Raw genomic sequence first — 213748 nt, forward strand, 5'->3', positions numbered from 1 at the left:
GTAGGGCTCTAGCGGCCCCGTGTGGTCCCGGCCTCCTGGCCCTGTGCCAGCCTGTTGAGGCATGGGGACTGGGTGCTGAGATCCTGTGTCCCAGGGTTCACTTGTTTCTTTTTTTCTCTTTTTTTTTTTTAGATGTTATTTATTTATTTGACAGAGATCACAAGTAGGCAGAGAGGCAGGCAGAGAGAGGAAGGAAGCAGGCTCCCTGCTGAGCAGAGAGCCCGATGTGGACCCCGGGATCATGACCCGAGCTGAAAGCAGAGGCCTTAACCCCCCCAACAGCCACCCAGGCACCCCAGTTCGCTCGTTTCTTAATTGAGAGTCACTGGAATTATGTAAAGTGTGGCCCTGGGGGCAGCGTGTGGTACGACAAAGTAGAACTCCAAGTTGCCTTTTGGTGGAGAAAGAAAGAAAGAAAGAAAGACGTGTGACAGGATCCGCGCAAGTTCGTTCCTGTGATGGCGGCTTAACACCTGGACCTAAAACTGCAGCAGCAGCGGCTGGGGGGCAGCTGTGGCTGCGGGGGCGCGGGTGGGGGGCAGGTGTGGTTGCGGGGTCGTGGCTGGGGGCCTGGCCCCAGCCCGCACTCCAGTGCCCACGGCGGGCGCTGACGCTCAGTTTGTGGAGCCGCGTTCCCGGAGGACCGCGTAGTGGGGAAGGTTGCTCTGGGGGCGCTGGGGGGGGAGGCGGAGGCAGGGCCCCCGCAGTGGCGAGGTTACTCCGTGTTGTCAGGGAGCCGGGGCCAGGCCGCAGACACCAGTGCAGGGCAGAGTCCCGGTCCGCCCCCCCCCAACTCCCAGCCTGGATGCCCCCACCCACCCCACCCCACCCCGCCCCGTCAGAGTCGGCTTCGCCTCCATGGGTTTGCGTCGCGATGTTCCTTCTGTTCAAGTCCGAGGTTCCTTGCTCATCGTTCACCTTTCACACCTGACGCCCCTTCCCCGTTCAGTTGCGAGCCCCAGCCCCGGCCGCACCAGCCCCGGCCAGCTCCTCTCGGGACCCTGATGGTGCCACTGGTGCCGCGGCCTTACTTGGTGTCGAACTGCACTCAGTCCTGTTCCTCGGACTGGATCTTTGCACATTCTCTTCCCCTTTCCTGCCTTACCCGGGGAAGCCTCTGTGAACCCCCAAGTCTCGGTTCAGCCCCTACGTTCCCGCCGCTGAGGCCTCACGGCGCAGACTGCTGAATCAGCCTCTTGCCTGCCTCTGGCCCAAGGTTTCCCAGGCCAGCGTGTGGCACATGTTGATCGACTGACTGATGGACCGTTGGGGTCTGCTCCAAGGTCAGGGCCAAGTGTTCTTGCTGGCTCTGGGGGAACATGAGCAGCAAAGGAAGGCACGGCCTGGGGTCCCTTTTCACTCTGGACCTGAGAAAAACTGAGGCAAAGCAGAACACGGGGCCAGAAACAGGACCGCAAAGAAGCCACTTGTCACTGGGGTTGTAGCAGAAAATCAAGGTTTCGAGAGGTTTCACGTATTCGGGGAGAACACAGGCATGCCGGGTCTTCCGGTTCCTGACCGCAGAGCGGGGTCTCTGCCGCTCTCACCGGGACCGGGAGTCCCTCCTCTGCGGTAGTCATGGTTGCCCCAACTCTCTGCACTGGCAGACTTCCCTGCATCTCAGAGCAGCTTCCCTTTTCAGCCCCCTGGACCCTGCTGGTCTGTGTGGTTTCTGCAGGTGTCTTGATGGCCTTCCTGCCACTGAGCCTTGATTTCTGGAACCTTGAATCTGGGTGAGACGAGTGCCAGAGTTTTGGTTTTTCCATTCTAGACCAGGAACCATACAAATAGGCCTGTTTCCTGATGTCCGCGTTGTGTGGGCTGGACCTTCTGTTTGGATTCTGTTTTGAATTCCTGGTGTTGGTCCCTGCTCAGGCCTGGGGCTTGCGCACTGGTGTAGACTGCATTCCTGCTCACGCGTCATTACGGTCAGGAAGGTTTGTGAGGAGGCACTTGGCCCTCATCCTGCCCCCATGCTCAGCTCCTGGGTCTTCAAAGCAGGTGTTCTTAGACCATGTTACTCTTGGTCACAAAGCCAGAAGTAATTGCGTGTATTTTAGTGACCAGGAGAAGAGCAGAGGAAGAATCATTAGGAATGTCACTGAGAAGTGGCAGAAGGTCGGTGGCAGGTTCTTGCCTGAATTCTGTGACAGAGACCAGCAGAGCCGGGACGTGGGCCGCACGCAGCCTCAGCACTGCACTGAGTGTGCGTGCGTGCGCCCGTGTCTGAAGGCCCGTGTGTGCAGTCCTTGCACGTGTGCGTGTATGTGTGAATGCCTGTTCACAAGCCATTAGGCTGGGAGGGTTTTCCCCCCAGTGTTTGAGAGACACTATGCATGAGCAGGGGGGAGCCGCAGCAGAGGGAGAGGGAGAAGCAGACCCCCTGCTGAGCAGAGAGCCCGACATGGGACTCAATCCCAGAACCATGAGATCATGACCTGAGCTGAAGGCAGACACTTAACCAACTGAGGCACCCAGGCGTCCCAGGCTGTGAGATCTTAAGGCACAACATTCATAACAGGGCTATCTGGCCATTGCCATTGCCATTTGTCTTGTGGTTTTGGCTCCATTTTAAGAAGTCTCAGAGGGGCGCCTGGATGGCTCAGTGGGTTAAGCCGCTGCCTTCGGCTCAGGTCATGATCTCGGGGTCCTGGGATCGAGTCCCGCATCGGGCTCTCTGCTCAGCGGGGAACCTGGTTCCCTTCCTTCCTCTCTGCCTACTTGTGATCTCTCTCTGTCAAATAAATAAATAACATCTTTAAAAAGAAAAAAAAAAAGTCTCAGAGCCATCAAGGTTAGGGAGGAGGCAGGATTTGAAGACCAGGTCCTCTATTGTTAAAAAGCTGTACTTTTTTTGGGTTGAAACACACTGGAGGGTTCTAACCCTTTTCTGTAATGAAATAATGTTGAAAATGTTCTGATGCATGGCAGTATCTAGAGACTCCTCCCACTCCCCAGGCTCTGTGGTAACAAGTTGGGTTTGGAGTCTGTCCTGATCCTGGGTCACAACACTGCTCCTCTTACAGGGTCTTTGTGCATTTGTGACAAATGGAGGCCATGAGGGTGTCAGAATTGAAAGAGAGCTTGGGGGAGAGATTTTGCTGCTCCTCGGCATAGAGACTGCCTACAACAGGGAGAAACAAACTGCAGGGAAAGGGGAGAATCTGATTTCCAGAGCCACTGCATGGTTAGATTCAGACGTCCAGTTTTCAGCAAAAAGCCACAAGGCACACAGAAACAGGAAAGTGTGGCCCGTTGACGAGAAAAGAAAAACCGTCCCTGAAAAGACCAGAAAACAGATGTACTAGACAGACTGGAAAGTGACTACCTTGCCTCTCAGCTAACAGAAGGTGTGGAGAAAGTCGACAAAACCATGCACAAAAGGAACATCCTCTGAGAGAAAGCAAAAAGAAGCTGAAGAAATGAAATCATGAGAGGAATTCAGAGGCAGGTTTTAAGCACAGGAAGGAAACAGTGGATTGTAATATAACACAAAGGAATTTGAGGTAGAGGAACAGAAAGAAAAAAAATTAAAAGTAAGTGGGACCAAAGGGACTGTGGGATTCCACCAAGCAGACCAATCTGCATTATGGGGCACGCCGGAAGGAGGAGAGAGGTGGAGCGGGTGTTTGAAGAAATGGCTGAGAGTTTCGCCAGTTTGAGGAAACATCCAGGAAGCTCAATGAACTCCAAGTTAAGATGAACTCAGACCCTCAGTAAGAAACACAAAAGCCAAACGCACAGAAACTTGAAGCAGCAAGAGAAGCAAGTCAGTACATACAGGGGGTCACAAGTAAGGTTAACAGATCTCCATCTGAAACTGGAGCTCGGGAAGCAGCGGGCTGGTGCATGCAAGTGCGGAAAGAAAAACAGCCAACCGAGAGTTCTGTACTCAGCAAAACGTCCTTCACAGTGAGGCAGAAGTTCTGACGCTGGTCAGCAAATAAAAGCTGAGGAGTGCTTCTGCCGCTAGTCCTGCCTTCCCGGAGTGTGTGAGGGGCTCCTGGGGTTGGGGGTGGGGCAGCAGACAGTGACCGCAAGCCGCATCGGGGAGAAAGATCTCTGTAAAGACAAGTGCACAGCCAGTCATGAAATGTGGCATTGTAACAACCGTTGGTAGCTCCACACTTTGCTTCCTACGGGATGTGAGAGACTAGTGCATTTAACAGAATTGTTCATTTCTGTGTTGTGACATCAGCAACGGAAAGGGCTGTAAAGGAGCAGAGTTTTGAGTGTCACTGAGATTAAGCTGGTGTAAATTCAGATTAGAGTGTGTCAGTTTCAGGAGGTTAAATATAAACCCCACGTTAACCACAAAGAATATAGCTACGGAATATACACAAAAGGAAATGGGAAGGGAATTTAAATGTTGCAGTACCAAAATAAATAAACAAAAGACAGTAATTCAAGAAATGAGTGACAAAGCAGTAAGGCACATAACAAATAGCAAAATAACAGAAGTCCTTCCTTATCTGTAATTGCCTTAAATATAAAAGGATTAAGCTCCCCAACGAAAAGACAGAGATTGGCAGAATGGGTAAAAAACCATCGTCCAACTACATGCTGTCTTCAAGAGACTCTAGATCCAAAGACGTAGATTGAAAATTGAGAGGATATAAAAATGTATTCCATGCAAATAATCATTGCTAGCAGGAGTGGCTACACTAATACCAGACAAAATTGAGTTTAAATTTTAAAAAATTCCAAGAGATAAGGGAGGGCACTGTCTGTTAACAAAAATTTCCGTAAAACAAGATCCATAATAACATTTACATGCCCAATGACAGGCCATTGAAATATATGAAGCACAATTTGACACAACTGAAGGGAGAAATAGTTTTAAAATAATATGTTGAGACTTTAATATCCTTCTTGTCGTAATGGATACAAAACCCAGACAGAAGTCGGAAAATAGAGGACTTAACAGAATAAGCTAACCCTGACATCAGGACACCACCCAGCAAGAGCACACACACTGCTCCCAGAGGCACATGGGACATTTTCCAGGCTAGATCATAGGTTAGGCCACACATTAAGTCTCCGTGAGTTTAAAAACAGCTGTTCTACAATTTTCTATGACACAATGGTATGAAGTTGGAATCAGTAACAAAATTCACAAATATGTGGAAATTAAATCAACACATTCTTGAATAACCAATAGATCAAAGAAGAAATCACAAGATTAAAATATACTTAGAGATGAATGAAAATGAAAACAACCTGTCAAAACTTACGGAATGCAGCAAAAGCAGTGCTGAAGGGACATTTATAGTTACGGATGCTTACATTAAAAATGCCAAGATCTCAAATCAACAGCCCAGCTTTACAGTTTAAGGAAATACAGAAAAATTAACCCTAACCCCAAACTAGCAGAAGTAGGGAAATAAAGATTAGAGCTATGACAAGTGAAGTCATGAACAGGAAATCAGTAGGGAATATCAGTAAACTAAATGTTCGTTCTTCAAAATGATCAAAACTGGCAAAATTTAAGACGAAGAACAAAAGATTGAAATTACTAAAATCAGAAAAGAAAATGGAGAAATGATCAATTCTGCAGAAATAAAAAGGATTATGAGTGCTATGAACAGTCATAAACCAGCAAATTGGATAAGTTATGGCAAATTCCTAGGACAAAACCTGCCAAGCCTAAGTCACAAAAATAAAAAATCTGAACAGACCTAAAACTAGTAAGATTAAGTCAGTAACCATAACCAAAAATCTCTACAGAGAAAAGTCCCTGGACCTGATGGGTTCACTGGTGAATTCTAAACATTTAAGGAAACTGATACCAGTCTTTCAAACTTCAAAAAAGAAAAATGGAAGAGGTAACACTTCCCAGTTCACACTGGGAGGTCATCATTACCCTCTTAAAGCCAGACAAAGACACTACGTGGGATGAAGACTACAGACCAATATCCCTTATGATCACTGATTGATCAGAAACTTTCAATAGAATATTAGCAAGCATTGTAGCATATTAAAACAATTATAGGGGCACCTGGGTGGCTCAGTTGGTTAATCCGCTGCCTTCAGCTCAGGTCATGATCCCAGGGTCCTGGGATCGAGCCCCGCGTCGGGCTCTCTGCTCAGCGGGGAGCCTGCTTCTCCCCTTCTCTCTCTCTGTTTGCCTCTCTGCCTACTTGTGATCTCTGTCTGTCAAATAAACAAAATCTTAAAACAAACAAACAAACAATTATACACCATGACCAAGAGGCATTTTTTCCTGGAATGCAAGGATGAGTCAACACACGAAAATTGATAAATGTGATATACCCCATCAAACAAAATGGGAAAAACACAATCGTCTTGATGCAGAAAAAGCATTTGACAAAATTCAACATTTCATGCAAAAAAAAGAAATACATGCAACAAAATAGGAATAGAAGGAAACTACTTAACAAAAGCCATATGTGAAAAGAAAACAGCAAACAATGGTGAAAAAAGCTTTTCCTGGAAGATCAGGAACAAGCCAAGGTTGCCTGTTTTTACCACTTCTGTTCAACATAGTGTGGGAAGGTCTAGCCAGGACAATTAAACAGGAAAAGGACATAAAAGGCCTTCAAATTGGAAATGAAGAAGTAAAATTCTATCTGTTTGCTGATAATCTGGTCTTAAATGTAGAAAATCATAAAGACCTCACAAAAAGCTGTTAGATCTGATTAACAAATTCTGAAAAGTAGCAGGATTCAGTCAACACAAAATCAGTTGCATTTCTGTATACAGTGAATGATCTGAAAAGGACGTTATAACAATAACTGATTTACAGTAGCATTAAAAAGAATAAGATACTTAGGAATTAATTTAACCAAGGAGGTGAAGATTTGTACAATAAAAACTACAAAACACTACTCAAAGAAATTAAAACAGGGGCACCTGGGTGGCCCAGTGGGTTAAAGCCTCTGCCTTCGGCTCAGGTCGTGATCCCAGAGTCCTGGGATCGAGCCCCGCGTCAGGCTCTCTGCTCAGCAGGGAGCCTGCTTCCCCCTCTCTCTCTGTGCCTGCCTCTCTGCCTACTTGTGATCTCTCTCTCTCTGTCAAATAAATAAATAAAATCTTAAAAAAAGAGAAATTAAAACATAAATAAATGGAAACACATCCTATGCTCATGGATGGGAAGACAATATTGTTAAAATGTCAGTTATTACCCAAAGGGATGTACAGATTCAGTCCAATCCCTATCAAAATTCCAGTGATGTTTTTTGCAGAAATAGGAAAGCCCTTCCTAAAACTCCTATGGAATCTCAAGGGACCTTGAATAGCCAAAGCAGTCTTGAAAAAGAAACATTGGGGGATTCACACTTCTCAATTTCAAACTTAGCAGAAAACTACAGTAATCAGACACCGTGGCTCTGGCCTAAAAGCAGACTGACCGACTGACGGAATGAAATCAGGAGCCAGAAATAAACCCTTGCATGTGTGCTCACATGAGTGTAGACAGGAGCGCCACGATCGTGCAGCAGGGAAGGGATCTTGTCAAGAAGTGGTTCTGGGGAAATGGCACATCCACGGGCAAAAGAGTGAAATCGGACCCTTCCCTCACACCATGTACAAAATGAAACTGAAAATGGGTCAAAGCCGTAGAAATAAGCTTCGCCATGTAAAGTTCTTAGAAGAAAATACAGGACAAAAGATTTAGGACTTTAGATCTGGCAATGATTTCTCAGATACGACACAAAAGGCACAGGCAACAAAAGAAAAAGACAAGGTTCATGAAAAGTGTTAAATGTCACACAGATACACTAGCCATACAGTAAAGAAGCTGCCCACAGAATGGGCAAAACTATTCACAGATCATATATCTGATAACTAATCGATACTGAAAATATACAAAGAATGCCTACAAGTCAGCAGCAACGACGAATGAACACTTCAATAAAAAAACAGGCATAAGACTTGAATAGACATCTCCGCAAAGCTGCTAGGGCCAACAGCCACACGAAAAGGTGCTTACATCACTCGTCATCGGGGGATGCAGGTCGAAGCCACAGTGAGGTGCCAACTCATACCCACCAGGGGCCGCTATTTAGAAACAGCAGAGGGGGCTTGCCTGGCGACTCTTGATCTCGGGGTCGGGAGTTTGAGCCCCACATCGGGGGAAGACACACACAATATGAAACTTGTATGTGGAAAAAGTGATGTGAGGTCATTGGGAACCATATTCTCTGCTAAATATTCGTGACAAAATATAGTTATTTAAAAATTTTGAAAAACTAAAAAAAAAAAATCCAAGTATTGGCAAGAATATGGTCACGTTAAGTGAAATAAGCCGGTCACAATAACACAAATCCCGTAGGGTTGCACTGACGTGAGGTCCTTCGAGGAGCCGGCGTCAGAGAGCGCATGGGCCGTGCCAGGAGCCGGGGAGTGGGGTGCAGCGAGGGCTCGGTGGGCAGGGATGGCCAGTTTTGCGAGATGGGAGGAATTCCGGGGACGATGATGCGGACGGCCGCACAGCGGGGTGTGTGGGTACTGCTGAACTGGATGCTGGAATGGTTAGGGCGGTGAGGTTTCTGTTTCGTGGATTTTACCACAATAAAAATGCTGCGGAGAAAGAAACGGAAAAAGTGTACAAGTAGCTCTCATACGGGGATTAAAGGAGGACGACATTTCATCTTATTTACGCGAAAGCACTTTGGGAAAACCTACACAGGTCTGCAGTCTGTTTTCTGGACTCCTTGGGGTCTGAGGCCGCACGCCGTATCAGGACCCTGAGTACTTACGCAGTTGAGCACTTACATGTGTACACTAAGTAGCTCAACTAGAGGCAGACCTCCGGGGAAGGAAGGTCATAACCAGACTAGCTGACATTTACTACTGACTGCGGCGTGACCGTGCAGGTGGCGCTTCCCGTGGACGACCGTGTGTGTGCCCCACAGCCGCCGAGATGCAGAGGACGCTGCTGAGCTTCCGAGCTCTTGGCCGCTGGCGGGTCTGGGCTTGTCTGCCAGTTGGTAGCTGCACGTTCGCGATGCGTTCCTTGGGGCTGAAGCATTCCAGTGAGTGCTCCCTTGCTAACCACAATCCAGTTGGGGCAGCACGTGTCCCTCCTCAGAGCCAAGGCGTCGAGGCAGCTCTGTCCTTGCCAGGGTCCAGAAACGGGCACTTGGCCAGTGAGAAGTGAGTGTGCGAGGGGAGAAGGCCCCCCTTCCTGCCTCTGGACACTGTGGCTTGGAGACAAGCCTGGCAGATGGGAGGCAGTGTGGGAAACTGCCTAGACGGGTGCGAACCAAGAGTGAATTCCCTTCACTCTCCTGTTGGGCGAGATGCGGCAAGACAAGAATCTTAACTTCACTTAATCCTGGTAAGGATCTGGCCGAAAGTATCCCGACAGTCACCGAGAATTCCCCGACTGGAACGCAGCTGGGGCGGCTGGCCCACTGTTAGCCCCTAATAATAGCCCAAGGGTAACGCGTCCAGACAACCCGCCTGTCACCTGGGAAAGCAGAGACTGGAGCAATGTGTGCGGTGCCCGAGGGACAGTCACAGCACCTGCTAACGTCCCCGGGCGCCTGTGGCATTACTCGAAGCCCTTCTGCTCCCTTACTTGGCACTGGGGGCAGGTGCCATTATCAGACTTGCTGTGTCACAGGATGCCGAGGCAGGATCGGCCGGCAGTCCTCACTTCTGCTGCACCCCGACTTGTGGGCCCAGGAGCCCCTCACGAGGAGAAGCTGTGGCTCATACACCACCTCGTACAGCCGGCTGCTGGCCAGCCCCGCTGCCGTGGGGAAGGGGCTCCCAGCAAGGGGAGGGGCCGGGAGGCAGCAGGAACTGGGGAACCTCTCATCCAGTGTGCCTGTGGCCACCGATGAGCTAGCTACTTTCTAGCAATTTTCTCGTTACCAAAAGAGGTGGTTGTCTTGTGTTTTCTCCAGGAGCTTTCCAGTACCTGCTGGACCGTGGGTCTGCAGTAAGGGGACAATACACTGGAGAAATTTCGGGAAGAGACAAAGGGGATGGGCAGAGGATGTGGGAACATAGATGGTGTCCTGGCCAGCCAGCCCCAGGCCACCCCGGCCATGCTGGGCCGCAGGCTCGCAAGATCAGTCGTCCTCTACCAAACGGGGAAACAGATGCTCCCAGACAGGTGAAGCCACCACCCCGGGGGGAGCTAGCTGTGGGCACTCGACAGCAGGCGCCCGCTGCCACCAAAAGGCAAGGCCTGGGCTCATTTCAGAGAAGACCGTTCCCAGGGAGGCCCCGTCCCAAGGGAGTCCACACCTGGGGCTTTTCTGGGCTCCCTGGGTGCCTCACTTCCATGTGACGCAGGAGAAGTTTGGGAAGCACTGATCTAGGGAAACCCTCAAACCAGCCTTGCGCGCAGGTTAATGAGCTCATTCTCTACACTCTCACTTCTTCCAAGTACCTGTCAGCGTGAGGCCGGGCGCTCCGTGCCCTGGCTTTGCTCGGGGCACCCTGGTTATGTCTTCCATCTCTCACCCGTCCCTGGGGGTGCAGGTCGGGTTCTCCAGCTTCAGCCCTGGGTCCTGGGGGCTTGTGAAGCCGAGTGGGGCGGCCCCGGCCCTGCTCCCTTGGCAGGTGCAGAACGGTCACCAGTGTTTCTGTCGTGCTCCGGGTGCTGCAGGTGCCGCTGGCTCCCTGAGGTGGAGGAGGGGAGCTTCGTCAGCCCCTGGACGCCCCATGAGGGAAGCGACAGCCCGCAGGGTGATCATCCCCTGCATGGAGCCCCCCAGGGCGCTCTGTGAAGACACAGGTCCTGGCCCCTCCCACTCCAACGGTGTCTTCAGGGCAGGGTCCCGTGGAGAGTCCCTGCTCCCAGGGTGGGGGCTGCTTTGGACAAGTGTCTCCCTGTCCCCTCGGTACAGAGTCGCTGGCTGACGCTCTCAAAGAGACGGAAGTCTAGTTTTCTAGCCCACTGTGTTTCCAGGAAGGAAAGCCCAGGCGTTAATGGCCCTTCATAAAGCCGTCAGCGTCCTTGAGAAGGAGAGGGCACGGGTGTATTTCCAGGGATGAATAAGGGCACCTACCTCGGACAGGGGGAGGGGAAGACACAGAGGAAGAGGGCCCGAGGCCCACACGATCCAGATGAGGGAGCAGAGGCCTCCCGGGCTCGGCTGGAAGCACGAGGGAGCACAGCTGCCCGCCCCACGGCCCTGGCCCGAAACCGGCCGAGGGGTCTTCAGCTCCTGGACTCCCAGGGAGGCTGCTCTTTGACAGTGACCAAGGTCAGGACTTCTCAGCAGAACCTGAAGGCCTGAAAGCATGGGCTGTGTTTCTGCCCCAAGCACACATTGTGCTTCATTAAAAAAAAAAAAAAAAAAAAAAGACCCGGGGCGCCTGGTGGCTCCGTGGGTTAAAGCCTCTGCCTTCGGTCAGGTCATGGTCTCAGGGTCTTGGGATCAAGTCTCGCATCGGGCTCTCTGCTCCGCGGGGAGCCTGCTTCCTCCTCTCTCTCTGCCTGCCTCTGCCTACTTGTGATCTCCGTCTGTCAAATAAATAAATAAAATCTTTAAAAAAGAATGACCCAAAAGGTCCATTCCAGACATAAAGATAAAAAGAAAAAATCTCCCTGGTTCCCATAAGATGACAGCCACATGGCCCTGCAGGTACTCGAAACGTAAACTAAGTCCCTGACTTTCGGGAATGATGATTTGGAGCTCTGTGTGAACAACCCGTACAACCCTGCGCCGGAAAGACCTTCCGCCAGCACTCTCCTGTCTGCGGCCGTTGTGTCTTCCTGGCAGCCATCCTCCTTGGGCTCAAAACTTTTGTTTCTCTAAAATTTTAAAAAAGTTTGTCCATTTGCATCCACAAAGTCCTTTGCCCCTGTTCACAGCCTGTTAAAGTGGCACCCACCCTCTGAGCCCACAGGGCCACGGCTCCGGGTGGGCTCTGGATGGTGTAAGTCAGTTTCTCAGCTGGGGTCCTAGGGGCCTCCCCGTTCAGCTGAACCTCCCGACTCAAGCTGCAACCAAAAGAAGCCCCGCTCCTCCTCCCAAGGCCTTTCTCTGGAAGGGGTTTACTGCTAATTATTAGGGGAAAACAAGGGATAACTACTTCCAAGTGCAAGGAATGAATGAAAACCACAAAATCCGGAGGGTCTCCTAATCTGGTTCCGTTTCCATTTCCTGGCCCATGTGTGAGAGAACCCGTCCCTCTCCGCTTTCACGTTTACTGTGGGTGGGCTCACCCGCTTCCTGTCCCGTCTGCAGCAGCCTAAAGGGAAGGGTGCGGGACCCTTCCAGGGCCCCACATCCAGGCCGTGGACACGCCCCTGGCTTCGGGAGAAACTCCCGAGGGGTGCTGCCTCGCCCGGCTTCCTCCCAGAGCCAAGATCCGGGCCGCTCCGGCGCCACCCACGTGCTCCGCTGGATCCCGGGACTGACCATTTCAGCGGGCTCGGGAGTCAAGCCCGCTCGACCGGGGGCACGATGGATGGTCTGGATTTAGGATCTCCAGGTCAGAGAAGCGCGCCCTGGCTTGCGCGGGGGCTCGTCCCCGCGTCCTGGTGCCCCCGGCCCTGCACGGGCCTGCGGGAATCCAGGCGGAGAACCGAGCTGTGGGCTTCGCCCCTGCGGGCCCCAGTCCGCACCCCGCTGCCGACGTTTCCGAAAGGAGGGAAGCGACCTGCCAACTTGCTTTCTCGGAAGCGAGACGTTCGCGTTCTGCGTCAGCCTCGCGCCTTCTGCCTCACCGACGTGTAGTGCCCGGAGCCGGGCCGCCCGCGCGGGGGGCTGCAACCCGCGGCCGGGACATCCGGACGCAGAACCCCTCCGGCTGCCCTCCCGGTCCTGGGCCCTGCGAAGACTCACTCCCGACCCGGGGCGCCCCGACTGGAGTCCGCGCGCGCTGGGGGCGGGGGCAGGTGCGGGCCGCAGCCGCCGCTGCAGGGAAACCGCCCGAGCTTGGGGTGGGCGCTGCGGCGGGGTCGCGGCGGCCTGAGCGCTTCCCGCCCGCGGCGGAGCAGGTGCGGCTGTGCGGTTCCAGCCGCGGCTGCGAAGTCGCAAAGTGACCCCGGCCCTGGGCGCGGGGGAAGGTGGAAGGCGCAGGGCCGCGGCGGCTCCGCGGAGGCGGACCGGGCGGGGAAGGGCCTGGGTGTGGGTGCGCCGCGAGGCTGGGGCTCCGGGGCGGGGTCCTCGAGGGCGGCCGGAGGGGCGGGGCCCGCGGGGCCGCAGGTGTGCGCGTGCAGCGGGCGGGGCCGCAGGTGTGCGCGTGCAGCGGGCGGGGCCGCAGGTGTGCGCGTGCAGCGGGCGGGGCCGCAGGTGTGCGCGTGCAGCGGGCGGGGCCGCAGGTGTGCGCGTGCAGCGGGCTGGGCAGGGCGTGCCGGGAGCCCCGGGGCTGGGGCGCCGAGCGAGCTCTTTCTTCCCTGGCTACTGCTGCCCCGGACTCCCGCCTCAACTGTGCTGGGCAGCGCTGGCCTGGAGTTGTCCCCGCGGCACTAGTGAGAGATGCAGGTTTGCAAGGGAAGGGAGGTCGCTAAGCCCTGAGCCTGCTCAGATCACAGGTGCGTCCGGTCCCCTGGCGGCGGCCCTGGACCCCCAGCGCGCGTCCACACTGAGCCCTCAGGGGCGGGGCGTAAAGGGGAAAAGCGAGCTGCCGGTGGGTGGGAGGCGTCTCTTGGCTCAGGTCACCGCTGTGCATGGGTGGCTGATCTCTGTTAGCATCTGGGGGTCTTGCCCTGGCCCACAAGGTGGGGTCCAGCTCATGGATCCGGGCTCCGTCATTCTGCAGAGGGACCTGTATCTGTCCGGCTGGGTTTAACCTTCCAGCTCCCCACCTGGTGTCTGAACTTCTGGTGAGGACTGCCGGGGAAGGAACTGAGTTAAACTCAGGTTTTTTTCATCTTGTTGCATCTGCTCCCCCCATCTCCCTCCCCTCACCCTCTGCTGGAGATTGAAATACACCTGAAGAGTCGCAGCTGGGAACTTCACATTGAGATAGAAACTTCCAGAAAACATCATCTAAATTATATAGAAAATATATTTATTTATTTATTTGACAGACAGAGATCACAAGTAGGCCGAGAGGCAGGCAGAGAGTGGGGGAAGCAGGCTCCTGGCTGAGCAGAGAACCTGATGTGGGGCTCGATCCCAGGACCCTGGGATCATGACCTGAACCGAAGGCAGAGGCTTAACCCACTGAGCCACCAGGTGCCCTTAAAAAGTGTTTTTTTTTTTTTTAAGATTTTATTTATTTATTTGACAGCTAGAGGGAGAGAGATCACAAGTAGGCAGAGAGGCAGGCAGAGAGAGAGAGAGAGGGAAGCAGGCTCGCTGCTGAGCAGAGAGCCCGATGCGGGACTCGATCCCAGGACCCGGAGATCATGACCTGAGCCGAAGGCAGTGGCTTAACCCACTGAGCCACCCAGGTGCCCAAAAAGTGTTTTTGATAGAAAGTGTCTTCATCTTTCCCATAGCGTTTACCCCAAACCACACAGCCTTTTTAACACCTAAAATACAGCAGGACTAAACCGGATGTCTATTAGGAACTTTCCGCTTACGCCGGTAACACCGGGGTATTTGTGCGGCAGCTCGTCCTGCTTCTGCTCTTTCTGGAATGTGCTTGGCTGGCCCTGCCGCCACCTCCCTGCCCCCGAGTCTCTGGCTGTGTGTCGGGCCGTCCACAGGCGAAAACTGCTGTCGGTCTGAGAGGGTGGGCACAGACCTCCTCACTGCTCCCCAAACGGCCGGTGTCCAGAGGCTTGACTGTGGGTTGTTGCAGGTTTCCAAGGACTTCAGGAGCCCTTAGACGTGGCCTAACAGGGAGGGGAGAAGTGACCCCACAGTCCGAGTTGCTGCTTCTCTCTCAGCTGAGTGCTCAGGGTTTAGGAGCGGCGTCCCTCAGCCCACGGCAGGGCGTTGCTCATGTACGTCCGACAGACGGCAGGTGGTCTGCTCGGGGGGTCCCTGTGGAGGTGGGCAGGGAAGGTGGTCAGCTTGAGATGTGTCTTGTTTTAAGATTTTATGTATTTATTTGACAGAGAACAGGAGAGCACAAGCAGTGGGGGAGGCAGAGGGAGGAGCAAACCCCCGGCTGAGCCGGGAGCCTCAGGCGAGGGACTCAGTCCCAGGACCCTGGGGTCATGATCTGAGCTGAAGGCAAACGCCTAACCTATTACGCCACCCAGGCGCCCCTAGATGAGTTTATTTCACAGTAAATAATTCGCCTTTATTTGTATTTTTGCTGTGCTACTTGGTGTTGGACTGTCGCGTTCAGGGTGAGCGGACCCAGTCTGTGTCTGACTTTGGGTGTGTGGGCAGAAGTGCGTGCCTCGGTGAGCCCGTGTTCTCTTAGACGGTGGCGGCCTGGCGTTTCCTTCGGCTACTTTGTCTTCAGAAGTGGGAACGCCAGCAAGGGGAGTAAGTGGTACCACTAATACAAGAAAGCCTTTTCGGATGATACCATCATTACAGCTTTTACTAAAGTTTTAGCTGATGGTTGAAAAAGGCTTCCCTAGTGCTCCAGGAGGACCTTTCCCCAGGGTACGAATGGGGAGCCCGACATTGGCATGTCCCGTTATCCCCCAGTTCCTCCCTGGAATAAGTGACAGCCCCATTCTTGCAGCGAATAGCATTATTCTTAATAGTGTTTATTTGTTTCAGGGAGAGCCTGCGAGGGAGAGCAGCGGAGGGAGCAGAGGGAGAGAATCCCAAGTGGACTCCACGCTGCGCACAGGGCCCAGGGTGGGCTCCATCTCATGACCCTGAGATCATGACCTGAGCTGAAACCAAGAGTCAGACGCTTAACTGACAGAGCCCCCCAGACGCCCCAAGAGCAGCTTACTTTATGTGAGCCTGTGAGGCTGGGCCAGCACCCTGATCTCAGGCCCTCGTGCCTGCTTCAGGGATGTTTTAAGGGGATTCCTGCCCGAGATGGTGTTTCTGTCTGTGTGGTTGCTGGAAGCTGGAGGGACACAGGCGTCCTATAGGGCTCAGCGGCATTTTCCTGGCCTCCTAATGGGATTCTCGGCTCCTCAATGTAAAGGTGACCCACCGTCCCTTACCTGGAGCCCACCACCCAGACGTGTTTTAGATTTAGAATGTTCTGGGCTGTAAAAAAGTGTTGTGCAGGACACTTGGGGGCTCTGTCAGTGAAGCCTCTGCCTTCAGCTCAGGTCATGATCCCAGAGTCCTGGGATCGAGCCCCACATCGGGCTCCTTGCTCAGCGGGAAGCCTGCTTCCCCCTCTGCCTGCTGCTCCCCCTGCTCGCGGTCCCTCTCCCTCTTGGGTGAATAAATACGATCTTTAAAAATGACGTCCTGCCCATCCCATTGCCACTGATGTGTACCCGCTACCAGGTCTGCAGCACAGGGTTTGTACTGGGCGTGTCTCACTCTCAGTTAAGAACTTTGGGCTTCCCCTGCTGTTTGCAGTTTGGGATTGTGGATGAGGGACCCCGAGGGCAGGAATGCGTTCCCTCAAATAGATGGAAACCGGCCTTCGTTTCCGGTTTCCAGGTTTGCTCTAGACAAGTCTCCCACATGCAAGCCTAACCCACATCGCTGTTTCTGATTCTTTTTTTTTTTTTTTAAAGATTTTATTTATTTGACAGAGAGAGATCACAAGCAGGCAGAGAGGCAGGCAGAGAGAGAGGGAAGCAGGCTCCCGCTGAGCAGAGAGCAGGACCCTGGGATCATGACCTGAGCCGAAGGCAGCGGCTCGACCCACTGAGCCACCCAGGCGCCCCACTGTTTCTGATTCTTTACAAAGACCACGGATGCCCGCTGTCTTCCAGAATGTCTCCATCAGGGTCTCCGCATTCAGTTTCGTGTCTGTCTTCCGGCTCCTTCGTACTGGCGAGCCGTGGAACCTCTTCTTCCAGGCCCGCGCCTGCTGCCCACGCTTCCTGAGCACCCTCTGGACCGTGCTCCCCTGGGCGATTCCTGCGCAGGGCCCCGGGGTTCTGGCGAGTCAGTACCCACTGAGCTGCTGGTCTGTGGTTCCTGTCACCCGCTAGAGAAAAGGGAAGCAGCCCTCTCTTTTCAGCGTGCCCATAAGCATGCCGTTGGCATCAAGTCCTTGAACGGGCTGCTCTCCTGACAGACACGAGGTAAGCCGGCTGGGGGTCCTGTAGGAGCGAGCCGGGGCCCGCAGGTCCACATCGTTGGCAGCACCCTGACGCGGACGGGAAGAAGCCGGCCGCTCTCTGCGTGGAGCCGCTGTGCAGGGCCTGTTCCCGTTCTTCCTTCCTGCCGCCACGTAGCACGAGGGCAGGTGTGGTTTGGGTGGTGCGGACCGTTGCACCTGACCTGGCCCCCGGGGCGGGCGGGGACAAGTGAGAGGAGACAGCACCAAGTGTAGGAAACTCAGTCCTTGTTTTTTTTTTTAGTTTGGGAAAATTGTGGTGGTGGTGGTATGTTTTGCTTTGTGTGTTTCGAAGGGATGAGGGATAGCAGTTGCGTTCCTTGTCTTAGAGGCAGCCAGGACTCATCAGCTGTTCACCTGGCAACATTGTAACACGTAGGGTCCCAGCCCCCAGGCACCAAGGTAGGTGTGTCAGATAAACGGGAACAAGGGTGCACCCGGGCTCCCCCCCTACGCCCTCCCACCCGGCAGCTCTCCCTATCCTCGGGAGCCTGGTCCCCCCCAGCAGACAGGGCACCAGCTCCGCTGGGGGCCACCGCTGCTTTGGGAAGGTCGTTAAGATTTCTGAGCCCTGGTACTCATGACACGGTTCCCGAGTTAAATGAAGACGCGGGAAGCAACACAGTCGTCAGCTTGAACGATTTCTCCCCAGAGCATCCCTCTCAAAACTGCCCAGGATTTCCCGCTGGGCCTGGGTAACGCTGTCGAATCACCACCCTTCTGAGAACCTTCTTTCCTCATCCCGTCTCTCTACCCTAGCAAAGCCTGTCCGACTGGGGGTCTTGAGTGAAGCCCTCAGGCCCTCTCGAGAGGGGCCGCACTCCTGCCACGTCAGAGCCAGCCCCCAGGGCTTGGGACACACCTCAGGTCCGCAGGTCTGCGCTTCGGCCTCAAGAGCCCATAGTCCCCTGTCCTGCTCCTTCAGGGCCCTTTCCAGCTACGGAAGGTTTGTGGGGACGCTCTGGAGTCCATTTTCCTCAGCTTCCCTGAGATCAGCTTTTCTGTTCAAGAGCCCTAGCTTCTGCGCACCCTGAGATTTCTGCGGTCCCTTCCAGGCTAGAGCTCAGGGCTCGCCGTGGCAGGCGGAGGTAGCACCAGGCCAGACAAGCCTAGCAGGACGCACTCCCTGAAATGTCTTCTTTCCTACCCAGCATCTGGGGATGTTAACTCCTGGGAGGAACTGGCCTTTCCCTTCCCTCAAACTGCTGAAGTACGTCCAGCTCATGGCCTGGACGCCTTCCCCACAGAGAGGGGCACCCCCTGTCCCCAAGGCCATGTCTAGAGCCCCCCATCTGGGACGTGCTGGAGGCTCTGGGTAGGTTCTGACAAAAGGAAGGCCTTTGCAGAACACTCTGAAGGACAGCATGGTGTCCACGCACATTTTTCTCTCGAACAATCTATCTGACCGGAAGATGGGGAGGGCCCACGGGTGCAGGCGTGGGCCCAGCAGAACGGTCTGAGGTGGTTCCAGGAACCCAGGGGAGAGTGGGGGAGTGTGGGCTGGCACACCGTTTCCTCCACTCACAGCTCTTCTGACGACAGACGTCCGCGGTTTTCTCCCACCAGCCAGTGGGGCAACTCTCTGACCCATCTGGGAGTCCTTGACTTCCGATACGACGTTGACAGCCAGAATCAGTGCCCTCGCACAGACTGACCCTCAGTCACACCTGGGGGGTCCTGGCTTGTCTCCGCTGCGGTGACCGACCAGCTGTGACTCGGGGCTCCCACGACCCGCTTCTGGGGTCCCACCCTTCGCTAGGGCTGCTCTGCACATACTTACCTTTACTGGCTTATTTCGTGATAAAGACCGTGACAGACAGATGAACAGCCAGACGGAGAGCCGCCTGGGGTCCCACTCAGGGGAGCTGCTGCCCCCGTGGAGTTGGAGTGGGCCGCCCTGCCGGGTGTGGGAGCGCCCCAGGCCCAGCCTGCATCTCCGTCTCCGGGCCCCTCCCCTCCCTGGAGGACGGGGCTGGGGCTCCAGACTTCTGCTCTGTGAGGCTCCGGGCTGGAGGCATGCGGGGTCCGGAGTGTAAAGGAGGAGGAAAGGGATTGTTGGGATTTGGGGGAGAGCTGAGCTCCTTCTCCTGACGGGGGTGGAAGCAGGAGGCCTCACCCCAGGGTTCCCAACCTCGGCCTCGGCCCATTCCGGGTGGAGCTGCAGAGGTCCAGCCTCTCGCGAGTGCCTTGGGAGCCCGCACCTGCGCCTCCAAAAATACCCATAACCCCCCAGCTTCGGGGGTCCTGGACCTGGAGCTCCAGGGCCAGAGGCAGGGGGCGAAGCCGGGTGGGTCCTGACGAGGTTGCGGGAGTGTAGGGGCGGGAGGGAGCGGGGTCTCAGAGGAAATCATCGTCCAGAGGCTGTTTGCCTGCGTCTGGCCAGCCTTCCCCGTGGCCACTCAGCTCCCGGAACACCAAGTGGGGTTTTCCTCCCCTCTGTGCTGCGGACGCGGGTGTCTGTTGGGGGGCGGGGAGCAGTTCCGAGGAGCAGTCGTGGTCCGGGAAGGCAGCTGGCAGGTGTGCACGGATGCCTGTCCCGGTGGGGCTGCAGCGCGGGGCTCCCCGTGGGAAGGCCCCCTCGCCCCCAGACTCGCTCTCGCCCTGGTGGTGAGCTCCGGTCCCAACTCCGACCGAGGCCGCTCCCACCCCGCTGGTGCCCGCAGGTGCCTGCAGGTGCCTCAAGCGGCTTGCCTGGGACCACCTGCCCTGGGGGCAGAGCGGAGCCGTTCGCACCCCCGGGCGCTGTGCGGGGAGGAGAGCAGGACGGCGGGGAGGCCCAGCCGCTGGGTCCAGGGTCGTGCTGTGCGCGCAGCGGGGCTGCCCCAGGTCACAGCGGTGTTGGGGTGTCCCGGGCAGAGGGGGTCGCGACCACAAAGGCCCGGAGGTGGGATCGCGGCGGAGCCCTGGCTGGTGGAGAAGGCAGAGGTGAGGGCGGTGGTTCCGTGGGCGATGCGCCTGCTCCGAGGGGAGAAGGTCCCACCCGGGCGGGAGCGTGGCCGGTGCGCAGGTGGTGAGAGGTGGGATTCTGGGTGTCATGGCAGGTGGAGCTGGTGGGACCCCCCTCCCCTGACAGAGCACAGCGGGGTGCGAGGGGGCACCGGGAGGGCGGAGGGCCCAGGCTGTGAAAGGATTCACCTGCTGCGCTGTCTGAGCCGCTGCGGGATGGGGATGCAGTGATCCCCACCCCACCTGCAGGTGCTGGGGCCACCGGCGGTGACCAACTGGCCACTGAGCAGCACGGCGCAACGGGGAACTCCGACCGGGGTTACAGTGGTGGGGAGTCCTCTCCTGGGTCCGGAGTCCTCGCCGGGGGATTCGGACCCAGGGCGGGTTTGTGGCACGGTTGAGGGAGTGATATTTTATATTTGGCCTTTACCCAGGATGATGCTTCTAGTAAGTGATGTTTTTAAAATGATCTAAATCTATAGAAAGTTACTGTGGAGTGGACAACCCTGGAGGGGGTGACCCAGAGGACAGAGGGCACTGACCTGGGGTCCCCGAGGCGTCTGTGCTGCTGGAGAGCCGTGGGCCGGGCTGGCAGAGTGCCTGAACTTCCCAGGAGTGCGGACTGGCCGGCTCCCGAGGCTTCGTCCTTACTCATGGCAGCCCTGCCTGTGTTTTCTTTGTGCGTGTGTGCGTGTGTGTGTGCGCGCGTGAGTGTGGTGTGAGGGATCCAGAGGCAGGGACTCTCAAGCAGACTCCACACCCCATGGGGAGCTCAGTCTCCCAACCCTGAGATCTGACCTGAGTTGAGGTTAAGGGTGGGATCCTTAATGGACTGAGCCCCAGGTGCCCCGTGGCTGTGTTTTCAGAGGACTCTGTGATTGACTCATGCGTTACCCTAGCCCATCGGCCCCGTCCTACCTGGGTCCCATCACAGTTCACTGTGGTACCTGACGATCACATGCGACCATCGTTTTTAAGATTTTATTTATTTATTTGACAGAGACAGTGAGAGAGGGGACATAAGCAGGGGACAGGGACAGGGAGAAGCAGGCTCCCCACTGAGATGCAGCAGCTGGATCCCAGGACCCTGGGATCGTGACCTGAGCCAGCCAGTGCTCCTTCTCTTGTTTCTCTATGTCTTGCATGATGACTGTCCACTGCTTTGGAAACTGGAAAACATGCGGGCACCCCCCTGCGGGGCTGGACAGGAAGGACCGGCCACGAGACGAGCGTGTGTTCCTGCCCCAGCAACGGTCCAGGGGTCAGTCATGACACTGCTGAGGTCGGCTGCACACGGGGCCACGGGAGCGTGGGAGGGGGTCGGCCCAGCCCCGAGTGCTGAGCCCTGCAGTCTGCGCAGAACAGGGACCGTGGGGGAGGCCATCTGGTGGGGGGAAGGACGGCTGTGGCGCTCTGTACTCCGCCCACGCCCTCTGGCAGAGCTGGCAGGTGCTCGAGGGGAAGGGCAGCCAGGGCCGGACTGGAGGAGTGGGGACCACGAGGGGCACCCGGGGACCTGCAGCCGGAGGCAGGACCCGTTGAGTCAGGCAGCCCCTCTCTGGCCGGTGGTGCCTGCAGGCCTGCTAACATATGGAAACCTGTTTGGTTTTTGCTCAAGCCGAAGTTCAAAGTCAACATTTTAAAGACCGATTTTTTTTTTATATAATCCCCTTATGATGGGAGATGATAGTTTCTTTTTCTTCCCTGTTATTATTTATTTGAAATTTCTTTTGCCACTGTATGTCCTGGGACCTGGGAATGAGAAACCTGGATTTCCTGTAGTGGAAACACGTGGCCTGTACGCTTCCTGCTGCTGCCTGAGTTAGATCTGCGGGCCTCTGGGGTGGGGGCGGTCAGCTCCTCCTACTGACCGGAGACAGCTCCCAGCCTGTCGGTCTGCGAGTGTGGGGTGGTGGCGGGAAGGTGGAAGGGGAGGGCTCAGACAAGCGCACAGCCAGAGCTGTTTCCCTTGGAGACAAGAGGGTCTGGAGGCAGATTCCGGAAGCCCTGAGGGGGCTGTTTCTGGCGGATGACATTGTAAGTGGGGTGGGGAAGAGGAGGGTCCTGTTCTGCGTCGGGCTCAGAAAGTGTCTGAATTTTTCATTCAGGTGTTTTTTTAAATCTTTTTTTTTTTTTTAAGATTTTATTTATTTACTTGACAGACAGAGATCAGAAGTAGGCAGAGAGGCAGGCAGAGAAAGAGGAACGGAAGCAGGCTCCCTGCCAAGCAGAAAGCCCGATGCGGGGCTCGATCCCAGGACCCTGGGATCATGACCTGAGCCGAAGGCAGAGGCTTTAACCCACTGAGCCACTGTTTTCTTCACGTGAAAGAGTTCCATTTGAGGGATGAAAAGCTGATGGGACATTTGTGGTTTTAAATTAAATACGAATTCCTTTAACTGAAACCGAATATTTAAAACGTTTTCCTCCTATCAAAACATTCAAAAAGACCCACCCTGTTACCCCTTCACACAATCATCAAGGACACGACCGTCCCCGCCTTAGTGTGGCTGCGGGACGCTGAAATCAGGAGTCCATGTTTGACTCTCTGTAGTCACGGTGGAAACCACGGGTGTCGGTTCTCCTCTGCACCGGCCTGACCTTTCCCCCAGTTCCAAAGTGGTCACTGTCTTCGCGGGCCGGCTTTCTGCCTCCCTGTGTCCTTGTCCGTGTCAGAGGTTTGCTGGAGCCTGTGGGGTGGCCCTACCCTTGGACCTGCCCATGCTGGCTGGGATGAGCCCCCTAGGCAGGTCCGGGTGATGCTTGCTTAAGACAGGTAGCCCAAGAGCCTCTCGAGTGCTGGTGGTGGGCCTGGTCTAACTAGTAAATGCTTCAGGAGATGACATAGTTAAAGAAAAGGAAATGGAATGATTTTTCTCCCGTTGGATGGGGAAAAATGCAAATGTGTGCAAATCAGAGACAAATATCCTATGATTTCATTCCTGTGGAATGTAAGAATCAAAACAGAGGATCACAGTGGAAGGGAAGGAGAAATAAAATCATACGGAATCAGAGAGGAGACAAACGGTAAGAGACTCTCAACTCTAGGGAACAAACTGAGGGTTGCTGGGGGGGGGGATGGGGCGATGGGCACAGGGAGCGCAGGTGATGTAGCAAGCACTGGGCGTCAGACACGTCGGACGAATCCCCGAACTCTGCCTCCGAAACTAGGAATGCACAGAGTGGCAATTAACTGATTTTAAATCTATTACAATAAACTAAAATTAATTAAATTAACTGAATTAAAGTCAACTAAAATGTGTGGAAGCACCTTTGCTGGGGATGTGTCCTCCCACCCGGAGTAGGTGCCGGGGAGCAGGTGGGCGTCCTTGCCAGTGTCTGCTGGGGTCCCAGAGACTGTCTCCGTGACCCCCACCTGGCACCTGGGCATCTTCCCTGAAGAGGCTCAGGTCCTGATCTCGGAGTCAAGCCCCATGTCGGGCTCCACGCGGGGTGTGTTGTCTGCTTGGGACTCTCTCTCCCCTTTCCTCTGCCCCCAGCTTGCACAGTCTCTTTCTCTAAACAAAATAATAATAAAAAACAAAGAGTCAAATCTGAAACTCGTATTAGAACTAATACCGGGCAGGGCTGAATTCTGTGGGCCTCATAGGACTTGCTTGTGTCCTGCGGGCGGACGGAGCCAGGGCAGAAAGCTCCCAGAAGAGCCTTTTCTTCAACCAGAGATACTGTGCTCTCGGGTTGTGACGAATGTCGATGGAGTGGAGTCTGCGGGCAGGGAGGCCCCGCGCGAAGGCATTGCTGGGGCCTCTGGGTCGGGGCGGGGTCCCGGCTGCCCCTCCCCTGTGTCTTTCTACAGTGGAGGAAGAGCCAGTGGCCGAGTCCGCCAGGACTCAAGGGACAGGTGGAACGGGTGGTCGTCACCGGCTCCTCGTGCCGCGAGGGTCCCCCATCAGCAGTCTGTTCCGCGTGAGGAAAACGTAACGAGACCCTGTCGGAGCTCTTGCTGGGGTGCAGTTCAGTAAATAAAGGACAACGGGTCGTTTCATAAAAATAGCTGGGAATCGCGGCTGGAGGGGTGATGGGTTCCGCGTGTCTCCGAAGGTGTGTGTGATCAGAAGCGCTTCTGCTTCTTGTGGTTTTCCGATGCGAAGTGAGCAAAATGCTGCTGTGTAAACGAGCAGATGAAGTTTTAAAAAATTGTCAGGAGCATCAGGAATACGGGGCCTGTTGGGTTAGCCGAGTAAGCATTTTCCCTACTCTTGGGCTCAGAGAAAAACTGTCAGAACCTCAAAAGCAATTTCGTGTTTTGAAATTAGGCTTTCCGCGCTGAGCGCGCCCGCCCTGTGCGCAGTCAGGGGTCGGCCGCGAGGCCGCGGACCCCGCTGCTGTGTCTGTGGCTCAGGATGCCTCTGGGGTCCGGGAGCGTCGTGTGTGGAAGCGTTTCCTAGCACAGGCGCGGGACGCTCTCCTCCGGCCACCGGGGACCCAGCCCGCTATCGGGGACCGTGACTTGAAGCGCTTCCGCAGGGTAGCTCTGAAGACGGTAGAATTTCAGCAGACTAGAGCTTTGTCTTGCGATACTGTGAGCGCCCCAACTCCTAAATTTGTTTTTTAATTTTTTAAAGATTTTAATTTGTTTTTGAGGGAGAGCGTGCCAGTGGGGGAGCGGCAGGAGGAGAGGCTCTCCTGCAGAGGCCGCGCTGAGCCTGGAGCCCGGCGTGGGGCTCGATGTCACGACCCCGAGATCACGGCCTGAGTGGAAACCGAGAGCCAGAGGCTGAGCCGACCGAGCCTCCCGAGTCTCCCAGGCGCCCCGAGGTCTTCAGTCTAAATGGAGAAGCCAGAAGTCTGGCCTGAAACCTGTGGAAATAGACCGCACGTGCCCCTGAGGGTCGGGGGTCTGATGTCCGGCGTCGGGGCGCGGGCCAGAGGCCGGTAGAGACGGACGGTTGTGCTCCGCACTCTCAGAGGCCGCGGTCTGCCTGGACGCGTTCTCCTCTCGGCGCTGCCCGTGATCCGCCGCTGCAGCCCCGGCGCGTCGTCCGCCCCGCCTCTGCCCAGCTCGCAGCCTCCCGTCCGTGGTCTGCCCCCGGGACGGGCTGGACGCGAGAAGGGAGCTGCTGGGATTCTCCCGGCGCCGGAGGGGCCGTCTGCAGGCGCGCTTGGGGGCAGGCCGTGTTCTTTGTTCTCAGGGTTCCCGGAGCCGGGGAGCTGCTTGGAACGTTCTGCGAGGAGAATTATGGGAGGGTTCAGTTTTGGGATTTCTGAGTGAAAATGTGTTCATTAAAGTCAGCAGCCAGGGGTGACACGGGTATGATTGGCAATTCCGTGTCTGACTGCTGGGGGAGGGCGTCCCAGACCCGCCGTGTCCGCAGGGACGTCGCCGTGCTCGTCTTCCCACCGTGCAGTCAGCGTGACTGTCACGCCGGCTTGTCCCCTCAGTCCCGGCCACGCCCGTGGTCACATGGGCTCCACGCGTGGGGAAGGCGTTGACCGCCCTCCCCCTGGGACCGGACGTGGCCTCTGCGGCTCCGTACGAGCTGCTGACCACGTCCTTGCTCCGCCAGGTCGGCGGCGTGGGCTCAGCCCTGCACCCCTCGTGATCGTGGGACCCGGGGCCAGTCTCCCAGAGGAGAGCTTTGTGAGAGGGACGTCTGTGAGAATTATTCCTTGGCTGAATCAGTCATGTTTGGGCACGTATCATTTTATTGTTCATTGTCTGAAAAGATAAAACGCATGTCTTTCCCGCATTGTACATAGGCTCCGCGTCCCGCGTGGGGCTTGAACTGACAACCTGAGATCATGTTCGACTGAGCCAGCCGGGCACCCCAAAATGCACGTCTTTGACACAAACCATTACTTTTGAGACGTTCTGATCTACATTTGGAATAGGTCTCTTAGAAAACACTGGAATATTTGGCTTTTCCTAGATTTTCAGCAATTTATCTTGATGTCCCAGATCTTCTCTTGTTCGTGAGCTGAGGTTTTCCTGACGCAGTGGCCTCTCTTGGAATTGCAGGTGGCACGGAATGCATTTTTCCCCTTATTTCCGGTTAATAGACATCGAGGAGGGAAGGCTTTCAGAGACGCACTTTTGGCCGCAGTGAAGTCTAAGCCATGGGGGGCACCCCCACCCCGGTCTACATCCGGTCTCCCTGGCCCGGTGAAACCTTAGAGCAAGGCCTGCAGCAGAGTCCCCCTAGCAGGGAAATGAGGTTTGCGACTGCAGAGGCAACCCAAGAGGTGGAGGTGGGACCCCTTGGGTTATGGCCGAGGAGTTTCCCACAGGACATGTGCTGCTCCTCATGCCCCAAAGAATAAGGGAGGTCCTCCTCCCCACGCCACCACCACGCCCGAGTCGATGTCGTCAGAGGACGCAGAGTATGTCGGGTAAACGTACAAGGGTTCTCGTTGGCACGGAGGCCGCAGCGCTCGTCCCTGGCTGAGCCCTGCGCATGTCCGGTCCATCCTGGGCCGCACGGACGGTGATAGGAAGGCCTGGCTTCTGCGCGTGCCCTTGGACACAGGACACTTCTGTGTGGCAGGTGCCTCCAGGAGACTCCGCCTCATCCCCACTCCCGGCTTGCAGGGCAGGGTTGAGAGGGCGGGACAAATAAACGGTGTGGGTGTCCTGTGCCCCAAGTGTGACGAGGCGGGACCGTCCAACCAGAGGAAACGTCCCTCCGACCCTGCCCCACGTCCCGTGTCATCTCGCTCCATCGTCGTGGAGCTGCTCTGCGTCTGCTGAGTGGACAGAGCCGATGTGCAGGGCCAGACCAGCTCTCCCGACGGCACCGGGCAAGGCTCCCACATCACTGATGTCGTCGCTCTACACGCAGGTCCTGTTCACTCGTGGTAGGGAGGAAGCAAGCCCCCGTCTTTTCTGTAGTGCATGATTTTGGTCCGGCACCGTCTGTCCGTCCAGCAGCCTCATCGGATGACCTCAGACAGGACCGGCGGCTCCTCACCCTGTCAGCTCCTCTCAGCCGTGCCCTCGAGGGACGGCCTGCTCCTTCCCCACGTGAGCGGCCCGTGGGTCTGCACCCGTATTCCCAAGTGACCCCGAATCGGGCTACAGACCCTTACAAGGGGTGCACAGTGTCTGTTCATACTGGTTATTTTTGAGCACTAGCCGTGCACCAGGACAAGGCCGGAGTAGATTCTCACTTCTAATTTTGTAATTAGATAAAGGACAGTGAAGCCCAAAGAGAAGACCAGGATAAAATCACGGAAATCAAAAGGAGATGAACCGACTTCTACATAAAATTATATTGCATTGAGGGGCACCTGGGTGGCTCTGTCGTTTAAGCCCTCGACTCTTGATTTCGGCTCGGGTCCTGAGTTCGGGGTCATGAGATCGAGCCCCACGTTGGGCTCCACACTTCCACGGAGTCTCCTTGTCCCGTTCTCTCTGCTCCTCCCCGTGCTCACGCTGTCTACATAAATAAATAATAAATGCATAGTGCAGACGAGCTTGTGTGTGAAGTACACAATGTGGGGAAGTTGTTTTCATCTTAAAGGCAAGGTTTTAAGCTTGGTGCCTGTTTGAAGTACGGTGAGCATTCCGCTTTTGTAGGAAAAGGAGTAAAATTGATTAAAACATGGCAATTACAATAAAGGACAAATAAAATAAAGGACAAAGAAGGGCCAAATCAATGAGGTATTGTAGAGTTTTCTATACAAACTATGACTAATTTCCTGGGTTCCTGAAGTTCCTTGTCCTCTACGTCTCGTGTGTGCGCTGCAGGACGGAGGTGAGTGTGGACGCCGCTGGGATAGTGTCGTGTGGAAAGCACACAGTCAGCTGAGGTTCAGAGCCCGAGTTCTCAAAGTGAACCTCTCCTATATTTAATTTTAAAATGAAATCATAAACTTTTCTCCCTAAATAATTCAGAAGTCAGTTTTCTTGTTTTTGTTTAAAAACACACTCAAAGTGTGTCGTACGTAAATGGACAGGAATCACCCCCGTTTCAGCTGCTTGGGGCCAGCGTTTGATAGAGGGAACGGAAAGGGGAGAGGAAGGCAGAGCAGGGAGGTGGGGTGCGGGAAGCGGAAAGTTCTTGAAATCCCAGTGGCTGATGTAGGAAGACTGCATCATGATGCAAAACTGCGTACGGCAGGAAGGAAGAGAGCAACGGGTTTGGCGAGAAAGTCCCGATGTCATTCGGTGGTGGCTGTGAACTTGTACAAAACCCAGGAAATGAGGCGCTGTTAGACACGGAGGAAGAAGAGCATGATAAACCGAGACCAAGAGTGTTTGACGTGAGCCTGTGGGCACTGGGGCGTCGGGTGGCTGCTCCTTCAGCACCCGTGTGCGTGGTCCGTCCGGAGTCCTGGCTGCTCTCTGCACGCCGGGCTCTGTTCGGGTGCCGGGGGCCAGCGAGGAAGGGCGATTCTTGGGGAAAAGTGGGAAGACCGTGAGCGTGGCGGCTGAGGGCCTGTCTGTGCGGGCTGCTGCGGATGTGGACCTCCTACCGTCGGGTCGGGGTGCACTCTCCCCATCTGTAAAATCAGATGAGAACATCTCTGAGCTTGAATTTTGAGAATTAAATGTTAATTCCTTCTACTTTCTCTACACTATATGACAAATGTGTTTGTTTTTTATTTTGGGAATCAGGCATATATTGAGTGTAAGATTTGTAAGAAGATTTTCTGTATTTATTAGAGAGAGAGAAAGCATGAGCAGGGCTGGAGGGTTGGACAGAGGAAGGAGCTGGTGCCCGCTGAGCAGGGAGCCCGATGCGGGGCTTGAACCCAGGACCCCGGGATCATGACCTGAGCCGAAGGTCATTTTACCAGTGGAGCCATCCAGACAACCCAAGTATAAACCAATTTTTATTTTTTATTTAAATTCAACTAATTAACATATAGTGTATTACTAGTTTCAGAGGTAGATGAGTCACTACACCTCCCAGGGCTCGCTACGTCGTGTGCCCCCCGTAATGCCCGTCACCCCATCCCCCCTCCAGTCCCTTCAGTGTGTTTCCTGTAACTGAGAGTCTCTGAACCAGTTTTCAAACGATGACTTTCTTCTCCTGGAAACATTTGTAACCCTCTTCTAAGAAAACCTTACGAAGACCACTAGGAGGCCAGCCATCCCAGCTGTTGTGCTATTTTTCTGTTAAGGCAAGTGAATCTAGTCCACAGCGCTCAGGAGACTGAACTCTGGAAAGCCGACGCAGAAGGGAAGCACTGGAAGAAAGACTAGAAACGTTGGAGAAAACGAGATGAAAGCTGGGCAAGGCCCTGTGCTTCCGTGAGCCCAGCTTGCCCTGCGGCTGGACGTCGGCTGCTGTCTTCTCTCCCGCCAAAGGGGAGGGCATCATTTCGGAGATGGAGGAGGAGACGGAGACACCTGATTCTCGCAGTGCTCGGCTCCCACCACTCTAAAGCAGCTGAATGAGGGAGTCGTACCCGCTGCTCCTCGGGAGACGGTGTCAGGTTCCCGCACGCCGCTGGCCCCCCGTGTTCGGCACGCGGTCCGCGCGAGACTCCGTCTCATGGTGTCTTGTTCAGAGACACCCGGAGTAGTACGTGCCGTCCGTTCGTCCGCATGGGACTCGCAGCCAGCAGGGCTCCAACCTCCCGTTGGACCAAGAAGGCAGAGCCCGCCTGCTCCGCCTGTGGGGCCGGTGGGCACCGAGGAGCGAGACCCTGTGAGCCAAGGGGTGAAGCTGGCAGGCTTGAGGGCTAACCCTCTTGGGTGCACACGGGATGCTGCTCTCCGAGCTGCCGCTTCCTGAGCATTCCGTGCCTCACTGCTAAAAGGCTTCTGTGGACGGCGGCAGGTTTCGGCTTCCTGTTCGTACCCACGGAGGTCAGGCTGTGAGGAGCAGGAGGGACAGCGCTCTTCTCGAGCTCTGCCGCTGCTCCAAACCTGAACCAGCACTGCGCTTGGTAAGAATGTTACAGCCGGGCGCCTGGGTGGCTCAGTGGGTGAAGCCTCTGCCTTCGGCTCAGGTCATGATCTCAGGGTGCTGGGATCGAGCCCCACATCGGGCTCTCTGCTCCGCAGGGAGCCTGCTTCCCTCTCTCTGCCTGCCTCTCTGCCTACTTGTGATCTCTGTCAAATAAACAATAAAATCTTTTTTTAAAAAAAGAATGTTACAGTGTGTGCTCCGGCTCAGCTTTGCCGTTACTGTGAGGCAGGAGCCGACCACCTGCTTCACGACCCTGAGCTACCAACGCCCCCCCTGGTGCTTAGCCACTCTCCCCGCCACTGTCACTGCTGCTGCTGAAAACAGTGGACAACTTTGGAAACTCTCTGCTCCCTCTTTTCTCTGAATGGCTCTGTAATTCCTTTTAAAAGGAAGCATAATTTCCCCCCTTTTCTAATTTGTCTACTATCTCACTTCCTAAAAGGGTCAGACCTTTATTCTGGCTTTTGAAATCAAACAAAGCAAATCAAATAACACTTCAACTGACAACATTAAGAAGGTGTGTTTTCTCTGAGTTTCTGAGAGAAACTCTTTACACACCTCTAAGAGAGGCCCCATGGGGACCCCCCTCAAGGGTGAGGGAACTTCAGGCTTGTCTCAGATGATTGTCTGGTATGGTGCAGACAGAGTAAGGAGGACATAAATAAGGAGAACGACCTAGAAAGGAGAGTTCAGATCAAGAGGCTCAGAGTAATAGAAGCAGGGAATGGCTGAAAGGGAACCCAAGCTGGACAGACAGAGCCTTGCAAGTGCTAAGGGGTGAGGGGCTGTACAGGCCAGGCAGGGATTTCCTGTGCACGGAGACCAAAGGACACCAAGCTGATGACACCTTCATAAGCTGTTCTAATTTATAGTCAAAAGCTAGTGGACTGGACCCCAAGCTGCTTCTGTTCGACCCAAATCTTATCTTTCAAGTTGTTGAAGAACAACACAAGTTGACACCACAGCCTCTCCAGGCGTTTTACCAAAAGTTAGGATATTGACTGGGGAAGTGTGGAGCCCTAAGAATTGGAGTGGGGATCTTTGAGAGGATTCTGATGAACATGAGAGTCCTAACTTCCAATTCCACTGCACCTCTCTCTCTTTTAGAATCCAGTGCTCGTTCCCCACCTGAAGTCAGCCTCCGTTGCTGAAGGCTTTGCAATGTTCTAGTGGAGGCAGTTAGCTTGCAAGAAAATGCTGTTCACAGCTCACCCCACCACCTTCTGCTGCCTCCAGACCCCTTCCCCGCACACCATGGGAGATGAGGACAAAATTTAAACTGGGTAAAGAGGCATAGATGAAGATTTCCTTCTGTAGTTATCAGAAGAATCTTGGATTAAACATTTGGAAGTGATTTTATTGACATTATACAAGAAGGAGTAGAGTATTGGCTTGAGCTGAATTTACTGATACAGATGTACTTAGCAAGTATTTGGGATTCATTGTTAGCATGAGCAGCTGATTGTGACTCGTAGAGTTTGCTTTGTTGGTTGACTGATAGCTGGAGTGGTTGGTGTCCACGTTAAATGAATCTGAGATCCATAACTTCCTTGATTTAATGTAAAGGAAGGAATCTCTAGGCGTAAGAAGTTAGAAATGATGGAATAGGTTTATGATAATAACGGAATGGAGTGATACCCCTCATGCATTTTCTCACTTCATTCTGCTAAGAGGGCACTGAGACATTCTTTTTACCAAAGTAGGGAGAAATATATTAATGAAAGGAACACTAGTCTCCTCGAAGAACTCATATAAGCCATTTTCTACTTGGTAGTGGAATGCTGCTGGGAATGTCCAATTTGGTGCCTCTCTTGCCCAACCTGACTGTGGTTCTGAGGTGGGCATCCCTGATCCAGCGTTCCAGAGTCAAGCCTAGTTAGTGCTTTGTCCTCGGGTGCCAGAAATCCTGGAGAAGATGCTCATTTTGGGTATAACCAAAAAAGGTGGTAAGGCTTTTCTGCACACATATAAAGGAGAAAAATTAAGGTTTTCTTGAGATGTAGGTGAACTAAAAAATCTAGAGAATTGACACATGGTGATAGCATGTGTATGTGTGTTCCTGTGTGTGGTCACAGATAAGCAGCATGCCTCCTCCCATCTTTGCACATGCTAAGCCTTTACCTAGAAGGCTTTTACCCTCCTGTTTTGGTAGTGGTGGTCTAAACCTTCATTTATTTTCTAGATTCAAGTCAGACCTCGTAGTTTCCAGGAAGTTTTCCCACACCTCCCTTCTCCCAGAAGATACAGTATAAACGGTTATCAGCATATTATCATTATGTGTTGTCAACATGGATTCTCTTGACTGTCCTTCCCAGTGACTTCCTTCTCAAAGACAAGGGCTACTGGTGTTCAGTAATTGTGTTCTGGATGCTTAACAAGATATAACAAACTCTCAATTACAAAAAGGTGAATATTTCAGCAAATGGTGGATTTTTTTTTTGTTTTACTCTTTTGGTAAAAGATTCAGATGTGAAGTATCTGAAATATATTTCACAGTTTATTGGAAACTAATAAACAGGGATGACTGCAAAGGTGATAAAAAGAGAAAAAGGAATACCAGAGCTTCTATTTTGTTCCATTTTAAATCTTCTAATATGCTTTCCTCCTGTGACCTACTTTCTAGTAATGTAGACTAAATAAATATAGTCATATCAAAATCAACATTTGCTCTTGTGGAGAACATTTATGAGCAATGGGAAAGTATATCACATTGAGCTTCTTCAATATGCTGGTATCAGTAGAGACAGTGGACTTGTCAAAGACTGACTTTTCCCATCCCAGATGTGAGAAGTATACCTCTCCCCCTGGAAAGTTGGCAGCTGGAAAAAAGAAGTGTAATTTTAGTTCAAATGTAATTTTCTACTTAACAATCATTCTATATGGGTTTCATGCACATCAAGAAACTGTAGACCCAAGGAAATGCTTGTTTGTGCTTAACAACCTACTGAATGCCGAGTCTTCAAAGCAATTGGAAGTATTAGAAATAAGGACTGCACATGGCTCCAAAGACACACATAAGTAATTCTGTTTTTTTTTTCTTACCAATAGCCAACTGATCAAAAGAGCAAACATTCATTGTTGATTGAAAATTTAATGATGCACATACACTTCAGAATGTGTATTCTGCTGTTGGTGAGTGGAGTGTTCTCTGTACCCATTCTTCAATTAATTTTTAAATGCTGTTCAAATTCTGTTTCCTTGTTGGTCTTTTGTCTAGATGTTCTATTATTGCAGTGGAATATTAAAGTCTTTAACTGTTAGTGTAGAGTTATTTTCCCTCTGATTCTATCAATGTTTATGTATGTTTTTGGCTCCCTCTATTTAGTGCATATGTGTTTATAACTATTATATCTTCTTGATGAATTGACCCTTTTATCAATATGTAATGCCATTTTTTCTTTCTTGTAACAATTTTCTTAAGGATTTTATTTATTTGTCAGAGAGAGAGAGAGAGAGCATGAGTGTGCAAGCAGGGGGAGCAGCAGGCAGAGGGAGAAGCAGGTTCCCCATTGAGCAAGGAGTCTGACACAGGACTCCATCCCAGGACCCCAGGACCATGAGCTGAACCAAAGTCAGATGCTTAGTCAACTGAGCCACCCAGGTGCCCCTGTTTTTTGTGTTTTTAAAAATTCAATACTGCCCCCTTTTATATTTGATTGATTTTTATTTCACCTACTCTTCTGTAATTTTTTGGTTATTTTTTTAGTGAAATGGGGATTAGAGTTAAATCCTAAATTTATACGACTCTAGATTGAATAGAAATAAACTTAGTTTCAATGGTGTACACCAACTCTGCTCCTGTCAAGCATCATTTCACCCTTTATGCTATTTTTGGCACTAATTACATCTTTATATGTTGTGTATCCATTAACATAGATATATAATTATTGCTTTATGCTTGTGGGTTCTAAATCATATAGGAAACAAAAAGAGGCATTATAACCCAACAGTACAGTTGTATTAGCTTTTATATTTATATGTATGTTTACCAGAGATCTTTCTTTCTTTTCTTTTTTTTTTTTTAAAGATTTTATTTATTTATTTGGCAGAGAGGCAGGCAGAGAGAGAGGAAGGGAAGCAGCCTCCCCACCAAGCAGAGAGCCCGATGTGGGGCTTGATCCCAGTACCCTGGGATCATGATCTGAGCCGAAGGCAGAGGCTTTAACCCACTGAGCCACCCAGGCACGCCCCAGATCTTTATTTCTTTGAATGGATTTGTGTTACCATCCTAGGTTCCTTTTGTTTCACCCTGAATTCCTTGTAGCATTCCCTTGTAGGACAGGTCTACAACTAATGAATTCACTTAGCTTTTGTTTATTTGGGAATGTCTTAATTTCTCTTTCATTCTTGAAGGATAAGTTTGCTGGATATAAAGTTCTTAGTTGACATTATTTAAATACGTTATCCTACTGCCTTGGGGCTTCCATGGTGTCTGATGAGAAATTGGGTGTTAGTCTTAATGAAGACCACTTTTATGTTGTGGTTTGTTTCTCTCATGCTGCTTTCAAGATTCTCTCTGTCTTTTAATAGTTTATAACATGTTCCATTGTATGTTTTTTAGTTTATACTGGAGTTCTTGAACTTCTTGGATGTATAGATTCATGTATTTCATCACATCTGGGAAGTTTTGGGCCATTATTTCTTCAAATATTTTCTGCTCCTTATCTCTTTCTGCTCTTTGGGATGCCCATAATTTGTATATTAGTACAGCTGATAATGTCTTATAAGTTTGTTAGACTGTGTTCATTTTTCTTCATTCTTTTTTTCTCTCTGTTCCTCTGACTGGGTCATTTCAATTGCCCTGTAGTCAAGTATGCTGATCCTTTCAGATGGATCTGAACCAATCTGCTGCTGGACTTTGCTAGTGAATTTTTAAAATTCGAGCTACTATATTTTCAGATCCAGAATTTCTATTTGGTTCCCTTTATACTTTCTATCCCTTTATTGATATTCCCTACTGTTCATGCATCATCTCCTGATTGCCCTCAGTTCCTTGTTCATGGTTTCCTTAAGCTCCCTGAGCCCATTTAAGACAATTAAAGTCTATGTATAGTAAATCTAGTGCCTTGGTTTCCTCAGGGATGTTTACTGTCAATTTATTCTTTTTTTCCTCTCTGAATGTATTATATATTCTTGTTTCTTTGTACGCTTTGTCAATTTCCATCAAAAACTGGTACTGGAGGGGCGCCTGGGTGGCTCAGTGGATTAAGCCGTTGCCTTCGGCTCAGGTCATGATCTCAGGGTCCTGAGATCGAGCCCTGCGTCGGGCTCTCTGCTCCGCAAGGAGCCTGCTTCCTCCTCTCTCTCTGCCTGCCTCTTTGCCTACTTTTGATCTCTCTCTGTCAAATAAGCAAATAAAATCTTTAAAAAAAACTGGTACTGGACATTTAGAATATTACTATGGGCTATTATTATTATTATTGCAATGAAAAATAACAAGCATTGGCCAGGATATGAATAAATCAGAACTTTCATATATTGCTGTAAATCAGTGCGGCTGCTATGGAAAATAGTTTGGGGGTTCCTCAAGAAGGGAAACACATGGGGCACCTGGGTGGCTTAGTGGGTTGAGCCTCTGCCTTCAGCTCAGGTCATGATCTCAGGGTCCTGGGATTGAGCCCAGCATTGGGCTCTCTGCTCAGCAGGGGGCCTGCTTCTCCCTTTCTCTCTGCCTACTCGTGATCTCTCTCCCTGTCAAATTAATAAATACAATCTTTAAAAAAAAGAGAGAGAGAGAGACACCTGAGTGGCTCAGTGGGTTCAGCCACTGCCTTTGGCTCAGGTCATGATCCTAGGCTCCTGGGATCGAGTCCCGCATCGGGCTCCTTGCTCAGTAGGGAGTCTGCTTCTTTCTCTGCCTCTGCCTGCCACTCTGCCTGCTTGTGCATGCTGTCTCTCTCTGACAAATAAATAAATAAAATCTTAAAAAAAATTTAAAAAAGGGAAACACATAATTATCATATGATTCAGCAGTTTTCGTCCTACACACATCTCCAAACAATATGAAAACCTATATCCTCATAGAAACGTGTACATGAATGTTTAAAACAGCATTTTCTGTAATAGCCAAAACATGGAAACAGCTCAGATGTTCATCAATGGATGTTTAAAATGTGGTGTAGTGCTCATTTCTACAGCACATGTACTGAAATTGGAATGATACAGAGATTAGCATGGCCCCTTAGTAAGGATGACATGCAAATTCGTGAAGCATTTCATATTTAAAAACTAAATAAAAAATAAAAATATGTCTTTTTAAAAATTTTTTTAAAGATGTTATTTATTTGTTTGACAGACAGAGATCACAAATAGGCAGAGAGGCAGGCGGGGAGAGAGGAGGAAGCAGGCTCCCTGATGAGCAGAGAGCCCGATGCGGGGCTTGATCCCAGAACCCTGAGATCATGACCCCAAAAATGTGTCTTATATATACAATGGAATATTATTTAGCAATTAAAAGGAATGAATTATGATAGATGTAATTTGGATGAACCTCAAAAACATTATGCTAAGTGTAAGTAGCCAGATACAAAAAAACACATACTGTATGATTCCTTTTATATGAACTGTCCAGAATAGGCAAATCCATAGAAAGAAAGATTAGTGGTCAGGGCTTAGGGGAGTGTGAATTAGGAGTGATTCTTTAATGGCTACAGGATGTTCTCCTGGGGTGATGAAAATGACTGGAAATGAGAGAAGTGATGGAACGTGATGGAACGTACCACTAGACTTTATACTTTAAAATGATTAACTGTATGTTATGGGAGTTTCGCATAATATTAAAAATTCTCAATAGGGGACCTGGGTGGCTCAGTGGGTTAAAACCTCTGCCTTCGGCTCAGGTCATGATCTCAGGGTCCTGGGATTGAGCCCCACATCAGGCTCTCTGCTCAGCGGGGAGCCTGCTTCCCCCCTCTCTGCCTGCCTCTCTGCCTAGTTGTGATCTCTCTCTCTCTCAAATAAATAAAATCTTAAAAAAAAAAAAAGACTGAGCTTTGCATGACCTCAAGGCATGGTGTTCCTTGTCTTATGTACTGTCATTCTAGCGAGTTCCTTGAAGCTCTGCCCGTCACTGTATCACCCAGGATGATGTATCTGTTAAGTCAGGCCATATCTGTCAAAGTCATCGTTTTCATATGAGTGAAGCTGGGCTTTCCCATGTTAAGATAATATCTATAAAACTCAGCGTTTTCTCTTTCTCTTTTTTTTTAAGGTTATAATCAATAATGAGACTTCAGACCAAATGGCAAATTATAATAGTTGAAAATATTCAAGGCCACACACTTGTCAGTTTTACCGTTTTTTGTTTGTTTTTACTGACAAAGTCTTTTTTACTGACAAAAACTTTGTTTTGCAGCCGAGTCCTCTTCGACTGTGGGAAATGCACTGGCATTAGTACCGTCTAAGTCTGCAGGTCCATCACTTTGAGAAGCGGTTCTCCCTGGGTTCTGTGGTCATGGCAGGTGTGCCAAGCCTTCGGCTGCTCCCTCTCTAGGGTGCGGAGTTGGCCCATGGCAGTCACAGGTCCCCAGCGGTTACTGCCCAGCGCAGGTCCACGGCAGAAGAGGCACAGTGCTGCCGGGCTCCTGCGTGCTAGTGAGCTGGAACCGCCTTAGAGGGCAGGAGATACAACCCCTTATCTCAGACAAGCAGATCTCCAGCGATCAGACCGCCTTATCACTTGGCTCTTTTTGTCTTGGAGACTTCCCTGGGTTGGAGTGACAGGCCTCAAGGAGAAGAGTGACGAGCTAATACCTGCGTCTCCCTCGCTCGCCCTCGCTCGCCCTCGCTCGCCCTCCGCTACCCGAGCCCAGAGTCGGGGAGAGCAAAGATCAGGAGTGAGATGGTGGTGGTGGTGGTGTGGGAAGGAGCCCGTGGACGTGAGGGCCTTTGAGAGAGGAAGGGGTGGCCATGTGCTCCAACATCTTTGTTTGCTTCACATTATTCCATATCTCCTAGCACGTGCTGCTGAGATCCTCTGTGCTTCTGACAAATTGCTTATTTTGTCCTTTTAACAGTGGCTGTAGGGCACCTGGGTGGTTCAGTTGGCTTAGCATCTGCCTTTGGCTCAGGTCATGATCCCAGGGTCCTAGAATCGAGTCCCACATCGGCTCCTTGCTCAGTGGGGAGCCTGCTTCTGCCCTCTACCTCTGCCCCCCCTCCTGCTCATGCTCTCTCTCTCTCTCAAATAAATAAATAAATAAATAAAACCTTTAACAACAACATCAACAGAAGCAACGGCTGTAGATCCTGACTGAGAGACCAATGATGCTGGCCGGAGCACATTGGCAATAGGACTTGGTCCGTGACTACAGCTGCCCCATTTTCCACCCCTGCTTCTGGCTCAGAGAAAGCCAGATTTCCTCCCCAAGCCCATGACATTGGATGCCCCACTTCCAGAAGCCACTTACAGCATCCCCAGGTCCATAGCCTCCATCAGGACATACCTGAGTCTCTGATAAACCAAGTGATGGTGGTTGACCCCTTGGCCATAGCAAGCTTTGAATAAATAACCTCTGCATGTTCCCATTCACCTGATCTCCATTTGCTTCCACAGTTACGCAGGATCTGCCAGGGTCCAGTCTGCCCTGACTGTCACTGCAGTCCCCACCTCTGACCAGGTGTAGCCCCCACAGAGGCCCCTGTGGTAAGCTGGCAGAGGGTCTGAACTCTGCAATCTTTGACTGGCATTTCTAAGCTAGTCTCATGTTTCTTCCCAGATCTTGTTATTTGTTCCTATTTGTGTGGCATCCTTGGTGGGATCAGACGATTCTTTTCCTTCCCTTTTGTTGTCTTTGCATTCTTCTTTTTTATTTTTCAAAGAGCTTATTTTTTTTTAACTACGCTCTACACCCAAAGTAGGGCTCGAACTCACAACCCAGAGATCAAGAGTTGGGTGCTCAACTATTTGAGCCAGCCATGTGCCCCTGCATTCTGGCTTTGTGTTGTGCTGTCTAAAAGAGTTTTGGTCATAATGATAAGAATTGCAGAGTGGAACTCCAGGATAGGCCCATGAGCCTGTGGTTTGAGCCAGCCTCGCTGACCACACTGGTCTGTAGTTCCCATGGACTGGTGTCTTCTTGGATAGACTGCTGTGGGTCACCAGTGAAACCAAATGAGGTTGTCCTTCTGCCAACCTTGTGTCCTGAGAGCCTGGCTTTGATTCAGAGAGCGTTTTCTCTGGTTTTCTACCTGCCAGGTCAACTGTTAGGTTGGGGGCTGAGACTCAAGGTGCACGACCATCACATCACATACCTTCCAGCCTTCACAGCTCTCAGGTGCTGAGTCTAGAGCCTCTCCTCCAGGACAACTCCTACTTCTTATAGGTACTCTTGTTTATAACCTGAACACTTATGCCTGTCTTTCTCAATGACGTAACCTCACCAAGGCTGATTTGGGGCAGCCTGAGGAACATACGGCTTGAAAAAATATTGTGCATTTGAGAAGTATTTAGAAAATCAAAGAAGTAAGGTTCCTTAGGCCCAAGTGGGCGGCCTTGCTTGATTAGTATGCAGCGCCCTCCGAATTGTATCTTGAATAGAAAATGATTTCACTAGAAGATTGTCTAACCAAGGCTAATGACCAACTTGACACACTCTAGCAACGCCCAGCTAATTTATCACCCTGGGGTGCCTCCCAAGCCCAGGTCCCCCTTGTCCCTGGTTGCTCTCCATTTGCATCTCCATTGACCCTGCCCTCTTCTTCCATCATCCAGATCCCCTACGCTTTCCAAAAAAATCCTCTTACAACCCCAAATTACCAGTTGCCTCTAGAGATTTTTCCTTCCATAAGCCAGATATGTAGGCAACTGTGGAGTTAATCCTTGGACCTAAGACAAGTTAAAAACTATAATTAAGGATTTCTCTGAACCCAGTTAAGACCAGCAAATATTCATAGCATTTAGAATTCTTTTTGATCCGTATGACCCAGGGTCATCTGACCTATATCAATAGAATTTCATATTCTAAACCTTAGATGGCAAAAGCCAATGGGACTGACCTGGAAAGGGACCTACAGGATCCCCCTTTACATGATAAACCAGTCCAAAGATAGTCAGAAAAGTAGGTTGACATCTCCTAAAAGTCATACTTGAAACATTTCCTGTAAAAATTGATTGGACCATAAATGCACACTATAGGGACTATTCCTTGAAACCCAGACAACTCCTGTCTTCAACACCAAGCTGCGTCTGCCTTCTCCATGATATCTGATGCAAACCCTGAGAAGGATTTTGATGCTGTACCTGACAAGTATGAAGATCCCATGGACACGGACATAGGAAAAATAATTGGACCAGAAACTATTAAAGTTCAACTAGCTCCCACCTCCACTAGAACCATTATCGGAATTTCCCTCATATTCCTTGAAGCCAGAAGCTAAGGAAATATCCTGCCTCTTGCTGAAGGCCTCTCATCCATGGGCTTCTGGTGCCAAACACTTCCCGAGTATACTCCTGCTCTTTCAGTAAAGGAACAAAATGGGTGAGGATATCAACATGCTCGAGGCTTTTGGGCATCAATAAAGTTGTCATTTCTCCTTCCCACCAACCCAAATACCATCCTGTTGCCAGTTCCTCCTGAAGCCACTTGTTCAATGTGGTGGGTCTTTGCCTTTCCAGTGTGCCCCTTGATGAAGACATGCAGTGCCTTTCACTTTTACCTGGGGAGCACAACAGCACCCCTGAACGGTTATGCCTCGGGGCTCATTGACCTTCCTCCTATTGCGCTCAGGTCCTTAATCAAGACTGAAAGGATCTAAGTCACTCTCCTGAGTCAGTGCTGACACTCTATGTAGACGATCATCTACATTTGCTCAGAGAACAAAGCCCATGAAACGGCCTCCATTCTCCTCTGCTCCTTCTCCCAAAGGCCCTGGGAGAAAAGGGACATAAAGTTTCAAAAGGTAAACTAAAATTCGGAAAAACAGAGTCCATTATTTAGAGCATGACCTGTCTCAGGAGGGAACAGACACTCTTCTGATAGACCGAAGACTAGCCAATCTTGACGCAGGCCTCTCACGAAGTGACATTTGGGAGGGTTTCCAGGTGTAACTGGATATGACAGACAGTGGGGGCCATTTTTATCTGATATTGTGACACCTCCTTTATGAATTGACTACGTTCTCAGGGAGGGACTGAGAGACCTTTTCTTCTAGAGCTTAAAAATGATCAGGTGTTCCGGAACCTGAGGAAGGTTCTTCACCAGCCTCGTTCCCTGGCATCGCTGACTATGAAATTCCCCACCGTCTCTCTGTGGAAGAGCAACCCAGACAAGCCACTGGCATTTCAACTCAATTCCAGCAAAGCCTGTCACTTACTATGGCCTTGGGTGGAAGCCCTCCACTCGGTGAGGTCATCAGCTTGCTCTAATGGTTTCTGGTCCACTGCCTGCTTCTGAAAATAAGCTGCTTCTAGGGAATCTGTGAAGTTCAAGGTCCCTTACTGAAAGAGTCTTCCAGCTGGGTGGAATTCTGGATTGCTTCTTCAGCTGTGAATCATGAATCAAGCTGTGAAATCTGACTCTCTTGAGTTTTACTGCTGGATGTGCTGTTAGTGACCGATGGTGAGGGTGCCCCTGTGGAGTTCGGGAACAGTTTTCTCAGATGTGTTTTCCCATGGACAGAACCTCTGGGTTCAGGGTCACGAAGACGCTGTTGAGAAGGATTTGGTGGGAAGGCATCCTTCACCTGCCGGTGACAGAAGCGCCAGTACGTGGGACCCTTGCACTCTTGTCCCATGCGTGTGTGGAGCAGGGCAGGACTTGGTGTGAGAGGCGAAGACCCTGACTGTGTGGGCTTTCCCTGTTGCCAGGTCATAGGGTGACAGATACGTCCTTGAGGGACTAACCCGTGTGGCTGTAAGGACCAGTGGGATACTTTCGGCCAAAGGCACTCAGGGCTTCAAAAATTTTGCTCGTTTTAATTTAAGGATGCCTTTGACTCTTTCAGCCTTTCCAGAATACTGCGGATGGCAGAGACCATATAGTTTTTGAGTAAATAATATCTCTTTACAGAGTTCTTTCATGATGGTTCCTATAGTGTGTGCCTTGATCACTTGATATAAAAGTTGGGATGTCCCTGGTTGGAAACAAAATCAAAGTTTTTAGCCACTGTAAAGGGCTACAACTTCTCGGCAAGGAAATAGTTCCACCCATCCTGCAAATATGCATATAGTAACTAAACATATTCGGATCCCATAGAGAGTGGAAGCCAGAAAAAACCCATTGGAGATATTGCAAAGGCCCTTGAGGCTTTGGTTCCAGGTGATATCCAATGTGATGATTAATTTTATGTCTGAGGATTATGGGGTATGCAGACCAAGCATGATTTCTGTGTGTGTCTGTGAGTGCACTCCAGATAAGATTAGCTTCTGAATTGGTGTGCTCTGTAAAGCAGAATGCCCTCCCCAGGATGGGTGAGCGTCATCCAGGCGCTGAGGGTCTGAGTAGAACAAAAGGAAGAGAAGATTAGCTCCTTTTCCTTCCCGCCTGCCTGTGTGAGCTGGACACAGTCTTCTCCGGCCTTAGACCAGGACTCCCACCGACAGAGTGTGGATTGGCTTTGCGCCGCTGGCTTTCCGGGTCTTCAGCTCACTCAACAGACTGTGGGACTTCTCAGCTTCCTTAATGGTGAGAATCAGTTAGTTTCTCTTCATAAATTATCCTAGCCTGTGACTTTGCCCATGTCCCTCTCGCCCAGATAAAGAATCATTTAAACTCTGTTGATCAAATTCCAGCTAATTCTAAATTTTAATTCAGTAGCCTTCATAGAGCAATGGGCAAAACACCTGCCACCTGAAAGAGAACAACGAGATCCAAGTGCACAACCCCCCACGTCACAGGCAAGCCCTCTGTCCCTGGATCTCCATGTGCCCTGGCTGGACACTACTTTTTGGGGGGTGTCCAGGACAGTTGGTGTTGCTTTCCTCAGACTGATAACTCATTCACTTTAGGAAAAGTACTCTGGGGCTTGTCTGTGCACAGAGGCCCTAATTTTAGAGACCACCAAGCTAGAAACCCCAACTCAGACATGAGCTCCAAAATGAGGCTTTATCCAAATGAGGCACTTCATCGAGCGCCGTGATTATTATTCAGGCACTTTTCCTGGATGGCTTTCTGATTCGCCGTGATGCCGACAACCAGAGCGGTCTTCCTGAAGGCGGAGCTCTACAAATAGAAGGAGGGCTACCGTTTCCCCTAGAGGAGCTCCGACCACCGCTGTCCTGAAGGGCCGCAGACTGGCATTGGTGGTGACGGGAGTGGGGCTTGCTCTCGCGTCCTGGCCGGCTGGTCAGGGCAGTGTCTGTGCGCTGCGGATCCTCCTGGCTCTACCGGCGTCACTGAAGCGTGTGAAGCAGAACAGGCTGCCACCTGTCATAAGGAAAAGCCATTTGTCTCTTCAGCGTTAATCCTCATGGCCTATGGGATTTTTTTCTCTTGTCTGGCTTGGGCACATGGGGTTCCTAGCTCCAAAGCACCCTACAAGACTGTGAATTGGGGGTGCCTGGGGGCTCAGTCAGTTAAGTGTCTGACTCTTGATTTCAGCTCATGTCATGATCTTGGGGTCATGGGATTGAGCCCCATGTCCGGCTCATGTTGGGTGTGGAGACTACTTGAGATTCTCTCTGTCCCTCTCCTTCTGTCTCTTAAGAAAAAAAGGCAAAAAAGGCAATGAATTGTTCTTGTCTTTGTCATGGTGGTCATGATACTGATCTGTCGCACCCTGTCTGGTCTTGAACGATTCTGGGCAGCTGCTCTCTCAGGTCAGACGGTTGCCGTGATGACACGGCGACAGAGAGAGCACGTCTCATGATATGACTGGCTGTGGAGGTTCTGAGACAGTCCCCAAGCTGTGAAGGTCCCCAGCCTCCCATGAACTGGTCAGCCTCTCACAGGTGTCAGAAAGACCCAGAGGGCAGGGGAACTGGGAGACTGAACATACAAATGGACACTTACAATCGTCTCTGCAGCCATCGGCCCAGAAGGAGCGGGACCTGGCCAATGGCTGCCAGCGTCCCCTGTTTTCTCCCCTTCCAAATTAGGGCCACCGGGGAAAGTACACTCCCCACACCTGTAGGCCCCCGGACACAAGTTGTCACAGCTCTGCTTAGCCACTTCCAGCTTCCCTGTGCCAACAGCCTCCAACCCGAGCGTCCGTTCCCGCCCACTACTGAGTTTCTATCAGACGCAAGCGATGGTGGGGGGCTCGCTGGTTAGCGGAGGATCTGGGTAAATGGCAGCTCTGCATTCTCACTTGGGAGGCCTGCATTTACGTCACATGGCAAACTGGATTTATGTAGATTATGAGAGCATGTGCGACAAACGGGTGCTAAAACCTGAAGCTGGAGTGACCTCCCAAAACACGCATGTTTAGATCACCCCCTTGCTTTAAAACCTTCCATGGCTCCCCACTGCCCTTGGCATAGATCTGCTCTTTGTAACTGGACATAATATACCCCTGATTCGTTTTCCAGCCTTCTCTCTCTGGCGTTGGTAACCAAATGGACCCTTTTTTAATTTTTTGGAACATGTCTTGCTCTCTTTTCTTTTTGGGCTTTGGGACAGGCCATTTCTTCTACCTGGAATAATCTGTTTCTCTCTTCACCTGATTGCATCTTCAGTATAGACATGACTTCCCCTCCAGCTCCTCCCAACGCCTGCCTGGGCAAGTTGCTCCTCGTGTTGTTACCAGACCACACCACCGTCCCACCGGTCATTACCCCATTGATTACTTGGTTATGTTTTCCAGACCACACCGGTCGTGACTCTGTCAACCCTCCCTGTAGGGTTACAATAGTTCATGTAGATAATTTATATTAACATATCTGAAAATTTTCTTTGGAAGCCATGATTTCTAGAAATAATTACGATGGGACGACTTTCCATTGGCATGGGGTCTCATGCTTTACCTGTTGCACAATGATACCGACATCGGCCTTTCAGGAAGATGGCAAGGAGGAATCCCTGCCCCTTCCAAAGCCAGAGCCAAAGCAAAGGAGCTTTGAAGTCCCAAAACTCGCTGCTGAAAGGCGTCCACAGTCACACACAGAAAAGATCTGCGCGTTCCCTGCACTCCCACCACCCAAGATGCAGCACCTCTGAAGGCGGCCCAGGGGTCCTCAAAAGAGCCCGCGTGAGAACCAAGCTGGACCACGACGCCACACTGAGTCAGCCGTGAAGAAAATCGGAGACCGCAACACCCTGGTGTTCACTGCGGATGTCAAGGCCAGCAAGCCCCCCATCAGACAGGCTGTGAGGAAGCTCTGTGACACTGAGTGGCCAAGGTCAGCACCCCGTCAGGGCTGATGGAGAGCAGAAGGCAGATTCCCCTGGCTCCTGACTATGAAGCTTTGCATATTGCCAACAAAATTGGGATCATCCAAACTGAGTCCATCCAGCTAAATCTAACCCTAAATCCTGATTTTTCACCCCAGAAAACCCCACCAACACCAACCATGTAATTTATAAGTTTATCCTATTGTTATATTGTCATAATAAACCTGGGAAGGTGGGTGTCTGCAAAGTGATTTGTATTTTAACTTCATTATTGTGTTAAAATATAGAATCACAGGGTAGAAGTGACTCCAAGAAGCAACCTTCATCCCGTGCCTTTTCTGTACTAGCAACTTTGTGTTCAGTTCTTTGCTCTCCTCCTCCGTGTTTGTAGCTTAATTATCGTCTACATTATGGTGACTTTAAATTCGTATTTCTCCCCCAGGCTTTCAGATCCAGACACCTCGAGGTCTTCACAGCCATCCTCAACGTGGTCAAGACCAAATCTGGGATCCCTCATTTTCTTTCCTGTTTCCACGGTCTGTTTCCCTCTCTTTGGAGGTTTTGGGTTAGAACATATGTACTTACTTACTTATTTGAGCACAGCTGGCACACAGTTTAGTTTCAGGTGTGCGGCAATGATGGACCGTCGCTCCAGTGGGCTGTGCTCGCTGCAGGAAGAGCTACTATCTGTCACCCTGCTGCACTATGACACACTGACCATAACCTTTTCTTCCTGTGGTTTCTTCATTCCGTAATGGAAACCCTGTGTCTCCACTCCCCTTCACCCATTCGCTCATCTCCTCCCTCCCTCTGGCAACCGTCGGTTTGTTCTCCATATTTATGGACGTGTTCATTTGTTTTGCTTTTTAGATCCAGGTGTAAGCGAAACCATATGCTATTTGTGTTTCTCTGCCTGACTCATCTCCCCGAGCAGACCCTCTAGGTCCATCCTGCTGCAGACGGCACTATCTCATTCCTTCTGATGCTGACACTACCGTGTGGCGAGTCTACACGTGTTCTCTGTCCGTTCATCAGTGGTGGGCTCGTGGGCTGCTTCCAGATCTTGGCTATTGCAGATAGCGCTGCTGTAAACATAGGGGTGCATAAATCTTTTCAAGCTCATGTTTTTGTTTTCTTCGGGTGAACACCCAGCAGCAGAATTACTGGGTCACGTGGTATTTCTAATTTGTGTACTTGAGGACCCTCCACGCTGTTCTCCGCAGGGGCTGCCCCAGTCTGCATTCCTGCCAGCAGCGCACGGGGTTCCCTTTCCACATGTCTTCCCCAATACTGGTTGTTTCCTGTCTTTTTGATTCCAGCCATTCAACAGGTGTGAGGGGATATCTCACTGTGGTTTTGATAGCATTTCCCCGATTATTCGTGAAGTCGAACATCTTTTCACGTGTCTGTTGGCCATTGCAATGTCTTCTTGGGAGAAACGTCTGGTCAGGTCAGGCTGGTTGGTGTTAAGTTATTCAGTGCTGTCCTCCCTGACTCACAGCAGGGTCCAACTATCACCACGTCTTCCTCACTTCGCCCCTAACTGTCTCTCCCGGCTGCTTCTCCTGCTTCTCTTTGTCTTCCCAGCTCCTCCCCTGATCTCAGCTCTTCCGCCGGGGCCCGTCCAACAAGTTCCGGGCTCTTGTTCCCACATCTTCCCTCCCCCCATCTCCAGTCTTTCCTCCCCACCGTAGCCACCTGTACTCTTCAGACACAAATCTAATTCTATCAACCCACCCGTGAAAACGCTTAATGAGCTTCTCCAAGGTCTTAGGACCAGTGGCTTCATGATCTGGTCCCTCACCTACTCTCGTAGTGTTTCTCTTCCCATGCTCTGCACTTCTGGTTTCTCTCGTCAGCATGCCTAGGGCATGCTCTCTCCAGGCACAGGGCCTTTGCAGGGGCTGTTCCTGCTGCTGGAGTTGCCTCCGCTCACCGTGTCTCGCTGCCTTGATCCAGTAGTATTTTCTTGTCCTTCTGACCTCAGGTTGTTGCTCCCGCAAGGCCGCTACTCTAGGTCGGGTTTCTGCATTGCAGATTTGTGGAGAGCTTACCTGCTGCAGGAGTGTTTGCCTCTGCTGATTTTATCTTATTTTTTAAAAGATTTTATTTACTTATTTGACAGAGAGAGAGAGACAGCGAGAGAGACAACACAAGCAGGGGGCGTGGGAGAGGGAGAAGCAGGATTCCCGCTGAGCAGGGAGCCCGATGCAGGGCTCTGTCTCAGGACCCTGGGATCCTGACCTGAGCCGAAGGCAGAGGCTTAACCCACGGAGCCCCGCAGGCGCCTCTCCCTCAGTTTCTAATTCCAGTCTCACTCTGTAGCTATTTCACTAGTGATGGTCTCCTCCACGGGATTCCAAGCTTTGGTTTTCTGCTCATCACTGTCTCCTTGGCACCCAGCAGACACACAAAAAGTATATATAGAACATAGGCAAGAAAGGCATGATTAGATTGTTGTAAGTTGTTCACAAAGAGTAACTTTCCCTCTTTTCTGTGGACATTCCAGTGGTTTTGGATGATGCAGCGATATATTTCATCGTAGACGAGCTTGTCTACAGTGTGTGTCGATCAGCCAGCGCTGCCCATGTGGCTGCACACTGCGCGGACTCCACGTGGGGACAGGCCGCCGCGGGAGCGGGTGCGGCTGAGATCAAGCCCACTGTCTTCACCCGGGGTCTGTGTCTCAGAGAAAGGATTCTTCCCCTCCTCTCTTTACATACAAAGCCACTTTATAATGGCACTTCTGTCCCCAGGTTAGGGCCTTCTGGGCAGGACAAGACCAAGGGCGTCCCTGCTTCTAAACGTGCACGAGGGCAGCACAGGCTCCGGGGCTAGTCCCCGATTTTCCTTCTTCTGTGCTTACCCCGATGGCTCTCGTCACGCTGCGCAATTACATCACAAGCGCTGATTCGGATTACGAGATGAGGGGGTAGGAAGGACTCAGCACAGCATTTTCACTTTTGAAGAACCAAAATCAAAGCATCTGTCCTTGTGGGGACAGCAAGTGGGCGGAGCAAACGCGTGTGCTGGGACATGAGTTGGCCACGTCTCCGCCGGCACTTTCCCGACTCCTGGGACATGATCTCGACCAGTCCCACTGGGCCCGTTGCTCATTCCTGCTGTGGTAGGGAGGGACAGTCCTCTCAACCTCAAAGCTGTGGACGGTAGTTTGAAACATCATTCATTATATACCCATGCCGAGGTATAGGGATGCAGTGGACGGACGTCGGCAATTTTTTTTGAATGTATATATAAGAAAACAGAGGATGGGTCAAGAGGTGCGTAGTAAAGCAAGGAGAGCAAAATGTTAACGACAAGATCTTGGTGATGGTGCTCACTGTATAATTATTTCAACTTTCAATATGTTCGAATCTTTAATAATAAGCTGGGAGAAAACTTTTATTCAACATTTATTAAAGTTGTCTTGTATTTATTAAAATATTTCCTTATGTTATTTCTTCAAGTAACCTAGGCATCAGGAGTACGACGGCGAAGAAGACACGGCTGGCAGAGTACTTCCTGAGAGACAAACACGTTAGCAGATGGTGATGGGACAACCCAGTGAGCACAGTGACAGACACACAGAATGTTCTGGAACACCAAGGAGAAGTGCCTGCCACATTTTCTGATGTGTCTGTGTGGAGTGGTGGTGGTCAGGGAGATCTTCCTGGAAGAGAGGGCAGCAGAACTCAGCTTCGGATGGCCGTGGAATGAAAATTGGTTCGGGTGTTGGGGAGGGCAGGCACTCCATGGACACTGTGGTATTTTTGATGGCAGGAGATGGGCTGGGACCGGTCAAGCTTGGAGAGCTTGTGTGCCATGCTGACCACTGGGCTTGATCCTGGAGGATGCAGAATGGCTGAAGATAGGAAGGGGAATGGTGGGGCTCTGTTTGTCTTGGCTACGTCTCGGGACGGCTGCCTAGAGCATGCACCTGAGGAGCCAAAGCTGGCGATAAGGTGGGTGCTCGTGTTGGTGTTCGTCAGGGGGTGACCTGAATTCCGAGGTGCTGGGGAGACAACAGATTTGAGGAACATTTAGGATGTAAAATTGGAAAACTGGAGATGGGAAAATGAAGGACAGTTAAGCCCACCGCTTACTGTAATTACAAAGACGGTTGATGGGCTGTTGGGAACATTTTACATCTGAGGTGCCCGTGGGAAACCCAGGCGGGGCTGCCCCACTGGCAGCCAGAAGAGTAAATTGAGGCTTGCAAGAGAGGAACACACACGGATTTGGAAGTGAAATAATGAAGTTTGAATTTACAGCTGATATTAAGAAGGGAGAGTATGCAGAGTAATACAATGAGAGGGATGGGATTTCTAGTACCTAGCACAGGGCCTGGCACACAGGATGTGGGGGAGGAATATGTGTTGAAAAAGGAATGAAAGTGGGCGTCATCCTGGAGACCCACAGTCCAGGATGGGCTGAGGGAGAGAAGCTGGTGAAGATGTAAGGCACAGTCAGAGCTTGGAGATGAAAGGGCACGTCTGGGAGTGGTCAGGGAGAGAAGGGCTTCCAGAAAGGGAGAGGGATTGCAGATGAAGGGTGAGGACTCCCCTCTGTTCTTGGGTCTAACAGTTATGAGGTCGCTGGTGACCCAGGAGTTTCTACAGAGTGGTGAGGGCTGGGGTGGAGAGCCTGAGGCTGTCCAGTCGAGGAAGTCCAAGCAACTGTGGAGAAATGTGACCAAATGCTCTCCTTAGAGCACCTGGATCTGGATCAAGAGGCCCTTGAAGGCTTTAACTCTACTTTTAAGCACACCCGTGATTTCAAGGAAGACATATAGGGATATTGTACCCATTTGGCTCTGTGATTCATGATCACCTTGAATCATAATGCATGACTAGAACGATCAAACTCTCCTTCAATTAGACTTGTGTTCCTCCAGGGAAAGAGCACACTGTGGCGGTGTAGTATCCGTCCAGAACTTAACACGTTTTTACACTCATTCCGCTCGTCCGCGCCTGCTGTGTTGGGTCACTGGGCCGCACTGAGGAGAAGGTCCCAGTAGAGAGGGACAGGCTGCCATTGTGGGAGCGGATGACTGCACATGAGGGGCTGGGCAAGAGGAGCAGGTCCAGGGGAGGACGGACTGGGGGGACACGGGCAGACGCGCCCCCTCAACCGGCTCCAAGGTCAGCGCGGCTGCTGCGGAAGCAGGTGTGCCTGGCGCGCTGCAAGGCCGGAAGCCCGAGTGGAAGGTCCTGGTGCTCCGGGAGGAGGAGGCTCCGCTGCTGAGATGAGCCGAGGCGGGCAGGCCTTGCCGGAGCCGGTCCACGCGGAGGGCAGGGTCTGGAGGGTCACAGGGAGCAGAGGGGGAGGAGGGGCTGCAGGCCTGCCCTCGTCTCCGTGCGCCCCGCGGGGAGGGCCCAGGCCAGGTCGAAGCGCCCCGTCCACGTGCGCCCCCGTCCACGTGCGCCCCCGTCCACGTGCGCCCCCGTCCACGTGCGCCGTCGCGGGAAGTGGGTGCTCGTGCGCTCCACCCGCTCTGCGCGCCGGGGCCCCGCGGGCCGGTGGCGCTTTTGCCGACGCGCGGTTCCCCTCTTCCCCGCAGCGGACAGAAGCGCCCACGGGAAACCAGGCTTCGCAGGAGAGTGGGGCAGCGTTCTCAGGACAGGGCTGGGAGGTCAGGAGCCCCCATCCAGGCTGTCCCCAAGAGGTGTCAATTTCAAGGGCGCACTTGTCCGACCTCCAGGAGCCCAAGTTGTGTTCTCCAATGGCAGCGCGGGGTTCTCCTCGCAGCTAGCTTCCTATTGGCTCTGAGATGTGGGCGGGGCCACCCTTTCCTGCCACGGCCACTAGCTCCACCCCCATGCCATGCAAATGAAGTCAAAGCTCTGGTGAGCCCACGTGATTGGTCACGTGGTGAACGACACCCTTGCCCCGCCCCTTCCCATGACGTCACCACCTACTCAAACTCTCTCGAGAGTTTGCAGGGATGCAAGGGAGAGGCTGGCAGCCCGGCCCACTGTGGCAGGAGGGGGTTAGGGGCGGGGTCTACAACAGGGGACCCCCCAGTCCCACTCCAGAGCCTCCAGTCCAGCTTCAGACAGGGGCCCCAAGGGTCCTGTGGGGCAGTGCCCGTGGGGGGGCCCCATGCACCCTCTCCCCCCATTGGCTGGCTGTACTGGCATGCAAATGAGGGCGCGCGTCACTTCCGGACGCAAATCGAGCGCCATTTTCTCTTTCTGGCCGAGCTGGGAGGAGGGGACGGGGTCGCGCGGGGGTGGGCGCGCGCCGAGGCGGGGGTCCCGCCGAGCGGGGCGGAGGCGGGCGCAGGCGCGGGGCCCCGGCGGGCCGCAGCGCCGCGGCGAGAGGCGGCGGGGGACGCGGCGGCGGCGCTCCGAGCGCCCAGCGGTAGGTACGACCCCGGCCCAGTTCCCCGGCGACGCCCCCGGCCCTGCCCGGCCCAGGCCCGCGGAGTCCGGACGGCGGCCCCGCCCCGCCCCGCCCACAGCCCGCGGCCGCCTCACGAAGCCCGCGACGCTCTCCCGGCGCGGGGTTGGCGGCCCGGCTGGCGCCCGTCACCGTCCGCGTCACGTGGGCGTCGGGGGTGGTCGCCGGGGCGGGGGTCGGGGGGTGGGCCGCGCGGAGAGGGGCGGCGGGGCGCGGGGCGGGCGGTGGCCAGGGCGGCCCCCGGGCGCGTCTCCCCGCCGCCGGGCCCCCGGAGCCTGGGCGGGGAGCAGCCGGGAGTGGCCGCCGAGGTCCGCGGTCCGCGGGCGCGGGGCTGCGGTGGGGCTCGGGCCGGGGCAGGGCGGCGCGCGGGCCGGGGGGTGCGCAAGGCCGACGCCGGCTAACTTGTCGCCGGGCGCCGCCGGCCGCCCCTGACGCGGCTGTTGGCGGCGCCTCCGCTCGCGGTTGTTTCTGGACCGTCCGCGGCGGGAGCTGCGGGTCGGCGGGGCGCGCCCCCCGCGCGGTCGTCTGAGGGCTTTCTCGGGGCGCGAGCGGCGCGCTGTCACCGGGCACGGGGGCACGGGGGGCGGCGGCGGGGCTGCAGGCGGCGGGGCTGAGCCTCGGGGCCCGCCGCGCGTCCGGCTGTGGAAGTGCCGGTGGTCCCGGGTCGGAGGTCGGGGATGCGCGCGTCCCCGCCCGGAGCGGCCCTGCGGACCGACGCGGGTCGTTGGGTTGCGGCCGGCGGTCTTCCCGCGCGCAGAAGGGGACGCGGTGCCGCCCCGGGGGCCGGACGGGACTCGGGTGGGGGCCGGACGGGACCCCGGGCACCTGCCGGGCTGTGTGACCCAGAGCCGCGTCGGGTCAGCGGTTGGCCGGCTCCCGGCGGCGAAGGCGGACTTGGGGCAGGGACTGCGTGAGATCCCGGGGCGCCTTGTTCCCAGGTTTGCGGCGCGCGTCTGTGCGGGCGGCCCCTCCGCGCTGCCTGTCACGCGTGTCCGCGCCGCTGCCGCACGCGACAGGCCTGAGGCCCGTGGCGTGGTGAAGGTCCGGGACGCGCGTCGACGCCTCGAGCGCGGGGTGTTCTCCGGCCGCTGAACTCCAGGCCGGTTTCCCGAGGTCGGAGTCGGAGCGCTCTGCGGGCACCGCCGGGCGCGCGCTCAGCCCCCGCAGGCACCCGCGGCCGGGACTGTGACCTGCCAGAGGGTGCGCGGGCCGCCCCAGACCCTTTCCTGCTGAGCGCGACGCGGCGTTGGCGCGCCTGAGCCCGTGTGGCGCCTTCCATGTCGCGGGAGCCCGGAGCTGTGCGGGGTCGCGTTTCCAGAACGGAGCGTCCGTGCAGGGCACGATCCCGTGGGCGTCGTCCTCGCGCGTGGGAGCGGCGTTTTCGGAGGGTCCGCGTGGGCCGGGCGCGGGGCAGTGGACCGTGAACCGAGGCTGGTAGACGAGGGCGGCCGCGTCCGTCTGCTGGGTCCGAGCGCCGGAGGCTCAGCTGCACCGGCGAGTGGGGGCCGCAGCAGCAGTAGCGAGGAGGTGCGCGTGCTCGCGCCTGAAGCAAGAAGTGCCCATTCTCCGGATTCGGGGAAGACGACTGACCTTTCCTTGGCCCTGTCCCAAGCCTTGAACAAGTAACTGCGGGCCTTTACCACTTGCCCCGTCCCGGACGGCTCCCGTCAGTGTCCTCCTGAGAGCCGGCCAGCCTGCATCAGCCCCCGGAGCCCGCTGCCTTGCAGGTGCTGCAGTCCCCGCATGCCCGGCCGCTCAGGTCGCGGTCCCGAGCTTGCGCCCCCCACCGCCCTTGTACTCTGCAAGCACGGGTGCAGCCCCCTGTTGCGGAGGCAGGAGGGGGGTGGTCGTGCGTGACCTTGGACAGTTCTGTGCAGCCGCCCGCCCTGGGGAAAGAAGAACCCAGGGGCAGAGAGGGCCACGGGACTGAAGGAGGAGACGAAAGCGAGTCTGATGAGAGTATCCATAGAGCATCGCTCAGTAGTTTATCGAGGTTTTCTCTGGCCCGAGAAGCCGGTGTGAGCTTGAAAGTGACCTTGTGTGTAGTTTCTAGGAACACCCTCATGAGGTTCTTGACAGCTCCCCTGTTAGGTGAGGCTTTGGGGCTTGAATTCGTGACCCTGTGTCAAGACCTGAGCTGAGATGAAGAGTCAGAGGCCCAACCGACTGAGCCACCCAGGCCCCCTCGGTGGGGCTTTTTAAGGCTAGAACCCAATTCGGTGCGTTTCATTTCTAGTAATTTTATTAATTTTCTACTTTATTTCCTAGGAGTTAATATTCTTCAGTTATAACATACTGAATGATCCTTCAGTCTCTCCTTCTGCTGAACCCAAGACCTACTTTTGACCTAGATAATGAGATTTGGAACTCATTCCAAATGAGCTGCTCAGAAATTTTGTGTTTCCTTTGTACCCACTGGGAATTCCTCTCTCTTACCTGTTAACCCTTCCTCCCCCCAATCCCACCCATTTGATTCCAGTATACCTTTTTGGTTTCACTTAGTTTTGGCCAAATATAGTGAGACTTTTCCTTTACCTCAGTAATTTTTTGATGCTGATCTGTTTGCCTAGACTGTTTCAGGCTCCAACTCTAATGGTCCCATAGCCTTTTTGAACCTTTTAGCACTTTTTAAAAAAATATTTATTTGATAGAGACAGACACAGCGAGAGAGGGAACACAAGCAGGGGGAGCGGGAGAGGGAGAAGCAGGCTTCCCGCAGAGCAGAGAGCGTGATATGGGGCTCGATCCCAGGACCCTGGGATCATGACCTGAGCTGAAGGCAGACGCTTAATGACTGAGCCACCCAGGTGCCCCATCACTTTCTGTATGTCTTATGATCCCTACCCTGTTTTATTTTATCTCTTTTGTTCCCTTGTTGTGAACACTTGCTGTGTATTACACTCTGTGATAGGTCCCAGACGTGCAAAGACAACATGATTCCTACCCTAAAAGGGTTAAGTCTAATAGGAGAAGTAGATGCATAAACAGATCATTGGAACACGGTGCCATGCAAGAAGCTTGAAGTGGGAGGGGCACCAGGTATATGCTGGGGGAGGAGGGGTCACAGGATGGCTGCAGGCATGGAATTACTGACTCATAGATGTTGTCATTTAGAATCTGGGGAGATAGGGCTAAATTGCCCTCTACGCATGTCGAAATTAAAGATTTTCTACTTAGTTTCACTGCCAGTGATGATCAATCTTTAAAAGTTATCATTCTGATAATAGAAGATTGGCATTCGTTATTTTAACCTGGTGTTCTTAATCTGACTTGCCTGTTCTGTAGCTTTGGAGCTTACACGTTAAAAAACTTTGGAATAGTTGCAGATTCATAGAAATTGCCAGTGTAATGGGAAGAACTTTCCCCCGAGACTTCTGAAAGTAACTTGCCAAACAAGATGCCACATTACCCCAGATACTGTTTCCAACGATAAGAGTGTTTCACCCACATATCCAGAATGCAGTTATCAGAATCAGGAAATCAATATGTTATTATCGTCGAATCCTCAGGTCCCACTGAAGTTTTGCTAGTGCTCCAATAACACTTCTGGTGAAAGAGCGAACTTAAAATTTCACCCGGTATTTGTTTTCGTGCCTTCCAGTGGGAAATAGTTCCTTAGTTTTCCTTCCGTGATCTTTTTTAAAAGTGTGTAATTCAGGTGGAGCTGTGTAGCCATCACCACAGTCTAATGATAGAACATTTCTGGCACACTCCAAAAAACCTGTTTCCACCCCCAGCCAACTGCTAACCTCGCTTCTGTGTCTGTGGAGTTGTCTCTCCTGCGCAGCTCACATACGTGCAGTCAGAGAGCGTGGGAGCTTCTGCGTCTGGTTTCTTTCGCAGAGCATGATGTTTATGAGGTTCATTCGTGTTGTGGCGTGCATCACTACCTCGTTTTTAATGCCAAGTAGCATTCGTTTGTATGGGTATACCATGTTTGTTTATCCATTTACCGTTAGAAGGACATTTGCATTGTTTCCATGTTTTGGCTGTTATGACTAGTGCTACCTTGTATGGTCTGGACCCTCAAATATTATAGGCTAGTTATTTTGTAGAGTGTCTGTTAATTTGGGCTTAGAAGTCTACTAGACTTCTGTGAATTACTTTTTCCTTCGATTATTTATTTATTTATTTATTTAGAGGGTGGGTGGGGAGGGAGAGGGAGAGGGAAAGAGAATCTGAAGCAGACTTGGTGCCCAGGGTGGAGCATGACACTAGGCTCGATCTCAAGACCTTGAGATCATAACTGGAGCCCAGATCATGAGTTGGGTGCTTAACTGACTGAGCCACCCAGGCTCCCCTTTCCTTTGGTTATAATTAAGTAATTTGGGGGGAGGTGCTTGGAAATCACGTACATATTCTGTTCTTCGTCAGATTTTCAGGGTATTTAATTGTGTATGTCAGCATGGACTTAAGTTTATATTCTGCTGCGTTATATTTTAGTTACTGTTGATGTATACCAAATCACCCCAGAACTTCATAGACTAAAACACTGGATTAGAACTCAGTAATTCTTTGAATCTGGAGTTCAGACCAGAGCAAGGGAGATGGCTTGTTTCTGTTCCTCATCTGGGAAGAGTCAAAGGCTGGGGTGACTTGACAACCAGGGGTCTGGAAGGACCTTCGCTCTCATGTCTGGTGGTTGATGTTGGAACATCTTCATGTGCTCTTTTCATGTGGGCTAGTTGAACTTCCTTATGACATGGTGTCTGGATTCTAAGAATGTTGGTCCCCAGAGAGCAGGCAGAAGCAAGTAGCATTTTTATGCTGTAGTCTTGGAAGTCCAATGGTATTATTTCTGTCATACTTTATTGGTTGAGGTAGCCACAGAGTTCTGCCCAGGTTCAAGGGATGGGGCATAAATGCCTGACTTTGGGGGAGGACTGTCAAGATCATATAGAATATTTATTAGATGAAAAAGGTTTATTTATTTAATAGAGTATATGTGGAGGGGAGGGAGAGAGAATGTTAAGGAGACTCCATGCCCAGTGCTGCACTGACATGGGGCTTGATCTCACGACCCTGTGATCATGACTGAGCCACCCAGGTACCCCAAGATCATACTATAAAAGAGCATGTGGGACGGGAGGTACTGTGGCATCGTGTTTGGAAAATTCAGTGCCACAGGTTGTAATCTGTTACTATCATTTATTTGATGCCCGAATTGTCCCAGTTTGGGTTGCGGGAATTTGCTTAAGTTGGTTTCTTATGAGTCCTTTTGACACGACTCACCATTCTTTGAACCACTCTTTCTTATTTTCTGGTACAGGACAATGTCGTCTGGTCTTGCCTTTCCCATGCTCCAGCCCTAGAATCAGCCATTTTTGTAAGGAGCCCTGGTTCTTTTTAATGGAAGGTGACTTAAAAAGTGAGATTTGGGGGTGCCTGGGTGGTGCAGTTAGTTAGGCATCCAGCTCTTGGTTTCGGCTCAGGTCGTGATCTCAGTGTCATGAGATTGAGCCCTGTGTTAGGCTCGGCACCCAGTGCAGAGGCTGCTTGAGACTCTCCCTTTGTCCCTCCTCCCAGCCCACTTGCTCTCATTCTGTCTCTCAAATAAATACGTAAATAAAAAAAAGAAAGAAAAGAAAGAAAGATGTGGGCCTCAGGAGTGCTCCCTGCTGCTGGGTTGTGTAAGTGCTTCCGACTCTCAGTGAACAAAGCTACGGAATATACACACGCACATTTGCAACTGTGTTTTTTATATATGTGTGTATTAAAAACAGTGAGGTCACACCTGTACCTCCCGTTCTGGTCAAGTACCACAGGGTTTAGTTTAATTTTATGCCGCCTTAGATATTTTAAAAACAGCTTTTTGGAGATGTAATTTACATACCATACAATTCACCTATTTAAAGTATATAGTTCACTGGTGTTTAGTATATTCACAGAGTTGTGCAAACATCACCACAGTTGACTTTTAGAACATTGTGATTGTTTCCAAAAGAAAACCTGTTCCCTTAGCCATCCCCTCCATGCCTCCACAGCCCTGGGCAACTAGTATTCTACTTTCTGTCTTTGTAAATTTGTCTGTTCTGGACAGTTTTTGTGAGTGGAGTCCACGATGTGTGGTCCTGCATGTCTGGCTCCTTCGACCTAGCGTAGTGCCCCTCTGGGGTAGCCCACATCATAGCACCTGTCAGTCACTTCCTTTACTTCCTTTACGGCCAAACGTTGGTTGTATGGACATGCCCAGTTCACTTATCCGTTCATCAGTTGATGGACATGGGGCTTGTTTCTACTTTCTGGCTTTTGTGGGTAATGCTGCTGTGAACACTGTGAACAAGTTTTTGTTTGGGTGCATCTTTTTAATTTCTCTTGGGTGAAATTGATGATTCATGTGGTACCTGTATGTTTCATCTTTTGAGGAATTGCCAGACTTTTTTCCAAAGTGACTGCACCATTGTACATTATTACCACAATGTATGAGAGATCCAGTCGCTCCACATCCTTTCTGACACTTGTGTTTTTTCTTTCTTTCTTTTTTTTTTTTGTTTAAATTATGTTCATCTTAGTAAGCATAAAGTTGCATATTTCATTGTGGTTTTGTTTCATTTCCCCACAGCTAATGTTGCCTGGCGTCTAATTAGGGGCTTAATGGCCATTTGAATATCATCTTTGGAGAAATTCAGATCTTTTCTCTGTTTTTTTCTCTTCTTTTTTTAAAAAAAGATGTATTATTTTTTAGAATGAGCTTGAGCAGGAGGGGCAGAGGAAGAGGGAGAGAGACTCTCATGCAGACTCTGCCCAGAGTGCAGAGCCCAGCCTGATGTGTGGCTAGATCCCATGACCCTGAGATCACGACCTGAGCTGATACCACGAGTTGGGCAGCTAACAGGCTGTGTACCCAGGCACCTCTCTTTTGCCCATTTTTAAGTTGGGTTATTTGTCTTTTAATTATTAAGTTACAAGAGTTCTTTTCTTTATATATTCTGGATATTAATTCCTTATTAAAAATGCGATTTGCACATGTTTTCTCCCATTTTGTGGATTCTCTTTTTGCTTTTTTGATGATTTCCTTTGAAGCATAAAAGTATTTTATTGGAGGTGCCTGGGTGGCTCAGTTGGTTAAGCATCTGCCTTCAACTCAGGTCACGATCCCGGGGTCCTGGGATTGAGCCCCGCATCTGGCTCCTGCTTCTCCCTCTCCTGCTGCTGCTCCCCCTGCTTGTGTGTGCGTGATTGCTCTCTCTGCATTCTCTCCTCAAATAAATAAAAATATTAAGAAGTTTTATTTTGATGAACTCCAGTTCTCTTTTTCTTTAGTTGTTAGTGATTTTTGGTGTCATATCTAAGGGTCCATTGCCAAATCCAAGGTCATGAAGATTTATGTCTGTTTCCTTTTAAGAGATTAAAAGTTTAAGCTCTTACGTAGAGAGGTGTATGATCCATTTTGAGTTGTTTTTTGTGTCTAACTTCATTCTTTGGCATGTTGATATATAGTTGTCCTAGCATAATTTGTTGGAAATTACTCTGTTCTCTCTCTCTCTCTCTGTCTTTTTTAAAGATTTATTTATTTGAGGGCGAGTGGGAGGTGGGGAGGGGCAGAGGGAGAGGGAGAGAGAGTCTCAAGCAGACCCCGTGTGGAGTGTGATGGACTTGATCTCATGGCCCCAAGATCATGACCTGAGCTGGAACGAAGTCAGACGCCCAACTGACTGTGCCACCTAGGCACCCTGAAAATTACTCTGTTCTTAGTGTGTTACCTGCTCAGCTAAATATTTGATGTCTCAGTGTAGGTACTCAATTTTTTTTTCTTTTCTCTTTTTTTTCAGGAAAAAATTCAAAAATGTTTCAGATTCCTGTGGAAAATCTTGACAACATCAGGAAGGTACGAAAAAAGGTGAAAGGCATTCTTGTGGATATTGGGCTTGACAGCTGCAAGGAGTTGCTGAAGGTAAGAATACATGTGTGAGAGGGAGAGAAGACAGTGGCCCTGGCGATGCGGGATTGGCTTTATGGCGGTGAGATCTGAACTGGGAGTGTTCCTCAAGGTGGAAATTGCTAGTATTTCAAATGACTGCATGAGAGCAAAATTAGTTCTTATTTATGTCTTTCTGACTTAAAGTGAGCTATTTTAAGCTGTTCAGATTTTTAAAGTTATTTTTACATGGTTCTTTTTATAGTTCATAGTTATCAAATATATTTGTTTTTGATCTTCAAAGGGAATGTGTTGAATTATTTGTTTTTTTGGCAAAAGAAGACCCTGACGTGACCTCCTGGATTGTTGGGAGTAGTCACCCAGCGGGGTGCACATGTGGTGTGACGTGTGGACTTAAGGTGTGCAGTTTCAACACAGGTTTACAAGTGACGCTCACACTCACATACTCTCATAATTTTTTCCCTTCTTGTGACTTGAGAATGGATGGCTGGCATCTATAGTAAAGAGACAGAAATTGTTAAGTAAGGCTTGGTGTGCATTTTTAAAGCCATTGGTGATTCTGTACATGTTTAGGACCATGTCTACTTTGAATGTTTTTAGACTTGTGAACAATTCAGTTCATAGTATTGGCCTGGGAAGGGTTCAGTTTCTTAATTTTCAAATATCAGACTTTCATCCAGATTGATTTTATTTATAAAAAGGTGGTCTAATACTGAACGACTAGTAATTACCACGGTCCTCATTAATGGCCAGGATTGATTTTTGCGCTCAAGTAGACAAGTACCCATTTCTGGCTGCGGGACCCTAGGTAATTCTCTGTTCAGACACTGCCGCCTCGGAGACCTCTTCCTTCTGAAATGCTGCCTTCTCTGTGCTCTGTTGTCTTAACTACTCTGTTTTGCTTCAAGGCTCTCATAGTACCTGACGTTATTTATTTTCTGTCTCCAAACCGCCTCCCACCCAATGTAAGAAGACAAGGGCCTCTTTGTTTTGTTAATCCACTGTATTACCTATGATCAGAGCTGTGGTCTGGCACAGAGATATGTAATATATATATATATATATATGTATATCAATATTTTAATATTTGTATTAAGTATAGATATGCATTGTTAACAGATAAGTTTTGAATGAATGAACAAAAGTAGAAACCCAAGCAGAGCAATACTTTTCATAACAGACTATTACTGAAAGTCCTTTGCAAATAGAAGGGTGGGGGAGTCCAGAGTGGAAGCTCTTAGAAGGCTCCTGCTCAGGAACAGTCTTGAAGCAAAGAGCCGCAGAGTTCTTTGCATCTCTGTTCAGAAGTCATAGTTGATGCATGAGAATGAAAGCAAGGTAGTTATTTGGAGATAAGATTGGGCAGGTGGGTATAGACACAGTCCATTAGTAATAGCTCTTGGAAAGTTCCTGGGCCCAGTTCTGACACGACATGAGGTGTTCTGGTTTACCATGTGTGGGAGTTCTCCAGAGTGGGGAATAGAATTCTTATGGAGCTTTCCTTACATAGTCAAGGTTGATTAAGTCATTCGCTGATCCAGCCTGCAGCCCCCCTCACCTCCCTGGGAGTTGGGGTAGGCCGGAAGGTTCCAGCCCTCTCATCACGATGGGTCCTCCTGGGAACCCGTCACGCTCTTGGGTGGGATCTGCAAGTCCCCTTCATGAATAACAAGACCTCCACTGCGCCGTTAGGGTTTTGAAGCATTTTCAGAAACTGAATGAAGACCAGGTTTATCTGAGAAATACATATTTGGTCATCTGAATCACCTTACAAATAAATCATTTCTTACAACTTTCTTATAAATCATTTTCTTACAGTAAGTACATGTATTTAAGTAGTATTTGTAGAGAATATATATAAATAAGCTAAGAACCCAAGTGTATGTATATAGATACAGGGTATTTCAAGTGATAATTTATGGGAACCCCCTACAGTGATGCCTGGCGTGTGGTAGATGCTCCAAAAATGACCCCTGAAGGTGTAGTGCTGCCCTTCAGTAGACAGATGGAGAATGTTCATGGGTCATGGGGGGGGGGGGGGCGGCGGGGTATAAAGAGATGCCTTTTATCTTAATCTTGGCTTTTAGCTAATTATGTGCTCTTGGACAAATCAGTTAATCTTTATGCCTGTGTTCTTATTGCAGTGAAGGAATATAGAGAATTAGGGTACTAGGATCCTCTCCCCTGTTAGAGAGGTGACAGTTTTTAGCAGGAGCTGAGAGACAGACTTAATAATTGTGAGAAATGGGGAAAGATCACTTCTAGCTGGGGAAGCTAGAGTAGGCTTTTTTTTTTTTTTAAAGGTTTTTAAAAAAAATTTATACATTTGAGAGAGATACAGAGATAGAGCTCAAGCAGGGGGAGAGGCAGAGGGACACGGAGAAGCAGACTCCCCTCTGAGCAGGGGACCCCCCTCCCGCTGCAGTGGGATTGAGACAACACCGGGCTCAATCTCAGGACCTAGAGATCATGACCTGGGCTGAAGGCAGACGCCCAACCATCAGAGCCACCCAGGCACCCCTAAAGTAGCCTTTATGGAGGTGAGATTTGAACCGTGTTTTGTTTGTTTTTAAAGAATGGGTAGGTTTACCCAGTAGAAAGAATTAGAAAGGGTATTCCAGGAACATGAAATTTAAAACCACAACCCAGTTGGTTAACCCTTATCAAACCAGGCTGAGTGATTTCAGGAACACATTACGTTTAACAAGATTAACCAGTCATTCTTATTTTATTCTGTTTGCTGTAACATTTTCTCTCGTGTGTGTGTGTGTGAGTGTGTGTGATACTTCAAGTGTGTGTTTTTGGAGAGTAAGGGTGGTCTCTTACGTTACCACAGGATGGCTGTCCGCTGAAGTGAGCTGGTATTTTTATCCTGTCTGACCATTGATGGCTGTCCTCTCGGTCTGGGAGGGACCCACTCTAGGGTCAGGCATGGCCTTCAGGCGTCATCTCTCTCTCTCTCATCTCCTTGGAGGCGAATTGACTTTTTAAATGGAATTCTGTTCCAAAATTCGTTTTGTTTTAGTCTTAGATAAAATATGAGTAATAACTAAAAGTTTTCATCCTGGTACCCTTCATTTTTGACATTGTATAGAGCAATATTCCTCACTAAGTTCCGCTTCCTTAGTCAGCCTGAGACTGTGTCTATTCATCTGAGTTTGTTCAAGATTTATTTACTTTGACTGTGTTGACACAGATACGTACACACTTCTTAATGGAAAATTGAGAGACTTGAATGGTTTACAACTATTAACTTATCTAACTATTGGGTTAAATGTTACTGATTCTTTTGGGGGAAAAGTCTTGTTTTTTTAAATCTGTAGTTCTCTATTTTATAAAATTGTTTAAAATTCAAGCAATGGTGAAATTCAGTTTAGAAAAATCAGAAAATACATGCAGAAACATAGATACAAGAAGACTCATTGGTAAGCCGTTACCCAAAATACCATTGTTAACATTGTTGTATGTCTTTCTAGATTTTTTTAAGTGGGAGATTAAACTGAGATACTCTACTAGCTTTGTTTTGTCTTTTCACTGAATCTCTATTAAGAAATCTTTCCCATGTCAGATGCATTTATTCTTAATTCCCTGTAGTACTTAGAATTTCTTGGTTTGAAGCAACAGAAACCGACAGTAGACCAACTTAAGCAGAGGGAATTTACTGGAAACCCGAGGCCTCCAGAGTCTTCCCTGGAGACTGAAGGAGCCGAGGGAACGTCTGTCCGTGGTCCTTTCCACTTCCTTACCAGCGTGTCAAATTTCAGTGAGGTGTCACTCTGCCTTCTCCAATTTCCAAAGTGTCCGGGACTCTACTTGTCCCCTGAGTTGAGACCTCAAATTTTAGGCTGTCGAGTTCTTGTTGAAAGCCTGTCTGAGAAAAAATTGAACTTTTGGAAAGACTGACTCTTCCAAGAACCTTATCTTCTTTTCTAAAAGTAGATGTAAACCCTGCTTACTCACTAGAGTCTCTTGTTTTTTTGAAAGCTAGCATTTGATCAGTTAAAGTAGGGGCTGGCTGTGTAATTTGTACGGCACTGTGCACAGTGAAGATGTGGACCTGGGCTGGCCCACAGGCCTGTTGTCCCATCCCAACCCACAGCATGTGGGGACTCCCAAGGGACAGCACCTCTGTGCTGGGTGCTCGTGGTACCTGGATCTGGGCAGGGTTCAGGGTCCCCACCTTGACCTCTTCTCTGCCTCAGTCTGCTAGGCTTCCAGTGGAGGTGGTGACGGAATGTGACAGCTTGGTTACTGCAGCAAGTGGTGCAGGGGAGAGGGAGTGGTTTCAGGATGAGGGCGGAGAGAGAGAGGTGGGGTGAATGGGAGATGGAGAGCCAGGGCAGAATCTTTCCCAGGAACACTGGAGGTAGGACCATGTGTGAGCTGAAGCTCCAGGCTCCTGACCTGTGGCCCACTGTCCTATCAGACTACTTTTATAAAATACAAATTCAAACTTAAAATTATTAACAATTTCAATATGGTGAAACAGAGCGTTAAACCCCAGCACTGGCCTTCCTGAGCACAGGGCTCTATGTGGCTTCACTAGTCCGGTGTCCCTGGAGAAGCCCTCACTGGTATTTTCTAAGACCTTAGGCTGTTTTGTTTTGTTTTAAGATTTTATTTATTTGAGAGGGTGTGTGCGGATGTGCGTGCGAAGGGGACAGAGCTGCTTTGAGAGAGGGGGCCAGTGAGCGGGAGAGGGGCAGAGCGAGAGGGATAAGCGGACTCCCCAAACCCACACCCCAGGCATCATGAGCTGAGCCAGAGGCAGCCAAAGGCAGATGCTGAGCCAGCCAGGCGCCCCCAGATTTTTAAAAATATTTAATAATTTAGTTCATTTAACCTCATATATTAAAAATATTTCAGTAGGGAGTTCAATATAAAGTAATGAAATATTTTGCCCTCTTTTTTCTCTTAAATGTTCCAAGCATATTGAAAGATATTTTTTATTATGATAAAATATATATAATAAAGAATTTGTCATTTTTCCCATTCGCAAGTACACAGTTCGTTAGCATTAATAATCTTCATGCTGTTTTGCAACTGTCTGCTCTATTTACAGTTGACCCTGAATATCATGGTGGGTTGGGGCATGACCCCCCTTCCTTTGCACAGTCAAATCTGGGTATAACTTTTGACTCCCCTCACACTTACCTACTAATAGTCCACTGTTGTGCAGAACCCTACTGACAGCATCAGTAGTCGGCGAATGTGTATGTGTTACGTACTGTGTGCTTAAAGTAAAGTAAGCTAGAGAAAAGAAAATGTTAAGAAATCATAAGAGAAAAAGACAATCATAAGAGAAAATGCATTTATAGTAATTTTTTTTGAGAAAAAAATCTGTGTTTAAGTGGACCTGTGCAGTTCAGACTGTGTTGTTTAAGGGTCCACTGTGTTTCCAACATTTCATCACCTCTAAGCATGAGACAGTAACTCTCTATCCTCTCTACCCCAGCCCTTGGTAACCTGTAATCTACCCTAGCTCCATGGACTTGCCGACTGTAGATGTTTCACGTAAGTGGAATTTTTTTGTGTCTGGCGTATTTCACATATTTTTCTTTTTTTTCCAATTGCAAACATTAAACAGTTTTTTTTTAAAAGATTTTATTTATTTATTTGATAGAGAGTGACAGAGACACAGTAAGAGGGAACACAAGCAGGGGGTTGGGAGAGGGAGAAGGAGAAGCAGGCTTCCCGCCGAGCAGGGAGTCCGATACGGGGCTCGATCCCAGGAGCCCGGGATCCTGACCTGAGCCAAAGGCAGACGCTTAATGACTGAGCCACCCAGGCGCGTACTTTATTTTCTTAAAGACAGTTATCACTTTTTAAGATCAGTAGTGCACTGCGCCGTGGGTAGGGGATGCCTATACAGATGAAGACGGGGGAAGCCAATTAGACTCTTCGCAGCAGAACTATCCCAAGTTCCCAGAAGAATCCCAAGTTCCAGGTGTGTAAGTGTGATTAAGAGGAGGTAGACTTGAGTTTCCTGCCCGAAACTCACCACAGAAGAGCCCTGTTGATCTGGGAAGGTCCTCTAAGCTGGCTTTCATTCCGCTGTATATTGAAGTCTATATTAAATCTCACTGAGAGGGAGAGAAGAAAACCTAACCTTACCCCCAGTTTTCTGCTGTTGAGTGCCAGCTCTCATCAGTTCACTCTTCTTTATGTGACTTCAGAGTTCCTCTTTCTCCATTGGTAGCTGCTTTTTTCCCCGGTTCTTGCAACTGCTGCAACAGGCTTGGTTTCTTTTCCTGAAGAAATGCCCACATTGCTGATGCCACGGCCACTTACAGGCAGTGGAGGAATGTGCCACTGCTGTGTCTGCTGTGGAAGACCGTGCTCTCCCTGCTACCTCAGGAGGTCCTTGCGCCAGGTTCCCTCGCATCTGCGATGACGTCTTGATGGGCTTCAGTGGCTCTGAATTGTCTGTTGCTTTAACTCAGTCTTTCCTGCTTTTAACTATGAATATACCACGGTTCTTCTCTTCTTTTGAAGTCTTCAGTCTCAAATCCAATTTGGTGACCTCATTTGTACTTTGAATAACAAGGCCAAGAAGAGTCATTGGCTTTGGTGAAAAACCAGCAACATTTTTCCTAACTTCCTTAAATTCTTCTAACTTGGATTGGTAGGTTAGCCTGTGTAAGGAGCCTCGTCAAGATCGTAGACGAGGTGAACGAAATGATCTGCGTGGTTACCAGTAAATTTCTTCCAGGCCCTCCCAAACCCTCGTCCCAACAGTCCCGCCAAGCCTTTTGCATTTGATGCGGTTGCTTCCGGAGTCTCAGAGTCGTGGTCACCAGGTTTGTCCGTCATTGTCCCATGAAACCAGGAATATTGTAAAAGTTGAAGAGAAAGTTCTTGTAGCCTCCGTTTAGCATGCCCAGCAAATCTGACTTTCTTATTTTTTAAATCTTCATTACCACTGAAGTAGTCAAATAAGGTATCGCCAGAACCTAAAATCAGTCTATAGTGAGGGCTGCGTCTAGCATCTTCCTGCAGGTCGGTCGTGCCTTCTGTGTCGGCTTGTTTGCGGGGGACGACGCCAGTCCGCAGTGCAGGAATTCCAGAGTTTTCCTTGTGAAGCCTGGCAGTAACTTCCGTACCTTCCTCCTCTCTGTTCATCACCGCAGTGCCGGCGGCCTCAGGCACGTCCCTCCTGTGAGCGGGGCTAGCAGTGGTCTCAGAGCCCACTCTGGGGGCTTACTCTGTCTCCGCCTGAGGCTCCTCCTCCCCAAGGGTCTCTGACGGCTGGTTCTGTCGGACTCTCTGCGGCTGCGACCTGGGACCGCTGCTCCTCTGTAGGAGAACCACTGGGAAAGGTGGCCTGTTCCAGGGGACCGGCGTCCCTGCCTCCGGGGACAGAGTCGCTGACCACGCAGCAGCCCTAAGCTTTGGGGTCGCTGCCGCGCCCTTCCGGGGGAGCCACTTGACTTTTTAAAAATGATTTATTTATTTATTTATTTGACAGAACAGACAGATCACAAGTAGGCAGAGAGGCTGGCAGAGAGAGAGGAGGAAGCAGGCTCCGCGCTGAGCAGAGAGCCCGATGTGGGGCTCGATCTCAGGACCCTGAGATCATGACCCGAGCGGGAGGCAGAGGCTTAACCCACTGAGCCACCCAGGCGCCCCGGATGAAAGACATTTATATGCTGTGTAATGCACTTTTCTCCAAATGATGATTTTTGATGTGTGTGTCCTCCAGTAATACAAGTCTCCCATAGAGTTACAGGACAGTTCTTAGGCACCTGGGTGGCTCATTGGGTTGAGCATCTGCCTTTGTCTTGGGTCGTGATCCCAGAGTCCTGGGATCGAGCCCCACATTGGGCTCCCTGCTCAGCGGGGAGTCTGCTTCTCGTTCTCCTTTCTGCTTGTTCTCAAGCTTGTTCTGCTTGCTCTCTATCAAGTAAATAAATAAAATCTTAGAAAAGAAAAGATACAGGACCGTTCCATTGCTTTGAAAAGTTTACCTCAAGCCCTGCTTTGTCGGTCCTTGTCCCCACGCCACTGGCTACCACTGTTCTGAAATTTTGTACTAAAAATTAGATTTGCCTGTTTTGGAGTTTTACGTAAATGGAATTATATGTGCTCCTGTGGAAGATTATTCTCGGTGGTTGTTGTGTTCTGTTACATGGAGGATTAGTTTATTGGTCCTTTCTCTGATGCTGGACACCTTGGCTGTTCCAAGGTTTTGGTTATTATGAATAAGATTCTCCTTATAAAAGTATTTTTGTGAACATCTGTTTAGTTTTCTAGGAAATGGCTGATGTAGGATTCTGCACTCCTGTCAGTATTGTGTAAGGGTTTCAGTTGTGCCCTTACATTTGTGGAATTGGTTTTCTTTTCTTTTTTTTTTTTTTTAAATTTTATTTATTTATTTGACAGACAGAGATCACAGGTAGGCAGAGAGGCAGGCAGAGAGAGAGGGGGAAGCAGGCCCCCCGCCAAGCAGGGAGCCCGATGCGGGGCTAGATCCCAGGACCCCGAGATCATGACCCGAGCTGAAGGCAGAGACTCAACCTGCTGAGCCACCCAGGTGCCCCGAAATTGGTTTTCTAAAAAATTTTGAAATAACGGGGTGCCTGGGTGGCTTGGTTAAGCATCTGCCTTTGGCTTAGGTCATGTTCTCAGGGTCCTAGGATCGAGCCCCGCATTGGGCTCTCTGCTCAGCGGGAAACCTGCTTCTCCCCTCTCTCTGCCTGCCTCTCTGCCTACTTGTGATCTCTCTCTGTCAAATAAATAAATAGAATCTTAAAAAAATTTTTTTTGAAAACTGTATTACAGTAGCAGAATGTTCATTATGTTACCATACAATGTGATTGCCAGCTATGTGTTCTCTGCAGATGGCTTTTTCAGATTGAGCAAGTCCCTGATTCCTACCTTGCTGAGAGCAAAAATGATGAGTAGGTGTTGGATTTTGTTAAAGTGATTTTTCTGTATTAGGATAATTGTCTTTTTTAAGTCTAATACAGTGAACAACGTGGTTTGATTTTCTTTTTTAAAAAATAAACTCTTAAACCAGTCTGTATCTTTGGGAGAAATGCTACTTGGTTCTTTTTATATGTTGGATTGATTTGTAAAATTTCCGGTAGGGATCTTTGCATCTATATTCTTGAGTGATGTAGTCTGAAGTTTTAATTTTTTGTAATATCTTTGTCTAGGTTTGGTGTCAGGGTAATTCTGGCCTCATGGAATGGGGAGTTGTTTCTTCCTCTTTATTTTATGGAAGTTTGTAAATTGATAATGTTTTTTTTTTTTTTTAAAGATTTTATTTATTTATTTGACAGAATATAAGCAAGTGGAGCAGCAGGCAGAGGGAGAAGCAGGCTCCCTGCTGAGCAGGGACCCTGATGTGTGGGGCTCCATCCCAGGACCCAGGGATCATGACCTGAGCCGAAGGCAGCCGCTTAAACGGCTGCACCACCCAGGCGCCCCGATAATGTTTCTTGTTTGCTTTGTGGGAAGGTTTTGTTTTTGTCTCTTAGTTTTATGTTTTATATACGTAGAGAGCATGAGCAAGGCTGGGGCAGGGGGTAGGGGAGGGGCAGAGAGTGAGAGAGCGAGTGAATCTCAAGCAGATTCCCCGCTGAGCATGGAGTCCCATGCGGGGGCTCGATTTCAGGACCCTGAGATCATGACCTGAGCGGAAATAGAGAGTCAGACACCCAGGTGTCTTACTTTGTGGCAAGATTTTAAGAATGAATTCAGTTTCTTGACTAGATATCGGCTATCATGTTACCTAATTTTTTGGGGGCTTTGGTAGTTTGTCTTTTGAGGAATTTAATCATTTCAACTTAAGTTGTAGTATTTACTGGCATAAAGTTCATGTTATTTCCTTTTCTGTAGGAGCTATAGTGATCTTGTTTTTTAGGTCTTCGTTTTCTCAGTACTTAATGCTATGGATTTCCCTTACGCTTTGCTTTAGAAGTGTCCCACAAATCTTATTTCCTGTGTTACCACTTTCATTCAGTTTTGGAAAACTGTCTGATTTCACTCCTGATTTCTTCTTTGATCCAGGGATTAGAAGTACGTTGTTTCATTTCTAGGATTTGGGAATTTTCTAGATAGCTTTCGTTACAGATTTCTGTTTAATTTTGCTTTAGTTAGAGGCCGTATTTAGTCCTTGTAAATTTATTGAGACTTATTCTATGGCTCTGCGTAAGCTCTGTCTTCGTGAACATTTCCTGTGGATTTGCTCTTAATGGGTGGAGAGTCTGTCAGGGTTGGGTCAGGTTGGTTGGTTGTGTTTGGTCCTTTCTGTCCTTCCTGATTTTTGTGCACGTGGTCTACCACTCATTGAGAGAGGGTGTGTTGACGTCTCCAACTATAAATTTAAATTTGACCATTTCTCTTTTCAGTTCAGTTTTTGCCTCATGTACTTTCTCTTTTCTAATGTGCATACATGTTTGTTCTGCTAATGAATTGACACTGTTACCATTAGGAAGTGAATTTCTGTCCATGTTAATATTCTTTTTTTACCCCTGAAATCTACTTTGTGTGGTGGTAATGTAATTCCTCCAGCTTTTCTTTTGATCAGTGAGAGCATGGCACACCTCGGTTTTTTACCGTTCAGCTGTCTGTGTCTTTATGTTTAAAGTGAGAGTTTTGTAGGCAGCATGTAATTGGACGTTGTTTTTGTTTGTCCGGTCTGCTAGCCTGTGCCTCTTCATTTGAATATTTAGACCAGGGGTAGGCAGACTATGGTTGTGGGCCAAACCTGGCTTGCTATCTATTTTGTAAATAAACTTTCTTGGACTGTAGCCATGCTTGTTAGTGTTTATGGCTGCTTTTATGTATGCCGGTGGCCTTGAGTTGTGTGAGAGCCTGACCGGCTGGCAAAGCCCTAAATATTTCTTTTCTGGCCTTTACTTTAGGAGTTTCCAGCCCCTGTTACTTAATAGTAATTAATGGTTATTGATATGGTTGGGTTTAAATCTCCCATCTTGCTGTTTGTTTTTACTTGTCTTTTCTGTTTTTCTTTTTTATTCTTTCTCTACTTAAAAACTAAAAATTTTGAATATTTTTTATGATTCCATTTTAGCCCCATTTTTGGCTTATTAGCTATCTGCTTTTGTTTACCTTTCTAATAGGCTGCTTCACATGTAAGACCTGACAAGGGGCTCCTGGCTGGCTCAGTTGGTGGAGCGTGCGACTCTTGGTCTTGGGGTGATGAGTTTGGGCCTAATGCGGGGTGTAGAGATTACTTAAAAATACATAAAAATTAAAAAAGAAAACAAAACCTTACAATACTAGGCTTTTGTTTCCCATTCCAGCCTTTGTGTTATTGTTACCATGCATTTTATTCCTATAGAATACATTATTTGCAAAATAAATCCTTATAATTGTACTTTTCTCTGGTTCTGAATTGGTAAGCAGTGTATTAGCATAGGTATATTTGAAGGCAATTGTATTATTATCAGGCTTAACTAATTCCTTTTTATATTATAAATCTTTAAACAGCAATATAAACTGTGAAAGTTAGAAAATACAGGTAGTCATTTCTTTAGAAAATAAAATTTAAAAAGCCACGTTCCTGCCATTCAGAGATTACTGCTGTTAACATCTTGTTGTTCAGCAGCTTCTCGCGCGCGCGCGCGTGTGTGTGCGTGTGTGTGTGTGTGTGTGTGTGTGTGTGTGTGTGGTCTCCACAGTGAGCTCATGTTGATCACGCTTTTTTACTACCTTTTCAGTTACTTTCATCTTTCTCTGCCCATTAAATGTTCGTCCTTCTCATCTAACACCCAGTCCGTCTTCATATCTCCGGTTTCCTCCAGGTGTCTTACACTTGGTTTGTCTGACCCAGGTTCAGTGTCAACCCCGCTGCATCTGGCCGTTGGGTTCTCAGTGTCCACCGTCCCCCACCCCTTCTCACTCCCTTCCTGTTGCGTTAGCCACACCCTTGTCCACGCGGTCCTCCGCAGGGTTGACTCCAGGTGTCCTCGGTCAGGCACACATTGGGAGCATGCGCTTTATACTCTCCTGGCAAATCTTCCCATGCGCTCACCACTGACAGAAGACGGTGTGCGCTCATGCAGCTTTGCTCTCTCACAAATTATTGTTGGGAGGGGCACCTGGGGGGCTCAGTCCTTAAGGATCTACCTTTGGCTCAAGTCAAGATCCTGGGGTCCTGGGTTCAAGCCCTGCCTCGGGCTCCCTGCCCACTGGGGAGCCTGCTTCCCCCTCTCCCACTCCCCCTGCTTGTGTTCCCGCTCTTGCCGTGTCTCTCTGTCAAATAAAATCTTTAAAAAAACATAATAAATGGCGCCTGGGTGGCTCAGTGGGTTAAGCCGCTGCCTTCGGCTCAGGTCATGATCTCGGGGTCCTGGGATCAAGTCCCACATGGGGCTCTCTGCTCAGCAGGGAGCCTGCTTCCCTCTCTCTCTCTCTCTGCCTGCCTCTCTGTCTACTTGTGATCTGTCTCTGTCAAATAAATGTTTAAAAAAATAGTAATAAAAATTATAGGTGGGAAATCTTGTCTATTTTTTATAAAACTATAATATTTAACTATAATTTAAAATTTTGATTTTTAATTGGATTGTTTCAGCCTTTTCCTCCTTTTTCTTGCTTTATGGGTGCTCTGCCACAGTCTGCTTCTGGGCTGTGTTCTCATTTCAGTTTCTCGTGCAGATTTCATAGGTGCTCAATGGTCCCTTCAGGTTACTAAATGTTACCTTCTGAAATTGCTTAATGATCTCTCTTTTTCTCCGTTTTTAAAAAGGACCTTAAAGGCTTTGATCCAGGAGAGAAGTACTTTTTTAACACATCATGGGGAGATATTTCTCTTTGGGAACCTTCTGGAAAGAAAGTGGTACGTATTTTTGTATTTAATTTTTATATTTCCTCCGCAGTTGGGGTACGAGTCCCTTCGGCTCTGAAGAGCATCACATCATACTGGATCACCGATGAGTCGGGGAGGCTGTGATGTAAACAGGGAAGGAGAAGAAAAAGTTAAATGTTTTATAGTATATAAAGTTGTTACGTTGAGAGTTTTCTGTGTATAAAGTTAATAATGTAATGTGATAAATAGTAGTGAAACTACTATTTGTCCTTGATCATAAGCTGCCACTCATGTAAGAAGGGCCTTGGATTCACAACTGTTCAGCGTGAAAGGGTTTGCCGTGTCATTATGTGTGTTGCAGGTTCATCCTGGTTTCAGAAAACTCATTAAAGATAGGGATCTCTGGTGGGGCGCCTGGGGGCTCAGCCAGTTAAGCATCTATCTTCAGCTCAGGTCATGATCTATGGGTCCTGGGATGGAGCCCTGCATCAGGCTCCCTGCCCAGCGGGGAGTCTGCGTCTCCCTCTGCCCCTCCCCCTGCTCGTGTGCACATGTGCTTGCTCACTCGCTCGCTCTCTCCCTTTCAAATAAAATCTTAAAAAAAAAATGGATCTTCGAGATGAGGAACACAATTTACAATAATTTGAGACTTCAAACCTGAGCAGATTAAAGCTAAATTCTCCTTATTAAAGTGTTTTTCTTCTGGAAACCCTTTCCTACCACCCAGTCGTCCATAACATAAGCACCTTCAGTCTCAAGGTCAGCATGTCCCAGATTTGACAAAACCGTCCCAGTCTCCACCGCGCCGCCACTCTCCCCTCTCCCCTCCATTCCTTCAAGCCGTGTTGGCCTTGGAACTTTCCGCTTTAAAAAAATTTTTCCTATTACTAGTCAGTCATTTTTCTGTCACAGTTTTCTTTAAAAACACTTAAAAGAAAAAATTTTATTTATTTAACAGAGAGAGCGAGAGAGGGAACGTAAGCAGGGGAGGGGCAGAGGGAGAAGCAGGCTCTTTGCTGAGCAGACAGGCGGACGCGGGGCTCCATCCCAGGACCCTGAGATCATGACCTGAGCCGAAGGCAGACACTTAACCAACTGAACCACCCAGACACCCCTTTAACATTTCTCTCACCGGCCGTCCTCCTGAGTCCCACTTTTCTGCCTCTGTGTCGTGTCCCACCTGTTGGTCTCCTGTGCTCCTGGCCCCAGCGCTCCCCTCTCTTCTGTCAGACACCAGATGTCTTTGATTTGGTTGTTCTCCTGCTTGACTCAGCACGTGGCTGCACGTGGCTGCTCAGTTACGCCTTGCTTTGAAGTCCTTGACTTCTTGAATCTTTTATGTCTCACTGATTTTTCTCTTCGGAATTGTCAGAAGATCCTATAAAGTAAATGCAGTATAATATATGATTATAAGCTTTTCACCAAGAAACACCTTTTGAGTACCTGCTATGGAGTAGGTGAAGCTTTCTGAGTGCCTGATGCAGACGGGTACGGGTCAGGTAGTTCGCTTACGGAGGTGGTTTTTGCTGGGGTGAAGAGGGCATAGGCATGAAGTGTTAGATAACTGTTTGAGATGGTGGAGATCGGATTTGCTGAAAGGGTGCTGTCTTCAGGAGAACCACTGCTGCCTGCTGCCCGCTGTGGCGGAGCCTGTGCCTCACTTCCTCTCTGCTCCGGGATCGCCGAGGCGTGCCCTCAGGCTGCTGCGCGGCGGCTGCTGCGGCGAGGTCCTCACGGGCTCCAAGAACAGACATTTTTAGAAGTTCGGGTTCTGGGGCCAGAGACCTGCTGAGGGTCTCCTCGGTTGTGGAACTCTGTTAGTGTGGGACCTGAGGAAGCAGCCGGACAGATTGGCGGGGGCTGGCGCTGTGTCCGGGGCAGGATTCCTGGCAGCACCCGGTCCTCCTCGCCCTGCTGGTCCACCGCTGGCCGTGCTCGTCGCGCTTCCTCTGTTGCCAGCATCGCCCCGCTCCTGAGTGATCGCGCTCCCCGAGCGTTCCCCGCGCACTTCTAGGGGAATACAGGCTTTCGGTTCTCGTCGGTGAGTGCCTGCGCTTGAACGTGCTGGAAGGCCTGTGGTAAATAAGTACACATTTATCTTCGTAACAAGCTGCCAGCTGTTTTCCAGAGCGGCTTTATCGTTTTTGCTTTTCCCCCAGTGATGAGGGAGGCCGGTTACTCCGCCTCCAGGGCCCGGCTGGACTTGGCTCTGCTGGGTTGTGGTGCTTACAGGTTCACCCGCTTAGTTTCCATTTTAGTAGGTGTGTAGGGCCCCTTCTCTGGTGTCAGCTTCCCTGGTGACTAAGGATGTTGAGCATCTTTTCCTGTTTACTTGCCCTCTAGAGGCCCTCTTGGGTAGAGTTTCAGATCGTTTGCGCACTTGCTAACAGTTGGGTTATTTTTTCGTGTTGAGACTTGAACGTGCCTACGTGTATTCTGGATACGAGTCCTGTATTAGGTGTGACGTTTGCAAATACTGTCTCCTAGCTGGTGGCTTGTCTGTTTATTTTTTAAACAGTGTCTTTCACAGAGTAGAAGCTTGCTTTCTTAGATGAGGCCCAGTTTATCGATTTTCTTCTTGTGTAGATCATGTTTATGTTTTCATATTTGAAACCTCTTTCCCTAACCCAAAGATCTGTTCAATGTTAACAGTAACATACACCTGTTAGTAATTTCTCTTGGCTCTTTCATTGAGTGTAATTTTCATTGACTGGTTTTTTACTGTAGTAGTTCATTCAGTGTAAAACACACCATTTAGAAGAATGTGTCACGGGGGCCTGGCTGGCCGGGTCGGTGGGGCCTGCCGCTCTTCATTCTGGTTGTAAATTTGAGCCTCACGTTCGGTGGTGAGACAACTTAAATAATAAATAATCCTTAAAAATGCGTAATTCAAGTATGGTTGACATACGGTGTTGTATTAGTTTCAGGTGTGAATCACAACTGTGATTCAGTAACTTTCATTTCTCAGTGCTCTCCATGGTAAGTGTGAGCACCGACTGTTACCATACATTACTACAGAACTATTGACCATGTTCTGAAACACCATTTTCTAACGAACTTCTAATAAGGCTAAAGCGATACTTCATTTAAGCTGTGTTACTCTGGTAACACTGAAGTATTAGTTGTAAGGTGTATTCAGATTTCTGAGATAGTAAAATATGGGAAAAATATGGAAAAAAAGGTCTTTTAGAAACAGTGAAAGATGGGTTATTGGTTTTTTTTTCTAGTTTGTGGTCTAGCATCAGCCATTACCGTCGGTTTATTCTAGACCCTATCAGAAATGCTGGAATGAAACGGTAATTCCATGTTGTTTGAACACGTTCGGGTGATTTCTTGACTTGTGGCCAGAGGGAAACCTGCATGAATAGGGAAGAGAGTGACAGAAACCGCCGAGTTCCATGTGGCGGGGACTTGAAGCACAGGCTTAGGAAGGAGGGGAGAGCCGCTGTGGTAGCAAGAAGCAGTGTTGCAGGAGGTCTTTCCCACCACCGATGGCAGGACCGTAAGTGAAGCGTTTCGTGGGCCCAGGTCTTCCCTTTCTGTTCCATGAAGCCAGAGCCAGGCATTCTGTGGTTCACCAGCTCTAGGGTCTGGAGACTCGAGACTAAAGACTTTGTGACTCTCAAACCTTCACAAACCTGCAAATGTTTAGCTGTTTAACATCCCATTTCTTAGCTGGCCAGCTCTTGTATGGACGTGTGTCCTCATACCCCAAGCTTGTGGAATTCCCCGGTTGCCCTAGAGAGGACTTCGGCATTGTTGGTCTGTGTTCTGGCCTGGAACTCCCTCGGGACTGTCGTGGTGCCTTAGGTACAGCCCTGTTCCCTTCCCATTCGTCACGTGGTTTACTGGACACCTGCACGTGGTTGGCTCTTACCTTCTCTGGGAATGAGGGACGTGAAGGTAAGGACAGCTTAACCGTTGGCATGTTAGGTTGTTTGCAGATGAATTCTAAAGGTTTTAGAGTTCGGAGTGAAAACAACACTGGAACCAGGGGAAGTGGGATGAGAAGGGGAGGAATGAACTTTCTCTCCCAGAGAACTGAGTGAATTTCTTGTACTGGGATGATGAGACTGTGGCTCAGGAGATGGCGTGGAAGGGGTCCGGAGCCAGGCCCGGGGGGCCGGGTCCTGTGTGTACGGTCGGCAGCCGGGAATAGCTGGTGCGTTTTTAGATGCTCGAGAAGAAAGAAGTGAATAGTTTTGTGATGTGAAAACTCCATGAAATTGGAATTTGTGTCTGTGGTTTTATTGGCACAGAGACACGCTCCTAGATTGGCATGTCATCTGTGGGAGTTTTGGGGTCATGATGGCAACACCAAGGAGTTAGCGTAGAGGCAGTGTTTTCTCTGGTCCTGAAGAAAGAGCCCTGGTTTCACAAAAGCACTCTTCCCGGAGGGTGGTCGCGTCGCGTTACCCAGCACAGTCAGTGAAGAAGAACCCTAGGCTTCGACCTCTGGAGGGTGTAGGATCTGACTTTTTTATTGACGTCTGCTTGACTGTCTTTTGTTTTAACAGAGATACCGCACGAAGCCGTACTGCTGCAGCCTCTGTAAATACTCCACGAAAGTGCTTGCCTCGTTCAAGACTCATTTGCATCGGTGCCACGAGGACGACATCGACCAGGAGCTGGTGATCCCCTGCCCGAACTGCGTCTTCTCGTCTCAACCCAAAACCGTGGGACGGCACTTCAGAATGTTCCATGCCCCTGTTCGGAAAGTCCAGAACTACACAGTGAATATTTTAGGGGAAACGAAGTCTTCGAGGAGTGATGTGATAAGTTTTACATGTTTGAAATGTAACTTTTCGAACACCTTGTACTACAGCATGAAGAAGCACGTGCTGGTCGCTCACTTCCACTACTTAATTAGCTCCTACTTCGGCCTGCGGCCTGAGGAAATGGGCGAGCAGCCGAAAGCTGAGGATAGTCTTTCTGCCGAGAAGATGCCCCCGTCGGACAAGTATTACTGTAAAAAATGCAGCGCCAAGGCCAGCAGCCAGGACGCTTTAATGTATCATATCTTGACGTCGGACACGCACAGGGATTTGGAGAATAAGCTTCGATCCGTGATTTCCGAACATATTAAGAAGCCTGGACTTTTGAAGCAAATGCACATCGCTCCAAAACCAGTGGCCCCTTTGGCTGTGCCGCCAAACAGCAGTGCTCCGGGCCTCGCGGCCACATCCCCCTGTTTCCGTCTCACCTTGCCTCAGAGCAGCCAGAGCCAGACCGTGGTCCAGCCCGTGCAGGGCCCGGTCCCGCCAGTGACGGTGGCCGCGGGCACTTCTGCGAGCCTCGCCCATTCTCCGCCCGCCGTGGCTCAGTCCCACGTGACTCTGGTCTCCAGTCCTCTGCCTCCCTCCGCCCCGCAGCCCGTCTTTCTTTCTCGTGGAGTCCCGCTTACGCGGTCAGCAAACCCCCCTGTCTTGCCCTTGAGTCAGCCGGTAGGACCTGTAAATAAGCCTGTTGGAACCGGCGTCCTCCCCATAAACCAGACCGTCCGCCCTGGGGCCTTACCCCTTAGCCAGCCTATTGGGCCTGGAGTTCTTTCCGTCAACAGGCCTGCCGGGCCTGGCGTCCTTCCTGTCAATCCGTCTGTCACCCCCGGGGTTCTTCAGGCTGTGTCACCTGGCGTGATTTCCGTGAGCCGGACGGTCCCATCGGGGGTCCTTCCTGCAGGCCAGATGACCCCTGCTGGAGTGATCCCTTCGGGACAGACGGCCACTTCTGGGGTTCTTCCTGCTGGCCAGGTGGTCCAGTCAGGGGTTCTCCCCATTGGCCAGACGGCCCCCTCGGGGGTTCTCCCCACGGGGCTGACAGTCCCCTCACGGGTTCTCCCTCCTGGCCAGACGGTCCCGCTGAGGGTGCTGCCTGCAGGCCAGGTGGTCCCACCGGGGCTCCTTTCTCCGAACCAGACAGTCTCGTCAGCTGTTCTGCCTGTGAGCCCGGGCGTCAGTTCCGGGGTTCTTCAGCTCAGTCAGCCGGTCGTGTCGGGTGTGCTCCCTGTGGGCCCGCCGGTGCGACCTGGGGTCCTGCAGCTAAACCAGTCTGTGAGTACCAGCATTCTGCCTGCGAATCAGCCACTGAGGCCGGGCGCCTCTCAGAACACCACGCTCCTCACGTCGGGCTCAATTCTCAGACAGCTTATTCCTACAGGGAAACAGGTGAATGGGATTCCCACGTACACGCTCGCTCCCGTGTCTGTCACTTTGCCGGTGCCTCCGGGAGGTGTGGCCACTGTCCCCCCGCCCCAGGTGCCCATCCAGCTTCTGCAGTCGGGCACGGCGGCCCAGATGGCCAGCTCCATGGCCAGCATGCCGTCTCCTCCGGTGGTGGTCAACGCCACCCAGAATATGTTCGTTCAGGCCTCTCCGGCGGCGGCAGAAGCGAACCAGGCACTCAAACAGGCGAAGCAGTGGAAAACCTGTCCGGTTTGCAATGAGCTCTTCCCTTCCAACGTCTACCAGGTTCACATGCAGGTGGCTCACAAGCACATCGAGTCCAAGGCTGCCGAGAAACTGGAGCCCGAAAAACTGGCCGCGTGTGCCCCATTTTTAAAGTGGATGAGAGAGAAGACAGTCCGGTGTCTCTCTTGTAAGTGCTTGGTGTCCGAGGAAGAGCTCATCCATCACTTGCTAATGCACGGCCTGGGCTGCTTATTCTGTCCGTGCACTTTCCATGACATCAAAGGCCTTTCCGAACACAGTCGGACTGTGCACCGAGGGAAGCAGCAGCTACCTGTGGATTATAGTAACAAGGGTTTCCAGTTGGATCTCGACGCTAACGGCAACCTGACCTTCCCCCATCTTGACTTCATTTCCATATTGCCAAAGGAAGAGCTTGGGGAGCGGGAAGTCTACTTGGCTGTGCTGGCTGGGATACACTCCAAGTCCCTCGTGCCCGTGTACATAAAAGTGAGGCCCCAGATGGAGGCCGCCTCCGGGAGCCCCGGCAAACAAGCACTGACTTGTCCCTTTTGCTTTGGCACCTTGGTGACGACTGAGGCATATGAGTTGCACTTGAAGGAGAGGCACCACATCACACCGACAGTCCACACCATCCTGAAATCTCCAGCGTTCAAGTGCATCCACTGCTGCGGGGTCTACACCGGCAACATGACCCTGGCCGCCATCGCCATCCACCTGCTGCGCTGCCGGAGCGCCCCAAAGGACAGCAGCTCGGACCTGCGGGTCCAGCCCAGCTTCATCGAGAACAGCGAAGTGCTCTTGGTCAACGGCGAGGTGGTCCAGGACTCCAGCTTCTCCGTGAAGAGAAAGCTGCCCGACGGCCACTCCGGGGCAGAAGACCAGAGGGAGGCGGAGGAGCGACCTCTCGTCATCAGCAGCGACGCGGCCCCGGCTCCCGAGAAGGTGGCGAGTGTGGTGCCTTTGAAGAGACAGAGGAGTGAGGGGAGGACAGAGGGGCCGCTCGCTAGTGAAGATGCGCTTCAGATTTTAGCTTTAAACCCGAAGAAGTACGAGGACCGTTCATATGAAGAAAAAAAGCAGTTTCTTAGAGACTATTTCCACAAGAGACCATATCCTAGTAAAAAGGAAATCGAACTTCTTTCTTCACTCTTGTGGGTGTGGAAAATCGATGTGGCTTCATTTTTTGGAAAAAGAAGATATATTTGCATGAAAGCAATAAAAAATCACAAGCCTTCTGTACTTTTAGGCTTTGATATGTCTGAACTTAAAAATGTTAAACACAGGTTGAACTTTGAGTGTGAGCCACAAAACCTGTAAAAAAACAAATTAGGCAATCTAAAGTACTAGATAATAGTGGTTTTTCTCAGTTGAGATTTAAAACATTATTTTCTTCACTGTATGTCAAACGAATCAACTTCAGTGGTCCTTATGCTGCTCTGCAGATTATTTCAGGTGCTCAGAAGACGTCTACGTAAGAGAAGCCAGTAGTTCTTTCAGATGTATTGTTTCCTGCGGTTTGATTTTGTAACAAGTATTTTCAGTTCTTCCCCGTCATGTAAATTAAATCCTTGGATCTTTCATGCACGTCTTGTTTCCCGGTAGTGTCAGTACGGTAGGATGAAAGCGGAAATCTGTGTCTGTGTCTTCGTTGAAGGAACTTGAGTAACTGTGTTGAGCTCCCTCAGTGAGCTTCACGCGTGGCGGCCAGTGGTGAGCGTCCGTGCTGAGAAGCGAGTTCACACCCGCTGATGCGTATGGTTCCCTGCGGACGCACTCACTTACACTGGTTGCTTCTTCGCAAGGTACTAGCTTCCTAGGTGATGATTTTGATTTACGTTTCTTCAGGGTTGTCCTAGCAGCTGTTGTTTTGTAATGAATCCTAGAAAACCAAATGTTTTTCTTTGTTAAGATTGTGCCGAATCTGAAACCCGCTATTTAGCTCATAAGAGTAATTTTACAAATAAAGCAATTTGGTGGGTGCAGAAATGCTTTTTGGTGTAGACTTCTCCCCCTTTTTATACGGTGGTAAGTCATTTTTCCATTCAAAAGTAAGACAATAAATTTTTAGTGCCTTTAGCATAAAAGCTGAACACACACACAAACTCCTCCTAACCGGAAAGTTGATAAAACCAGTGAAGGGAAGGACCGTGTTACTCAGGAATCAAATTTTTACCCCTGAGTGTGGTTACTAACTGAGATGTAGACGCAGGTTTTCAGGGGACAGAGCGAAATGAGCAGAGGGAGAGCTGTCTCCGTGTTGGTGTATTAAATCTCGGAACCGTCGCCTAGAGGTAAACACGTTTGTTCTGGAGAAATGGGCCTTCCTGTAGCCCAGTGGTCTGGCTTGATGGGATGTGGCATCGTTAAGGATCTCCACGGTGTTGCTGTCCTTTGTGCAGTTAAACCTCTGGGGTTTTTCCTTCCCCCCACACAGAATAACTCAGAGCACCAGAACCAGCAGTTGAGACCAGCCAGTTTAGACCTTAAGTCCTATTGCTGGTCACACCCGGCAGAGGCACCCCTCCAGCACACTCAGAGGGTGTGACAGTCTCTGGGAAATAAGGTGATGTTACCATATGGATTTTAAAACATAGAATACTTGCATGTAATTGCTATAATATGCATTTTTGAGGCAGTTGTGAAACTGGTCTGTGATTGTTGGTGTGCTCTGTCGTAAATCCAAAAAGAGCTTGTTGAAGTTTATTTTTTTTTAACCTATTGTTTCAGAGTGTCTATTTTGAATTAAAATTTGTTATACCACTGCAAACAGAACCGTTTAATTCTTTGAACAGGTACGTGACTGTGACTCAAGAGTAATCTGAATGTGGAAATAGACACCACATTTATTTGCTAAAAACATTGTCACTGTGAAAGCATAACCCAGAAGGGCCAGTGAGTCACCTCTGTCCCCACAAGAGACGTGGCTAGAGATTCTTGATGCTTCTGTAATGTTGGCCTCCAGCGGTCGAGGCGGGTGTTGGGTGGCCACGAGCTTGCCTGTGTCGGGGCTGCGCCGGGTATTGTCCGTGTGCTGGGTGTCGTGCAGTCGCTTCGCTGGTTGACGCTCCTTTGATCGGTCCCCCCGCCCCCCCATCAGCCTGCCGCCTCCACCAGGGACTCTGCCTCCTGGTCAGACCCCCTCGGGGGGCCCGTCGGTCGGTTTCCCGTAATCGCAGAATGGCAGCTTCTCACACAGCTGAGGGATCTGGACCCAACGTCTTGGGTCTCAGCCTTACCTGAAGGCTCACGAATGTTCTGGTCCAAAAGCTGCAGGTTGATGGCCTGCGAAGGGCAGAGGCATGGGCTGGAACGGAGCGGGACGCTGGAGGAGGCCCAGAGCACTGCGGCTCGGCAGCCCAGGGCGCAGAAGGCAGGGCGATGGCCACAGGGTTGTGGGGAGGGGCTGCCTTTAGCTGCTTCTGTGACACCGGCCCCAGGGCGCACCTCTGAGGGCAGGCAGCACCGTGCTGGGAGCACGCAGGGCTGGACCCGACATCCTGGGCAGGCAGAAGCCCAGGGCCGCGCCCAGGGCCGGTGCTGGCTGCTGTCCCCGCATGGTGCTGTCGCAGAGGATGAGCTGGCCCGTAGCATGGACGCCGGCTCTCCCTTCGCCTCCGTCACGGAGACCGAGCAGAGATGAGCCGTGAAGAAGCCAGTCTGGTCCCGGAAAGCCAGTGGGGAGCCAGAAGACGTTGTCCACACGCCACCAGATAACCCCGGAAACAGAGACCCTGCATAGCTGCTGTATGGCCACACTGGACTCGCAGTTCTGGGCAGCGATGGTTTTCCAGAGCTCTTCTAGAACGTTCCACATCAGGAACATGCTGGCCTCATTGGTGTTGGGTGCGTCACCCTTTCCTCAAATTCAGGTTACTTCAGTCTCCTTGCAGAAGTCCACGTGGCTCTTGTTCTTTATGAAGTTCTGGGGTGCGGCTTCTGGAGATGCTGGGCCGCAGCGGGTCCTTCGCCTCGTCTTCCCCTCGTCTTCGCCTCGTCTTCGCCTCGTCTTGCTCGCAGAGGCAGCAGCCCAGGCGAGGCCCTGGCAGGTGAGCGCTCGATCGGCCGCAGCGAACTCCCGGGCGCATGCGGCCGCAGGACACCACCACCCGCTCTACGCCCTCCCCCAACAGCCCCTTTGGCCTGGCGACTGCTGCGGGGTCTGGGTTTCTTAATCGCCCACTAACCAAAGCGACACAGAACTCTAAGGAAGAGAGGAGAAATGAGGCCTCAAACTCCTACCTGGTTTTTATTCTAGTTTTTAAGCTACGTTTCTAGACATCTGTCAGCTGTTGCTGTCACTAGGAAATGGGCTGAGCACTTGAAGAATAGCACCAACGAGAGCGCCACTGTGCTGGGCTCTGCTGGAGGACACTCTGCACCCTAACGGCTGGTCCTCACGGCACCCCTGCATCTTCCACGGGGACGGGTGCGTATGGGGGCCACGCGGAGGGAGGGAGCCAGGAAGGTGGAAGGGCCGCCGCCGTGCTGGGAGGGGACACTTGGCTCTTGCTTCGTCTGCATCTCACAGCCGAGAAATGGGGTCGGGGGAGGGACCAGCTGGCCCAGTTCGCTCTGGACTTCCCGTCCCGGCAAGCTTGGACAAGCTGGTCCCCTCCCTGAAGGCCGGCTTACTCCCCGGGGTGACTCGTCCCTAACGACAGTGCCACGTGGCCTCACACTCTGCCTCCTCTCTCCAGACGCAGGCCTGACTCTTCGTGTACCGAGATCTAGAGGGCATCCTGGTAAAGTAGAAAGACCTTAGGAAACTGACCAACATCAGACTAAAAACATGTTGTGTGTCCACCGTACTGTCATACTGAGAGCAAACACGACACCAGTCATTCGTTCACTCAGATGATCTACGGTGCTAAGTAGTAGCTCAGGGGAGCTTTTCACAGCCTTTAAAGAAGGCGTTCCCCTGACTGCTCTTTGTCCCACTCAAAATCGTGAGCTTTATGTTTATTTTTAAATAAAAATACACGGAGTCCTCTTCAGGAGGGAAGTTTGTCCAAGAAAAATTTAAAATTTTATTAAAATTTAAATTATAAACCAAACTTCAGCAAGCATATAAGCATATTTACTACAAATTAAGATTGTGTGGTCTTCCGTTCAAATACAAATTCAGAATCCGTTGTCATGAATGAATATGTCTTTTCAGAAACTGGTTGTTTACAGCTTACAATCCATGATCTGGGAAGTTTGATACAATGTTAAATAATTTACCGTTTACCTACAAGTAAGCTGGAGAAAATTGAATGGCTAATAGCAATGAATAGTAAGGTTTTAATGGCTCAGTTTTTCTTAAGACAACTTTTCCGTATAGGTTTGTAGTTCTATCTCAAAAGAGAATATTGTTAGTTGAGCTATAAAATCCAGAAAAAAGTTTGCCAGTTTACAGAAGTCTGATTTTGCTTCCCCAACCTCCTTCAAAGCAGCTTTCAAAAATGGAGATTGAAGACATGGAATCTCCTACACGGTCTGTGAAATAGCGGCTCAGAGAAAAGCTTCGGAAAACAAGCAGGAACGCCCACGCTCCCAGCACCCACACACGTGCGTTAGTGTGATCCCCCACACGGTGTCCGTGGACGCGGGAGAGAGCTTCCAAGCAGATTTGGTTTAGGGTCTTCTTGCTATGAGCAAAGTGTCTTCGGTCCTAAAAAGGGCAGGAGACACCTACAGTTGGCTGTTTGTGGAAGAGGACTTCTGAAAATGGGATATTCAGAAGAGAGCATTTGAAGGGAATTACGCACTTTGGAGGGAAGCTAATTTCTGGTTACTTTTGAAAACTGACTTTGGGGCGCCTGGGGGGCTCAGTGGGTTGGGTGCCTGCCTTCGGCTCAGGTCACGATCCCAGGGTTTGGGGATCCAGCGCCGGTCGGACTCCCTCTGCTCCTGCTTCCCGCACACACTGCACACGCTCTCTCAAATAAGACACTCTGTCTCGGATTTACAGGTGCTTCCAGATGGCTGAGTGGAGTGAAGATGTTGTGTCAAGGTAGCTGATGCAGCGGGAGCCTGCTGATGGGTGCGGGAGTCTCGGCCCTACAGGAGGAGCCCCTGGTCAGTCCCAGCCTGGGACAGGCCACCCCACTCTGGTCACACGACACAACGTTGCACCCACCACAAAGGTCTTTCAGCGACACTCAGTTCCAAGGTGCTCTTGTAGTGACTTAGAAAACTGAGAACGTTGGGTGCCTGGGTGCCTCCGTTGGTGAAGCGTCTGCCTTCAGCTCAGGTCATGGTCTCAGGGTCCAGAGATCGAGCCCCACATCGGGCTTTCTGCTTGGCGGGGAGCCTGCTTCTCCCTCTGCCACTCCCCCTGCTTGTGTTCTCACCCTCACTCTCTCTGTCAAATAAATAGACCAAATCTTAAAGAAAATGAAGAACCTCATATGAACTGATGTTGCTCCTACAGCGGCTCGAGGGTTCCGTCTCCGGGCTCAGTCCATTTCACTGTGGACTTCATTTTTATTTGCATGTGATGGTCGTGGCCGTTTCATCCCGGAAGGTTCTGACTCAGAGGTAGCAGGAAGCAGGAGTCACACGCCGGCACGCGCTCCCGCCGTCTCCTAGCCTCGTCCCACTGTTCTGGTGTCTGCATACAGTCTGCGCCGACTGATCTGATGCCTAGAGATAAAGTCGGAGATACTAAGAATAGATTTAGTGTTACCGAAATGTTAAATGAGTCAATTCAATATTTTAAAAACTCAAATGAAAAACTTGGTTAATTCAGTGTGAGACCTATTTGGTAATAAAAGTTTAATGATCTTGGGACATTACCATGTGTCTAAGTTCCAATCTGTTTGATTCCACTTAGAAAGAAATCCTTAAATGTACATTTAGAACTGGATCAAAATACTTACCATAATGTCTGAGGGACTTCGTATAATTTAAACAATATCCCCTAATTTCTCCATATTTAAGAAGTTCTGAAAATGAACTTTTTAACCATCTTGTATGTGAGAACGGATGCCAAGTTCTTGTCCCGTACATTGGATTTTCCATTTACAATATGGCAAGGGATGGGACAGTGATTCCTTCTGTGTTTCACAAGAAATGGGCTCAGTACGATCGTAGTTATTTTCCGTGCACTAGGAACAGAAAATCGGTCTTTGTCACCTCCTAAACAGTTCATTAGCAAGCTGCTTGCTTGCAGCGACCTGCGTAAGCAGGAATTAGTCTGTGACTTGCTTTCCCACAGGACTGCCAGGGGCCGCACACAAAGTCTAGACACGGGGCCCCTGGGGGCGCTCAGTCAGTTGTGCGTCCAGCTCCGGATTTCAGCTCAGATCAGGGTCTGGGCGGTGGGGTGGGGCCCGCGTCTGGCTCTGCACTCTATGCCGTCTGCTTGCGATGCCCCTCCCCCTGCTTGTGTGTACTCTCTCCCTCAAATAAAGTCTTAAAAGAATTATATATTATATACAAAATATAATAGACTAGACAGGCAGATACAAAGAATTGGGAACATGGCATATTCTCCATAACCATGTTTGTGGGTTTGTTTTTTTAAAAACAGGCTCCATGCCCAACGTGGAGCTTAAACTCAGGATGCCAAGGTCAAGAGTCACATGCTCTCCCCTCAAGCCAGCCAGGCGGCCCCGTAACAGTCGTCTTGTTCTCTAACATCGAGTCTGCCTCAGTCCAGGTTATCGGGTTGCGTTGCATGACTCAAACTACTTGATTAGCATAAAAGTCTTAGGAAAATCATAAAAATCAAGGAGATTTCTCTCCTTGCTCCTCTCTGCACCCCCTCACTGACCAGGTCCGTTTGCCTGTGATGGTGACAGTGTGCAGGAAGAGGGGCAGACGGTTGGTTTTCCTCCTTCAAGATTTAGTATTTAGGGGGGCCCCGGGCAGCTCAGGTGACGAAGTGTTGGACTCTTGGTTTCGGATAGGTCACCAGCTCAGGGTGGTGAGATCAAGCCCAGAGCCGGGCTCTGCGCTCAGCTCTGTGTCTGTCCCTCTCCCTCTGCTGCTGCTCCACCTTTGCGCTCGGCTGTGAGAGAACGAGAGAAGAGAAAGTCTTCTAAAAAATAAATAAATTTTAGTATGCATTTAAAAAGTTAAGCTGTTACCCTTAATTTGATAATGTTCCATTCCTCCAGTGGTGGTTTCTCATCAAAACTCTGGGCGTCCTCTGAGATCATCAGCAACATTACAGTGTTTTATAAATATTTCACTGTAGGCGTAACATCGCATCTCTTTCTTCCTAAAGCAAATGTGCACCAAATTTCCCTGGGTCTACCCTGTATACACGTGTCTGCCTCTCAAGGCTTATGTGGACTTAGATGACATGTCTGGGAGGAGAAAGATGCTAAGAAAGAAGCAAAGGGCGGCCTGAGGCCCAGTAAGGCAAGATGAAGGGCTTTGGCTGCTGAACACTCCTCGTGGGTTTCCCACGGGCTCTTTCGGAACATGGGGCGCCCCGCTTCTCCGTTGTCCGCTTCATTCCCGTGGGTCAGGGGAAGGTACGCTTCCAGTTACAAGACCGGCTGCCGCTGCAACGCCGGGATCGGAAAGAACGGGGCCAGAATAAGTCACTCTGACTAGTACGTTTGGCTGAACGCGGTCTTCATTACTGCATGACGTGGGCTTCTAAAGTACGCGAGAATCAGTCATTAATGCTGGACCGAAAGCTTATAGTGACTCAACCCATCCACTTGGAGGATCCTAGAGATTTGAATTCTAACACGTGGTTTCTGGCCAGGTGCTGGTAGCCTGAGATGGGAAGAAAGTAGATTTTTCCTCACCTTGCAAATTCAGTTGGGATGTGGATATGGAGGCAGCTTGCATTCCATACAGCTTGGGATTCAAATTCACGACCACGTCTTAGTGTTTAAACCGCAGCAGCGCTGGAGACGGGACCGCGGCCGCGTCTGCCGAGCCACACACGGGTCGCCTCTGTCCAGAAGAGCTTCAAGACTAACGTCTAAAGCTTTGGTCAGTAATAAACAATACTTCGGGGTTCACTGAAGTGGTGCGATTAGCTTGTGAACAGAATTGTGGAAAAGCTTGTAATGACTAGAGAGAAGAGCGTCGGTGACTAGCTTGATAATTCGAATAGCAAAACTGGGAACACGGAACGCTTATGTCTTTACGTTGACAGAAGTTGCTTAACCGAGTGACCACAGGTTGGCCTTGGTTGGCTTCTTGTCCCTCCATTACTGCCATGGTGCGACCTGGGGGGACGGGGGAGCACGGGCTGGGGTGCTCTCCATCACGTGCTCATCTTTTTAAGTTTATTCATTATTTATTTGACAGAGATCACAGGTAGGCAGGGAGGCAGACACAGAGGGAGGAGGAAGCAGGCTCCCCCCCAGCAGAGAGCCTGACTGGGGGCTCGACCCCAGGACCCCAGGACCCGGGACCACGACCAGAGCTGAAGGCAGAGGCTTTACCCCACTGAGCCACCCAGGCGCCCCATCACGTGTCCATTTTAGAGCGTATCACGAGCCTCTCTGTGCTCCGTGGCCTGCCGTGCTGCGTGCGGGCGGCCTGGACCAGGGCCCCGTGCGGGTGTGGACGGGCACAGCCTCCCCAGTGTCTCCCGCGGCCGCCTCCGGAGCGCCGGCATCATAGCCTGAGCTGGGCCCCGGCGACCGGGCGGCGGGGGGACGCCCACCCCGGGGACCGCGTGGACCGGGAGCAGGACCGTCCCTGGAGTCGGCGTCCGGGTGCGGCCGGTGCGGTCCGTGCGCCCCGCACCCGCGGTCCGAGCCAGCGGGGCCTTTGTTCGCACAAACGAGCGACGGGCGCGGGGCTCCGTGGCTTTGCTGCGGGACCCGGAGGGCCGGGCTGTCGCCGGCAGAGGCCGGTCACCCTGCGGGCGGGTCCCGCTCCCTCGCCCAGGCTGCGGGTGAGCGCGGGGCCGCCTCCGGGCCCTGAAACGAGGGAGCTGCCCTCCAGCCGCCGGCGCCCCGGGCCTGGACGACGGCCTCAGCGAGCAGGACCGCGGCGGCGCCGGGAGCGGACCCCGACCCGGGTCGGGCCTGCGGCTTCACACCGCGGCGGCCGGGGGAGGACGGGGTCCCCGTGCGCCCGCGGCCCGGCAGAGCACGAGGCGCTCGGGGTCCGGAAGCCGCGCACCCCCGGCTGTTGGCCTGCGGTCCGGCCCCACGTCCACCCGCGTCTGCGCTGCGCGCGGTCCGGCCCGCCGTGTCGGACGACGCGCATCTCCGCGGGGCACCGAGCCCCAGGGCGCCTCCGTCCCGCGACCCTGCGGTGCTGCGGGGCGGGTGACGCGGGGCCGGTCCCGTCCGCGCGGCTCCCCTGGGGCCCGAATCCGCGTCCAGGTCCCTGCGCCGCCCCAGCCCCTCGCCGACGCGCTCCGGGCCGCGCTCGGGTCAGCGAAGGCCCAGCCTGGCACGTGTGGGGACAGCGGTGCGGCGGGGGCAGCCGTCCGGGACCCTCGGGCCTCGAGCGCAGACCCACCGACGCCCCGCGGATGCACGGGGTCGGGTCGGGTCGGGTCGGGGTCGCAGGGCCGCGGGGAAACTGATCTCCAGTTTCCGTTGAAACTCCGGCGTCCGCGTACTTTGAGCACAATTCGCGGCGCGTCACCGCCCCACGACCCCTGGGCTCGCCACAAGCGCCTCCGGGCGGCCCGACGCCCACCCGCTCTGCAGCCCTCGGTGCGGGTCTGTCCCAGGAGTCGTTCGGGGTCTGCCTGGCCTCCGCAGCTGCCGCGGGTGCGTCTGTTCGTCTCAGTCTCCACCGAGTGAAGCCGCGGCTCGTCCTCTGACCCGGTCGTGGAGCAGAACACCCTCGAGCTCCGGCCGCGTCGCTGCGGGCTGCGCCGTCCTCGGCTGTGGGGGCCCCGCACCTTCTCTGCGGTGCATCAGCCGCGCACACCCGGGCTCTCGGTCGGGCTCTTACGGACGCGGCCGCCGTAAGCATTGGGTGCAGGTGCCCTTCAAATCCGCACTTCCGTGCCCTCCGGGTAAGTACCCAGGAGTGCAACTGCGGGGGCGAGGGTGGCTCTAGCTTCGTGAGGACCCTCCACGCTGTTCTCCACGGTGGCCGCACCAGCTCGCATTCCCACCACCAGGGTAAGATTCCCACCACCAGCACCTGTGGTTTCTGGTGTTGTTAATTGTAGCGATTCCCACCACCAGCACCTGTCGTTTCTGGTGTTGTTAATTGTAGCGATTCCCACCACCAGCACCTGTGGTTTCTGGTGTTGTTAATTGTAGCGATTCCCACCACCAGCACCTGTCGTTTCTGGTGTTGTTAATTGTAGCCAGCCTGACAGGTGTGAGGAGGTCTCATTGTGGTTTTGATTTGATTTCCCTAATGATGACTGGCATTTAACATCTTTCATGGTCCCTTGGCCCTCTATATGTCTCTTTTGGGAAAATGTCTACTCATCTTTTCTGCCCTTTGTTGTTGTTGTTTTAACAGGGTTATTTGTTTTTTGGGTGTTGAGTTTGATAAATTCTTTATAGATTTTGGATACTAACCCTTTATCAGATACGTCATTTGCAAATAACTTCTCCCACCGGATAGGCTGCCTTTTAGTTGTGCTGATGGTTTCTTTTGCTGTGCAGAAGCTTTTGATCTTGATGAAATCCTAAGTTTATTTTTGGTTTTGTTTCCCTTGCCTTGGGAGACGTGTCTAGTAAGAAGCTGCTGCGGCCAATATCAAGGAGGCTGTTGCCTGTGTTCTCCTCGAGGATTCTGATGGATTTCTGTCTCACATTTAGGTCTTCCGTCCATTTTGATTTTATTTCTGTGTGTGGTGTAAGAAAGCAGTCCAGCTTCATTCTTCTGTCCAGTCGCTGGACATTCTTATGTCGCTGTCCAGTTTTCCCAACGCCACTTGTTGGAGAGATGGTCTGTTTTCCATTGGACATTCTTTCCTGCTTTGTTGAAGATTAGTTGGTCATATATTTGTGGGTCCATTTCTGGGTTTTGTACTCTGTTCCACGGATCTATGTGTCTGTTTTTGTGCCAGTACCATGCTGTCTTGGTCATCACAGCTTTGTAATAGAGCTTGAAGTCCAGAATTGTGAGGCCTCCAGCTTTGCTTTTCTTTTTCAGAATTGCGTTGGCAATTCAGGGTCTTTTCTGGTTCCGCACAAATTTTAGGATTGCTTGTTGTAGCTCTGTGAAAAGTGCTGGTGGTCCTTAGACAAGGATTGCATTGAACGTGTAGGTTGCTCTGAGCAGCATAGACATTTTAGCAATATTTGCTCTTCTCATCCATGAGCATGGAATGCTTTTCCATTTCTTTGTGTCCTCTTCAATTTCTTCCGTAAGAGTTTTATAGTTTTCAGAGCACAGGTAAACTTCTTTGGTTAGGCTTATTCCTAGGTATCTTATTGTTTTTGGTGAAATTGCAAATGGGATCAATTCCTTGGTTTCCCTTTCTGCTTTTCTGCTGCTTCATTATTGGTGGATAGAAATGCACCATATCTCTGCACATTGATTTTATATCCTGCAACTTTGTTGAATTCATGCTTTAGTTCTAGTGATTTTTTTTTGTGGAGTCTTTCAGGTTTTCTACAGAGTATCGTGTCATTTGCAAATAGTGTAAGTTTGACTTCTTCCTTGCTGAATTGGATGCCTTGTATTTCTTTTTGTTGTCTGATTTCTGAGGCTACGACTTCTAGTACTATGTTGAACAATAGTGGTGAGAGTGAACATCCCTGTCTTGTTCCTGACTGTAGAGGAAAAGCTCTTAGTTTTTTCCCCAATGATGATAATATTAGCTGTGGGTCCTTCACATATGGCCTTTATGATGTTGAGGTATGTTCTCTCTATCCCTACTTTCTTGAGGGTGTTTATCATGATGGATGCTTTACTTTGTCAAATGCTTTTCCTTCATCTCTTCAAAGGGTCATATGCTTCCTTTCTTTTATCCGTGTGGTGTACCATGTTCATTGATGTGCGAATATTGAAACTCCCTTGCAGCCCAGGCATAGATCCCACTTGAAGGGGGATGACTCAGTGCACAGCTGGATTTAGTTCATTAGTACGTGGCTGAGAATTTTTGCATCCGTGTTCAACAGGGATGTTGGCTGATAGTTCTCTTTCTTAGTGGGATCTTTGGTTTTGGAGTCAAGGTAATGTTGGCCTTGTAGAATGAATTTGGAAGTTCTTACACTTCTATTTTTTTTTTTTTTTGAATACTTTGAGAAGAGTAGGTGTTAATTTTTCTTTAAATGTCAGACAGAATTTCCCTGGGAATACAGCTGGCCCTGTTGTTTTGTTTGTTGTGAGAGTTTTGATTTAACTTCTTTGCTGCCTTTCAGTCCATTTATGCTTTCCATTTCTTCCTGTTTCAAATTGGGTAGTTTATAGATTTCTAAGAATTTATCCATTTCTTCCAGACTAACCACTGTGCTGACATGTAATTTTTCATAATATTCCCTTATAATTCTTTGTATTTCTGTGGTGTTTGTTGTGATCTCTCCTCTTTAACTCATGATTTCATCTATTTGAGTCCTTTCCCTTTCTTTTTGATAATTCTGGTTAGGGGTTTTTGAATTTTATTATTTCTTTGAAAGAATCATCTCTTAGTTTTGTTAATCAGTTCTGGGGTTTTTTGTTTATTCTATATCATTTATTTCTGCTCTAATCTTTATTATTTCTCCTTTTCTACTGGCTTTAGGCTTTATTTGCTATTCTTTTTCTAACTCCTTTAGGTGTAAATTTAGATTGTGTGTTTGAGACTTTTCTTACTTCTTGAGGTAGGTCTGTATTGCTGTTACTCCTCCTTATGACTGCTTTTATGCATCTGAAAGGTTTGGGACCAATGTGTTTTCATTTTCATTTGTTTCCATATATTTTTAAAATTTCTTCTTTAATTTCCTGGTTGACCCATTCATTCTTTAGTAGGATGTTCTTTAATCCACGTATTTGTGGTTTTTCCAAATTCTTTCTTCTAGTTGACCTCAAATTTCACAGTGTGTGATCTAAAAATATGCAAGGTATGATCTCAATGTATTTATACTTACTGAGGCTTGATTTGTGAACTAATATGTGATCTATTCTGGAGAATGTTCCATGTGCACTTGAAAAGGATGATTATTCTGCTGCTTTAGGATGGAATGTTGTTAATATATTTGTTAAGTCAATCTGGTCCAGTATGTCATTCAAAATCATTGTTGATTTTTCTGCTTAGATGATCTGTCCATTGCTGTATATGGGGTGTTAAAGTCCCCTACTATTTTTGTATTATTATCAATGAGATTATTTGTTTTTTAAAAAATATTTTATTTATTTTAGTGAGAGAGACAGAAAGAGAGAGAGAGAGAGAGAGAGAATGAGCAAGCGGGGAGAGGGGCAAGCAGACTTCATGCAGAGTGTAGAGCCTGATGTGGGGCTCGATCCCATGACCCTGAGATCATAACCTGAGCCAAAACCAAGAGTCAGACCCTTAACTGACTGAGCCAGCTAGGCGCTCTTTATGTTTATTATTAATTGATTTATATATATGCCCCCATGTTGGGGGCATACATATTTACAATGTTACATCTTCTTGTCTGGTAGACCCCTTAATTATGATATAATGCCCTTCTTCATCTTGTGTTACAGACTTTGTTTTAAAACGCAGTTTGTTTGAGATAGCATTGCTACTCCAACTTTCTTTTGATGTTTGTTACTATGATAGATGGCTCTCTATCCCTTCACTTTCATTTTTTTTTATTTTTATTTTTAAGGATTTTATTTGACACAGAGAGAGAGCACAAGCAGGGCGAGCAGCAGAAAGAGGGAGAGGGAGAAGCAGACTCCCCACTGAGCAGGGAGCATGGCACAGGGCTTGACCTGTGCATCATGATTCAAGCTGAAGGCAGATACTTAACTGAGCCACCCAAGCACTCCCATCCCTTCACTTTTAATCTGCAGGTGTCTTTAGGTCTAAAATGAGTTTCTTGTAGGCTATATATAGATGGATCTTATTTTTTTTTTCTATCCATTCTGACACACTAGGCTTTTGATTGGAACATTTAGTCCATTTACATTCAGAGTGATTATTGATAGATACAAATTTAGTGCCATTTTATGTCTTGTTTTGCCATTGTTTCTGGAGATTTTCTCTTTTTTCTAGTCTTTGTTGCTTTTGGTGTCTCCCTTCCACTTAAAGAGTCCCTTTTAACATTTCTTGCAGGGCTGGCTTAGTGGTCACAAACTCCTTTAGTTTTTGTTTGTCCAGGAAACTCTTTATCTCCCCTTCTCTTCTGAATCACAGCCTTGCTGGATAAAGTATTCTTGGCTGCATATTGAATATCATGCCACTTGCTTCCAGTCTGCCCAGTTTCTATGGAAAACTGCCACTAACCTTTTTTGTCTTCCTAAGTTAAGAACTTCTTTTGTCTTGCTGCTCTTAGGATTTTTTCTTTATATTTTGTAAATTTAACTATGTTATGTATTGGTGTTGGCCTGCTTTTGCTGATTTTGAGTGGGGATGTCTGTGCCTCTTGGAGTTGGATGTCTGTTTCCTTCCCTTAGGGAAGTTTTCAGCTATTATTTCCTCAAACAAACTTTCTGCCCTCTTTTCCCTCTCTTCTTCTTGTGGACTCCTATGATATAAACGCTGAGTTCCCTAAGTCTGCCCTTGTGGTCCAATACTTTTCTTTACCTCTTCTTTTCAGCAATATTATTTTCCATAATTTTGTCTTCTGTATCACTTATTCATTCCTCTGTCCTTCCATTCTCATGGTCATTACGTCCAGTCATTTTTCATCTCAGTTATAGCATTTTTAAAATTTCAGCCTGACTAGTTTTTCGGTCTTTTATCTTTGCAGTAAGGGACCCCCTGGTGTCTTCTATGCTTACTCAAGCAGAGCCAGTATCCTTATGATTATTGTTTTAAATTCTGGATCAGGCATTTTACTTATATCTGTTTTGATAGAATCCTCACTGTGACCTTTTCTTGTTCTTTCTTTTGGGATGAATTCCTCCATCTTGGCACTTTGTCTAGGTCTCTGCCTTCTTCTCTATGTTAGGAAAGCCTGTTATGTTTCCTGCTCCTGAGAGTAATGGCTCTATAAAAAGAGGTCATATACTATTCAGGGCCTGGTGCCTCAGGAAGTGTCCCTGATATATGTTGTGTGCACTCTGCTGCTATGTTTTGGCTTCTCTTCCCCTCCGGTCAGTCTTCTGCAGTTTCTCTTTGTCTCCAGTGGGGAATTTTTAGACCTTGGGCAGCATGTGGTGAGTTCTAACTAGGTGTGCTCTGGTCTGCTTGTTACAAGAGACATGATGCTATTTCCACTAGAGCTGAAGCTTTGCAGAACTGTATGATCAGCAGACATGGTGTGTGGGGTGAGGGGTGGTGGTGGTGGTTGTGCTGGTCTTCTGAGGGAGGGGCCCACTACTCTGGTTCTCAGGCACACTTGCTCAGAAAAGCAACACCAGCAGAGCACAGGGGCGTGGGGCTTGGTGTAGGTGCTTTAGGCATCCACCTTTGTGCTGTGCTACCTACTGAAGTTAGCTTATGTTGGGGGGTAGGGGAAAGAAATGGTGCCAGCCTCCTCCCTCCTCCTAGAGAGGGGAGATCATGCCTGCCACTGTCCAGGAATCCCTCTCAGAAGAGCGAACAATCTCCCCTCGTGTGTCCCAATATCTCTCAGATCCCTGCCTACACCTTATCTGTGTCTGGGCTGTCTGACCACTGGGCAGTCCAGTACACATGTGTTCTATCTCAGGCCAGTCGGTTGAATTTTAAAACTCCAGACTTTAGGGAAATGGCATGCTGGAGATCCACACTGGTCCTCTGCGGGAGGGTCTTGCTGTGCTGGGACTGATGCAGCGTTGTCCCAGAAGGGCAACTGCAGCAAAGCATAGGGGCATGGGTTTTGGAGTAAAGTATAGCAAAGAGCCAGTTTCCAGGTTAGCTGCCTTCAGTAGTAGGTGTCTGCACCTATGCTGAGGGTTGGGGAGGATAATGGGTCTTTTGTCCCCAGAGAGGCAATCCCACCTCTCCTGATGCATTCCAGGAAGGGAAACCATCTCTGTCCCAGTGTATCCCAGGGTTCTTCAGATGGTGCCATATGCCCTGGGCTGTGTGTCCTTCTCCGCAGGAGCACTGCAGTTCTCAGGGCTCCACATCAGCCATTCCTGCAGACCTCTAAAACTCCAGTCTTTGAGCCCCACTGGCTGTAAAAACTCATAAAAATCAGCTCTTCTCATTTTCCCATCAATGGCTTTAAGAAATTGTGTTCCTTGTGTGATCCCCTCTGTAATCCTCCCTCCAAGCTCTCTTTCTCTCTCTCTCTCCCTCCTGCACTCTCCTCCTGTCCCCTCCCCAGTCTCTCAATGGCCAGTGCTCCCTCCCATCCACAGCACCCATGATCCTTTCCTCCCCCAAATCACATTTCCACAACTACCTTCCGTGATGTGACCTCTTCTCTCCCTCTAGCTGCACAGCTTGTTGTGTCAGTCCTCAGATTGATTTCTCGGATATTCAGAATGATTTGATATTTATCTAGCTGTGTTTGGGGAAGAGGCAAGCCTAGGGTCCTTACTAATATGCCGTCTTAGTTCCTCCATCCTCCTCATTTTATTATTGTGGTAGAATACATATAAAATCTACTGTCTTGGGGCATCTGGGTGGCTTAGTGGGTTGAGCCTCTGCCTTCAGCTCGAGTCATGATCCCAGGGTCCTGGGATCGAGTCCCCCATCGGGCTCTCTGCTCAGTGGGGAGCCTGCTTCCCTGCCCCTCTCTCTGCCTGCCTCTCTGCCTACTTGTGATCTCTCTGTGTCAAATAAATAAATAAAGTCTTCTTAAAAAAATCTACCATCTTAACTATTTTAAAATGTATAGTTCAGTGATATTAAATACATTCACACTGTTAAGCAGCTGTCCCCATCTATCTCCAGAAATTTTTTATTTTCCCAAACTGAGACTCTGTCCTCATCAAACACCGATGCCCCATTCCCCTCCCACAGCCCCCAGCAGTCACCGTCTACCGTCTCTATGATCATGATTCTCTAAGAACCTCAATAAGTGGAATTGTACAGGATTTGCTCGTGACTGGCTTGTTTCATTTACGTTTTGTCCTCCGGCTCATCCATGTTGTAGCAGGTGTCAGGATTTCCTTTCCAAGGCTGAAGAATATTCTGTTGTGTGTGTTACTGTATTTGTTTATCTATTCGTCCACTGTTGGAAATTTAGGCTACTTCCGTGAAGTAGCTACTGTGAATTGTGCTGCCACAAACACGGGTATATAAAGTGAACTAATTTGCTTTTAATTAACACTGGATGTCAGAGGTCTCAATCTGGCTCAACCATGAAGTAAAAATATCATCAGTGAATGAATCGGTACAGCCCCGGCCACCCCTTGCTGGTGAGACTAGGAGTGATATTCTTCTTGTATCTTTTCATGTTTTATGAACTTTCTGAAATTAATGTGCATTTACCTTGTTTTCTAAAAATATTGGTGGCCGTCTGACACCGTCGCCTGTTGAAAAAAGTGATTGAGTCCGGTCGTAAGTCCAGTCCTATGTACGTAACGATCACACATGTCAAACCATTGTTCGTGGAGTGTCGTCGTTGAAGTAAGGTGCTGCTCGATGATGCAGTAGCTTTAAAGCTTGAATTTCAAGAATCAAAGAAATCAGGTCATCTGGTTGGTTGCCGATAACCCCAACAGTAAAATTCAAGTATACACAATCCAGTGTTTCCATTGCCTTTGGAACTTGAGTTTAAGGAACTAATGAAAAGAGGTATGACATAGGATCAAGGCCTTCCACCTGCCAGCCTCATGCAAATGTTCTTGAAACTCTCTCCCTCACTGCTTACATTCACCAAACGGAAAAGGCTGCAGTGTAGACCCCCCCACCCCCCGCCAACCATCACACACAGTAACTCGAGGTCAGGGAGGTGGAGACACCCCATGACCTGCCCCCGTCCCCACTGGCTCCCAGCTGGAGATGAGACTGGGACCGGGGAGGGGCCAGAAGAGAGCATTTGTTTCTGTCTAGACACATGTTTAATAATTGTTGAGGAAAAGCCACGCAGCACCACAACTAGCAACTCTGAATGAGGCTGTCTGCTGGCTGCCGTCCATCCCGCCATATGGGCTTGTGAGCCACAATCTCTCCTGCCTCTCTGCTGAAATGTTGCCACTGTCCCCGATGTATTCCCCATCCATATCCATTCGGTCCTATTATGCATGTCCCTGTCAGCTGCTGGGGACAAAACATGAATGAAATGGGGCTTGCTCCCTCCTAGAGCTCTTGACCCTGAGCCATAATGCTGTGCTCTGTCTCTACTGCAGGAGTGAGAAGGGAGAAGACTGAAATGGGAATGGGAGACAAGGCTTCACAGAGGAGGAGAGGACAACAGAGAGGTAAGGAGTGCTCTGCCTCCGGTGAGGGGCAATGTGCAATGGCTTTGGGGAAGGGCTGTGTGGAAGGCTCACTGGGGAGCTCAGTGGCACAGAAGTTGACCTCAGGATGTGGGATTAGAGTCTGACAAATTGAGGGATTTTTGCTGTGATTTGGTAAGTAAATACATTTGATAATAGCAATATGCATGTACCTAGAACTGCAAACAGCCTTCCTGTTCTCCTTTCCTTCCCTCACAGTCCTAAGCTGTGGCAGAACTCAGCCATGGGTAGGGGAAGCAGGGGCTGCAGCTCCTCGAGCAGGGCAAGAGAGGAGTCCATGTTGAGGGGCAGGCAGGATCTGAGAATCGTCATTGCTGGTGCAGGTGGGGTGAGAAGGGGTCTACATGTGGGAAAACCTGAACTGGGTGAGCGGGCACGGAGGGGCAAATCAGCAGAGTGGCCATGTGGCAGAATGGGGTGGTGGTGGCCTGAGGTGGGCTGTTGAACCTGGAGTCACCTGCGTGCGGAGGGGCCCTGGGAGCTCCCTTCGCTGTGCGCGTACATGTACACAGTCTGTCGTTGCACACACGTGCATGTAACCCCCAGTTCTGTCCCTGGGAGGCCTCAGAGCAATGGCCCCCATAGCAGTAAGCACACCTAAGGCCCAGATCCTGGCTTCTAAGCACCATTCTCCAGAGAAGGAGTCAGAATTCCTTGAAAAAAGAAAAAAGGCTGATTTCAGGTCTGAGGCAGGAAAAGTATAAGATAAACATGAAACACCTAATTAAACCAGAAAGCAAGAATGTGCTTCAAGAATAATGCAGAAATGTAAAACAGATACACAAGCTTGAAGAGAATCCCAATAGCCAAATCTGGAACATTCTGACATCAGAATAATGACAACAAAGGGTTATAATTCATTGAATAAAATAGGAGTCCATACTGATATAAACAAATTCCCTGAAAATTTGATGAAGAATGAAGTATTTTCATAGTCTCAAAAATACAAAATACTCAGCTCCTTAAAAAATACTCAACAAAGAAGGAAAGAAACATTTCCCAGTGGGGAAGCCTGGAGGATACCAGTGTGGTGAAGTGGCCGGAGGGAGTGGACGTCATCTGTGACGGCACAAATAGAAGTGGGTGCCGACTGTTAGGATGTTTGAAGAGCACAGCATTGCTTCTGCGGTTACTCCTGCCGAGGAGTAACCCAAAACTAGTTACCCAAAACTAGCTGTGAGGTTTTCTCCAACAAAACCAAATTACAAAGTAACTGACCTGTTGCCTTCAGAAGTGTCAAGGACATGAATGTCAAGGAAGACTGCGGCACTGTTCCACGGTGAGGAAAAGTAAAGACAACTAATTGCTGGGAGTGGTTCTCAACAGGTGTTTTTATTGTAAAGGACTTTATCAGGGCAACTAGCAAAGCAGGAGTGGGGTCAAGGGTTACATGATAATGTATCAACTTCCAGATTTTTTTTTTGTTGTTGTTCTCATAGGAGATTTTGTTAATTAGTGGGAAAAAAAAATCCAGGGAGCCAGGATTCTCATTATCTATCTATCTATCTATCATCTATTTTTTTAAAAGATTATTTATTTACTTATTTGGCAGAAAGAACGTACAAGCAGGGGGAGCAGCAGGCAGAGGGAGAGGGAGAAGCAGGCTCCCTGTTGAGCAGAGAGCTTGATGTGGGGCTCGATCCCAGACCCTGGCGTCATGACCTGAGTTGAAGGCAGACGCCTCACCAACTGAGCCACCCAGGTGTCCCACTATTTATTTTTTTAAACTGAGGGCATAATGGACATACAACAGGAATTTCAGGTGCCCAACATAATGATTTAATATTTGTATATATTGTGAAATGATCACCACAATAAATCTAGTTGACATCTGTCACCATACATAGTCACAACTTTTTCTTCTTGTGATGAGAACTTTTTTATGATCTACACTTAGCAACTTTAACATATGCAGTAAGGTATTATTGACTATAGTCACTATGCTGTACACTACATCACAATGACAGTTATAACTGGGATTATTTTATCATTATAAATTATAATTATGTTATACTGGAACTTTGTACCTTTTCTCCCCCTTTACTCATTTCCCCCCTGGCAGCCACCAGTCTGTTCTCTGTATCGATGAGCTTGGTTTTGTTTTTGTTTTTAATTCCACATGTAAGTGAAGTCATGCAGTATTTGTATTTCCACGTCTGACTTTTTTAACGCTCACAAGATCCATCCGTGTTGTTGCGAACGGCTGAATAATATTCCATTGTGTGTGTATCACATATTTTTTCTTTTTCCATATTCTCTCTCTCCCTTTACTTTAACTCTAGTAGAGTTAACGTACAGTGGTACTCAGGTGTCAACCTAGAGATCCAACAATTTCGTGTGTCACTCAATGCTCCTTGTAATAAACGTACTCTTCATCCCTTCACCCATGCCCCACCCATCTCTCCTCTGGTGACCATCAGTTTGTTCTCTATCCTAAAGAATCTGTTTTTTGGTTTCTTTTTTTCTTTGTTTTGTTTCTTAAATTCCACATATGAGTGAAATCATATGGTGTTTGTCTTCCTCTGGCTATTTCACCTAGCAGTATACTCTCTAGGCTCATCCGTGTTGTTGCAAATGGCAAGATTTCATTCTTTTTTTATTGTTGACTAATATTCTGTTGTGTATATAGAGCACCTTTCTTCATTCACCTATCAGTGGACACTTGGGCTGCTTCCATAATTTGGCTATCGTAAAGAATGCTGCAATAAACATATGGGTGCACATATCTTTTCTAATTTCATATTCTTGGGTAAATAGCCAGTAGTGAAATTACTGGAGTGTATGGTGATTCTATTTTTTAATATTTTGAGGAACCTCCATACTGTTTTCCACAGTGGCTATTACCAGTTTGCATTCCCACCAACAGTGCATGAGGGTTCCCTTTTTTCCACATACTCACCATGATGTTTCTTTTGTTTTTTTATTTTAGCCATTCTGCCAGATATGGGGTGATATCTCATTGTGGTTTTGACCTGCATTTCCCTGATGATGAGTGATGTTGAGCTTCTTTTCATGTGTTTCTTGGCCATCTGTTTGTCTTCTTTGGAAAATGTCTGCTCATGTCTTCTTATTTTTAAGTTGCATTATTTGTTTACTGTGTATTGAGTTGTACCAGTTCTTTATAAATTTTGGATACTAACCCTTTCTTAATTATGTCATTTTCAAGTATCTTCTCTTATTCAGTAGGTTGTCTTTTAGTTTTGTTGGTTGTTTCCTTTGCTGTGCAGAAGCTTTTTATTTCTGTGTAGTCCCAAAAGTTTATTTATTCTTGATTTTATTTCCCTTGCCTTCGGAGACATATGTAGAAAAATGTTGCTATGGCCAATGTCAGAGAAATTACGGCCATTGTTCTCTTACAGATTTTCATAGATCAGATCTATAGATCTTATAGTTCTTAGAGATATTCAGGTCTCACATTTAGGTCTTAATCCATTTAAGTTTATTTTTGTGTGAGGTGTAAGTAGAGCTTTGTAATCCAGTTTCATTCTTCTGCATGTGGCTGTCCAGTTTTCCCAACACCATTTCTTGAAGAGGCTTTTTCCCATTGCATGTTCTTCTTTGTTGAAGATTAATTAACCATATAAATATGGGTTTATTTCTGGGCTCTCTGTTCTCTTCCATGGATCTATGTGTCTATTTTTGTACCAATACCATTCTGTTCTGATTGCTACAGCTTTGTAGTCTTTTGATATCTGGGATTGTGATACCTCTGGTTTTGTTCTTCTTTTTAAAGATTGCTTTGCTTATTCAGAGTCTATCGAGGTTCCACACAAATTTTAGGATTATTTGTTCTGGTTCTGTGAAAAATGCTGTTGGTATTTTGATAGGGTATACCATGTTTTCTTTATTCATTTATCCATCAATGGACACTTAGGTTGTTTCCATATCTTGGCTACTGAAAATGATGCTGCAATGCACATGGGAGTGCGTATATCTTTCTGAATGAATGTTTTCACTTTCTTTGGGTAAATACCCAGAAGTGGAATGTGGCACATATGGTAGTTATATTTCTAACTTTTTGAGGAACCTCCATACTGTTTACCATAGTGGCTGCACCAACTTATCTTCCCTCTTACAGTGCATGAGTGTTCCCTTCTCTCCACATTCTTACCAACACTTGTTTTCTCTTTTCTTCCTGATAATAGTCATTCTAACAGGTGTGAGGCGATATTATGGTTTTGATTTGCATTTTCCTAGTGATGTTGATGTTGAGCACTTTTTCAAATACCTGTTGGCCATCTCTGTGTCTATTCAGATCCTCTGCCCATTTTAAAATCAGATTTTTTCCCATTGTGTTGTGTGTGTTCTTTATATATTCCAGTTATCAGTCCCTTGTCAGATGTATGATTTGCAAACATATGCTCCCAGTCAGTAAGTTGCCTTTTCATTTTTATTGATGGTTTCTTTTGCACTGCAGAAGCTTTTTAGTTTGATGTAGCCCCATTTGTTTTTGTTGCCTTTTCTTTTGGAGCCAGATCTAAAAACTCATCACAACACTGATGTCAAAGAGCTTATCATTTGGAATTAATTTTTGTATATGGTATTAGATAGTAGTCTAGTTTCATTCTTTTGCATATGGCTGTCCAGCTATTATCGCCTATTTATTGAAGACAGTGTCTTTTACATAGTGTATATTCTTGTCTCTTTTGTCATAAATTAGTTGACCATATATGTGTGCGTTTATTTTTGGCTCTCTACTCTGGTTAATTGACCCATGTGTCTATGCTTATACCAATACCATACAATTTGGTTTACTAGAGCTTTGTAATCTAGTTTGAAGTCAGGGAGTGTGATGCTTTCAGCTTTGTTCTTTCTCAAGATTGTTTTGGCTATTTGGGATCTTTTGTGATTCCACAAATTTTAGGGTTGTTTGTTCCATTTCTGTGAAAAATGCCATTGGAATTTTTGTAGGAATTGAGTTGAATCTGTAGATTGCTTTAGGTGGTATGGACATTTCAACAATATTAATTCTTCCCATCAATGAGCATGGAATATCTATTTATTTATTTATCTGTGTCTTCTTCAATTTCTTTCATCAGTCTTACAGTTTTCAGTATATAGGTATTTCACCTTTTTGCCCAAGTTTATTCCTAGGTTTTTAAATTCTTTTTGTTGCAAGTATAAATGGGATTGTTTTCCTAATCTCTCTGCTAGTTAGTTATTAGTGTATAGAAATGCACCAGATTTCTGTATATTTACTGAATTCATTTATCCTAACAGTTTCTGTGTGTGAGTGTGTGTGAGTGTGTGTGTGTGTGTGTGTGTGTGTAGTTTTTAGGGTTTTCTATATATAATACAATGTCATCTGCAAATAGTGACAGCTTTAATTTTTTTTTTATTTCTTTTCAGCATAACAGTGTTCATTGTTTTTGCACCACACCCAGTGCTCCATGCAACACGTACCCTAATACCCACCACCTTGTTCCCCCAACCTCCTAGCCCCCGCCTCTTCTAGACCCTCAGGTTGTTTTTCAGAGTCCATAGTCTCTCATGGTTCACCTCCCCTTCCAAGTCCAAGATATGTCTCCAAAAGCAAAGGAAACAAAAGTGAAAATAAACTTTTGGGACTTCTTCAAGATCAAAAGCTTCTGCACAGCAAAGGAAACACTCAACAAAACAAAGAGGCAACTCACAGAATGGGAGAAGATATTTGAAAATGACAGTACAGACAAAAGGTTGATATCCAGGATCTATAAAGAACTCCTCAAACTCAACACACACAAAACAGATAATCATATCAAAAAATGGGCAGAAGATATGAACAGACACTTTTCCAATGAAGACATACAAATGGCTATCAGACACATGAAAAAATGTTCATCATCACTAGCTTTAATTTTTTATTTCTTATTTGGATACCTTTAATTTTTCTTGCCTTATTGCTGTGGCTAGGACTTCCAATTCTATTTTTCAATAAAAGTGGTGAGACTGGGAATCCCATCCTCTTCCTGATGTTAGAAAAAAAGCTTTCAGCTTTTCATTATTGAGTATGGTGTTAGTTGTAGGCTTGTCATATATGGCTTTTTAAAAAGTGCTGAATTACATTCCCTTTATACCCACATTGTTGGCCATTTTTAATCATAAATCGATGTTAAAAGCTATATATATATATATATATATACATATACATATATGTATATACATATATATATGTATATATATATATATATATATATATATATATATGTATCATATTGGTTGATTGGTAGATGTTGAAATATTCATCCCGAGAATAAATCTCACTTGCTTTTAATGTATTGTTGTTGAATTCAGTCTGCTAATATATTTTTTAAAGATTTTATTTATTTGACAGAGATCACAAGTAGGCAGAGAGGCAGGCAGAGAGGAGGAAGCAGGCTCCCTGCTGAGCAGAGAGCCCAATGTGGGGCTTGATCCCAGGACCCTGGAATCATGACCTGAGCCAAAGGCAGAGGCTTTACCCCACTGAGCCACCTAGGCACCCCATGCTAATATTTTGTTGAGGAAATTTTCATCTATGTTCATCAGTGATATTGGCTTGTAATTTCCTTGTTGTGTCCTTGTCTGGTTTTGGCATCAAGATAATTCTGCCCTTGTAAAATGAATTTGCAAGTGTGTTCTACTTTTTAGAAGAATTTCTAAATTTCTAAAAGCTAAGGTATTAGCTTTTTTAATGCTTGGTAAAATTCACCAATGAAGCCATCTGGTCCTGGACTTTTGTTTGTTGGGAGGCTTTAAAAAAATTTAATTTAGTTTAAATTCAATTAATTAACATATAATGTATTATTAGTTTCAGAGGTTCAGTTTAATGATTCATCCATTGTATATAGCACCCAGTGCTCATTATATCAGGTGCCCTCCTTAATGTCCATCACTCAGTTACCCCATCTCCCTTCTCTCCTTCCCTCCAGCAACCCTCAGTTTGTTTCCTGTAGTTAAGAGTCTCTTATGATTATCTCCCTCTCTGATTTAGTCTTATATTATTTTCCCCTCACATTCCTGATAATCCTTTGTTTTGTTTCTAAAACTCCACATATGAGTGAAATAATATAATTGTCTTTCTCTGATTGACTTATTTTGCTTAGTGTAATACCCTCTAGTTCCATTCACATCATTGCAAATGGCAAGGTTTCTTTTTTTCTTTTCTTTTTTTTTTTTTTTTTGATGGCTGAGTAAAATTCCATCATATGTATATGAACCACATCTTTGTCTTTCCATAGTTTGGCTGTTGTGGACATTGCTGCTATAAACATTGGGGGGCAGGTGCCCTTCAGATCACTATGTTTGTATCTTTTGGGTAAATATCTAGTAGTGCAATTGCTGGCTCATTGCTGGGAGGTTTTTGATTACTAGTTCAAACTCCTTACTAGTAATTGGACTAATCAGATTTTATTTTTATTTCTTCTTGATTCAGTCTTGAAATGTTGTATATTTCTCAGAATTTATCCATTCTTCTAGGTTGTCCAATTTGTTGGCCTATAATTGCTCATAGTAATCTCTCTTGATCCTTTGTATTTCTGTGATACCAGTTTTAACATGTTTTTTTCTTTTTTAAATTTAAATTTATTTAATATACAGTGAAATACTGGTTTTTGGAGTAAAATGCAGTGATTTATCACTTACATACAACACCTTATGCTCATCACAACAAGAACCTTCTTTAATACCCATCCTCCATCTAGCCCATCCCTCACCCACCTACCTCCAGCAATCCTGTTTGTTCTCTATCTTTAAGAATCTCTTATGGCTTGTTTCCCTCTCTCCTTTTTTTTTTCTTTCCCCCCTTCCCTTATATTCATCTGTTTTGTCTTAAATTCCACATATGAGTGAGGGAGATCATACGGTGTTTGCCTTTCTCTGACTTTTTTTTTCATTTTTTAATTTAAATTCAATTAGCTAGCACGTAGTACATCATTAGTTTTTGATGTGGTATGTGGTATTCAATGATTCATTAGTTGTGTGTAACACCCAGTGCTCATCACATGCACCCTCCTTAATGCCCATCTCCAGTTACCCCATCCCCACCCCCCACCTTCCTTTCCACAACTCTCAGTTTGTTTCCTGGAGTCAAGAGTCTCTCATAGTTTTTCTCCCTCTCTGATTTCTTACCATTCATGTTCCCCTCCCTTCTCTTATGATCCTCTACACTATTTCTTATATTCCACATATGAGAGAAACCCTATGATAATTGTCTTTCTCTGATTGACTTATTTCATTTAGCATAATACCCTCTGGTTCCAACCAGTTCTATGTAAATGGTAAATATTCATCCTTTCTGATGGTTGAGTAATATTCCATTATATATATGAACCACAGCTTCTCTGTCCATTCATCTGTTGAAGGACATCTCAGCTCCTTCTATAGTTTGGCTGTTGTGGGCATTGCTGCTATGAACATTGGGGTGCAGGTGCCCCTTCTTTTCATTACATCAGTATCTTTGAGGTAAATACCCAGTAGTGCAATTGTTGGGTCATAGGGTAGCTCTATTTTTAACTTCTTGAGGAACCTCCATACTGTACTCCAGAGTGGCTGTACCACTTACATTCCCACCAACAGGGTAAGAGGATTCCCCTTTCTCTACCTCCTAACCAACATTTGTTGTTCCCTGTCTTGTTAATTTTAGCCATTCTAACTGGTGTAAGGTGGTATCTCATTGTGATTTTGATTTGTATTTCCCTGATGATGACTGATATTGAGTATCTTTTCATGCGTCTGTATGTCTTCTTTGGGGAAGTGTCTGTTTTAGTCTTCTGCCCATTTCTTGACTGGATTATTTATTTTTGGGGTGTTGAGTTTGGTAAGTTCTTTTTTTTATGTTTTATTTTATTTTTTTTATTCGTTTATTTGTTTATTTACAGCATAACAGTGTTCATTGTTTTGGCATCACACCCAGTGCTCCATGCAGTACATGCCCTCCCTATTACCCACCACCTGGTTCCTCAACCTACCCCCCCCGCCACCCCTTCAAAACCCTCTGGTTGTTTTTCAGAGTCCATAGTCTCTCATGGTTCATCTCCCCTTCCAGTTTCCCTCAACTCCCACTCCTCTCCATCTCCCCATGTCCTCCATGTTCTTTGTTATGCTCCACAAATAAGTGAGACCATATGATCATGCAGAAGCTTTTTATCTTGATGAAGTCCCAGTAGTTCATTTTTGCTTTTTTCCCCCTTGGCCTTAGAGTAGAGACGTGTCTTCAAGAAGTTGCTATGGCTGAATCTGACTTACTTCATTTAGCACAGTACACTTTAGTTCCATCCACGTTGCTGCAAATGGCAAGATTTCATTTTCTGATGCCCGAGTAATATTTGTGTGTGTGTGTGTGTGTGTGTGTGTGTGTGTGTGTGTGTACCACATCTTCTTATCCATTCATCAGTTGATATCCAGATAAGGACAACTGGGTTCTCTCCATCATTTGATATTGTTGAGAATGCTATTATAAACATCACAATGCATGTACCCTTTCAAATCTGCACTTTTGTATCCTTTGGATAAATACCCAGGAGTGCAATTGCTGGGTCGAGGGTAGCTCTGTTTAACTTCATGAGGACCCTCCACACTGTTCTCCACGGTGGCCGCACCGGCTTGCATTCCTACCACCAGTGTAAGAGGGGTCCCCTTTCTCCGCATCCTCGCCAACACCTGTCGTTTCTTGTGTTGTTAATTGTAGCCAGCCTGACAGGTGTGAGGAGGTCTCATTGTGGTTTTGATTTGATTTCCCTAATGATGACTGACATTTAACATCTTTCATGGTCCCTTGGCCCTCTATATGTCTCTTTTGGGAAAATGTCTACTCATCTTTTCTGCCCTTTGTTGTTGTTGTTTTAACAGGGTTATTTGTTTTTTGGGTGTTGAGTTTGATAAATTCTTTATAGATTTTGGATACTAACCCTTTATCAGATACGTCATTTGCAAATAACTTCTCCCACCGGATAGGCTGCCTTTTAGTTGTGCTGATGGTTTCTTTTGCTGTGCAGAAGCTTTTGATCTTGATGAAATCCTAACAGTTTATTTTTGGTTTTGTTTCCCTTGCCTTGGGAGACGTGTCTAGTAAGAAGCTGCTGCGGCCAATATCAAGGAGGCTGTTGCCTGTGTTCTCCTCGAGGATTCTGATGGATTTCTGTCTCACATTTAGGTCTTCCGTCCATTTTGATTTTATTTCTGTGTGTGGTGTAAGAAAGCAGTCCAGCTTCATTCTTCTGTCCAGTCGCTGGACATTCTTATGTCGCTGTCCAGTTTTCCCAACGCCACTTGTTGGAGAGATGGTCTGTTTTCCATTGGACATTCTTTCCTGCTTTGTTGAAGATTAGTTGGTCATATATTTGTGGGTCCATTTCTGGGTTTTGTACTCTGTTCCACGGATCTATGTGTCTGTTTTTGTGCCAGTACCATGCTGTCTTGGTCATCACAGCTTTGTAATAGAGCTTGAAGTCCAGAATTGTGAGGCCTCCAGCTTTGCTTTTCTTTTTCAGAATTGCGTTGGCAATTCAGGGTCTTTTCTGGTTCCGCACAAATTTTAGGATTGCTTGTTGTAGCTCTGTGAAAAGTGCTGGTGGTCCTTAGACAAGGATTGCATTGAACGTGTAGGTTGCTCTGAGCAGCATAGACATTTTAGCAATATTTGCTCTTCTCATCCATGAGCATGGAATGCTTTTCCATTTCTTTGTGTCCTCTTCAATTTCTTCCGTAAGAGTTTTATAGTTTTCAGAGCACAGGTAAACTTCTTTGGTTAGGCTTATTCCTAGGTATCTTATTGTTTTTGGTGAAATTGCAAATGGGATCAATTCCTTGGTTTCCCTTTCTGCTTTTCTGCTGCTTCATTATTGGTGGATAGAAATGCACCATATCTCTGCACATTGATTTTATATCCTGCAACTTTGTTGAATTCATGCTTTAGTTCTAGTGATTTTTTTGTGTGGAGTCTTTCAGGTTTTCTACAGAGTATTGTGTCATTTGCAAATAGTGTAAGTTTGACTTCTTCCTTGCTGAATTGGATGCCTTGTATTTCTTTTTGTTGTCTGATTGCTGAGGCTAAGACTTCCAGTACATTAAATGGTAATGGTGAAAGTGGACATTCTTTTCTTGTTCCCGACCACAGGGGAAAGGCTTTCAGTTTTTCTCCACTGTGGATGATATTAACTCTGGGATTTTCATATACGGTCTTTATTATGATGAGGTATGTTCCTTCTATCAGTACTTTGTTGAGGATTTTTATCATGAGAGGATGCTGTATTTTGTCAAATGCTTTTTCTGAAGCTATTGACAGGATTATATGGTTTTTATCCTTTCTTTTATCCATGTGGTATACCACATTGATCGATTTATGAATATTGAAACTCCCTTGCAGCCTAGGAATAAATCCCACTTGATTATGGTGAATGATTCTTTTAATGTACTGTTGAATTTGATTTGCTAGTGTTTTATTGAGAATTTTTGCATCCATAATCATCTGGGTTATTGGCCTGTAATTCTCCCCTTTAGTGGGGTCTTTGTCTGGTTTTAGAATCAAGGTAATGCTGACTTCATAGAATGAGTTTCCAAGTACTCCTTCTATTTCTATTTTTTGGAATGGTTTGAGAATAGGTATTAACTCTTCTTTAAATGGCTGGTAGTATTCCCCTGGGAATCCAACTGGCCCTGGAATTTTGTTTGTTGGGAGATTTTTGATTACTGATTGGATTTCTTTGCTGGCTATGGGTATGATCAAATTTTTCTGTTTCTTCCAGTTTCAAATTTGGCATTTTTATAGGTTTCTAGGAATTTGTCCATTTCTTCCAGATTGCCCAGTTTGTTAGCATATAGTTTTTCATAATATTTCCTTATAATTGTTTGTATTTCTGTAGTGTTGGTAATAATATCTCCTCTTTCATTCATGATTTAATCTATTTGGGTCCTTTCTGTTTTCTTTTTGATAACTCTGGTTAAACAAAACTTATCAATTTTATTAATTCTTTGAAAGAACCAGCTCTTCGTTTCATTAATCCATTCTCCTGGTTTATATTGTTGTTTTTATATCATTTATTTCTGCTCTAATCTTTATTATTTCCCTGCTTCTGCTGGCTTTAGGCTTTCTTTGCTGCTCCTCTTCTAGCTCCTTTAGGTGTTAGGTTAGGTTGTGTGAGACTTTCATTGCTTCTTGAGGTAGGCCTGTATTGCTATATACTTCCCTCTTAGGACTGCCTTTGCTGTATCCCAAAGGTTTAGACAAATGTATTTTCATTTTCATTCGTTTCCATGTATTTTTTTATTTTTATTTTTTAAAATTTTCTGGTTGACCCCTTCATTCTTTAGTAGGATGTTCTTAACCTCCATGCTTTTGTGGTCTTTCCAAATTTTTTCTTGTGGTTGACTTTAAGTTTCATAATGTTGTGGTCTGAAAATATGCATGTTATGATCTCAGTATTTTTGTACTTTGTTGATGGCTGATTTGTGACCCAGTATATGATCTATTCTGGAAAGTGTCCCCTGTGCCCTTGAAAAGAATGTGTATTCTGCTGCTTTAGAATGGAATGTTGTTGATATATTTGTTAAGTCAATCTGGTCCAGTGTGTCATTCAAAGTCATTGTTTCCTTGTGGATTTTATGCTTAGATGATCTGTCCATTGCTGTATGTGGGGTGTTAAAGTTCCCTATTATTTTATTATTATCAATGAGTTTCTTTGTTTAAAATTAGTTGATTTATATATTTGGGAGGTCCCAGTTGGGGGCATAAATATTTACAATTGTTAGGTCTTCTTGGTAAATAGACCCCATAATTATGATATAATGCCCTTCTTCATCCCTTGTTGTAGTCTGTTTTAAAGTCTAGCTTGTGGGGCACCTGGGTGGCTCAGTGGGTTAAGCCTCTGCCTTCGGCTCAGGTCATGATCTCAGAGTCCTGGGATCGAGCCCCATATCGGACTCTCTGCTCAGCAGGGTGCCTGCTTCCCCCTCTCTGCCTCCTTGTGACCTCTCTGTCAAAAAAATAAAATATTAAAAAAAAAATAAAGTCTAGCTTGCCTCGGGGCACCTGGCTGGCTTAGTTGGTTAAGTATCTGACTGTTGATTTTGGCTCATGTTGTGATCTCAGTGTCATGGGACTGAGCCCTGTATCCTGCTCTGTGCTTGATGTGGAGTCTGTTTGGGGTTCTTTCTCTCTGTTCCCCTCTGCTCCTTCCCTTTTGTGTGCTCTCTCTCTCTAAATAAACAAATAAATAAATATTAACAGTAAACAATAAAATCTAGTTTGCTGGATATAGGTATGGCTTTCTTTGGATGTCCATTAGCATGGCAGATGGCTCTCCATCCACTCAATTTCAATCTTCAGGTGTTTTTAGGTCTAAAATGAGTCTCTTGTAGGCAGCATATAGATGGATCTTGTTTTTTTTTAATCCATTCTGATACCCTATGTCTTTTGATTGGAGTATTTGTCCATTTATATTCAGAGTGATTGTTGAAATATATGAATTTAGTGCCATTGTGTTACCTGTAGAATTGGTGTTTCTTTTTGATGCTGTCTGGTCCTTTGTAGTCTTTGTTGCTCTTGGTCTTTTTTTCTCCACTCAGAGTTCTCCTTAAAATTTATTGCAGGGCTGGTTTGGTGGGAAATCTCCTTTAGTTTTTGTTTGTCTGGGATTCCTACTGAGTTCTACTTCCTGTTATTTCTTTTGGGGTGAATTTCTGTGTCATGTCATTTTGTCCAGAAAAGAAAAGAAGAAAGAAAAAAACCACAAACCACAAGACAAAAAACCCTGGATCCTGGGTGTATTTTGGTCTTGTTAAAAGAATCTAGATCCCAGGGGCACCTGGGTGGCTCAGTCGGTTAAGCATCCAACTCTTGATTTTGGCTCAGGTCATGATCTCAGGGTTGTGGGACTGAGCCCTGTATCAGGCTCCATGTGCAGCATGGAGCCTGCTTGAAATCCTCTCTCTCTGCCCCTCCCCTCGCTTGCATTCTCTCTCTCCAGAATAAATAAAATCTTAAAAAAAAAGAATCTAGGTCCCAACATAAAAGAATAAAATGAAAATAAAAAATAAACTATATGTAAAAATTAAATAAGATTAATGAAAAATAAGAAAAATTGAATAAGAAAAAAATGAAAAAAAAAAAGGTAAAAGGGAAGCTAGATCCTATTTCCTCTAGAGCTGAAGCTTTGCAGCACTCTATGATCAGCAAACTTGGTCGAGCTAGTTGTTTGTGCTGGTCTTCTGGGGCTGGGGCCCGCTGAGCGGATTCTCAGGTGGACTTGCCCTAGTAGAAATGTGCCGCCAGGGCACAGAGAGCCAGGCCTTGGTGTACATGGCTCCAGTTTCTACTAGGTGGCAGTGTTTTGCTCACTGAAGGCTTTCAGCATGGGTGGGTGGGATGAATATGGCTGTGCCTGTCCTTTAGCCTTGGAGCTGAAAACGCACCCCCTCCACTCTTCAGTGAGCCCTCACAGAAGAGCAGCCAATCACTCTGTGTCCCTGGTTTCCATCAGAACCCTGCATTCACCCTGCCTTGTCTGAACTTTTTTAAATCTCAGGCACACGACTTTCAAAAACGCAAATTTGAGGGACTCTCCTGGTGAGGACCCCTGCTGTTCCTCCGGGGGTAGAGCGTATCTTGGTGTGCTTTTGCCATTTGCTGGGGAGTCCCAGAAAAAGTGGTCACATGACTGTGCAGTGGTTCATACTTTATGGCAAAACAGAAGAGAAAGCCCCTCCTAGATCCACTGCTCTCAGTGGCTTCCCTGCACCTGTGCCTGGAGACAGTGTGGCACTTAGGCATCACCCGTTCTTGCAACCCTGGGGATCCCGAGACCGTGCTGTCACACCTGAGATTCTGCCCCACTTCGCCAGCTGAGTACCTTTAAGCCAGGCTTGGGCCCCACTGTAGTAGACATCTAAAAGTTCTGCTTTTGTGTGTTGCACTTCCCCGTAGCCTCCATAAGCAGGCCCCTCCGTGCTTCTGTATCCACAGCTCCATCTCCCCCAGTTCAGCTCTGCACCGCTACCTTCCAGAATGTGGTTGCTTTTCTAACGGTAGACTTGCAGGTTTTATTCTTTCAGATTGGTTTCTCGGGTGTTCAGAACGATTTGATAACTATCTAGGTATGTTTGAGGGAAAAGACAAGCTTAGGTCCCCTCAATCCTTGGCCATCTTAACTCTTCCTATTTCTGATTTCATTTACTTGAGCCCTCTCTCTTTTTCTTGGGGGAGTCTAGCTAAAGGTTGGTCAAATTTATCTTTTCAAATATCCAGTTCTCAGTTTCATTGATCTTTTCTATTGTCTTTTTAGTCTATTTCATTGATCTCTGCACTGATCTTTGTACTTTCCTTCCTTCTACTAAGTTCTACTAAGTTTGTTTGTTCTTTTTCTAGTTCCTTGAGGTGTAGAGTTAGGTTGTCTGAGATGTTTCTTGTTTCTTGAGGCAGGCATATCTTGCAATGAACTGCTTTTGCTGCACCCTATAAATTTTGGTATGTTGTCTTTCCGTTTTCATTTGTCTCAAGTTGTTGATTTCTTCACTGACTGTGAGGTTATTCAGTAGCATTTGTGGATTTTCTGGTTTCATTTTGTGATTGATTGCTAGCTTTGTACCACTGTGGTCAGAAAAGATATGTGAAGAATGTGTATTTTGCTGCTTTCAGATGGAATGTTTCATATAGATCTGTTAAATCCTTCTGGTCTAATTTTCATCTAAGACTGATGTTTCCTTATTTGATTTTCTGTCTGGATGATCTAGTCATTGATTAAAGTTTGGTATTAAATATCTCTACTATTCTTGCTTTACTATTTCTCCCTTTAAGTCTGTTAATATTTGTGTTATATATTTAGGAGCCTTTATGTTGGGTGCATAAGTATTTACAAACATAGTCTTTTATAGATTGACTCCTTTATCATTACGTCGTGCTCTTCTTTGTTGCTCATTAGTGTGCTTTAAAGTCCGTTTTTTATTTTTTAAAAATATCTATTTATTTACTTATTTATTTGAGAGAGAGCACAAGTGGGAGGGGACGGGGCAGGGGGAGAGTGGGAAAACAGACTTCTCACTGAACAGGGAACCTGACATAGGGCTGGATCCCAGGACACCTGGGACCTGAGCCAAAGGCAGATGCTTAACTGACTGAGCCACCTAGGCACTGGGAAAATCTACTTTTTTCTGATATAGGTATAGCTACCCGAGCTTTCTTTTGATTTCCATTTGCATTACTCCATCCCTTCATTTTCAGCCTGTGTGTGTCCTTACATCTGATGTGAGTCTCTTATAGGTAGCGTATGAATAGATGTTGGGTTTTTTCTTTTTTTAAAAGATTTTATTTATTTATTTGACAGATAGAGATCACAAGTAGGCAGAGAGGCAGGCAGAGAGAGAGAGAGGAGGAAGCAGGCTCCCTGCCAAGCAGAGAGCCCGATGTGGGGCTCAATCCCAGGACCCTGGGATCATGACCTGAGCCGAAGGCAGCGGCTTAATCCACTGAGCCACCCAGGTGCCGCTGAATAGATGTTGGGTTTTTAACCATTAAAATGACTTTTAATCTGTTCATTGAAGTAGAACTCAAATACAGAAAAGTACATAAGTCACAAACGCACAGTGCAGTGGATTCTTTACAAAATGAATACACCAAGAACAAGAAAGAGAACACGAGCCCCCAGAAGTCCTCATGCTGCCTCCCAGACACTCTCCCCACCCTTCTCCTCAGTGATTTTACTGTTCTGCCTCCAAACATCATCAATGAGTGCTGCTGACCCTCGTGTAAATGGAATAATTCAGTACGTTTCCTTGTGTTTAGCTCTTTTTGTTCAACATTATGGTTGGAGATTTATCTGTGTTGCAGTACATAGCTGTGGTTGGTTTTCACTCCTGTAAAAATTCCCATCGTAAGAATATATTATTCTTATACATTTACATATAAATATATGTAAAATATAGATACATAGATGTATAAAATTATTTGTCCGTTCTACTGTTGATGAGCATTTGTGCTTTGGGTTTTGGACCATTAGCAATGGCTCCTGTAAACCTTCTCGTGTGTGACTTGTGTTGCACTTGGACCCACATTTCTGTCAAGTGGAATTTTTTTGAATTCAGCCACTCTATGTCTTTTGATTGGAGAATTTAGTGCATTTACAGTGAAAGTATTTATCTATAGGTATGTACTTACAGCATTTTGTTAATTGTTTTCTGGTGGTTTTGTTGTTCCTGTTTATTCTTCTCTTTCTCTCTTTGTGATTTGATGATTTTTTTCTGGAGTGGTATGTTTAGATTCCTTTCTCTTTCTCTATTACATGTCTTTGCTTTGTGGTTACCATGAAGCTTACATATAGCAACCTACATTTATAACAATTTAAGTTGAAAATAATTTGTTTACACATGTTCTAAAGCTGTACATATTTAGTCCCTACCACATTTTATGTTTTTTAAAAACCTTTAAAACTTAATTTTCTTACCTTCATTCCATTAAGATGATCATGAATCTTTTTCACATTTTATGTTTTTGATGTCACATTTTACATCTTTTTATCTTGTGTATTCTTTAATTACTGTAGTTATAGTACTTTTTACTATTTTTGGTTTCTTTGAAATAATTTTATTTATTTGAGAGGGAGAGCGAGAGATAGCATGAGCGGGAGGTGGGAGAGGGAAAAGCTGGCTCCCTGATGTGGGGCTCAATCCCAGGACCCCAGGATCATGACTTGAGCCAAAGGCAGATGCTTAACTAACTGAGTCACACAGGCATTTCCACTACTTTTGTCTTCTTATCTTCATACCAGCTATAAGTGATTAACTACCATTACGATATATTTACCTTTACCACTGAATTTTATACTTTCATATACTTGTTATTAACGAGCACCCTTTCTTTTAAGCTTAAAAATATAGTCCCTTTAACATTTCATGTAAGGATGGTTTAGTGGTGATGACACCTTTAGTTTTTTTGCTGTCTGGAAAACTCTGTCTTATCTTCAATTCTGAATGACAATTTTGCTGGGTAGAGTAATCTTGGTTGGGAGTTTTTTCTTTCAGTATTTTGAATATGTGTGTCACCGCCTTTGACCTGCAAAATTTTTACTGCAAATCTGCTGATAGTCTTGTGGAGGTTCCCTTGTATATAACAAGTTTTCTCTTGCTGCTTTAACGATTCTGTCTTTAACTTTTGACATTTTAATTATAATGTGTCTCAGTACCTCAGTGTTGGTCTCCTTGCGTTTGTCTTATTTGGAGCTCTCTAGACTCGGCCTGGATGTGTTTCCTTCCCCAGTTTAGGAGAGTTTTCAGCCACTATTGCTTCAAATAATTTCGTGCCCCATAATCTCTCTCTCCACCTTCTGGGAGCCCTATCATGTGACTGTTATTCCACTGATGTTATCCTTTATGTCCCTTAACCTGTCTTCACTTTTTTCATTCTTTTTTCTTTTTGTTGCTGTGATTGGGTGAGCTCCACTGCCCTGTGCTTGAGTTCACTGATCCTTTCTTCTGCTTCAGCTAGTCTACTGTTGAACCCAGACAACGTATTTTTATGTTCAGTTACTTTATTCTTAGCTTGTGACTTCTGTTTGGTACTTTTTAATATTTTTTTCTATCTTTGTTGACTTCTCACTGTGTTCATCACACTTCTCTCAAGTTTGGTGAGCATCTTCGTGAGCATTACTTTGACTCTTCATCAGGTTCACCACCTGTCTCAATTTCATTAAGGTTATTTTCTGAGGTGTTATCTTGTTCTTTTTTTGGGAATATATTCCTCTGTTTCCTCAATTTCCTTGATTCTCTCCACGTGTTTCTATGTATTAGATGAAACAGCCATCTGTCTCAGTTCTGAGGAGTGGCCTTCTGTGGGAAATGAACATTATCATTCAAACTCGCCCTAGTTCTTTGTTGTGTCTAGAACCTTGTGATTATCCATGCAGCCTATTTTCATGGCTCCAAGTTGATGAGGGTGTGCCAAGGCCCATCCTTGTCCCAGTGGGTGAGATCTCAGTCAGCACCTAGATCCAGGTTGACTGGAAGCCAGACACTCAGGCAACAGCTTTTAAAGTATACAAATCTGTACAGTCCCATGGGGGCCACAAACATAAGCCCTGCTGGCCACCAGAACAGGTGATCTGGAGGTCTCCTGGCCTGTTCCCTGAGGGCACCTCTGTAGCTTCTAGACGAGTGGCAAGCCTGAAGCTTGCCCTAAGGCTGAAGCTCCAGGACAAGCAGAAAGGCCTCTTCTACAGAGAGACTCGGGGTGTGCCAGTCCTGCCTGTAGGGCCCTGGGTGTGGCAGCGTACCGAGAACTGTCTCTGTTATGGCTCCGTGGGACCCAGGAATGCAAGCCCCTGACCGCCAGAGCCAGTAATTCATGGGGGTGTCCCAGGGTGGCAGCCATAAAAACTGGGACACCAGATGGAAGAACTGGGGTGCCAGGGCTGTGTAAGAGCTCCCCTCTAGAGACGGTGGCACCCTGGAGCATGGCAGAGGGAGAGCATGAAGACAGAAGCCACCTTCCACGTTCTCTAGGAGGGTGTACACGGGTCTGGCGCAGAGGGAGAGCATGAAGACAGAAGCCACCTTCCACGTTCTCTAGGAGGGTTTACACGGCAGTTTACTCTTCAGCTATTTTGCTGCAATTTTTCTGTGAGGTTTTTTTTTTTAACTTCAAAAGTGTTCTTATCCCCCCCCCCACTTTTAAAAAAAGAGTTTATTTGAGAGAAAGAGAGAAAGTGCACAAATGGGGGAGAGACAGAGGGAAAGGGAGAAGCAGGGTCCCCAAAGCAGGGAGCCCTCTGTGGGGCTCCTTCTCAGGATCGCGATCATGACCTGAGCTGAAGGCAGTCACCTGGCCGACTGAGCCTCCCAGGCGCCCTCTTCATAACCTTTGACACAGTGATTTCATTTCTAGCAACCTGCCTAAGGAAATAATCAGAAACCCAATCTAAAATTTGTGTATTAAGCTTACATACTTTTTTGTAATTTAAGGTCTGTCAGTAATGTAGTATCTACCAGGAAAATGGCCAACTTAACTTAGGTGTTGTTCCTATTTTGCAGCTATTAAAAATACTGCCTTGGAACAATTTTTATTGCTTCAGGAAAAAGTCAGATGCAACGTGCTGCGTAGTCTCTCATTTATCTAGCATCTCTTGAGTTATCTCTCCACCTTCCAAGGAAGCACCTTAAACACCAGCCTGATTTTGTCTGCTGGGATTACTGTGGGTGGTTTTCTTCTTTATGTACGTGCTATTTTTCAGATTTTCCAGAATGGGCATATATATATATACATATTTATAATCAGAAGAAAAGGTTTAAAAAAACCCCAGACAATCCCACTGTCTCCCAGGAGCCTCTTAGAGGCTTCAAAGGAGAGCACTCATGGTCCTCTAAGCATACTGCAGCCCTAGGATTTATCGACGATTCTCATTTGCTTCATTTTGTTTCTTTTCTTTTCTTTTTTTTTAAAGTGAGAGATTCTGTATTTTTTCTGACTTCAGAATGGATTGCTTGCATTTTTCTGAAAACCTCAAAGAGTCGGAAAGGAAAAGTCTGCGGCCCCATTCCCAGACAGCTGGTTCCAGCCCACATCTTGTGCTCTGTGTGTCCACACTGCCTAACACTGTTTCAGTGCCGACCCATGTGGATGTCTACACAGCTGTCTCTCCTCAGGAATTGTGTGTCTGTGAGTCACGCTTCTGGAGTACTGGGACGGGTACCCTAGAAGACGAGGGGCCACAAACAGGCTCCGAGAGTGGAGATTTTGGTTTGGTACATGAAGATACTTGATGTGAGCTCTGTACGTGGCTCTGATTTCTCATGGTGTCCCCAGGCTCCCGCCGAACACCTAGAGGCCCTGGAGAAATCGGGTGTCGGGTAGACTTTTTCTAGGGTACCCTGTCAGTTCTGTGCAGTGCAGGGATGTGAACTTTGAGTCAAAAAGCCTTGTGTTTGTCTCAGCCACATAGGAGTGAGTGACCGGATTTGGCTCGGCCATGAGAGCCATGAGGGGTCCCTTACTGCCCTGGATGGTTAGCTTGAGACCAAGAGGGTTTGGGTCAAGAAATAATATGTTCACTTTCAAATCTCCCTGGGGAAGGGAATTTAGAAGATGACAGTCATTTCCTGGGCTGGAGAGACCAATGTTGAATCATTTGTTTGCTTTTTATTAACATAATTAGACTTTATTCCACTCCTTGGGAATGTGGTTCAGTAACGAAAAGTTCTCAGTCCCCGGAAGTTCTCTTTTTATGAGGATAAAGGAGAAGAAAACAAGGTGAGGAGAGATGAGATGGAAAAAGGGAAAAAGAATTTGTATATTGGCTTAGGGCGTCTTCTGGAATGAGGAATACTTAGGACACCTGGGAATCAGACATTAGGGTCAGGACGGAGGGTAGAGCATGGTGGGGAAGAGAGCACGTTTCCTTCAGTCCCCGAGGACCTCGCTCCTTGCGTGGGCTTCGGTGGGGCTGTGTGGTGCATCTTCAGGTGGAAATTTGGGCCTTCAGTGCTTGGGGGCGGGGCTGACCACCTCACTGTGGCGCAGGCCCCCACAGCAGTGCGGGCTCCCGGGGCTGGGAGCACCTGCTCGGCCCAGAACCCTGCCGACAGCGCCCAACTTCCTTCCGCGTCCTCGGGTGCGGCTCGTGCCGCAGGGAGAGCACGTGCAGCCCTGGCCCTTTCGAGCATGACAGCGATGCCTCCTTTTCTTGGTCATCTTGGAAATAAGGACCCCAGAGGTGCATCAGAGCTTTCAAACAACATTTGATGGGAACATGAAAATAACATAACGGCCTTCTTTGGAAGACTTGTCTCAGACTTTAGCTCAACTGGATTTTTAAACAATCAGTACTTTTCAGGTACCTTTGCAGCTTGCCATGGGACCCACTCCCCCTGTGTGACCACTTTGTGTCATTCAGCAAGATGCTACCTAACTTCTGATTCCTGAACGGCTTTATCACCCGCTGCCAGGTGGACTCCTCTGGACAGTACCGTATGCCCCAGGGTGGGCCATGTGGACTAATGGGTCAGGGAGACCTGCACTCCCCCTGTGCACCCAGCGCTGTGCGCCTTGCACACAGGCAAGCCCTGCATCCCCTCCCCCAACACGGGCAGCTCCATCTCCTCGGAATGTGTGGGGGGACGGGCCAGCTTTTGGAGGTTCCCCAACTGTAAACTGGAGAAGGCACTGAAAGGGTTAAATTGATGAATGCCGGTAGAAAGCACATTTCTTCCCGGAATTCTTGGCGCTCGCTGCTACCACCATAGCGTCTGGTGACCGAACGAGTACATCCCGATGCTATGCACTGTACGTTTACTGACGTCAGAGCGAAAAGGCTTGAATGGCAATTTTGCAAACCTGGTTGTATTTAGGAAGAGCTGATAATATTTAGAAACATTTTTCAAAAGGACTTAAGTTTCTAGACCCAAGACACATCCATCTCCCATCAAATACAATTATAATTTAGTTATTTGGAATGACCTACCACCTGTTTGAACTCATTTTCTCATCCGTAATGCTACTTGGCTCATGGAGCACATGTGATGATCACGTGAAAAAATACGGCACATGACAGGCACTTGGTAAATCTGAGAGGAATTCCATTCTGAGGGGCAAGTTTCTCCTCTCACTAACACTGATAGTCTCTTCAGTACTTAGAACACAAGTGAAAAATATTAAATGCAACGAAAAAGTTTTTATTCTTTGATATAGAAAACCAAGAAAATTTTAATGTGTAATACATCATAGTTTTTTTTTTTTTTATTTAAGAGGAAAAAGGCAGAAGTGAAGACATGGGTACAAAAATACACTCAAGCAGCTTTTCCAGGAAATTCAGAACTCCTAAACTTATGAACAACAGACTCCAAGTCTCAGAGGAGGCTTTTTTTTTCTTTAAAAAATTATTCACATTTGCTTAGCTCAAACATGGTAAGAAACATAATTTTCCTTCTTGGAACAGATCCCATTACTCAACAAGATATTTGATAACCAGCAATAACTTAGTAAAAGAACATTTCATTGTGATAGTAACTAGCATTAGGTTTTTGGTTCTATAATACTTATTGTAGTAATAAACAAAAAACAAAAACAACCAAAACCACAAAAACACTTCTGACTGCTTGGGTGCCAGAAAAAGACGCTCATACGTTCACTGGTGCCCATAAATCCAGGTGTTTCTGAGCTCTCATCCCAGACCTCAAAGGGAGAGCACCTTTGGTCTTCCCCGTGTTTAGGAACAAAAGCACACAAATACCAAAATCAGACATAGGCGTGGCAGACCACAACTACTCAATAAAAAGTATTTCTGCCCAATAAATAGTTTCCAAAAGAAAAATAATTGGCTTTTACATCTAATGGATTCAGCAAAAACGAAGATGGTGAGATTGTTTTCCAGTTGGTGGCCTGAGTGTCCTGAGGCAGGACAGTGTCGCTGCTGAGCAGCAGCGCAGGCCAGACCAGAGAAGGAGCCGCTGCGCTCGCCGCCCGGAAAGGCTCCTAGAAAAATACGTTACTCGCAGGAAAGCTTTACTCGGCCAGAGCCTGGTTCTGCACGTGAAAGTGTCCTGTTTCTTCCTGGACATCGGACTCAAGCAAAACAGAGTTCATATAAAATGGGATCAAATGAAGAAACCTTTACAATTACTACATATATAAATATTGCTGGAGATCAAAGCGCAGTGACAATTTAATCTGCGTAAAAATCAGGTTCCAAGCGACTTGTTATTTAAAAACAGAGAGAACAGAAACTGTACATCAGACGACCGCGGTTTCCCGGGCCTGCTGGAGGCGCGTGGGGGCGCGTCCGTCCTGCCCGCGGGCAGCACCTCACAGCCGGCCTCGGACTCCGTCGGGCGCAGGGAAAGGCCACACAAGCGTTTCGTCCCGCGGCGCTGGCTCGGGCCAAGGCTGGACACCGGCCGCCCGCGAGCATCCGCACGCACTGGCCTGCTCCGGGGACGCTGGGGCGCTCTGCCCCGGTTCGCAGACAAGGGCGCGCGGGGAACGCTCGCCTCGGCCGGGCCTCGAGCGTCCGGGTGAGACCCGCCTCCGCCTGCTCGCCTCCCCGCTGCGCTCCCGCCGGGCGCGCGGGGCTGACCTCCGGGCAGTGTCTGCAGAGTCCCATGGAAACCGCGGATTCGGTCTTCTTTAAAAAAGGCGATTTTAAAGCTTCATTTATGAAAGTCGCTCGACAACTTCCGCTGAAACCCCTCCTGCGCGCGGCCAGGGGGAGCCGCGCCCCGCACCTGGCGGGGCAGAGGGCGCGCGTGAGCCTCCGGTGGTCTGCGGAGAAACGGCAGGAAAACAGTCTTTGTCGGTTCTCCGCAGGGGTCCGGACTGCGCTGGGCTGCGGGAGAGGCGCCGCCGCCTGCGGTTCGGGTCGGGATCCCGCTCCCCGGAGCACAGCGGCCACGCGCGCCCCGAGCTCGTCCGGGGCCTACAGCGTCACGGCCGGGCCGTGCTCCTCCACGGCGCCCGGGGGCAGCGGCAGCGCCAGGCTGTGGCGGGGGTCGGCACGCAGGGAGCTGAGCAGCCGGTGCGCGGGGCTGTCCCGCGCGGACGCCGGGCCTGCGCCGTTGACCGGGGGCCGCAGTGCCGGCCGCGGCGGCTCCAGGACGCCCTCGAGCACCACGTCGGGCTCGTCGTCGCTGTCGGCGTCGTCCGGCTGCAGGGGCAGCAGCGCGGGGGCGGCGGGCAGGCTGTGGCGACTGGCCGCGCTGTCCGACGAGCGGCCCGAGCTGCCCGACGCGCGGCTGCCGCGCACCACGTTGTTGCGCTGGTTGGCCGGCTTGACCGTGACGATGAGGTTGTGGCTGTTGGCGATCATCATGTCCGTGACCTGGTCCAGCGTCTTCCCGGCCACCTCGATGCCGTTCACCTCCAGGACCTCGTCGTCCACGGCCAGCAGCCCCGTGCTCTCGGCCAGGCCGCCCGGCACCATGCGCGAGATGAAGATGCCCGGCACCTTCTCCAGCCCCTGCGGGGCGACGCGCACGCTTGTGCCGTCGCGGATGTAGAAGCCCAGCGGCTTCTGGCAGCCGTGCCGGTACAGCCTCACGCGGCGGTGCGTCTCGGGCAGGATGTCCACGTCGATGATGGACGACACGGGGCGGAAGTCGTGCGGCAGGCCGATGTGCAGGTGCGCGCGCCGGCGGGGGCCGTCCTCGCGCAGCGCCAGCGCCTTCCTCCGGCGGGACAGCGAGCCGGCCCCGAAGCTGCCGTGCTCCGCCTCCTCTGCAACGCGGACGGGGGCGGTCAGGACGGGGCCACAGGGGTGGGGAAGCCTCCAGGGCACTGGGATGCCTGCACGCAGGGGTCTCCCGTACCCGGCAGGGCCGGCCTCTCTGCTGCTGACCCGGCGGCGGCTCCCGCACAGGCCCCGTGGCCCCGTAGAGCGCTGAGACAAGCGCGCCACAATCCCGTCCCGTCTGTCCGCTAACTCCCTGCGGCGCTCACCCCCTGCTTACGGGGTGCCAGTTTGTGTCACCAAACCTCACTTTTTGGGGAAGCCTCAACCTCCAGGATGGTATACTGGGGTCACGTTTTGAGTTGTTTCACGGAGTCCACAAATAATCCTGGCATCTGTTGAGCTGGCCCCAAGGGTTCAAGTCCCATTGCCTCCCTGCAGTTAGCTCTCTGGAACTCTCCAAAACCACCCACAGGAAACCAACAAAATAACCAAAAGGCTAAGAGGCAGAAATAAGAAACTGCCGTCAAGAGAACTGACAATAGATGGAAAATTTAAAAGTGCCGGATTGGATGCTGGGACGAGGGCAGCGCAGGGAGCACCTGGAATCTCTCCCCACCCAAGCAACGACCGCAGGGGCAGACTCTGTCTGATGGGACTCTTTGGGGACTGTGGGGTCTGCCGAAGGCCTGCAACTGTCCAGGGGACGTCGTCAGTCTGGGTCTCTCCTAGCTCTCAGCACGGTCGCAGCCCCCCGGCCACACGCCGCAGGCAGCTGTGCACGTGTTTCTGGAACAGCCCGCAGACGCCAGTGGGCAAGGACCTATCCTCCAGTAGCAGGGTCTACGCTCTGATCACTGACGGCGGCTTCCCCGTCTCACAGGTGCCGACATCGAGCCTGGCGGCCATCGCTGTCACCCCTCCGGCTCCAGCTCTAGCGACGCCAAGGGCATTGAAAGGGCAAGGGCCCCCTTGGCCCCCTTTTGGGAGCCACACATTAGGACATTCAGAAACAGCTGCAGAGGTGGGAATTAGGAAGGGGCTGTGCGTGCCCAAGGAAAGGCTCCGACAAGACCCGAGGAGACAGCAGCTTACACCTCAGGCTGGTCCTCGGCACAGAGGCAGCCCGCCGACAACCCAAAGAACTTGGACAGCAAAACAGCAAACCCTGGGGAAGGGGAGAATCTGATTTCCAGAGTCACCACATCATGAGACCTGAACGTCCAGTGGTCAGGACAGGAGAGGCAACAGGAGAGTCTGACCCACTGAAAGGAAAGAGAATTCAACAGCATCGGTCCCTGAAAAAGACCCGAGTCAGATCTGCCAGACGGGCTCTAACACAAATGCCCCGGAACAGTGGGGTAAGACGGTGGAGTAGGGGGACCCTGAGCTCACCTCCTCCCAGGGACACCAAGGCATCCACCACACAGACGGAGACTCACCCTGAGAACCACTGGAGGCCAGCAGAAGAGCCCTTTCGTGGCCACGGATGGAGGGAAGAAGACACACGGAGAAGGGCAGAGCAGGAAACCGGTTCCTGGCACGTGACCCACCAGTGGGAGGGAGAGCACAGGGGAAGAGTTCGTCTCTGAGGACTGAGGGCATCAAGCCCCAGGGGCAGCCCCGGCACTCAGGACCTTCACTAGGAAGGAAGCCCCCATAATGCGTAGCTCTGAAAACCAGCGAGGTTTAACCCTGGGAGCTTTGAAAACAAGTGGGGCCTCCTTCCAGGAGAGCAAGGGCTAGAGGACACCGAGCCACTGCCCTGAAAGGGCTAGTGCCCTAGGTCACTCGGCACCAGGGCCGGTGCAGAGACAGCAGTTTGAAAAGTGCCTGGAGCACACGTGAAGGAGCTTCGCTGACGAGTTTCAGGGCATGTACCGGAGGGGCGGGGATCCACAGGAGCTTTCTCTGGGGACGGTAGTGCTGGCGGGCACCACTGTTCTTGCCTTCCTTCCACCTGGCTTGCCAGGCACCACTTCCAGGACTCTCCGTCTAACCTGCTGGTACTGCCTCCCCTGCCCTGGCAGGGCCCCCCGCCCTGCCAAGCAGCCCCCACCTGCCACACCCCAGGGGGAGTCCCCATCTGGAACTGACAACCCTCCAGAGGGACTCTTGGCCCAAGGAGGGGGGTCGGCTCCACCTCCCAGCATGCTCCCAGCAGTGAGGGCCCCATCAGCACAGGAGGGGTACGCAGGCCACACGGGGGACAACCTTGAAGCACGTGGTTCTGGTGACCAGAGGGGACTGTGGCCCTAAAGGATGCATTTTATGGGAGGCTACTACTTTCAAGACCAGAAGATGGAGCTGGTGGACCCTAATACATAGAAATAAACACAGAATCAGACAAAACCTTAGAAAAAGACCTAAAGAAATGGCGATAAAAAACCTACCTGATGAAGAATTCAGTAATGGTAATAAAGATACTCACTAGACTTTAAAGAAGAGTGGATAAACTGAGAACTTCAATAATGAGATAGAAAATTACATCATATAATGAATATGAAAACTATAATGAAAATTACATCACAGAAAATGAATGAGATTAGAGGATGCAGAATGGTTCACTGGTCTGGAAGACAGACATGGAAAGTACCCATGCTGAAAAACAACAAGAAAAAAGAACTGAAAGATGAGCTGAAAGATGAGACTGGTCAAATAAAGAAGATGTGGTCCATATACACAATGGAATACTACGCAGCCATCAAAAGAAACGAAATCTTGCCATTTACAATGATATGGATGGAATTAGAAGGTATTATGCTGAGCAAAATAAGTCAGAGAAAGACAACTGTCATATGATCTCTCTGATACGAGGAATTTGAGAGGCAGGGTGGGGGGTCGTGGAGGGTAGAGAAGGAAAAATTGAAACAAGATGGGATCGTGAGGGAGACAAACCATAAAAGACTCTTAATCTCACAAAACAGGGTTGCTGGAGGGGGTTGGGAGAGGGTGGCTGGGTGATGGACATTGGGGAGGGTGTGGGCTATGGTGAGCGCTGTGAAATGTATAAGCCTGATGGTTCACAGACCTGTACCCCTGGGGCAAATAATACATTATATGTTAATAAAAATAATTTTAAACAAACAAACAAAGAAAGATAAGACTGGTTAAGGGGCCTCTGGAACAATGTTAAAATTCACAGCATGGGGTCTTAGAGGGAGAGGAGCTAGAGAAAGGGACAGAAAACCTGTCTGAAGAAATAGCACTGAAAACTTGCCTAATCGGGAAGGAAAGAGATCCAGGTCCAGAAAGCACAGGGAGCCCCAAACAAGGTGGGCCCAAGAAGGTGCATACCCTGACACGTGATAATTAGAATGACAGCGTTAAAGAGAGAATCTTAAAAGTAGAAAGAGAAAAACTACTGGCTACATACAAGGGATATTTCTGCAGAAACTTTGCAGGCCACAATGGAGTAACATGACAGAGTCAGAGTGCTGAAAGGGAAAAAAAAAAAAACCTACAACAAGAATGCTCTATCCAGCAAGGTTATCATTCAGAACTAAAGGAGAGAGAGAGTTTCCCAGACAAAGGAAAATTAAGAGTTCATAATCACTAAACTGGTCTAATGAGAAATGTCTGACAGACAGAGATCACAAGTAGGCAGAGAGACAGGCAGAGAGAGAGGGGGAAGCAGGCTCCCCGCTGAGCAGAGAGCCTGATGTGGGGCTTGATCCCAGGACCCTGAGACCAATACCTGAGCCAAAGGCAGAGGCGCCACTGAGCCACCCAGGCGCCCCTATTCCCGCAGTTCTACGTGGGAAGTTCCTACCTCAAGAAACAAGAAAAGTCTCAAATAATCTAAACTTATACCAAAAAAAAAAAAAAACCTATTAAAAAAACCCCAAAGTTAGTATAAGGAAGGATGTAATAAAGATCAGAGTGAATATAAATGAATTAGAGACCAAAAAGACAATAGAAAAGATCAATAAACTAAGAGCTGGTTCTTTGACAAGATAAACAAAATTGACAAACCTTTAGTTAAACTCATCAAGAAAAAAAGAGATTCAAATAAATAACATCATAAATGAGAGAATTTAAAACTGACATCACAGAAATCCAGAAGATTATAAGAGATTGTTATGAAAAATTATATTTCAATGAATTGGACAACCTAGAAGAAATGGATAAATTCCTAGAAACATGTAATTTTCTAAGACTGAATCAGGAAGAAATAGAAAATCTGAACAGACTGATTACTAGTAACGAAATTGAATTGGTGACCAAACCCCTGACAAACAGGTAAGTCCAGGACCAGATGGCGCAGGTGAATTCTACTAAGCATTTAAAGAGGAGTGAATACTTGTCCTTTGCAATCTCTTCCAAAAAATGGAAAAGGAGGGAAAACTTCAAAATTCATTCTTGAGTCCAGCATTACCCTAATACCAAAACCAAAGGTACTACAAACAAAGAAAATTAGAGACCAGATGTCTCTGATGAACACAGATGTGAAAATCTTCAACAAAATATTAGCAAACCAAATTCAACAATACATGAAAAGCATCAAGTTTTGTTTCAGGGATGCATGGAAGGTTCAGTATCTGCAAATCAATCCGTGTGATGACCACGTTAACAACATGAAAGATAAAAGTCATATGATCACCTTAATGGATGCAGAAAAAGCACTTGACAAAATTCAACTTCTGCTTATGATAAAAACCAAGTGGGCGGAAAGGGGATATACCTCAAGCTAACGAAGGCTAGATATGACAACCCACAGCTCACGCCACCCTCACTTTCCCTGTAAGGTAGGAGACAAGTCAAGGATGTCCACTTACCAGTTTCATTCAACACAGTACTGGGCGCCCCAGACGGAGCAGGCGGGCAAGAAGATGAAGTAGGGGGCATCCAAGTAGTGACGCAAGACGAGAAACGGTCACAGTTTGCAGATCACAAGATCATATATATAGAAAACCCTAAAGACTCCACCAGAAAACTATTAGAATAAATGAATTCAATAAAATTGCAAGGAACAAAACTACTATGCAGGAATCTGTTTGTTTCTCTACACGAATGACTGACTTGTAGAACGGGAATGAGAACACAGACCCACTTCCACTCACCCCGAAGAGTAAAGCAGCTAGGAGTAAAGTTAACCGGATGAAACCCGCTGGAAACTGGAAGACGCCGACGGAAGGAACCGAAGAAGACACCAGTAAATGGACAGATACGCCATGTTCGCTGGTGGGAAGAATTAATATGGTTAACATGTCCACACCACCTAAAGCAGTCTATAGATTCAACGCCATTCCTACAAAAATTCCAATGCCATTTTCCACAGAGATAGAACAAACCATCTTAAAATGTATATGGGATCACAAGAGACCCCAAAGAGCCAAGGCAAACTTGAGGAAGAACCAAGCTGGAGGTATCACGCTCCCTGATTTCAAACTCGACTACGGAGCTCTAGTAAAGCAGACTGTATGCTGTTGGTATAAGCACACACACATGGGCCAATAAGCCGGAGCAGAGAGCCCAGAAATAAAGCCGCATATATGGTCAACTACTTTATGACAAAAGAGACAAGAATAAGCACTGGGTAAATGACACTATCCTCAGGAAATAGGCCAAGAAACCGGGACAGCCATGTGCAAAAGAATGAAACTGGACGACTTTCTTACACCACCCATTACACATTAAAAGCATTAATTTTAAAAGATACAGGCACCCGTGTTTATTACAGCACTATTTATGACAGCCAGGAGGGAAGGAGCCCAAGTGTGCGCTGATGGACGAACGGATAAGGAAGATGTGGTGTACATACACACAACAGAACACTACTGAACCGTAAGAAGAATGAAGTCTGGCCATCTGTAACAATGCGGGTGGACCGAGTGCATCACGCTAAGGGAAACGTCGGAGAGACGCAAGTGCCGCATGATTCACTTGCACCGGAACGTAAACAACAAAAACCCCTAACAGCAGCAGCACGCCAAGTGGAGTTGGAAACACAGAGGAAGAGGTGGTAGTTGCCGGAGGGAGAGGGTAGTGGACAGGGTGGTCCCCTGTCCGAGTCAGGGTAAGAACGTGGGCGGTCGCGAGCGCTGCCGTTATGATGCCACCGGTCCAGTCTGTAGCTGCCTGCTTCCTTCGCCATGACTTCGAGTCTAACACATTTAAGGAGAAACATCATCTAAAAGCTGGCATTACTGTGACTTTGGTTTGTGACTTCAAATCTTGTCTTCTACACAATGTAAAAGACTCACGCATTTACCAGAATTACCAGTTTATGTTCTTGGTCACACAGTGTATAAAGATGTAATTCTGCGACACCAACAACTCAAAGAGAAGGGGTAGAACGGTTCACTTTGTTATTGAAGTTCTGCTGTTATAGATTAATATTCAAATGTTATTTCCATGGGAAGTGAGATGTAATCCCCATGGTAACCACCAAGAAAACAGTTACAGAATCGACAGGAAGGAAATTAGGAAGGGATTTAACACTGCCCTGCAAAAGATTTAACTGGGAAGAAGAGAGAAATGCAGTCACTGGGGGACAAAAAAGCTGCAGGGCATATAGAAAACAAAAGGCACAGGGACAGACGTCAGTCCCTTCTTCTCAGCAGTTACTTTATATGTAAATGAATTTTACTCTCGAATCAAAGAACAGATTGGCAGAATGAGTACAAACACAGGAACCAACAATATGCTGCCAACCAGAGGCTCACCTTTGACCCGATGACACGGCAGGTAGACAGTGACAGATGGAGTAGCAAAAGGACAGCCGGCCCGGCTCTACTAAACCAGACGAAACAGACTCCAAACAAAAACGTCACACGAGACAAGAGACAAAGGACAGTATAGAGTAGCAAAGGGTTCCGCAGAGCTCGTTCGAACAGTCACAAACACTGAGCACCTAGTGCCAGACCGTCAGAATATACCAAGGCAAACCTGACAGCACTGGAGGCAGAAATCGCTCTACGGCAGCTGCTGGGACTTCAGTGCTCCTCTGCCCAGAGTGGAGACAAAGACCAGAGAAGTAGGCAGACAGAGGGCTTAACACAGTAAAGCCAAGTAGATTTACTAGAGAAATACAGAACAGCGCACGCAGCAAGACGAGCATGTGTGATCTTCTCAAGGGCACATGGGATATGTTCCAAAAGAGACCCAATGTTAGGCCACAAATTAAACCTCAACAGATGTTAAAAGATAGATATCTTGTATGCAAAGTATCTTCTCGGACCACAACATGATGAGGTAGAGATCAGGAACATAAGCAGAACTGGAAAATTCTCTAAAATGTGAGAACGAGACACAACTTTATAATGAGTGGATCAAAGAAGAAATCACAGGGAAATCAGAAAATACTTAGAGATGAATGAAAACAAAAACACAGCATACCAAAACTTACGAAATGTAGCAAAAGCAGTCCTAAGAAGGAAATTGATGGTGATACATACTTGCATTAAAACCAAGAAAGATCATGGGGCGCCTGGGTGGCTCAGTGGTTTAGGCCTCTGCCTTCGGCTCAGGTCGTGATCTCAGGGTCCTGGGATCGAGCGCCGCATCGGGCTCTCTGCTCAGTGGCGAGCCTGTTTCTCCCTCTCTCTCTGCCTGCCTCTCTGCCTACTTGTGACCTCTCTCTCTGTCAAATAAAAAAAAAAAATTAAAAAAACAAAACAGAACAAAACCCAAGAAAGATCAAATCAACAACCCAACTTTACAACTTAAGGAACTAGAAAAATAAGAACAAACTAAATTAAAAGCTCCCAGAAGGAAAGGAATAATGAAGATTAGGCCAGAGATATATGAAGTACAGAACAGAAAAACAGTAGAGGAAAAATCATCGACACAAAAAGTTGGTTCTTCAAAAAAGATCAACAGTATTGACAAACCTTTAACTAAATGAACTAAGAGAAAGAGAAGATTCAAATTACTAAAATCAAAAATAAAAGTGGGGACATCACTACCATTTCTACATAAATAAAATGGATTTTAAGAAAGCACTATGTATAGCTGCATGGCAATAAATTGGATAATCTAGATGAAATGGACAAATTTCTAGAAGCACAAAACCTACCAACACCTACTCACAAAGAAACGAAAAACTGAATAGCTCCCTAACTAGTGAGGATATTGAATCCGTGATCAGTAGTCTCTTAACAAAGAGCAACCCTGGACCTGAAAGCTTCAGTGTGAATTCAACCCAACATTTAAAGAAGAAATAATACCAGTCCTTCCCAGACTTTTCCAAAAATTCAAGGACGAGAGAACACTATCTAATTAATTCTAAGGCCAGCATTACCTGGATACCAAAAGCCAGACAAAGATACCACAAGGGAGAAAACGCCACAGACCAATATTCCTTTGATCACTGATGCACAAATCCTCAACAGAATACTTAGCGTTTAGCTGTGTGTTAGAAGGATGTGACCAAGTGGCATTTCCCCTGGAATGCAAGGACGGTTCTAAAAGCGAAAACCAAGATGACACACCACATCAACAAAATGAAGGGAAAAACACACGGCCATCTCAACTGGTGCAGAAAAAGCATTTGACAAAATACAACACCCTTTCATTATAAAAAACACTCAACAAAACAGTAGAAGGAAACTATCTCCACATAAAAAATCTACATCTATGTAGCAAACATAAGGAGCAAACACAATACTCAACGGTGAAAAAAAGCTTCTCTACGGGCAGAAAGAACACACAGACTCTTGCTTTGATGACATCTGCTCAACACAGTACTGGAATTCCTAGCCAGAGCCCTGAGGCAAGAAAAAGAAATACAACACAGTGACACTGGAAAGGAAGAAGTAAAATCATCATCTCTGTTTGAGGGTGATATGATCTTACATGTAGAAAATGCTAAAGACCCGGTAAAAAAGCTGTTAGAGCCAATAAATGAATTCTGCAGAGCAGCAGGGCACAAAGCCGTCACACTAAGAGCAGAGTGATCTGAAACGGAAATTACAAAAGTCATTCAAGATACCACCAAAAAGAACAAGGACTTAGGAATGAACTCAAGCAAGGAGGTGAAGACGTGTCCAAGGGGAGCCACAGAGCAGAGCTGAAAGAAATTAAGACATAAATCAATGGAAACGCATCCTGTGGCCTGGACTGGAGACTTAATATGGCTCAGCATCAGGAATCCCCTAATTGCCCCGCAGAGTCAGTGGAACCTCATCAAAATCCAATGACTTTTTTTTTTTTGTAGAAACAGTAAAACCCACCCTAAAATTCATACTGAATCTCGAGAAAACTCAAAACAGGCAAAATAATTCCCCAGATGAAGAACGACACCAGAGGACTTACACTTCCTCGTTTTAAAACTAACCACGAATCTCTGCTAATCAAGACAGCAGACCCTTGGGGCAGAGGCAGACGCGCCAGCGGAAGAGAACGGGGAGCCCACAGGGAAGCCCTCGCAGGTGCCGTCAGCGGGGAGAGGAGCACCTTCTCAATTAACAGCGCCAGGAAAACCGGGTATCCACAGGCCAAAAGTGGAGTTGGACGCCCACTTGATGCCCCACACAAAACTTACCTCAAAATGGATCGAAACCCTCAACCTAAATGTAGGACCCGGAACTCTGAAACTCAAGAGAAAAGGCAGCAGAAAAACTTCAGGACACTGGATTTGGCGGTGCTTTCCTGAATGCGACCCCAAAGGCACAGGTCACAAAAGTAAGACGACAAACTGAACTTCACGAGAATTTTAAAAATGCGTGGCATCAAAAGTGCTGTCAACAGAGTAAAAAAGGTCAGCTGCAGGTCTGCTCAGGATCTGTCACTGGGGCTGGGCCCATGGCATGTGGACCCTCTGGGTGTGGTGTGTGGCTGACCAGACCGAGGCTCAGGGGCCCCTCACCTGTGCGTCCAGCGCCGGCATGGAAGTCGGGGCACAGGGTGGGGCAAACAGGGCTCTCCACTTAGGCAGACAAGGCCTCCTGACAGCAGAAAAGCCAGCGTGGACCTCTGTTCCCAGAAGAGGGGGTGCGTCTCCCACCCCTGCTGCTGAGTTCCACCGAAACCCTGGGCTGCACACGGACTCCGGTGTGAGAAGACGCCGAGGGACAGAACGGCAGGCCATGGGGGAGCCCGGGGAGCCCTGCGGAGCCCAAGCCCCGGCTTCTTGGCGTGGGTACCAGCCGCCGCAGATGAGAACCCACAAGAGCCTGCTCTCCAGAGGCCATGAAGGGGCAGCTGGGAAAGGGAGCCTCTCAGACCCTGTGCGCTCCTGCCGTCCAGACGCGGCAGAGAAACGCAGCCACAGCCCATGCTCCACAGCAGAGGCGGCAGGAGGACGGGGTCAGTGAAGGCCGTGAGGGGACAGTTCCCTGGTTCCACGGGAGCCCCCTTCTGGCCACTGGTCACCAGGCACGCCACCCCCCCCCCCCCCGCGGTCACAAGTCTAACAGTGCAGAGGTGAGACCACATGGCCGTTCGGCACAAGCAGGTGGGGAAGCCGTACTGACGTCGGAGAGAGGAGTCGTGCCGAGGGGCAGCCCACCCCCAAATGGCACCCGCCGGGATGGCCTGGATGCGTGCACTGCAGAGCCGCACAGCCCAGAGTTAACGACCAAGCAAGCGCGCCAGAGCCAGAAGGGGAGTTGGGGGGACACTGCCACCCTAATATGCGGCTGACGTCCCGCGTCTGCAGCAGACCAGCCACACGGTGAGACCCCACAGGGCCACTGGCCAACAGGGCAGGCATTTCCAGAGCAGCCAAGGCGAGGGGCTCCTCTTGAGTGCCTGCGGGACACGCAGCAACGCACACTTGCAAACGGAAATTGTGCTGTTTTCTGACTGCGTTTCTGATTCCTGAGCTCACACGCAGGATCCATATGGAGAGGCCACAGGAAACTCTCCAAACACGCGGAAAATACGCTCTTCTACATAATCTCCAAGGGAAAACCCACCACTGACCAGCGTGAGGATGAAACAGCACTAGACAGTGTGTGGGACACCCCTTGCGGGGGCACTGCCCTGGTGCAGTCACCTGGGCCCCTCACCTCGCAGGCCCAGAGAGCAGAGTAAGCCCAGGAGAGACAGAAAGAAGGAAATAATACAGTCAGGAAGTGATTCTGCAGAAGGGAAACAACAGAAAAAAATCAATGACATTAAGAGCTTGGTCTTCCCATTACAGTCTCATGGGGCGCAGTCATCCTGTGGCCGTTCTCCACCGGGTCCTTGGCCCTTGGTCCCTGGTCCTTCTCAGGGGTCCCTGGTCCTCCCCCCGCGTCCTGGGCCACAGGTGCTCCGCCGTGCTCCCGTCTGGGCTCCACGGGGGCTCGCGCACCGTCTCAGCCTCTCCTCGCATCTGCCATATGCGCGCATGAAGCCTCCTGTTGCCCGGCCACACCGAGTCCAAACGACTGCTAACACGTGTTCTTCCTTGGAGCGGACATGTGTCAGACATCGAGCGGCATCCCCTCCATGAGGTGTCCTTTCTCAAGGGCAACACAGCTTCCCTATTTGGATCCTTTCTGGTCCGTGTTGTCCTTCACTAGCCTTGTGCCTGAGTGTTGAGTCCTGGGCCTTCTCGGATGCTAATAGCCGGCCGGGTGGGAGCCTTGTTTATGCACCTGACAACAATACAAAGTATGATCCCGGCCGACTTCACACTCTAATAAATGCTTTTAAAAATGGTGTTGAACGGCTAACCCTCTGGAAGCTGCCAGAAAACACGACCATTTATTCCCACCTACTTCCTGAGTGACAAAGCCACCACCGTGTCACCATCTGGACTTGTAAACAAATCCCGAGTCTTCTGGTGTGTTTCTGCTCTGAAATGAAGACAGGCCTGCCACAGCGCTCCCACAGGGCCCCGCCCGGCTCCCCGAGGCCATCTGCTCAGTTGGCCCCGTCATTAACTCCGAGTTTCCGCACCCGCTGCATCCGTCCGCTGCACTCCCCCACCCAAGTGATGTGCGCCCGGCAGTCCCTGCCCCGTGTGTGGGAACCCCTGCTTCATTCTGCCGCGAGACAGCGCCGTCTGGAGGCTCCTGTGTGTGGCAGACGCTGCTGACCGGACCTACCCCACAGCCTCGGGGGCACCGGGACGACCCCTCATCTCGGTGGGAAGTTCTGGAATTGGGTCTTATTGAGACGGGCAGGAGGGTGGCAGGAAGGCCGAGGGCTCCGTGTGGTGTCAGCGCGGCAGTCACCAGCGTGTCTGCTGTTTGGATCCGTGGTGGCGATCTCCGTCGACAGGAGCTCGCCAGTCCGTGAGAGCTGCTCTTTCTAGCCCTTCCTGCACAGAAATACCAACTATTTCTCATATTCACCTGACTGCAAGTCAGAAAGTTACTTTAACAAAAGCCAGCTCGTACTTCCCAATAATACACGTAATTTTTTGTTCAGAACAGTATTAATCGGCGTGAAGTCAGCAGTTTCTGATTTCTAATCCTTCTTTAGGCACAATTTTGTTTTTTTTTAAAAAATATTTTATTTATTTATTTGACAGAGATCACAAGCAGATAGAGAGGCAGGCAGAGAGAGAGACAGGGAAGCAGGCTCCCTGCTGAGCAGAAAGCCCAATGCGGGACTCGATCCCAGGACCCCGAGATCATGACCTGAGCCGAAGGCAGCGGCTTAACCCACTGAGCCACCCAGGCACCCACAATTTTGGTTTTGACACTTTTCCTTGAACGATGTCTTGTACACTGTAGTGTTTTAGCCCGTTTTCAATGGTGACGTCCTCCAGCCCCACCAGGTAGACGCTCAAACCGAACGTTGGTATTAATTATCCAATCACATGTGTACTTACACACACGCGCCCTCCACTCCGATCTCAAGACGGCGCGTTCCTACAGTAAGCGATTAATTGCAGCCTCCCTGTTCCCGGCGTGACCTTGGCCCCGCCCCTTAATGGTGAGATGTCATTAGTTGCTGGACAAGAAAACACAACGGCTCAGCGCCAGCTTAGTAATTAAAAACCAAACGTTCTGTTAAATGTCCTCAGTGGAGGTTGCCCAGGACTGGGGAAGACTCCTGCCCGTTTCAGCCTGTGTCTGCTTCTCACAGCCCCCAGGCACCTGCCCATTTACAAAATGCGTCTCTGTCCTCAGTGACCTTTGGGGAGCAGGGCTGTGCATAAGCTCAGGCCTGGGACGCGGGCGCCAGGCTTGAAAACCCTCAGCCAGAGGGCCCTGAGCTCGCTCCAGCCGGACTGACCCTCCTCATCACGTATGCAGAGCGGCGGACGGGGGTCCTTTCCCGACACATGGTGGCCTCCTTTCTTTAGGGACGACCACTCCAGGCCTTCTAACCTCTGACCTTGATCACGCTGGCAAGACCCAGATCCAACAGCGGCCCTTACCCTGTTGCAGGTTCTCTGCTATGGTTCCCCTCCCAGGAGTGCCCCATTCCCCAGGAGACACGTGTGAGCAGCGAGCACGGGTCCAGAGACCTGGGAATGCTCCTCGGGGTGGGACAGCGTCCCGAGAGGGGCCCCCACGATGGGTGGTGGCCACCTGCACACCTCCCCCAGCGGGAGCCCCTCTCTGGAAGGGACGCATCTCAGATCCCTAAGCACGTGTCGGGGGCAGGGTCCCCCAGTGCGTCGCGGGGAGGTTACGGATACACAGGATTACCAAGCACTGGGTCACTCACAAGTCGCATTGGTGAGCTGCGGACCAAGCCCCAAAACCCAAGAACCAGGGCACAGACATCCCAGGGCATGCAGAAAGGGAGTCTGCCCTTCCTCCGCCTTCCTGTTCCATTCAGGTCCCCAACGGACGGGGACTGGGTGAGGCGACACACGGGAGAGGAAGGTCTGCTCGACTCGGTCTTCCAGAAACACCCTGGCAGACATGCTCAGAAAGGGGTTTTGCCAGCTGCCTGGATCTGAGGCCACTCAGGCAATCGGTCAGCCGGCACAAGGCTCCTGGGGCTCGGGCTCCCACCTTCTTTCTCAGGATGCGGCTGATCTGGGACTCGGATCCAGAGGTGAGGCGTACCAGCGTGTGGCCCAGGATGTGGCTGTTCAGGGCATTTTCGAGGACCTGCTTTGTAAACGGGCCGATGCAGTGTTTCCCACTAAGCCTGGGCCTCCTGCAAGTCTGACCACAGGGTCTGGGATGCAGCCTCAGCCCTCAGGCGGCTGTGGCTCTCAGTTCGCTGGCTGATTCGGAGCAACAAGGGAGCGGACGCGGTCAGGAACGCCTCCACTGCAGGCCAACCGTTGTTAGAACCGAGAGCCGAGGAGCCTCTGGGCGTTGGTCAGAGAGTGAGGGTCCTACGGTGGAAACAGGCAGGCGGCCTCTGGAGAAGAGGGAGAGAGCGAGCACGGGACCGAGGGCTGGGCCGGTTGCAGCTTCTCCTGGGCCCCTTTCTCAGCACCAAGGGACAGACTGTCCGTCCACTTCCCAGCGAGCCGCGGTGAAGGCCGGAAAGCACGTGGCGTCCCCTGCACGCAGGGCGGGAGGGGCCAGGAAGGAGGCGTCCGGCTCCGCGCAGACGTTCCCTCCTCACACACACCATTGCACGTGCACGTCATTAGTCAGAAATTCCCAACTACCTTAAAGACGGAATTTGTTCCAAAGAACACCCCGGCCCTGAAATTCCTCTTCCACGGGCCCAAGTGCCACAGCTGCTTTCCGGATCTTGTCCGGTTTGCACAGGCCACAACGGAGAGGGGGTCCGCAGATTCGGGTACATGTCCACCCTCCACCCCCCCCATCGTAATCTGCGTTTTCACCAAAATTACACTCTTTCGTCTACTTCTGTTTCCAGAGATCTTCGGCAGAAGGAGAAAGAGACGTCGGCCCTGGTTTCCGAGCAGACGCGAGCGGGAAGACGGGCTCAGGTGCTGGCTTTCCCTCCTGCCTGTCTCCCTCCCGCTGCCCGGGGCCAGCTCGACCGGTCCTGTCGCGAGGATGGCACCAGAAACCTTGCAAGAGTCACGTTTTTGCCACTTCCCAGCCCCCCTCGCAGGTGAGGAGACAAGCCCAGAGCCAGGAGCTGCTTCAGCCCACGTCAGACACGCACACATCACACGTGGGGAGAATCATCTTTAGTTTGAAAATGTCTGATGTCATTGCTTTTTTTTTTTAAAGATTTTATTATTTTTTAAAATTTATTTGACAGAGAGAGATCACAAGCAGGCAGAGAGGCAGGCAGAGAGAGAGGGAGAGGGGGGGAAGCAGGTTCCCCGCTGAGCAGAGAGCCCGATGCGGGGCTTGATCCCAGGACCCTGAGATCATGACCTGAGCCGAAGGCAGAGGCTTAACCCACTGAGCCACTCAGGTGGACAAGTGCCCTGATGTCACAGGTTTTGAGGGATGAGTGCAAATGAGGGCAAGCTGAGAGGCACGCACTCGCCCCTTCTGCCAGGGCCCAACTCTTGGGAGGCACACCAGGCTGGTGAGCCCAGCAGCCGCAGCCGAGGAAGCCCAGCATGGCCACAGACACATGCCGACACCACGGCCGGGATGCAAACTGGAGCTGCTGGGCGAGCCGCTGGCTACGGGGAAGGAGCTCCCCCTGCATCCAGGAGGTGAAGTTGGACACCGGCCTGAGAATCACTGGCAGACAAGCAGACTCTCTCCTTGCTGTTACAGAAAGACTATTGCAAAAATGCTGTTCGAGTCAGTGCCCCCCGCCCCCTCCCTGGTCACAAGAGGTGGAAAGGCAGCAGCAGAGTGTGGGGACCCCTTCTCTGCAGACCCTGGGGACCTCGCAAGGAGGAAGCAGGTTGGCTTAGGACCGAGCCTTGTCCAGGGCACCTGCGAGAGGCATCCCCTGGACCGGCAGGGTGGAGGGGGGGTCCTTTCCATTCAACTGAGATGTGTCCCGAAGCAGCACCGGGGTAGGGGGGCACCCTCACAGGGGACAAGGGACACGTGTGCTGGGAAACGCGTGGCCGGGATGCCCCGGTGCGCGCAGTCCCCTGGAGCAATGAGTCGGCGAAGAGAGAGGCGCAGGAAGGCCGACGGTGCAGCCAAGTCTGCGGTGAAGACTGCTTGCGGCTTCTGGTGAAGCGAGACACACTGTCACCGCACGAGCCCGCAAGCCCGTTTCCTAGTTTTACCCAAATAACAAAACGCACGTCCACACAGAAACCTGCAGAAGGATGTTTACAGCCGCTTTGTTCCTCATTGCCAAGCGCCGGAAGCACCCCAGACGTCCCTCGGAAGGCGGGGGTCACGCACCGCGCTCCCTGCAGACGACGGGGGGTCGCTCGGCACCGAACAGAATCAGTGCGGCCACCGAAACCTCCCACGTGGCACGGTAAGGGCAGGGACCGGTCTGGAAAGGCGACGTCCTCCAGGACTCCAGCTCTAAGACGCTGTGGAGGAGGCGGAGCCACGGACTCAGTGGGGACCCGCCGCGGTGGGAGCTGGAGGGGAGGAGGCGCGGCCGAGCACAGACGGTCTCCGGGGCCACGAGGCTCCTCCGTCCGCAGAGTAACGGGGCACACCTGACCTCGTGCCCTCATGAGAGCCCGCCCGCATGCGCGGCACCCAGGGAGCCCGAGGGAACGACGAACGTCAGTTTATGCTGACGTATCAGTGATGGCTCATCGGCTCAACCAAGTCGCACGGATGCGAGATGTCGTAGCAGAGCAGCCGCGTGCGCAGAACGGGGTACACCGGCCTGCTGTGATTTCTGCTCAGTTTTTTTCTATAAAACTAAAACTGCGCTGAAAAAGTTAAGTCTACAGAATTTAAAAATGCTTGAAAACATAAAAGGCTAAGATCATGAAACGGTTCAAACACAAAACAAACGATCCCTAGTGTAACTGTTCTCTCTTGAAGGGAACGAGGCATCAACGGTCACACACCGTAGAGAGGGAGGAACCGTGGGAAGGTCTCCGCAGCTCCCACGTCTCACCCCTGCACGCCCGCCCACACCGGCGAGCTCCCCGACACAGGAGCCGGGAAGCAGCAGGCCGTGTGCGGGCTCTCGGGACTTCGGGGACCTGCCTGGGGACTGTTGGGCGCTCCCGAGGCCGGGGATGGTCACTCACACCAGCCCCTGCCCCTCTGTGCGCACTGTGCCCGGGACAGATGGAGCCTCCGCCTCGGACCCACAGCCGGCAGCAGCAGTGACCAGCCAGTGCCCTGGGAAGGGACCCGGGTGGCCGAGGGTCCAGAGCTCCCCCGTGCCAGGAGCGGACAGGGAACAACCCGCAGGCCCTGCAGCAGCGGAGACGAGCACACTTCAGTCCTTCTGGAGACGGGCGCACGAAGGGCCTGTCTTCCTCCTTCAGTAACGCGCAGCGGCCCTCCAGGACATGGGAGGGGAGGGGATGGACAGACAGAAACTCTGTGGGGGGCCCAGAAGTCACCATACACTTTTTCCTGTCCCTCGAGGGAGCCCCCTGAACCGTGTTCCTTCGGAGCCAGTCTGGACCCAAGAGGCCCCCGCCATGACCTCTACCATCTCTGCAGCCCAGGGGGCCTGAGGGATGAAGCAGGAGGCGCAGGCTGTTGGCCCGAGGCGGAGGCCAGTGCCCACAGCGTCCTTGGCCTGGGCAGGCGCCTGCCGGAGAACTCTGGCGACCGTCACTACCCTGCGCCCAGTCCCCCCCCCGCCCCCACCAAGGGGAGGCCCTTACGGTGCAGTTCGGGCGGCCTTCCCTCCCAGGTGGCTCCGTCCCTGGGGCCCTGAAAAGTTCCCAGCGGCTCCCCGCCACCCCATGTTTCGCTCTGCCTGGCACGCGGGACGCCGCACACGCGGGCACACACGGGAGGGCTGGGGGATGCCCACGGAAAGCACCTCGCTCCCCTCACACACCACACGAAGCAGCTACCTCAGGGCTCAGGAAGGAGCCTTGAGCTCGCCCCCCAAGGGCAGGGACAGCTGTCTGCCAGGGGCCCTTGGCCCTCAATACACCCTTCAGCCACCACAGAACCTGGAGACTCTACCTCGCCAGCTGTCCGCCATACAGCACCTCTGGGCACGGTTAATTAAGAATTTATCTCATAGGGGCACCTGGGTGGCTCAGTGGGTTAAAGCCTCTGCCTTTGGCTCAGGTCATGATCTCAGGGTCCTGGGATCCAGCCCCACATTGGGCTCTCTGCTCCGCGGGGAGCCTGCTTCCTCCTCTCTCTGCCTGCCTCTCTGCCTACTTGTGATCTCTGTCTGTCAAATAAAAAAAAAAAAAAAAGGGAAATGATCCCTTCTAAAAAAAAAAAAGAATTTATCTCATAATCGGTGATGACAGGACCTCACTGGAAAGTCAAAGTTTGAACTTTACAAAACAGAATAATCGCTTGTTGAATCACCGTAAACAAACCTGTGAGCTGAGAACGATAAAACATGCCGTTGGCCTCCTGGCCACCCATTCAGGCCCCACAAGGTGATTTTAGGGTCTGCAGGGGGCAGAGCCGCCTAGCAAGGGTCAGCGCCAGGGTGGGAAGAGCCTGGAGGTGCGGACGGGACGCGGTGGCACAGGGTGACCCTGCAAACAGGGACAGCCTCTGGGGCAGCAACCTGGGGCGCAGCCAGGCAGCTTCTTAACTTAGTGTCCTGCCCACGCTCCACCCTGCCTGGGACTTCAGGGTCTGTCCCCCTGCCTCCCAGCCCCAGACGACGGCGGGGCAGCGGCCACGGCCCCGGGCACTCCGACCCTTTGTACCTGCTCCCCAGGAGGACCCACACGGGCCTCCCATCTGTGGTCGGCCCTGGCAGCGGGCAGTGGTGGAAAGGCTGCCGGACAAAGCGAATGTGACCGGTCTTGCTGTTCATCCAGCAAAAAGAAGCTCCAGTAACCAGCACGTGTGTGACCCACTCAGCTTCGGCTGCTCTGGGCGTCCCCAGAAGCAGGAACGCCCCTGATCGAGAGGAAGGATCACAGGGCAAAGCAGCTGTGCTCTCCTGAACTTGAGGAGGAAGAGCCTGGAGCCCTCAGAAGGCACCTCAGCCGTTCCCCCGGTCCCAGGGGGATGTGTGACCCAGAAGAGCCCCCCCGTCGGGATGACACAGCGGCCAAGAGCGGGGCCTGGGCGTTGGCACCCGGAAAGGGCTCTGAGTGGCCACGTCCCCCCGTCAGAGCTGGGCTCGGGCAGCCAGAGAGCCGTTGGTGTACAGGGACCTGGGGCTGGACTCCCACGCCCGTGCGCCCTGCACCCCCACAGCTGCCCGGGACTGTCGCCGTGTCGGCCCCCCCTCACGTGGAAGGACGCCAAGGGGAGCAGCAGGCAGGTCCCATGCCCGGCTCCAGTCCCACGAAGGGCGAGGCCTTGCTTGTCAGGGGCACGTCCCCCACGGCTGCTCTTTCCCTCCTGATTTGGAAGCAACGCGGGCTGCTGAACCTCCGCGCTGGGCAGACACATGGCCTCACGGGATCATCTGCCCCACAATTTGGGGTGATTTTTCTGACCTTTGCTGTTTGCCTTTTGTGTGTGTGGGGGGCTCACACCTTGGGTCTGGGGTGATGTTTTTCTCCTTAACGTCATGGCTTAGAGACATCTGCAGTGAATACGCGGCTTTGAGATACTTTTCAAGACGACAGAAAGTTCAACACGAGACGTCACGGGAGTTCACTGAGGCCCCCCCTTGCAGTCGGACGTTTGCTCTTCCTTCCTGGTCTGACAAACAGCCGGGTGGAAAGACACGGGGCGCATCTCTGTTCCTCAGGGCAGATTCCCGCGCTGCACCTGCAGGGTGGGCGCGTCTCAAGGGCCTCTGGGGTCAGGGGCTGGGGACTGTGTCCGGCCCAGCATAACCCGCTCACTCAGGTCTCACAGCAAACACAGACAGAAACGTGGGCCAATGCCCCAGGGCAGCTGCCGGCAGCAGTTAGGGTCGCGGCCTGTGCACAGGCCTCACTCTGCCGAGCAGCCCCAGGGCCGTGAATGTCTTCGGGGTCTCGTGCAGCAGGACGGATCAGCCAGGGTGATGGCGGGGGTTGGACCCCTGGGGCCTCCAGCCACGCGCTCAGATGCAGACACGGAGGCTTTTCCTACCGCAGCTGAACCTGGAGCTCTTTCCCTCCCTCGGCGTGAAGAGAAGAGCTCACTGACCCCCAGACTTGGTCCCAGGACCACAGGACGAGCCGAACCCACGTCAGTCACCGAGGAGGGCGCGAGCGCGGCTGGCTTCAGGGTGACAGCGTTCTAGAGAGCGACGGTGATGGAGGGGAGAGGACAGGAGAAGGAGGGGAAGGACGGGAAGGGGCGTGGCGAGGGACGGCAGAGGGGAGTGTGGGAGGGGGCGGCCGGCGGGGCGGGTGGGACAGGACAGGATTCTCGCTCTGGGCGGTGACAGACGCCTGCGTGGGTGACCTGAACCGGCTGTCCCACGGTGTGTGCAAACACCTCTTCCAGTCCCCGCGTGCCCAGGGCAGCTAAGACCAAAGAGCTCCCGTTTCCGTAACTGAACAAACACGCAGACACAGAGACACTCCGGAGAACCACGTCACCGGATCAGGAAACAAGTCAGAACAAGACTTCGTTCAAAGGTACCGGAAATGTCCCATTTTTAACGTCTGCCACCTCAGTTGCAAAGCCCAGCGGGCCGCACGTTACGGAGGAGCCCACGACCCCCAGCAGGGCTCCGCTCCAGACTTCGCCTTCAGCTCTGGGCCCGACTTGGATTCTGGTGCCCCCAGCTTACCCGGTGCTCCCGGGGACTGCCCTGCTCCTGGGGTCAGTCCCTCGCCCCCACCCCGGGGCGCAGGGCCCTCCGCCAGCTGTGTCCTCTCCCAGCGCCCACCCCGGGCTGCCAGAAGGGGCCGGTGCCACGTCGCACCCAGTGGCCCGTGTGCTCTGGCACCGTCCCGGCCCGGTGCTGGCCTTCGTCAGGGCTGGCCCCGCGCTCGGAGCCGGATTCATCCTCACAAGACGACTCAAAGTGGAGGAGATGTGCGGCGGCAGCCGGAAGCTGGGGGCCGGGCGTTCCCGAGGCAGCCTGTCTTTCCTGGGCCCCTGCCTCCTCCCTGCACACCACTGAGCTACTTCTCCCCCAAGTCCCGTGATGCAGGCCCACCGGGGTCCTTGTCGCTGTGGTCCCAGGACCCTGTCCAGAGTGACGGAGGCCACTGCTGAAGGCAAGCACAAGGCTTCGGGGCGTGCGCCAGACACGGAGGGCTCCCAGCCCAGGACACCTGCTGCCCTTGGCGGCACAGCCATGGGGACCCACAGGGCCGCTAGGCAGGCGTCAAAGTCCGTCAGCTCATTCCCCCATCTGGGAGGGAGCTCTGAGTCACCAAGGACAGCCTGTGGGGCGAGGGGAGGAGGGTCCGCTCTGAGCACAGGGCCGGTCTGCTGGTGTCACAGACCCCGAAGGACAGTGCCCAGAGGCCGGGGCCCACGGATGCCCACAGAGCTCCCTGGAGGCGGGGTGCCTTGGCCGTGAGCGCCTGTGTCCCCGGGGCGGGGAGGGTGCCGGGTCCCTGGACAGGGCTCCCTGGACTTGCCTCCTGGGGCTTCTACTTCTCAGATTACCAGAGCCGGCTGGGACCACCCCCCACAAGCTTCTGAACTTGTTCTCTGTCTCCAGGAGCTCTTATTCCTCCTCCCTCTCTCCGCCCTCCTCTCGGTCCTGCCTCCCCGGCACCTTCTAGACAGGCTCTCGCTGGGCCTGGCAGCACGTCCCACCCAGAGGCTGGTTCTGGGAGGACAAGGATGCGCAGGCCAGTGAGCGGGGTGTGGTCCCGAGCGCTCCCCCTTGCCTGCAGCGGGGCCCAGTCAGCCCGGGAGGGGGCGGCGCTGGCCGGGTCGGGCGGCTGACTCTGCCCGCAGCCTGGGCAGCGAGAAGGCCAGCGAGAAGGCCAACGGCCTCGGGCAGCTCTGCCTCCTCCCCGGGGGCCGGCCAGGAGCAAGCGAGCGCGTACAAGCCTCTCCGTGGCCCCCCTTCTGGGTGCACGGTATCATTACAACCTTCAGTTCTTCGTTACTGGCCGCCGTGATGTTGCCGGGGACTCGGGCCAGGGGCTGCCGTGGGCCTAGCGGGTGGTACGCAGGGTGCCAGGCGGTACCAGCCGGGAACGGCCCGGCAGCTGGGCTAGACACACCTGTCTGCCTGAACAGCAAAGGGCGCGGGCTGGGACGCGGTGTGCCCCGGGGACTCCGAAGGCGGATGGAGGGAGGCAGCTCTGCCCCTGATGTCACAAAGGGTGAACCCGCCACCGAGCTGGCGGGGCCTGGAGCCCTCCTTCCCCCTCACTTTATCAGGATAAACTCTCCTCACGTGAGATTTCAGGGAGGCTGGGAGCTGACGACAAGCTTTCCTTCTGACAAACGAAAACAAAACCCACACAATACCCGTTTTCACCGAGGGAGTGTTTTCTGTAACTTCTAAAGAAGACTTTATTTCGGGCACGGAATTCCTGACTGTCGTTAGGGTCCTGTTTCTGCAGTCAAATGCTCTACTCCTGAGCGATACCCCCAGGGTGCTGTTTCTGGAATGTTCCCCCACCCCCAGGCCCAAGGCAAGGAGACACAGGGAAGGAAGTGGCAGAACAGAGAGCATTTAAGAAGCATCTTGTTTTGGTTCTGATTCCCTGTTATTTCCCGCTATTAAAAAACTTGACTCAAATGATCCCCACTTACTGTGGATCCAAATTTACTACAAAAATAAATTTAAAAATCCAAAAGCTGCACCCTGAGGTTACCACGGTCAGCATTTTGCTCTTTCCCCTCACGCTGGTTCCCCTCGGGAAGATCACGCCGCGCCCCGCCCCCCTGCTGCCCCGTACCCCCTTCCCAGCTCCCCTGCTGGGCAGCGTGCATCTCCAGCCCCCCCGGAAGACCTCTGTGGCAGAGGACACGCAGGCCCCCTCCCTGCCCTAGTCAGCTCAGCACACAGAGTCCCCCAGGGCACGGGTCCCGGCCACATGCACCCTCCTGCTTCTGCCTTCAAGACTTACTGAGATCAAATTCACGCAACGTAACATTCCTCTGAATTCTAGATAGAAGTCTGGAGATTCTATTTCATGGCTTCCTGGCCCACAGCCCAAACCTGGGAACCGAGGGCGCGTTATCTTCCCTTCCTGAGCCCTGGCCCAGGTCTCCCCGGGACCCTGAGCAGGAGACACACAGAGGGCTGCACACACCGTGCCGGAAGGAAGTTCAGTGCCGAGGCGGTCCTCACGCCTGCTGGGGCTGCCTGGCCTTGTGCTAGGGCCAGTCCCTCAAACCCCGCATCCCCGAGGGCCACAGACAAAGGGCAGACTTGGTGGGCCAGGCAGTCACTCCTGGGGGACTCTCCTGAGGCCCCCACGGGCCACACTGGCCAAGAACACCCCTTCCTGAAAGCTGGGCCCAAACAAGAGCTTCCAACACTTTTCTCCAGGGTCCTCCTTGCCCTTGGAGCCAGTGACCGCCTCCTTCGACTGAGGGGTGCTAGAGGCCACCAGCACCCGGTCAGACCTGCGCCTGTGCTAGAACGAAGCCCTCGCTGAAAACCCCTTACCTTCCGCTCAGCTGTTTGCTCGTGAAAACAAACGAACGGCTTGCGGAGGGAGAGCTCAACCACATGCTGGGGCAGACCGGGTCAGGGGTCACGTGCACAAAGGGGATGTCATCCTGCCCCATCACACTCTGCCACCCAGCCCCTGTCACAGTCTGGTGCCTGGTCCCTCAGACTGTCTGGTGCAGGGAGCCTGTGCGTCGCAGTCCGAGATCTCAGAGAAACAGCCCCCGGGCACGGGTTCTCACGGGGAAGTGGAGCTTCACTTGGGAACTGGCTCCAGCCTTGACCGCGGGGGAGCTGGAGGCCCAGGGTGGAGGGTGGGGAGACTCAGTCCAAGTCTGAAGGTCCAAGAAGCAGGAGCTCTGACGTCTGAGGGGAGGAGAGGGTCGCTCCAGCTCAGGGAGAGGAGAATCGATGCCCACCCATGGGGAGGGCACCTGTGCCTGGGTCCGCTGGCACACCCATTGTTCTGTCTGGAAACTGCCCGAGATGCTCGTGCAGAGGAGGGGCTCTGGTCAGGGAGATGGCGCTCCCCTCATCCCGTGAGGACCAGGACCGCCCACCACCTCACTCTGCCTTAACTGCCTCCTAAACTCCCTCCCACTGGGCTTAGGGCTTCACTGTGTGGAGCTAGGGTGCAGCGCCGTCCCGGCCCATGCCCGTGGCCACAGCCGGCTCCTTTATTCTGCCGTCTGCCTGGGACAGACCCCTCTTAACTCCGTGGCGGTTCCCACGGCACTTAGAAGGGTTGTGCCTCTGTTTCTCTGTTTGACCCTAAAACCGCTCTCCCCCTGAGCATCTGTGCTTACCTAGAAGGGGGTGAAGCTGAGCTCTGAGCCCGCGCATGAGAAGCTGCTCTCCAGCCTGTTTCCCCGAAGGCCCCACGGGCTGTGTATCTGATTCCAGGGTCCCCACAGCCCAGCCGCACCAGCAACCTGCTGTGATGTTGTTCTGATAAGAGGACAACATATCCCAACAGGTTTCCTGGAGGAGGGGTTCGGGAAGGACAGGTTGTTGTTTTACCCTGAGGGTCTGTGGGAAGGAATGGCCTAGAAGCTGGAGGACACAGAGGGGCCACGTGTCATGACGAAGACAGAAGGTTGGGGGAGGGCAGAGGGATGTGGGGGCCCAAGGGACACTTCTGACAAGTGGTGGAACGCACAGTTCACCTGGAAAGAATCTCACCGAGAGACGTATGGGAAGCAGGAGGGAATAATGGCCAAAGGGACCGGAGCAGGATATCAGAGCAGGTAGCGGACTAGACTCAGTGTGTGCATGAGCCGCCAGAAAGCAATCTTCGTTTGCAACGACGTGGGTGGAACTACAGGAGATTAAACTGAGTGAAATAAGTCAGTCAGAGAAAGACAATTGTCATATGATCTCACTGATACGCAGAATTTGAGAAACAAGGCGGTTGATCACGTGGGAAAAGAGGAAAAAAATCAAACAAGAGGAAACCAGAGAGGGAGATGAACCATAAGGGACTCTTAGTCTTAGGAAACAAGCTGAGGGTTGCTGAGGGGAGGGTGTGGGGAACTGGGGTACCTGGGGGGACGGAGGGCGGGTTTGTGGTGTAATGAGCCTGCGCCCTTGAAACTAACAATATACGTTAATTAACTCAATTTAAAAATGTAAAACAAACAACGAAAATGAAAAAGGGTAAGAAAGCCTTTAGGTATCGTAAAGGTGGGGACTGGTTGCCAGGGAAGCCAACCATGTGCCCAGCAGGCTGGACTGGCTCCCAACCCCCACCCAGTGAGGGCAGCAGAGACTGGAGACTGAGTATAATCACCAATGGCTGATGATTTAATCAATAATAATAAAGTAGAGTGTGTGCCTAAATACATCAAGTCTTTCCTAACATCTCCACCTGGAAAAATTCCACAAACTGAGAAGACACTCGTGGATACACCCGATATGTTAAGTCTGAATATAGAAAATGGGAGAATTTTCCAGAAGCAGTTATATCCTCCTTATAAAGTGTATTTGCCGCTCCCATCGACACCGAGAACACAAGGCGGCAACGCCCCAGAGCACAGAACCCGCCGCTGGGCTGCGGCCTGAAGACGGCAGGTTCCAGTGGCCTGGGGCGGAGGAAACGGGAGGGGACCAGCAGGAAAAAAACGAGAAGGACTCAAAGCACAGGCCAGTGGCCCAGGCTGACACTTCCCTTGGGAAGGTGGATCCCACTCACCGGGGTGGGGGGGAGCCAGGCCCCAGAGCAGCTCCCCAGGGCGGAGCAAGTGTTGACAGGTGTCAGACACAGGCTTGGGCGAACCGTGATCTAAGCACGCAGCCCTTCCCCGGGCCCCAGGAGCGCAGGAAGCCAGCACAGGAGAAGTCACTGTCCAATGGCACAGCACGTTTCGCCACGGACGGTCAACGGTGACTCTGGGGAGCCTGGGCTGAGCACACCACCATCTCCTCCGTTACTGCTCATCTCGATACAAACCCCGCCCCGCAGAGCCCCAGGGCCTGCCCCGCAGTCAGGGTGGTGGAACCCCCCCTCCAGAGGCCTGTGGTCCGGGGGCCCCACCCACCCGGGGCTGCATTCAGGTAGGAAGACGCCAGAGCCTTGGCTTCCGGGGGTACTGGTAAGCCCACACGGATTCCCCACTGGCCCTACCGGCAGCCCTGGGGCCCCACCCACGGCAGGGACACACAGGCCCCGGCCGGCGCTGCGCCGGGACGGGGGCTTTCGGTCTTTAGGAGCAGGGTCCCTGGTGACCCTCCGGCCACGCCCTTCTGGAAAACCCAAGGGTCTTTATCTACAAGGAGCTCGTGGCAGAAAACAGAAGTGGGTCTTGGAGAGAGGTGTCTGTGGGCAGGTGCTGGGGGCCGGCCTCTCTGTGCTGCTCAGAAGGGACGTGGATCTGAGACCAAGGGGGCGAGGGACACTCTTTCCTGGGCCTTCGGGGCATTCGCCACGCCTTCCCTCAGCGTCTTTCCCTGAGCCGGGCCTGTCAATGCTGCAGGCAGGGCAGTGGCTTCTCTCCTCTCCATGTCCTCGGCCCCAACCCTTCCCTGTCCCCAAACAGCCTTCAAGATTCACGTCGCTTGCCCTCCCGCTGAGAACGTGTGGTGGACCCAGAAGCCAAAGGAAGAACACAGTCTGCCCCGACTGTTCGGTAAGAACATGCAGAGTCAAGGGAAAGAGTCAACCACTCAGTTTCCTACATTTTTGTGGAAGCCACAAAGGCTGATTACAAAGCCCCGCTTGGAACTGGCTGTTCCCGCCTCAAGCCCATGTGGGAGAATTCCTCGCCAAACCTCGAGGCATCCAGCCCACGGGCCTCTCAAAGGGAGGCCTGAAGGAGGACTAGGGCCATGTTTGCGTAAGTGGAGGGAATGTGTTGACACCGTAATCCCCGGGAGCTGGAAGCACTCAGGTGTGTCTCAGGGAAGCAGCCGAGACCCACAGCTGGGTGGGGGCTTGATGACATCATTCGGGCACAGGCCTCAAGCTGCAGCAACACGCCCCCGCCCACTCGCCTGGCGCTGGGGAATTCCTCTTCTCGCCAGGGCTGTGTCCTGCCGTTAGCGGGTCATAGCCCCAACACCCCTGCCGAGGGCCACAGGCCCCGTGCTTGCCCTCCCCTGTCCACAGAGACAGGTATGGCTCTGGTCTCCTCAGCGGCTGTGCTGGCCATGGCCCCCAGCAGGGCTTCGATCTGGGGGGAAGCCAGCCGGCAGTGGGAGCAGAGCCTGGGTTGGTTGTGGGGTGGCTGGAGGGGCGCGCAGGGCGCCCCAGGGGCTTGGGGTTCAACGCGGCTGCGGCCCCAGAGGGCAGCCTCTGCTTCCCCCTCAAGGCCACGCGTTCCCACTGGGTAACCGAGCCCAGGGTCAAACACCAACGCAGGGTCGCCCTGCGTGTCCAGTGGCTGAAGTCTGGTGGTCTTGTCCCCACAGGGTGTGCGCCATCAGGAGCCTGCCAAGCCCGGGTGCGACCCTGCTAGAGCCCACGACTGGGACGGCACAAGTCCCGAAATGACGTTACACAGGCGAGTTAGGGTGAGGAATGCGGCTCTGACGCAGACGCTCCCCCGGTCAGACGCGGAGGCAGGTGTCCCGGCCCCCACTAACCGCTCTGGGAAACACCAGCGTGGTCGGGCTGGGCTGGCCATCTCCCTGTGGGCGGAGGCCGATGTCCGAGCACAGTGCCTGCTGCGACTCCGGCAGGGACAGATGTCGTGCTCGAGAAGGGAGAGTGCGGTGCCCACGCGTCAGGGACACAAAGGCCTAGGCCGGTGGTCCCGCAATCTGGGCTTGGGAGATATGGTCCCAACCGGCCCGGTGGCCCCTGCTCCTGTGCGGGGAGCCCCTGGCAGAGTGTGGGGTAGACCCGCAGGGAGGCACGGACACAAGCTGCCTGGGCCCTGCTCAGCTCTCTACCCGGGGGAGCAGGGCTCCGGCCCCACACGGGCTCCCCAGGAGTCCAGAGAGCGGGTGGACCCCTGTGCCACAGCACCGTCCGTTCTGGGGCCACCCTGGCCTGGCCGGGGGCTCTCCGGAGACACAGACGCTGGGCTCTTGGGACACCGCGTGGGCCTGTCCAGCACGCGGCGTCCCTGTCCTCCAGCGGCCCCGTGAGGCTCGCATGCGCAGAGCCTGGAGCCAAGGCTCCACCTCATTTCTACAGCCTCCTGCCTCCGCCACGCCGCACTGACGGCTGCTCAGTGTGTGGGGACTCTCGGTGTCTGTAAGAGCAAGACCCAGCTAGTTCTGGCTCTGGCCTGTCCCCCAGCACAGCGGCATGTGCCCGAGACCCGGGGGCTGGCCTCTCCCGGGGAAGCAAGCCCCTCGGCGGCCAGCCTAGCCCCATCCTCCCCACGACACGCAGAATGACACCCTGGGGACATGTGACGAGGGGGACACCTGTGGTTGTCACCGTGAGGGGTTCCGGCCAACAGCCCACAAGGCGCAGAGCTGTGCCTCCTCAGGAGTCAGGAGTATTCAGGGGGAAGTGCCTGACCCACACACTCCTGGGGGCTAGAGTGCGGCCCCCACGGACAAGCTGCCCAGAGGCTGGCCCGAACCCGGGGGAGCTGCTGCTGTGTGGACACAGGGTCCTGCGAGGACGGCGCGAGCCTACAGCACCCGCGTGGGGCCTGGGCCACTCTGAGGGCACCAAGCAGGCAGGCACTCTGGGTCCTGCAGGGGCAGCCCCTCCGGGACTTGGGGCAGGCTTCAGCTTTGGGGTGCCACGGGCTCAAGTCCTCACCCTGGCTATGTCCTGCATGTGCCCGAGGAGGACGGCCTGCCAGGGCCCTAGGGAGCTGGGTGAAATGCTGCCGTGAGCCCCAGGGAGCCCACAGGCCACGGAAGGTCCCCACTACTTCTTCCCTCTGCTCCCGAAGAGCACGTGAGCACAGCCCCTTGCCCTAGTTCCACAGCGTCCGGCCTGAACCACGTCTGCAGATGCTCCCTCCTCCCCCTGCACTCCCAGCAGCGTCTCCGGCGGTCGGCACTCGGAGGCTCTCCTCCGGCTGGGCAAGGACTGCAGGCCGCACGCCGAGCCAGGGCCGGAAGATCGGACAGACTACCTCGGGCGCGGGAGATACCAAGTTGTGGGGTGGGAGCCGGGAAGCAGGCAGCCTGTCCTGCCTGACAATCCCCCCCGAGACAGGATGTCCTCATGACGGTGGAACCTGCGACGGCGTTGCCACCACAGGGCACGTGTGAGCACGGCCAGGGATGGGCCAGCCTGCACGCGGTCCGCGAAGCATGGGCCGGCTCCAGCCAGGGACAGGTGTGTAGCCGGCCTCTGCCCTGGCTGGCCTGTGGGAGTCCCATGACACACGGTGGGACCCCAGCCACCCTGCGTCTGACGGGGGTCCTAGAGCACCTGCTGAGCCTCCTGGAGGGGCTCCCCTTCCCTCACCCCCGCGTTCTCACCGGGGGTCGGACCAGGGCCCAGGCCCACAGCAGGACAGGGCAGGAGGCTGGGCCGTTCTTGTTCTGGTGTGGCCTCTACTGGGAGCTGCCTTCTGCCCTTGGCCTTCCTGCCTGTCTGGTCTCCCCCACCCGGGCGGAAAAAGCGTGGGGAGCAAAGCCCTGGGGAAGCACTGGGCTGGGTGTGCCCGTCCGTGAAGCTGTCCAGGGAGGGGGACTTGCCCTCTAACCAGGCCATGTGCACGTGGCAGGGGGGAGGCCCGTGTGCAGCCCGGAGCTCTCACACACTCCCATCTCCCTCCCGTCCTCACCCACGCTGGGAGGGAAACTGAGGCAGGAGGTCCTTCTGCATCCTCACCGTGACGCTGCCCTTGACCCTGCGTGGCTGCATCCCTCTCGCAACGCCTGGCGCCTCCGAGCCTCTGCAGAGCAGCTCCGAGAAACAGCAGCCCCGTTTCCCATTCCCACTTGCCCCGGAGGGAGGGGCCAGGGGCCGGGGCAGAGGAGCTCTGGGCTCCGGATCCGCACTTGGACAATAATACACACGTGGGTTTGCAGGCAAGAGCTGAGGAGGTCTTGACACGTCAACTCTGAACTGATTTCTTGCAATATCTGAAAACACACTAAAAATCAATGCACATTTACGGTAATACTGTTTTTGGCCAGTGTATTCTGAGAACAAACACAAACGGCACAAGGGCAGCTTTTCTAGGGAAAAATAGGCACGAACCAAGGCTTTTCTCGGTCCCCTGGAGTCACCTGTAGGTGAGAACAGCAGCGGCCTGTCCCGCCGTTGCTGGGGGCTGAGCGGCACGGAGCGGAAGCAGCAGCCCAGCCTGGAGAAGCCCCTCTGCGGCCCGGGGGGCCCGTGGGCTGGGTTGTGGGTGCAGAGGGGGCTCCGGCGACCTCCAAAGACGGGCCTGCCATCCTGCCCCATCCCGCAAGGTCACTAGTGGCTGCAGGAACAAGAGCTGTGGCAGGACAGGCGGTCAGTAAGACGTGGCGCTGAGGACTTTCCGGGAAACCAGATGTGAATGCGCATGGGGCAAGGCCACGGGTCCCCAGAGGTTCCCATAAAAACTGAGGCAAACAAGGGCCAGCATCCTTCGGACAATTCTCATGGGGCTGTGGGCATGGGACAGCGACCCCGGGGAAGCCCGACTCACGCGCAAACCCCAAGATCCTGGGCCCCGTCCCCGCGCTATGGATCACACGCAGGAACCCAGGCTCTTCCGCAGACCTTCCTTTGGCTTAGCTCCCGCCGTCCCCAGGCCACAGAAGCTGAATTTAGCCAACCAGTCACAGTGAGCTTCCTGTATCAAAACCAGCCTCACATGGATGGAACTAGAGCGTATCATGCTTAGTGAAATAAGTCAATCGGAGAAAGACAACTATCATATGATCTCCCTGATATGAGGACGTGGAGATGCAACATGGGGGGTTAGGGGGATAGGAGAAGAATAAATGAAACAAGATGGGATTGGGAGAGAGACAAACCATAAGTGACTCTTAATCTCACAAAACAAACTGGGGGTTGCTGGGGGGAGGGGGGTCAGGAGAGGGGGAGGGGGTTATGGACATTGGGGAGGGTATGTGCTATGGTGAGTGCTGTGAAGTGTGTAAACCTGGTGATTCACAGACCTGTACCCCTGGGGACAAAAATACATTCTATGTTCATAAAATAAAAAATAAATAAAAAACTAAAAAAAACCCCAAACCAGCCTCGATGACTCCTTACACAACTTTTAAGTAAAAAAGAAAATAAAATACCAAAAAAAAAAAAAAGTAAAGACTCCTGTAAATAAAGTACGGCATAAAGTCAGGAAATCGGCTCGCACGTCCTGGTCTGAGCTGAGCACACAGAGGACAGCACCCAGGGGAGACGCGGACTCAAGCGCTAACCCCAGGGGCTCGACACTCAGAGCTTTAACTCCTGCTTTTATGGTCGTGTTTTGGGTAAACATTAGTGCCTGTACCTCTGTCTTTCTTGGTCATTTTTATTTCTTAAACAAGATGAAATCAAGAGACTGCCCCCAGGGCATTTACCCCCGAAGAAGGAAGAATCCCGAGGTGTGCAGCCTGAGGAGCCCACAGCGGCCTCCCACCCGGGAGTGAGGGCCGGTGCTCCCCACTCCAGCTCAGAACAGGACAAGAACGTCCCACTGGAGTTTCTAGCAGGTGGGTAGCTGAAAAGGACATAAGCAGCACCAGGTGGGATGGGGAAAAGTAACCCCAACCCTCATGTGGGGCTTCTGGGCCACGTGGAGAGTGCGGGTCTACCCGTCTGAGAGCAGCCGGGATGAACGGAACCCACACGTCCGCAGACGCTCGTTCGCAAATGTTCACGGCAGCCGGAAGGCGGGACCCCCCATGTGTCCATCAGCTAAGGGATGGACAAACAGGCTGGCCCATCCACACAACGGAACGTACGGAACGGAACGTACCCGCCACAGAAGGACCGTGGCACAGACATGCAGGGCCACGCAGCTTCCCTGGAGGAACACGGTGGGGAGGGGAAGCCGCCGTCACGAAAGACCACACAGCGCAGGACTCCAGTGACGCGCTCTGCCCAGGACAGGCCAACCTGCAGACGGAGCACGGGCCAGGGCTCCTGGGGCTGGCAGGACGACGGAACAGCTGCAGGGCCTGTTTCGGGGTGAGGAGAGGCGTCCCGCTGACTTGCTCGCGGTCGCCCAGCTCTGCGAACATCCTGAAAACTTGCACCTTTGAAAGCGGTAAGTTCTGTGATTTGTAAGTTACATCTCAATAGCGTCTTTGTTCCACAACCTGTACTGGGAGACGAGACGGTCCCTTCCTGCTCCCGGGACCACAGGCCCCACTGGCCTAACGGGGCGTCCTCCCCTGCTGCGACCTGGGCAGGGCGCCTCCTGGCCGAAGGAGATTGCCAGTGACGCTGACGCTCCCTGACTGGTCATCTCTGGGCCTTCCCACGTGGACAACAGTCACTGCTCCTGAGTCACACCACGGGACCCAGCGCAGGCTGCATGCTGCCCGGGGCATGCTTGTGTCTCCATCTCCACACACGCCTCCCGTCCCCGGAATGAGGGTCTCGTGGGAGCAGGGACGGGGCTGCCACCCTGGACGGCAGCTGGGGGCTGGGAACCACGAGCGCGTGGCCAGTGCGTCTGCCGCCTCAGCAGCCGTCCCTGTGATGAAGGGGCGGATGGGGCTCCCTTCTTCCAGACTCTTCCATCCCAGCCTGTGTGGGTCTCGGGGGCAATGGTGAAGACGACAGGTTTGCGGAGGAGATCCCAAATGCCTGCTGTTAGTTTCAGTCCCCAGAAGACAGGGGAGCAGCAGGACGGACCCTGTTGGCACAGCTTGGGGGATGTTCAAACACTGGACCTTGCTTCTCAGTCATCTGCCAATACTATTGTAGTAACACAAGGGCACGTCTATCAGAGAAGCCGGGAGAAGCAAGACGATCCCCATTTTGCACACGGCAGAAACCCAGGAGCTACAGCGAGAGACCGGAACGAGGTGCAGAGAACAAGAGATGAGCTGCCCTGGTGACCATCCCTTGGTGACGTGGTGTCCCGGGCAGCTCCACGAGCCTGCGCCCCTCCTCATGCCCACAGGGAGCAGCGCTCACTCAGCAGGCGAGACCCCACCTCCCGGTGGCCCGGGGACAGGGAGCCTGGCTCCCGTGGGTCAGAACCATGGTCCGGTTCTCTGGGTGGGCAGCCAAAGGCACAAGCAGGATCTCAGCGATGAGCCATCTGCCGGCGCTGTGAAGACAGAGGCTCGGCCGAGAGGACAAACCCAGGTGCCCTGGCTGAGCTTGCTCCAGGGACTTCCTGTCATCGTCGGCACCAGGTTCTGGGGCTGCGGGCGCCCTACGGGCGCTCAGAACTGGACGAGCCTGCACAGGAGCCTACATCAGGCCATCTCACTCCCTCCCAGGGGCTGCTCGGACCCAAGGAAACGCTGCTTCCGAACTGTCTCTAGAAAGTCACCTGGCCCACGATGGCTGGAAGGTCCTGCTTCTGCTGTGCAGCCGGACGGCTTCCGGCCACGTTCCGGGCTAGGGAAGGTCCAGAGAGAGCTGGTCCGCTTCGCTGGGTGAGTAATGATTCCCTCGGGCCCACGGGGGCAAAACCATGGGGTTTCTACTCACAGATCCTTTTCAAGTGGCCAGTTACAGCCCCAGAAGGTGTTTTAACTGCTAACGGGAAGTTAGGATTTGGGAAGTCAGAAGTTAGAAAGAAGTGATTTAAAAACAAATATTAATTAAAGTAAACGAACTTTGTCTTTCCTATCTTGCTAAACGTACAGCTAGTTTCCTGAACGTCAGGCCGTCCTGACGCAGTCACTCCAGACACAACCAGAGACCCTGGGTCCCAGCAGGGCACACACGCGCACATGCAGGCCCGGGGAGCAGCTGTGGCAGGGGTGTGGCTTGCTCGCTCTCAGGGAGGTCCTGGGGTGCCCGCACCCCTCCTCCCGCATTCTCAGCCCTGCCCCAACTGCCCTAGGGGCCATGGGAAGGGGCAGGAGCGTGGCAGGGCTGATGCTCGTGATACCACCCGGCGCACTGTCCTGCGAGGTCTGATGGGTGAGGACGCTAAGGTACGGAAGAAATGAGAAACACCCAGGGTTGCATGGCTCCGGGCTGAGCGGCTGGGGCTCCCCTTCCCCTCCGAGGACCACGGCTGGGCCAGAAGGTGGAGGACAGGAGTGGTTCCCAGGGAGCGAGACTCAGGAAAACTTGAGTCTGGCAGCTGATCTCAGACAAGAGACCTCAAAAAGGTACCAAAACCCGAAGCGGGTATCCTGGACTCCGTCTGTCCCTCCCACCATAGAGGGCTGCTGTCCCGCAGCGCACTGTCTGATCCTACGCCTGACCCAGACTCAGAAACTGTGGAGAAGTGGGTGCACGGGCTCCCACGGCCTCCGGGGGCCCGGCTGGACCGGCACAGCTGGGGGACATGCATCCCCCTGGCCCGGCTGGGACACCACCCTCCCAAGCTCCGTTCCAACTGGGGCAGGTAAAGGGCTGCTGGTCTGTGGTCCGTGGGGAACAGGGACCGAGAGCACAGTCTGGCCCCCCAGGTCCACCGAGCCCTGCCGGGGGCTGAAGGGGCTCCCGTCTGGCCCCCGCCCCTCCCCCAGAAGGAGCACCCTCTGTTCTCCACCCTCACGCTGAAATCTGGTTTGTGGTGGCAGAGGAAGGAGCTGGGAAGCCCGAAAGGAAAGAAGAAACCATCTCCAGTGAGAGGGCGGGACAGGCTTCCCACAGCCTCTCTGAGACCCTTCCGAGGACGATGGCGTCCACACTGGGACCGCCGGGGCAGAGAGCCCGCTTGTCAGACACCCGTCCAGGCCTGGTGGGGCTGTCCTAGGAGTCAGGGCCGCGGGCCGCTGCGCACCCCAGATCGGGGAGCCGTGCCAGGCACTCCGTTGGGCTGCGCCAAGCGCCCCCCCTCCACCTTCTCTGAGACGCCACCGAAAGCCTCACAGGGTCACTGGCCTGTCCAGGGAGGAGTGGGGCCATCCCCACGCCCTCCCTCTGGGCCGGCTGCTGTATTTACTGGACACGGTGGCAGTGAGCAGAGACAAGAGCTATAATTCAAACGGCCCAGAATAGCCACTGGCAAGGAAGCCCGTACTTAGGGCAGACCTCCTCTGTGCTTCTCGTGGCCGGGGTCCCACGGCCCAGGCTGGGCTGGCGCGCCGGTCAACCAACCTCCTTCCGCTCAGAGAAGATGACGGGAGCCCCAGGGAGGCCAGTGAGCAAAGGCTCCACCTAGGCCCGGCCCTGCAGGAAAAGCCTCCTCAATCCAGCCACCGTGCCAACGCCTCCGTTCCTCTGAGCCCCCAGTCGCCGGCATCCTCCCCCACCCCTGCACGCAAACAGCAGCAGGACCCCAGCACCATGCTCGGCACCCCTTCCTCACCGTGCTCAGGGTACAGCCCCTGCCTGCACCCTTTCCTGCAGAGAAACGGCTTCCCGGGGGTCCCCTCTGTCCTGGGGCTCCCCTCTCACCTCTGTCTCCTTCTGGGGGGACAAAGTGCCAAGAGCCCAGCTGGTGTTAAATGACTGCCCAGGGCTCGGAGCTGGACGCTCCTGCTGCTTCAGGAGATGCTCCCGACGGCCGGACTGACGTCGCTCGGGATGTGATTCACCTCCCAGAGTGCTCCCCATGGGCAAACCGACAGCTCCCGGTGCCTTGGCCGAGCCGTGCGACCAGCACCACTACTGCCGAATTCCAGAACATTCCATCACCCGAAAAGAAACCCCAAACCCAGAGCCGCTCTCCGTCTCCACCCAAGGTTGTGATTTGTGCTCCTTCTTCAGTTTGTGTATCTGGAGTCTATTTACGGAAAAACGAGCAAATGTGGGTGCAGACACTCGCCCTCTCGTTCCGCCCCGGACGGGAATGGAGCACACCTGCTTCTTCGTATCAGCGTCTCCCACTATGTCTTGACGACCCTGGATTTTGAGCACAGAACTCATCATCTTCCTGGCATTTCCGAGACGTTGCTTCAGCACGGGCACAGCCACGGGGGCCGGGAGACTCCTGCCGGGTGGGTCACCCACGGCGGGCAGAGCTCTGCAGGCCGGGAACCACCCCGTGCGTCCACTGGCCTTCCAGATGTCACCGTCTGAAGGAGTGTGCCGCCCTGGCCACTTCCTGACGTTTCCGCCTCGGGCGAGAGGGACATTTGACCCGCATGCCATCCCTCGGCTTCGCCCACAACTCTGGCTGGTGGATACGCCAGTGCAAAGACATTGGCGGCAGACCTGGGCACAGGCTGGACGCTGACCCTGGTGGCTCCCTGGGGCTCAGGTTTGTCCTCTGTGAAGGGACAGTCCATCCCTGCCTCCCTGGGCTTGGGGGGCAGCGGGCAGGGGGACAGGATGCTGTAGGGTCTGTGGACCAGGACAGCCCGATGCTGCTCGTTGTCCCCTGCAGCCCACCCACCAAGAACACCGCCCGCGTGTGCGTACCAGGGCCCGGGCGTGCCTCCTGTACCGCCTATCAGAGACCCCCGATTCCCGTGACCCATATGGCATTTCTGCAGGCCCTCTCCCGCTGTCCTGGGAGTGCCTACCAGGCCCCACGCAGGCTTGGCAGCACGGGGACATCCGGTTGGGTCTGCAGCAGCAGGTGGGGAGGATTTAAAAGCAACAGAGGGTAGCGAGGACTATCCTAACTCCAGAAGCACCTGCGCATCAGTGGAGCCCCTGTCCCCCGAGGAATTCTTCCTGCGGAACCGGCCCTGTAGGACCCGCAGCATAACGGGATGGTGTGTCCTCACCCGGAGGTCAGGGGCTGGACCACCCGCCCTGGGGCCCACGCCAATGTCAAAGTCCTGTGAGTGCTCACTACGTCACCCTGAAGAGTCGTTCGCCGCAGACAGAGTTTACATTGGACCCCTTACTCCGGGCAGGGGTTCCCCTCCTCATGCTGACAAACCAGCACCCAAAGCCCGAACCCTAACGGCGGTCAAAGCTCTCTGCCTTTGCTGCCGACTCGGAACCCTGAAAGTGCGTGCTCTGGGACCGAGCCCCTCTGTGCCATCACTGGGGAAGACGGAGGGTCCCAGGAGGGGCTCGGTCCCAGGGGAGACGGTCCTCTAAGTAGACACCAATAATGGGAGACGGTCCTCCGAGCGCAGATACCAATAACGCGTCTTGTCCCGGGCCAGGTGCTCCGGCCGGTGAGCAGCATTAACACACACTTTCCTGGTGGCCGAAGAAGCTGACCTCTCCGCCGGGGTCATACTGGGGTGGGCAGAGGCCCACGGAGAGGACCTAACCGAAGCCCAGAGTGGGTCAAGACCAAGGGGAGGGCAGATCCCAGCTGCTCGGACGCATGGCGGTCCAGCAATGCCAGGGAAGGAGGCAGGATGGAGGCAAGCACGGTCACCGGTCCCAAACCTCACCGTTTTCCTGCACTTACGTCTGTCAGCAGTCTCTGGGCTTGTTAGCTGCAGGGAGGGAGCTGGTCGCCCCGAGGTCCCTGCCCCCGCATCTGGGAGGGGGAAGGAGACATGTCCAGAGGGAAGCACACCTCCTTGTTGGAGGGCGGGCAGAGAAAGCCCAGCGCCGTCGGGGTTGCGAGCTGGTGGCTGATGGGGGTAGGATGACCGACCCTTCTGAGTGACCAGCGATGCCCCGATATGTCCGAGGGGTCCGGGAGGTGCTTCCTCCGGGGGGACTTGAGACTCACAACATGCCATCGAAAATCCAAGCAACATGGCAGTCACTGCCAGCCTCCGGTCCTGGTGTGTCCGTGCCTGAGACCCAGGTGTGAGGAGGGTCGGCCACAGACACTGGCCCTGGGGAGGCCAGGGCCTCTGCAGGGATGTGGTGACCCCAGCAGCACGTGACAAGCTGCTTTGGTAAAAAGTACCCTTTCTCAGCCTGTGACCTGACATTTCCGACAAGACAGACGGACGTCCGACGTCCACGGATGTGTTGCAGAGCGTACCCCGGCAGAGGGTGAGCTGAGCTCGGCCAACACACGGGGCTCTAACGGGTACAGTTTCAGCGGGGGCTGGGGAGCTCAGGGGGGCGGTGGTGACCACAGCAATGGGAACACCCTGGACTCCGCCGCACTGTCCACGTACACGTGGTTAAAAGGGTGAATTTTATTTTATGTATGTTTTTCCAGAATAAAACATTAGCTTTCATCATCGGTCAGCATGTGCTGTGGTACCAGCCCCTTCCTGGTCTGACGAGTCCCGGCCTGACCGGGGACGGGCTGGGCAGCCCGAGGGGCTCGTCTGCTCCCGCGCTCCCCAGGCCAACCACCGGCCTCACCCAGCTCTGTCTGCAAGGGTTAGTGCCATGAGACGGCTCGGGGCCCGGAGTGAGCCCGGGGTGCCGGGGGTGCCCCGGGGCTGCTGGCCTCCATGCTGAGTCACCCTCCCACAGGACGGGGTGGAAAAGAGAGACACCGGGTAAAAACAGGAAGACAGACCACTGTGCAGGAGGAAATCCAAGTCTTGCTTATGCTTCTGGGAGAGAAAAGTTCACAGTGGAAATTTTTATCTCTGGACTCCCAGCCAGGGCAGGTAAGTCGCTGCTTGATGGCCCGTCCAGCGGAGCTGCAGACACATACAGAAGGGCTGTGGCCAGTTTGCCGGTGCGGGAAGCAGGGAGACAGATCAGCGTTCAGAGAGAGTAACAAAGAAAGAAAAATAAGAAAGGAATGAAGGAGCAGGCAGCCCTCTCCTGAGCTGGGAGTCCAAGGGCCTAGATGGCGGGGGCACCCTTGTCGTTTCCTTCCGGGCTTTGGAAACCATTCCTAAAAACACAGCCTTCCCTGTTCAACTGCCGATGGGAGATGACTCCCTCTTCGTCCTTGCAAACCCTGCCGAGGCCACATCTCAGTGGGAGTGTGGGCTTCGACAAGCCCACCTGGATTTCCACCGGCTCCCGGCCTCCCACACCGGCCCCCCTGGGATGAGAAAACCCTGGAAAAAGACACCGTGACCCCAAATGGGTGCTGCTGGTCCCCGGAGCATCTGTGCACGCCTCTGGGTGGGCCGTGCCCCGGTCCGGTCCCTCCCTTGGGGGCCCTCCTGGGCCAACAGTAACTCTCTTCAGCAACTTCATTCCTTCCTAAGAAGGTTTTTGTCCCAATGGAATGGCGTTTGATTGGGTTCAAAATGACTGGTAACGACCGTGAGCATCAGATCCGCTGGGCCGGCCTTTGGCTAAGAGGAAGAGCTCCGCCATGTCAGTTCTCTGGTGCCTTTTTCCAGCAGAAACGCCTCCAGCGCGAGATGCAAAGTGCCGACGAGGAGTCAACATGGACACCAGCAACCGCTCGCTTACACGAGACGCTCGGGGAGCCGCTTCGTGAACACGCCGGAACATGCCTCAGCTCACGGTAATCCGGGCACCGAGTCCCCATGGGACGTGCCGCTGGTCACAGAATTTGCCCGTCACTTTGGGTGCTCTCCCTGTGTGTCCTCCACACCCGTCCGCCCGTCCTGGGCAGGGCCTCGTGGCCGACAGTGCCCTCTGCCAGGGGCTCCCCAGCTCCTTAGTGTACACCTACTGTTCGCAGGCGAGGAAGCGATCACCAGGCTCTCTGGGGGCGCGTCAGCCCCTGGGGCCCTCCCGCCCTCTCTTCCCATTGCTCAGTGAGCCTGGCACTCCTGGACCGAGCCCCAGCCTCGTGCTTCTCCCGGGACGGCACAAAGACTTTTCAGCCTGCCCGCTGATGCCTGGCCTGGCACCACCTCCCCGTGTAGCCCCCGGACCTTCCGTTCCAGCTTGCACAGCCCGCTGCCCCGAGTGGTCCCTGTGTCCCTGGACAGGACGCGGGGTTGCAGAAGCCCATAAGGGAGGTGAGCCTGTCCAAACACCGGCCGCTGGGAAGGGCTGGTCGTTCTGGGATGCTGTGAGTGACGTTCGGGAAGGGAGTCTTCAGTGGAAGGCTCTATAATTCATGCTGAAGACTTCAGGCTGGCTGACCTCCCCGGTACTGTTGTCGCAGTCAAAGCGGAGCAGCAAGGACCTCACTTTCAGGAGGTACAAGAGGCCAGGTTATGGGGCACCTGGGTGGCTCAGTGGGTTAAGCCTCTGCCTTCAGCTCAGGTCATGATCTCAGGGTCCTGGGATCGAGCCCCACATCAGGCTCTCTGCTCAGCAGAGAGCCTGCTTCCCCCTCTCTCTCCGTCCGCCTCTCTGCCTACTTGTGATCTCTGTCTGTCTAATAAATAAATAAAATCTTAAAAAAAAAAAAAAGAGGCCAGGTTATCCCTCGGTTGCCAACCCCCGAACACGGACGAGAAAGCTCAGACTTAACCTCTTGCTCAGAAAGTCTCGAGGGAGCTGGCCGTTCATTCGGTCAGCCTTTGGCAACGTTTCCTAACACGGTCCATCAGGGTTCGAGTCTATCCATTCCAGACAAGCAGGTCCCAAGTGAACCTAGGTCCTGCTATGGGAGACACTTGCCAGAACACCTCTGCCTCCCAGAGTGTGCGGTCCAGGACCAGCAGGCGCGTGTGGTTATCGCTGGGCTTCGGAGAAGGCAGCTAGGCAGGGTTCCCATAAACCACCCGCGACAGCAACACCCCACAGAGGCCCTGTTAAATGGCCCACGGGCTGCAGGACACCTGCTCTCAGCCACTGGGAAGAGTCTCTGGTTTGCTTGCCACAGGGCTGGAGGGAACCCTGAGAGCTGGTGAATCCAGGATGGGGTGACCGGAGTGCGGGCCTGCGTGGACGGGGACACCTCCCACGGGAAGTGCCCGAGCTCCCAGCTCTGACAGCTTCCAAAAAGGCACCAGACGGGGTTTGGGTCAGGGTGTGCAGCTTAGTGGGAGGGCCATCCACAGCGCCGAAGAACCCTTTCTTCTAACCCTGGACGACGGCACAGACCCGGCCCCACCCTGGAAACAGAAATAGTCCTGCTCTATTCACTGAGGGGTTTGCTGTTTTTTGTTTAAAAAGATTTGTTTCAAAGAGAAATCCTGCTAACACCGGCGGCCTGTCAGCCTGACCCTGCAGAGAAGGCCATGCTGTGCTCCACGCTTGGCCGTTTCCGCCTCACACGGGCCATCCGTGAGCTCGGCCTCTTTGAGAACTGGCTGAGATATAAACATGTTGGTCATCCTCTGACCAGCCCTGTGACATGACGGATCAGAACCAGTCTCCCCTGGCCAGACCCGACTTGGGCACGGAGGCTCCAGCGGACACTGTGGGGCCCGAGCACCGACCACGCTCTCCACTTTCAGCTCCGGGGTCTGCCACTCCCACCCAGCAAGGCCAGGCTGAGAGGGGCACCCCAGGTGTCTGGAGTAGGGTAACAGCCCCATGAGGTCCCAGCTGAGGTCCCAGCCATGCAGGGTCCCCACCTGGGTGCTGTCCTAATGGGAGGGCAGCCCACAGCCCACACTTTTGGCCAGACCCTCACTGGCCTTCACCATAGCTTTCAAGAGGGTAGAGTCAAAGCTCACAAGTTTTCATGCCACACAAGGACAGTTTTTAAAGATGTGTATAAAAAGATTCCACTCAAATGTCAACTGAACGCCCTACACGAGGTACCTTAGTTCAGAGCATGCACGCCTTTAACCTGGCGAGACACTTCGCTAATTTACCCCACAGAGAGAACTCTGTGAAGTAAAAATGCACAACAGTTTCTAAGAATAGAAAGTTGGAACAGTTTAAATATAAAATAAGGAATTGGTTACGTTTTGTTACATTTATATAGCTGATATCTCCTGTTAAAAGGGTAGTGTGTATCTATACACATTCACAAAAAGTCAAAAATATAACACTAGGGGCACCTGGGTGGCTCCATGAGTTAAGCCTCTGCCTTCAGCTCAGGTCATGATCTCAGGGTCCTGGGATCGAGTCCCGCATCGGGTTCTCTGCTCAGTGAGGAGCCTGCTTCTCCGGACCCTCTCTCTCTGCCTGCCTCTCTGCCTACTTGTGATCTCTCTCTGTCAAATAAATAAATAAAATCTTTAAAAAAAAATACAACACTACCTTAAAAGAATATCTAAAAATTAAAATTACTTTAAAAGTGTTTGTGTATTATGAGCCGATTTGCTGGTTTAGCTGGATGAAGCCGTCTGGGAGAGGCTCGCCAGAACGTGCTGCGGGCTCCTTGGGGTGCTGGTAGTGTTTATTTCCACCTTGTCTGACATATCTTTCACAAGTATGCTATAAGCACAAAAGGCTTTTTAAAAACAAAACAGCTTACAAAGAGTTTAATGAGAGGATGAGCTTATGATACATTAGAGTTTTAAACGCAAAGTCCAAATCATACGCATAGCACGGGCTTGACTGTGTGAAAGTAAACGGGACCAGACAACAAACAAGAGGAGAGTGGAATCCAGCTCCCACTCACCATTCACGTACCAGGTTCTCTGGGACGGGGCGTTCGCCTCCCTCCCAAGGCTCAGCTCGGGGGAGAGGTGGGCCCACGGCCCAGGTGCTCCCGGCCAGCCGTGTCCGGGGACGCCGACGACCGCGTGCTCTCTGACTCCCTGCACGGACGGCTAGCCTTGCCAGGACCAGCCCCTGGATTCTTCTGGATGGTGGGTGGCTCTGGCTTTGTTTTCTTTTTAATGAGCTACATCAGCACATTCTCTCCCCCATCCACTCCTACTCCAGGGGTGAATGCGGGCTCCAGGCATTTTGTTTTCTGCATGTTCCCACGGTGGAGCAGTGGGAGAGTGTGTGCCCTTTCTTTCAGTTAAAAAAAAAAAAAAGAAAGAAATTCTCCAAATATGCAAACTTGGAGAAATCAGTGGCAATTAAAGAAGCAAATGTGTCTCACGAGAGGGCTCCCACAGTGGAAGGGCGTCAGTCCCTTCCTACGGGCCCAAGGACATGATGAGGTTAATTCAGCAAAACCACACTTTCCCTCACCACGTACAGCCTTAAACCCTGGGCAGCGTCTGCGGAAAGAGAACCACAGCAGCTGAAACAGCGGGAGACGCTGAGAGCCTCCTGCTGAGCGGTGAGCCCCACCCAGGAGCCGCAGGGGCTCCTACTGCACCAAGATGCGGAGAAAAGCAATCCCAAGCAGGACTCCTATGCCCAACGATTTCAGATGCCGCCAGTGCGTATAACCAAATCCGCAATGATTGAATACATCTTACTTTGAAGAACATCGGTAGTTACTTCCTCTGGCAACGCACTTAAGTGAAATCACAAGCAAATACCTCCCACCACCGCCCCGCGTGCCACTTCTGATAGACGAGACGTGCGTGTCTTCCGCATTCCGGGCACCGAGAAGAAGGCCAGGATGCCAGAAACAGTTACCAGACACATGGAAATGTGCAGTATTTATGTGTACTTTAAAGGTAGATATTTCAGAACACTCCAATTGTGCTGAAAGTCTTGTGGCACAATTGAGTCTGCACAAGCCTCCCGTGATGTCTGCAGAACTCATCTCCTGTGGGACAAAACAGTCCCCCAAATTCAACAAGGATTCCACCTCTAGATCTGGGCTGGGGCCTGGGAGGCAAAAGGCCCATCTCTCAAATAATGAGAGTGCTAGGGATGCTGGTGTGGGGGTTTATGTGATGGATAAGTGGTAAACAGTTAGGGTTTGCACTTCCTGCTTGTTCTGCTAAATATAGAGATACTCTGAGGATCTCTGCTGGTCTTGTCCGCGTTCTCTGGTTTGGGCCAGCTGTCCAAAATGTTCCTGCGTCCTCAGGGAGAGCCAGAGGAGCACGCAGGGGACAGAGAAAGTGTTTCCTCAACGCTGGCTGAGTGTGCTAACAAACCTGAGCCCAGATGCTCCCACTGTGCCCTCTTGATTCTGTAACCAATTTAATGGGCAAAGCATTAAAGTGAAAGGCATAGGACATCTGTTATACACCCACAGGGAGAAGCCCCAGTGTTTAGCAGGCATCCAGCCCCACACAGAGGACTGCGAAGTCTGGTAAGTGCTGGGAGAGAGAAGCCTGCGCACGTGAAGGCCACAGGCAGGGTTCGCAGGAAGGGTAGAAACACCATCTCACACCCTAAGGAAGATGTCCCCAACTCAGTCCCAGGGGGACAAAGTCTGAGTCATTCCTGGCCTGTCATTTGAGCTCCCAAGGGCAGACTATGCATATTCTTAACCCTGAGCGCCCCACGGGCCCCCAGGAATCTGAGGGTGCTGGGAAACTGCTTCTCAGAATCACGTTCCTAAAGGCAGTAAGTAAAACACATGTATTTACAAAGGAAATAGATTGTTTTGAAGATGATAAAAATCCGACAGCAAAGATGTGATACAGCCTGTGTGTGCTTTCTTACTTACTCACTGTGTTAACAGCTTGGACCAGTCCTTTAAAATCAGATTCAGACATCTGCTACACGAACACGACTTCTACGGGCAGCCAAGTGGCAGGTCTGGCTGACCTTGCCCAGTGTTGGTCACGTTCCTATTAAGTTTACCAGTGGACCCCAAACACAGGGCCCTCAGGAGCCAACTGGAGGGCCCTGAGCACTGTCTTGAAATTAATTAATTAATTAAAAAGTGCAAGTATTCACACCTATTGAAAATGGCTGAATTTTGGAAACAAAGGCTAAAGACGAGCCCAGACCACATCGCCCAGAGTCCAAGCTCAGACCCTGGAGAGTCTGGTTTAAATCTCATACTTTTCAAACAGAGATACTGAGATAAAATTTATTTATTGAAGCATAGTTTACATACATATACCTATCATATATCTACCCACTTAAAGAGTAAAATTCAATGGTCCTGAGTATATTTACAAGCCCAGCAGTCAACATCACTGCTGGATTCCAGAATATTTCCAGTGTCCAGTAAAGAAACCCTAACCTTCCCAATACCCCTTCCGCCAGCACCATGAATCTGTGTCTGTCTCTGTGGATCGTCCCATTCTGGACTTCTCATATAGAGTTGATTCTCATTATTCACAGTAGTTATGTTCTATAAAGTCTCTGGAACATTGAACCATGACTCCTGGGAAAATACAGGGGTAGGTTCCTCTGAGCCTCTTGATCATGTCTTTATCCACTGAGCAATACAAGCCCTTGTGCTCTGTGTGTGTGTGTTTAATGACACGAATTCACTGTATGTCACCAGCTCACAATGTTGAGCTCACAGCCAAGAGCACTTTCTACATAGAGAACACTCTATCCCTCTTGCCCTGAGGAAGACTCAGCAGCCCTCCTGCACTACGCTGGGGTCATTTTCAACAGTGACGTCATAAGAAAAACACAGGAGGATGCTGGGACGAGGGCAGCGCAGGGAGCACCAGGAATCTCTCCCCACCCAAGCAACGACTGCAGGGGCAGACTCTGTCTGATGGGACTCTTTGGGGACCGTGGGGTCTGCCAAAGGCCTGCAGCTGTCCAGGGGAAGTCGTCAGTCTGGGTCTCTCCTAGCTCTCAGCATGGTCGCAGCCTGCCGGCCATGCCGAGGCAGCTGTGCACGTGTTTCTGGAACAGCCCGCAGACGCCAGATGGGCAAGGACCTATCCTCCAGTAGCAGGGTCTACGCTCTGATCACTGACGGCGGCTTCCCGTCTCACAGGTGCCAACATCGAGCCTGATGGCCATCGCTGACACCCCTCCGGCTCTAGCTCTAGCGATGCCAAGGGCATTGAAAGGGCAAGGGCCCCCTTGGCCCCCTTTTGGGAGCCACACATTAGGACATTCAGAAACAGCTGCAGAGGTGGGAATTAGGAAGGGGCTGTGCGTGCCCAAGGAAAGGCTCCGACAAGACCCGAGGAGACAGCAGCTTACACCTCAGGCTGGTCCTCGGCACAGAGGCAGCCCGCCGACAACCCAAAGAACTTGGACAGCAAAACAGCAAACCCTGGGGAAGGAGAGAATCTGATTTCTAGAGTCACCACATCATGAGACCTGAACGTCCAGTGGTCAGTCAGCCAAAAAATCACAGGACACATAAGGCAACAGGAGAGTCTGACCCACTGAAAGGAAAGAGAATTCAACAGCATCAGTCCCTGAAAAAGACCTGAGTCAGATCTACTAGACAGGCTTTAAAACAACCGTCTTCAAGATGTTAAAAAACTAAAGGAAGATGTAAGTGAAATCATGAAAGAAAAAGTATGAACTAAATGGAAATATAAAGAAGTAGAAAAATCAGAAAAGAAACCCCAAGAAGTCTGGTTGTTATAAGAAATTAATGAATCATCTAACACTACATCAAAAACTAATGATGTACCATATGCTGGCTAAATGAACATTAAAAAAAAAGTTCTGGAGCTGTAGAGTAACTGAGATGAAAAGCTCACTAGAGGGACACAAAGCAGATTTGAGCAGACAGAAGAAATATCAGTGAACTTGAAGACAGGACATCTTTGGGGACAGTGGAAATGATTAATACTGTGGAGTAGAAAGTCAATGAAAAAAAAAAAAAACAAACAGAGACCAAGGGACCCGTGGGACACCATCAAGAGGACCAGTGTACACATTGTGGGAGTCTAAGGAGGAGAAAGGGGCAGAGAGAGTATTTGAAGAAATAACAGCTGAAGAAAGCCTTCCTAACTGTAAGAAAGACATGAATATAAAATTCCAGATGGTCAGCAAATTCCAAGTCAGAGAGACCCACTCGGAGACGCGCTACACCCAGACTTTCAAGACAAGGAGAGAGCCGTGGAAGCAGCGAGAGACGAGAGAGTCCTCGTGTCCAAGGGAGAACGTCCAGTAAGATTATCTACAGGCTCTTCATCAGAAACTTCAGTTTCCGCGAAGGTGCACCAATACGGTCAAAGCTGTAAGAAGAAACACCGGTCAGCAGAGAACCCTCTATCCAGCAAAACCGTGCTGCAAAGTGACAGAGAAACCAAGACATGGCCAGACAGACAAAGCGGTGGCCGTCGGGTGCCCACTGAGCCTCTCCTACAAGAGCTGCTCCCGGGAGTCTGACGGACACAAGGGAAGGACAGGAGACAGTCCTGGGAAGCCTCGCACGGAGGAAGGTCTCAGGGAAGGCTAACGCGTGGCCAGTTATAAAAGCTAAAAACCTAAATGTAAGACCTAAAACTACAAAACCTTTGGAAGAATACTTAGGACAAAGGCCTTAGGACGTTGGTTTGGCAGTGATTTCTTGGATTTGACAGCGAAGGCACAGTTACTGAAAGAAAAAATTGACAAATTTGACTTCGTACAAAATACATGTTGTATTTTTGTTGTATGTTGTACATCAAAATGTTGTACATCAAAATACATAATCCCACAGGGGAAAAAGGCAGCCCACAGAATGAGAGAAAACACTTGCCAGTCATACATCTGATAAGGGATGATCATCCAGAACATGAACAACGCCTGAAGCCAACGAAAGAGAATGTGGTGCAAAAATGGGCAAAGGACCCGAACAGACGTCTCTCCAAAGAAGATGGACAACTGGCCATCAGGCACTGAAAATATACTCAACATCCCTAAATAATGGGGACTTAGAAGTCAAAAGTACGAGATCCCATCTCATACCCATTGTGATGGCTACTCTTGAGAAATCAGAGGGGGCCTGGGTGGCTCAGCCGGTTAGGTGTCTGACTTTTGATCTCAGCTCAGGTCTTGATCTGGAGGTTGTGAGTTCAAGTCCCGCATTGGGGGGGGGGGAGAAAAAAAGATAAAAAGAAAATCCTAAAAACAAGAGGTATTGGAGAGGATGTGGAGAAACTGGACCCCTGTGCACTGTTGGTAGGAATGCAAGTCGGGGCAGCCCTTGTGGAGAACAGTAGGACAGTTCCTCAAAACATCAGAACTACATTTACCACATGAAGCAGTAACGTACGTGGTACAGGGTGTGTTCCCAGAAGGGTCGAAAGGAGGGTCTCAAAGAGACGTTGTCTCACATTCACAGCTGCATTATTCACAACAGCCAAACACTGAGGAAACCCCCACGTTTGCTGATGGATGACTGACGAACGAAATGTGCTCTGCCCACATGAAAGAACGGTATCCAACCTCACAAAGGAAGGAAATTGTGCAACATGACACAGCGTGGAAGAATCCTGAGGACACTGTGTTCAGTGACACGAGCCAGTTACAGAGACAAATGCTGTGGGATTCCACTTCTACGAGGTTCTCGGAGGGTCGCCACCATACAGACGCAAAGCCGGGCGGCGGCTGCTGGGGTGGAGGGAGGGCGGCATGGGAGTCCGCGAGAAGACAGACGGACTCAGTCCTACAGGCTGCAAAGCATCAGGAAAAAGAGGGAGGCGATGGTTGTACATCACTGGGAACGTATTAAAGTCCCTGAACTGGTCGATGACAAACTTTATGTCATATGGATTTTGCCACAATTAAAGAAAACGCGGAAGAAAGTGACAAAGAGGACACTGCGTGGACTGTGGGAAGGACGTTTTTCCGCCTGAGAGCAGAAGCAGGAGGTGGAGCGGGGCCCTTCCTATCTCAGCCGCATCGGCTGCTGACTGTTCCCTGCTCTGCTCGTCTGCGAACGGCCCCCCGGGTGCCCTGAGCACTGAGTGTGGGCAACAAACAGACTGGAGCGAGTTCACCGGGGAGGATGGGCTGAAGAGAGCCCCAGGACAGCAGCCTGGACGCCCGGCTGCTCTCGCCTCCCATTCTCTCCGAGGGCCTGTGCCCCCTCGGCCCCTCTGTCCTGTCCCATGGCACATCCAGGCTGTCCACTCACGGCTGCCACGAGCAGCCCCGCACAAGTTCCGGTGTGGGAAGGTGAGTCCCTGATGAAGGGACACGGGTCTGGAGTTTTACTGGGACATCTGTGTGGGTTTGGGGGAAGAGATTAGTAAGTGACAAAGCAGTTTTCCCAAACCGAACTGCGGGTTTACTTCAACGTCTGTTGGAAGACTGAGGACTCTTCACGCGGAACAGTAACGAGCTTTTTCTTACAGGACGCATCCAAGTTCATGAGGTCAGGATGTGAAGGACAGGGTGTGGCCACAGCCCAGCCACGAGAACAGCGTATGTGACGGACATCTTGGAACCCTTGCTGCAGGGAAAGGACAGGGGACTCGGATGTCACCTCACAGGGTAGCCTCAGCGAGGTCCTGCCCACGGACAGACACTCCCCCAGTCATCGAGTTCGTCCTGAACACGCAGGGCGTGAAGACGGCTCCTGCTTCCTGCCGTCCACGAAAACCCAAGCTCCCTGCCTCTCTCACCCGGACACGGTGCTCACAGTGACCGTCCACCGAGGGTGGTGAGAATGGAGCCCTAGTGTCCCCACGGACGGGACCACGAGCCTGGGCTGAGGAAAGGTTCGGGGCACTTTCCCACTGAAGTCTGACAACTATGTGAGGTGGGCACTGCCGCCCCATTTTATGGACCAGAAACAACATTGGGTCTGAACTGAGGTCCCCCGTGCTCCTTGCTGTCACCTGACAAAGAAAGGTAGGCTTGCAGGGAACGTGTTCACACTGCAAACCCAGGGGCTCAGAGACCCGAAGCTGGCGGGTTAAACTTTGGGCTATTTGTCCGAGGACAGTGGAGAAGGAACAGTAAACAACTAAGACAGGATGGAGAGCCTCAAAGGCTTCTGAGCCCCCTTGCGAAGCTGACACGTGCCCAGCCGCAAACACACAAACCCCGGGGCTTCCCGCATCATCTCAGCCTCAGTGAATCAGCAGCGAGGGGCGCCGGGCGCCACCAGCCCTCAGCCCAGAAGGGTGCTCTCGGCGGGCCTCGGTCCCCAGGCCCAGCGCGCTGGAGGGCAGTCCGTGTGGCGGCTGACGAGGCCGGTGGGCAGATCCGCAGCTTGCACGCCCACCGCACACCCACCCTGGAGCACACACACCCTGACCTGGGGCGGCCGGGGCAGGGCCGTGGGCTGCGGGGTGCCGCGTTCAGAGAACAGCTGACCCGACGCCCCACGGGGAAGCCGGGGGACGTGAGGGAACGAGGCAGAGCAGCTCGGGCCGGTCCGCTGGGAGAGGGTGGCGTGAGGGAGCCCCGGGGGACGAGGGCGGCACAGGTGCCAGGCGGGAGCAGCAGGTGTGGCCCCAGGGAAGGGGACGAGAGCAGGAGGACCCCGGGGGCTGCGCTGAGCTGGGCCAGCACGCTGGGGGCCGGGCCGGAGCCGACGTCATCGTGAGGAAGTGACAGCTGTGAGGCTTCTGGGAACCATCGGCGGGACGTCCAGCTCAGCCAGACGCAGAGGCAAAGCCGTGTGATCTCATGCCAGAGGACCCGTCGGGAAGGGAGGTCAGCAGATCTCCTGCGGTTCCCTCTCTGTGTGCTCCCGCCCAGCCCACAAAGCAGTCGACCTCACGAGTCCTCCCGCAGCACGGGCTGCCGGCCAGCACGCTCGGGCACCTGCGTGTGCGGCCGCTTGAAGGCCCCTAGTCCAGATGGCCGCCCGCGCCGCGGGGACCCTGCCTGCCTTCAGAGCCGGGCTCCCGGCCCCACCCACGGCCCCGGGTCCCGGCCTCCTCCTGCCCCCAGCACTGTGGCGGCTACAGGGTGTGCCCAGCCCCCCGTCCCCACCGCGAGCTGCTGTCGTCCCTCTGCAAGGGTCCCCGAGGTGCGCTGCCCCATGCAGGCGGCCAGCGGGGTCCCTGAGGTGCTCGCTGGGGGCACAGAAGGCCCGGTCATGACCAAGTTGACCAGGAAACGCCGTTTTCCAAATGTCGAGCCTCACCTGCAGGGTTCTCCTCAGTATTTCACTGTGAAATGGGAAGTTTCTCCCGAGTTTGAGATGAAAACAAACATCTAAAAGGCAGCTGTGAGTGGCAGGGGGACGCGCTTGGACTCAGCAGCAGGGCTCCTCCCTCCCAACCAGAACCCTACACGAGCGGCTTATTTTCCCATAAAGTGATAGTGTTACAGCAAAGCTCGGCCCTGAGAGCGAAAAGTTAACCGGAGTTATAATTTAAAGCTCGCGTCCTTTCCAACCCTGAGAAGATGGTGGAGAACACAGACCGGCAGCCACAGCTTCCCTCTCGGGTTACTGGCTAAAGCCCGTTTGTTAGCGAACTCCCTTGCTTCCAGTTAAAATATGACAGCGTCAATATGATTTCTTCCTCAGTATCTGGACATCAGAAGCCCACACGACTGAAGACAGAAAATGCATTTTAAATTGTCTGAGCCTTTCTAACAAATTATCATTGACCCAACAAACATCACTTTCTTTCACCTGCCCACGGGCTAGACATGAGAACCACGTGGTTCTGTCCTGACAGACGACAGTGGGTACCGCACCACTGTGACGGGCACTGGGGACAAGCAGCACCCCCCTCCACCCCCGTACCTCGTTTCTGGATGAAGACCCGGAGCAGAGGGTTTGCGCTGGACACGGCCTTGCAGAAGTTGTCGTCGTTGTTGATGGGCAGCAGGTCCCCGTGCACGTCCGCGTAGCCGATGGTCACGTCCGTGTTGGAGATGTGGTGCGTGTGCACGACCAGCTTGTAGAAGTCTTCAAACTTCCCCGGCTTGTGGCGGTCCAACGAGAACCTCCGGAACTCAGCCCCAAACTACAGCGCGAGAGACAGGGAGCAAATGAGTGGTGGGGAAGGGCGCCCGAAATAGCCTTGCTCCCTGAGCGACAAGCGTGTCACAATACACCTGTGCTCACGGAGCTTGCGCAGAGACGAGAGTGTGGGGTCAGCTCTTCCAGCGCTGCGGGCAGGACGGTGCTGGGGCTCAGGCTGGGCGCGAAGAGCAACCTCAAAACTAATCCGCAGGAGGGAGGGTGAAATGACACAGGGGCCTGGCGAGGGCCTCTACCCACGGCTGCCCCGCTGGCCCAGCTTAGGGTCTGGACAGCCCTGAGGCGGGGGCAGACCCTCAGGGGCAGGAGGGAAGCAAGAGCCCCCTGGAAGCTCCGCATTTCGCCTGAGGGCAGTGTCCTGCAAGGACACTGGGTTAGGAACTGACTTGATAGGGTTTGCATTTCTCAAGGACCAAATGGCTGTACTTCAAAAGAGTCAAAGTGAAGGAAGGAAGGAAGGTGGTGAAAAGGAGGCTTCAGACGTCTCGGGAGGCAGGGTCCTTGCACTGGCTGGAAGGACAGAGCAGGTCTGTCCCCAGAAAAGCTGGTATTCGCCGTGTGCCCTGGGGAACGCCTGACTGTCCCTGGCCTTGGCTCAGGTGCCCACGCAGTTGTCGGGGAGAGGACCCCAGGTCACCTCCCACGGGCGGCACCGTGCTGGCATCTGAGGTCACCGCCAGTCTGGCCCATGGTTTTCTGGATTAGGATGGGTTGTTCCTCACCTGGCAACAGAGGCCTTTATTCATCAGGCAGGACGGACGAGTGCTCTTCAATGTAACTGAAAACTAATTACAGTGGCTCCAAAATACACATAAACGAAACGTCCAATGAAGTTTACACTGAACGCGTCGTTGCGTCATCTAGACGTCATGTCAAGTTGTCAAGAGCAAATCGCTCCCAGCACACGGGTCTGTGTGGTTCTCAAACCAGGCGGGCGTCAGAACCACCTGGAGGCCCCCCGAGGTCACGACGGTGCTGATCCGGACGCCGGCGCGAGACCTGTATTTTTGACAAGTTCCCAGGAGAAGCGGGTGCTGTCCGGCTGGGGACTGCACACATGAAACCCACGATTTTCGGGGAGTCCGTCTCCCAACTTCCCCACCCACAGATCCCTGAAAATCAGAGCAAAAGCAAAAAAGCTAAAGGAAACAAGGTCCTCACCCACCCTGCACTGCCCCAGGAATAAAACGCCTCCAGGCACACGACAGCAGGGCACCCGAAAACGTCGGTCCGGGAACGGCCACCCTCGGTGAGGAAGCACGGCTCCTCGGGCCTGCCTCCCACGCGCAGGGTGAAGGGGGTGCGGCGGGGCTCCCACCTTGCTGCCACGGGGGTGCACAGCCCAGCAAACCAGGAAGTCCCACCCCATGTTCTTTAAAGACAGGTGGGATTTCGTATCCGTCCCCGCAGGCCGCACGGGCTGGCCTCTGCATACGGGGACGGCACCCCGCGGCCACGAGACTCATCAGGACCCTGGGGCCGGGCCTACGGCGTGCACTCCGGGGGGTCCTTTTCAGCTTGGGCTATGCCGTCCCATCACGAACGTGTGTCTGAACAGCAGCCGCCCCCCCCCATGCCACCTCCGTCCCGACACCAGTGAACCTGCAGAGCGGCCTGAATCCCTGTGCGCCTCCATTCGGTAAACGCGTCCAGGGAGCCGGAACCCGTCTGACGAGAGCAGTGAGCATCTCGACGTTCGCACTTCTTCCCCAGACTGGACGCCGTGCACGTGCTCTGAGCACCTCGGGCTGCCTCTCGTCCTCCCACCCCTGTGGGACCCAGGCCACATCCCAGCGTGAGCAGGGAGAATCAGCACGTTGGACAAGCCCGTTTGGTCCAAGACACAGCTAAGTTGTGTCTCACTTCTAGTAGTTTCCTTCAAAATACGTCCTACTGTGCTGATGTGAAATGAATATCCAGATAAAGCTAGTCTGACCTGTTTGATGCTGAGGCTGGCTTTGTCCATCCCACACAGTGGCAAACACGCTTCGTATGTTGAACGGACCCCAAGTTTAGCAAAAAGAGGCCTGAAATGGGATATCAGCATTTTCCCTACTTTTTTATTGTGGCAAAATACACATAACATAAAACTGACAGTCTGTGCCAGGTCCCCACCATCCACGTGCCTTTGATGCTGTGGACTGAGTCTGTCCCCTCGAACACGACGCCCTGCCGCCCCCCCCCCCCCCCAGTCCCTGGCCATCACCAGCCCCAGGGCTCCAGGACCGCGACTCCCCCCCACCCCTCACACAAGTGGGATCACAGTTTGTCTCTGTGACCGTGATGGGCGCGATTCCTCCCATTCTGCGGGTTACTCTACTCCGAAATGTCGCGGCTGTGGTCACCACACCGGGAAGAAAAGGTGGGCGGTTTCAGGCAGCTAACTCGCCTGCTAACCCAGAACGGGTGCCATAATGAAGGTTTTTCTTAAAACTTTCCTTAGTAAACACTGAGCTTTGAAGTCCTGACTGGTTTGGAATGAGGACAGGCAGCCCCGTTTGTGGAGTTCGGCCGGTTTGACACTAGGATAGCAGGCCTGACCCTCAGCAGTCACTACATGGTCATGAGTCTTGCCGGGACACCAACCAGGGAGTGCTCAGACGTTTTCAGAGGGACAGAGGGATCCCTACACACCCCTGGAGCGGTCTTCAAACGCCACATGCCCCTGGAGAACTCAAAAAACCACCATGATAAAAAGGATAATATATTTTAAAGTTAGCATGTAACTTTTTCTTTTTTTTTTTTTTTAAGTATTTTATTTATTGAGAGAAAGAAAGACAGAGGTAGCGAGAGAGAGCACAAGTGGGGAGGAGAGGCAGAAGCAGGCTCCCCGCTGAGCAGAGAGCCCGATGCGGGACTCGATCCCAGGACCTGAGATCATGACCTGAGCCGAAGGCAGAGGCTTAATGACTGAGCCACCCAGGCACCACTAAGTTTTTCATAATAAAGACAAATAGTTGCAAAGGACACAATTTCTGGCATACTGTAAATATTTCTTTTAAAAATAAATATTTTATCGGATGATCTTTCAGATACGGTCAATGAAATCTAAATGCCACGGTGATTTGATGTCACCATCATGCATTTTAACAGAATAAGCGAACTCTTGGGCAGCGATCCCAAGTTCCACAGGGTGGCTGTTTCTGTTTGGTCTCTTGTTGCTATCACCCGGCCCCAACGTTTTATCACAATAATTTATGCTTGAGGACCCTATCACTTTGCTGTGCAAGAAAAACAGATACATTGAATTAAACATTCTTTTTCCTAGAGCCACAAGGCTCTACTAGTGGAGAATGTTTCTACATTTTGTTGTTAGTGGGTATGGAGTTTTAATTTTGCTGATGGAAAGAGTCCTGGATTGAATGTACAGCAATGTGAGAGTAGCTGAGTTTGGTAACGTGCTTGAACACTGGCTAAAATGGCAAATTTAATGCATGTGTATTTCACCAGAACTATAAAATAATATAAAATAGATTTTCTGCAGTAAAGAAGGTTCTACCTGAGTCATTACAATGATTAAATCACGATTAGAACACAGTCATGAGATTTCGTAGATAATTATTAAACAGCCAAAGTAAAGACTTAAAAAATCTTTCACTGAATGAAAACTGTTTAAGGCGGCACGAGGCAAGTGTGGCATCGGCCGTTTCGCTCCTTCTTGCCGTGAATGTCAGCACGGGGCAGGCTTCTCTGGGCAGCAAGCAGGGGGGACCGAGGGCTCCAAAGGCACGCCAGACCCCAGCCCTTGGACTCTCACCAGGTCATGTGCCAGAGATAAATAATCACAGAGTGCTCTGTCATTAAAATTACTTTTGACAATCTATTGGCTGATAATTTAATTGAGACAACTTCGAATGCTGTTAGAAGCAAAGTACTGGAAACAACGGGCTTGTATGATTTCCTGCCCGACCCTTGGCACAATTCACTTTCTCAATTTCTGGTAAGGACACCAAGAATTATATGACAATGAATCCTACCTGCTAATTATTGCGTCTAGAGGAAACCTGTGTGATCTGATGTAAAGGGGAAGTAAAAATATAGGATTTGTACTCCACGCCTTTAGTTTTTTAAGTAAGACGCTTTTATCACAATGAAGTTGGATTCTTAGGTAACCCCATTACCAGAAGTCTTTCAAAATGGATAAACGACCTAAATGTAGGACCTAAAACTATAAACGGCTAGATGAAAACTTAGGGCAAAAGCTTTAGGACACGGGGTCTGGCAATGGTTTCTTGGCTATGACACCAAAGGCACAGGTAGCAGGAGAAGAAACAGACACTGCACTTAGGGAAATCTGCCCTTCCTGCATCAAAAGACGTTGTCCACAGAGGGGGGCTCAGTCAGCGAAGCGCCCGACTCTTGGTTTCAGCTCAGGTCACCATCTCGGGGTCCTGAGGTCATGCCCACATTGGGCTCTGCTCTCAGCAAGACTAGGGTCTGAAGCAGTAACATTTGGCATGGGGCCGCGGGCTTTCCCTGGACAGTGCCAGGCTCTCCTGAGTGGATCCTGGCCTTACCCTGCCCCCCAAAACGCAGTACTGATATGGCCTACAATAAAGATGAACCTTGAAAACATGCTACGTGAAAGATGCCAGACACAAAAGACCAGATACAGGTTTTTCCACGTATGAGCCTGTTTACGTGCAAGGTACAGGGTAGGCAGTCACAGAGCAAAGTGACTCCTGGTTGCCAGGCTGGGGAGAGCAGGGATTGAGAATGGCTGCGAATGGGTAGGAGGGTTACTTCTGGGGTGAGGAAAACGTTCCCAAATTAGATAGTGGTAATGACTGCACAATTCTGTGAATATACTAAAAACGACTAAATTCATACTTTGAAGTTGTGAATTTTATTTCACGTGAGTTATAGCTTATAGAGCCGTTATTTATTTTTTTTAAGTTTCACCTCACTGACTGATTTTTTTAAATAGCCAGTTGAAGGCTGATTGGAAGCTGTATTCGGAAACACAGACACCCCAGAGAGTGACATCAGACGGGTTCGATGCAGACCCGGCTTTTGCTCTTGGCGTACAGGAAAGCCCGAGGGACCAAGCATCCAGGCATGTGTTGTCAGCCTACACCAGTTTAGAAAATAAAGACTTAAGAACTCAGGGAAGCCCCCTCCCCATCACTGCTGGGTTTGCAGAGCAGAAACAGGATGCGAGACGTAGTCCAAGCTGGTAGGGCAGGCTTTTCCGGTTTGGATTGGTCCCACGGAGCTGAACCGGTAAGGACAGAGGGCGGGCATTCGGAGCAGGGTAGAACTTGCCTGCCCTCACACCCATCTCCACCCTTGCTCCGAACTGCAAAGTCCCTCTTCTCTTCAGAAACTAAAACTCCGTTCAGATGGTACTTCTGGAGTCTCAAGACTCGGACGGTAAGTACCAGAGTGTTCTCATCGTTCAGTGTCGCGGGACTCCAGGAGCACTACCAGGGTTATTTCTTATTTTCCCGGTTAAAAATACTAAAAATGTAAAATTTTCTTTTTCTTGATACCTAATGAGATCTCTCTACACTTTCCTGTATGTTACCAAAAAATCCATTTTCTGTAGAACATGGCAGAGCACAAAAGGCTTGTGTGCATTATCTGTCTTCATGTGCACAATTAAATGTTAAGCTTCCCCATTGGAAGTGCCCTCCGACTTCTATACTGAGGGTCTCAGGGAGGATGAGACATCTGTCCAAGGTCACAGAGCACCTGGATTCCAGGCTGGAAAAAAGACCCCATTTCCTGACTCTGATTCAGTTCACGTCTGCAGCACTAAGCAGCTACCACTCCAAGCTAACCGAAAAGTCATTCTTCCTCCAATGGAAAACATGGTCCCCAGATTTCCTCTTAAACTCGCTCAGGTGCTGTTTTCTTTAAAACTCTAACATGGCGCATTTTTTGATGATGGAGAGGCAGCTCTGGCTCATTGTCATCCCTCCTGTGAGGGCTGAAGTCACAGAGAAGAGGAGGAAAACCAAGCTGAGCACCGTCTTCTCACTGAGGCTGTCTCCATGGCTGTCTTTCCAGCTCGGGGCAGCGTCTAGGGGCTTGAACCCCACGCGAGGTCCCCGCACGCCCCAGGGAGGACAGGGAGGGCCGACTCATCTCTGTTTCCTTCACTTGAGGATTGAAGCCTCACACATATTTGTGTCTCTAACAGTTTCGTGGGGCAGGCGCATACACAATTTTTCATCTCAAGCCACCTGGGAGAGAGGTGTTATCCCTTCACGGAGGCAGGCAGCTCAAACCCGGGGGTGTGACTGTGGATTCATGGTCTCTCTTCGCCTCGGCGTCCGGCTCGACTGCCCCTCACCCTCAGCTCGTCTCCCTCTTCGGGCGGTTTTCACAGAAACGGGAATTGAAGGGCAAGTTCTCTAATTCTCAATGTCTATCCTCTTTCATCATTTCCTTAAAAAACTTGCTGTTTTTAAAAAAGTATTCCTCCTTCTTATGCATTTAAAGCAAGGTAGTCTTTGCTCTGAAATAGCACAAAAGTTGGCCATACATGCCTGTGAACACAGCCACCATGGGGAAACCAGCAAGATTCATGCAAGACAAAAAAAAAAAAAGAGGAAAATCGGGGTCTAGCATCGGGTATGACGCGTGGGGTGCCAGCTGGAGCCCGCAGCTCACCTGCTCTGGGGGAGACCTGAGCCGTGTGTGAGGGTGTGAGCTTGCATACCTCCAACACACATGCGTTAAAAAAAGAATTGGAACCACACTGCTTGGTATGTTTTTCTTTATGGTTTGAATAGGGATAGAACCACATAGCTCAAAACTCAAAAGGTTTTCAGTAAAAAGTCTCCCAGCCACCCAGCCCCCTCCCTACAGGAACCAGTGATTTCAGCTGTCTGTGCCCTTCAAAGCCAGGGGAAGGCGTTGTATGTGAACTCTATCTACAGTCCTTCCTTCCTAAACAAACAGTAATACACGCTCTACACTGGTCCTCTCTGTGCTTTTCTTCACTGCAGAAACATTCCTTCTCTGGATGCCTGTGGTCTTGTGGAGGAGGCGTCTCCAGCTGTCAGAGGCCCCTGAGTGAGGAAGGGTAAGTCCGTCACTCGCCCACAGGGACATGACAGGGTGTCGTCAGACTCACCCCGCAAGGCCACGGGAGCCAGGCATTAAGGTAGAGACCTTACCACTTAAAACGGGGTTAGTAACCGAGTCACTTCTAAGATGCCTCCCAAACCCCACGCAGCCACCGAGCTGTAATCACCGCTCGAGCGACGGCAGCCAACTAGCCCAGCTCACCGCTGCAGCGCCTGGTTGTTCTAGACCAGTACCGTTCCTGCACACAAGTCTTCACTCAACTGAGGAAGTAAACCTCTATGAACCGGTTTTAAGATAAGATTCTAGAATTTTAATAACGTCAAAACAGGAACACGGAGGAGATCAGAGCATGAAGCGGTAAGCCCGTCTGTGCCACACACCAGCCCGGCCCGCGGGTTCGATCTGAAGCCAAACAGCAGCATCACGCGCCCCGCCCCCACCCCAGGTGTCGCTGCCAAGCGGTGGCCTTGTCGCCGTCAAACCCACGGAGGCAGCGTCCAGCGACTGTGTCCCCGCAGGCGAGCGGACAGCGGCCTGGGACCCACTTCCGACGGCTGTGGAGACCCGGGGCTCATGGTCCCGCCGCCCCCAGCGCCCGAGGTGTGTGTGGCCTCGCTGCCACCGGCACACGCGCCCCTGCGCTGGGCTTCACGCGCGGGACAAGAACGGGGCCTCCTCCCTGCGCCCGCCCGCCCCCAGGTCCCGCCGTCCGCCACCCCAGACCCACTTGCTGAGTAACCGGGGTCACGCGAGGCTCCTGCTGCCCCGCCGGTGACCAGGGCGGCGGGAGAGCCCCAGCGAGAAGAGGCCCCGAATCTAGGCGCCGTGAGCCGGGGCGCGCGGTACCTCCCCGAGCGCGGCGGGCCTGTCGGTGCCACGCGCGGGGCAAGGCGGCCCCGGTCCCCCTGGTCCCCCCTGCTCTCCCCCGGGAGGGTCCTGGCCACGGAGCCTCATCCGGACCCGCTCCCGCGGACCAGGCCCGAGCCCGAAGCCCCCCGGGTTCCCAGGTCTCCGGTAGAAGATGCTCCGCGGCCGCCCGGGGCTCCTCTGTCCTTGCGCGCACGACAAACGCGGACTCAAGTGGACGCCCCCCGCGCCGCCCTGGCTCTCCACCCCGCAGCGCCCAGCGCTCTCCCAGCACCCTCCCCCCAACGGAGACTCCCCGCTGCGCCAGTGAGGCCCCGCCCCCGCCGCACCCCCCCAGGCCCCGCCTCCAGGCCCCTCAGGGGAGAGCAAAGGGGAAGTCATACGAAGGATTTTCCGGGAAAACAGTCACCAAAATATTTAGTTGTCAAAAATGTTAAATTTTCACCAGAGGAAGCACATTCCCAGGATGAAATGTAATTAAGCCAACAGAAATGCTGTCTTCGAGGGGCGCCTGGGTGGCTTAGTCGCGGAAGCGTTGGCCTTCAGCTCAGGTCAGGATCCCAGGGTCCTGAGTTCCGCCCCTGCTGAATCTAGTGTGATCCTTTGGGCGCAGCATGGAGCAAAGCCACGAGGCCCAGCCCAGAGCTGTGACTCCTGCCTAAGCCACGAGCCCAGGGAGCCACGCACCCTGGGCGCACCTGCCAGCAGTGAAGCCAGGCTCTCTGAGGCTGGACCTCCCCAACGTGTGTGCCGGAGCGAGCAATCACTACCACCGGGGAACGGCTCTCCGGAGACGCGTGACCTCAGGCCCAGGCTTAAGGAGGGAGTCACTAGACGCCCAGTGACTCAGGCACACATCAGTCGGAGAAGCAGGGCTGTACCCATCCTAGGGGCATCTTGCCAGTCACTGCTAGGGGCTGCTGTTTAGGGTTGGTTCCTTGAATAAACCCTTACTGAAAGCCAGGTGTGCATGGCACCTGATGCCAGGGCCGAGTGCCTTCGTGGGGCTGACGTTGTTTGAGAGCCCAGTGCGGGGCCATGATCACACACGCAAATGTGTAGTCACAAATGAGAAATGCACACAGGGACACTACAGGACGCAGGCCCTGATCTGAACGGTGTGTCTAAAGAAAAGAAACACGCAGGCGAGGAGAGGCCCGGAGCGGCGTGGCCACAGCACAGATGCAAGAGGGCAGACAGCCCCGGACGCCGGTGATCGCAGAGCCTCCCCGTACAGCGATGCAGGCCCATCAGGCCGCTGGGGGACACGGCCAAGGAGCAGGAGTGCATGCGTCTGCCCCAGAGAAAATGGTGGGAGGACTCCCATTCACAGAATGATCCGGAAGCAAAGGCTGTTATTCTCATGTGGCATTTGTTGGAGCGTGGGACCCGTCGTGGGATGACTTCCTGAGCTGACGTGTTGGAACAGTTTAAAATCAGGCCACAGACCTGTGAGTCAGCTGGGGTGTAGACAGCAGAGCCTGGCCCCTTCCTGCACCCCATCCACCTACCCCAACCTGCAGGGATGACGGCCCAGCTGCCGGCAGCCACAGGACGGCCCAAGGGAACATCCCTGTGAGGATGCTGGGGACAGAGAACCCGGTGCACCTGGGTCACCGCAGTGAGCATGTGTGTATGTGCTACAGGTCTCACGTGTGCCCCTCTGCTCACACACATGATCTGCGTCCACGGACCCAGCCCTGCTTAACGGAGGCGTGGGGCAGGGCTGGGAGTGGAGGACATGGAGATCTAGGCACAGGGTCCCTGGTTTCCGTCTGGCAGGGATTTCCAGTATGGTAGAGCCTTGCCTTCTGTACAAGCTCTCTTGAACCCTGATAGCTGTCCAGGAGTGTCACTGGTCCCATTTTAAAGGCCAGGAGACTGAGGCCTGGAAGAATTCGATCCCTGACCACAGTCATGAGGGCAGTGAACAGAAGAGCTAACGAGCTCCCGGGGCAAGCTGAGGACTCCACGGGGGAAGTCAAGCCCCGGGACACCCCACTGGGAGCAGACTCCCCAGTAGGAAGGGGTGCCTGAGCCCGCCAGCCTGAAGAAGGCTGCTGGCAGGTGGGAACCGTGAGGCGGGTCTGGCTGCTCTGCAGCTGAAGGTCCCGGTGCAGGAGACCTGGCTGCTGCGAGAGGCGGAGCTGGCAGACCAGAGGGACGCAGGAGGTGAAGGCCAGGTTGCTCACCTGTCCCTGCCTCCATGGGACTTCTCAGATGTGGAAGTCAACTCCAGCGGAAGCTTGGAACCCTGGCCCCTTAAGGAAGTGAGGTGACATCCTAGTATGAACTCTCAAGTCACAAAAAAGGGGGCAGTTTCCAGGGACGGGGATGGGCTGAGAGGAGATGGGGTCTGGACCAGTGATGCCTTACCCACACAGATGGGAGGACAGCGTCATGAGGCACAAGGCCCTGCGGGGGCAAATTCCCAACTGTCCTTCTCTGGCTCTGTGCCTCTGGATAATTTAAACATCTCTGAGCATATTTCCTCCTTCAAAAGAAAGAAAGGGGACAAAAACGCATTTTTCACAGGGTTTTTGTGAGACTCAAATATATGTGCACGCTGAGCGAGTGTGGTCCCAGCAGAAGGGCCGCTGCTCACCCGAGCGCCCGGAGACACGCAGCACGCACGGGCATTCACAGCGCTGTGGTCTCAGCCCTCCTCAAAGACCAAAACTCGCCAATACCGTAAGGCGGCCCTTTCGCTACGCACCCGTAGCCATGCACTCAAGGGGCATCTGCTGAGGGACGTGTCCAAGTGTGCCAGGGAGCAGGGGAGTCGCCGACGATACTCCGCTCGCAGCGGCGAAGAGGAGGAAGTGGGAGGGCTGGTCAGGTTCGCCCTGTCCCTGCCTTCTCGCAGCACACGTTGGAACCCACGGGGCTGCCTGGGAGAGGGGGTCCCACAGGGTGCGTGCGGGATGCCGAGGGAGTTGCACAGCCCCGAGCCAGTGTCCAGCAGGTGCAGGGCCGGGGGTGCAGGGTAGAGGATATGACGTCCGAGTGCGTCCGGGCAGGTAGGTGTTGTCCGTTTTCCAGAGGTGGAATCAGGGAATGACATGAAATTCATGGGAAGCAACTGAGGGTTTAAGACCTGGTTTTGCCACTTACAGGCGGGACCTTGGTCAGTTGACCTGACAGGCTGGGAGAGTCCCCGGGGTCCTCCTCTCCCCAGCCCACGCTGGCAGAAAGGCCAGCACACAGCCAGTGCTCCAGGAAAGGGGCCGTAACCGCGAGACCTCACTGCAGCTGAACACGGGTCACACCACCCGGACTCTCCTCCAGGTGGTGTGACCGAGTGGCAGCTGCTCCCACCAGGCTAGTGGAGGCTCCCAGGGCCGGGAGGGAGCCCAGAGACTACATGCCCCCCAGAAACACAATCAAGGGCAAGTGTGGGGCATCTGCAGTGGCACAGCCCTGGGCCGCTCTCGACGCGGTGCCGTGGCTAGTCCTCGGCTGAGGAGAGGCATCGCTGACGGACAAGCAATGGGGCCACGCCCCGGGGAGACTGCTCCCAGCCTGTGTGGTGCGGGGACAGGGCCGGTGACGCCAACCTCATGGGGAGAAGGGATCCTGGGGCAGCTCATCTCCTGAGGACTGGACGAGGGTCCTCGGCACCCCATTTCCTGCAGGAGGATCTCCCAGACCTGCAGAGCCCCCCCGTCACCTTCCAGCCCACGGGAGCACGTTCTGGGGAGCCCGGGCTCTGTGCCCCTAACCGTGCAGGGACAGCGGCCCATGGCCCAAGGGGACCAGAATCCAGAGGCAGGTGCCACCTCCTCCATCCCCCAGACACGGAAGCTTGTTTTGTCCCGTAGCAACACCCCACCATCATCACGGACCAGAGAGGGAAGTGAGGTCAGGACCTGTGGGTGGGGAGCCAGTGGCTCGGGCCCCCATGCGGTGGAAAACAGGATACAGACATGATGATCGGCTCCGAAGCCCTCCGGCACGGCAGCCTACCGCCCTCACAAGTCTCCCTCCCGCAACCCCTACCCAGAGGCCTCGGGGTCCTTCCGCGAAGCACGCATCCCCAGAAAGAGGCCCCTTGTCTGTCCCTGCCCGGTCTCAGAAGCAAAGGCGCCAAGAGAGCTCAGCCTTGTAGGCGGGCGGGCGCCTGAGCCATCTTCGGGCAAGCGGCCGGTGGGAGAAAACGGAGAACAGACTCGCGGCTCTCAGTGGGACGTCCAGGAGGCCGGACAAAGCCCGGGGGTGCTGCGAGGTGACAGTGTGTGAGTGAGCCGAGCCAGGGGCGGGGCCGCAGAGCTCCCAGGGCATGGGCGGCCTGATGCTTGCCCCACAGCTGTCCACACCCGCCAAGCTGCAGGCGGCCCGGACACGAAGCTCAGACATTCGCGCGGGGGGAGAGCTCCCTTTCTCACTGGAGAGCCTGAGCACCAGATGCCCCACGACCTGTCCAGCAGCCCCCAGGCCCACCTGTACTCATCTGGAGTCTCAGCTTCTCCCACGATGCCAGGCCCACCAGAGGGGCCCACGGAAGCTGGTGTAGACTAAAGGAAAGCCAAGGAGGACGGCAGCAACTGGAACCACAGAGCTGCAGGAAGGAGGCTAAGAGCCCCTTTCCACACCAGCGGTGGGAGCCTTAGATTCTGCGACAGAGAGCCTCTTCCTGATTTATTTCATTAATCAATAAACCCTTAGTAAGCCGTGGTTCAAGGCTTTTGGAACTCCCAGATGGTCAGACCTCCTACAGCCACTTCAACTAAATCCCGTCGAGTCTAGGGCTAGAGCCGAGAACAGCCTCACCGGGTAGGGGGTCAAACCAAACCAGATGCGGCCACCCAGGGACACGCACGCAGCATGGGGCGCCATCTACACAGGCCAGCGACCCTTGTGGACACGAGGCTAACCCGTGACATCATGTCTGAGAACCAGCACCGTTCCCTTCAGTGACAGAGACCCTGACGGTGGTCACACCAGGGGTGGATGCTGACCACACAGGACGTGCGGGAACCTTCCTGGATCCGGGAGCGTTCCGTCTGTGATCTGTAGTGCTCGCCCGGGGTGCAACCACGCACCAGCTCGTCAGGCTGCCTGAGACAAGGGTCGCTCCTGTCACACAGGAGAGAGGCCACCCTGTGAAGGGGTCTGAACAGCCTCCCGGAACAGCCGCTCTTTCAGCCTTGAGGCTGGGCGAGGGTAGGATGGGGTGGGTTGGAAGCAGCTTGGCCTGTGGAGCTCGGGAGGAGACAGAGCAGGGATGTACCAGCTGGGCCCTGCTTGTGGTCCTGGGTGGTTTTCAAACTCTGTAAGCAACAGAACTTTTTTCCCTCCCCCCAAGTGAAATGCAACACCCTCCCCGCAAAATACAGAGCCGACGCTCTGGTTAGGGGTGAGGAGGGGAGCCTGCTGGCGAGCTCCTGCCGGGAGCCCCAGGGAGGAACGCAGCCTGGGGGAGAGAGAGAGAGGGATGGTGGGCTGTGCCCCCTGGAGCTTGCGGCCTGTAAGCAAACACTGAGGACCTCGGCAGACACCTCACGGTAGAAATAGCAACATGGACTTTTCAGTCCATTTCCTTTTGACTTCCAAAGTTTCTCTTCTTTTGTTCAGCTCATCCTTCCCCCACTCCTGTCTGCTCTGTCCCCCGTGGCACGCACAGGGAATGAACAAGGCCGCTGACCCTTCTCAGAGGTGCCCTGGAAATAATCCCATCGGTGAATCAAGCTTTGCTCACCTTCCTCAAAAAGTAGTTCTTTTCTAAAGCACCCTAACAACTTCTGAATGAGTAGCTCCTGGGAAAATGGAGCTGTTCCTTACCTGAATTCAACTTAGCCAGCATTTACTGGGTACCTCCTGCAAAACACCGTTCTTCACACTCTAGATGCCAAGAGCTTCCTTGGACCATGCTACTGAGAAATGCAGCTACTGCTCTGAGCTGACTGCCAGTCTCGCACAGCGGGGAGCCCCCAGACTAGAAACGTGCAGGCAATGAGGGGAGAAGGTGCTCTGACTTATCTCAGAGGAATCATGGCCCAGTTCAACACGGCTGATGCTGGGAAACAGACAGGAACGGTTCCTGGAGGCTGACATCATCTTGCTGGGCAGGCAGGCCGGCTGGGAGGCAGGGGAAACCTCTGGGCTCCAAGAGATGTGAAGCAGTGATTTGGTGACACCATGGATACCAGAATGACGGGACCCTCCCCTCCCCCAGTCTTCTCACTCTCCAGAGCAAACCATTGGCCCCTACGTCTCTACTCTTTCTAAACTATCTTCATCCCCCAGCACAAGCCCTACAGCCGGCACAGAGTGGTCGCTCCATAAATGAATAAAGGAACGGCTGAGCACAGGGCAAAGTCCGACTTTTAAGGACACCTGCTGAATAGAGGACATCCCTTGAGACCAAGCCACAGAACCCGCTGCGGTGACGTAAGACTAGGACTTTCCCCCAGAAAGCACAGGAGCTGCCCTTACCAGCTCCAGCTGCAGGCAGCCCGGAGGGGTCTGTCTCACTGTACACGGGGCTAAGGACCCCTGCTCCTGCACCAGTACCTCGGGGCCTGTCCGAAGAGGAGGAACCAGGAGCCCTCCTTCCCCAGCGGCCACTGAGAGTTCGTGGCCAAGAGCACACACTCTGGAGCCAGACTGCTCAGGCTCTCTGACCTCGGGCGGCTTCACAGAGCTCCCTGGACCTCAGTGCTCCTCTCGTATAACAGCGATGGGAACAGAACCCATCTTGCAGGGTTGTGCTGGGGGTTAACGACTGAAATTCGCAAGTGCAGTGTACTTAGAGCAGTGTCTGCAGGTGTGCAGACTTATATACTGGGAAGGATGGTTAAATAACCCTAAACATTTCTGAGCACAACCTATAGACAGAGGGCAGCATTCAGCCCGGACCATCTGTATCCACCCCGGCCTGACCGGGGCAGCCTCAGAGGAAGGCTGCAGGCTGTGTGTTGGGACTAAAAAAGGTCACGGTCCCTGCTATTGGTCCCCAGGTTCACAGAAGAGTAGAAATGTGCCAAGAGGAAGGGGTGAGCCAGTAAACATGTCCACAGCCAGCTGGACAGGTCGGACACCGCCCCTGATGCTCCCTTTTACCACTGGGGTCATGGTGGTTTCTGTGGCTGCCATGCCAAGCTCCCCGCTTGTCTCTAAAAGTGTGGGAAGCCCCTTCACTGGGAAAGGGTCAGGCTGATTCTAGACATGGTTCACAAACGTGAGAGCCTCTGATGCCTTGAATGGTTCCACTTTCCAATCTTGACACCCCTTTCTTCAAGGTAGGAGAACTCTATCTCAATGCCACGGGTCCTAGGAAAGGGCTTGAACCCCTGGCTAGTTGCCCTGGGAGAGTTCATCGGGCTTTCTGCTGCTCCCAGGCCAGAGGCCCACATCAACCCCATTGGCACCCACCAGCCTGCCAACTGCTTCTGGGGTCCCTGGTGAGAGTCTCCTCCAGCGGCAGCCTCCCTCATCAAGTCACCCAACCTGTTTGCACAGATACGCACACGTACAAAACCAGAATCTTGAAAGGGTGTAGCCGACACACAGATGAGTCAAACCTCAGCAGGCGGTTCTCAACGGCCCACGGGAGGCAAGTGCTCAACCACCCTGTGGGGAGGGCCTGGCCCAGGCCCCAGCCCACCAGATGGAGAGACGTGTCCCTGCAGCACCCGGCAGCAGACAGCCTCAGCCAGGCATAGGGTCTGAGGACCAGGGGAAACACGCAGGCTTAAATCACTGCTTGGAAAACCTGTTGTCAAGCAGGTCCCATAACTCCATAAAAAGTCAGAACAGGAACACAGCGGGGAAGAGCGAGGCAGCGAAAAACAGATGAGTGGTCCACAAACACAAAAGCCTTCAATCCATTGATAACTTAAGGATCGAAGTAAACCGACAGCATGGGGTTCCACTTATCTGATTGGGAAAGAATAAGAAAACACCCAGGGCTAGAGGGCGGGAGGACAGAGAGAGGATGGACACACAGGAGACGGTAGGTAAACATGCACACGAGCTTTTCTGCAGGAAAATTCAGCAACAGAGAGTCCAAGTCTTCAAAGCGTGAGCTCCGACAGCACAGACAGCGCGCTTGTGGGCATCCGTCTGGAAGAGAGAGCTCTTCCTGTCCTTTACGTGACAAGCTCCACTCCATATATGTTTGCGTAGATGTGTAAGTACAGAGATGTTTTTCACCAGCATTGCTTATTATAGAAAACACTGGAAATGACCCCAGTAGGATACTGGTTAAATTAATTATGGTTTACACACAAGATAGAATACAGGTAGTCATTTTAAAAACACGTTCTTTAACAACACGAACGACATGACAAAACACTTGAAGGGGGACTCAGGCTAGACCGTCACATGCCTGTAGAACACGACTCTGATTCTACAGAAGACAGAAGCGTGCACCTAGAGGCTCCAGAGGGCACGCTGCCACACTCGAGAGAGGCTCAGCTTCGGATGTTTTGTGCCTGGTGTGGGTTCTAAATTTTCAGCAACGACAGTGTGTCTTGAGAAGAGCAACACGACTTCAACAGAGCAGCACACTAGACTAAAACCCTCAGGAGTACCTTGTCCCCAGACACAATGGACGTGGCATGCCTGGGGCTGTACGCATGTCCTCAGTCTCTGCCGGAACAGTCGCCCTGTGCCAGCACTGCGCGAGGGGCCGTGAGATGAGCAGGGGCTGGGGACGGCCCGGTGACTGATGGGCTGGGTAGGAGAGGGCAGTGCCCGGGCGGATTCTCAGAGAGCCTTTCAGGTGGGGGAAAGCCACCTAACCAGGGCCGACAGACCACCAGGTTAAGAGAACGTGAGTGAGGCCCAAGCAGAAGGCAGAGGCTCGGAGGGGACACACTGCGGACGGGGCTAGAGTGCTCCTTCACAGAGCTGGAGACCTGGGATGACTCCGCCCCTTGTAGCCGCCTCCCCTAGCACCGGTCCTCCTGCTAACCCTACAAGGGGCCAAGGCTTGCTCCCCCGGGCCTGAGACATGCTCCCCAAGACCGATGCACAGCCCCCCCTTCCGCACTGCAGGTCTTATGGGAGGAGAGGCAAAAGTCAAGCAAACGGCAGCCTCGGAGCCAGAGCTGAGAAGGCAGAAGTGCATTCCGCTGGCTTGGGGAGGATGACTCACAGTATCAAAGCAGAAATGTTTGGGGCACGTAAGGCCTGTGTGATGGGGGAGAACCACCAGGTAAAGACGATGTCCCTGAGGCTTTGGAAGGTGAGTAGCTGTGGCACATGGCCAGAATTCTGAGAGCAGGAGAGGTGAGTTTCACACCCAATATCGTGAAACACCACAGAAGCCCCAACTGTGAGGACTGACCGTTCCCACTGTGGCAGTCTGTGGCCTCCCACACGCTCTTATGGTCATCACTTCATTCTGTCCTGGGAGGTGAGAGGAACTGGAGCAGTGCCCATTTCACAGACAGCAGAACAGAGGCTCTGAACGGTCACATAACTTCCCTGAAGGCTCCGAAGAGTGCCCAGCCCCCGGCACCATTTTCGCCACCTGCACACCCTGGTGTTCTGGTGCTTCCCTGAACGTGAACAGAGACCTCACTGGCATCGAGTTTTGCTTCCTGTATTTTGACAACAGCAGCTGCAGTAAAGGCTCCTGGCAGAGATGGGTTCATGGTAGCAAATATTAATTTTTAAGGGGGCCGGTGGGAGGCTGTGTATGGAGGGAAGAGCCAAGTGGACTCTTTGGACAAATAAGGCAAGTCCCAGCACCCAAAATGGTGTGTGTGTGTGTGTGTGTTGAACTAGCCAACTCAGCAGGGCCCACCCAGCGTGGTGTGGCTCTTCTAGGGGTGCTCCCAAATTCATCCAAAACTCCAGCTCTGCCCCTCACCTCCAGGGGAACAGTCAGTGCATCTGAACCTGAGCCCAGGCACCCTTCTTCACTGGGGAGCTAGAGGGGTAGGGCAGTCTGGGGCAGCCCACGGGCCAGCCAGGACATCCACAGCCCCCCACTGCCTTCCTGGAGGGGACGCAAAGGCAGGCTCTTCCCCTCCCTCTCCCAGCGGCCTGCATGGGAGGCCACCAGCCCAGAACGGGGTGTAAGCCCTGCTGCGGGCCCTGCCTCCAGATGGACCCTTCTAGACAGATGGTCTGGAGCTTGTTGTCATCAGACAGCCGCAAGGTGCGTGTGGCTTTGGAGTACTAGGAATGTGGCTTGTGTGACTCAGGAAAAGCACTTAATGTCAGTCAATCTACACTTAAAATCAGAGAGACGCTGGAGGGGCAGCAGGAGAGCCCCTTGCTGTAAGTGCTCTGTGTGTCCACGGTGCTTGCTGGAAACGGCAGCAATGCACACCCAACCAGGCGTGTGACCACGTCCCCACTACAAGGATGGACCCTCCCGGGACTTTCCACATTGTTTCCTACAACTGCCTGTGAATCCGTGATGGTTTCAAAAAGTTAACAAGACCCATCACATGTGCTCGGTGCCTATGAGAGCGGTCAAAGAACTCCAATCAGCCACGTTCCCAACCCAGTTGAAGAAACCAACAATTGTCTGGAGCTCCCACTCATGCCTGTGGTTCTTTCGTCCTCAAACCCACAGCGGGCACATGCGATCTGGGAGGCTGGGGGCACTCTTGGGCTGCACAGGGGACGAGTCCCGGGCGAGGGTCACAGAATCAGCATAGGGAGAAGGCTGCGAGGAGTTCGTAGAAAGACCCCAAGATGAGAATGAAATCCAACTCACTGGTTCATTGCAGAGAAACCGGCCCCCGTCCTCGTTGGAGGCCCTCTAAACCCCTCACCAAAGGACCCGCAGAGGCGGCCTGCACAGGGGGGTAGCGGGACTCAGCTCCTTAGGCACAATCGCCCCGCGCGGAGTGGGGGCTCTGAGCCCACCCTCCCGCCCAGCCCCTCTCCAAGCCCTCAGGCTGCTCCGCCTCGTCTTCCAGGAGGCGGGAGGCACAGAGAAACGGCGAGAGGGCCGACTCCCAGGCAGCAGCAGCGAAGGGCCCCAGGAGCCCCCTCCTCCGGGACCCTGAACAACTGCAACCAAGACCCTCGCAGACAAAAGCGTCAGCCTCCAAGGAGCCGCCCCCGCAAAGGGCAGAAGCGCCAGATCCTATCAGCCAGTTCGCCGAACGCGCACAGCCACCGCAAGTTGGGGCACGCTCGGGCCGGGGCGCGGGCAGCGGGAGGGGCCGCCGGCCGGGCGCGCCGGGAGAGCCTGGGCCTGGGGCGCGCCGGCGGGGCTGGGGGTCCCGGCCGGCTGCCGCTCACCCCTCGCGGGTTCCGAGGCTCCTCCGCGGCGAAGGAGGAGGCGCGGCCCGGCCCTCCCCCCGGACCGGGCCCCCCAGGCTCCCCAACGGCCCCCTCCGAGCAGCCCCCGGGTCGCCCCGGAAACGCAGCCCCTCCACCGTGCGGCGCGCCGGGTCGTCTCCCGCCCGTGGAACAAAAGAGCGGCTCCCGCGGGGGGTCCGGAGCCCGCGCGGCCCTCCCAGCGCCCGCCCCGGCGGCACCCATCGCGCGGCCGGGCTTTGTGTCCGTGCGGGGGCGGGAAGGGCGGCGGGACCCCCGCGCATCCCGCCGCGGCGCCCGCGCTCCGAAGTTGCCGCCAGCCCGCGCACCCCCGCAGCGCCCAGCCGCCCCCCGCGGGGCGCTCATTCATTCGCGGGGTGCAGGGCGCCGGCTCACCTTGCTCTTGACTTCCACGGCGCTGCAGTCGTACAGGCGCAGGGTCTGAGACTTGTGGAAACTCCGGTTCATGGTTCCGGCGCCCCGCAGCCTCGCCTTCGCCCCGGCTCCTCGCTCCAGGGGCTGCAGGAGGACGCTGGGGGCGGCGCCCCCCGCCCCGGCCCAGGCCCCGACCCAGCCCGAAGCCGCGCTCGCTCGGCCGCCCCGCCGCTCCGAGTGCGGCGGCCCGAGCTGGGCTGGCCGCGCGCCTCGGGACTCCAGGGGCCGCGCGCGGGAGGAGCTGGGGACGCCGCGCGCGCCGCCCCGAGGACCCGCCCCCAGTCTCCGCCCCGCGCCCCGAGGACCCGCCCCACGAGCCCCGAGGACCCAGGTCCCGCCCCGCGTCCCAAGGACCGGCCGCCAACCCCCCCCTTCCACGCCCCCCAGGACCCGCCCCCAAAGCTCCAAGGGCCCCTGTCCCTTCCGCGCCTACAGGACCCGCCCCCGAGGACCCGCTCCACGAGTCCTAAGGACCCACGTCCCGCCACGCGCCCCGAGGACCCGCCCCCGAGGGCCCGGCCCCCCCAGTCTCCGCCCCGGAGGACGGAGGACGCCCTAAGGACCCGCCCCGCGCCTCAAGGACCCGCCCCCATCCCGCCCCATTCCGCCCCATTCCCCCGAGGACCCGCCTCCTGAGTCCAGAGGACCCTGGTCCCGCCCCGCGCCCCAAGGACCGGCCCCCATCCCCGCCCCCGAAGCGGCTGAGTCCGGGGAGGTCCGCGCTTCGGTCTGTCGCGTCCCGCGCAGGGAAGAGCGGCTCGGACCAACCCGGGGCGTCTCGTCCCCACCTGGAAGCTCACAGCTTCTCCCTCCGGCTCGCCTCCGCCCAGATTTCGTTCACCTGCCGGAGCGGCCGGGGGAGGAGGCTGCGTCGGGCGGAGCGTTGCTGTTTCCTTGGAGGAGGCGGGAGCCCGGGTGGGCTTGACTGACCCTTCCGGGCCACCCCGTCTGCACCCGCCGCGGGTGGTAGATGGGCCCCGACGCGGGTTCTGCAGGGAGGCAGAGGGCTCAGGCGCACCCAGCGCAGGTGGAAGGACCCGGTGGGAAGCACCGCCAGGCCCAGCTGGTGGGGAAGGAAGCCTTCCGCGAGGCCGCAGGGAAAGAGTGTCTCGGGAGAAGACGGAATCATTGTTAGCAACGTCACGGAGAACCCTTTTCTAGAGGGGTCTGAAACTCCTCCAGGAATATGGGATGAAGCCAAGAAGACAGGACAATGAGGTATTTAAAAGTATTACAAAGTTTACTGTAAATGCGTTATATGATTGTAAAATTGTTACACATTCATTGTAAAAGAGATCCGGAGAATACAAAGAATGGAAAGACAGAAGTTAGTCACCTATAACTACGCTAGTCAGCAATCACTTCTGTTAAACTTTTGGCATATATATCTCTGTTCCGTTTTCTGTGAATATATTCATATATTTTACAAAATTGTGATCACGCTAGTTTTCACACGCTAGTTAACCAGTTTTGCGACCTACTATTTTCATCCCTTGTTATTTAAGGAACAAACTCATTGAACGTTCTCAAGAAATACGGTTTTTAAGAGCTGCATGTATGAACTTTTATTCCTTCCGTTTTGGATAAACAAGATGTTTCCGATGCTTGGCTTTTATAAAATATTGTGTTTCTCGAATTCACTTATTTCTAATTATTTCATTAGCACTGACTCCAAAAATGGAATTGCTATGCCATGGAACACACACAGCCTTTAACACAGATTGCCAAACCATGTCACTCTGAATCTGATTTTTACTTCATTTCACTAAATATCCTGTTACATACCTGCCCGTAGGAGAAACACCAGGGGTCCAGACATATAGACCGAATTCCAAATTAAGGCGGAAATGCCAAGACATTCCCACAGAAAGTCAGTAAAAAATCATTCCAGACAAAAGGCTTAGGATGTCTTCTGGTCTGAAAGCTCCAAAAGATGTGGCATAATGGTTTATTATTAATGCGAATTTGAATAAATGTCAAGTAGAATTTTTTTAAATGTCAGAGAGATACACACTGTGCACAGAGGTGCTGACTTTCTTTCAAAGAGAAGTCCCCTAAACCACACGGAGGTCTGTGGTTGTTGCCAACTGAGAACAGCAGTCATGTGGTGGGGGGAGCCCCCAAGACCTATTAAGAAGCAGGGACAAGGAGCTGATAGGAGGTGAACAGCATTGCAGTTGATGGGGCAGGTTAGGGCACCCCTTGCCAGCTCAGGGCTTGGAGATGGGGAGGAGGGAGATGGGAAGCTACAAAATTCTGTCCTTGGTGGAAATGAGACCGTTTCCCTCACGCTTGGGGCCCAGTGCAGTCCAAGGCCCAGCTCTTGTCACTAATACCGCACTCAGACCTACTGAAGCGGAATCAGCACCTGAACAAGCCCCCCCACCCCACCGTGGTCTGTGTGCCCCTACTTTGTACTTCTCTACAAACTTGACTGGATGTCAGCAGGAGGACATGCACATGGAAGGAGCCTCAGTCTCCAGGTTGAACCTGAAGGTGATTCTTTTGGCGTCAAGCCCGTGTGTGGGTTGGGTGGAGACAAGCCAGTGGCCAGGCCATGTATGCGGGCACCCCACCTCTCCCCCTCGGCTGTGGGGCGGGGGTCTGAAGAACTTGGTCAAGTGGCTGCTGCCTTTAGTACTTTCATGCTATAGTGGTTTGGCGTCGGTCTCACTGGTGGTGTAGGCTGTGGTGTTTGGGTGAGAAAGAGACAAAGCAGGGCAATTACCATTGAGGCAGTGGCTGCTCTGTGCAAGTCCCTGAGCCGTGGGGCTGATGCGTGGCCGAGGTCTGATGGAGACACAGCCTCACAGCCCTCCTCCAAGCCCAGGACGGCTCCCCGTCCGCATCCCAGAAGGGCCCCCCCAGCCCTGCTACAGACACCTCCCCTCGGGCTCTCAGCGTGTTGTGCAGCTGGTCCCAGGAGGTCCAGACACACACAGTGTGTGGCCTGGTGTCCGCTCCACAGGCAGCTCCTGGTTGGAGTAGCTCACCCTGAGGCTGGAGGAGGCCTGTCAGTAGGTACGTGGGGGGCACCTCTTGGGTGGAGTCTCGGGGCGGGGGGTTGCCGTTCCCATTGCCTTTTGCACTCTGCGATGCCTGTCCTGAGTACGCATTTCTGCAGTGAGTGACCTACTAACGAGGCAGCTCACTGAGGTTCCCAGCTTTGCCAGATGGTCCTGTCTGGCTCTTGGCCCGGACATTCAGCCATTGCTTCATCGGCAGTGGTGACCTCCCAGGACGCTGATGTTCCCAACTTCTGACTGTAGACTGGTGTGATCCCGGTTGGGGGCCTGAGTTCTGGGATTCTCAGTTCCTTCCTCTGTGGAGAGAAAGGGCGGATAATGTCTACAAATGGCCAGAATGGCTCCCAGAGCAGACACCTGCTGGAGAAGAGAGCAGAGGGCGCAGGTGTCTGCCTCTGGCAGCTCAGCCTCGGTGCTTCAGACACACCTAGACATTCTGTTCCTTTTCTTTGGCAGACGTCAGTTGAGGAGAGTCTTGATGCTGCTTCGGACTAGGTGAGAGTCTGTGCTTGAGCGGAGAAGGGACCAGGTGAGGGTCCACATGCTCTCCTGTCCCAGCCACACGCATCTCCTCCCTCCCCGAGTTCTCCCGCTGTTGTGCTAGGCAGCGGCTCCTTCCTCTTCCTTCGCGCGTGTTCTCCCAATCTGTCTGCGGTGTTTCGCAGACCTGCCATCTTAGGTTGGAGTAACTTGGCTGTGGAGAGGACTTAGAGCCTTGACTGGAATTATGGTAAGGGTGCGGCAGGGTCTCTTAGAAGCTAAGGTGGGATGTGGCTGCATTTCCTGGGGGGGGGGGCTGGACCCAGAACCTTCCTTGTGGGTGACGCATAGGTTAAGAATATCTGGGTTATTTGCGGCTCTGACCACTCATCGTGTGTGCGGCTGGATGCTTGCCTCCCGCGCTCTGCCTCAGTGTCCTCATCTGTGAAATGAAGGTTATATAATAGTGCTACTTGCCCACCCAAGGTTGTTAGGAGGCGTGACTGTGTGAAGCAGCCAGCGCTCTGAGCAGCCCCTTGCAGCCGGAGGTGTGTTGTTACTCCTGCCATCTGACTCTTTCTTCAGTGGGAAGGCAAGGAGGGGCGTCGGAAAAAGGGAGAAGAGAGTGCTAAGAGAAAGGAGACAGAGGGAGGCCCATGGGATAGAGGTTTCTGCAACCCATGGGTGATCCTACGAGGCAGGCTGAGGTGTCGGGTGTGTGATCGAGGGAACAGGAGCGGGGAAGAGCAGCTATCAGCGGGCTGTGACTCTGCACAGACCAGGAGGACACAGCCCTCTGCTACATCCCAGTGGTGAGGACAGGGAGCAGCATCCCTCCTCCACCCCAGGTCCCGCAGAAATGGAGAGGAGCCAGCCAGAGCTGCATGCAAGATGAGTAAGTCCTGAGAGACCCACACCACAGGGCGTCCACAGGCAGTGATGCTGGGCTGCAAAGTCAAAATTTTCTAACAGGATGAATCTTGTGTTAAGTGTTCTTACCACACACACAAGTGATGAAGATGATGGTGGTGGTGAAGATAAATAGGGCAGGAGGGAGTTTTTGGAGGTGATGGGCATGTTAATGGGATAGACTGTGCTGATGGTTTCACAGGTAGAACCTACCTCCAAACTCATCAGTGCATACATTAATTATCTACAGGTTTTCTTTGATGTCAGTTATACCTTCATAAAGTGTTTAAAAAGATAAACTAGGAGAGATTGTAGTCAAAACACTGAGCACATTACCGGTCACAGTAAATACACAAATAATTACAAGTATTGTCAAACCTCAGCTGCGGACTGGGAGTTGGTCCCATAGGTACTTGGCAGGTGGCACCCATGGCCAGCTGCTCCCTCCAGCCTTGGCTCAGTGCAGCTGCTGCGACAACCGAGTGCAGCCCAGACAGAGGGGGAGGCCCAGGCGTGGCTCCCTTCTGTCGGTGTGCCTCACTCTCAGCAGGTAGGGAAGGTCGCAGACAGCAGTGACACCTTCTTTTGGATACTTGCTATCTTCCCCCATTCTGGTCACTCAGGTCTCTAACCCTTCAGCTCACTTCTGTGGGAACCTGGGTTTGAAGATTGCTGCACATGTTTCCTAGTGTGTAGATTCATCTTGCCTTTGTTCACTGCCTTGGGTCTGGAGATGAAGGCGGGAACACTCAACCTAGTGTGAAATGGGCAATGCTAAACGTCAGGTGTGCTCTGCTCCTGGCGGCTCAAACGTCAGAGAAATGGCGAACTGCATAGCTCATTCTATGCACAACCTGCTGTAAGGACTTATAGAAGGACTCATGTAAAAGGAAAATGTGCTGAAAGAAATTTCATTACTGAACTTTGGCCTTAGAGAAGACACTTTGGGATAAAAGTCCCCAAGAAAGAGTTTTTGGTTCTTTTTTTAAAGAGCACAATGCACAGCATGTTTCGTGGGCAGAGCTCTTTCCTCCTCAGTGGAGGTGAGATGAGCAGTGGAGCTCACATCCCAGCTGCATCTGCATCACCACTGTCGGGGGGCGTGGGGGCCCCAGAGGGCTGAGAAGCTGGGAGCCGCTTATAGTCTTTGGTCGGGGGGCTCCCCTGGCGCTTTGTGTCCAGCAAGACCAGAGGTGGGTGAGACGGGAGGTGGGAAGGTTGGGGGTGTGTGAGGACACAGTTTGCCTGGACCTAACGTGGTAGCGGGGGTGCAGGGAGCGCAGAGGGCCAAAGAAGGCGCGGCTGAGCCTGAGAGGCTGAATGTCCTGGGCTGGGGCGGCAGGGTTAGGGCTAGGAGTTAGGGTCAGGGTCAGGGGTTAGGGCTAGGATTAGAGGTTGGGGAATAGGGTATGGTTAGGGGTTGTGTGTAGGTACCGTGGGTGGACGGGTGGGCTGGCTTGGGTTTCGTTCAGGGTACCCATGTGCCATCTCCGTTCCAGTCTTCCAAATGGCAGGACTTTTTTATGCATCGCTGGCTGAGTCTTCTGGTGTTGGACTGGTGTCCTCGGTCCTCCGTTTTCCTGACCTAGGCTTAGGGCCTGGTTAGTGCCAGAGCCATGACGAGCGTTAGGGTTAGCCCAGAAGCTTGGAAGGTGCTATCTGCCAGCAGTGTGGCAACCTCCCCAGAGGGCTGATTTGAGGGCGACGATTAGGGCAACCTCCCCAGAGGGCTGATTTGAGGGCGACGATTAGGTCAGGTTTAGATATGTGTTGGGAGTGGGGGAGGAATATGTGAGTTGGCTTGGTTTTTTAATATTTAAATTGTGTTTTATCTAAATTTAATTAATTAACATAATGTATATTATTAATTTCAGAGGTAGATGAATCAGTATTTATCAGTTATGTATAACACCCAGTGCTTGTTACATCACATGCCTTCCTTAGTGCCTGTCCTTCAGTTACCCCATTCCCCCATCCCCCTTCCCTCTAGCAACCCTCAGCTTGTTTTCTAGAGTTAAGAGTCTCTTACGATTTCTCTCCTCTCTGATTTTATTTTTCCTTCTCTTCCCCCATGATCCTGTTTTGTTTCTAAATTCCTCATATCAGTGAGACCATATGATAATTGTCTTTCTCTGATTGACTTATTTCCTCTAGCTCCATCCACATTGTTGCAAATATAAGATTTCATTTTTGATGGCTGCGTAGTATTCCATTGCATATACATACCGCGTCTTCTTTTTCCATTCATCTGTCAATGAACATCTGGGTTCTTTCTATAGTTTGACTATTGTGGACATTGTTGCTATAATCACTACATTTGTATCTTTAGGGTAATACCCAGGAGTGCAATTGCTGGGTCATAGGATAGCTCTATTTTCAAGTTTTTGAGGAACCTCCATACTGCTTTCTAGAGTGGCTGCACCAGCATGCATTCCCACCAACAGTGTAGGAGGGTTCCCCTTTCTCTGCATTCCTGCCAACATTTGTTGTTTCCTGACTTTTTCATTTTAGCCATTCTAACTGGTATAAGGTGGTATCTCATTGTAGTTTTGATTTGTATTTCCCTGATGCCAGTGATGTTGAGCACTTTTTTCTTGTGGTTTTGTTTTTTTTGTTTTTTTTGTTTTTTTTTTTGCTATTTATATGTCTTTGCAGAACTATCCGTTCATGTCCTCTGGTTATTTCTTGATTGGATTATTTACTTTTTGGGTGTTATGTTTGCTAAGTTCTTTACAGTTCTTGGATACTAACCCTTTATCTTATAAGACATTTGCAAATATCTTCTCCCATTCTGTAGGTTGTCTTTGGTTTTGTTGACTGTTTCTTTTACTGTGCAAAAGCTTTCTATCTTGATGAAGTCCCAAAAGTTCATTGTTGCTTTTGTTTCCCTTGCCTTTGGAGACGTGTTTAGCAAGAAGTTGCTGTATCAAGTCTGTTGCCTGCATTCTCTAGGATTCTGATGGATTCCTATCTCACATTTAGGTCTTCTATTCATTTTATTTTTGTATATGTACAAGAAAATGATCCAGTTTCATTTTCTGTGTGTTGCTGTCCAATTTTCCCAACAGCATTTGTTGAAGAGACTGTTTTTCTGCTGTTGGACATTCTTTCCTCCTTTGTTGAAGATTAGCTGACCACAGAGTTGAGGGTCCATGTCTGGGTTCTCTATTCTGTTCCACGGATCTGTGTGTCTGTTTTTGTGCCAGTACCATACTGTCTTGATGATCACAGCTTTGTAATAGAGCTTGAAGTCTGGAATTGTGATGCCACCAACTTTGGTTTTCTTTCTCAGCATTCCTCTGGCAATTTAGGGTCTTTTCTGGTTACATACAATTTTAGAATTATTTGTTCCATCTCTGTGAAAAATGTTGATGGTATTTTGATAGGGATTACACTGAATGTGTAGAACGCTCTGGGTAGTATAGACATTTTAACAATATTTACTCTTCCAGTCCATGAGCATGGAACATTTTCCCATTTCTTTGTGCCTTCCTCAATTTCTTTCGTAAGAGTTCTATAGTTTTCAGGGTATAGATCCTTTATCTCTTTGGTGAGTTTATTCCTAGGGATCTTACGGTTGGGGGTACACTTGTAAATGGGGCCGATTCTTTAATTTCTCTTTCTTCTGTCTCATTGTTAGTAAATAGAAATGCAACTGATTTCTGTGTACTGATTTTATATCCTGCCACATTGCTGAATTCCTATATGAGTTCTAGCAATTTTTGGGTGGAGTCTTTTGGGCTTTCCGTATAGAGTATCATGTCATCTGTGAAGAGTGGTAGTTTGACTTCTTTGCCAATTTTGAATCCTTTTATTTCTTTTTGTTGTCTGATTGCTGAGGCTAAGACTTCTAGTACTATGTTGAACAACAGTGGCAATAGTGGATGTCCCCGTAGTGTTCCTGATCTTAGGGGAAAAGCTCTCAGTTTTCCCCAGCTGAGAATGTTATTCACTGTGGGCTTTTCATATATGGTTTTTATAATATTGAGGTATGTGCCCTCTATCCCCACACTGTGGAAAGTTTTAATTAAGAAAGGATGCTATATTTTTCAAGTGCTTTTTCTGCCTCAATTGAGAGGATCATATGGTTCTTGTCTTTTATTAATATGAGGTGTCACATTGATTGATTTACAGATGTTGATCCACTCTTGCAGCCCAAGAATAAATCCCACTTGGTTGTGGCGAATATTCCTTTTAATGTATTGTTGGATCCTATTGGTTAGTATCTTGGTAAGAATTTTTGCCTCCATGTTCAACAGGGATATTGCTCTGTAATTCTCCTTTTTGGTGAAGTCTTTGGTTTTAGGATCAAGGTAGTGCTGGCATCATAGAAAGAATTTGGGTGTTTTGTTTAGTGTCCTTCCATTTTATTTTTTGAAACAGCTTCAGAAGAATAGGTATTAATTCTTCTTTAACTGTTTGGTAAAATTCCCCTGGGAAGCCATCTGGTCCTACACTCCTGTTTACTGGGAGATTCTTGATTATTGCTTCAATTTCTTTGCTGGTTATTGGTCTGTTCAGGTTTTCTATTTCTACCTGGTTAAGTTTTGGTAGTTTATGTGTCTCTAGGAATGTATCCATTTCTTCCAGATTGTCAAATTTGCTGGTGTTTAGTTTCTCATGATATATTCTTATAATGTTTTGTATTTCTTTGGTGTTGGTTGTGATCTCTCCTCTTTCATTCATGATTTTATTTATTTGGGTCCTTTCTCTTTTCTATTTGATAAGTTTGGCTAGGGGTTTATAGATCTTATTGATTCTTTCAGAGAACCAACTCCTGGTTTCATTGATCTGTTCTACTGTTCTTTTAGTTTCTATTTCATTGATTTCTGCTTTAATCTTTATTATTTCTCTTCTCCTCTTGGGCTTGGGCTTTATTTGCTATTCTTTCTCTAGCTCCTTTAGGTGTAGGATTAGGTTGTGTATTTGAGATCTTTCTTGTTTCTTGCTATATCACTATGTACTTCCCTCTTAGGAACACCTTTGCTGCATCCCAAAGGTTCTGAACTGTTGTGTTTTCATTCTCATATTTTCATGAATTTTAAAAATTCTTTACAATCCTGGTTGACCCATTCATTCTTTAGTAGGGTGCTCCACCTCCTTGTATTTGGCTTCCTTCCAAATTATCTTTTGTGATTGAGTTCAAATTTAAAACATTGTGGTTGGAGAATATGTACAGAATAATCCCGATCTTTTGGTATGGTTGAGACCCAGTGTGTGATCTATTCTGGGGAATGTTCCATGTGCACTAGGAAGAATGTGTATTCTGTTGCTTTGGAATGAAATGCTCTGAATAGATCTGCAAAGTCCATTTGGGCCTGTGTGTCATTTCAAGCCCTTGTTTCCTTATTGGCCGTCTGCTTAGATGATCTGTCCATTGCTGTGATGGAGTGTTAAAGTCCCCTATTATTATTATTTTATTATCAGTGTTGTTATTATTCATATATTGTTATTATTTTATCAGTTTTGTTATTAAATGGTTTATATAATTGGGTGATCCCAAGTTAGGGACATAAATATTTAGAATTGATAGAATTGAATCTTCTTGTCGGATAGACACTTTTATTATGATATAGTGCCCCTCTTCATCTCTTATTACAGTCTTAGGTTTAAAATCTAACTTGTCTGATAGAAGGGTTGCTACCCCAGCTTTCTTTTGATGCCCACTAACATGATACATGGTTTTCTACACCCTCACTTTCAATCTAGAGGTGATGTTGAATCTAAAATGAGTCTCTTGAAGACAGCATATCGTTGGGCCTTTTAGTTTTATTTTTATCCAATCTGATACCATGTGTCTTATGATTGGAGTATTTAGTCCATATACGTTCAGAGTAATGTGTTCAGGGTGTCACTGAAAGTGTGGGTTCACTAGGATTGGCTCCCGTTTTCATTCATATTTCTCCTGCTCTAAATCCTTTCTTGGAGTTCCAAAAGATACCATTTCCTTCTCATTCCAATAAGTCCTCTGGTGTTTCTCAGGGGTCCCAAATCCCTGGGGCTTTGGAGCCAGGCCCTTGGGGATGGATCCCTCAGAACCCAACCTAGGGTTAGGGTTAGGGCCTAGGGGCATGGCAGGCCTGACCTCAAGGCCCTGAGATAAGCTCCCCAGGGGGCTGAGTTGAGGGCATGGGTCAGGTTCCTGGTCTGTGTCCAGGGGCCCACAAAATGCATGGGGGGGGAGTGGTTCAGGTGGGCATGCAGATTTCTTGTGCTCTGAATCCTTCCCAGAGTTCCAAATGATATGGTTTCCCTCTGGGTGGCAGGATGAGTCCTCTGGTATTGCCCTGGTAACCCCGATATCTGGGGCTTTGGAGCCAGGCCCTTGGGGATGGACATCACAGAACCCAAACTAGGATTACTGTTAGGGTCTAGGGGTATAGCAGGCCAGATTTTAAGGTGCTGTGGTTAGCTTCCTAGGAGTCTTGGTTGAGGGCATAAGATAGGGTCATTGAAAGGTTCTGGGTTTGTGTCCAGAGGGCCTCTGGAAGTGGGGGTGACCTCAGGTGAGAATGCAGATTTCTCCTTCTCTGAATCCTTTCTGAAGTTCCAAATGGCATGGTTGCCTTCTGGGTGGCAGACAGAGTCCTGTGTTATGGCTCAGGTGTCCCCCATCTATAGGGCTTGGGTGCCAGACTTCTGGGGACAGAATCCTTAAAGCCCAACCTAGGGTTAGGGTTGGGGTCTAGGGGCATGGCAGGCCCAATCTGCTGGTGCTGTGACAGGACGTGTGAGACCCATGGTTGTTGGGCTGGCCCTGGGTCATGATGAAGCTGAGATTTGGACCATGCTCAAGAATCATCTGGACACCTGGAACTAATGAAGGGCTGTCCCATGAGGACCTGTGGGACCTGTGGCTGCTGGGCTTCCCCCACCCCATCATGAAGTTGCTGAGATTCGTGGCTGTGCCCAAGAATCATCAGGACACCTGGAACGCATGAGGGGGCTGCCTCCATCTCCATCGGGGGTGCTGTCTTGAACAGAGCCATCAGAGCAGGTTCCTACTTCTGTCCCCTCAAGGGACACTGAAGCCCAGACATCCAGGGCCCCCAGCCGCACCTGCACATGGGAGGCCTGCCTGGGGACACAAGTTCTTCTTTTTGTGGTCACTACATTTTGATAACTTCTGGGTCATTTGTAGCTGTGAATGGCTCTAGTTTTATGTCAGATGTTTTTCTGTGTCAATGCTGAACAACCGTCTTGAAAAAGAACAATTGAGGGGAAAGGTGTTCTCCCTGGTACTAAACAGACACTGCCTGATGGGGCTGGAAGCAGCCCTGCAGCAGCCTCGGAGCCAGAACGGGCCCTGGCCAGGTCTTCCCTCCCGGTCCCCGCACCTCACCGCAGCCATGGGTTTTCAGGGTCAGGGGTGTGCCGAGCCACCTGTCAGACCCCCGGTCTCCTGACCACCAGACACCTTGGCTATGGCCGCTCGCTCAGCCTCCAGGAGAATGGAGCCCTCTGGGCTATATGCGGTTCCTGCCTTGGTTTTAAATGGCTATTTCTGTGCTGGTGTTTGTAAAATGGGGGCACCGGCTCCGTCTGGATGCAGGTCCTGTTGGGATTCCTCCGTGCCCACCGGTGGGTTTGCCCTTGTGCCCTCATCTGCCTGCGCTGTGTCTTAGCAAGCATTCACCGACTGCCTGCTGTGAGCTGTCACCGACAAGGGGCAGAGCTTGAGAACAAGAACTAAGATACAGGATCCCCGCTCCAGGCCGTCCTGGGACTTGCAACGGGCCCAACCTCCTCACTTCTCTCCTATTGTGGCGTAATAGACATACAACTGATACCTTTAAGCACGTTTCGGGGGCGGTTCGGTGGGAATGAGTACATTCGCTCTTCTGGACCTGCCGCCGCCATCCGCTGCCACAGGACGTGTGAGACCCATGGTTGTTGGGCTGGCCCTGGGTCATGATCCCAAACTGAACCTCTACCCAGGAGACCCTAACCCTCCATCCCCCCTCCCAGCCCCAGCACCCAGCACTCCTTCCACCTCTGTGACTCAGTGTTCTCCGTCCCTCACAAGTGGCTTTCTCCAGTATCAGTCCTTCAGGGACTGGCTTACTTCACATAGCACAGTGGCCTCAAGGTCTGTCCCATGAGCCTGGAGCTGACCCACTTTTCCCCCAAAGCAGTGTCTCAGCCCTTTCCTGTCTACGCCGAGCCTCCTCAGTCCCCTCTGCTCCTCTCATCTTCCTCCTCAGCCTGAAGATGATCCCAATGAATCTGAGCTTTGAAGACCTGTTCAGCCCAGATGTGGGAACATACCATTTGTTGCAAACAGAAACCAAGACTGTGGGACTGTGGTCTGAGGGATTCTGAGCAGAGCTGGTGGGATGGGAGGACTTCAAGGCATGAGATAGGTTTCCAGAAAGGTGTCTGGGGTCCCCAGCATCCCACTGTTTGCGAATCAAAGCCCCGAGATCCTTAAAATGCCAGCAATGTTACTGTGGGCCGGAAAAACACACGTCTCTGTGCGCCCACCACCACCTGAACTATTGGCCCTTTCTTGTCACCTGAGCCGAGTACAAAGGCTTGGGAGTAGGAGCTGAAGGGGAGGTCCTGGGCGAGACTTTGCATTTGGGGCACAAAGGCCGTCCAGACAAACTTATGCTGAGGCCGAGGAGGGGCCTGTGTGGAGACCCCAGCAGCAGACACTGCTGTCCGCTGATGCCCCCTCCCATCCGCCGCAGCGCACCGGCTGCTGGGGGAGCGCCTGCCCCCTCCTCTCCGCAGAGGGTTCTCTCCTGCCCTGCTGGTGCCTCCTGCCCTGCCAGTCACTGCTGACCTGCAGCCTGGGAGGGTGGATACCCCGATGACCTCTAGCCCTGGGGGCAGAGTCGGGGCAGGTGGGACAGGGTCTCCCAGCAGGCTTGAGCACCAGGACCGCACAGTGCTCACTCTCCTGTGGGCTCACGGTGCCACGTCCTCCCTCAGGGTCCCTGGACCCAAGTACTGCTCTGCTTGGGGACCATCGTTGTCCCAGGCTCCACATGCTGGGACTGGGAGCAGGTCATCTGGACCTTCTGGACTCGTGCTTCCATGCCCATGGCATGGGCAGAGTCTGGCCTCACAGATTCGTCAGGGGAGACCCAGTGCAGGCCACTACACGGGAGAGGCCAAGTGACCCCAGAGGGAGCACACAGGCCTTGTGCAAAGCACCAGGCTCATGGGACCCAGCATGGGATGGAGGCACCAGGCCACAGAGCATTGGGAGTCTTGGCGGGGGAGGCCCTGGCGGGGGGTGGGGGAGGCCATGGAAGGGTCCCAGAAGAGGCAGGAGACAAGGAAAATGGCAAGACTGAGCTTCCCAAGGAGGTCTATGGAAGAGTCAGAGGATTGCAGAGACTCTTGGGAAAGCTCAGAGGCCCTGGAGATGTTGGCTGAAACGATGTCATTTGGGCAGAAAAGTTGTGTCACAAACCCCCAGTCAACATTGAATGAGTTACTCTTTGTTGCTTCTAGGAATCAGTGTGTATGGGCCATGAGAACTCATTGCATGAGGTTTGGATATATTTACTTTCCATCATTTTTCAGGGCTAGATTTTTCTTGAGGAAAGACAAAGCATGTGTTTTTCCTCTTTTCTTTGTGAAATGGGCTTCTGTTTTCAGGAGCAGATTCCTGGTGCTCATCACCACTGTGAGCCCTGAGGACTGCCCTGTCATCTCCCACAGTGGATGTGACCACACGGGTCGAGGGGGGCTCACTGATGAAGCCCCAGTGCTCGGTACGGAGCAGGGACCCCAGATCCTCCGCTGAATGAGGGAGGGCATGAGGGAGGATGGGAGTGAAGGGAAGAGAGAGGGAGGAGGAAAGGGAGGATGGTACGGAGGGAGGATGGCAGGGAGGGAGGGAGGATGAGAGTGAGGGAAGGAGGAGGATGAGAGAGGAGGGAGGGAGGCTGAGAGGGAGGCAGGGAGGGAAGGGAGGGGTAGAGGGGAAGTAGGGGGGGAATGAATGAGTGACTAAATGAGGGAGAGAGGGAGGGAGTGAAACCGCAGAAGCCAGTCCACACATAAGGAGACATTATTTTGGGTGAGGTCTGAGGGAATCACAGCTCAGGCCCTGAGTGGTTGTTCGGGGCAGGTCCGTCTGTCCTCCCAGTCCTGACCTTCCTTCTCCTCGGCCCTCTGTCATCCCGGATCCTCTCCACCTCCTCCTTAAACAATTCTGAATGTCTCCAGGAGCAGCGTGGCAGGCGTGGGGTCTCAGGAGGTGCTGCCGCGATCCTGTGCCCCAGATGACACGGAGAAAGTAGCCACGGGACATTCTGTCATGAGGACTGGGAGGACGATCCCATCCATCTCCTTGGGCATGAACACGGTTCCAGTCCCTGCTCTTTCCACCACCGCTGTGCCAGCTGCTCCTGAAAACACGTCTGTGAACGACCGAGCCAGAGTTTCTGGGGGTGAGTCCGGGCTGAGCCCTGCTAGGTGAACGGTGCACCTGTGGCCTGGGACGGGTGCGGCTCACGGTGGTCCCAGACAGGGGTGCCTGTCCCCCTTCTCTCCAGGGGACCTGCCTTGGACCTCTGCTTCCTCACGTTCTCCCCAGGGCTGCTGGTCCCCAGACCTGACCCCTGCCGGTCTGAGGGTGACCAGCGCTGGCTCCCCAGGGTTTCCTTTGCCCGAGTCCTTGCCCGGGAGCTCCTGCATCTCCGGACACATACTCCCCGTGTGCCCAGCCTCCCCCTCGAACTTGCACGTGTTTGGTCTCTGTCCCTGTCTCTGTCCCTGTGGGACCCGGTGACTCGGAGCATGGACTGGAGCAGACCCATGGGAAACCTTTCTCTGGCCTAGGGTTGGGAGCAATGCGTCTGCCCTCTGCGGCGTGCCTTCCGGCTTTCTGCATTTCCCTGGTTTCTGTGTGAGCCACGGGAGGGAACAGCCGTGTCCTGTCTGGGGACCGACTGGGGTGTCCCAGCAGGAACAGGGGCCTTGGCCCCAAGATTGTGCCCAGAATTCCTGAAGGGGTGCCCAGGATGACATCGCCTCTGTAATCCATTCTGCGCGTCGACATCAAATAAGGGCAATTCTATGTCCAACAGGGAAAAAAACCAAACGAATGCCCTTTGCAAGTGGGTGGGCAGACACAAAGGCACCCGTTGAGGGATTCCACTTCCAGAAACCTCCAGAACACGTGCAGGAACAGAAAGAGAAAGCAACTTAGGGGCTGCGAGGGGCCAGGCCGGGGGAGCCATGGGCAGGGAGGGCTTGGGCTCAGGGTCTCCTTTGGGGAAGGAGCTCTCCTGCAGCGACGTTCTGGGGTGTGGTGGCGCAGCGTTGGGAATGTCCTTCATGCTCATGACGTGTTCAAGGGAAAACAAGAACTTTTATTTAAAATAAATAATACACAGCATAGAGGAGATGGACGGCGACTAGGACGGTGACTCCATACAGGAGAGGAAGAACACAGGGGGAGGGGAGGAAACATTCTGCGGGGATGTCGGGGTCAGGGGACGGAACGGAGGGTAATTTTACGGGGAGATCTCCCCGCAGAGTTGTGGGCTCTGGATGCGGGTCTGGGAGCCCCTCAGGAGCAGGTGCCAGGGCAGGCGTTGGGACCGGGGCGGGGGCAGGGTCAGCGGTCGTGGCCAGAGCAGGATCCAGAGCAGGAGCTGGGTCCGAGGCAAGAACAGGAGCCCAGGCAAGGGCAGGGAAAGGAGCAGGAGCAAGGGCTAGGGGCTGGGGCTGGGGCAGGATCAGGGGCATAGGCAGGGGCAAGGGAAGGCGCAGTGGTCCTGGCAAGGCCAGGGGAAGGGCCGGGGGCAGTTGAAGGGGAAGAAGCAGGGACAGGGTCTGGGTATGGGGCGGGAACAGGGGCGCAGGCAGGCGAAGGGGAGGCCGTCCTGGCAGGGGCAGGGGCAGGGGCAGGGGCAGGAGCAGGGGCAGGGGCAAGAACAGATGTAGGAACTGGGTCAGGGGCAGGGGCAGGGGCAGTGGCCCTGGCAGGGAAAGGAGAAGGGACAGGGGCAGGGGCAGGAGCTGGGGCAAGGGCAGGAACAGGGGCCCTGTGAAGGCCCGGGGAAGCGGTGGGACCAAGGGAGGATCTGGGTCAGGGGCGAGAACAGGAGCACAGGCAGGGGCAGGGGACGTGGGGGTAGCTCTGGTAGGGGCAGGGGCAGGGGGAGCGGCAGGAGCAGGGCTGGGGGCAGGAGCAGGAGCCGGCTCTCCCTGCACAGCATCAGCACCTCCGTGGGCAGGCGGCCGGTGCCCTGTCGGCTCCCGGTCTCCCGCCGAAGTCTCTCCCGTCACCATGTCCCCCTCCAGAGCTGCTGAGGTTGGGAGTGGGTCTAGCTTCTCCGCCTGAGTAGCTGTGAGAGGAGAGAAGGTCACCCGCGGGCCTGCCTCTCCCTGGGGCTTGGCAGAGACCGAGCACAGCCCAGGGTCTCCCGGAGAAGCCGCAGCCGCGAAGGAACCCTCCCCGGGACGTCTCCCCGACGGCAGGCCGCCCCCTGGGTGCTCCGAGCCAGGTCGTGGCTCCCGGCCCCACGCCAGCCTGTGGGGGCTTCTCCCTGTGGGGCCCATCACCGACCCCTCCCCACACAGCCACAGGCACCCCATCCCAGCCTTCTCACCCTCGGCCTTGGCCTCCGTGGGCTCCGTGTCCAGGACCGCAGTCCAATGGAGTAGCGGGGACCGTGGTCTGGGAGGGACCGGAGGCCTTCCCAGGACCGGGGACTCCAGGGTCAGGGAGGAGTGCGTGTCTTCCCGCCTCCTTCCTCTTTCAGCCGTGGCCTGCCAAGGCAGAGACGGGGAGTGTGCGAGAGACCTCAGAGCCCTGCCCGGCCATACCCACCGTCCTCCTGCCCAGTCCCCCGGCTTCTCCCGGATCACACGCAGACCTGCACGTGCACAGCCCCGCACCTGGGTCAGGGACCCGTCCCTGCAGGGTCTCAGGATAAACCCCGGGCAGAAGGGCGCAGCCCCCACACCCCATCCCACGTAGCCAGCCTGAACCTGGGGTGTGAACATGACCTGCCCACCAGGCATCTGACCCCTCATCAGCCTGCTCCTGCTCGGGGCGTGTCCACCCCCGATGAGCTCTCTTCACACACACACGCACACACACACGCACACACACACACACACACACACACACACACACACGCACACACGGGGAGGAGGCCTGGGGCGACACAGGTGGATCGGAAGGTGTGGGGCTGTCTGACTCGGAGCCTCCCGGGGTCACCTTTCGATTCTTCTTGCCAAAGGGCCAGAGGCGTCGGGGAGCCCTGCCAGGCCCTCCGCAGTGAGGGGATGTGCTTGGCGGGCGAGCTCTCCTCTGCTCGCCTCCTCTGGACTTGGGTATGCAACAGAGGAACATGTCGCTTCTGTGGGGATCTCCGCAGAAATGAGCTGGGCAGGGGGTTGTCTCCGGAACGTGGGTGCCTGGACACGTGGGTTCCAATTCCGTTGGGCTGTGTCGTCAGGGAAGTGAGGTCACCGCTGCCTGGGGGCTCCTTACGGGACTTCCTCCTCACCCCGGAGCTCCCTGAGGGCGCCCCTCCCCCAGCTGCTCCAGGCTCACCCCCACCCCATGCCCTGTCTCTACAGTGACCCCCACGCGGCCTACCCACAGCCCCTGGGAGGCCTGGGTGCAGCTGTGGTCCCCGCTGTGAGGGCCCAGACCTGGGTTCAGACCGGGTTCCTGCTCCGGCTCCTGCCCAGGACTGGGACCACGGACGCACCCTGTGGCTCCCAGGGCCTCCCCAGTCTCCCCGTGTGCACACTGGGGGCGTTCTGGCTTCTACTTCTGGGGATGCCATCAGGGGTGGGACCTCTCCATACGTTCCGTACCCGCTCTCCCGGGAGGCTCGTGCACACCCTTGGTGATGCCCGGGCGAGCCAGGGGCTGGGCGGGGGCATGGAGCACAGCCCAGAGGGGCCTGGATCTGCTCTGGGATCCAGGCAAAGCCACCCTCCTGCTGCCTGGGTCCCATCAGCCGTGGCAAGGTGGCAGTTCATGGAGTCTGACCGTGGTGACACAGACTTCCAGGGGCTCCCATTAGGTTGAGGTCCAAGGGCCTCGTCTGCGCCCCTGTGCCGGACAGCCCCCACCGCGGTTCCCGGGCATTCCCGAATCCGTCCCGCCAGGGTGGATGGCCCGTGGGCCTGAGAAGGGGACAAAGTGTTTGGCGGTGATTTCCCCGCCGATGGAGGAAAGTCTGTGACTTCTCCTGGTTCCCTCTCTCCTGTGTTCGGGGTCTGTCTCTGTCTTTGACTTTGTCTCCGGGTCTGTCTCTGTCTCTGGTTTTGTGTGTCTCACAGGAGCAGGATCTGTGGGCTCCAGGGGTGATGGGAGAACCCTCAGAAGTCTCCCTTGTCCCTGTTTCCCTCCCCTGGGCCGGTGCTTGGTTCCTTGCTAAGGCCTTGTCCCCCTGAGCAGAGCACTGACTCTGGAACCTCTTGCACATGGGGCCCTTGAGGCTGCAACAAGGAGGGTCCCGACCTTGGTCCCCAGACCAGGGCTCTAGGGCTCTGCCACATTCTGCAAGCCCACGATGTCAGCCCCCCAAGCCTGCAGGCTGTCCTCTGCTCAGAAGGACCTCGAGGGAGTCCAAAGCATGTTCCCAAGACTGGGAGCACAGTGGGTCAGGGAGAGAGATTCAAGGCCCACAGGCTCTTCGGCAAGCCTGTGGGAGCCTAGGGACAGCCCGTCTCTATGGCCCCATTGATAGAAGAGTAAGGGGAGGCCTTTGGCGGTGTAGCCCTGTCCACACTGGGGAGGGGGGGTTTACCTCTTCCTACTTCCAGGGGAGGTGTCCGGGGTGGTGAAGGACACCAGGCCCCAGACCCTGTCCTCACCCAGTGCCCTGGCAAAGCCCCTGGGCCCCTTGGGGACCCCTTGACCATCAGCCCTTCCTGTCTCCCCTCCCCATGCTAAGGATCTCGGTCCTTGCCAGGAGACCTGACGCCCCTGACGCCATGGCCCAGCTGTCTCCAACCTCTTTCTTCTTATCTGCCTTGTTACCCACCATTTTCCCAGGGTGTCTCCCCCTCTGAGCCCTAGCTGGGCAGAGTGGTGTGTGTGTGTGTGTGTGTGTGTGTGGGTGTGTGTGTGTGTGTGGGTGTCTGTGTGTGTGTGGGTGTGTGTGTCTGTGTGTGCGTGCCTGTGTGTGTGTATGTGCGCACGCTGAAGCAGATGCCTCTCCCTGTCTGGGGAGGCCCGAGGTCACATCCCCACATGGGACGGGGTGGGTAGCTCTCCCCAAGGATCTGAGAGGCTCTCACCCTCCAAGCAGACCTCATGGGAGGGTCGGGGCTTGCCTAGGACTGGAGGGAAGCTCTGCTCCTTGGACTCTGTACCCGTCTTTTGTCCTGGGCCGGTCCCTGCCTCTCTTGACCCCAGGTTCCCAACTGTCCCTGAGGCTTGGACATGGAAATGCTTGAATCTGGCCGTTCCTCCAGGGGGAGGTGGAGGTGGAGGAAAGGTGCCCCAGGCACACAGAGCTCCATTCCGAGACGGCCAGGTGTGCCCAGGAGACCTGCACGCAGCACCTGGACCGTGACCCAGCCTTGCGGTGGATGTGTACGCGACCCATGGCGCAGTCCCTGTCTGGTCCCCCCTGTTCCCTCACCTCTGCCACGTGCTCTGGGTCCCCGAAGTC

At 51.8% G+C, this 213748-nt stretch overlaps 3 protein-coding genes, 1 non-coding gene and 1 pseudogene across 8 annotated transcripts; 3 read left to right on the top strand and 2 right to left on the bottom strand.

Annotated features, from left to right (window-relative positions):
* Nucleotides 1-35994: 35994 nt before the first annotated feature.
* On the top strand, nt 35995-36098 carry LOC123954758. The gene has a single exon (XR_006821135.1). It is a non-coding gene; the product is annotated as a U6 spliceosomal RNA (small nuclear RNA).
* Nucleotides 36099-51380: 15282 nt separating this feature from the next.
* ADNP2 (ADNP homeobox 2) lies at nt 51381-80210 on the top strand. 5 transcript variants are annotated; one of them, XM_046026006.1, is made up of 5 exons: nt 51490-51505; nt 59317-59438; nt 64879-64937; nt 72139-72228; nt 76716-80210. In XM_046026006.1, exons 3-5 carry the CDS (start codon nt 64929-64931, stop codon nt 79941-79943), a joined length of 3327 nt encoding a protein of 1108 aa, XP_045881962.1. In that variant the 5' UTR covers nt 51490-51505; nt 59317-59438; nt 64879-64928; the 3' UTR covers nt 79944-80210. The 5 variants fall into 5 exon arrangements, with proteins under 5 accessions (XP_045881958.1, XP_045881962.1, XP_045881960.1 ...); XM_046026005.1 differs by lacking the exon at nt 51490-51505 and adding an exon at nt 53747-53763; XM_046026002.1 differs by lacking the exon at nt 64879-64937 and having other exon boundaries at nt 51381-51505.
* On the bottom strand, nt 65140-68219 carry LOC123954360 (annotated as a pseudogene).
* An 89-nt stretch (nt 80211-80299) lies between the features above and the next one.
* Nucleotides 80300-153651, top strand: LOC123954657. The gene is made up of 5 exons (XM_046026007.1): nt 80300-80428; nt 97854-97925; nt 118346-118560; nt 137741-137941; nt 150278-153651. Exons 2-5 carry the CDS (start codon nt 97877-97879, stop codon nt 150956-150958), a joined length of 1146 nt encoding a protein of 381 aa, XP_045881963.1. The 5' UTR covers nt 80300-80428; nt 97854-97876; the 3' UTR covers nt 150959-153651.
* On the bottom strand, nt 120414-193920 carry PARD6G (par-6 family cell polarity regulator gamma). The gene is made up of 3 exons (XM_046026008.1): nt 193684-193920; nt 173914-174136; nt 120414-123108 (listed from the first exon to the last, which is right to left on the bottom strand). The coding sequence occupies exons 1-3, from the start codon at nt 193753-193755 to the stop codon at nt 122312-122314; spliced, it is 1092 nt and encodes a 363-aa protein (XP_045881964.1). The 5' UTR covers nt 193756-193920; the 3' UTR covers nt 120414-122311.
* Nucleotides 193921-213748: the final 19828 nt, after the last annotated feature.

Source organism: Meles meles, chromosome 12, assembly GCF_922984935.1.
Source record: "Meles meles chromosome 12, mMelMel3.1 paternal haplotype, whole genome shotgun sequence".
Lineage (NCBI taxonomy): Eukaryota > Metazoa > Chordata > Mammalia > Carnivora > Mustelidae > Meles > Meles meles.

Bases quoted from the DNA above. Each gene is read 5' to 3' on its own strand.
- ADNP2 (XM_046026002.1), top strand. From the start codon at position 59,331: ATGTTTCAGATTCCTGTGGAAAATCTTGACAACATCAGGAAGGTACGA. The intron at 59,439-72,138 runs GTAAGAATACAT...GTTTTTAAAAAG, and splicing joins GCTGCAAGGAGTTGCTGAAG to GACCTTAAAGGCTTTGATCC. The intron at 72,229-76,715 runs GTACGTATTTTT...TTGTTTTAACAG, and splicing joins AACCTTCTGGAAAGAAAGTG to AGATACCGCACGAAGCCGTA.
- LOC123954657 (XM_046026007.1), top strand. From the start codon at position 97,877: ATGGGAATGGGAGACAAGGCTTCACAGAGGAGGAGAGGACAACAGAGA. The intron at 118,561-137,740 runs GTGAGTCACGCT...TTCTGTTTCCAG, and splicing joins TCCTCAGGAATTGTGTGTCT to AGATCTTCGGCAGAAGGAGA. The intron at 137,942-150,277 runs GTGAGGAGACAA...TTGTCCCCACAG, and splicing joins CTTCCCAGCCCCCCTCGCAG to GGTGTGCGCCATCAGGAGCC.
- PARD6G (XM_046026008.1), bottom strand. From the start codon at position 193,755: ATGAACCGGAGTTTCCACAAGTCTCAGACCCTGCGCCTGTACGACTGC. The intron at 174,137-193,683 runs GTGAGCCGGCGC...CTCGCGCTGTAG, and splicing joins CCGTGGAAGTCAAGAGCAAG to TTTGGGGCTGAGTTCCGGAG. The intron at 123,109-173,913 runs GTACGGGGGTGG...TCCGCGTTGCAG, and splicing joins GGTCTTCATCCAGAAACGAG to AGGAGGCGGAGCACGGCAGC.